Source organism: Sciurus vulgaris (assembly GCF_902686455.1).
Source record: "Sciurus vulgaris genome assembly, chromosome: 5".
In the NCBI taxonomy this organism is placed as follows: domain Eukaryota; kingdom Metazoa; phylum Chordata; class Mammalia; order Rodentia; family Sciuridae; genus Sciurus; species Sciurus vulgaris.
In genome coordinates, this window is record NC_136465.1 from 31190567 (window position 1) to 31478924 (window position 288358).

At 35.0% G+C, this 288358-nt stretch overlaps 2 protein-coding genes and 2 long non-coding RNA genes across 6 annotated transcripts; 2 read left to right on the forward strand and 2 right to left on the reverse strand.

Moving 5' to 3' along the window:
• Positions 1 to 35568: 35568 nt before the first annotated feature.
• On the reverse strand, positions 35569 to 46836 carry AGA (aspartylglucosaminidase). Its single transcript, XM_079141037.1, has 9 exons — positions 46624 to 46836; positions 44316 to 44469; positions 43625 to 43737; positions 42571 to 42683; positions 40651 to 40762; positions 39424 to 39499; positions 38071 to 38178; positions 37263 to 37396; positions 35569 to 35808 (listed from the first exon to the last, which is right to left on the reverse strand). The coding sequence occupies exons 1-9, from the start codon at positions 46748 to 46750 to the stop codon at positions 35708 to 35710; spliced, it is 1038 nt and encodes a 345-aa protein (XP_078997163.1). The 5' UTR covers positions 46751 to 46836; the 3' UTR covers positions 35569 to 35707.
• Positions 46837 to 46838: 2 nt separating this feature from the next.
• On the forward strand, positions 46839 to 214139 carry LOC306661810. Of its 3 annotated transcripts, none has more exons than XR_013763962.1 (5): positions 46839 to 47191; positions 49927 to 49987; positions 181999 to 182075; positions 210146 to 210278; positions 213268 to 214139. It is a non-coding gene; the product is annotated as an uncharacterized lncRNA (long non-coding RNA). The 3 variants fall into 3 exon arrangements; XR_013763963.1 differs by having other exon boundaries at positions 46839 to 47083; XR_013763964.1 differs by having other exon boundaries at positions 46839 to 46980.
• LOC306661494 (large ribosomal subunit protein eL29-like) lies at positions 104099 to 105409 on the reverse strand. Its single transcript, XM_079140490.1, has one exon. It carries the CDS (start codon positions 104924 to 104926, stop codon positions 104408 to 104410), a length of 519 nt encoding a protein of 172 aa, XP_078996616.1. The 5' UTR covers positions 104927 to 105409; the 3' UTR covers positions 104099 to 104407.
• On the forward strand, positions 132332 to 181988 carry LOC306661811. Its single transcript, XR_013763965.1, has 4 exons — positions 132332 to 133285; positions 146332 to 146393; positions 149699 to 149775; positions 180657 to 181988. It is a non-coding gene; the product is annotated as an uncharacterized lncRNA (long non-coding RNA).
• Positions 214140 to 288358: the final 74219 nt, after the last annotated feature.

Sequence of the window (288358 nt, forward strand, 5' to 3'; positions counted from 1 at the left end):
AGATGCACTACTGCCATCTTGACCAACACTAATCATGATATTGTAAATAACACTACTATTCTGATTCTTCCCAACTCATGCATGAGTCTAGAATTGCTTTAAAAACTACTGGATTTTTTCCATTTATTCTTCCAAATTAAAGAGTGGGATATATACGAATTATATATTTAAATACTGAAAATATTGCATATGAACACATAGTACGTAATAACAATTTCAAAATTTACAGATATTCCTCACTACCTTCAAACATTAATGAGTATCATATTTGGATGACAATATTAGTTAACATTTCTAACACATTGTATTATTCTAAATATTTTAAATATGCTAATTCTTTAATGCTCATAATAACCCTGTGAAAGGGATATTTTATTACTGCCATTTTCCAGATGAGAAAACTGAAGCCCACAGTGGTTAAATGTTTTCCAAGGACAGTGGCAGAGACACGATTTGAAACCAGCTAATCTGGTTCATAAATCAACATTTGTAACTAATAGCTTATAATTCATTTCAAACTCAGCACAACTCATATCAAAATTCAATTCTGAAAGGGCATGCTAGTCTCTTCTGCTAATACAGAACTATTTTTGTGATCCTAATGGTTTAAATGTAATTTTTAGAAATGTGTTTTAAAGTTAATTCATTTTTCTTTCCCTTCCACAAATATTCATTCAGCATCAGCTGTTCACTGTGCTCAGTACTGAAGATGTTGGAAGCAATAAGGCACACATGTCTTTATGGTTTGGTGGAGGAAAAAAATGACTTAACCAGGACTTGCAAGACAGTGTGATAAGTGGTATGATAGAAAAATAATTGAGATATCATTGAAACCCAGAAGACTTCACTCTGTGGGCATTGACATGTCACTGAATAGTTTTGAATAGGAAAATGACCTGCTCCAATACACATTTTTAGTAAAGTAAGTTCACATTCAGTGAGGAAGCTGCACTGGTAGGAAGCAAGATTTGGGGAAGGCCATGAATTTGAAAAATCAAAGTACGATTCACAGCCCCCACCTCCATTTGTTCCATGCTAGTCTGCCCTTTCTGTTCTTTTCCCATCCCACCCTTAGGCTGCCCAGCTTTTAGCCCTGAATTTATACCTTATGTGCTCCCTACGCTTACCCCAAATGTCTCCACTTCAATAATCCAGGAAGGCATTAATCTGAATAGAATATTCACACCAGCAAATGTAAGAGGGTTAATCCCTTCAAAGATATCCTCCATTTCTGTTCTGAAGTTATAAAAACTTAGAAAGGGAGTGTTGGGAAAGAAATAGTCACCTTTTGCATTTGGGGTGGACTCACTCCAAGAAATGAAACTTATTCTGGCTGCATAACCTGTTGACATACAGGGTTGAACTTGGGACTCTGCTTTTTTTTTTTTTTTTTCTCTTCCCTTGACTTGCAGGGAGCCAGGGCTTTGTGCCACTTTCATCAGGGAAGGTTTTTGCAGAAAGGGAGAACAGGTGTGATTTGTGGCCTGCCCTCAATCCTGGCCTTTGCTGTCAAGAATCTGAGCCCCTTGAGGGATTTATAGCAGAGTAGAAGGCAGAGACCAGTGTCTCTGAACACAGTGCCCTGGAAATAAAGGACTGCAGTGTGAATTTAGAGACTGGACTCTGGTCCTGGGTTCTTAGCCTTTTCACAAGCTGGAGGGGCAACAATGAGGGCACAAAACTGAACCCCTGGAATGCAGTGGGTCTGGAACATGAAGACATCTGAGGCATCCAAGTAGACTGGTGACAGGGGAACTGTCCCCACATGATCAGCTCTGGGTGAGTCTTCTCAAGCCCAAGGAACATTGAGGAAGGACACCAATGCAGACAAACTGAATTCCTTGCTGAACAATTGAAGTGGGACTCTCAGGATAATTTATTTCATCTTTCAATAAGTAGCAATTCTTAGCACAGGGAGACTTGTAGATTCAGATCACTACCTTAAAAAAATCAAATTTAGAGCCATATAAAAATGCACTTTTCTCATACCTGCTTGTGAAGGATTATAAACACACAACAAAGTAGAGCAAAATGACAATTATTTAGAAAGGAGAGTATGTATTCCTGTACATGAATGGTCTCTATGGCTTCTGTATGATCATTTTGCTCAAAGCTAGACTTTGAGAGGTCAATCAGGGCTTTTGTTGTTGTGTTTACTTTGTTTTGTTTTTGGAACAGGTTCTTTCTATGTTGCTCTGTTGCCCAGGCTGTTCTTGAACTTGTGGGCTCAAGGGATCTTTTTTATTCATCCTTCTGAGTAGCTGGGACTACAAGCATGTACCACTATGCCTGGCAATCAGGCTTATTTTAAAACCAAAAATGCAATACTTGACAACATTAAGAAGAAAACAAAATGATTCCTTGGGGCCCCAACAATCACAATGATTTCTATTTTTGTAACTTACCTTTCATTTGTGTATTTTTCACATATTTGCAATCATATCTTGCAGAAAATTCCATCTTTTTCTTCAAAACCTTAATGTAGCAAATAACTTTATGTGAGAACTGAGATATTTATTAATTAATTAGATAATAGCAGAGAAAAAGAAGAATGGCATGGTTATCATGTGCTACACAAATGGGTGTTAATGAGAGATTTTAAAGCATATCCCTGTTTTGTTGTTGTTTTTGTTTTTTTAAGGCTCTTCAATTCCCGGACTGATTATTTTCACCCCCCAATTTTTAACTGCTACATGTTTTCTTGCCTAAAGCACCTGGTGTTCTCCAAATGAGCTTATACCTATTCTGACAAATACTCAAACTCACAGAATCACTATTTTCTATTGTCCTGTTGGCTTTTCCCTTGTTTGCAAATTAACAAAAAGAGCCCTTCATGCACCAGGCCCTGGTTCTGGTTCCCTCTTTGCTTGCTTTCAGGAGTTGTGTGGAAAAGTCATTTAGCTCTTACAAATCTTAATCAGTTGTCACTGGTGACAAATGTAAGTTACAAATACTAATTGTGTCTACCTCACAAGGTTGTTGTGAGGATCAAAAGAATTAAAATTGGGAAAACACTCCAAAATTTTTAATATGAAAGGCAAATGTAAACTATTGCATAAAATCAAATTATATACATTAAGTGTAATTGCATTGACTTTTCCCATCTATCATTTCTAAGTAGCTCAAGTTAATTCAAAGAAATAATTGATATATGGGTTGACATGCTCTGTGCATATATATATTCTGGCCAGAGAACATACTGATATAGGTAATATTATAATTAATTGCATAGTACTATTATGTAGAGGAAATGTGTGAAATTTGACTAGGTGGGCTACTTTTTTTTTCTCACTTAGTTTTAGAAAGAGGTACTGAACTCTTATGGAGGTGGGAACCATATTATAAACTTCACAGAAGTTTGCTCCATTATTTTTTTGTCACTTACTTGGAAGTTATTTCCCTCACAGAAAGCACAAAGATGACTTTCCTGAGCAAATCAGATGAACTTATTTTCTCTTCTTTTTAGATGAGAAAAATAATAATCTTCTGCTATTCTATATGGACATGCCTGATTTTATATTGCATTTTACCAATCAAAAGTGTTTAATTTTAAACACAATTAATCAGATGTTTATCTTAAAATTACTTGATGGAATTACTTGATGGCACTTATCTCCAAAGGAATAATTGACTTAGTGTTCTTTGTATTTTCATTAGGAAAACTTAACTTAGGTTAGATATTAATAAATGTAATATTCAGCTGGAATGAAATAAGAGGGGACAATTGACTTTGAAGTTCATGATGCTTAAAAAATAAACAGCCACCAATTATTTGACATTCCTAATATTGAAAGAGTTTTTCTATGTCTGGAGGTGTAGTTCAGTGGTAAAACACTTGCCTATCATTAATGAGACCCTGGTTTCAATCACCACAAAACAGAGAGCGAGAGAGAGAAAGAGAGATGCAAGCCAGAAACTGCTATAATGGAATGTAGTGAAAGAGACACTGTGTGATTTCCCAAACTGAATAATAAAATGATATACTCTCCGGTCCATTCTCTGGAGATACTCTCTTAGAGGCAAGCTGGACATCATCCAAGAAGTCCTCCTATTCTGAGATATCATTCTGGAGAGCTCTCTTTCATAAGCTCCAAAGAGGACCCCAGCCAACCTCCCAGCCACAAGCCAGTCTCCAATGAAGTTATGAGTGATGCTCAGGGACATGCAGCCAGAGGAGCCCCCATGATTGCAGCCTCAGCTGAAATCTGATGTCAACTACATGGGAGAACCCCAGGAGAACTGCCTAGGCAAGCCCTTCCTAGACACCTCACTGACAGAATCAGGAGGAAAATAAAATGAAGTTTGTCCAAGTTATTTTTTATGAAGCAATATTAATAGAACAGTAGCTCACAAATTAATTTAGGTGAATCTTAGGTAGCTTGTAAGGCTACTGCAATTTTCAAGTGACCATACTTCTTCCTGATGGTTTTATCATTCATAAACTAATGATCTATCCAAAGCATCACTTAATGCCTTGGTTCCTTTGTCTGATAAATGGAAATATTTGTTATTTAGAGTTACTGCAAAGTTTAATTAAGAATACATGTAAAAAAACTCATTTCTAAAATGAACAAGTGTAAAGCATTATCATTATTCCAGATCCAACTAATTAAAAATTGTTAACATCTTTTAATAGAGGTTTTGTATGTTTTTCTTCAAATCAAATTTTCAAAGAAATATTTAAGGTATTTTCTTATTTTCCATAATAATATTTATTGTCAGATTGAGAGAGTGGGTGAAAAGACTACAAATTCTTGTCAAAGCACATGAAAGTATATGCCCATTTAAAGTTTCATTCTCTTTCCCATTCTTGTTGTGATATTACTCAGCATGATATATTATGGGGTTTAGGGGTGATTTGTATTCATCATAAAATTTTCTCTCAATATTATTAGAGTCCATTGTGTGATGCTTAAGAATGTCTGAAAGTCATTTATCAAACAGAATTTATGATAAAACCACTGTTAGACAGCTTCTAGACACTCAGTCATATTTACACTTCTGGAAAGCAATGTAGTGAAGAAACATTTAGGAAGTGACCTTGATGCTTTTATATTGTGCTATTGTGGTAAATATCATTAATGCTAGAACTTTTAAACATCAATCCTATCAAGAATCAACTGCTAAGATATCTTAAAAGCTGTATTCCTATATTTCATTTCCTACTGTTTTCCTCAGATTGTAAAGGAGCTGTTTCTAGCAAGCCATGGTCCTTGATGTGGCATTGGAGTGCACTCTGTAAATCATTGACATTTGCTAAGGTCTTTCCAGAAATGAAGGCTACATTCTTCAGGTTTTACTTTGGGAATTATGTGCATATTCAGCTGGATTTCTTTTTCTGTACAAGGAGACTTGCTGTGCAAAGAAATTAGAAGGCCCTCAGAATAAGTCTCAGTGGTCTGAAAACCCACTTAGAAAGGGCAGTTGTGCTTCTGCCCAGATGGGTATTTATAGTTTTCTAGAGCCATAGATTACATAGGACCAAGAGCAACTTCCCTGAATTCTTTTGGTCCTAGTGATATCTTACATTCAGGTTGGTGGTGAATAGCACAGTGAATCTATAGTCCTAGGCCATATGCCTCCTCTTTCATAAAGCAATAAGGAAAAAAGAAATAAACAAAACCACTTTTGTCTAAACATTTTTAAGACAATCTCAATCCTCATTTTTAAAGACTAGAGATTATTTAAGTTCTATGGTTTTCCAGCATAAAAGTCAATTCTTTAGTACAAAGTATTTAGATTGTGAAACTTTTCTTGGAAAAACAAAATTGCCATGATTCTAATGAAGAAAAGGCAAAAATTACACAGCATTGGATATTCTCTTTTCCGGGCTTCTTTCTCTCTTTTCTAATAACTCTACCTTCAGTGTAACTAATCTGTCATTGACAAAAATGTCTGGATTTTTCTAACTGTTCTCACTACTGGCATTGTCCTTCCCTGCCATTGCATCTGTTGTAGCCTTATCCTTTTTTTCAATGACCCACTCAAATTCTGATTTCTAATTCTGCTCATACATTCTCCAAGAAAACTATCTGTCCCTCAAGTATATATTTATGTAAATATGTTTATACTTCTACTATTGGCCTGTAATCTATTTTCTTTCATTATATAATTTGTTTAATTTAAAAATGGGTAGCATGTTGGTTGGCAAGAATTGTGAAGAGTTTGAGATTTTATCTGAATGTAAGCTAAGATGTTTGCCTATCTGATCCATGAATGCTGACAGAAGACACAAAACTCTTGGGTCAGAGACAAAGAACTTTATTACATAAAATATCAAGCAGTAGCTGATCTATCAGTATTTATGTGACTTTTCTTAACTCTGGTTCCAACAGGGTAACACAAAGAAGCCCTAGCAGATACATGACTAAGCAGTGGGTTAAATCATGAAGAGGAATCCTGAGCTTAGGGAACCCAAGTCCTTTGTAATGAGCAGCAAGACTTCTTGAATTTTTCCCCAGAGGGAGACTGTATTAGTTCATTTTCTGTTGCTGTAACAAAATACCCAATGCCAATGATTTATAAAGAAAATGGGTTTATTTAACCCATAGTTTGGAAGGTTAAAAATCAAAGATCTGGGAACTGCATCTGTTTAACCTTTGGTGGGGACCTTCTTGGTGAAAACACAGTGGAAAAGTGGGTGGGAAAGCAGATGTATGTAGAAGGGGACTCACTTTATAACAAGTTATAAGAACTCACTTTCTCCTCAATACTATCATTAATCTCTTCTGAGAGAGAGACCCCCCACCCCCAATAAACTAACTGCCTTTCACTAGGCCTAGCCTCTTGAATGTTCCCCCATTCCCAACATTACCACACTGGGGACAAAGCTCATGGCACATGAATCTTTGGGGGGATGAACACAAACCATATCCATCCAGACCACAGCAGAAACATACTTAGTATATTGTTTAGAACAGTAAACAAATCAGTCCTTTGCTGCAGAGGTAGCTCCTTTTCTGTCTTCCAATCGTTTCACTATCCAAACTCTTGGAAAGATAGCCCAAAACAAAGGAAGGCAGTACCCCTGGTCATAAAACCTAAAGAAATATTACAAATGCATGAGATATTGTCTCCCAACATCAGTTTCCTCTATTGGCCACTTTTCCCCTAGATGATAAGTCCCCAGAGGGCAAGGAAATGACTAATTTTTATTTCTCATAGTTGTCACAGAATAAATGTTGTTTATCGAGAAGTTCCATTATATCTTCTGAGAAAATAGAATAAAACACCAAAGATGTTAATGATTTCCTATTTCAAGATCCTATTTTTGAAGAGACATATCTACAAGGAAACCAGTGAGAATATGTTTATTTTGATGAACAGTGTTCCTATTTTACATTGATTTTTCTCTTTGGGAATGACCAACTTTCAGACCTTCCAAATTCTATTTCATCTCACTCCATGACATAACAGAAATCCTCCTACTCTCTCATTTCTTCCCTCACCAAGGTCAGATCCCAGGAAAGAAGTAAGATTCATTTGCACTAGGGTATAAATGACTGGTTATAGCTTCACCCAGCTGAGATCAACAGGGACAAATTAGTGATGAAATTTAAATTGTGGAATGTAGGCAATTGCTAGCAACCATAATAAAGAGGAAATTTTGACTGTTGTTCCTGAGCTTGTATCTTCATAATACATTGATAAACATATTTCCTGCCTACATATGAGAATAAGCTTGAGAAGTGAGTGCTAATATTACAGGGAGATTACTGAATATGTTAGTGATCTGAGAGTGGAAATACAGCATTTCAGTTACCACTTAAGATGTAGCTCTGCTACTTGAAAGCTAACACAAAGTAACACCAAATGGCTTTGAATCACAGACTAGGGAAAAACAACAACAACAACAAAAACTTGTTCCTGCCACTTAATATACTCTTTAACTAAAAGAAGCTTCTTACATGATCCCCCCAACTTTTTTTCAAGTTAACACTCCCCATAAACACTGAGAATGCCAAGAAAGCTTGAAAGGAATACTAATTAATGCAAAGACGGATAGAGAAGGTGATTACCTGAATAGAAAAAATATGCCCAAGGGCTGGGGCTGTGGTTCAGTGGTAGAGCACTCACTCACCTAGCATATGTGAGGCACTGGGTTTGATTCTCAGCACTGCATATAAATAAATATAAATAAACAACTAAAAAATATTTTAAAAGATATGTCTGAGTATAAGGAGTGACAAGATAGATTTTATAAAAATTTCAAAGGATGTCTAGGGGATGCAGTACATTATATATAATGCAGTATTTGCATCAAAATTGTCAGAACTCTCAGAAATGCTTTGGTAGTATGTCATTTTGAAACCATAGGTATAGAGATAGTTGTGATAATTATGGACCAGTTATGCTAGTTAATATTCATCAAAATATCAGACCCCATATTTTCCATGCTTGGCACCACCCCAAAATTTGATTCTCACTTCAAAGTCACCATCTCAAAGAGGACCATTCTGCTTGCCAGTCTAAATCTGCATCCTTCCTCCACCATGCAGTCTGAAGTGATCCCATTGCTGTGTTATTTGGTAACTTTCCCACTCCTCACCCAGTGCATGAGATTTCCAGAAACTGGGTTCTTGTCCATTTCTTCATGGCTGTATGCTCAGGGTCTAAAACAGTGTCTGGGACACTGGAAAAATCAGTAAAGTTGAAGAATGCATACATTATTTAACTCTTTTAGGGCCACATCTGGGTGCTGGACCTCCAGTTCTCTTGCTATCCACAGGTTCTTGGTAGCTGTCATCTGTCCTCAGCAATGTGCTGGTCAAGTTCATTTTCTCACAACTCATAGATCACAGGTAAAACATCCATGGCTTGGCTCCAGATAAAAAGGGTCCTTTCATCCTTTCTCTCACAGTTACTGTGCTCCATCTTTCTCGTGCTATTGCTTGTCTCTAAGATTTGGAGTATTCTTCCTAAGTGTGGAGTAAATCACACTTGGATGTTTTAGTAGTTTGCCCAGTTCACAGACTGTCTTCCCTTCACCCTCCTTCCACCAGATCATATGGTGTTTCAGTCAGCCTTTTTCACTGCTGTGAGTAAAAGACCTAAGAAGAACAACTGTAGAGGAGGGAAGTTTATTCGGGGGCTCATGGTTTCAGAGGTCTCAGTCCAAGGATAGTCGGCACCATTCCTCAGAGCTCAAGGTGAGGTGGAACATCATGGCAGAAGAGTATCGTGGAGAGAAGTGGCTCACATGATGATCAAGAAACAAAGAGAGATGCCACTGGGCATATATAAAATATATACCCCAAAGGCGTGCCTCCAATGGCCTACCTTCTCCAATTACCACTCAGTTAATCCCGTCAGGGAATTGATTCACTGACTGTGTTAAGACTCTCATAACCCAATTATTTCTCCTCTAAACCTTTCAGTCTCACGCATGAGCTTTTGGGGGACCTCACATCCAAACCGTAACATGAGGCCTATGGCAATCTGTGGGAGATATCTGTTTAAAACCAAGTTACTTGTGTGCACATATCCAACTGCCCTTGGTATCCCCAGGATTGGTTCCAGGAACCCCTGCAGATACCAAACTGAAATGCTCACATCCCTTACTCAAAATGGCCTACTATTTGCACATAATGTGTGCGCATCCCATCATAAACTTGAAATCATCTCAAGATTACTTATATTACCTAATACAATGTAAATGCTATGTAAATAGTTGCTACATGGTTATATTGGGAATAATGACAAGAAAAAAAGGTCTATAGTTGTTAAATACAGATGCAATTATTTTTCTGATTATTTTTGATCCATAATTACTTGAGCCTGCAGATATAGAACCTGTGGATATGTAGTACTGGATGTGTTTCATTTTTGTTTTTATAAATTCTGAAAATAAAATGATAATAACCCTGGTAAGCTAAAAGTCATATTCTAGGGAAATTGGCCAGTTGGGGACCAACTATGCTCCTCATTGAATATGATGATTCATTAGAATATGGAGGGCTGACTCTATGTATGACAGATTATGCATGCTTTGGTCTAATGAATACACAGAAAATAATGATAGAGTTGTAGAGAGAATGCAGGCCTATTCATTCATAATTTTTAAAAGCAAATACACCAGGTAAATACTGATGCTTTCCTGTAATCCTTAGCTACTTGGGAGTCTTAAGAGGAGTGTAAGTTTGATGCCAACCTCAGGAATGTAGTGAGACCTTGTCTCAAAATAAAAAATAAAAAAGTTAGCCGGTATAGCTCAGTGGTAGAATGACCCTGGGTTCAATACCTAGTACTACACACACACACATACAAGCAAATTTTATAAGGCCAAGTTTAGAAAAAAAAAATTCTATTCAGTAATTGGGCTATGTCCTATAAAATTTAAGTCACACCAAATATCTGATTATCCAAGTCACAAGTTTTAGATTAGCCAGCCTTTCTGAAACTATGTAGAATTTTAATAACTATTCCAGGGCCCAAAATGCATGTACCCCTTCTCACTATCAAGCATTATTTCCAACACAAACCATATTTTGATTCACCTTTCTCCCTCGTGGATTCCTAAAATTCTGCTCATTTTACATTTTCTACAGAAGCAGATTCCCTGAAGGAAAAATCAGGGAGCATGCAACTGCTGTTAGCACAGAAGTTGACCTAGGAAGGAGTCATGCTTTTTCAAGTAGGAGGTGTAATCCATCTCCCTGTAGATAACTGTCTGTTTCCTTCTGTGTCCCTAGGGTTTTCCTAATTCATCTGGCAGATCAAACCTGGTTAATCAAAGCCTGGGGTGTGTTTGTGAAGGACAGAGAAGGGTATATTTAGGGGAAATGTCCACAACACGCACAGAAAAATTTAGAGTTTGCAAATCTTTGCTCATTTTCCTACACGCTTTCCTTTCTTTCTCTATTTATCTACATTATTTCCTTTCCTGTCTTTTTGTAAAATTAAAGGAAATACTACTGGTTTTCTTGCTCTGTTTTCCTCTTTTTGTTCATCCAGTATAATCTCCCTTTTCTGTTCACTAAACCTAAAGCAATAAAATTTTTATACAGTCTCTACATGGTTCCAGTAAACACTCAGTTGATTGCTCATTAGATTGAGGAGATTGGGTGGCAAATAGGGAGACATCTTGAGAATGATTAGGGGAGTTTTCTTATTCTGGCAATGCTCGATTACTGAGTTGGAGAAAATTGAGAACTGAAAGAGCTGATTCATCCCTATTTAATTGTTAGAGACCAAATAAATACTAAAACGAAGGCAAGACAGGGACTCTTACTAAGAATGCTTCCATGGATAGGATGGCAATCAACTAAATGAGATAGAACACCTAAGATTATTTATACTTACAAGAATTCTATCAAAAAGGGGAAAATATACTCAATATGGTGCTGGAAACTTTTCTTTTGACTGAAAAGATCAGCAAGTGATCTACAGTCCTTCCTTTTAGTGGAAGCCAGGATCACTGTAGCAGTTGGGAAACATTGTCTTTAGTTTTCCTTTTATACGATTTTAAGAGAGCCCTACCTTAAACCATAAAGCCTTTCTTATACTTCTATATTACAATTGTACCCTAATATCATACAAAGACATGGTAATATAATCCATTAGGCAAAGAATTCACATTTAACTCCCAGCTGTAGCTTTCTGCCTAGTTCATATTAAGAATCATCTAGTTCTTACCTACACTTATCTCCAAGCAATTCCTTCATCTGATCCACAGAACTGTGAGGGATGTGTCTTTGTCTCAAAAATATATGTAGCATTTTAATTGTGATTTAAATTCTCTCAATGTGGTCCACAAATAGAGGTGCTTCAATAAGGAAAACAGGAGAGTAGAACATTTTAAAAAATAATGGTGAATGACTATAAAACAAATACAAAGATAAAAGAAAGCTCATCTTCACCAGATGGTCAGTATTGTTCAGTGGTTCTGTGTAATCAAGTCTGTGAATGAGAACACAAAACCTCAAGGCTTTTGTGAGTCTCTTGAAACACAAAAAGCACGCATGATAACACACAGTCATACATTTGCACCAGATATTATTCTATCATTGTCTCAAATTTCTCTCTCCTGAAGCCAGGACTTGGTCTTTGTGCATGTGACCTACTGTCTGACAATGTGGAGGAGTGGGGAGAAGTAAAAACAGAGAAGCTTCAAGTGCCAATCTAACTTTCGAATGTAGACTCAAACCAAATAGAAAACTACTCTATCTTAATTTATATCTTTCCTAAAACAAAAGTTGACATTTGTATGTAATCTTTCACTGAATTTGGAAGAAATAAACAACCAATTCAATTATTTCAAAAGCATTCTACCTGCCTTTAAGAAAAAAGTTCTGGGAGACCTATCAATGACAAGAAATACCTTTCACGCTTTTTCTCAAACACTGTCACATTTGCCAGGTGACATTTTCTTCTTCTTCACATAACTTATCTGACACAAGAGCGTATCAGCAATATACTACAGGGAAGATAATTGGAATCAAGAAAGCTAATCCACCTTTCTGCTTCAACTGTCAGAGGGGAAAAAAAATGAAGTCACAGCAAATACTTTTAAAAGCACAACAGTAGAATGTCAATTTCCTGACTCAGCAACCCAAACAAAAATGGCAAATCTATTCATAAAGCTGTAAGAATCTGCCACATCTGGTATTCAGTGGCATAATGTGCTTTCATAGCTAACTTGAATGGAAGATGTAAGAAAAAAAGATGTGACAAACCTTTTGCCCAACCTCCAAGTCAGGATATGATACACTGCAGAGGAGTATATTATCTAATAAATCGATCTGAGTTAAAGTATAAACTAGTACTTTGGTATAACAGAGCAAAAGTTCTAGGAAAGGAATTCCAAGTGCAAAAAAAGATAATGATTTCCATATAATATTGGAGAACGCAATTCCAGTGGACCCCATTGTTAATTAGGAAGCAAAAAGAACCCATGTAAATTTTAATGCAATGATATTCATGCTCCCCACCCTTTTTTCTTATGCCCTGAGACAAAGATCCTTATACCTTAGGCAAAAATAACCATGCTGATTACAGAAGTTTCCTTGGTTGGAGGAGAAAAATATATCTGACTTGTTAAATACCTTATTCCTATTTAAGAGTCAGGGAGTGACTCTTTTAAAATATAAATTATTTCACCAAGAACAATTGCCACAAGATCTTTCTTCCTTACTCCCCCTTCCTTTTTTCCCCTAGAAATTATCTGACTTAGGGACATCTAACTACCTTACCAACATTCGACAACTATTCTTAAAGTGGAAGGATCCTCTTTCATGGAAGGGAAAATATTCAAATATTTACTGGGCTTATAATCATTGTATGAAGAAAATTCATTTCTGAAAGAGGGCAGAAACCTGCAGTGGAGGGGGTGGTGAGACTGGCAAACATGTGCCAGACAGCAGGGAAAGCTCCTCACCTCGGCTGTATCTCACTGGATGCCACTTTCTACCTGGATGAGTTAGGGGTAAGGTAGTTAGTCTAAGGTTCATTCAGAAAAGTCCAGATGTTAACTAAAAAATGAAGTTCAAATGTCTTTATTTTCTATTTTTACACTAAAGTACTTAGAGGAGAAAAAAATCTAGGAAAAAGTTTTTGCACAGAAACTTAAAATTTAATATTTTATAGACTGGGCTCTGAATCCTGCTTACTGTCAAGATGGCATCCTATTATCACAGTTGTGGAAAAAGCATCCAAAGCATGAATTATTGCAGACTAATTCACAGCCTGTCACATCTCACCACCTAATCTTCATATACCAATGTAAACAGAGACCATTTTTTGTCACTAATATTTTGTTATGAATGTTTTAATGTAATTAATTCTACTTCTAGCTTCAGGTTCAGGAAAGCATGATCTATATATGCCTACAGGTACCACAAATAGTAAATAAGCCTACCCTTTAAACTTTAAACCACTTTTTTCATGTCTAGGCTACTACAGCATCCTATACTTTTGCAAAATTCCCTTATGATCAGTTCAATTATTGTTCCATTAGAGTTTTATTGCTTCCTTCCTTCCTTCTTTCATATGCAAGTACCTATTGATTTCCTACTTAGGTTAAAACATTACACTTGGATCTGGAGAAACAATACTTACCACAAATAGTTCTCTGTCTTAGCACCTAAGAAGGACAAGAATTTAGTGTGATAAATGTTATGATGGAGGGGAAGAAGGGTTGCTAAGGAAGTACTTAGAGTGACAACCTGGATTAAGGGATCCAGAGAAAGCCCCCTACAAGAAGGGATGAAGTTTAATGTAGAGGGAAGGGCTAGAGATATTGTCCAGTGGGAAAGTACTTGACAAGCATGCTTATGGTCTTAGGATTGATCACTAGTGCCTCCAAACAAACAAATAAGCACCAGCAGCAATGACAAAAATCAAATAAAAGGTTGAGGGTGAAGAGGAGTTATTTTGGCAAAGAAGGGGATATGGTTAGAGATAGAATGAGAGGTGGGGAATTAAAAAAGGTGGGGGTTGGTGGTGTCAGCAAAGACCATATTAAGACACGTTTTCACACTCTATTAAGGAGTATTTCTGGATCTAGGATCAATGCAATTACTAAAATATTGTATGCGTTATCCCATTTGGAATATACTAAGATTCACTCAGACTAGAGTTTAGAGAACGCATCAGAGAACACCCGTCAATAGAGGTAAGAAGATAAATTAGGTGACTGTTGCAATCATCTGAAGGAGAGGAAATGATGAACAATTTAGGGAGTTGCTGGTAAGGATGGTGAGAAAAGGATAGATTTGAAAGATGTAGCAGGTGAGGCAGAGTCTATGACTGATTCCAGGCTTAGGTGTTGGAGAACAGAGTTTGAAGGTTCTTGAACACCTGAATGGATGTAGTTTGCATTGCCTAAGACAGGAAACATGGCAGAGGGAACATGTTTGGTGAGAAAAAAATGAGTTTAATTTGTACTTATGAGTTTGGGATGATTGTGGGACATTCCAGTGGGACTTGCAGGTAAGCATGCTGATCTATGTACCCAGTTTCAGAGAAAGAGAGAGAGAGAGGTGGGAGAACAGCTGGGGGAAACATCAATTCTTAACTGAGGAGTCATAGAAGTAGATGAGACAGCCAAGGGAGTGTGGGGGGAAAAGACCCAGGACAAAGCCTGGAAGAAGACAAATATTCAAGACAGAAGCATGAGAAGAGAAATCTGAGAATATATAGAAGAGCAATGCAAAACCGGTGGCCCTTGTCCTCCACAGCCCCAGTGTCCCAGGATTCTGGAAATACTATTCCTTTCCCATACATCATTGCCTGAGTCTGTGTCTGTCTGTCTGTCTTTCTCTTTCTTCCTCTCCTCCTATCAAGCTCACACTTGTATAAATCCTTTCTTCATTGTGACAAAATCTCTATTCCTTTAGTAAGTTGTTCATTGAGGTTCTCAGTGCTTCCTAGAATACAGAGCTGTCTGCATGCACTTAACCTCTCCTTACTTGCAAGAACTCAATTCTTCTACCTACGCTGCAAATCCTATCCTCTTTTCCTTCCCCAGAAATCTCACATCACCAATTTTTCCTTCTCTATCCTGGATTTTCACTTTCCCCTTTGTACTGGAGTCTTCTCCTTGGCTTTGAGCATGCTCAGGTACCGCCCCCTCTTAAGGAAAAGCAGTGGACATTTGTCTCTACCCACTCCCCACCAGGTATTGCCCTATCTTCTCTTCACAGGCAAACTTCATTAAATGACTAAAGTTCCTTTTATTTACTCTATTCTCCCACCTACCGTCATCTTTAGCGCCATCTGCCTTCTGCTCCATGCATATCCTAGAAACAGTCCTCATTAAGGTCAATAATGATTTCTCTGTTCCTAAATCAAAAATAAAATAAAAAATAGGACTGGGGATGTGACTCAGTGGTCGAGTGTCCCTGAATTCAATCCAAAGTACCCACCCCCCCAAAAATGCATATTATTAATTCCTCAATGCTCCATCTTTTTTGAAGTATCGTTTCCCTTTGAACTGCCCTGAAGAAAAATATATTGTAAAAAGAGACTTAATTTTCCCTGTTGAAAATAAGAGAAGAATACCTGCCCCCATTTCATGGCATTTACTTAAGTAAACTTTTAAGTACTTTTTTCTTTCTCTGAAATGCATGTAAACTTTTGAACCCTAGGTAGACGTTTTGTCAGCTCTTTGACCTAGGAATGTCTTTTTTCAGGGACCTGGAGCCATTTCTTTAACATATAAATGGGAGGTAGCAACCCTGTCTCCCCATTTCTGTGTCATGGGAGTAGAAAGTCCCTCTCTAAATTGTAAAACTGTGTCCCAGCATAAGGACTTAAGAAGTTTGTTTTCACTTACATGAAATCAATTGTCCAGTCACACATGGTGATCCTAATTTAATTACCAGGTACAATTAGGATGAACTATGTGTAGCAAATAATGCTGTCAAGTCCTTTCACTTGAGGACTTGTTATTGATCTTGAGAATGTGTATGTAATGGGTTGAATCTGGTTGATTATATAAAAGAATGAGATTTCTTTCTGTCTTTGCAATTTCTCAGCATTTGCACCACATTCTGATTAGATTCTTTTCAATAATAAAACAAAGACATGTGTTTTTTCCTCTTCTACCTTTGCAGAGAGGACTTCTGGGTTGGGAAAAGATTTTGTTTCAAATTGTTATTTCCTTGATACTGGTTATCACCAACATTTCTTATTTCCCATTCTGTGTAATGTAGTTCTCCTTTACATCGATTATTTTTCAACATCAGAAAATGATTTTTCAGAATGTGAATATGATTATATTAAGGCAAGGTCCCTCTCTTTCCCCACACTGCTTCATAAAATACTTTAGTACCTCAAGATAAAAATTAAAACCAATACAACAGTTTACACAGGCCTGTAATCTCCAACTTATCTTGCAACTTTCTCCTTATCTCCAGGAACATTAACCTTTCAGTTACTCTAATGTATTATACTCCAGCAGTCCAGAAAATTCTCCCCTCTTTAACACCCACATTCCACTTTGCCTAATTAACTCCAGTTTCCATTAGGGCCTTGTCTTAAGGATCACATCTTGGGGGAAGTTTAGCTGTCACAAAGTCAAGGCTAAATTTTCCAGTCAAGGCTAAATTATTGTTATCAGAGCACTGTATGCAAATTTTTAAAACAAATCAATCACCAATTGTATTGTGAAATTATTTGATTGCCTCTATCTTCTGCATTTGACTACTACCTCTAAGAGAGCAGAATCTTTATCTGTTTCAATTTACAATTGTTAACATGGCCTAAAACATGTCTGGCATACGGTAGGAGTTGAAGAAATGTTTCATCCTGTTTCTCTTTAGAACAAGAAAATTGCCATTGTATGCAATAAATGAGAAAATACTCAGGAAGTTCAATATTAAATTTTTTTCATTGCTAGTTTCCTCTTGAATGTTAACTATAAAGGTATGTGGCTAAAAAAATCAACCAAAATGCTTTTTTATATATATATCATTTGAAACAGTATTGATTTCCATTTCAGTTACTGTTGCTTATCTATAATGTAACAAATTAACCCAAAACTTAGTGATCTGAAACAGGAGTTGACAAACTTTTTTTGTAAAGAGTCATAAACTGAATATTTTATACCCTCTCATTGTAGTATAAAAGCAGCCATCGACAATATTTAAAGAAATGAGCATGGCTGTGTTCCAACAAAATGTTGATGGACACCGAAATTTGAATTTTAGATGAACTTGTGCCATAGATATTATTGCTATTTTGATTCTCTTTCAACCTTTATATAATGTAGGATCTTGTCTTAGCACAGAGGCCATTCTAAATCAGGTATTATTATGGGCCATAGTTTGCCTGCAATATTTTCACTATCTTTAACTATTTGGAAGCATGAGAATTAAGATAGAGCGTAGCAGGGTGATTCTTCTGTTCCTCTTGATGTGAACAGAGGTCACTTGCTAGTACTTGGCTTTGGACACAATGACCTGGAGGATCAAAGTCAGCTCTATTCATATTTCTGGCACCTTGCGGGGAGTGCCTGAAAAGCTGGACTCAGCTGGAATTGTGACTCCAATTGCTGAACTGGCTTTCAGAGACACTTAAGATTACCAATATACGTTTTGACAGAGGCTAAGATATATTCAACATGTAAAATGAGTCCAGTTTTGAGAGGAAAGAATGATGCTTATCAGCATTAACTAGGTACAATGCTATAGTGGTGTAAGTTTCTTAGTTTCCTCATAAGAAAGTGCCTATGCTAATATATACTGTCAGGTTTTGTAAAACTGTTCACTTTTCATCTCATCATTTCCTTTTTTCTTCATCCTTCAATTGCCTTTTCTTTTCAGTTCAAAACAAGCCTGCAGAGTAAATGCTGAAGCATAATCCTGTATTAATTTATGGGCCGTGGTGTGGCTTACTAGAAATGAAATGCTCTGGTCCCATGAAATCCTAATCACTTTCACAGCCAGCAGGTGCCAGAGTTAAAGCATTTCCAGTGAAGTGAACAAGAACATTAAATAAAACCAGTGCTCGGGACTGGATGCATTTAAGTCAGGAAGAGGAAAGTGCCATGCTACTGATCAAAGCCTGGCCCAGGGAGGCAACTCTATTTGGCTTTAACTCAGTGGGAAAGGCAGTAACTTCAAATCCATGGTCAGTTCAATTCAATTTATGAGAGACTTACCCAGTTATTTCTGTACTGCATACCAAGCAGAGAGGTTCTGAGTTGGCTTATGAAAAATCTCTCAGGTAAAAGAGATATATAAAAATTGTCTCCTATGAAAGTTCTTTCAACTATCCCTGACCCTTTGAGCCATTTCCCAAAGCAGATCAGAATCTCAAAAGAAGAGGAAGCCATCTGTATTTAGAGTGGACAGCTCTGGTTCATTCCCTGGTGAAAATTTATCTCTCATGGGCACAGGTGGTGGGAAAAACCCACTCTATTAACTACTGACTAGGAGTTGCCTGAATGAAAGAAGGTTTGAAGAAAATCCAAATTTAGATGTGCTGGGATTAATGAATGTCCCAAAAATACAAATGACTCAGAATGATCGTTCTAAAATCTAAGAACAATAGACATAAAACATCTTTAAATACATTATAAATCAACCATATGATGGATTAAAGTGTAATTTTAAAGTACCATGATTAAATTCAATTCTAATTTTAAATTATGCCAATCCAAAACAAATTCTCAAAGGTGGAAAAATTTTTGCATATATCCTCTGCATCCTAGGGCTATTACAGCAAATAGAGTAATGAAGGGAAATAGGATTTTTAAGCTAAAAACTATAGATAATCAAAAAGTTGCTGATGTGGTATTACATTTTTGAATGCCTTGTATGAATACCTTGGCAGGAAATGTATCCTCTTAATGATATTCAACTTACAATAATATTAGAATCAGCTTGCTTTGTCTGCATTCAACTTAAGATATCATGCAAATATTGCCTGTGCTTTAATTTTGAGTGCAGTCTTGATTTTGAATGCCTGTTTTACTTAAAAAAATGACTTTATAAGCATGAAGCGTAGTTCTGATATTAACTAAGTATAACAGCATAGACTTGTATGGAATTAATGATATTTATTGTACCTCTAATATCACTTCTAAGTTTAATGCAAGTTTTAGAAGTGGCTTTTAGTGACAATGTAGTAGCAGTCACATTAGTCAGCGGTGCCATCTGTGGAAGTCTGCAGCAAAATCTAACAAGTATTTGTTCATGTTGTGAAAGGCGCATGGAGAAAGGATTGAGAAGTTACTCATAAGTGTGAGATAGTAATGGAAGGAAGAAGTCATGAGGGATTTTTGAACAAGGTCAATATAAATTCAGGCATGAATTCTCTGAGTCAGACAATAATCTGTGGATGTGGGAAAAGAGGAGGAATTGCTGTCCATGTGATTAATATTCGTGTGTGATTGTGTGTGCGTTTATTCATTCACATTGGATAATAAAATGGTTGTATAGATTTGCAAGATGACAGAAGGAAACCCTTTAGAAGCTCTTGAATTAGGTACCTTCTGTTAGTCAATGTCCTGAAAGAATAGCTACAAGAATATTTTATTAGCAGAGATCTCCAACTCCCTTCTTTCTCTAAACCAGTTTTGTGAGAATCATAACACAGATGATTCAGTTTTATGAAACAAAGCAGTTTTAGAATATGACTGCTAATGGAGCACTTGAAAGCCCTTTGTATTTTGACAAGTCAAGTTCAAATTGTATTTGTTGGCAGAGAACATGGTTTGTTTTTATCTGCATCCAGACACCTTATCCCTGGAAAAGTTTTGTGCCATGAGTTTTTAAAAGAAATACTGTTTAGAGTTTTGACAGTGTTCTCTGCTGATAATCCTTAACCAATTAAAGAGGACCCACCAGAGACCTTGTTCATAAAAGATTTACAGAAAAGTCACAGTGTAGGGAATTCAAAATGAAGAGTGTAATGATAAGCGAGCAATTTTTGAATAATAGTATATTCAGTGAAAGACAAAACGTATCACCTCAAAATACAATGGAACAGCATTTTTAAGAAGATATCGTCGGAGAGGTTTCTCTCCCCTTAACAACTTTAAAATAAACAAATTTCTTCAGGGTTATTTTGAGAGACGACAACACTTAATAGGTAATCGGGTCAACATTGCCCTGTTTTGAGACGACACTCCAGGGACACACACATCTCGCTCCCAAGCAACAGCATCCTTTTGATGATTTGAAAAACAAAACATTGGTTTTATTGTCTCTAGGTGAACCAACAGCAGAAGAGGAAGAATCTAGTTTATCTATTTCTAAGGGATAGTGCACATCAAAGCTTGAGTTCATTCTGTTTGCTGCCACCCAGTATCTTTGTGTTTTTAGACTTGGATGTTACTTTTGCAAGATTTGGTGTTTTATGTTTATTTTCTTCTTAAGTTAGGGACATTGGTGGTAGGAAGTAGATCTGTGCCAGGAAGTGAGAGCTGTAGAATTATCAACTATTGATGCTGGAAGAAAGAGAGGGCAAGGGGGAAGAATTAATATGTACTCAATTCCTAGTGTGTATCAGACACTGTGAGAGGTGCTTCACTATTTATAAATACCACAATATTCTTATTAAGCATGTATTAATATCCCTAACCTGACAGATGTGAAAAGGGCTTGGAGAAAACATGATTTGTTCAATGGCATATAGATAAGCTGGTAGTAGAAACAGAATTTCAGATTAGGTCTGTCTGTCAAATTCCAATGTTATATTCTTTCTATTTCACAATGCTGACTCATCAGGCAGTGAACCTGATATCACCTGGGCCAGTGCTGCTCAAATTCTCCTGTGCATGTGACTCAGCTAAGGATTGTGTGAAAAAGCAGAATTTGATTCAGAAGGTTTAGGGAGAAAACTGAGACCCTATATTTTTAAAAAGCTCCAAGACAGTACTGCAGATGTTGGGGACTTTAAGTAGGTGATCTCTAGTTTACCCTTTTGGGTTCAGTTATGGAAACTTGCGGTTCAGAGAAAGAGTCTAAGGTGCCATAACTTGTTAGGAGCAGAGTTGCGTTTGAGCCAGTGTCAATGACAAAAGATTTTTTTGGAAGTAGCCCCCTTCTAGTCTCTATCAACTTCCCAAAGAAGACCAGTATAAAAATGCATGTACTTGCTGTGCAAATGCAGAACTTCCTGGGTCACCCTTTTTGTAACTGAATTGCAGTCCCTCTCTTTTATTTGAAAGTCTGGAGTCGCCACCACTGTGAACCTATGTTCTGACTTCCAGTTAGCACTCCTTCTGTGTACTGTAGCTGAAATGTTATATCTCAAAGTAGGATGCACAAACGAGTGAGAGAATGAAGTCATTACAGTTCCTCCACAGCAGGGGACACAGACTCAAATGACCATGGCCAGGCAAGAAATGTGAAGGAATAAAGCATGCTTGGCGGGGTTCTGACCAACTTGAGAGCTTGTGTATATCCCAAGAGAGCAGCTCCTACACAGCTCCTGATGAGTGCCATCATGGGAAGTGTCATTGTAATGGTGACTGATCTTCCAGGTTTTCAGAGAAGTGGTAAACTGTTTCCTTTTCTTTTTAGTAGGCAATAATTTAGAGCAGTTTTTAGGTTCACAACAAAATTGGACAGGAATACAGAGTTCCCAAATACCTCCAGTGCTCCCTCCCTAGCCTTCCCTGCTATGAACATCCCACACCAAAGTGGTACATTTGTTCCAATCTAGGAAGCTACAATGACCCATCATTATCACCCAAAGTTGGTAGTTTATACTTCCATTCCCTCTTGCTGTTTACATTTTGACAAATGTCTCATTGTAGGAAACATTCCTCAAGTTTATTTGTCAGCAGTTGCTGACACCATGGTCTAAATAAACCAAACAGTCTGGATGGAGAAACTGAGGAAATGGTAAAGACTCACCATGATTGTAGGCCTTTGCAATTACTGAGGCTGAGCTACAAGCTGAGGGAAAGCCTTGCTCAACAGGCATCACAGCAAGCTGTGATGTGGGTTCGCCTGTGCTGCCTTGCCTCATGCTGTGTGCTGGAGCTCGTCCTTCCCCCAGTCCTTTGTCTCAGACTTGCTGCCGGACAGAATCACTTAGGGATACTTGGTTTGTTTACATTAGTACGACGTATAACTTACCTATAGGTTGTTTCCGCTATGTTTTAACAAGCATCTTAACCCGATTGGATAATGTGCCTATGTATGTCTTTTACAATCCTAAGTAAAATTTGATCTGTGCCTTCTGAGCCTGGTCTCTGATATCTGTTTACTGGGAGACAGAGACATCGTTCGTCCTCACTCTCAGTGGACCCCCATCTCCAATAACAACATCTCATGACATTTATCAGCCACTGTTCTATCATAGAGTAAAATAGTTTTACTGCCCTCCCTGTTGTGCATATTCACCTCTCCCCATCCCCACATTAACTTTTGATAACCACCAATCTTTTTACTGGTTCCATAGTTTTGCTTTCTCAGAATGTCATATGGTTGGAATTACAAGCCTATAACCCTTACAGATTTTCTTCTTTCACTTAATAATATGCATCTAAGGTTCCTCCACATCTTCTCATGGCTTGAAAACTCATTTCTTTTCACCACTGAACTGGTGTACAAGGGTTGTCTGGGTGTACAAGGGTTTATTATCTACTCATTTACTGAAGAAAATCTTGGTTGCTTCCAAGTTGTGATAATTATGGATAGAGTCATTGTAAGCATCTGGGTGAAGATTTCTGTGTGTATATAAGTTTTCAGCCCATGTAGCAAAATGCCTAAGAATGTGATTGCGTCACATGATAAGAGCATGCTTAGTTTTGTGAGGAACTTCCAAATCATCTTCCATTTTGTATTTCATTTTGCATGTGCATTCTGCATTCTCCCTAGCAATGAATAAAAATTCTTCCTTGTTCCACATTCTCCAGAGCATTTGATATTGTCAGTTCTGGGTTTTGGTTCATTTTAATAGATGTATAGTAATATCTCAGTGTTGTTTTAATTTGAATTTCCTAATGATTTATGATGTGCTGCATCTTTTAATATGCTTGCTTGTATATCTTTTTAAGTTAGATGTTTGTTCAGGCCTGTTGCTTATTTTAAAATATTGTTTGTTTTCTTACTACTGAGTTGTCAGAGTTCTCTGTATAATTTGGATGAAAGTTCTTTATCAGATGTCTTTTGCAAATATTTTTTCCAGTTGTGGTTCTCATTCTCTTGATAGTCTATTTCACAGAACTTCAATTACTATGTTATAGGTGGACACAGTACCCTTATTTTATTTTTATGTGGTGCTGAGGATTGAACCCAGGCTCTCACATGTGCTAGGTGAGTGTTCTACCACTGAGCCACAATCCCAGTCCTGGCTCAATTACTTTAATCATGGTTCTTGCCTTAGATTTTCTACGTAAAACTCATTGCCAAGCCCAGATCCTTTACATTTTCTAGGAGTTACATAATTTTATAGTTTTGCATTTTAAAAAATGACTGAAAAATCAATAGAGGGCATGGAGCAGGGGGTGGTAGGATGGAAGAGGAAGAAGAGGTACTAGGGACTATATTAGAACCAGATGTATTCCATGCTTTTATAATTATGTCAAAGTGTCTGTCAGGTATAACTAAAAAGAACCAATAAAAAAGAAAACAAAATAAATATATATGTATAAAAAAGGAGACCCAAAATTTAAAAAGTAATTTTAAAAAATTAAAAAACAAATGTAGGTATATTATTTATTTTGTGGGTTTTTTTTTTTTTTTTATTGTGAAGGGTGGAAGTTCTGTGACTTGATTCTAATTTTTGGATGTCCAGTTTATTCAGTACCATTTGTTGAAAAGATCATTTTTTTCTCCATTGTATTGTCTTTGGTCTTTTGTCAAAGACCAGTTGCCTCTAGTTAAGTATTCTATTTCTGCACTCTCTATTCCATTGATCTATTTGTCTATTCAACCAATACTATAATAGTTTTTTTACAGACTGTATTTTGACTCATTGTATACAAAAGGGGTACATTATTTCATTTCTATGGTTGTGCACAATGTAGATTCATACTATTCATGTAATCATACATGTACACAGGTAATGATGTCTGTCTCATTCCACCATTTTTCATACTTTAATATTTTGATCACCATGCTTTATTGTAAGTCTTGAAGTTCAATAGAGTCAGTTTTACAGCTTTGTTCTTCAATACTGTGTTAGTTATTTTTGGTCTTTTGCTTCTCCATATAAATTTTAGAATTATCAATATGTACAAAATACCTTACTGGAAATTTGAATTGTTTTGCATTGAATCTGTACAGTAAGTTAAGAAGAACTGTCATCTTGACAGTATTGTGTCTTCTTATCTATGAACACAGAATATTTCTCCATTTATTTAGGTCTTTTGTTCCCTTCATCATAGTTTTGTTCTTTTCCTCATATAAATCTTGTACATATTTTTGTCAGGTTTGTGCCTAAGTATTTCATTATATTTGGTTGTCAATGTAAGTGGTTTTTGTTTTTAGTTTCAAATTTCATTTGTTCATTGCTGATATATAAGAAAATGATTGACTTTGTATATTATTCTTGAATGGTGCTCTCTTGCTATAACTGTTTATTTGTTCTACTAGATTTTTCGTGTTGATTATTTCAGATTTTCTACACAGATAATATTCATTTCATCCACAAAGATAGTTTTTATTTCTTCCTTCCCAATCTATATACCATTTATGATACAGTTTTTTTTTTTTTTCCTCTTCTTTCCCGATCTATATACCATTTATTTCCTTCTTTTGCCTATGGCATTAGTTAGGACTTCTGGTACAATGTTGAAAAAGAGTGATAAAAGAAGACAATTTTCTTTTCATTACATTTTTTGAACATTTGCAACATATTCAAATATTTTGAACATTGAACTAACAAACAAAATATATATGAAGATAATTTTGATCAGAGGACTGGCAGATTGTGACCTCTGCCCCAGAGGCTTGTGTACAAAGCCTGCATTTTGATATTGTTGGAATAAACTTCTTTGCCCAAACTCTTTTAGTCATAATCAGGGTAATAATTAAGCATTTTATATTCAGGTATTTGTTATGCTGAAGTAACTAAGTGAATGACTCTTATGAGGTCTTTATCTGGCCTGATGGTCTATACACTCTTTTAATAGCTGACTAGTGATGAAACTGAGTAGGAATGAATCTATAAACCTGGAATTTCCAGGAACTAGAGATATTGTAATAAACAACAGGCAGTTCAATGTCAATACATGATAAAAGGGAGAAAGTGATATCTATGGGGACCTATTCAAAGGTGAAGACTTTGGAGATCATTACAGAATAATCATCTTTTCTCTCCCTCTTTCCACTCCCTCCTGGTAAAATACATAATATTTACCACCTTAATCATTATTATTATTATTAAATAATTATCTTAATGAAACCTGCACACCATTAACTCCCTATTGTCTCCTCTCCCCAGTTCCAGGTAACCACCCATTTATTTCTGTCTCTATGAATTTGACTATTTTAGGTATTTCTAAGTACTGTATCATATAGTACTTGTGTGTGTGTGTGTGTGTGTGTGTGTGTGTGTGTGTGACTCCTTTAATATCTTACCATAATTTCCTTAAGGTTCAGCCATACTGTAGCCTGTGTCAGAATTTCCTTCCTTTTAGGACTGAATAATATTCATGTGAGTGTATCTCACTTCATTTACAGATCAGAAAACTGAGGTTTACCAGTCTTAACTGCCCAAAGTTCAAGAGGAACGACTAGAGTTATTCATTTCATACCCTTCTCATTCCAATAGTAGTTGTATATATTGAATAAGCTCAGAATGCATACAGGGACTCTACACTGGAATATATTCTATTACTGCAGGTGGGAATCTGGGGAGGCAGATTCTGAGTCAAAAATTTGTATGCAGGACATTTGCTGGAATGTGCTCTTGTGCTCACACCTATAGAAAGACAAGGGTGGAAAAAGTTCTGAGCTGTGATGTCAAGTCAGCAAAGGCCTCAACCAACAGAGGCCTCTTCTGCCAAGATTGCCAAGGCAGATGTTATGGTTTAGATGTGGTGTCTGTCCCCCAGAAGCTCATGTGTGAGACAATGCAAGAAGGTTTGGAGGAGAAATGATTGGGTTACAGCCTTAACACAATCAGTGAATTAATCCCTGATGGGATTAACTGAGTGGTAACTGGAGGCAGGTGGGGTGCGTCCGGAGGAAGTCTTTCATTGGGGATCTGGCTGTGGGGTATGTATTTTGTATCTGCAGAGTGGAGCTTCTCTCTCTGCTTTCTGATCATCATGTGAACTGCTTTCTTCAGCTACACAATCTGCCATGATGTTCAGCCTCAACTTGAGCCCTGAGGAATGGGACCCCCTGACTGAAGATTGAGACCTCTGAAACTGTGAGCCCCCAAATAAAATTTTCCTTCCCTAAAATTATTCTGGTCAGATCTTTCAGTCACAGCAGTGAAAAATCTGACTAAAACAACAGAGTAAGTTCATTTCTAAGCCAAACTATTAGGGATTCTAATTAATTAAGAAAGGTTAGTCCAGTCTAAACTCTTCTATAGTTAGGTAGGATCTCAGCAAACAACCATGCTTGAATCTTCATTTGAGGCATTGCTTCCTCTGAGAATATTTGGGATCCTCCAGGGATTGGAGAGGAGTGGAGGATCTTCATGCAATTCTGGATAATCAGATATTTGTGTTTCTGTTTGTCCTGCTCTTCAAATACAGAATACCAGATAATTTCTTACCCTCCATTTTGTTTCCCATAGAATTTCTAATTGACTTGTGTAATTTGACTTAATGTTCTGTTGAATATGGGTTGGCAGTGAACTATTAAAGGGTTTTATTTGGGCTGAGATTGTGGCTCAGTGGTAGAGCGCTTGCCTAGCACATGTGAGGTACTGAGTTCAACCCTCAGCACCACTTAAAAGTAAATAAAGATATTGTGTCAAACTAAAAAAAAAAATATAATTAAAAAGGTTTTTATTAAATAATGCCAAGCAGTAGTTCCTTTCCAATGCCAACATCTGGCTAGGTAAGACACAGGTTGGGCTGTATCCACTTAAATACCTTTTACAAAATGAACCAAATCTAGGGAAAGGAGTGGGGGTTATGGGTTTTTTTTTTTTTTTTTTTTCCTTCTTCTTCTTAATCTCTAGTTTCCTGTATCATTACTGACATTTCTGATTTCTTAATTTTTCCAGTTTTATAATTGCCAGGATGTAATCTCCCTCACTTTCCTTTTTTTGACACCTTTCTTCTATCTTTCAAAGCTTTTCTTTGAAGTCCTTCACTGACCTCTTTGCATATCCTTTGATGTCATGGGTTTGTTTTATTTAAATTCTTCTTTCTTTTTAAATAATTTTAAAGGACTAGAGGGAGAAAAGATCCACACAGCCTGCAAGCTCCTGAAAGGATATTAAACATTAAGAAGGTTGTGAGAAGGCACTCTTTGCATAACACACTGTGATTAAGAAGTAATGTAGGAGCTGGGGCTGTAGCTCAGTGGCAGAGCTCTTGCCTGGCATGTTTGAGGCACTGGGTTCGATCCTTAGCCCCACATAAAAATAAATGAATACAGTAAAGGCATGCTGTCCACCTACAACTACCATTTTTTTTTAATAAAGAAAGAGAAGAATGGAGGAACTTTAGATTACACAGAGGAAAATGAGAGGGAGGGGAGTATGAAAAATGGTGGAATGAGACAGACAGCATTACCCTATGTACATGTATGATTATACGAATAGTATGAATCTACATCGTGCACAGCTATAGAAACGAAAAGCTGTACCCCATTTGTGCACAATTAATCAAAATGCAGTCTGTAAAAAAAAATGAAAGAAAAAGAAAGAAAGAAAGAAATTTTATATAAGGGGAGATCTGAATTAGCACAAGAGGTTGGATGTTAGAGCTTAGCTTCCCTGTTTGCATTTTTGGGCATAATGTAGTGAATTAACAGAAGAGCTCAATGTGCTATAAATGGTGGCTACAAAAGTACATGCTATATCAGATACAGTAACTTAAAGACTATTGGTTCTGATTGTCTTGCTTTAGTCTAAATAATATTAGCTTACATTTGCTGAGTACCTTCTATGTGCCAGACACTGTTCTAAATTCTTTTGGCAACTTTCCTACACAATTCTGAAAGATAGATGTCTTAATCTATTTGGGCTGTTTAACAGAATACTTTAGACTGGATAATTACAAATAATAGAAATTCATTGTTCACAGTTCTGGAGGTTAGAAAGTCCAAGATCAAGGCACCTGTAGATCTGATTTCTGGTGAAGGCTTGCTGTGTTCCATAGGTGGCTCCTTCTTTTCTTCCTTCCTTCCTTTCTTTTGTTTTCTTGAATCCAGTAGCCAAATCCCTTACAGGTGTGCATCAGGGCGCCAGAAGGTGGTGCTTTCAATATGTCCTCAAGTGGGAGTTTGCTAGAGCCTCTTTCATAACTGCACTGATCACATTCATGAGTAGAGCCCTCATGATTTAATCACTACCCAAAGGCTCCACCTCTTACTACTATCCCACTGGGTGTTAGGCTCCACAAGTGAACCTGGGATGGGGAGCGGGAAGGACACCAACATCAGACCTGTAGCCTCAGGTATCTTATCAACATTATCACTTTATGGAAAATGAGGCACAAGGAAATCAGTTAACTGCTCAAGGTCACATAACTAATATCTGAGAACGCCAGGGTTTGAACTCAAGTAATCAAGTTTCAGATTTCCTCTAAGACAATGTGTGTGTGTTTATGCCATATTTTCTCAAAATCTAAAAGACTGTGTCTCTTTTGGGGGGAAATAAGCCCTAGTACATAGTGCTTGCTGACATGCGCAGTGTAAATACAGCCATTTCAAGCAATTAACATTTAGCGATTGGTTTTGCCTGGAAAAGTGGGCACAGCATTGCTTTAGCCTCATTTGAACTAAATTGAATGAGCTTGGAGCATCTAATGTTTCTTTTGTTCTGAACTTTTCTTTGGTTATTTTGAATCAGCTTAATTACAATGAACAGAACAAGAAAGGGAGACAAATAATATTGGTTTTATTTAGGAATGGAAAAGAAGTATTTTGACATTTATGGTGCTCAAGGCTTTTGCACAAGCTAGAATGAAATAGAGATAGATCATTAGCAATTAGAAGGAACTTTGTTTTTCTACATTTACTTTGATTTTCTTATAAATATTATATGTCACCATCCACATTACAGAAATCAGATTTTAATTAAAGAAAATAGATGAGCAAATACATCTAATGCACTGCATGGTAAGGTCACAAGTTTAAATCAGTTTGACCAATTCTTTAGTGCACTGTCCATGCATTAGAACTATAAATAGCTTCCTTTCTCTTTAATTCAGAAGCAAATAGGTTGATCACAGCAGTTTTAAGTTCCATTATATCCCTTCTGAATGTAGCAAACACTTTATCCTTCAAGTGGGTTTGCTTTCTTCAAATACTGAATTATAACACTTCTTTATTATCTGACTTTGGGTAGTACAAGAAAACATTTATCATATAGCAAAACATTTATCATATAGCATGTATTAATCACAAACAATTCTTGTTTTTGTGGACCTCATTGTCATCTTTCTAACTTTGTAGCAGTTGAAAATATACTGAGTAACACATGAAGTTTAATACTCAAAAAAATAAAAATTTTAAATATGCTCTTTTAGAAGTTTTTTTTTTTTTTTTTTTTTTTTTTTTTTTTTTAAGGTTTTGGAACTCTTATGGTGTGGCCCAAAAGCTCAAGTGTGAGACAATGCAGGAAGGTTCAGTAGAGAAATGATTGGGTTGTAAGAGTCTTAATCCAATAAGTGAATTAGTCCCTCATGGGATTAATTGAAGTGCTAGGGTGTGGTTGGAGGAGGTGGGAATTGGGTGTGGCTTTGGGGTATATGTTTGTATCTGGAGAGTAGAGACTCTCTCTGCTTCCGTCCTGCCATGACGTTCAGCCTCACATTGAGCCCCGAGGAGGAGTGGAGTCAGCCTTCTGTGAACTAAGACCTCTGAAACTGTGAGCCCTCAAATAAACTTTCCTCCTCTATAATTGTGCTGGTCAGATCATTTAGTCACAGCAGCAAAAAAGTTGACTAAAACAGGAACCTTAACACAAAATTGACCAGCAAAGTGACATGGATAGGTCTTAGTTTATCTTCACAGTAAGCATTAATTTTATATATTTATGTCACCAGAAATTTTTATTCCAATGAATTTAATTATACTATAAGAGATACTGAGTGCAATTATGTCTAAAATTCAATCACCAAGCATCAGAATTAATGAGACTTTAAAAAGAAGTTCAACAATTAATAATTATGGGCTATGAAAATATATGTGCATAATATATCCTTTAAAAATACATTATACCTATTATTTACCTTCCCAAACCAAATCACTTCATATAGAAAAAACAGATGTTTTTACTTCCTTGTGTATAGCATACATGTATATTTCTAACAACTTCAAGTCAGTATTTTATAAGAATAAAGCTCTACTAAGAATACTTTGAATAAAGGAAGGAAATGTTAATTGAAATATTTATTATTTGGTATGCAGCATTTTAAGTGTAACTTGTTAAAATTTGAATTATGTAGTTAATATTTGAATATTTTATTCAAATATGTGCAGCTAACATTTAGGTGTTTTATATGGTATTTGAGGTAAGGAAACTTCTGGAAATTTTATAATTAACTCAAAATTCCTTGTGTGAACTATTTACAAGAAAATCTCAAAAAAGATTATCTTTCTTGGTCTTTGTTAAACCATTCCTTAGGTTCCGAACTTGTAAAACAATTATTTTCATTCTTATCTTTTATCTCCTGCAGGTCTACAATGTTTTACCAACAACAAACTATATACGTATATACACATATGTCTAAATATATATATATATAGCCTGGAACAAAAGCCAGTATTGTGTGCCTGAAGTGAATATAACTACTATGCATAAAATATCTATTCCAAGGATACTAGTATTACCTTCCTCATTGGCTTTTGGTGTAATTAAATAAGAAAGTTCATGTACAAGAGTTCAGTGTCCAGTGCTAAATCAATGCTGGCTTCTATTATTATATTATACTCTAGCATATACTCAGATTAAGACCTTTAATACTTGAACTTCCCTCCCACATGATAAAAAATAGTCTATATAATATGTGCCTTTTTCTTTTTAAGTGTTTTTTCTTTCTTTTTGGCACCAGGGATTGAACTCAGGTGTGCTTAACCACTGAATCACATCCTGTCTGTTTTTATTTTTTGAGAAGGATCTTGCTAAGTTGCTTAGGGCCTATCTAGGTTGCTGAGGCTGGCTTTGAACTTATGATTGTCCTGCCTGAACCTCTTGAGCCACTGGGATTACACTGCCTCAGTCTCTTGAGCCACTGGGATTAGTGAGGTGTGCACTACTGTGCTCAGCTCATACCATATTATTTTTTTAGGAGCATCTTTAGGCTCACAACAAAATCTGAGGAAGGTAGAGATTTCTTCTACACCCTCTCACCCAAATTCATTGATGGTCTGCTTTCCATCAATGTACCATACCAGAGTGGCACATATGTTACAATTGATGTACCTGCTTTGGTGCATCACCTATAATCCATAATTTACATTAGAGTCCACTCTCAGTGTTGTACTTCCTATAGGCTTGGATAGATGTATACTGACATGCATCCAGTATTTCTTTCTTGTTCTATTCATTGTCCATACTAATATGCTGATGCTGTTGCAGGACCATAGTTTCACTGCCCTAAAAATAGCCAGTGCTTTGTCTATTCATTTCTCACTCTCCACTGGCCTCTTGCAGCCACTGATCTTTGTCTCCAGAGCTTTGCCTTTTCCAGTCTTATAGTTAAATCAGAATGTATGCTTCTTTTCTAAACCATAAAAGTATTAAGTCATCCAGCAATATCTTTAAAATTCTTGATTAATTTCCTATCAATCTCTCTAGATGTCTATTTGTAAAAAAAATTCCTTTTGACCTTTAAAGACTTTTGCTTGTCATTAGTTTAATAATTTGCATAAAACTTTTTAACCATTCAAGTGTATTTTATACATGGGTAGTCTATATCGAATCCCAATACATGTGAATTGTACTGTCATGGGGTATTATGGTCATTTAAGGACATAGGTTGATGGGGGCAGCAACTATCATGTTGTTATGCGTGAAAAGAAAAGTAAGCCTGGGAAGGTCTCACACTCCACTTTTGCTTAACACTCATTACCAGAAAGTCACATGACTGCACGGAGACCAAGAAGACCAAAACCTACAATATGCCAGGTAGGCAGAGTTGAGAATGTTTGTTGAAGGTAATTCAAGGCTTTTCCAGCATATACTGTAGCTAGTAGAATTGAGAACACACAGGAAATCATTTCTGCCCCCTTCAAACAAAGGAAGTGAAACAATTTAAAAAATTTGTTCCACAGATTAATCAAAGTGAGTAACAAAGAACACAAAATTAGCAAAATCTTTATTACATACTCTGGTTAACATTTTCCTTTTTGTCTATTGTGCTAAAAATAAAAACCACTCAAGTGAAGTGCAGCCTCTGGGATAATAATCAAGACATTTTGATACTGTTGATATCAAAATCACTTCCTTTTTTCTAAGTGTTGCTGTTAAAATGGGTTAAGATAATGCTCAAATTTAAGCCTGCCAACTCCTGTGCTGGTTATGTTAAATGAAAGAACTGGGTCCAAAAAGCTTTTCTCTACTCTGAGAACAGAGAAGTAGTGAGAATAAAAAAGTCAAAAAGAAGAATCTAAGTGACAAAATTAATGTTTTCAGAATCAATTAGGAAAGTTGCTTAATCCACATATAGGATTAGGACAAGGTAACTTCACCTAGGTAGCAGGCAAATGCACATTTCTGATAGGGTTGAAAAAAGGCAGAATGGGGCAAAAGTTCTGAACTGTATCCCTTACCTTTACCCTACGCTACATAACAGCTGTGAATCTGTAACAACACCATGGCCAGGATATGTGGAGGAAAACAATTACTGTCTGCCAGGAAAACTTAAGACCATGATTACATTTTCTAGGATTCCCTTTCAAGGTGACTCTCTTGCTTTTCCTATGTCTTAGGGAAACAGTCGAGTTCCATCTTTGACTGGCTCATAAATCCTTTGCTGACTGTGCCATCTCACTGTTTCCTACGTGACCTCCCTGCAACCCCAGTGTACACTGGTATCCAAACATCATCGAAGATGTGAGTTCCCTTTGTACATGTCTTCACTAGGGATAATTTTATCTTCTCAAAAGAAAGGATAACACATATGCAGTATTTAAATAATATCTTATTCAAACAGCACTTTAAAAATATTTCCAAAGCTAATTCCATTTCTCTTTCTACTTTAGATATATAGGGATGTTATTTTCATCAGGAGGGGTGTGAATAAAAGAGAAAGCATCCTTTACAAACATGTAGGTTGATTTTTGTCAGCTGAACTCCCAATTTGCTGAGGAGTGACAGGCCATGAATACTTTAAGCTTTACTCTCCTTTTTCTGGTGGTAAAAGACTGCCTAACTTATTAATGGAAATATGCAAAACAGGAGTATCATCTTAAAATAAATATATTGCAAGTTTAAATCTGGCTTCTTGTCTCTGTTCCAAGGCCTCGTATCAGATTTAAGCAAGTTTGTATCCTTCCTGGGAACCCTCGAAAGTTGAGGTTTCTTCTTTTGCTTTATTGAGTATGAATCTGCAGAACTGTCTCCTTATTAGCTTTCAGACTACCATAAGTCGTTGCTAAATCTAGACCTTGAGTCCTCATTTGTGGAGAATCTGATTTAGTGGGATAGAGCAGAGGATTTTAAAGAGGTTCCCCAGTCAGTATTGAACATAGCAAAGCCTGAGAACAAGTGATCTATATCACTCTCAACTTTACAACTTTCTTTATTTTGTACTGGGACTGAACCCAGGGCACTTAACCACGGAGCCACATCCCCAGCCCTTTTTTGTATTTTATTTAGAGACAGGGTCTTGCTGAGTTGCTTAAGGCCTTGCTAAGTTGCTGAGTCTGGCTTTGAACTCACCATTCTCCTGCCTCAGCCTCCCAAGCTGCTGGGATTATGGGTGTATGCCCTACCCACCCCTGCTAACATTACAGTTTTCTACCCTAAATTATGACAGACAGTCAACACCAAAATGGGTGCAGAATACTGAATTTTGAGGAAAATACTGTATATATAGTTTTACTAATGAGTCCTGATTTTAAAGAGAATCATTTGAAAGGAAAAAGGTGATGCTGAGAGCTGGGTGCAGTGGTGCATGCCTGTAGTTCCAGCTGCTTGGGAGGCTGAGGCAGGAGGATCTTAAGGCCAGTCTCAGCAATTTAGTAAGGCCCTAAGCAACTTAGTTAAATCTGTCTCAAAAAGTAAAAAGGGCTGGGATGTGGCTCAGTGGTAAATTGCCTGGGATTCAATCCTGATACCGAGGGGGGGAAAAAAAAGGATGTTGCTGAGAAAGCAGACACACACTTCCACGTACTTGTCAGAGATAGTTCAAAAGTTAGGAAAATAATACCAAGCCAGAAAACACATTTATTGACTTATTTCTAATTGTAACCCCCATCTCTGCAGGAGACATTAGTAAAATTACAGTACAAATCAAATGCCCCTAATGATTTGCAAAAGACATGATCAATACTGAATACCAGTAGCTTAAAGATCAGAGATTTTTGTGGCTCCAGAACTTTCCTACATTCAGAGGTCCATCAGAGAGTAATCCTAACAAAATCAATATGGTTTATCAGAAGAAGGACCATATTTTCTAATATGTGCAAAATAAAAAGCACCTATATTAACAGCATTCTTCCTGCTTCAAGCTATTAGGAACACTAGGTAAAATTAACAATCAGTGGTAAGAGGTATGTCATATTGAACATAACAAACTGAAATTCAACCAGGGTGAATATGCCACCTCTTAGTGTTACTCTTTCTTTGAGAAAGGCCTAAGAGGCTTGTGTAGTTTAATTATCTGAAGTACTCAAATACAGATGATTTGGATTTAGTACATCACTGTGAAAATAAATCCCCAAAGTAGCAATTTCTTGCAACATCAATCAGAAAATCAAATATCATTTACATTTTAAATATATACAACACACATATGGATATTAATTTTCAGGGGGCATACAAAGCTTAAATAAAAATTGATAATATGAAAATTTCAGATATAGAAAGTGCCATTTCAGAATAAATTTATTTTTGTGCTTATTTTATACAAGAATCTTAAAATACATGAGAACCACTGCACGATGATCATATCCTTTTGCTTTTGTTTCTTCCTTCTTCAAGTACAGATAGTGACAAAAAAGATGGATTAGATGCAGTCAACTTTTTCCTCAGTTGGTTGATTTTTTAGAGAATTATAAACCATGAAACTAAACTGAGTAAATGTTGTAAGTTTATTGCAAGCAGCACCTTGGGTCAAAAAAGAGAAAGTTGTGAGGTTAAATACAGGATTCAAATATTTATAACCAACACAGATATTGCTATTTGCCTGGACACTGGCTATTTTATACCTATGTATGATAAAGCCACAAAGAAGATCACTCCTTAGTACTGAGTAGTCATGAGAGAGAGAGAGAGAGAGAGAGAGAGAGAGAGAGAGAGAGAGAGAGAGAGAGAGAGAGAGAGAGAGAGAAAGAGAAAGAAAAGAGGTGGTAGGGAAGAATCCCCTTGAGCTTCGGAAAATCTGCTGATTGTTGTTTCTAGTATTTTACTGTTTTCGTGTTGCTTTCTTATAAGAAATTATTCAGGTGCATCCTCCAAAAATTTTATTTCCATAGCTACTAGAACATTCCTATTATTCATCCATTAACATCCCTCACACATATAACACCACTGCTTGTTTTTTTTTTTTTTTTTCCTACTTTTTTAATCTCATAGAAAGAAGAGTTATTTGACAAGATGCTTTTTGTCTTGAGTTCATCTTCTGCTTAAAAGTCACTGGGGGACATGTCCCTTCTACTCCCATTACTTCAAATGTAAGGTACTAGTCATTTTAAATTCATCTACAATTATATAATTAGCATTTTCCATCCTATTAAATCCAACTGTGAGCCTTCTACAGTTTATTTCTTAAGAGGGAATCGATGAAGCTGACTTATTTCATACATAAAACCTTCCCTCCCCCATATCTTACTGACTTTGTATCTTAGTACTTAAAAAAGAATAAGGAATTCCTCAAATAAGTTTTTCAAATACAGACGTGTGGGAAGTAAAAGATCAAAGAAAATAATAAGCAGTCTAACCTAATAAGTTGTATTGATCAGTAAGCTGTATATCTTCTCCATCTGAAAATTCACTAATGAGAATCAGCAGTGGTTGATCTTAAAATGCTTTGAAACTGTGATAGGCTCATACGGAAAGTAAATGAAGCAAAAGACATGCCTCAAACAGTGCAAAAATAATTCTGCTAACTTCTTTGGTTTACTAATTAGTAATACATTTTGTTCTCTGGAGCCTCAAGAAGATCTAAATGGCTGAAACATTTAAGTAAATGAGTAGAAAAGAAGTACAGGAAATAATTTATCCCTACCTACCTCTAATTAGTAAAAGCTTTGGACTAAATTAGCACATCTTAACATGTACTGATGCTAAAGCTGAACTCCCTTTAGGACACATGTGGAAGATAAGAACTATAACCAAAGAACAGATCATAAATAACTACCAGCAGTCAGCCAAAAAGGGTTTTAGGTATATTTTAACACTTTATGGGTCTTGAAAGATTATCAATGAACATTTACCCAGAGTCTACTCAACATAGTCCCCTTTTCTACTGAATATAGTGTATTCCATAGTACAGTATTTAAAAGGGTATGTTTAATAAACATTTGGAAGTTTGCATAAATCAAAATTCAAATTCAACTTACCGTAACTTCCAGTTACATTGGCACATATAACAGCCCCAAAGAATTTTGGAAAATACTTCTGAATTCTTGAAATCACTTTTTGGCAAGCTATGGTTGGATCTTCTCCTCTACTCATATATTCTACAGCTTGGTAGCTGATTTAAACAGAGAGAACTTCAGTATCACAGAATAAATGCCAACTCCAAATTGGGTAACTCTAAATTAGAAATTTAAAAGCACCAAAAATGTCACTTTTGACAGAATACATATAAATGATCGGGAGTAGCTAACACTGACTAAAGCATCAACCTCAAGGTAAGGAAATCTGGATATAATATCATCTATTCAAGTCATTCACCATTAGTTTCAGAAAAGGACTATTTTCGGTTTTGGCTGAGTTACTGTCAATTAGTAATACAGCAGAAATCACAGTGAATAGAGGTTAATTTTAAAAAGGTGCTACAATTAAAGGAGAAAATACTGTACATGTATGAAACGTGATATTTTAATAATTAACAGTACATAGGGACTATGCTTCCTACTTTCATCAATTATCACAGCTCCTTGACCTAGTGGTCTTGCATTTGAATAGATCATAAATATTATCTGTGAAGTAAGGTGAGAAGTACTATTGTATTTCAAGGAACTATGATTACTTAATCTGAATGACCATTAACTAAAGGATAGGCAAAAAGTTTGTATACAAAGTTCTAAAAAGATCTTGAGCACAAAAATTCAGATTACACAATACAAAAAATTATTTTCAATCTTGACAGAGAACACATCCCCTCTAAAGATCCCTCAAATTCACAAATGTAAGAAGACACACCTTGGCAGAAAACGCATCAATATGTCACCATTCCCAGTGGCTGCAGCTGCCCCTGCAGTATCATCAGCATAGGCCCCAGCTCCAGGTATTGGTGAGTCTCCTATGCGACTGTGAGCACACAGTATAAGAATTTAGGACAGGAAATCAAGTGTAAAATAAATTATATTATGAACAGTTTCCAAAATAGGGAATATTTCCACATAACTACTAATTATTGTTTTAACTAAATTCTTTGCAACTAAGAGAAAAGGTTTTTGTTAGTTTTTCAACTTAGGTTATATATATATATGTAAGAATTTATTATCAGATGTGGAGTATAAAAAAGTTGAACTTATAGAACTGTTGAAAATGGTGTTGCTAGATACCAGGGAGTCGGGGGACACGAGAGACATCGGTCAAAGGACACAAAGATTTCAGTTAGGAGGAATAACTTCATGAGATCTATTGTATATCATGATGATTACAGTAACAATACCTTTATTATTGTCTATATGAAAATTGCTGACAGCAGATTTTAAGTTGTAATTACAAAAAATAATCATGTAAATATAAATAATCAGGTAAATATAAGTTTAGTCACCTGATTTAGCTACTTCACTATGTCTGTGTATGTATGTATGCATATATGAAAACTTCATGACATATCATAAATGCTTTACTTGTTGATTTAAAAAATTAAAAAATTTGTAATCAGCTAGTTATATGCTGAGAAGATATTTACAGATTGACAGTGACTTTTCTATTATTACCATTCTTTATCATCAAATTTCTGGATTATTTTAACAGGTTCAAAATTGATTTTCCTTACCTAACATCTATTCTTGTTTCCTACATAATGTGCCAAACTCTTGCCAAAGTTTTTCCTGTAATAAATCTTTAATCCTTTTCTACCATTTCAAAATAAAATTTATAACTCCTTAAACTGACATAAGACTCCTTAGGATATGGCTTCAGTCTTCCTTTGCAGTCTTACCTTCTACCTCAATACACACTGACAATCTCTTTCAGCCAGCAGAAGCCCTGAATCTAAAGTATCATTACTTTGCATCTGTCAGTGCCTATCCCCTTTCCTTTCTGTGGTTATAGGCTCAGTTCCTAGCTCACATCACCTTACTGGAGTTCCTAACTACTCGTCTTAAACAGAAAACCTCTCTGACACCCATGATCTCTAAAACACTGGCTGTGACTCCTCCTTTGGCACTTAGCAGGTAGTAATGTGTTTTCTTTCACATTTACCTGTCTCAGCTGTGAGGCTAGGGCTGTACTTGGTTGCACTATCCTCCATAGCACCTAGGACATACTGCTTTACATTATATGTATATTTGAGAGTTCTGTTCTTATGAAAACACTAACCCAGGTATTTTGAATTTTATACCATTTGTAGATGTACCAGCAGCAGTACGTCCCGTCTTATGGATTACAACCATGCCTAGAAGTACAAAAAAGTTGTCAGTACCTCAAACTTACCTCAAATATAACCAAACAATTGAGCAGTTGGTAAATTCTTGGTCTGGATGTTTGATCCCCCAAAATTTGGTCCACAAAGTGATGAATTTAGTGAGGGGGCTTCTGGGAGGTGATTAGGTCATAAAGGCATAGCACTAACAAATGGGACTACTACCCTTAATAAAGAGGCCCAAAGAGCTGGCTAGCTCCTTCTACTGCATGAGGATATGAAGAAGGCATCACCCATGAGCTAGGAAATGGGCCCTCACCAGACACCAGATCTCTCCACATCCAGACTTTGGATCTCCAGCCTCCAAAACTGTGAAAAATACATTTCAGTTGTTTATAAGTCACTAGCCTATGTACTTTACTGTGTTTTCACAGCCTCCAACTAGAAAAATAATATAAATATGCTCTCATTAACTTCAGGGAGAAGTAAAGGGAAAGTTTGTGGATAGTGAAACTTATATCAGTTGTATCATTTATGCACTGTAGTGACCTGACTTTATAACATCATTTGTTAGACATCCCATATCCTCACTCTTCAAATTGGTGAGTTACTTTCCATTCTTTTTCAAAGGTAATTCCAAATAAAATCACTGAAATGGACTAGTAGAAAAAAGTTCGTACTAAAACTTGGAAAAAATTATTTAAGGCTACTTTAATAGAGCAAACAATAGCCAGGCACAGTGTCACATGCCTATCCCAGCAATTCGAGAGGCTGAGGAGGACTGCAAATTTGAGGCCAGACTAGGGAAGTTAGTAGTTAGTGAGGTGCTGTCTCAAAATAAAAAATAAAAAGGCCTGGATGTGTGGGTAGTCGCTCAGTGGTACAGCATATCTGGGTTCAGTCCCTAGTACTACCACCAAAAAAAAAAAAAAAAAAAAAAAGGAAACAATATAAAAAACTATCATTGACTGTATGCAGATGCTACAACAAGGTTTTATACATATATATCATACATATATATATAAATATATACATGTACATATAAAATCTCTTAATTATATGTATATGAAAGAGAAAAAATGAGAGAGAGGCACTTACTTGCCAAAAGCAACTTCTGGTACATGAACAGGGAAGAAGAAGGTAATTAACTTTTAATCATGAAAAGTGTATAAAAGGCAAATTACCAATAGTATCATGACCATGATCATCTCCTGTACTATAGGTAGGATGCTCCTGCTTTAAGATACCAGGTGGTTTGTAGGGCCCACAGTATTTTGAAGGATCTGGTATAACATTCTGTAAATAAAATTTAAGTTTTAATTTTTAGAAAGGGTATCTTAGAAATTGTCAAGCAGTTATGTATAATCACCAAACACTGGTAAGAAACATATGGTAATGCAAAGCTTAAAGATTAGCTAAGCCTTATGTGAAAACTGATGAATATATAAACTACAAAATTCCCATGCTAGTCTCAGAATTACACAATATGGGTTAGATATCTATAATGCATGGAACAGGTCCCTGAATTTTGTCTTTATTTACTATAATTCTAAGCACAATGGCAGATATAAAGTTTTTTAAATTACATATTAATACAATGAAATACAGTACAACACAATGTGCTCTAATTTCAGAATTTGTTTCCTGGCTAAATAAGAAATTTGAACTTTAAAACAAAATATGTTTGCAAACCACTTTTTCTTCCTCCAAAGCTAGGCTTACGTAAATTTGCTCTAAGTGCTCTTTTTTTAAAATTTATTTTTTTAGTTGTCGATGGACCTTTTATTTTTATGTAGTGCTGAGAATCAAACCCAGTGCCTCACACATGCTGGGCAAGCACACTACAACTGAACTACAAACTCAGATCTCCTTTTAAATCTTAAAGGTACAAAAATATCATCCAAATTTATAAATTTAGATTGTATAATATGTACTGGTGTTAAAATAAGAACCTAGCTGGGAGAGGTGGTACACCCCTGTAATCCCAGTGGCTCAGGATGATGAGCTAGGAGGATCTCAAGTTTGAAGCCAGCTTCAGTGAGGTTGTCTCGAAATTAAAAAAATACAAAGGGCTAGTTATATAGGTCAGTGGTAGAATACCTGATGGGTCTGATCCCTACTGTCACAAAAATAAATAAAACAAAAAACAAAAGACGAACCTATTACAGGTTGATGATCCCTTATCTGACATGCTTGAAAGGAGAGGTGTTTTGGATTTTAAATTGTCTTGGATTTTGGAATATTTGCAGGTATATAATGAGATATCATGGGGTGGGACTCAAGTCAAAACAAACAATTCATTTATCTTTCATACACATTGTATACAAGTGGCCTGAAGATGATTTTATAAGGTACTTTTAGTGCACCTGCATTTTGATTGCAACACATGAGGGTATGCAGTTTTCCAGTTTTGGAACCACAGCAGAATTTTGAATTTCAGATTTCTGGACTAGGGATGTTCAATCTGTACACATTATACATTTGTGTACTAGGTACCTCCCCTATTCTCTTTTATCAATTATCTATTTCCAAGGTTAATCCCAGAGACATCATGGTAATTAGCAATGAGGGGGAAAAAAAAGATAAGACCATAAGATAATCAAAGAAGGAATCTGTATGGCAAAGGCAAACTGATAAATGCTAAAAGTCCCATTAACACAAATTATCCCGTTAGTAACAAACAAGACACCTAATGGTATAAATCTTTAAATGAGGTAATGGTAAGATGCTGGATATACTTCACACAGATAAGATCTAGGAAATATTTTAGTCTTAGGTTTTCCAAACTTTGACTTTTTAGCCTTTATTCCAGGAAAATATAAGCAGAAAATCTCTGATGAGGTCAGCTCCAATTCCCAGAACTTTCCCAGTCTGCAAACAATTGCCAGAGACCAGTAGTTCTTCACCCTGGATGTGAACCAGAGCCTGCTAAGGGAGGTTTCGCTAAATTCAATGCCCAGAGAGGCAACTTAAATCTCTAGCTGTAACATGCAGCCAGGATGCTAAGCAGCATCCATGGCAATAGGCAGGCAAGAGAGAACTGAAAGGAAATAATTTAATATTTTCAAGGAATTTACTTTTTGAAATTGAATATGTATACATACTCTCCAATTATTTGGCTGGCAATTTTGAGCAAGCCAATCTGAATGAAGACCTCGAGAAGCATTGGTAGATAAATCCTCATTGATAAACCCCATACTTTCAGCAAACTTGGTGGCTGGAGATTTAGGAAGAAAAGTATAAATTAGCCAAATGTCCACTTTCAAGCAAAATATATGTGCTGGAGGCATTCTGGGTCAGCTGACTCTTACATGGGGTACACAAAGCACAAAGACATCCAGAGGGGTATACAAAGATTTTCAAAGAGTTTTCAGACATGAACAGCTTTAAGGAAATCAATTTCTAGATCTTCAACTTCCATATATTCTTCTTAATGTTGATCTGCTTGAGTCCCCTGAAGTGTGTGTCATAATAGAATCCTTTGCTACCTCACCTCCGTCATCTCCCTTCTTCCTTCCACCTTACAAAAAAAAGGGCATACTTCTCACCAATATGGACTCTTGCTGCTTTGACCAGGTATAATGCCCAGGGTGTAAACTTTGTGGCAGCAAAGGTACCACTGTATTCCAATGCATGAGTAACAAATCCTTTTGTTTGTTAGGTAGCTTGCAATTTTGTACTTACAACCAAACTGAAGGAAACCTACAGAAGTTGCTAGATAAACATATCATTAAAAATAGTTTTTGATTATAGACCACTGGATGATTTCTAATATACGGTTTGGAAAGTGTTCAAGTAAGTGATGTTGACATAGCACACTCCTTCCACTCCTGTCTTCTTATGTTAATAATGATCCCTAGGTTAATAATGCATGCATAAAAATGTAATATGGGGGAAAAAATCAAACTGATGGTGAATACTATTTCAATCTAGCATTTACTCATCTGTAGGTAATAAACTGTTTTGTAAAAAATCCTATCTTAAAAGACAAATAAAGTGAGGGTTAGAAATTAAGTTACCTATATAGTTACACAGATATTAAGTAAAAGAGCTGGAAGTTGAACTGAGGTCTTTTCTCTTTGGATTTCTGAGTCCTATTTTTCATAGGGATGACTAAAGACAAAGAGTAGAAAGAATTTTGGTATAGTTAAAAAGTACCTGACTCTCCTGCCAAAAGTGTGTGTGTCGTATGTTCTAGTATTTTCCGTGCCACACCAATAGCATTTTTAATTCGTCTAAGATCTCCTACTGCTCCTACATCCATGGTAGTGCTGTGAGAAAAAAATGTAGTAATATGTATTAAGGCATTTTCATAGGTTCATAGATTTTAAAATATTGCTACTCTTCAAGCAATGATGTTTTGTAGGATACATCATCTTAAACACAAAAGCAAAAAGCACTTTCACGAAGTTCATAGATTCCCACAAGGTCAGAATTAAGGAAAAAATAGAAAATCAGTTTACCATATATCCAACAGCACTGAAATTCTTAAATATGGCTTCTGAAAGAGGCTTTAAGGTTTCAGGTCAAACCAACCACAGTATTTGTCAGGTGAACGATGGTTTATACAGTGAGAGGCATTATTTTTGTAGTCTGGGATTCTCCCTGTTATTGGAGAAGATCTCCCTTTATGTGTTATTGATATTATTAGAATGACTTTTTCACTTTTAATTAATCGAGAGGGAACTCCTTGTGTTTGGAAATGCCAAATACAATAAATTAGTGGTTCTGACCTGTGACAAAACTCACACCCTCTCCCATCTTGTTCTTAGGAGAAACTACAATTCTAAATGTATCTTAACATGAAGCACAGACACAGAGAAGCAATCTCTCTGAAAGGCACTCTTACCCATCCATGATCATGGCATCCAGCGTGGTTTCCCCAAGTTCATCAGGACTTCCTCCAAAGCCTACTGAGCCGTCACATTGTTCTCTCTCACACATAGCACAGCCATTCTCCACAGCATCAAGGGTAGAACCTCCAGATGCTAATGTCTGCCATGCTGTTAATTAAACCAAATAATGCTTGTTTATATATATTTTTCTGGTGCCAAATACAAAAAAAAAAAAGAGAGAATTCCTATTTTGATTTTTCCCCATTTACACTAAGTTAATCTGAAATGTTAGCAAATTATCAAGTGTACAGATGAGTCAGAGACAAAATTATTTCAGTAGTTACTATGAAGAATTCAAAGACTTTGGGTACTGCTACAATGTGAGTATTTTTTGTTTTGTTTTGTTTTTTCCCTTTCTAATATCTATTTCTTCTAAGAAGAGCAGAATTATCCTCTCCATTTTTTTTTTTTTAATTGAACCCAGGGGTGCTTAAACACTAAGCCACATCCCCAGTCCCTTTTTTATATTTTATTAGAGACAGGGTCTTCCTGAGTTGCTTTGGGACTTGCTAAGTTGGTGAGGCTGGGTTTGAACTGGCAATCCTACTGCCTCAGTCTCCAGGGTTGCTGGGATTATAGGTGTGTGCCAAGGTGCCAGGCCCTCTCCTTTATTTTTAAAGGTAAAATTGAAACAACCCAAAGGCAGTTAAACTATCTATTAAATCATCACCTTACAAATTCCTTCTGCATTAAAATATTCACAATTAATACCTTTGTTTTAGGTAACACCTATTATAGAAAGTCTCAATAAATTCTAATAACATACCAAAAATTACAAGACAGGCTTCACATATATTAGTTCATTTAGTTTTCATAACAGTTTTTGAGGTAGTACTGTGCAGTTCCTCATTTTAACAGAGGAAACTAAGCCATAGATTTAAGAAATTTTTTTAAGGTCACAGTGAGTATGTAGCAAAGCCTGGTTTTAAAAGTAGCTACTTTGGTGAGGGTGGCCACACGTTTAGCACTATGCTTGTTCTGTGAACCCCTGTACATGTGTAGAGGAGGTCTTCCTTGAACATTTTACCCAAAAAAACCCCAGAATTTCTTGAACAGAAGGTACTATCAATAAGCACTTTAAATAATAGTCACTAATGGACCTGCAGGCTTGACAGTATATTCTGAGAAGGCAACTTACATAGAACTGCCGCCTGACCAGGTTGCTGGGCTTCTTCGGGTCTCACTGTTGCTATAAATATCTTTCTCACAATCTGATTCCTTATGTTCTCTGATTCCTATGCCCTGTCTATAACATACTGATTTACCTCCTTCAAATTCTGGATCCAATTTTGCCACCGGAAAGTTAATACATTAGATGGGGTAGGAAGGGTATGAAACTACTCCTGTGGTAGCATGTCTTGAAACTAAAGAAAGAAATATAATACGATGCGAAAATGCCATGAGATTGGTATATACAGGATGTGGAAGATGGAAATCTGATTCAGATTAAGCAGAAGGACATTAGTTAGGGAACGCTTCTTAGATGAGGTGATTCCATAGCTTTGTAGTTCTCAACCCTCCCTGACTGCCAGGGAAAATCACCTAGGGAGTTGTGTGTGTGTGTGTGTGTGTGTGTGTGTGTGTGTTTTAAAGCAGATGACCTGGTTCCAACAGTTAAATCAAAATCCCAGGAGGTGGGGCTCAAGCACAATGATTGTTGACAAGCTCCTCAGACAATTTTAATGTACAGCCAAGGCTGGAACCTTCCAATTTTGGTGACAGAGACAGGATGTCAGTGTGTTACAATTAAAAAAAACAAAACAAAACAAAAACAAAAAAAAGTTAAGCGGGAAAAGAATATGCTATGTTTGGGGAAAACATGTCTGGAAATTAAGAATCCAGGGTACTGAAGAAACAAGGTTGGAGGGGGTGTAAAAAAGGGGATGTGAAGAGGTAGACAGACGGTAGCTTGGCAAAGACTAGGCATCAGGCCAAAACCTGCCTAAGTTCCACTGGAAAAGTAAAAGCTGAAAGACCCGAAATGTCAGCAGGTGAGCAGGAGGATGCAGTCAGTGTATATTAGTGCAGGGGGCCAACACAGAGAGCGATCCTAAATGACAAGGACTTAAACTGCAGCTTTGGAGGAGGATGGAGTAAAGGTCAATTGCAAAAGACGCAGCGACTCAGGAAGGGCTGCGGAAGGCCTGGCCAATCTGGCGCTTGCGTGCCCCGCAGGCTGCACAGGGGCCAGCGAGTCGATCCTCCCGAGCCCCCCGCGAGCTCTTGCAGCGCAAACACCCACCCCCTGCCGGCGCCTCGCACCTGCTTCGGTTGCACTCTTAAAAGGCCAAGTGTTGAGGACCAGGGGCAGAGTGTTGGAGCCGCACACTAGGGTCCGGCCGAGCAGGAGCGGCACGAGAAACAGAGGCAAATTCGACTTCCGCGCCATAGTTGCACGCTAAGTAGTACAGCGCGAAATAAGTCCCGAGGCAAGCGACCGGCGCAGACCGGACAGTCAGAGCTCCCAGACTCGTGATCCCCAGGACCCCGCCCACCTGGCGGCCACACCCACTCCCTTCAGCGAGGGCCGCGCTCCCTCAGCTCTCGCGAGATGCGGCCTTCTCGGGGATTGCGTTAGAAGTCTGTCTTACAGGAGCTGCTGAGTTCGTTCCTCCTGAGGTGCTTCTTTTTGAGTCATATGCCGCCACATAAACTTTTAATAGTCAACCAAATTGCTTCTTTCCCTGATGTTAAATGTAGATTGAGCTTCTTATTGGAAAATGTATGTAATCATGCAACTCTGGTTTGCATGTCCTTAGGAACTTTGGGGAAATGCTGTGTACTGTTTATTTTTTATTTTTTCTACTTCTTGATCTTCTTTTTTAAAAGTGTGAAGTTGAAGTTTGCCTAGTCTAAAATGTACTCAGGATTCCTGAGGGAACTGGAATGGTTATTGAGTATGGGTGAAGTGTTCTTATGATCAAATTCATTTTAGTTATTTTCTACCCGTCCTTCACGTGATCAGTTTTCCTACCACCGCTTTTTGTAGGACGTCCTCTAATTACAGATCCCTGAGCTGGAAGAAAAGGACAATCTGGGGAAATAGAAATTTATCTTCTACATAGCCCACTGAAGTGCACCTATGCCTCCAGGCAAGAAGTCTACCTCCCATTCTTTGTAGAACGTATTTTTACCTTTTTGCCTGGCACCATTAAGTATTAAATAAATGTTTGAACAGAAAGACGAATGGAGACTTTACATGCATGGTAGAGGCTGTTCTTTCTGATATTTCGGTTGCTGCACATGCAAGCATGGACCAAAAATCCCTTTAGGACTCTGGAATCCTTGCCCGTGTAGCCAAAGGAACAGAAGTAATTTTAAAGAGCATCTATAAATCTATTCAGACTAGATAGGAGTTGTGAGGCTTACAAAATCTTCAAGGCTCTTATTACTAGGAAACTGAATACATAACTTAAACAGCGTAAGATGCCTAGAAGAATTGTCCCAACGCAGGAAACTGCTATTAAAAAGTTAGGTGTAATTAAAGGAAATTCCTTCTATGGGATTTTGAAGCAGGAGCAGCCATTTTTGCCAGAGTAATGAGCATAGGCTAATACCAGGTGAAATGTAAAAGATGAATGAAACAGCATGAGAAACCAAAAAAAAAAAAAAAAAAATTGTCTTCCATATTTTCCTTACTATCCTAGCTGAGTGTTGTTTATACAACCTAAGGAACTAGGAACCTCCAGCAAAAATTGAAAAATACAATATATTTAAAATTGGTCTCAGTGCCCACTATTGTCTCTGGTCTGTTCATAGTCCTTAAGGTATTTGGAGCCGGAAAACTTTTAACTCTCTGTTCTTTCTTCTCCAAAATTCTCTTTACTTGAATTCAAAATCCTATCAGAGAATTTTACCTCACTTACTGGTTGGAGGAAAACAGCTAAATTATATTGTAGTGGGAATATCTGAAAAAAAAAAAAACAAAAAACAAAAAACTCTCAGTAGGTCAACTCTCCCATGGACATTCGTGTTTAAAATAATATTCAATTTCAAAGGAATCTACCTTATTTGGTGTCTTTTTTGTGGCTATGACAATACTTATCCTTTAGGTTCATTTTGCCTAATCTTAAAGTCATGTCCTTATAAAGGTCTTAAAGAAGTTAGTTTGTGTATTTGAGTTCCTTTTGGAATATTATTTTTTTTTTAACTAACATTTGGAGAATAGGTTAGGTTTTAAACTTGGTGTTCTCATGTTACTCCAAGGTTTTCATTTGATCCTTGAGGCAACTGTATCTTTCTGCTTTATTTTGAGGTAAATCTAAATGAAAATGGACATCTGTTACAACTAGGTAGTAGACTTAAAAAAAAAAAAAAAAAAAAAGGTACACAGTTTTCCCAGCATCCTTTCCAATTTTTTATCCTTTTAAATCATTAATTACATGTAATAGCAATGATATCTAGTGTTACCAATAAATAAATAAATAGATATAAAGATATTTTTATTTAAAATGTAGAATGCATTATACAGTTTTGTTTGGTGAAACATCTTACTTGTAACTAACACAAATTCAGGATATTTTCAAGACCTTTGTTTTAAAACTTAGAGCAACTACACATCAGCTGTGATTAATTTAGTAATTTTTCTGAGTCACATTTTCCCCATCTGTAAAATGGAGATAGTAATAATGCTCTTTTTTATTTTATAAAATTTCATGAATGAGGTAGGAAATTTTAGAGTGCTAATTAGATAATATATTGTTGTTTTAATTGACATTTTCCAAATATTCATCAGTTGGTATCAGGAATAAGCAAAGCAGCAAAAAGAAATTGATTTGAAATACAGAAATTTCCACAAAAATAGTAGTTTATTGGATACCTAAAATGTATTTTAAAGTAAGCTTGTATAATTTCTTTGACTGTATTTGAAGGGAATTAAAAATAATGCATTTAGTCTAATTCGAGCTGTCTAAAATTATTTCAAATGTTTATAAAAATGGTGCTTGGTAAGGCTGTGAGATTTCTGGATGTCTTAAAAACAGTATCCTCCAGTATTACCAAACAAAAAATCTCAAATGGAACTTTAAATGATGCTACGATACAACTATCCTGCTTATGTTTGTGTGTGTGTGCATGTGTGTTGAAGGTTGATGGGGGTTAGTTTGTGGCACCTACAGGCTCCCTCCTTTTCCTCTAAACTTCATGGCATTCAGTTTATCAGTCTCACAAGGATGAAGAGTTGAGTCTCTCCTGATAGCATTTGAAGCTGTGGTTCCACAGAGGATTTAACGCTGTAGTTGCAGGGAGTCTAGGTATTTCAAATCTGAGGCTTAAAAAACTAAGCCATCCCCTCCAGCTTTTGCAGTGATGCTGTGAAATCCATTTGAGAAACATGCCCATGTTTCGCTACTTGTTCAAAGCTGTAAGCGTGACTTGGCATTGAAATAATAATTTCTTTTTCAAACCTCCCCACTGAACTATTACCTGGGTTATCTAAATACAGGCTATTCATTTGATTGACATTTGCTCTTGTCATTTTCACAAACTCTAAGTAATGGTTTTTGCTGATGTTAGAGCATTGTGGTATTGTGTTTCTAATTTAAATCCATTTTTACATTAATCCAGGAACACTTGATGTTACTACCTGATTGTACATGCTGGATGTAATTAGAGTCATTATACAGAAGTAAGTGTCATCTTATTATTCTCTAAATGAGAAAAGAAGTATTCTTCCATTCTGAGATAATTTTTCTAGGTCATGCCCCCCAAACCTTTGTTAAATTAGTAGCAGATTCAAATCATAAACTTTCTTTTGACTTTTTAACCTTTAAAAGTCATCTGAGTGATTTATAAAGACCAAGATTGTCTACTGGAATGTTGTTGGCCTGTTAAGTGATTTTCCTTCTCAAACTAAGTTATGTGCAACATATTTTCAATTTGTAATTGTAATACTAGACCACTGCTATAATAAAGTTGTAACGAGGCTACAGTAGATCATTTTACATAGTGGACCCTGCTTTTTATGACAGCTGTTTATAAGATTATGATGTCATCATAAATGTGATCCATTACTATAGTAAAGGCCTGGAGCAATTCAGCAGACCTCATGATGTCTTTCTAACACTTAAAAAATCACTTTGACATTGTTAACTAGCATCAAAGATGATTCCAATAAAGAAATTCAACCATAAAGCAAAATTCTAAACAATAACTTAATACTGAGTACTTTGTTTATTTAAAATTATATCCATTTGATTATTATTTAAATGGGAAAATCCAATCCGATATATGAATATATATGAATATGTGAATATTTGAATACAATAATGAATATATATATCTTATATATAACAATGTGAATTTCTTAAAAAAATTATTATTTTACTTAGTATTTTTCATTTTCATTTTTAGAAACATCTATGTTTTTCAAATACCCTTAAGTAATCTAGCTGTTACTGAAAAAATAACCAAACTCTTAGTATTTTGGTATGTAACTGGTGAAAATGTTGGTATTATATGCACTATTGTATAACCTTTTTAATTTAATATGCCTTTAAATTCTTGTTATTAAGTGATATGTCATTAAAATATATTCTTTTTAAATTTGTATGAAATACAAATATAGAAAAGGGTATAAAGTAAATATGTAGATTAAAGAATTTTATGGAAAATGAACACCACACAATCACCACTGTCAACAAATAGAGGATTTTCAGCACTTCCTCAAACTTCCTTATTTTCCCTACAACATATTGTTTTAAAAGGTTTTATTTTATAAGAGCAATTTTTGGTTCACAGAAAGATTGAGCAGAAGGTAGAAACATTTCTATATGCCTCTACCCCTATGTATAACAGCCTCCCTCACTATCAGTATCCCTCATGAGGGGAGGTACATTTTTACAACTGATGAACCTATATTGACACCTGAAGTCCATAGTTTACATTAAGGTTCATGCTTGTTAATGCACATTTGGTGAGTGTGACAAATGTACAATGGCATGTGTCTCATCATTATTGTTTTGTATAGAGTATTTTTACTGCGATAAGAATTCTTCCTCTTCATCCCTTCTTCCTCTAACACATGGCAATCACTGACCTTTTTACTGTCTCCATAGTTTTGCCCTTTCTAGAACATCATTTTGTTAGAATCCTATAGTCTATAGGCTTTTTATATTGGCTTATTTTACTTAGTAATATACATTTGTTTCCTCTATGTCTTTTCATGGCTTGATAGCTCATTTCTTTTTAGTGCTGGATAATAATATTCCATTGTGTGAATGTACATCAGTTTATTTATCCATTCACCTACTGAAGGACATCTTGGTTGCTTCCAAATCTTGGCAATTATGAATAAAGCTGCTATGTGCAAGTACAACATAATTTTATTGGATGTATAAAATTCATTTATGAGTGCACAAGAAGTCAATCATTGATTTCTATTGCTTTTTAAATTTTCAGTCTTTGTATATAAGTAATTTTTCAGAATTAATCTGTCAGATATTATATCAAGTACATATATGTATTATATATATGAATTTGTATTATATATAAATATATAAACTTAAATATATATGTGTGTATATATAAAATTCAGGACTCATGTGGGGCTTAGATGGATGAGCAGAGTTAGCTCAATCTGTTACTAACAGATTTCTCAAGAGCCAGGACAGTTTTAGAGAACCTCTCAAAGTTCAGGTCAAAGTCAGTAAGTCAGGTGGTTTGACAGATGGTATCATGTGAGCTTGGATTCTGAGGATGGGGCATTTCAATGGTCCTACCAACTTTATAATTTTCTGCTGGGTGCAGAATTGAGTAGGTATAAATTTACCTACTTTTATTTGCAGCCCAAAAGGCTTAATGACACTCAGTAGTTCAGGAACCCTATTTATGGGATAGCCTTTAATGGACTAGATCACTAGTCTTAAATTCCTTGAATTTTCTAGATTTAGGGTTATGATAACTGTAACTCTGAAATTTTATCTCAGCTTTAACCTCTCTCAGTTGCAAATAACAGAAGACTTAGGGATGGCCAGGTGGTGGTAAGTGCTTGTAATTCCAGCAACAAAGGAGGCTGAGACAGGAGAATCACAAGTTCAAGGCTAGCCTCAGCAGTTTAGCAAGTTCTTAAGCAACTTAGCAAGACCTTGTTATAAAATAAAAAATAAAAGGGCTGGAGCATAGCTCTGTGGTAAAGTGACTCTGGGTTCAATCCCCAGGACCATTAGAAGAGGAAGAAGAAGAAGAGGAAGAAGTAAAACAGAGGTGACTTAAAACAATAGGGATTTACTTTTATGCAACTAACAAAGTGCAGAAAGCTGCTGGTACTGCTTCAGTACATCTAAAATGTCAGAACTTATTTGTTGACTTCTTGTTACAAGACAGTGCCTGTTGCTCCAGAAACATATCTACATTCAAACCAGGGAAAGATGTGGTATCAGCTACATCTTTCTTTCACTTTTGTATTAGGAAAGCAAATGCATTGCCAGACACTCCCAGCAGAATACTACTTTATTCTCCTTGGTCAGAAAGATGTCATTTGGCCTTTTCAGTAAAGCTTATAATACTCAAAACTTCTTACTTTAAATTTGTATTTTGTGTTGTTATAGTTTGAAGGGTCTGGACTTCACTTCTGGGTCAGTGTAGTATATCCTGGGAACACATATGGAAACAGGAATGCTTATGTGACCTTAAAAATTTAAGATGTATGTAAATTTCTGGAAACTTTTAAAAGGACTTTGGACTTCATCACAGTATAAATTTGGAGTCTTAACCAATCTTATTTTGATCACAAGAATCAAAGAAACTCCTTTCAATGTCAGAATTATGCCTGTGCTGTTCAGCAGGAGATTGAAAGGAAAATGGCAATTCTCCCTCTGGGATAAAATGATGGTTATTTTTGAGAATAAGAGATTAAAGAAATATGAAGGAATTAGTGTCTGATAATCTTGATCTTCTCTAGAGTAGTAAAAATCACCTGCCAAGATTACAGCAGGTTTGGAATGGAATTGGTGACTAGAAATTGGTGAGGGATTTCAGAAGATTTATTATGGAAAGTCTTGTGTATAGACAATAAGTGAACAAAAAGACTGCAGAGCAGAAATGAAGGTGCATTTGAAATCTAGTAGCCTGTTACGTCTGAATCCTAATTAAGCACAGTCTTTCGCCTTTCTCCAGTATCATTTTAAAGCACCTAAATTATAACATAAAAAGTGAGACTCATCCCCTGCTGGGAAGGGAGTGTAGATGATGGGAAATATACTGGTATTGTTGATAATAGTATTCAGTTAGTGTTTTCACTGCTGTGAACAAAGACCTGAGAGGAACAATTAGTGGAGGAAAAGTTTATTTTGGGGATCATGGTTTCAGAATTCTCAGTCCATAGATGGCCATTGCTCTGGTCTGGAAGTGAGGCAGAACATTAGGGCAGAAAGGTATGGTAGAGGAAAGCAGCTCAGGAAATGACAATCAGGAATCTAAGAGGGAATTTCTCACCAGGAACAAAAATATATACTCCAGAGGCATGCCCCCAGTGACCCCCTCACCTCCAACCACACCAGAGTTACCACCCAGTTAATCTCCGATTAGATTAACACACTGATTAGAATAAGGCTCTCATACCCCAATTATTTCACCTTTGAATGTTTTAGTATTGTCTCACAAGCTTTTGGGGGACACCTTGTATCTAAACCATAACAAATGACAAAGTCCAGACTAGACTATAGAGTTGGAAAATAAGAGGGATATAATAAATGATAATGACCCTTTCAGATATTGCTAACTGTTGTATTCTACACTTCAATGGCAGGACCGATCCTCAAATTGAAGAGGTAAATTTTACAACCTAGGGTAACCTTACCCTTCGAAACTCCAATAATTATTGGATTTTTCTCTTTTCTTACCTCCCCTCACTTCTCTGCTTCCCTACCTGCTTCCCGCTCCTCCTTCCTTCTATCCTTTCCCTTTTCCTTTCCTGTTTTTTTCTCACTCTCTTGTTTTCAGAGTATGTATTGGTTGCCTAAGTTGTGTCAGGAATGTTTTTACATTATGGATACAGAGTTAAACAAAACAGACAAAATTCCTACTTGAATGGAACTTATCCAAACTACTAGACAGATACATAGTGTGCTAAAGAGTCATGGAGGCCATGGAGGAATGCAGAGCAGTGTCATGAGATTTCTTTTGGAATGCTCAGGTGGAGTGAGGAGAAGTGGTTTTGAAGGATGAACCTAAAGACTTGGCAATGGTTTGCATATGTGGTGTGAGAAGAGTTAAGTTTGGCACCAAGGTTTGAGAGCTAGTTATATTATACAATGTGACTAGACATAATTTAGGATGAGACATGGATGTGGAATTAAATTTTGGCTTCTGATGCAAAGTGATCTTGCAGTTGATTTAATTAATGTGGTTCTCTGACCCATTTCTGACTGTTATGAGTTGCTCAATGTGGTCTCAGAAGGATACATGCAGAAATAATTTCTAGTGTTGAGGGAGTAGCTTCATGAAAATAGAACCCCAAGTCTCCTGCTCTATTGCTGATGTCTTCCTCCAAAGAGGAAAGCCATATTTCTATTTGAACAAACATGAATAAGTCAGCTGGAGTAAGGAAACAAAACACTAACTAATATTAATGGAAGACATTTTTCTCAACTCCTTATATTTCCTTTCATGTTGAGTGTATTCATTGAATTTTGGGTTTTTCTACTTCTTGACCTGTAGTGGCTTCTTTGATGGATAGATTTGGAAAGACAACTGGGCATGCCAGGCTCATCTGTGCCCTTTTTTCTCTTGAGCCCAAGCGACTCACAGAGAATAGGGTCTTTGCTTCTGTTTTGTCACTGCCTGACTGGGTAAGTCTGTCCAGTTCTAGGGTTTAATACTTAGAAATCCATTTGGCTCTCAGAGTAAGGGACAGCCCATGATTTAGCCTTTATTAATTATGAAAGTGACTGTTAGGCTTGTATATGTCACTCCTAAATTTTATATTTAATTTTACTCAGAACCTTGGTGAGGAAGAGGAGCACTATTTATAGAGTCCCCGGAGGACCAAATAGCATTTAAAGCCATACCACTATCTTCTGTTTCATATATTTTCAGAACATATTCACACGTGTGACTTTATCTATGATTTCCATTTTACATGTGAAGGAATTGAAGTTTACAGAAGTTAAAAGTCATGACCAAACTCAAATTACTCTAAGTAGCAGTGAGAAAACTATATCCAAGTCTTATTAACTCAATATATAAGGTTTTTCCTTGTATCTATGACTGCTTTGGATATATATTAAGGACAAGTTTTCTTGTGTCACTGGGGTAGTGCATACATTCATCAAAATCTGAGCAGCCATACAGGGAACTTCTGTCAAATTCTAAAATAGAATACTTGGCACTCTATATTTTATTAAGGCCTTTTATGTTTATTCATCCATCTCACATTTGAAATATGTCAATTTTTCATTCATGTCTCAAATGTATTCAAATATATTTTCCTTGAAACTTGCCCTTCATGAAGTTTTTTAATTTAAAGTACTGAATTTTGGTATTAATTTTGTTATGTTTGTTGATCTGGTGATATTTGTAATTCAAATATGAAATGAATAATAATATCCCAACACTGTGGAAGAATTTCTATAGCAGCTGCTTTTCACCAAATACCTTTTAATTCCTCCATCTTGGCAGCATGCAATATCTATTAATTATCACAAAATTTTAAAAGTCTCCTGCTTCGGAATGGCAACTATGTTGTGCTTATTTTTTGTGAAAGAAAAATTGAACATGGTGAGTACCCAGGAGAGTCATTGTGGACAGATAGTAGTACAATATGAATGGCACTGGAATGTTTCCATGTGGCAGTAAACTCTTATCTCTAGCCAAGACCCATCAACACAAATAGAAGGAATGTGAATTAGCTGTTGAGGCTGTGCATTTACTATTAAGAGCAACTGTGCAATCTAGTTTCCAAGACCCATGCTACCCAAACACATTTTTCTGCATTACATAATGTTATCATTTAAATATTGTCATTCAAATGTGAAGACCAGCTGTGCATATCAGGACACAGCTGTCGGGTTGAGGTGCAGATAAGCCATCTGGTGCTTGGTTCTGGGTGGTTAAAATCCAGCTGGGGATTTAACTTCATATCCAGCTGTGATAAAGTAAATTGAAGGCTGCATATTATTCCTCACAAATCACTCCTTTGGGATATATTGCAGAAATAAATTTTAACCAGAGGTGTCATTGATTGGTTTTACACTTTCAATTATAGTATTTGCCAAAATAAAACCAAAAAGAGAACTGTTCAGTCATTTCATTTTCTTTGCATGAAATAAAACAAAATAGTTAAAGAGAATGAAGCTTTTCAGTTGTTCTCAAATGATTGTACAGGGACAATCTGCAGTAAATTTACCTGGCTTCACTCATCTTTCAGAATGATGAAAAGAAAAATCAGGTGATCCATAAAGGCTAAGAGAGCAAAGGTAATAATTAGACTGGTTTCCACAATCATTATGTTTGTAGCTGTGTGAAATATGAGAAGGCGAGGAAATTTTCACATTAGTTCTCTCTGCTTAGACACAGCCTTTTCTCAATTTGAAATATTTTCAAAGGAAGGATCTTAAAATGGTGCCTTGACTTTTTGCGTGTGTGACTGATTGTGGTGTCCTAAGAAAGAAAATGACTTTGAAAAATTAGTCTCTTCTAGTGTCTTCCAAGTATTTTTGTATATAACCGACTATATTATAGAATTATCTTTATTAAACATTTTCAAAGAAGCAGACCTTTACTATAACTTATTGTAATATTTTAGTTAGTGAATGCTCTTTACATACTGTTATCTAAAGCACAGAACATCAAGATATGTCAGGAATTATTAGGTATGTTAGTTTCATTACTCATAAATTATGACCATTGTTATTTTCAATTTATTCACCTTTATAGGTGTATAATTATACTTGGTATCTATAGCTATCAATATATTTTTATAGAAGTTGTATGTCATGTGTATGCATAAGTGTACAAATATTGAGTCTGTAGCTTGGTGAATTTTTATGTATATAATTAATAACACCTAGATCTACATATGCAACATTTCCATTAGCTCTCCTTAGTCAATTTCTATGCCTTTCCAAATAGAAGTTCTAACAGACTATTCCTTAACTTTTTATAAATAAAACCATATTGTTTACATTCTTTTGTATCTGGCTTTTTTTTTTTTTTTTTTTTTTCCAAAACCATGTATTTTAGATTTATTTGCATCATTGTATGTTGCCATAGTTCTTTTTCATTCTTGGGTAACACATTGCTCCACAATTTATTTTTCCGTTATAGTGTTGATTGATTGCACTGTTTCCAGTTTGGGACAAGTTGCTACTAACATGCATGCATACGTTTTTGATAGAATTTGGCACTCATTTCTGTAACATGTATAGCCACAACTCATTGCTCTTAAACAAGGTATGCCAAGTCAGGTATCTTTGTACATTTCCCTGATCTGTTTATATGAAGGGAGATTAACTAACATTACAAAATCACATGCATAAAGCCTTTGTTCAGGAAGTGCTTCATTGCTCACTCCATGCATCACTCTATCTCCATAATAAAAGCCTCTGTCTTGCCAAGAAAGCAAAATAAAGTTGAAGCCATATCCAGCAAGATTTAAGCATGAAGGTCTAACAGGACTATGCCATAGGCAGAAATCATAAAAAAATAGTAATTTTACCATAAGCCTGCTCTCTCAAATTCTCTGCTCCAGAAAACATAATACAAATGGTTCAGAATATCTCTGTCATTACCTGCAGCGATTTCCAACCCATCCTACAAAAAACAGAAGGAGCCTGCAAAACTTTGTCAGACAGCTCGCAGATCACCAAGAGAGAAATGTCTGCTTAGCTCTGGGTGTCATGACCTCTCCCATCAGGCAGAGGAAGGGAAAGCAGTGTGAATTATGTTTACATATTCTTAGAAAATGAATTTGAAGAGAACTAATGAAGTAGAAGAATTTTTTGGTTTGCTGTCTCAAAATTGATTATGTTCCAAATCTAACTCAGTCAACTGGCATCACACTCCATCCAGTTTCTTAGAATAAAAACCTAGAAATCATCCTTGATTTTTTTTCCCCTCAAACCCATCTTTGATAGATCAGGAAGTACTCTTGGGTCTTATAAAACATTTTGAACACAACTCTTCTCACCATCAATACTGTTGCTTCTCATGCTCATATCATAATTTCTATCATTTAGGAATTTAAAAAATTTGTAGTTAGCTGGACATCATGGAATTTTGAAGCTTCCTAGAAATTTCTCATATGTAGCCAAGATTGAGAATCTTTCCCTAGGATCCCTTCCACTACAACTCTCTTTCAATTCACTTCAACCCCAGTGACCTTCTGCTGTTTTTCAAGCTTATTTCTGTCCCTAAATTATGGCTTTCTCTTCTCCCAGATCTTTGCATGACCTATTCTTTCCACATTCAGATCTCTGTTCAAATATTATGTTTTCAAGGATATTTTCCATAACTTGCCTGTTCCCTCTATTTCTTTACTGCGTTTATTTTTAGCACTTATGTGAAATTACATTACTTGCTTCTTTACCTGTTGGTGCTCTTACAAGAATGTAAGCTTCATGAAGACACATTATCCATCTTATTCAATAATATGACTTCAGCTTGGCATATAATAACCCTGGAGCTAATTTTCCAATTAATATTTTTGAATGAATAAATGAGGATTAATCAAGATTCTGGGACTACAACTTGCTATGCTAGGTAATTTTAGCTTGTGGAATTCTTTATTTGCAAGGCTCTCGTTCTTCTTTGCAGCTGACTTTCCTTCTTTATTGTTTTTATTTGTTTAATTTTGTTGGTATGTTATTAAGTTCCTTCTTGAGGCATTGAAATGACTATATCTGACTGGACTGGTTAACAGTTGAAATTTCGAGTGAGTTGACTAGGATTCTTTGCTACATTCTTCTCTATTGGAGAAGCAGAATCTTTTGTTTCTCTTAAGAGCAAGGTACAAATGGGGAATCCTTGTGATATGCTGAAGTCCGGTCACCCCTCTCTCCTTATTCATATGTACCCTTTTCCCCTTTTGATATCATGGCATTGGTCTTCTTTCCTGATCCAGTAGGATGCATCTGCAGATAGAAGACATAAACAGTAGGCTTGTTTATGTCTGATCACTCACAAAGGAATCCAAGATGGCTGTATTCCAGCTCAAGGCAAATGGCACAAATCTTTCTCCTGCATGAGAAAATCAAGGACTCTAAATACAGATTGCACTCTGGCATCCAGGTTGTGGGCATATAGTGGTCAGGAGAATCTGAGTGATAAGTCTTTCTGGGTAAAGATTGATTTCTAAGGGACAGAAAAATCTAATCATATTCAAGATATAGGATGTTTCAACATAGTAAGGTGCAATCTTAATTATTATAAGTTTGAGAATTCTTTATTTTACTGATAAATAAATATGAGAGATTAAATTACTAGTGTGGAATCATACAGCTTGTTTGAGAAGAGCTGAGTTTTGAACCCGTCACTTAACCACAAGAACAGTGCACTCTATTTTATAATGCTACTTTTCTAAGACTAAGAAAATACAATACTAAGAGTGAAAGAGCTGAGACAAACTTGGGAGTCTCTCTGACTCTACACTGTGGAAAGAATAAAAGACAGAATGAGAGAAATTTTACTTTAGGTTGGTGAATAGAAATTAATCTGGTCATCTTAAACAGAACAGGATTTACCGTAGAGAATAAACTTTTAATAAGTACATACATGTGATTATTATGACTCAAAAGTGGAAATAGTACTTTTTGTGAAAAGAGAAAGTGGTAAGAAAAAAAATCAAAGATATCCTCAGGGTACATGACTCAATCCTTTTTTGAGTAAAATGATTATGAAACACAAAATATGAATTCTGCAACATCAGAAAAATAGGAAATAGGAAAATAATTGAGAGAGAAGAAAATAACGAAAAACCTTATAGGGTGTATTTAGCAACTCAACATTAAATGTGTTTAGTAAAAGACTCTTAGAACCATTAGAGAGGTCAGCAAGTACTATCCTGCATTTATCTAGGAGAACCCATAGACCATACATATCAAATGGAATTGCTAACTAAAAAAAAAAAAAAACTTTTGTGGTAAGCTTCAGGTAGTTCACTATTTTCATTCTTCTGTTGTCAAAGTGAGTGGCAAGGCAGCTGGCTCTGGAGAGCACCAGACAAGTTATTCAGTAAGTGAATTCCAAACACGTCTGTTTAGACCTGTTAGGGTGGGCATGCCTTCCTCAATGAATTCTGTTTTTGTTTTTTTCTCTATTAGATGCTTTCTTAAATTAAAAAAGTAATATCCTCTTTCTAGAAAATCAAACAATAGAGATGTGTAAAATGTTCAGATATGCACTCAACCCAATTTCTCCATTTCTATTAACGATTGTTAATGTCTTGTTAATCAACAAATTTTTAATTCTGATAAAATCTGTTTATTTCAGAGAAATAGAAGCCAGGAATAGTATGCTTCCAAAGGAGGGTTCAAATGCCTTCAAATTTCAGAGAATTTTAATAGAAATACAAAGGTGGTTGGTAAGCTTAAATCCTTTATGGGCATATGAATGAAAGGAATGAATTATCTTTTTGATATTTTACTTAATTCTAAAACTAAATTATCATTGGTATTATTCTGGAGAATAAAAGAATGTTGGCTAAGCAAGACCATGAGCTCCTGAAGGATTAGTATTATTAAGGAATCTAACAAAGAACCTCAGTTATGATGGGCATTTTCTAAATATTTATTAACATAGAAAAAAAGAACATTTAAATTATTTGAAATGTAAGGCTTCATTTTGATAACATTAACACAGTTCTCACTTTGCTTATTACAAATATTATTTTCCTTCACTATAACCATTAAAATAAGATACAAAATATGCTCATTCAGTTTATTAATTTGTTTAATATATTTTCATTTAATTAGTACTTTTGAACCATTTCAGAAAAGTTCTATATTAAGAGTTTAGCATATTTTCTTAGGTTTTATTTTATGATTGAATATTTAAAAAATTTATGTTGCATGTTTTCAATATTCCATTTGTATACTACATTAAATAGAATATTTATTAGCTTATAGGCTCTCAGCAGCACTTATATCAATGCTTTTGTAAGAAAACAAATTCCAAAGTCCAAATAAAACTGTTTAGAATTCTAAACATTTTTATAACTTAGGGCCTGCCAATAATGTTTCATTTGGGGGTTTTAATCCATTGTATCAGACATACATGAAATATACATTAATGGCACAGAAAGAAAAAGGAGACATCTGCTTTCAGGTATTTCTGAAAAATACCTAAACAATCCTGTGCAGATGACTACCTGTTTGTTTCCTGATGATCCCAAGGGAGAGCTTTGCCACAATAGTTCTCTGTAACTGGATTTAATCCAAACTAATCTAGCCCAAGCTGTGCTAACAAATCTGCGTTATAGCTGGGTTTCTCCTTGCTCTTCCTTCTCTCCTCTGTGAGAAAATTTCTCCTTCTTAATCATCTAACTGTAGTGCAATTCATCAAGAAGTAAAGACCTGTAAATAGGGTGCTAGGTCATAGTTACTGAACTGTGGTATCTATCTTGCTCAATGTGAAGTATATGATTTAACTCAAATAATGACCAAGTCCACAGCTTAACAAATTGTTTTTTAGTGTCAGTATTGCATATTTTAATTTTATTTTGTGTAAGGAATATTGTCCTTGGGCATCTTAACTTAAGGAAGAGAAAATGGGAAGTAAGAGTTTTACAATTTATAAGGTTAATTGAAGTTTCAGGTTATGCAGTTAGGCAGATTTAAGTCAATTTGGTGACAGCGAAACATGTTTTAAAGTGTGTTAGTAATGATCATGAGGGGCAGATAGTTTATTCTGTATGTTTTTAATTTTGCTAAAGATATCAATGACAAAAAATTTATTTCCATTTGGATATAGTATCATTGGTATAATTTTGAAAGAAAATGCAGACTGAATCTTCTTTCCTCTCTAAAAGAGAAATGGTAAATAATAAGAGCAAATGCATCTCAATAGGAAAAGTAGAGCTTTAATTAAAGAACATCATTCTCTTATGAAAGAAAATAAAACCATGGCTTTAAATATAATCCTGTGTGAATGGCTGAGATGTTATAATAAATACTGGGATATTACTAGTACTTTATTTTTTATACATTAAAAGGGTAAAAACTGATGAATTGTAGTTAAAACAGAGCACTAATGAATGTACCAATAATGTGCATTTTTATTGGCTGCTAAATTTTCTAGTGATTGCTGTATAACACGTGAATATACTTCTAATTAAATTAATTTGTTTAGATAGAAAAAGACCTTGCCAACCAATTGTTATCAGTTCTATAGTTCTATGACCTTTTTTATTACTATAGTTTTTTTTAGCTAATGAACTAAGGAGTTATTGTTGATGTTTGCAAACAGCACGAGTTAATATGTGCAAAATGTGGAAGTTATATAGTTTATGTTCTTAGTGATGCTAATAATAAATCATGACACTACCTGAGTCAAATTCTGATTACCCCTTTTTTGCTATATGACCTTGGACAAGTTATTTGATTTTTTCCTTTTTCTGTAAAATGTCTCCGTGTACATGTATGTAAACTGGCAATGAAAATAATAGCTTTTTTCTGAGGATCAATTGATTTAATTTGCATAAAGCACTTAGAACACAATATATGCAATATTTTAATTTTATATTCTGCAAAAGTTACACTTTGAGCTAATCACCCTTCGCTGGAAGATATATCATCTCAAAAATGTGGAGTTTCCTTCTTCCTTCACCTTAGGATTGAGTTTATATTTCAGGAACTTAAGCATAACAGCTTTGGTGGGGATACTGAGGAGAACAGAGCTGACCCTGAGTGTCCTTGCTCACATAATCATCTGCTGAAATAAGCTGCCCATCATTCTGACTCTTATTCACCATCTGGGCCATTTCCATGTCTAATGTGTGCATTGTCCATTTTTCTCTGGACATGGAGAAACAACAAGACTGTTGAAGCCCCATCTGCATTAACTGTGAGCCACCATTCCTACTCTAGCCATGCTGTCAACTCTGGCTGCTCCCTAGGGAACAGGTCTAAGGGCTCTCCTAAATTTCTGATCTCACAAATATTACTGGAAGTTTGGATGTATAAATAATGAAGGAACCAGTTTCCTAAACAAATTTAGAGGCATAAAAACTTAAGTTTCTATTAAAGTTATTATAATTTTGAGCAAACTCTTTTATTGTATTATTTGGAGGGAAGGTAGTATTGAACATTAATTATGAGATGCACAAATATTACCAAAATTCTGAACTTTTATTTATCCTGAGGTTGTGTGAGGAAACTCTGGGATCAGTAGACATTGTGACCATGAAACTAAAGAAATGGTTATTAGCAGGGACTCTGGTTAAGTACCATACCATAAGTATGACATATGAATTACTTGGTCAGACTGAGAAAAATATGTGGAGAGCATTAGCAGAGAAGAGAGATCACTCTTGGCTAGTGAATCAGGGAAAGGGGAGAGAATGGAGGAGGAAATATTTAGTAGATGTGGAAGGATGGGTGAGGTTTTAAGCAAAGATAAATGTTACAAAGAAACAAAGCTTGCCTTTTATCATCTTCAAATTTACAAAATCAACTAACATTGGTTTTGTGTGAAAAGGCTATAGACTTTGGAGTCATGATACTCTACACTGTCAGTGAATCAGTGGATGACTTTAGAAAACCTGAGTGTCTGTCAAATGACATAACATCTGTCTATAGGCTGAGAAGATCACATGCTGAACCATATACAGAGCACCTACAGTATTTGATCTAGCACCTTCTAACTACTCAATAGATACTCTTTCCTTTCCTTTCTCTCTTTTGATTCCAGTGGCTTTAATTTAAAGTTTATTTGGCCTATAATTGGGGACCCAGGCAAAATTAGATTCTACAAATTAGTGTCTTATGATGATAGTGTACATTCTGGAAGCATCTGAAAGAACACATGACTTTGATTGACACAGATAACTAACACAAATTTGTGTAATCAAAAAATGTAACAAAATAACTGAGGATATACAAAACTCCCAAATAGATATCTGTTCGATTTAGGGTTGTTTTTTTATGCCCCAAATATACTGAGACCTGTTTAAAAAGGAAGTACTTCAATAGAGCTAACATGGAAGATTTTGCAAATGGTTGCATTTAGCAGAAGACATGAATGTTTTTTTCCCAATTGACCTCTTAAGAATTAGGTCACAGGGTAAACTCTGTTTCTCCAATTAGGCTTTGATAACATCTAATTGGACAATTAAGTACTCTTGCTAGATCTTTTTGCTCTTATTATGTAAAAGTTCTCCTAGTCTCCAAAAGAATGAGATAGTTTCCCCTGGAGTACAACTGAAAGACATCACAAGTTTGGGGAACAGGGCAAGGAACTGGAACTATCTGTTCTCTGCTGTTAGGCAAATCTTGAAGTATCGAATTCACAAATGTGAATAAATTTTCACATCAATATGAGGACAGTTTTCACCATTGGTAATATGGGGCATATAGGGATGGCTTCACAGGGGAGAATTAAAACAAGAAATCCACTGTAAAGGGAGAGGAATTCAAGACGCTGGTTTTATTTGTCTGTCTGTCTGTCTATCTATGTATCTATCTATCTGTAAGGAGTCTGATTTTTACTTTAAGTCAAAGCCCTTTGTAGTTAATCTGTCCAGCTATATACCAGAAATAAGTTTGAAAGCACAAAAAGTCATTTGATTCCATTGATGATAAATGAAAATCATCTTTGATTATCTCTAAATAAGGATATATGTACAGAGTAAATAATTGTATCTGAAAAAAATTACTGAATAATGATATCTCCATAATATAACCAAGAGTCAACCTTAATAGGTACTAGCTCACAAAGAAAATTGTGTTTGGATTAGTTTTTGACTTGGTTGTTAACCTAAAAATTCAAATTCATTTCTCCTCAGCATGACATCTTTCAATAATGTTAGTCATTCAGCTAACTTTCCTTGATGCCCTTTGACCTTCTTTATGATGTGTGTCATATAGCTGAATTTCTTTATTCATTTATCCCAAATGGCAGGTATAATAGTTTGGGGGCCAGGGGATAGGTGCACCATTCTTGTTTTTAAGTTATATCCTTTATGAGCATGGCAGAGGGTCGGTGCATTTTTGTGTGAATGTTTTCTGCTGGTTTGCATTTCTTTTTGTCTGCATTAGTTACCTTAGTACTGTTCTAATATCCTTTCCTTGCTTGAGAGCAGTAGATTCCTGCTATGGTGTGTATTTACTTTGGAGACCTGTTCTGTCTGCTTTTATCCTCTGCTTCAACATGGTAATTTTTTAAAGTTATTTTGACCCTTCATGTTTTATTTATTCTGATTTGTGTCCTGCTTCTGATTAACAAATAGACTTGAAAATTTTTTGGTGGTTCTAATGTTTGATACTACATCTATGGTTAGTCTAAGTCAATATTACATATACATCTTCAGAACTTACTTTTTACTAGTAATAGTCCACTAAAATGAACCATCAGATTTGTGCATAAAATGATTATTTATACAGTTTTATTCTTGTTTTATCTAAACCTAATAATATGTACATTTCTTATAGTACCAGGTAGACTACCATTTCATCTAAATATCCTTTGTCCCCAACTAGTTACAGAGAGGAAATCTGATTCCCCTATGTCCCTTAAAGCTTGTTCAACAAAGCATAGCTCATGGACCAAATCTGTTCAACTACCTGCTTGTAAGATCATGAGCTAGTCATGGTTTTTACATTTGTAAATAGTTGAAAAAGTCAGAAGAGGAAGGTACTTTGTGAAGTATCAAAAACAGATAAAATTATCAAAAATCGAGAAAATTAAGATTTCAGTGCCTGTAAAACAAGTTTCATTGGAAAACAGTCACATTTATTCATTTATGCATTCTTTGTGGCTACTTTCAAGCAGCAGAGGTGAATATAATGTGACAGACTCTATATTCATAAAACTGTATATTTACTATATACCCCTTTACAGAAAAAGTTTAAAGACACTCCCCTATAGTTTTAGAACAGTGCTTATACACAGTGTTATAGATCGGGGAAGTAAATACATATTAAATAGGAAGTTGTTATTAATTTAAGCCAATTGGACAATTTAAGTTTGAAATTTTCAAACTTAAGGAATTTTCACTTGGGTTTGATTCCAACAGTTAGCATCAGATAGTTCTCTGCTTACATTATTCCTGAGTTAAGTTTAGTTGTTCATATGAAGATAATCCACTCTGAGATTCTGGAAAAGATTGAGAGGGTACATAAATATGAAGAACACTCAGAACTCCTTTATTGAAAATGAGATGAATTGAAGACCTTTAAAATTGATTAAGAAGATTCAAACAACCATTTTAAGAATAAACTGATTTTTTTTTAAAAAACAGGGATTTTGCTTCAATAAGATGAACTCTCAGGACTAAAAAAATAATTCTGATTTAAAATCAAGCAGATATCTTAATATAAAACTCACCTCCTTACCCATAGATCAGGATACGAGTATGTATAGGATAAAAATTGCTACATATGAAAAAGATGAGTAGAAGAAAATTTGAAAACCCCCTAAATAAAGAGAGTATGTGATAAACTGTATCTCTCATTCTGACAACCTTTGACATTTAAGAAGAAGCAAGAAAAATTGAAAGAGCAATATAAGACATTTCTTATGCTTGCCTCCATGTCTTATTATGCTGAGGTAGCACTGAAAATTTTAGTGATTAGGAAAGGTGAGTTATTGCAAAGATATGTTTTTTTGTTTGTTTTCATGTAATTGTCCAGTAATTTCTAGTATTCATGGAGTTTTAATAGCATTTTGTATGTTTAACATTTTGGGTGATTTTAACACAAACTCCTACTTTCTATGCTTACAATAAATTCATAAAAGAGATGTTGTAGTTAGAATTTTTCCCGAAAGAGATTCTCAAATTTTAATAAATGGCATTTTGTAAAAAATATATCCTAAAACTTAGACCTGCTCTTAATTGTCAGAATACTGTTTTATTTATTAGTGTACACTAAGTGCCCATTGACAATGAGAGAATATATTGTCATTCCTCTTTTCCCTGTACCCATTCCATGCCTACTATAATTGGTTTGAAAATGATTATTCAAATAAATAGAACAAGTGACCCATTTTGTAAGTGTGGCTCCAAAGGCTATAAAAGTATAGAATAGAGGGAAATTGTTTCTATGTGGGGTAAGGAAGCCCATGAAGGCAAAAAAATATGAGGTGTTTTTAAAAAGAATGTATAATTTGTTGTGTATCAGTTAGGGCATATGAAGGGAAATAAGAATGAGTATAGAAAGATGGCATGAAATCCATCTTTCTATAACCAAACCAAAATAATGTTCACATAGTATATTTTCTTGTTTAAAATCTATACAGTTCCAACATAGAGTGAAGTTATAACCCTGAAATAATAGTTGTGGTAGTCCTGATATGAAGCAAAAAAAAAAAAAAAAAAAAAAAAAAAAAAAAAGACAAAACCAAAACCCTACATGAGCGTCAGTAATCCATAAAACTGGTAATCTGAATGCTCTGTTAAAACCTGCCCAGTAAAATTTACTAGGCTGAGAAAATTATATTAGCCACAATATGGCATTGTGCTCACCTTTAGAGTCTCTCTCCCAAAGCAAAGTGGAGAGTTCAGACGTTTATCTGAGCAATGTAGCCAGAAAAATTTCTTTGTAGGAAGAACAAAGCATTTTTTGGAGGTCTCTGTAGATTTGATATCACTTGTAAAATTTGATAATTGCTTACAACTACTTTTTACTCTACCTATATAAGTAAAAAATATGTATTTGGTTACAGAAAAATATACCTAATGCATTTTCACATCTTTAATTCAAGGATTTCTGAGAAGGAGGCTGGAAATCTAAAAACTTTGGAACAAAGAATTCTGGATATTCATATTATTTCATATTCATTTCTCATTATCACTTTCATCTTCATTAACAACATATTCTTTTTGTACATAGAACTCTGAATGACCCAGATGGCTATCACCATGAATAATTATAATTTCATGAAATACTAACTTCTACTCCGTCCGATATGATGAAAAAATTATAAAGGTTTTCTGATAACATAAGAAGAAAGAAACTATTACTTACATATAAACTATGTTATTCCCTAACAGTTTAGAGAACAAAATAATCAATTTTAGGAAAGTAAACCTATACTGATAACAAAGCATGTCTAGCTATTTATGGGAAATACACAAATTTTCTGAAAAATTGGGTCAAATCCCAAAATACTGTATGACTTTATAACACAAAATGAAAATCGTCCATTGTATTCAAACCATGTGTTCAGGCTAAAAGGTAATGTTAACTGGATTTCCTGAATCCAGCCTAGGAACTTTGATATCCTTCTGTGCCATGTGAGGACTTAGAAGCCTCTGTACAATATTAAGCTGCCTATGGAGGATCATACTTTTATCAGTCTGGGTTGTCCCTTATCCAGTTTTGTTCCTATTAACTTTTGTTGCAACCCCTTTTGGTAAAGGCACTGAAAAGTTAGATATTTTTTTCTTTTTTTTTTTCATTTTCACAGTGATGTGGCTTTATCTGTGCCTTAGTATTTCAGGAATAAATAGATATTATGGACCAAGAAAAGAATAAGAATAGAATTGTGAAGTTGACCTAGCTATTAGAGTATTTTTCACTATTTGCTTGGAAGAACACCTGCTTCAATATCATATTATATTGGAGGCCTAGCTTTGGAGGCTTTAGACATCCTGGAATGTAATTCAGATATTAAAAAGATGCATACTAAAGCTTCTAAAACTGCACTGGTAGATTTTCATCTCTTCCTGTAATAAAACTAAAATAATAGCCATTCTCTTATCTGCACAGGTGTAAATGTTAATTGATGGCTGTTCTGTCTGAATTACATTCAGTCTTTTGGGGAAAATGGGTATATTATCAGTTTAGAAATAGAGTAAATTAGAACGTGATGTCACAGATAGGAAGTGAAATCTTAATTTGTGCTTTTATGTTATCCAAATTGGGTGACTATAATTGTCTGTCTACAGGTCTCCTTCAGGTATCCAAAAAGAAAAGATGGTTTGTACAAAGTATACAACCTGTGAGATTTTTAGCATGCAGAGTTTGGGCAATGTATTTCTACTTGGAGATTCTTGTTCTGGCTGCCAGTTAGGTTCTGAATTGATTGTAAAGGGTCCTAGTGATATGTTTTTGAAACACTGCGTGAATCCAAATGAGTTTTAGGTTCCCTATTGTACAAGCCCAATTTTGTTCAACTGTAAAAATGTTGGGTTTTCATTTGTTCAGAACTACTGTTATAAATCACTATGCCCTATAGCTTTTTCAAGCAGTGGTAGAATATATTTTTTCCTAGACAGATTCAGAATATTAGACCTGTCACTGAATTTAGGTCAAGACTAAAGTGACTTGTTTAATTTTTTTTTTTCCAATACTACTGTGTTCCTTCTGTGTATTGTATGTATCTTTGCCAGGATTTAAAACGGCTCCTTTAAAATCTTAGTCCTATCATATTTGGAAGTCCTCTTATGAACATAGTTGATAAAATCTTGTCTAAAAGTATATTCATTTATATTTATGTTTTACTATGCATAATTGTATTATATAGCCCTAATGCCCATGGGGTTCTGGTTGGTAAAAGAAAGAAAAAAATAAACATTCTGTATTTTTCTTGTAATGTTAATTTTATTGTGTAGGATAGTTTATAAAAAATATTTTAAGATATTTTTCATATACATTATTTTTACCAAAAATTCGTAAATCATGTTAATATTAATTTCATTTGATGATAAATCATTAAAATGCATTTCTACATTTTTTGAATCTGCAAATTCTACAAAATGGCAATAAGAACCTTCATTTCTGAATGCAGTTATACTTTGTAAGCTGTAAGATTACTTAAAAAATTAGTTATTTATAATAATATCCAGTAGAAAAAAACTTTTATTGACAAGAAATAAGGTATTTAGCAACTGCCCTTAATGTTTTACTTTGAGGTATGGAATTTCTTCTAATAGTTCACTTTCCTCCCCACCTCCTTTTGTTTTTTTTCTACAAAATATTCTCTTCTATTCACTTGTTTAGTCTAATGGTCTATTTTATATTAGTATTAGTATAAAATAATGTGCATGTATAACTTCAGCATGGTATCTAGTAGAAAATCAAATGATAAAGTATTTGAATATGTACAAAAATATAGCACTATATATGGAAAATGTAAATATATATCTTTAAGCCTCTTTCAAAATATTTTGTTCTATAACTTTGAAATAATGAAAGTAATTGCTTTGTATTCAAACATAGAATATATTTGTAAATATGTGGGAATTAATACATCCTCATTTCTGAATTTTCCTAGAGTGCTAATTTAATGTTAGAAAAATAATTGTAGTAGATTAATTTTTTTCAGTTGATTTGAGAGCCATTTTTGACCTTATCTCTAAGGTTTTCCTAGGAAGGGAAACTTGTAGTTCAAATGCCTCAGCATACACATGTGGTACCACACATGAGATTCATTTCCCTCTGTGTGTTTTCCCTGTCATTGCTCTATTTTTGGAATGACAGTCTCCCTCTGAGAAGAAAAACAGCTTTTCATAGGAAACTATGAATATCCTCCTTTAATAAACTGAATCAAGTCCTTCTGCAGTTCAAACAAGGCAGTTAACCCAGTGCTCAAGATCCAAATGATAGAACATTTTTCCCCTTAAAGTGTTTTAAGTTCATAGGCTTCTTGACTTCTTGCTTCATTGTGTTTTCCCTCTGAACTATTGAATTTTTTCCTTCTTTGTTTTCTAAACAACATAGTCAAACTTATGCATATTAATAAAAAAAAAACCCCTTTATACATAGGGATAATTGTCCCAGAGTTGAACGTCAGATTTATGAATGCCCAATACACTTCTTACTCTACTAGACAATGATGCTGTTTTAACTGCTGTGAATGTTTATTGTAGATGAAGAAATAAATCACGAGAGAATCTGCTTCATAGATTTGTTTTACAGTTTAAATGAGTTAATATTTGTAAGGTACTTAGAAGAGCGCCAGGAGTCAATTATTTAAAAAGAAATAAAATGACTTTTTTTATACCAAGGACAAAGCTAACAGAAAGCAGGAATTGTCTTAGTCATTTATTGTTGTATAACAGATTAGCCCCAAACCTATCAACTTAAAATAATGAACTTGTTTTATAGTTTCTGGTGCATTAGGCATCTGGATATAGAGTTAGTTATTTGTCTGTGGTTCAGGGTTCATTATAAGATGGCAACTGTTTCCTGGGGTTGTAATCATCTTCCATCTTGATAGGAGGAGGATCAGCTCTGAAGTTAACCTTTGTTAGTATTTGCAAGTATCATGTACTCACAGCTTATTGAACAAAGATATTAGTTCCATGCCACATGGACCTCTTTAGAGGACATTGTATAATATGGCAATTGGCTTCCCTCAGAGTGAAGGATAAAAGTAAAAAGAAAGGGCACAGAAATAAGAAAAAGGCATTCCATTATTTTTTTGGGTTCTGTTTACTAGAAGCAAGTTACTAGCTCTGGATATATTTAATGAGCATGGGGTGGGATTTTCACAAGTGCCTAAATAGTAGGAGATGTATTTCATTAAGTACTATAATAGGAGAGGCCAATCATGGAGATGATTATTTTTTAGTCTATAAATACTAAATGAAATATATCTATAATTTTATTTCACTAATAGTGAACTTGAAGTCCCTTAAAATCTCCAGAGATTTGGCAATCTTTGATTGCACTTCATTTGACTCAGATATCAAACTGTCAATTAACTTTTATATTAGTCTGTTGTCTGTCTTTGAAAAATACAAAAACTACTGGTCACTTTAATGACACCAGGTGGATGTCCCAAGGCTGGAAGCTAACAATATTTCTTTTCTCTAATTCTGTTTGTATATGGTCTGTTGTTATTGTTGCTTTTGTTTCCACTTGTGTTTGTTGATTTGCCATATTGAATTTAGTCAAGACTATGGCTTCTTGGTAGACTCAGAGAACTCAAATATAATAGTTTCTTTGTCCTCAAGGCTCATGTTGAAGTTATGGATAATCAACCTACATCATTCAACAAGAAAGAAAGAAAGAACGTTTTAAAACAAGGAGTTTATTTGGTCCTGAAGCATCCAGATATGTTCTGTTTTGCCCAGTTCAATTCAATCAAACACACATAATTGAGATTTTGTTGCCAATTAACTTAAGTTTTGTAAACTTAGAAAAAGTCTCCTTGAACCATGTGCTTTGTGTGAACTATTTCTGAAGTGTATTTGGAAGAGAAAAACATCTTTTTTCTTTATGGTGTTTTTCAATTAGATTTCCTGTGCTTATATTGTGCCTGACCTCTTTTAAAACCTTAATTTAAATGAAAAGTAAAGAATTCAACATTCTCTTGCAAGGTCCATTCCAGCTGCAACATTCTCCAACTCTGTGTTCAAAAAGGTACAGGGTTGTTCTGAATTGTAATTAGAGTGACCATGAACTCTTGTTCTTCAGGAATGTGAAGAGTAAGGCACAATCTTCTAACATGGTAACAACAACAAAATTAGGTTTCTGCATTCCTCTTGATGAGCAGAGAAAACAGAAACATACTCATAAGAGATTTATTGGTTAAATTAATTTTTAAATCTACACAGTAAGTAAATTTTTGTTGGGAAAAGTAATTATTTCTTTTGTCTGATTAGACTACCTGCATAACCTCAGCATTTCATTTTAATTCTTCCCTATTATTTCTGAGCCCCTTTTTAATTATCCTCTCTTTCTGGTGTATCATCATTTCTTCTTCCCTTCTAACCTCCTTTACTCTGCTCCTCCATAAGCCTGTCTCCCCTATTTAGAAACGGAAAACATAATAGAAAGTTTGCTTTGGCCATACCCTTTTCTCAGGCAACTGGTCTGAAGCATCTTTATAACCAATAAACTCCAAAAGAAAAATTTTCTACTCTCAACATCTCAACTTCTACTTTACCCTCTCATACTTTAATCTTCAATAATCTGCCTTCCACCTTAACTCCTTAAAAAGTGATCAACAGCTTTCAAGTTCACATGATATATAATAAAACAAACTGTGATTTCTTTTTAGTCATTGTCCTCTTAATAAGTCATTAATATATAACATTGATACCCCTAATTTATCTTTTGCAGATACAGTTTTCTTGAGGTAGCATTTTATTGTCTTCCTATCTTTTACTGCTTTATCTGTTAGTTTTAGTATTCCCTCTCCACTATTCCAAAAAATCTACCCTGGGCCTTTCTTCCAATTTCTGTAGCCTTTTCTTGGCGTTTATATATTCCCTCCCTTAACTTTATTCGTTTTGTCATTTTTTTTAAAAGAAAAATCTCTGGCTCTAATCTCTCTCCTGAGATTTGCACCTCCTACTTTTGATTTAGGGAAATTTTAACATTAAAGATTTCTAGGATGTATTGATTATTTAGTTAAGTAAACTATCAAAAAGGAGTGATGATTAGAAAAAAATCATAGTATAACATTAAGCTTCTTGCTTGTTACCCATCCACACATGATCATAATACATTTGGGTACTTTCAAAGAACTTGAAGACATACATAGCTCTTACAGAATTGTGAAAAGTGAATTTTAGATCTGCACTTCCATGAAAGACCCAGCATAAAAGTGGATGTATAAGGAGGCTGCTGTCCCTGCCATTACCAGGAAGCAGTAGCTACTATTGCTTCTGCCTTCCAAACTATTGCAATCTCAAATCCTTCTGTTGATTCTAGAATGTAGCACCAAATTCCAGCTGAAGAAGCTGAAAGAATGTGCATCAGCTAAATGAATGATCTGCCTCTCCCCCTAAAAATCAATTTGCATTCCCAATCATGAGTGGGTCATTTGATAGGCATACCTTAAATGAAAGGTGAGGCTGTAGATAGAAGACAGTTTAGAAGAAGCTTTTTTGTTTTGTTTTTAGATTTTTAGCTTTTGCTGTAGAGGAGGGAGTGCCAGCAAGGGTTTGGGAATGCTGCTGAGTGAGGCAGTTCATATATTTGTCACATTCTTGGTCCCATCAATAAGTATACACTTTCTGCTTCCCATTCTTCAACTTCTAAAAAACAATAATAGAGGCTAAAACATTCTTACCTGAACATTCATCCTTATACAAACAATACAGCATGTTTTCTCCAGAAAGAGGACCCAAAGTCAGAAATGCTGAAGGTATAGTTTCACCTTGGTTTCTAAGGTCTGAGTACTAGAAGAACCAATGGTATAAGTTCTAGTCAAAAAGCCAACAGACCAAGAAGAGCTGTTTTTGTCTGAATGCCAAGACTGGAAAAGACCAATCTTCCAGTTTGAGTAGTCAGTCTCTCTTATCCCAGAGTGAGTCAACTTTTTTTTTTTTTAATTTGGGCCTTCAACTGATTGGATGGGAGCTGTCTATATTAGGGAGGGCAATCTCTACTCAGTATAACAATTCAGATGTTAATTTCACCCAAAAACAACCTCACATACAATTAGAATAAAATTTTACCAAATACCTGCTCTGTATGGGCCAGACAAGCTGACACAAAATCAGCTGCCATACTACCCTTTCCAAACTCCCTTTTCCTCATATGACACATAGTAAATCAAAGTTAATTCTTTGTGGATGTTTCAAATCTTCCACAGGAGAGTCGGGAAGTAGTCCTTCAGAAGATCTCATGTTCCAGACATATTCTTGCATATCTGCACAGTGTAGCAGTAGTTCATTTATCCTAAAGATGTATTCACCAACCCAATAAACTCAATCCCTCCCTTTCCACTCTGTTGGTCCACTAACACCTGAACTCCCAAATGACCAAGTGGCAATCCCATTGACTAGTGCAGTGGAATTATTTTTATTTTCTTGGTTGAAAGCATTCCTCTATTTTTCCTTTAAACACAATTTAAAAAATTAAAAAAATAAATACAGTTTTAATTATAAAACAGGATAATCTGCTCTCATGAAGTACAAAATACAGTAACTCCTTCTCACAGGAGTCCAGTATTGGCAGGTGGTTTAGGGCACAAAAGTATTTCTGCTTCATTAGATTATGCAATGGTTATTTCAATCTTGTTCTGTTTTGCTGTTCTGTAGTGAAATAGGGTTTGCATGGCCAGAACTGGTTCATCTGCATTATATCTGTGAATTCTCATCCATACAAACTATTTTAAGCATTTTCCTTTATAAAGGATTTGATCTGTAAGTTGAATGTATCATTCTGCTTATATCCTATTAGTCAGAAATTAATCACATGTCTACATGTAGAAGCTATAGAAAATTGTTTATTGTATTCTCTAACTGGGCAGCCACATGCTAAATAAGTACACAGGGTTCTGTTACTAACATGCATAAGGGGATTATTAGTCCTGGGGAAATTATCAATACTAAAACCTCTACACAGAGACCAAAGTTAGAGTGATAGGAAACAAAAATATTAAGAGGAGGACACTAGATACATTAAGAAGAGATGCCATTTTTCACTCTTTGGTTCCTAGGCTTATGTACGTACTGGATGATGATTTCAAGCACATATCATGTCCTGAAGAACAGTGCTCCAGCCATGCTGGGCTTGGTTCCTGTTGAGAAGATAAATCTTCCCTACTATCCATGAGGGTCACACTCATGGTCCTAAAATGCTCTAATAGTTTACTTCTGCAACTTTCTAACAGATGATATTTATGTAAATCAAGAACAAATGCTTCTTTCACAATCAAGTGGTACAAGAGTATTTCCTATGAGACTCTATGGAGAGGAGGCCATGCAGTAAGAGCACAGAGGTGAGAATTCATGTTGTCTGCTCATGTAGTTTACCTCTGTGTTAGAGCACTTTCAATATCTGCCTTGACTTGATGATGGAGTATTGCTGAAAACATCCGATTTGATGATTTTTCAGGCCCACACACCTTATTCATGTGGGACAACTCAGAAAGTGTGACCCTTTATTGTTTCATGATTGACCATCCAGTCTACCAGATCCCAGCAAGATGGTTACAACTATTTCCAAGTAGAAGAATTTATGCATTAGTGATGGTATTATTTTCCCTCGGGAGCATTTAGTGAGTGTTTGCTATCATTTTTTTTCTGGGGGCCTGCCATTGACTCTGCCTAGCTCCCTGATCAGCTGCAATCTTTTCAATGCAAATGCATCTACTAATTCATAAGAGCTCAGAGGCAGAGATGTTTTTGCTACCCACACCCCACCTAGCATCTGTAAAACCTATTTTCCTCAGGATTCCATTCACAACTGGCAACTTTATGGAGTACTCAGTAGTTTATAGGAAAATGTGGAAATTTTTTGTATGATGTTGCCAAATTGAAGAGGGACATCAAGTTTACTTCATGTTTCTTAGTTGTAGGCTTGTACACAAGGCACACTAGTTGCCTTTCACTTTGGCAAAGATATTCGGATATACTCTAATCTGTTGAACCCTCCATATATTTGTGGGGTGTATTTTGAACCTTTTTGCCTACATAGGTCTTAGCAGAACTAATAGGCTAATTGCTTTTCATTCGTATTCATAAGATTCTATCTCATGAAATAATCAGAATAACAGTACAACTTACTTTACTTTGGAATGTTGATATCACCCTCATTCCTTTAGAGGAAATTAGGGCACAAACATACTGACATACTGCACAAATCTGATGTACCACAGGACTAGAGAGTGGAAATATATTGCTATTCATGCCAGGCGAAAGTAATCTGTTTCTAGTATTCTCTACATAGTGTTTTGGAGAAACAATATTCTAACTGCATGTTACACTAGAAGGCTCTACAAATTTCCTCTGTTTTGAGACAAGATTTGGTTCAGAAGCTTGAATTTGAGTAACTATTGATTAAGTTCTTCTTAATCATCTGTTCTTCTAGAAGGGTTATTGATTTTCTGTATAGGCCAAAAGGAAAATTAAAAGGGGACACAGAAGGGATCAGATCCTCTCCATCTTTCAGTTAATTAATGATGGTACTCATTTGTAGATTCCCAGTCAAGTTGTAATACTGCTTTGTATTTACTCTTCTTGGGGAAGAAGAATTCTGTGGGCTCCTATTTGGTCCATCTGTCATGTTTGTCCTCACTCTGGGATGTAGAAAGGTAATGTAGGTATTCTGCTAATAGTTGAGTATATCCATTCAAATTTATACTCAGATACTGGGGGAACAGTATAATGGGTTGACCATGAGATAGACTCAGACCCTCACTCCAAGCAGTGTGCTGTGGTAGCATTCTAGGTCTCCAGAGATCAGTAGAGCCAGGATCTGACAGCCTTGCAAATGTCTCTATATTTCTCTTCCCTGATACTCAGCTCTATTAATAAATAGGCAAAAGGTCCTAGAAAAGGCCAGCAGGAAAAATTATAAGATATACTTTGATGTTATCATGGAGAACTTTCTCTAGGTATCTGACTCCCCATTCTTTCAGGGACTTTGATTATGCAAATTTATTCAGGTCTTATAGTTAATTAAAGATATGACACTTTATTGAGTATTCAACTTGTATTTACTGGAGCTAAATGTTTTTGGATATGTAATAATTTAGGTCATTAAGGACCTTAGATACTACCAGAAAATAAAAACAAACAAAAAATTCCCACCCTGTGTGTTAAACTCTATCCTTTATCACTCTGATTCTGGTGTCTATTATGGTAAAAGTCCCATATTTCCACTGACAGTTATTTGCTACTGATGGTATTGTAATACTGATAATGTGCAGTATTACATATCATTCTCTGTCCTCTGCTATCCCCCAAATCCAAGTTTTTCTAATGATAGCCAGGAACCTATTTTAATGAATGTATCCCCTACTTTTACCTATAGCACTTTTTAAGACTCCTGACGCATCCCCTCACAAATGTATTTCTCTGTGCCTTAATAATGGGACCAACTTCTGGACTCCCAGAAGACTGACTGAAAGGGTATGTTGGTGGTTCACATACTAAAATCTAGCAAAATGATTTCTTCTCCCTATTTTTCATGTTCTTTCTATTTTACTCAGAAAAAATAAATAAAATGCTGGCCTTTCAGTTTCATTCATCCTGGGCTATAATGCTATCTAGATATCAACCAACCAATTAAGTATATTACTGGAATGGGTTAAAAATAAGCCCATGCTATTTTGTTTTCTTTTCTAGTTTATAGTCCTCAGTATTTTTAAGAAGGTGAGTTTCCCAATTAGATTTCCTAGTTTTAAGTCCTGGTTTTACACTTACTGTGTGATGTTGGATAACTTTTTACTCTCTATGTACTTTAGTTTTCTTATCTGTAAAACAGTTATAACAGTACCTATCTATCTCATGAATCAATTGTAAGTGGTTAGAATAGTGTATAGCACTAAACAAACGTTCATTAAATGGTTGCTATTGTTATCTACATTAACTATAGGTCACTAACTCTAGGTTCTAATAAAAGTCCTTCCTCTTGCTGTAGTCTACCTTCCACAGTTGCTTTCCACTAGCTACATGTTTCATTTCTGCTAAGATAGACTGCATCATGTTTTCTGACAAGTTTCTCACTTTTGTGTTTTGATGTCTTTTCCTGACATGTCCTTTCATGGAACACTGCTTATTAGATTTCACACATTTTACAATGTTCATAACAAGTGCTACAGCCATAGTGAAAATTTTCATGTTATTTTTCTGTCTGAATATGATCTTTTCTTTCAAAAATCTTCATTGCAGCCCTGCCACCCGCCTGCCATTTTGGGAGACACTTCATTCATTAATTAACTAGTTGAAGAATTAAACCTGTGTTAAATAATTACCTGTGTTTCAGGAGATCTTTCCACTCTGTGACAGGAGCTTGTAAATTTGTAAGAGAAATAGTTGTCTATATAGATAATTTCAATACAGTGATTTTAAATTATTAGAGTAATGGCTGGCATAATCTAAGAGTCCAGAAAATAGGTGGTAAACATGTAAACATGTAAACAGGTTGTAAACATGAGAAGCCCAGTGAAGGCATCATGGAGAAAGTGTTGCCAGAACTGAGTTGTCAAAATATTTTGAAGTTTACCAGGTGAAGGTGGGGAGGAGGAATTAACACAAAAAGTGTTCAGTGAAGGATGTGCACTTTAGGATTTCTGAAGTGAACTTGTGATGGCAGGGGAAAGGAAAGATACTGAAAAGTTAGTCACCAAATGCCATGACAGAGTAAGGAACTTGGACATATTCTTAAGTGCCATTGATGACTCTTCTGCAGATTTTTAGTTTAGATAATTAATTTTGGCAGCAGTATAGAAGAGGTGCTATTCAGTAAAAAAGACCAATTAAAAGTACATTTCCACCATCGAGGTGAGTGTAGGTAAAGAATAATAGGGGGTATGGAAATGAAGGAAAAAATTTGAAAATCATTCATGAGAAAAATTAGAGCAGCTTAATATTCAATTAAATTTGGGAGGCGGACAGGGGAAAGATAAACGTATCTTTTAGGTTTCAGTGGGGGTAACATGGAGGTTGGCAATGTTAGAGAACACCACCTGTGTCTGTAATGCAGGACACCAGAGCCGTATGTTCACAGCTCAAGTAGTGTTGAGCATAGTTGGCGTTTTCTGTCCACTTATGCACAGATGTCATTATCTGAGGTGAACCTTGAATCTGTAATATATATTTTTTTGTACCAGGGATTGAACCCAAGGGTTCTTAACCATTGAGCCACATCCCCAGCCTTTTAAAAAAATATTTTATTAGAGATAGAGTCTCACTGATTTTCTTAGGGCCTCACTAAGTTGCTGAGGCTGGGATTGAACTTGAGATCCTCCTGCCTCAGCCTCCCAAGTTACTGGGAATACAGGTGTGAGTCACAGTGCCTGGCTTTGAATTTGTAATCTAAAAAATATGAAATGGAAGAAAAAGGGGATGGGAAGGAAAGAAAGAGAGAAAGAAATAGGGAAAGACAAAGAAAAGAAGATAATGTGGAAGTTGAATTTATTTGAATATAAAATTCAAAAATTGGAATTGGTGAATATTATAATGTGAAAAATAGATATCCATAATTAGAAAATAAAATACTACTTTAAGTAAAAAAATCAACTAATATCTACCCTTACTCTTGTTTTAAAACAAAAAAGAATTTATGCAAATTATTCAGGGGAGCAGATATATTTCTCTGTTACTGAAATATTGATGTCAGAGAGGACTAATGGACATGATTCAGGACTCAAATTCCAGAAGCCTATGCTCTGGTATACTCTGTCATTGACCTTCCTAGGCAAGTAACTAGGGCTCTTTAATTTAATCTCTTCTTAAAAATAAGCATAGTGTTTATGTTCTCTAAAATGTATATATTTTCAACACTTTGATTCTATAGTGAGACATCGACATCCATGATTTATTTTCTTTTTGTTATCTGCTTTGGAAATCTTTCTGACATTTATTGTGGTTTATGAAAGAATTAATAATATGAAATGATGTAACAATATTAAATTAAGCTTGTAGAAAAAATAATTTTAATATCTATCCATGATAATATTGAAGAGATTTTAAAGAGAAAGAATGGTCAAAACTCTGTTAACAGTCCATTAAGTCACCTCATTATTAGGCTAAAGGGGCAAGACTTCATAAAACATAATGTACTAGTCAATTCTAAGGAACAGAGTGAAATAAAATGGAAGTGGATTATTAGGTGAATGTCATTAAAAACCATTCTATAAATATTGGTTGAATAAATATTTGAAAGAGTTCACAAAATAGGTCTTGGTTTGCTTTTTTGCTCTATCTATATTTTATTTTATTTTTTTTTATTGTCTAATTTTTACTTTGTTTAGTAAAAAAAAATTCACAATATAATAAATATGTAAAACGCAAATCAATGAAGTAATAATAATCAGTAAGGGAAGAAATCAGGTTCAGTGGCACACAACTGTAATCCTAGCAACACAGGAGTCTTTGGAAAGAGAATCACAAATTCAAGGTCAGCCTGGGCAACTTGGTGAGATCCTATTTTAAAATAAAAAATAAAAAGGGGCTCTACACCAAGAATACAAATAATCCAATCGACAAATGGGCTAAGGAAATGAATAGACACTTCACAGAAGAAAATATACAAGCAATCAACAAACATATGAAAAAATGTTCAACATCTCTAGTAATAAGAGAAATGCAAATCAAAACCACCCTAAGATTCCATCTCACCCCAATTAGAATGGCGATTATTAAAAATACAAGCAACAAGTGTTGGCGAGAATGTGGGGAGAAAGGTACACTCATACATTGCTGGTGGGGCTGCAAATTAGTGCAGCCACTCTGGAAAGCAGTGTGGAGATTCCTTAGAAAACTTGGAATGGAACCACCATTTGACCCAGCTATCCCACTCCTTGGTCTATACCCAAAGGGCTTAAAATCAGCATACTACAGAGATACAGCCACATCAATGTTCATAGCTGCTCAATTCACAATAGCCAGATTGTGGAACCAACCTAGATGTCCTTCAATTGATGAGTGGATAAAGAAACTGTGGTATGTATAATATTCCATTATATATATAATGGAATATTACTCTGCCAAAAAGAATGATAAAATTATGGCATTTGCAGGCAAATGGATGAAATTGGAGACCATCATGCTAAGTGAGATAAGCCAATCTCAAAAAACTAAAGGACGAAGGATCTCGCTGATAAGTGGATGATGACACATAAGGGGGAGGGTGGGGGGAGTTAGTGTTAGGGTTAGGGTTAGGGTTAGAGTTAGGGAGGGGGACAAGAATGGAGGAAGAAAGGACTGTTTAGAGGGAAAAGAAGGGTGGGGGGGTTGGGGGGAAGGGAAAAAATAATAGAATGAATCAAACAACATTACCATATGTAAATTTATGTCTATCTATATTTTATACTAAAAATATTATCAGTGGTCTTCTTCAGAGGTTGCACCTATCTTTCGCAGTAGAGTGACACACATTTTCTCAGATTCTTTCATCTGTCATTGCCAAATGAAGAGTTACTGCTAGTGTATGAAATGGTCAGTGTTCAGTTTGGGCTGTTATTAGTGACCGCAAACTGTAGATTCAAGAGAGTGATATTCAAAAAGATTAATTTTCATTTGGTTTTACTCTACATGTGGATATTGAATAATGCTAGACTTAAAAGTTGTTTTGAAAAGAGAAAAACTTTTCTTTATAGGGGAATTGAAAATTCATTGGTATCACAATGGTTATACTATGATTTGCACAGCATAAAATTCTTAAAATTAAGAAAATTTTGGCACTTATAACTAACGTTTGAAACTCATTCAATTATATGCTAACCAATATGAAAATGAATAGAAGACTAATCCAAGGAAGAAATGATGAAGAAGTGTTTTACAGGAATTTTTTTTTTTTTTTTTTTTTTTTTTAAGAGCACCACATACAATCTCTAGGGTTACAAGGGAGGAAATAGATTGTTAGCAAAACTTAAATTCAGTGGGATTCTTGTTAGAATTTGAACTTATGTTTAGTTCCTAAATAACTTTCCTCTTTCCAGACCACCGTGTCCTTGAAAAGTTAATTTTGATTTATCTCTGGATATAGGAGGTTTCACATGACAATAGAAGTTGAAAGCTTCCCAGGTAAAGATGCTTCAAAGAATAAGGGACTCATGATAGGGAAGGATAAAAGTCAACAGTTTATACCACTCAATTGCTTTTAAGATTTTCATCAAATGCATCCCCTGCAGTTGAAACTTACTAGAGAAGCTTCCCAGCAGAGTTAAAATCATAAAACAATGACAATGTTACCTTTGTTTCTCTGAGCTTTCAGACAGGAAAGACAGCAAGCGAACTGTGTATCAACTTACTTTCTTCCTCTTTTGGTGTAGGAAAGAAAAAAATATCACTCCTACCCTGAGGTATACGGCACTAGCTACAATTTAAGAAAAAGATAGTTTTTGTTTTCAGATAGAAAAATGTAACTTTATTCTAAGAATGTTTGTATTTTGTGGATTCTGATATGAATATGCTATATATTTACTCAAGGACAAAATCTTCCAGAACACAAAAAAGGTGTTTATTGCAATTTTAAAAGTAAATATTAACTTGTGATTTTTTTTTAACTAATACCTACCTTTCATCATACTTAGAATTTGTACTTATCTTGGCAATGACTATAGGAAATTTAAACATAAGCATTTGCAAATATTAAGATAGGTATATTTTCTTGCTTCTGGGAGGCTGTAAATCCACACCTTTACCCTGATAATTGCACCAGAAACTATCATTAATAAGTAAAAGAAGGCCTCTCTACATTCCATCTTGTGTATGATATGCTTCAACTTAGGAGCAAAGGCTTGAATGGAATTCTGTATGATAGTGTCCTCAAAATGAAAGTGCAGGTTTGAGTTGAGAAGCTTTATTAAAATTAACATCGTAGCTGTATCCCCCAGAAGACACAGAAGAGTTGTACAAGAGTTGCTTTATGTTATATTGTAAGCTAATAAAAGTTGAAATTAATTCTTAGCTATTCATTGAGTAGAAGTTTTCTGTTCAATTGCCTTTTTAAGATTTAATTTTTAAAAATTCCTTGATGTTGGCACTAAAGAGACACTTCCATCAGGTTCACTGACTAAATTTCAAGTGGGTTAATTGCATTTTGTCTATTTAAATTTTTCTGAAAACTGTAGTTCTCTTTATTCATATAAGTGCCATATTATATTGGATGATATTAAACATCTGTTACATTTCATTTTTTTAAGTTTCTGAATTTTAGGAGTTTTCATCACTTCAGTTTTTGTGTAAATGGTTTTGATTAGAATTAAATTTAAAATAAATTACCATGCTATTTTAGTATAGTCCCTATCACATGAATAACTATATCCATGGCAAAGTATATTCTACTATAGTTGAAATAATACCAAAGCTACAGTTAAAAATTTCATGAAGAATCAGAATAACCAATCCACTTGGCAGAGGTATTAAAGGAGTTAAAAATACACCACTTTGGCATATTGACTTTTGAATTAAAGGCACTTAAAAAAACAGCAGGTGCAAGAAGGTCATTCTGATCCCTTTTCTGTTTCTTAAAAGCAAGAGATGAAATCCCTATGTGAAGGACACCTTCCCTGTACCAGAAGGAATAACATTTTTATCCTCAAGGATAAAAAGTCAGGACCAAGAGAATTCTATACAGACCTTGTTAAAATAACTCTTTATCTCTTAAGCCTCCCTACATAATTTAGCTGCTTCGTCACAACTTACTATTCTTTCTTTGTCAGATTCAACATATTAAGTAACTGACTCTAACTGCTTCTTTGGGTCTTCATTTCCTTACAAGGGCTCCTGTGCCATGTAAAACTTGTATTAAACAAATTTGTATGCTTTTTTCCTATCAATCTCTTTTATATCAATTTAATTCTCAGAACAAACTAGGATCCTAAGAGGATGGAAGTGGAATTTTGCCTCCCTGTCTTAAAAATGCACATTTTTTCACTGCAGTATGTTAGTGTTGGAGAGTTTACATGTAAAGAAACTAACATAATTAAAATAAAATATTTAGCAAGGAGTGATGGGCCTGTGAATTCTTTTCTTTGTCACATGCACAAATTAAAATATAGCTGTACTTTTGTCGTCGTCCTGGTGGCCAAGAACATTAGCTTAACTCTTGACAATCTTTTGTCTCCTCGTAGATGTTTATTACCTCTTCATCTTTTCTTTTAGCAATGTCACCAAACTTGTCAACTACAATTACTGTTTTTGGTATTCCTTCACTGATTAGGTTTTATAAATTCTCCTTTCATCATTCACCCACAGTTATGTGACCAAAAGGAAAAATGATGAAGAAATTTACTAGGGTTTTAAAGAGCAAAGTGAATAGGAAAGACTGTACCAAAAGGACCTAATAACAAAAATATCTGATGATTTTAAACAACAAACTCATATTTCTTGTCAGAACCAATGAAAACACAGATGCTGAATTTACTGTAGGTTGCTATGGAGGAACCATGCTGTTTCATATAATGCAATAGAATCATGAAAATTCATGCAGCACAACAAGAACCGACCTGAAGCCAGTGGGGACATGCTAGGTATTAGTTACATAGAATAATTGATTTTAAAATGTATTTTGTTAAAACTATTTTATAGCAAATCAAAAAATTCTTATAGTGCCTATGAGAATTTCTTTTCATTATTAGACAAGATTACTAATTGTAATATATTTGCTTTTAACTTAAGTGACCCAGACAAAAATAATTGTAATCTTAGCTCTTTGAAGAAACAAATTTAATGTGATTCTAAAATTTTCTTTGTTATTTTTTTCCAGTGTGTGTGTGTGTGTGTGTGTGTGTGTGTGTGTGTGTGTGTGTGAGAGAGAGAGAGAGAGAGAGAGAGAGAGAGAGAGAGAGAGAGAGAGAGAGAGAGAGAGAGAGAGATAAAGGTCATAATTATGGCTTAAGTTACAGTAACCATAAAGTGTTTGGTGAGAGAAAGTTAATCACTAAGTCTCAAAGGGCATTTATAGAAAGATCTGTATTTCATGCATTGAACAAACTTTTTGAAGCTCTTACCCCAGGAAGGCTGCTTGCCAATGATGGGTTGGATGCAAAGCTGAATAAAACATGGTCCTGCACCTAGGGAATACACACTTTTAATGACATAGCTAGAACACTAGAATGCAGTACGATGATATTAATCAGGTGTTTTTATAGATTAAATTTGCAAGATGAAAATCATGTACACTTATATACTATATTGGGAGCATAGGCCTAGACAGAAACATTTATAAATATATAGGATGACTGCAATTTATGCTTCTACTTCAGACAACAAATCAGTTTTTACATTCTTGGATTATATAACCTTGGATATGGGCATATACAGTTGTATTCACTACTATTATTCAAAGTTGTGAGTTAACCATTATATAGTTCAATTATATAATTCAATAATTTTGATGCATTCTAAATAACCTTAAAATGTTCAAAATATAACTAACAAACTTTTCTGGAACGAAGTTAGGTCATAAAAAGAACCTAATGTAGTTGGTAGTGCAATCAATTATTTTTGTTGCAAAGAATCCTTGTGGGTTGTATTATCCCTGGGAGTAGAAGATGTGGCTAGTAAAGTGAGCCAGGAAAATCTCTGAACCAGGCTATACAACTGCCATTGGAGGGAAGCAAGGTGATTATGTGATTACAATAATCCCAATCCTGATAAACTTTTTATAAATACTTTGTTTCTTAAACTGGGTTCATATAACAGGTAGTAATGCATTGAATTATTCTAAGCAAGTGGGTAAACATGGTGTTTCTTCTCAGAAAAGGAACATTATTGGAGGATTTAAGGCAGAAAATAGATTTTTAAATTATTCATTGTTCAATAGGATCCACTATTTTCATAAAATATAGCAATTAATAAAGAAATCTCAAAGGAACTTTATACTTGTAGCACATACTCCCACTTCCCCTTTGATTTCTGTGAGCATACAGGTAAAGCTCCTCTATTCAAAGGGAAATGGCTGAAATGTTTGAGAAACACTGGTGTGTTCCTTCACTTAATCTTCACAGTGGTCCTGAGATACAAGTTAGTTTGTTGGTCTTCAGAGCTAAGAATTCAACTCAGTGTTTTAGCTTCTTCTCTGATCTGCCACCTTCTACAATTTTAAAAGGACATTCATTATTATAACTTTGTCTAAATATTGTAAGTACTGTTGGGTAGTTATAAAATTTATAAAAAGGAAACCAAGGCTTAGTTACAATGACTTACTTACAGAGGTAAAAAGTATCAGAGATAAAATCAGACTGAGCATTCTCCATTTTGAGGACAAGGGCTTTTCCGTTTCATAGATACAGTCAACTATAACATGAAAGTGACTGTAACCATTTGAGTGCTAAGGACTGTGATGCAGATCCTTGTCAACTGACCAGACATAATTCTTCTGCTGTTAGTAATAATAATAATAATGAATATTAGTATGTCACTTTACATTTTTCAAAGCTCTTTGTACGTATACTGCTCATTCAATTCTTCTAATAATCATTGACAAAAGAGTTTTGTTAGTTCATTGAATAGACATGAAGAGAAATTATTTATTTAACTTCTGCTGGACAGAATACTAACATCTTATGAAAAGTAATATCATTTTATATTCAGAACCCCATTTTATTGTCATTATGATGGTCATTTGTGAAGGAAATTGAGACTCAGAGGAGTCGAATTATCATTTGTATATCTAGGAAATCTATTAAGACTAAAATATAGTAAAATTGAGTAAAATTTTCTAATGCAAGTATCAACCTCTTTTTTTACTATATACTGTTTGTCCCATATCATCTGGCGAAGTGTATTATTCCGCTGTGCTTAATTCTTATAGATGTTCCTGAAACAGATGATATATACTTACTAATTCAACTACTCCAAGGCAATGCAGTACATCTCACTTTTTCATGGAGAGTTGTGTCCTCTGGGGGAAAAAAAAAAACTTTTCAGTTAGAATTACATTCTCATGAGTAATTTATTATTTTTCTCCCTCTATTCTCCTATCAGCATATCTCTCTAGGATATTTAAATATGACAGGCTGTTTATTTTTTCAAGTGTTTGTTATTATAAATAAATCTCTATTTGCTATATTTCAGACAATGGAACCAAAAGCAAAAGGGGAGATTAACAGGAAGAGCACATCATATAAATTATAAATTTCTCATTCTTTTGATTCTCCTAAGTTTGTATACTCTATGAATTGATCATTGACTGAACATCAGATGACGTAGCTGCTGATTAAAGATAGGATGTACAAAGAACCAAAGTCCACCCAGCCCTCTTACTCTTATGTGCCCTTTCTGGAAAGAGGCAAATCTTGTCAAAGGAAATTGACCAGCAATAGCTATACATTAAGTGATTCAACTGGAAAGATAGAATTTGATTTAGATTAAGATTATTGAAGGAAGAAAATTAGAGTCTGAGATTCTTACTAAGTGATTTGATATTTTGTAGTAACATGTTTAGTAAAATAATTGTATATTTATAAACCATGTGTAGCACATGACTCTTAAAATGCTCAGGTGCTTAGTGAAGAATCAACTTTCATTACTCAACAAATATTGTTATGTATCTTCATTGCAAACTGGGACCGTAGGGGTATAATGAGATCTGAAAATGTATAACTTCACTTCTGTCTACTTTTATGTTTTTGGTCCAGTGAGACAGTAACAAATAAATGAATAAATGAACATCAAGTTGTTACATAAGTGTTCAAGGAGTAGAATAGAGAAGAAATGATCTATGAAGTACCTGCAGAGTAATAGTAGCTTCTGAACAGGGAATTTAGGTCATTTTGTTCTCAGAATAAGCCTATGAGGTGAATAACACATTCCTCCCTGCTTATTAAGGCATTGAAAATTTTAAAACTTTTCATAAGTCTCAGAGGTAATACATGAAGCAGTGTGAATTCAGAGGCAGGAATATGGATTAAGAATTCACGCTCTTTATTTCTGTTCTGTGTCGTCTCTCTACAAGAGGAAAAGGAGTTGGTCAAATGTCTACCAAAATTTTTAATTTATTGGAGTTTGTTACAACTTATGTTTTTTAAAAACACGTATATAATAATTTAATTTAGAAACATTACTTTTTACTTTTCTCAAAATTCCATGAAATGATTTATTCATACTCTAAGAAAAGCATTTTTACCATGAGGCTATTTATCATTATCAAAAGCACAGGTTTTAGAGCAGATTGTATTTACTTCCATCTAAGTTATCTAAGACAAAGCACTTTTTGAATATGTGTATAATGCTGTCACTGGAAAATTTATCCCTTTACAAAAATACTCATTTTTTCATTTGTTCTGTGGTAGTATTATATTTTTGTTTTCTCTACAATATAACCAATTGCTATATGCTTTTAAAAGAGATTTTTGAGAACTGTTTTCTTTAAATTCTAACTGTGGAGAGAAGGCTGTGCCCTGCTGAGTTACTGCATCAAGTATAGAGCAGTAATTCTCAGACTATGCCTAAACCTGAGTTACTCCATCTTGTAAAGCAGTAGTTTGCCATAAGCTACTCCATTCTGAGTTTGTGCCGAGTAGAATGACTTCACACTCCACACCTTGTTTGTACAAGTGAACAACTACCATCTGCCTAGCACAACCATAAGACAAATTGATAAATAAATTAATTATGCTAATAAAAATGATCACCTGTGAATTTCTCAAATTAATCAGAAGTGTATGAATTCATGGGTATATATCAAACTCATATCAAGAAAACCAGGCCCACGAACTTACAGAACACACCAGAGTACCAAATGAAGCAACCCCCTCACTGCAGGCTCTTGGAAGGAAGAACACCCTGAGAGTGGACATCGCAGCATCCTTAGCCTATCACCTGTTGCGCCTCCTCACAAGCCTTGCTCAGGAAAATTTCCACAGCAACAAACCTCCCAACCTGCAATTTCCTGTCCCATCAGCCTTCAGCAGAGGGATTTCTTCTGCCCCTGAGGACCACTCATGGCCCTCTCCAAGCTGACACTACCAGTTAATACTCTGAAACTGCCGTCAGTCCAGGCCATGGCTAAAATAAGTTCCTGCACTTTGACAGCTCTGTATCCTGAATGAGTTCTTCTGCTGGTTCTTAATCTTACCTGACCACCTGCACTGACTCATTGCATTCTACCTGAGAGCTTTTGCTCTCAGTTTAGCCTCCTGAACCCCTGTGGCTGCCTTACTTAATCCTTTCTAAACCTTATATATTTTTTTCTGATACACACACACACACACACACACACACACACACACACACACATATATGCATATCTATCTATCTCTATAAATATATCTATGTGTGTGTTTGTGTGTATGTATTTGTGTAAAGTGTGATGTGTGGCTTTAGTGTTATTGAAATCAAGATTGGAGTAAAAGAACTTGTGATTGTGTGGCTTATGACTATCAATTGAGCCACAAGTATTCATTGAACTGCCACTGACGAAAGTGGTATAGCCTGTGAATTTTTGTTATTCAATAAATTCTGACATTTTGGAAAGTCACAAACATGTTTGGTCTGTTAGTGAAATAGCTTGTTCACAAGCAACTGGCGTACTTACAGCTGTGGGGTCAAATCTCAAGAAGTTTGATGAAATTTGTGTTAAACTTAGTTGATTAAAAAATAATAATAAAGTTAGTGATAAATTTTTTGTATAATTTTATACCAGCATAAAAGCGAATTCTATACATAATGATGTGGGTGTGTTTATGGGAAGAAAGTTCAGAATTTTTAGGCTCTGGTTTGTCTTCAGAACCCTGCATGGGGTCCACCAGGGGCATTGCTGGCCAGTACCTGAGTCATAACAATTTATATCTGGGGCAGGTGGGAAAGCATGCTTCCTCTGTGTTGCAGAATAAAGACCTGCTTCCTGATGTCAAAAATAAAATAAAGTAAAATAAAATAAAATAAAATAAAAATAATAACAATTCATTTGGTGGTCTCTGTCAGCATCTGACATTGTAGAGGTCATTTCAGGTTATTGTTTTCTTCCCACACATCTCACTGTTATTCCAGAATAAGTAAAATGAGAGTTCTCTCAAAATGAAAGTCTTGGTAAGGATTTAAATATAAGGGACTCCGGATATGTAAGCAACTGTGGTGGTAGCCTAAGAAAGGATGTGTGGAGGCAGTTCAGACAGACAGGATGAGGTAACAATGTAACATAAGTGTGAAAGGAACCTGCTATTTAAGGATACATTGAGAAGACAAAGTTTTCAGAAATTTCTAACAGGAAAACAGGAAGAAAAGGGAAAAAGAATGCTTGAAGATGACACTGATGACAGTAACTACAGAAGTCTGCACATAGAATATAGATATTCAGTGTTTTCTGTTTATAAATGTGAAGTGCAGTGACTTGCTTAGGAAACACCTAAATCAAGTGCCTCATGCCAAAGCCTATGTCCTTTCATTCTGTCTCTTTGTAAAGCTCATGCTGGTTCTACTTTGCCACATCACTTATTTTATATGTTTAGTAATCTATATTCATCACATGTTTATAAAATGACATTTGGAATGTATTTCAAGGCAGGATATATAGAAATAAAATTGTGTGGGTGAGATATATTTTTGTTAGCTATTTGAAATTTTGTAGAATAACAAAGGCATTAGATAAAATGAGATTGGAGTCATTGATGGAATCTTCTCACCAGTTTCCAGTTCCTCACCGCAGTCCCCTCCACCATTCCAAGCTGTGTGTATCTTTTGCTGGGAACAACTATACTACCTGCTCCTGAAGTATACCTACCTCTGCAAGTCAGCAACACAGCAGAATTTTTACAATTTTAAAACAAATGTTAAAATATGGTATTGTTTCAGAAAAGAACTAAAATAAAAACTATAGGTAATTATACTTTGTTAGACATCTTGGATTTAAAAAAAAATCACTGATACCTATCATTCAAAAAATTCTAGGCATTTTTCATATATATTGAGAGCAGTTTTATTTTAATTTTTCATAAAACTATTTATCGAGCTTTTACAAAACATGCTAGGGATTATGCTAGTCATTTGAGATTAAAAAGAATGAGTAAGAGAAGATGAGAAGGAGGAAGAGGAAGGGGAAGAGGAAGAAGATAGCATGATTTCTGCCCTATAATTAGCTTGCTTTTGCTAGTGCTAAACTTCAGAAAAGAGCTGTATGATTCCATATATGATAAAACAAGAAATGATTTTAGATCCCTGTTTACTTAGCCCAGAGTTCTTTTCCCATTTCTAGGAATGGTACTTTGCTTCCTTTGGTAAACCAGCACTCTTGCACTCAGTCCGTGTCCAGTTTTCTGACTTCTGCAGCCCAAGCTTGGAGAGTTAATATTCTATGTGTGTGGGCTGTAATAATTTCTTTGAGGATGGACATTTAATCCAAATAGGAAAGCGAAATTTAATTCCTACCCTTTAAATTGAAAGAAAATCCTCTTTCTACTAAGGTAATTTGGAAGATTGTAAATCTAGAGCATCCAAGGACTATCAGAAAAGGAGAGACTGGGGCTGGGGTTGTAGCTCAGTGGTAGATTGCTTGCCTCCTACGTGTGAGGCACTGGATTAAATCCTCACCAACACATTAAAAAAATAAAGGCATTTTGTCCATCTACACCTTAAAAAAAATAAAAGGAGAGTGATTGAGAAAACATTCAAAATAAACAAAAGCAGGACCTAGTGAAGGAAAGAGACAATACTCAAATGCTACCATTTGTACCTGACTGCAGTTACAGGATTCAATAAATGTCTTTGTATTCCTCTCTTTTAAAAACTGAAATAAGTAGATTTTCCAGATGATGAGTTTGGGTATCAGATATGTCAAATTTGGGGTGATGTAGGATATCATATTGTACCTAGCCCTTTGATTGCTGATAAGATTATGGGAAAATTGTCCTATCTACCCACCAACTTATCTGCATTAATGTGTCTTAGTTATAATGATGAGTAGATAAGCTATACAGAGTGAGGATATGTACACACATACCCAGACCTGTGCAGAGACTATGTACATGTATTATAGTATATTGCATGTAAAATAAATTTATGCAAATGTATATCATATATATAATGTATGTACATATATATACACATATAAGTATGCCTATGTGAATATATAATGTAATATACATGCATGTGAGTGTATGTGTGTATGTGTATATATATATGTGTATGTGTGTATATATATATATACACAGAGCAAGAGAGAGAACACCAAGCTCTGATCTAAATTTAAAATTGAGAGAAGAAACTTGTTGCAAGGAAAATAGGATTGAAGAATAAAAGAGGTAGGATAAAAATGAGAATGTCTTAGAAAATAGAGAAAGACTTTAGGATAGAATGGTCAATGGTTTTTAGCATTTTCAGCATTGATGTGTGAATCTGCCATTCTACCCTTTGATTCTTTACTCCACTTAGGTGTTAACTCTTGCCTCCACCAGTAGGCTTAAAGATTGATTCCTGCTCTTGGTAAAAAATCTTGAGAAATACCCTTTTCCCAGGCTATAGATCACTGAGTTTTGCTAGTATGTGATCCTTAGATTATGCTGGTTTTTAATAAACTGTGGAGCAACATGCTTAATTTTGTATGTTCTCTATCTTTTAATATTTCTTGGACTTCACCTCATTTTTTTCTTGATTCTAATCTGATTTTAGAATCAGTGACTGACTACCTGACATGAATTCTATACTGACCTAAAACTTTTGTTGAATGGGTTTGTCTGATCCTTAGTATGAATTGTCTGAACCTAAAGTCATACATCTCTAATGCTCCTTAAAATGTCACCATGATTGCTCTAGTCCTGTTATTAGTCTGTTTTTCTGTTGCAATAATAAAATACCAGAGTCTGGGTGCTTTTTAAATAAAAAAAGTTTATTTAGTTCACAGTTCTAGAAGTTCAAGGGCATGGCTTCGGTATCAGCTGAGCTCTTGTGAAGACATCATGGTGGACAACATCACAAGGGCAGAGTACATATGAGAGAGACAGATCACATGGCATGACAGAAATCTAGAGAAAATATAGAAAGACCAGACTTGTTCTTTTAAAACGGCCTTTTTGGTTCCACAAGAACTGCCTAAATTCCTTTGGAAAGCAGCACCATCAATGATCTAATAAACTCCCTGTAGGCACCCCTTTTAGCATTACCATGCTGGAGGACAAATCTTCCAATTCATGAACCTTTGGGGGACAAATCAATTCCAAACTATAGCATTCTGCCTCTGACCCCCCAAGTTCATGTCTTTCCTGTGATGCATAATGTATTCTTTACATCTCCAGTTTTCCTAAAGCCTTAGCTTGTTTCAGTGTCACTCAAAAGTCCAAGTCAGAAGTCTAAGCTGAGACTCAAGGCAATATCCTTCCAGTTTTGAGCCTGAAAAATGAAAACAAAGGCAAAAACAAAAATGGGTATATTCTTCCAAGATACAATGACAAGACAGAGATAGAATATATATTCCAATTCCAAAAGTGAGAAATAGGGAAATAGACAGGAATTACTGCCCCAAAGCAAGGCCAAAGCTCACCAGGATAGACATTAAACCCTAAAGCTCCAAGTCTGACATCCCATGCACACTGTGATTAGTGGGGGGTGGGATGGATTGGGGGGTGAACCTCCCAAGGTTCAGGCATTCCCTCTCATAGTTTTGCTGGTCATAGGCCAGATGGCTGCCTCCTTGTGCTACATATTGATATTAGCAACTTTTCCAGCTGGCATTGAATGCTGCTAGTTTTGGTGTCTCAACTGCAGGTCTATTCCCATGGCATTCTAGTAGACAATCTCTGCAGGGGTTCTGACTCCATGGTAACTCTGCCTGGTTTCCAAGATTTTCTTTGGCATCTTGGTAGAAGCCATCATGACCCCTTAACTCTTACATTCTGTGCACTTGAAGCACTAGCACCATGTGGTTGCCACCAAAAGGTTTGCCACTGGCATGAGCTATGCCTGAACTCACTTGAAATAAGGCTGCAGCTATAGAGTATTTCACCAGAAAACAAAGGAGAGAATCCTGTGTCAGGTTTTGACAGTGAGCCTTTGGAGAGTACCCTGGGGTTCCCTGAATTCATTGTGCCCTTGTAGACCTCTGGGTTTGTGATGGGAGAGGTGGGGCTCTTAGATTTCTGAGATGTCCTCTGTATTTGTCCTGACACAAAGTAACTCCTATATGCTAATATATTTAGCAAATGGTTGCTCAGCTGCACCCTTGAACACGTTTGCTTTTTCCATGATCAATCTGCCAATTTTCCAAATCTGTCTGCTGTTTCTTTTTGTTCCTGAGTCTCACTGTAAATCTGATTAAAAGTAGACAATCATACCTGTATCATAGCCTGAATGACTTGGTGTTTACCTACTTATTCTGCCACAAAAATGAGTCCATCAATTCTTAAATTTAAATTTAGGCTAAATTCTTAAATTTAGCCTTTCATAAAACTTGAAGACATGGACATAATTCACCCAAGTTCTTTACAGTAGTGTAACAAGGGTGGTTTTTGCTTCAATTTACAATCCAATTCTCACGCCCATCTGAGACTAGTTGCCTAGTTTACTTGTTTACTGAGCCCTTACCAGAATTATCCATAATGCTATGCTTACAGCATTCTAAACTTTTTTTGTCCTACTCCAAACTCTTCCACCTCTGTCCATTACCCAATTGCAACATAGTTTCCATATTTTCAGGTATAGTTATAGCAGTTTTCCATTCTTACAGTCAATTTTCTATATTAGTCCATTTCTTGTTACTGTAATGAAATATCTGAAGCTGCATACTTTATAAAGAAAAATGTCTAATTTAGCTCACAGTTCTGAAGATTCAGTAGCATAGCTTTTGCATCCAATCTAGTGAAAACCTCATGCAGATGTCATCAAAATGATGGGGGTGTATCTGACAGAGAGATCTCATGGTGAGATAGAGATACCAGGGAGATTTCAGGCTCGCCCTTTTATAGCCCTCTAGTGAGAATTAACTAGAGTTTCATGAGAGCTACATCAGTTCCTTCTGAGGGTAGCACTCCAGTGACTTAATAACCAACCATTAGGCTCCTGTCTCATAAAAGTCACACTACCTCTTAAAATTGCCTCCCTGGAGCCATGCACCCTAAGAGGACAATTCACATTGAAACAGAACAGGTCGCTATAACTTACAGAGAATGAGGAGTAAAAGGGACAATTGGGATGCCATTGATACCCATTAACAGAGATTGGACAGATCAGAAACACTTAGAAATATTTGATTTATATCACGCTTCAGAAAAATCAAAATATAAAAATTAGAAAAAGAAGCAATATTGTATTTTTCTTTACATAAAAGCACCAAGAAGTAAACAAGTGAATCATTGTATTTGTAGTAGGGCCAAACTACTATATAATGAACATATTTTCTTTTAGAAACTACAAAGTAGAGGATGGATGTAGCAAATTGCCAAAAGGGAACACAAAATTGATTGTGGCTTGTCAAATAGAAAGCTTATAATGCATGATGTAGTAGTGACTAAACAAGTTCTTCTTGTTGTAAAACTTGACCACACAACCTGTGTACTCTATATTTAAATCTTTAAGGAGCCATGGCACAAATAATGCCTTCCCTCAGTTGTTACATTGTCAACCTACACTGCAGCTGTCAGACTGATCCATGGGCCACAGCTGACCTGGAAACCTGACCACTCTCTGGCAAACTCCTGGTTGAGAATGAAACTTAGGGCTGGATTGAAAAGAGAGTTATGTAATGGGGGTGAATCACAAAGTCAGAGGTCAAAAGCAGTAGAAGTTCAAAACTATGTAATTTCTGAAAAGCCAAAGACCAAATGTAGTTTGTAGATCAAGAAGGAGTGGTTCTGAAAGCAAGCAGATCATAAGAGAAGAGAAGAAGCTGAAACAGGGGGACATGCTACAAAAAGCATTCCTTATTCACTCCTGCAAGTCCTGAAATTTGGTATCTGTTCTGAAAGCAGCCTTCATCTTGGGGCCTCAGGGCAGATAGGAGAAGAGGATATCAGATCTTTATCAGTCTATTTACTTTAGTGTCAAATGAATGAGATCAATCTCCATTGTAATACCAATCCACTCACCCACATAGACGTGGATGTAAAAATGAATTAAAACATAAAAATAAATTGACTTCTGAATTTTGTAGGAATGCCTCATGTGGAAATATTCACTCTCCTTAAGTCTAATGCATTTTTATTCTTATCAGATATTTTAAGAGAATGTATATTAAAGTAGCTATCAAATGTGTGCTTAAGTGTCAAATACTTTATATAGCTTAATTTTTCCATTCTTTGAGGTCTGGCTTATTGTCTTCATACTAGGATGAGATATTAACTGATTTTTGCAAAGTTATATTATTAGTACATGGAAGATTTTTGGAAGACATGCTTTTTATGTTTTTCCTCCAAAGAGGAATATAAAGTATGTGCATATACAAATATATAGTTTGTATATTCAAATATACTAACCTGCCTTTAAAGTATCTTGGCAAAGGAGGGTGAATTTCCCTTTCTGATCAATACTTTCAAGGCATAGGCACCTGCTATCAGAAGAGTGGCTGTTGTTTCATGTATTTAATAAGCAGAAATTATACCCATTGCTAATTAGTATGATTAGCTCAGCAAATTGTTCCAGATAACACCATGTACCACTGACCACCACAATTATCAAGCAACTGCCCAACTCAACCTTTCAAAGCAGATCTTAGCATTGGCTCAGTAAAACACTTCTGCCTGCATAATTATGATATGAGGATGAATAGCTGCAGCTCCCTCCCTGAGATTGCTACATTTATAGCTCAGACTCAGATTAGAACATATTTCTTGTGAGAGAAAATGCAAGTTGTTCTTTTAGGTGTCCAAACTTTTTACAAGAGGTACCGATGGTGATTTTCCTCTGATAATCTCAATCCATGTTACATTTGGGAGGAGTGGTGACATTTCCTTAGCCCAGTTAAACTGGTTTACTGGTTTAAAAAAATTCCAGTTAAAAAAATACAGTTAAATAAAATCTAGCCTGCTGTTGTAAATATGTTTAAAGAGTATCCCATTCTGGGCCTATGTCTGTACTTCTGCTTTGTGGTTCTGCATGGGTTTGGTCTACACTTTCTGGAGTAAAGCAAGGTAGTTGCTGTCTCTACCTCTGCCCTGTCCCACTCCATCGCAGACAAACTTCATTTGCAGTCAAATACCAAAGTAATACAGCCATGCATTCGTAGTACCCAAGGTAGTTGTGGAAGCTTTCTTTTATATAAAACTACTGTCCATTCTCTTATGAACAGAATTGAACTCAATCTCTTTTCTTGTAAAGAAAGGTCAGTATATATGGTAATTCACATTTCTTTGGAATGTTTATACGTTGCTACAATCATTATCTGAAGGACAAAAAAGGATGCATATCTATCCCAGCTTTCCTTTGAATTAGAATCACCCCACAGTACTTATGCCTCCAAAAACCTGCTTCATTATCGCAACTGTTCTACTTCTCTACCTCTTGAATAGCAACCATAACTGTGTTCTGAGAAAAGAAATGATTTCAGAATCCATTTGACCTTTCTTAACACTGAAATCTTGATATCTGAAAATATGTTTTCATTTTTTTCTCTCCTGGACCTTCACAATTAGCCTTGAAGTAGTTGCCTACTCTATTCATTTCAGCACCTCAAGTCCTTCAAAGCTGTCTTAATTACCTTTTATTTATTTATTTATTTATTTATTTTTATTATTTTTTTTTTATAAAATACAAAGCTGATATGTTTTTCTTTATTTTTAGAAAAAACAAGTAAAACTCTGGCATTGCTTCACCATCTTGCTTATTATGTGCTCTCTTCCATTGTAAATTATACTCCATTACATTGAAGGTCAGATTTTTTTTTTTTTTTTAAATGAACAGACTTTAAGCTATTTCCTGTGCCACAATACTTTAGTTATTGGAGTAAAGAAGTTTCCACTAGCCACTTGCAAATGTGTTTCTACTTGCCATTTTTTAAATTACTGTTACCTTTGGATGTGGGAGAATGTCTTCCTTTGTCAAAATGGCAATGGGAGGCACAAGTGACAATCCCTTTTCCTTAAGATTTGGGACTGCACAAAGCTGTCAGTTTTAAAAATGACACTGTGGCACAGCCTTTCTTTAAGATGGTGCCTTTCATTTTTGACTCCTGCTGTTCCTGACAGTTGAAATGGCAGCAGGAGGTAGAAACTAAAGTAAGTTCTCTTGGCATTTGCCCTTAGGTAGAAATTAATAATAGAAGAAGCAGGCATGTGCTTAAAAACAGTTAGTGTCAGATGTCACGCAATGGAATGTGACCAATCCCCTAATGAGATGACCCAAACTGTCCATAATTTTCCAAAGATAGACTTAATTCTCACACTTGCTTGCAATGTTAATCTGTGTTCTTATACTTGCAGAGCATTTGATGTGTTCTGAAATATTATGTTCTACTTCAAGAACTATGCCAAATATTGCAACTGTATTTCTCACTTAATCCTAAATTACTTGGCTGCTTTGAATGTGATAAATTGTGCATCATAAGTTTCTTTTTCACTCTAACTGCATTTCTGATTTCTGATGCATTTCTAATTTCACACTTTTTTTCAATATAATTGCATTATGTGGCATCAAATAGCTCTACTGATTTCAACCTAAACATTAACTCCATGGTTTTACAGATTTATTAGAACTAAATGAACCCTTCTATCTTACTAGTTTATTTATGTGTTGCTGGACTTTATTGTCTGTCTTCTTTGTCTGATGCCTTCTAGTTCTGCACTATCAGCTGGTTTGTATACAACATATTCAATTCCTTTCTTTGTGGATGGATGTTTTATTCTCAGGAATTGGGATCTGGACATACAATAGAATTTAAATGATCCTTTCCCAAACCCCACTTTGCTAGTTGAATTCCCATATTCAGCTCTGGGAATAAGCCAGGCCACTTAGCTCTGTGGTTATGTATGAGATATACATTCTGTCTTTTTGCTCAATAAATTTCATATCAGTTCCTGAGGTACCTGAATAATGCCTTAGCATATATTTTAAACTCTTCCTCAATCTCCATTTCCTTGCCTGAGCTGATATATATTGATTTATTTATTTATCGCTTCCTTAATACCATTTTATAATCTTTTTAGCTTTCCCAAATGCCTCTTTCTCAAGGTTGATTGCTTCTTGTTTTTCTTATTTGTACATTTTGGTTCATTTTATTCAGGGTATTTTCCTTACTGAATGAACCTCCCAACTCTGGAGTAAGATTAATTGTCCTTTAACAAATCCTGTTTCCTTTGGTATTATATAGGGTATTGATTACATATATTTAATTTCATCTACTTTAAGTGATCTTCCAGAATTTGTTTTACATAAACTATTTACTGATTTAATGTTACTTTGGTGATAACTAATTGTGATTGGTAATTAGCTATTCTACTCTGTATTCCTAATCTTTCATTTGTATTAGTACAAATTGTTAGATACTGCTCCATTTTCACCATTTTAAGAAGCAGTATTTTCCCCCAAACCACAAGTTACTCATAAATTTTGATTTTAAAATTAGAGTTATATTACCTGTGATGTTTTGGTTTATAGGAATCACTGATATACTTTTCCTCATTTTATTAAAGTATTCTTCATTGCCTATTTCTTATTTTTGTGTTTATGTTTTTGTTTATATGTAAGAAAAAGCCATTTCACTCTTTGTTCCAATGTAGGAATTTCAAAACTTAGTTGTGTATCAGAATCACCTGAGGAGCTTTGAAAAATTTGCACTCTCTGGGATTATTTCAGACTTAAAGATTTTCTTTTACTGTTAAAGATCACAAGAACCTCTATTTGAACAAATTCCCACTGAAAAATCTTAGTTATGTCAGTTAATATTAGTCATGGGCATTTGGGAATCAAGGCTGAATATTTTTCCATTTGGGACTAATTATGTTTAAACACTTAAGGGAAATGAAATAGTGAAGAGAGAAAACATGTTTACATTGATGAGGACTCTGCCACGACCACCTATTTGTTTTTCAATCTAAACCACAAGACTGTTGCTTTGATGGCAGGAACTGCAGCTCATTCACCACAATTGCCCTATATCCAGTTTTCTTCTCAGCACTTGGGAACATGCCATTCATGTTTGTTAAGTATAGAACTGGTCTGAACTGTTTCTTATCAGTGGACATGCATCATGAGAACCTGTCTGGACCAGTTTGAAGGCAGTTTTCTTTCTTATTTTTAAATATTAGAGGAACAACTCTCTAGACAAGAAGGAATGAATAAAAGGAAAAAATGGGAAAAAATGGGTGGAGAAATAGGCAAATATTTGAAATATGCAGGAAATAATTTTGAAAGCATCAAAAATGAACCATCATTTGCCTAGCTTGCTTGAAGCTGTGGGTTCAGTTACCAACACCAGGAAAAAATAAATTCAGTATCCAACAGTCAAATTTCTTTGAAGATCATTTAAAGAAAATCTCTGTATTGAATATTTCACTGTTAAAAAGGGCAGCACCACTCATACCGACATTGTATTATGTTGCTGACAACAATGAAATTGTGCTGAAATAAAGGCAGATATCCTGAGAAATAATTTTTAATGTTACGTTTTCAAAGAAAAAGCCACAGTAATAAAAGATACACTGTTAAATAAAGCATTGCAGTGTATGAAAATTGATTTAATTTTCCAGTTTCCATAGCAATAGTGCAGCTTTGTCTGCTCTGTGTGTGTGTGTGTGTGTGTGTGTGTGTGTGTGTGTATTGAGGGGGGTGATCTGTTTTTCAACTTGGAGGCAGGTCAAATATAATCTTTACAACATTTGTATATATTAGCATGAAGTTTGTACAAATACCTCATGATTTCTCAGGAAAAAAAGTTCATTTCTACTCACTTAGTAACAACAAATCCATAACAGAGCTTTCGTTAGGACACTGAAAAAAGTGAGCTAATCTCTCCCAATTTCAGAGCTGTAGTTTCTTTCAGCCTCAGCTACATTTTGCATGCTTTTGTCATAGGTGTGCTGCCCAGAGTTTCTTAAGGCTGCAGAGAAATCATTGCAAGAAAGTTATTTCCTGCATATTTTTAAGTGGAGCAGGCCTGACATTAGGCAAAATGGTAAAACAGGGACTTTGTAATTAAGAGGTCTTCCCACCCATTGTTAAACTTCCTTATTATTAAACTTGTTTAGCCAGTGAGATGTTAGCATATGTGATGAACATGCCTAGTGGGTGAGAGCTTCATGAGTGTGTCATTTGCTACTCTGTTTCCCTCTGCCATAATTATCAGCAGTGTTATCAGAGTATTATCAGTATTATCAGAGTAGCTGCTCTGCCAGTTTGGGTCCAGGAATGAGGGAAACTTGAAACTTTGATTAGCACCTTGTAATGGATATGTGGTAAGAGCAAAGTAGTAAACAATTATTTAAAGCTACTGAGGCTTGAAGGCTATTGGTTATTGAATCACTACTAAGATCATTTTGATCAATGTACAGTTTGGCAATTCATTATCTAATAGTGCAGAAGGTTTTATTGTTTAAGAATATACATTTTTCCAAAAGTTTAAAACTTATTGCAAAACTTAGCTACATAGTATCAGATTTTAAAACATAGGCAATATAAAAACATATTCAATAATGATAAAATATAGAATTATTAAAACAAATTCAAGGACCCATAAATATATATAATTATTATTTGCTCTGAGAAAATTATATTAATTTTTTAAAAATTAAAAATAATTCTAGAGGTCTTAGAACTCTGTATTTTACTGCCCCACACAGGCAGAAACATTCCTAAGAATTATCTTTTCTCCCTGTAGATATTTGGTAGCTAGATAACTCGTTATCTTTTAAGTCAGCAAATTCTACTGATGAAAATTATAATTGTGAGGTAGAACTATCTTAAATTTGAGGAAATTATTTTCCTGAAGTTTAAATTTGGTCTACTAAAGAACTGGTTTGAGTCAACCAATTCTACTGTTGGACAATCATGATTATTATGTAGAATACTGTTTTTTGTATATGTAGCAAAATCTTTTCCCCATTACCTAATTTTTGCAAGTTCTACCCTCAAGAAAAGTTTAGATTAAATCCATTATACTGTTCCCATGACAATTCTTAAGATATCTGAAGACAACTGTCATGTCCCCCCAAACTCTTATTATGTTAGTTTCATAATAGTCTAATTCTTCAACCATTCTTTGTAGGAAACTCTTCTTAGGCCTTTTGAAGAAATTGATTGCTCTTCTCTATATACCCTAGTTTACAAATACCTCTTTTGAGGTACAATAAGAAGAACATCCGACGTGCCAGATGGAGTATGACAGTTTCAGAGTATATAAGGATTATTCTTCCTGGGTATTATGCTTCTGTTTTTACAGTTTAGATTACATTAGCTTTCTTATAAGATGAACCAGGCAATTGGATCATCTAAATCTGCGAGGACTTCTATTCATAATCTGTTATCAAACTGAAGTTTCCTTTATCCTTTTCTTCTATAATATGCTTCTGGAAAATAATATAAAACTTTATTTGTAATACCTTGCAAATTGTTATCAGAAAGCAGGCAATCCTTAAACTTAATTCCACAGAATTACAACTTCAATTAAGTCTTTACATTTGTGTTTATAAATGAACACAATTGATAGGTTAAATATTTATTTTTCCTTATTTTATTAGATTCTTTTGGTTGACTTATTACTATAATTTTTAATTATGTAACATAATCCCTTACATACTTATTTCAAGTATGTCAAAGTTAAATATATCATTGGCAATTTTTTTGTGAATTATTCATTCAGAGTGGTTTTCCAATCCATTCATTTTACTTCCAAAAAATAAAAAGTTTAAAATAAAGTTATTTTAAAATATTAAACATCATCAGCAGTAAAATGAATAATAAATGACAAATTATTTTAAATATTGTATGAAGTATAAAACCTGGCAGAAGAAAACTATGATGCTTAAATTATGTTAGTGGTTAGTCTTTGGCATGGATGGATTGTAACTGGAAGAGGGGAAGGGGCTGCTTCCAGGAAGTTGATGATTTGTTTCTTGATCTAGGAAACGTATATAATTGGTGAAAACTCATTCATATATTTACTTATAATTTATCTTATGCTACAAGTGAAAAAAATCATTGAGTATGTTGAATCAAAAATCATTGAATATGTTGAATATTTCCTGACTGAAGATTGTATTTCTCAAAATTATTGAATTCATGCTGAAGACTATTTAAAAGGTAAATTCTGTTTTCAGACTTTTACTTGGTATAAAAGTTATTCCATCTGCAACACTGTCCTTATTTTTTTTAGTCTATATTTTAAAAAACCATTGTGGAATCACTAGTCTTGTCATTGCTCAAGTATTGCACCTATAGCAAATGTCCCTTCCACAAACAGAGCATTTCAGGTATGATGGTACCAAGTGGAATCTGAATTGTTTACAGAAGGTTGCTAAGATTAGCTAGTGAGATCTCATCCCACCTTCCACTACTCCTTCAGCCAGGAAGAATAGTACTTCTTTACATAACTGACTACACACCGTTTCATTTCTTTCTTTCTTTTTCCCTCCCGCCTCGCCTCTGGATTTATTTATACAAACAGCACAGGAGGACACCAGTCCCCATAGAAGAGGCTCAGGGGTCACACCAGTCCTTCTGTCCTCACATTCACAGAGGTTTTTACTAAAGAGCCTTTGCAGGGACCTGGGTACCCTTGGGGGCCTGGCATCCTTGGGAGTGGGAGTGGGAGCAGGAACCAGAGCCGGAGTTGGAGCCGATGGTGATACTGGAGCTGGAGTTGCAGCCTGGGTCTTGACTTGGGCTTTGGGCTTTGGCCTTTGGCCCGCAGAGCCTGCACTCCCTGGCCATATGGGCATGAGCCTGCTTCCCGTGCTTGGAATGGGCAAGCAAGGCAAGGCGATCAAGCTTGCGACAGGCACCCTCGGGCACCTTGGGCTTAACCTCCTTAGGCTTTACCAGCGCCTTGATGGCCTCAGCACATGCACTCATGGCCTTGGTGTTGTTTGCCTGCATCTTTTTCAGGCCCTTCTTGTTGTGCTTCTTGGCAAAACACATATTACTCAGGAACTTGGGGTCTGCCCCTTTAAGAGATTCATGTCTTTGTGATTGGGATTTCTTGATGCCATTTCTGTGCCATTTTTGGTATTGGTTGTGCGTGGTGTGGTTCTTGGACTTGGCCATGTCTGCACTGTAAGCCACAGCTCCCGGAGTGGTTGAGACTGGAAGGGCTACATTTCCGTATTCTATTAGTGATGGTCCTTGCCTGATGCTTTCTTGTCTCTATCGAAATTTGCTGAAAGTGACAGAATGTGCCCATTAAAAATAATTTATTGCTACTTTGCTTCAAGACATTGGACCAAATTATAATTAACAGTAAGTTAAAGAGAATACAGTCAGTAGGTATTGGTGACTAGAGCTGGAAAAGAACAATAAAGAGAAGGGATGAGATACAACAGAAAAAGCAGACAAAGGCCATTAAAATAAAGAAGTGGACAAGAAAAAGACCCGAGGAGAGGAATGAGAAATGAAGGGGCATAAAGATAAGAGGTCAGTGTTAAAGTGCTCACCCTTCCCTATCTGTCCCATTCCCAGTCTACTTGAATCTTGCCATGGTCTCCCTTTTCTACTTTCTTAATTTGAAGCTACTTGGTGGTCCTCATAGAAAACTTCCCCACCTTCTCTCACTCAGTAAATCCTTCTTTTCCTTTTTCCTTATTACTTTAAATCTTGTAAGAAACATTTATCGTGAACTGGATACTCAGCTTGGTTCTGAGGATCCCAGGGAAATACAGCACTTGAGGTTCTACTCCCTTGGTCTAGGTTTTCCTGTAGCTGCAATCACCCTCATCCAAGATGCTAAAATCGTGATCCTATTTCCTTGGTATGTTGCTCTCAGGATGGTACAATTTTACCAATTTATAATTTTCTAAAATTAAACTCGATCTTATATAAAATTTTATATATATTCGTTGTTTACATAAATGTATGTAGTTTGGGCTTAGTTTGCAGTTTTGTAAAGGCATACTATTATTTCTAATTTGGGGTTTGTGATTATTTTCATTCAGTCTCTGTTGTTCTGTATTTTAAAAGTCAGGTTATAGAGAAACAAACATTCATCAGGTGTCCAGTGCTTTCCTCAGAAAGCAAGGTTTGATAATAACATATGCTACATTCCATAAAAAAAATTAGAAGAGAAACAAAACCCTTTATTGCAGATAATTAATGTAGGAAATCAGTGGTTAAGGAGAACTGAGAGAGTTTAGTTTATCTTTTTACATGTTAAAATGTTTAACTTTTCTTACATTATGAGTGCCATTCACAGTTCTAGATAACCTTAATTTTGTAGTCAAAAATTTCTTTGCTGAGGCAAATGCAGAGAGAAGACTAGTCTCATGGGATCAAGTAGAGTTAAAAAATAACTTTTGGAGTGCAAATAAACTGAAGAGGATTTCTATGTGTCTCATATAGTAACTGCACACGTGCTCCCATATGCCAAGATTTCCCTGGGTTACCTACAATTAACACTAGCTTACTTTTAAGAGCAGGGTTGTGCTCTTTGGTAGCTTATTACTTCTTCTTAATTCTTTTATCTTGCTATCTTTGGATATCTTGTGTGATATTCTGACTATTTTACAGACCTGGGCAAACACACCCATTCATCATCATCAAAGTGATAAGAAATCTACACATTATATCCAGTTAAGGGTGTTTCATTGTTTCAATTTATATTCCAATTTAAATCTGAGCCAATGTGGTACATTTTCACTGCATTCTATGTATGTAACATTTCCACCACTCTTAAAATAACTTTTTTGTATCATAATATAATGTTTGATTCCATGACAATTGATTAAAAATAAAAACTTAGAAATATCAAACATTTAAATGACATACTATTACGAGTGATTTAATAATTTTAAGCAATTAAATATCTCAATATTTTCTTTTATGTGGTTGGCATTTTAAGGCAAATAGTATCAATTGCAGACAAAAGTTCTTTGGTAAAGATGCTTTAACTGAAATCAAAGTTGATTCTAAGCATTAAACTAATCAATGCATTTTTATTAGGGAAATACTATATTTTCTTCACAATTTGAGAGCAGGTGAGGATAAATATATAACATAATTCTCTTTTTCAAGCATAAAGAAAAATATAAGAGAATGTATAATCGAATGATGAATTATGGAGCATAAGTGTATGTGCTTGCGCTACAGGAGTTAGGGGATCGAGGGGAGTGAAGATTTGATCCCACAAGGTCACATCAGATTTATATGAGGAGAAGAAAGTACAAAGGGTCTTTTTGATAAGGATAAAGGCTGAGATTGAGTGTGAGGCTTTGAGGGGAGATACTGTGAATGTGGCAGTTGGTATGCTGAAGTGCTGCAGAAGGGTAGGTTCAATTGGCAAGTAAGCCCTGAAGGTCATGAAGACTAGGAGAAGCAAAAAGAAGAGAGATGGGGAGGGAATAAACATTTACTGGTTATATATTACAAATAATAACAAATAGTACCTATGATTAACTTATCTTGTGCCATTGTTTCAAGAAGTTTGCATAGTTTAAATTACATAATTCTCAGACCAACCTTGTGAATAGGTGCCATGGTTTGGATGTGGTTTGTCCCCCAGAGGTTCAGTATGTTGAAAGCATGGTCTCTAATCTGTTGAAGTTAGGAGGTACAGAGAGTTTTAAGAGGTAGAGTCTGGTAGCAAGTCCTGAGGTCATTGGGGTCATGCTCTCAGAAGGAATTAACATCGTTCTGGGATGTCAGTCAAGTTCTGACTTCCTGTCCAGCTTTGATTTCTCCTCACACTCTTGGCATTGTGATGCTATCTGATCTTAGGTCCTCGCCAAAGTCAACTGGTGTCAGTTCCAAAGCCCTTGAACCTCGTAAAACACCTCTTTTTGAGTGTACCAGTCTTTAAGGACATGGGAATGAGAGCAATATGCCATGAGATGGAAGACTGGAAAAGTCAACTTGGTCTTTGAGATTTTGTGGTCAGAAGCAATACCAGCTCTGAAACTAATAGGATTAGAAACTTTTTGGATAATAATGGCAACACCAGGTAATGAGGGGCAAATACATGCATGGAACAGTCACCAAAGTAATCAGCCATCATCTTCATCTTAGTCACTGGGTATACTGCACACCCCTGTTAGAGACTTCAGAAGGTAATGAAACATGCAGTGCCTGAAAAAGCATGATGAAGAAGGATGCAGACGAGAGTCCCACCTGTACATATGACGACATCAAGAGATGGAGTTCCTGCCTACCCTATAAGTGACATAAATGCTCTTCCCCTTTGTTCTTTGCTGGAGCCAGCCTGGGGTCTTTGACCCCAAGTGCTGTCTCTGTTCTGGGCCTAGAAGAAGTCTCTAATAAATACTCATCCATTTAAGAAATATTTTTGTTGTTACTTCACCTCAGTCATTTCATTATAATAACAGAAAATTGTATAACACAGCAGTTACTATGTTTTTTTTTTTCTTATTTTAAAGATGAGAAAAATGAGAAAAATTCACTAAGCTGTTTATACTAGTAGTATGTGGGAGAAATGAGATTTACAGCCAGGAAGTTTATCTTCTAAGCCTTTATACTGAAATACTTTGCCACTTAATGTCACAAGGAGGCTGGAGGCTCTAGGCCTAATAGTTTACATAATCCTCCTAAATAGGTATCATTATCCCAATTTTTAGGTTGTTATCCTGTATCCATGAGATACAACTGTGTTCTGCCAATTGAAACTTCTGTTTACCTGAAAATACAACATTGACTCTGATTTCAATTGCAACAAAAGGATAATATATAATCAGTATTCCAAACAATAATTATAAGCAGCAATATTATCTACCAATCATTATTGGAGGTGCTGATTATATAACTCAGGGACTTTGTAATTAAAAAATATTTTATTTTTATCCATATGCATTTTATAATTTTATCTGTATGAATATTTCCTTCTACCTATCAGCACTTACTTTGGATTATTCTGTATTTAGCCTAACCACTTCCTATTCTTATTCTTTGAAGACAGAAAATTGTATAGAAGAACTTAAATTATATGATGGAAATAACAATTTTATGTTTTTTTCATTGCACAGCTACTTATTTTGGCTTGTGAAAACAGATTTTAAATAATCAGGAAATTTGATGGTGGAATGTCATACCATTAGCAGCTTGAAATTAACCATCATAGGGTATATGTGTATCATGGAAACTGGCTAACACCACAAATCAAGACCTTTTTAAGGAATTTAAATCCATTTATCTAGTAGTACCTCTCTGCTCTCCTTTTCCTTTATGACGTTTTTATAGATTCTGTCCTCCTTACTCTTTTATTTATATGCCTATTTTTCTTTTCCTGTTTTTTTTTTTTTTTTTTGGAATAGAATTTTATTCCTCTCAAGAGGTATCAGAAAGTCATGCAATCTAGGGAAGGATTATCCTCTTCTGACAGGCAAGGATAATCTTTGCTATTGTGAATATGGTGGCCTGACATGACAAGTGACTCCCTGGGGCAATTTGATATATATATATATTTTTTGGTAAATGTTCATGAATTTTTTTAAATGTATTTATTTTGATCCATTGTAAGCAAATGGGGTAAAACTTGTTTCTCTGGTTGTACATGAAATACAGTCATACCATTTGTGTAATCATACATTTACATAGGCTAATGATATTTGCCTCATTCTGTCGTTTCCTTTTTCTTATCAAAGAGAGCTCACAATAATGGAGAAAGGGAAGGAAGTTAACATTTGTTGTGCATCTATTATGTATCGATTGCTTTATTTGTTTTACACATTTTTTATATTCATGACAAGTCAGTGAGTTCAGGTGTATTACTATTTTCAAACTAAAAAACTGTGGTTTAGGACCATTTAGTTACTTTCCTGAAGTTGAATCTCTGCATAGTAGCAACTGCTTGGCTTCAAAGTCCACAATCTTTCCACTGCATTCCACTGACTGTGGTAAATGTAAGTCAGCATATTTGCCTCCTAGGTTCATTTAGAGTTACTAACTTTGAAATGTTGTAGGAAGTAATTAACAGAGTTGCCTTGTTCATTTATCGATTCTGTATGTACTCAAGAAGTAACAGGTCATCTTGACAATGACAGGCTTATTTAATGCCATAAGATAGGAATAAAAGGGCAGATACACAAACAGGAGAAGTAGGTATGTGGATACTTTGCTTCCTGTTCAGAAGCATTTAAAAGAAGCTTGTGGGGAAGCAAATATTGGCTTCTTGACACCCAAGACATTGTACCACATTCCTATTTCAGTTAAACCTGGGCCTGGAATGAACATTTAATACCTACTCTCAGAGAGACCTTCTCTACTACTGGAAGTGTGAACTTAGTAATTCATTCTTTGTATTTGAAAGACTTAAAATGGACATTCCTTTTTTTTTTAATTCATTTTTTGTTTTGGTTTGAGAGGAAATAAATACGAAGGTGTATCAAGGGTGTATTATTCCTGAGGTTTCAAGATGGCAGCCTAGAGGGTGGCTGCATTTCATGTTGCTCCAGGACTCAGGATTCAAAAGAGGAGATATTGAGACACTTGGGACCAACTCAAAGCAGCCGGGTGACTCTCACCCGTTGGGAAGGCATCCCAGATGGGACGGTGGTCCCGGAATGCAGGAAACTTTGTGAAGTAGAGCTGCCGGCGAGACACCCCTCCCCCCGATGGAACAGTGAACTCGGACAACTGGGAGCGCCGTAAAGGAGGCCGCTCGGCACAGTGCTGGGACTCGGAGCAACCACTGGGGCTCCGGCGGCTGCCCAGGGGAGGAGTGGCGAGGAGAGCTGTGTGGACTCAGAACACCGGGGCCTGCCCTGAGGAGGAGGAGGAGGAACGTGGCCGCTTGGATTCGGAGTGACTGCACCAGAGCTACAGGTGGTTGCCAGAGGAGAAGCTGCACGGTGAGCTGTTTGGACTCAGAACGACTGCTTCTGAACACCGGGGCCTGCCCTGAGGATGAGGAGGAGGAAGAGGAGCGCGGCCGCTTGGATTCAGAGTGACTACACCAGAGCTACAGGCGGTTGCCAGAGGAGAGGCTGCGTGGCGAGCTGTTTGGACTCAGACCACTTCTGAACACCGGGGCCTGCCCGGAGGAGTAGTAGTAGGAGGAGGAGGAGCGCGGCGGGTCGTTTGGACTCGCAGTGACTACATTAGAGCTCCAGGTGGCTGCTCAGAGGAGAAGGCGAGTGGTGAGTAGTTTGGACTTAAAGTGACAGCGCCTGAACACAGGGGGGCTGCCTGGAGGAGAAGCGTGATGGGTCGCTTGGTCTTGAGTGGCCGCACCAGAGCTCCGGACGGTTGCCCAGAGGACCTGTGCTGCGGGTCACGTGGATTCAGAGCCACTCAGAGCGACCGCTCCTGAACACCCGGGGGGTTATCTGGAGAAGGAGGAGGAACGGGGAGGGTCACTTCGACTCGGAGTGATTGATTGCCCCGGGCTACGGGTGGTTGGTGGGAGGAGGAGGCACGCAGTGAGTTTCTTGGACTCCTAGTGACCGCACCGGAATACTGGGCGGCTGTCTGGAGGAAGAGGCGTGTGGCGGGTCCCTGGGACTCAGAGCGATTGTACGGGGCCCCAGGTGGCTGCTCAGAGGAGGGGCCGCATAGCCAGGCGATTAGGTGCAGAGCAAGGTCCCAGGATCTAGGAGGCTTCTTGGTGGAAGAGCTGCACAGAGACAGGCTTAGGGCGGAGCGAAGGTTCCAGGCCTGCGGGCAGATTCTCTGAGGAGGGGCAGCCTAAGGAGATTCATCTGCGAAGGGTGAGGCTCCCAGGCCCAGGAGGTAGGGCCGGGCCCCTGGGAACTTTGCAGAGGAAGGCAGCCCAGCCCAGGCGGTAGCTGTAAATTGAGGGGAACCTCTAGGAGGGAACTGACCAGCGAGACCTCCCCACTGGGTGAGTCTTCCCTGCCAGGTGAGGTTTCCCCACAAGGACGGTAAAACCAGAGACTCAGGCCCAAATAGTCCTTGCCTCAGCCCGCAGCCTAGGTCCCCTTTGGATGACCATTGGTCAACAAGTGGAGGCACCTCTCCCACTAGCAGGGATTATACCCCACCTGAAGGCCACCACTCCTAGAGAGGCAGCTTCCTTGTGGAGCACCGCATTATCAACTTCCTCCAAGACTTCAGCCTACTGAAGGCTAAGGGGGGATATATATATAGAAATCTTCATGGACATTGTAAGTCAATAGAGGAAATCTGCAATATCTCAGCGGTCCACTGATACCTGAACAATATGAGAAAACAAGGAAAGAAAATGCTGCAAACAAATCTAGATGTTACATCAATAAAACCCAATGACAGCATGGCAGAAGAAATGACAGAAAAGGAGTTCAGAATGTACATAATTAAAATGATCAGAGAAGCAAACGATGAGATGAAAGAGCAAATGCATGCACTGAATGATGAGATGAAAGAGCAAATGGAAGCATTGAATGATCGCACCAATCGACAGTTAAAAGAGCAAATACAGGAAGCAAAAGATCATTTCAATAAAGAGTTAGAGATATTGAAAAAAAACAAACAGAAATCCTTGACATGAAGGAAACAATAAACCAAATAAAGAACTCCATAGAAAGCATATCCAATAGGATAGAACACCTGGAAGACAGAACCTCAGACATTGAAGACAAAATATTTAACCTTGAAAACAAAGTTGAACAAACAGAGAAGATGGTAAGAAATCATGAACAGAATCTACAAGAACTATGGGATATCATGAAAAGGCCAAATTTAAGAATTATTGGGATTGAGGAAGGCCTAGAGAAGCAAGCCAAAGGAATGAACAATTTATTCAATGAAATAATATCAGAAAATTTCCCAAATCTGAAGAATGAAATGGAAAATCAAGTTCAAGAGGCTTATAGGACTCCAAATACACAAAATTACAACAGACCCACACCAAGGCACATTATAATGAAAATACCTAACATACAAAATAAAGACAGAATTTTAAAGGCTGTGAGAGAAAAGAACCAAATTACATTCAGGGGGAAACCAATACGGATATAAGCAAATTTTTCAATCCAGACCCTAAAAGCTAGAAGGGCCTGGAACAACATTTTTCAAGCCCTGAAAGAAAATGGATGCCAACCAAGAATCTTATACCCAGCAAAGCTTACCTTCAAATTTGATGATGAAATAAAATCCTTCCATAATAAAGAAAAGCTAAAAGAATTTACAAAAAGAAAGCCAGCATTACAGAACATTCTCAGCAAAATATTCCATGAGGAAGAGATGAAAAACAAAGAAGCAAATCAGCAAAGGGAGGAATTATCCTAAAGGAATTGTCAAATAAAGGAGGAAACAAGTTGTGTCAAACAAATAAATAAATAAAATTTAAAAAATGAACCAAATGACTGGGAAACCAAATCATATCTCAATAATAACCCTGAATGTTAATGGCCTGAATTCATCAATCAAAGACCTAGACTGGCAGATTGGATTAAAAAGAAAGATCCAACAATATGTTGCCTACAAGAGACTCACCTCTTAGAAAAAGATACCCATAGACTAAAGGTGAAAGGATGGGGAAAAACATACCATGCACATGGACTCAGCAAAAAAGCTGGAGTATCCATCCTCATTTCCGATAATGTGGACTTCAAGCCAAAGTTAGTCAGAAGAGATAAAGAAGGTCATTTCATACTGCTTAAGGGAAGCATAAATCAGCAAGATATAACAATCATAAACATCTATGCCCCAAACAGTGGCTCATCCATGTATGTCAAACAAATCCTTCTCAATTTCAGAAACCAAATAGACCATAACACAATAACACTAGGTGATTTTAACACACCTCTCTCACCACTGGACAGATCTTCCAGACAAAAATTGAACAAAGAAACCATAGATCTCAATAACACAATCAATAATTTAGACTTAATGGACATTTATAGAATATACCATCCAACCAAGAGCGAATACACTTTCTTCTCAGCAGCACATGGATCCTTCTCTAAAATAGACCATATATTATGCCACAAAGCTAATGTTAGCAAATACAAGAAGATAGAGACACTAGCATGTATTCTATCAGATCATAATGGATTGAAGTTAGAAATAAATGAAAGAGTAAAACACAGAAACTATTCCAACATCTGGAGATTAAACAATATGCTATTATATGATGAATGGATAACAGAAGATATTAGGAAGGAAATTAAAAAATTCTTAGAGGTAAATGAGAACAAGGAAACATCATATCAAAATCCCTGGGACACTATGAAAGCAGTACTTAGAGGGAAATTTATTTCATGGAGCGCATTTAATAAAAGACGTAAAACTCAACAAATAAACGACCTAACACTACAGCTCAAAGCCCTAGAAAAAGAAGAACAGAACAGGACCAAAAGTAGTAGAAGACAGGAAATAGTTAAACTCAGAGCTGAAATCAATGAAATTGAAACAAAAGAAACAATACAAAACATTGACAAAATAAATAGTTGGTTCTTCGAAAAAATAAACAAAATTGATAAACCTTTAGCCACACTAACAAAGAGAAGATGAGAGAAAACCCAAATCACTAAAATTCGGAATGAACAAGGAAATATCACAACAGACAGGATTGAAATACAAAACATAATTAGAAACTATTTTGAAAATCTATACTCCAACAAAACAGAAAATTTCAAAGACATCAACAGGTTTCTAGAGACATATGAATTGCCTAAACTGAAGGAGGAGGACATAAACAATTTAAATAGACCAATTTCAAGTACTGAAATAGAAGTCATCAAAAGCCTACCAACAAAGAAAAGTCCGGGACCAGATGGGTTCTTAGCCGAGTTCTACAAAACCTTTAAAGAAGAGCTCATTCCAATACTTCTCAAAGTATTGCATAAAATAGAAGAGGAGGGAACCCTCCCAAACTCATTCTATGAAGCCAATATCACACTGATACCTAAACCAGACAGAGACTCATCAAGGAAAGTAAATTTCAGACCAATATCCTTAATGAACATCTATGCAAAAATTCTCAACAAAATTTTAGCAAATCGCATACAAAAACATATTAAAAAGATAGTGCACCATGATCAAGTGGGTTTCATCCCAGGGATGAAAGGTTGGTTCAACATCAGGAAATCAATAAATGTAATTCACCATATAAATAGACTTAAAGTCAAGAATCACATGATTATTTCAATCGATGCAGAAAAAGCATTTGATAAAATACAGCACCCCTTCATGCTCAAAACACTAGAAAAAATAGGGATAGTGGGAACATTCCTTAACATTGTAAAGGCCATTTATGCTAAGCCCATTCCTAATATCTTTCTAAATGGTGAAAAACTGAAAGCATTCCCCCTAAAAACTGAAACAAGGCAGGGATGCCCTCTTTCACCACTTGTATTCAACATCTTTCTTGAGACTCTGGCCAGAGCAATTAGACGAACCAAAGAAATTAAAGGGATACGAATTGGAAAAGAAGAACTCAAACTATCCCTGTTCGCTGATGACATGATTATATATTTAGAGGAACCTGGAAATTCCACCAGAAAACTCTTAGAACTCATAAGTGAATTCAGTAAAGTAGCAGGTTACAAGATCAATGCCCATAAATCCAACACATTTTTATACATAAGTGATGAATCTTCAGAAAGAGAAATTAGGAAAACTACCCCATTCACAATAGCCTCGAAAAAAATAAAATACTTGGGAATCAATCTCACAAAAGAGGTGAAAGACCTCTACAATGAGAACTATACAACACTAAAGAAAGAAATTAAAGAACACCTTAGAAGATGGAAAGATCTTCCATGTTCTTGGATAGGAAGAATTAATATTGTCAAAATGGCCATACTACCTAAAGTGCTATACAAATTCAATGCAATTCCAATTAAAATCCCAATGGCGTACCTTACAGAAATAGAGCAAGCAATTATGAAATTCATCTGGAAGAATAAGAAACCCAGAATAGCTAAAGCAATCCTTAGCAGGAAGAGTGAAACAGGGGGTATTGCAATACCAGATCTTCAACTCTACTACAAAGCAATAGTAACAAAAACGGCATGGTATTGGTACCAAAATAGACAGGTAGATCAATGGTACAGAATAGAGGACACGGACACAAACCCAAGTAAATACAATTTTCTCATACTAGACAAAGGTGCCAAAAATATGCAATGGAGAAAAGATAGCCTCTTCAACAAATGGTGCTGGGAGAATTGGAAATCCATATGCAACAGAATGAAACTAAACCCATAACTCTCACCATGCACGAAACTAAACTAAAAATGGATTAAGGACCTCGGAATCAGACCAGAGACTCTGCAGATTATAGAAGAAAAAGTAGGTCCAGATCTTCAACATGTCGGCTTAGGACCAGACTTCCTTAACAGGACTCCCATAGCACAAGAAATAAAAGCAAGAATCAATAACTTGGATAGATTCAAACTAAAAAGCTTTCTCTCAGCAAAGGAAACTATCAGCAATGTGAAGAAAGAGCTTACAAAGTGGGAGAATATCTTTGCCAGTCATACTTCAGATAGAGCACTAATCTCCAGAATCTATAAAGAACTCAAAAAACTCTACTCCAAGAATTCAAATAATCCAGTCGACAAATGGGCTAAGGAAATGAATAGACACTTCACAGAAGAAGATCTACAAGCAATCAACAAACATATGGAAAAATGTTCAACATCTCTAGTAATAAGAGAAATGCAAATCAAAACCACCCTAAGAATCCATCTCACCCCAATTAGAATGGCGATTATCAAGAATAGTAGCAACAACAGGTGTTGGCGAGGATGTGGGGAGAAAGGTACACTCATACATTGCTGCTGGGGCTGCAAATTAGTGCAGCCACTCTGGAAAGCAGTGTGGAGATTCCTTAGAAAACTTGGAATGGACCCTTCATTTGACCCAGCTATCCCACTCCTTGGCCTATACCCAAAGGACTTAAAATCAGCATACTACAGAGATACAGCCACATCAATGTTCATAGCTGCTCAATTCACAATAGCCAGACTGTGGAACCAACCTAGATGCCCTTCAATTGATGAGTGGATAAAGAAACTGTGGTATATATATATACAATGGAATATTACTCAGCCATAAAGAATGATAAAATTATGGCATTTGCAGGCAAATGGATGAAATTGGAGAATATCATGCTAAGTGAGATAAGCCAATCTCAAAAAGCCAAAGGACGAATGATATTGCTAATAGGTGGAGGATGACACATAATGGGGGGGAGGGAAGGGTTAGTGTTAGGGTTAGAGTTAGGGTTAGGGAGGGGGGCAAGTATGGAGGAAGGAAGTACTGTATAGAGGGTATTGAGGTGTGGGAGTGGTGGGGGGAAGGGAAAAAATAACAGAATGAATCAAACAACATTACTCTATGTAAATTTATGATTACACAAATGGTATGCCTTTACACCATGTACAAACAGAGAAACAACATGTATCCCATTTGTTTACAATAAAAAAAAAGGGTGTATTATTCCTAATAATCAAATTTTGCTTTAAATTTTTTGAAGCTTAAAAGTCCAGGTCTCCCAAATCTATGTTGTGTTATTTATTACCTACTTATTACACTCTTGATAATTTATAGACTTTTTGATCAAACTTTTCTCATCCATAATTTAATGATTATAATAATATTTGCCTTAAAAGTTCTGGTGACAGAGATAATGTATACAATCTTTCCAGTCTACTCTTTTAACCAATTTCTATCACATTTCTATAGAATCTGTATGTAAAAAACCCTTTTTTCACTACTCTTTGTTCAGTCCTCTAAGCTCTGCTTCCTTGAAATGCTTCATTTTTTCTTTGCCACTTCAGTCTTGTCTAACCTCAGCCCTAAGTCAAGTTGGATCCCTCCCAAAACCTTCCCAGTCCATGGTGTTTGCTTTAAAACTCATTTTCTATTCTGGGTTCAGATTTTGTCTCCTTTATCTCACTTATTTGTAGTTATAAACTCTCTTTGGCATCAATTGTAATGCTGCTTTGTGCTTTTATGTTAGTGGTTTACATGCATTTTTTCCTTTTCTTTCCAATAATATTTTAAATACCTAGAGGTCTCAGATTCTATTTCTTCGCATTTCCCATGGCACCAAGCAGAAAATTACCCACTTGGACAGTCTGAAAGAACAACGACACTAATGTGAACTAAAATCATGATCCTTACATGAGTGTTTAGTACAGAACTATGATCTTGTAAATGTCTGATAAGTATCACTGTAATTACTAGTCTTACTTCCATTCTAATTATAGGATGTTTGAAAAAATTCAACCTTTGTAGAAGCTTTGCTCAGTTTTGTTTCCTGCATAGATTCTCATGAAAATTAACAAAAATAGTTGATTGTGATCTAAATTATGTCTTCATGATATTTATATATTGAAGACATGACTCCCATTATATCAGGATGGACTGTATTCAGAGACAGGGTATTCAAAATGTAATAAAGATTAAGTGAATTCATTAGGTTGGATCTTAATCCAAGTGACTTGTTTCTTTGTAAGAGGAAATAAGAAAGGACCTTGTGAAGACAGGGAGAGGAGGTGGCCTTCTCTATGCCAAGGAAAAAAGCCTTAGAAACCAACTCTGCTGACACCTTGATTGTGGCCTGCAGGCCTTCAGATCTGTGAGAAAATGAATGTGTTGTTTAAGCCACCCAGTCTTTGGTACTTTGTTATGGCAACCTAGCAAGCTAATACCCCAATGTTAGAAGGACAGGTTTTACAGTATTTGTCATTAAAGAATCTTTTGTCCTTCAAATTTGGCCTTTTCATTTAGGTTCTGGGAGAGATCAATGAATTTCTTTGCTTAGTATAGTCTAGTATACTATACTAGACTGTATAGTCTGTTGGAGGGTACAAAGATGCAGGTTACTATGGTGGGTTGAATGAATTCTATGCCAAAACTTTTAAATTTGAACATCAGTTTGTCACCTCTGGGGTAAGTTTGTTGATTTCTTTTACCTTGGTTTCTTTACCTGCAAAATGGAAATAATAATCTCATTTTTTCTCATAAGGATGTGAAAATTAAATAAGTTTAAACATACTAGTGCTTTTAAGAGTTCTCAGTACCTAGTAACTAGTAAATCATGGTTATTGTGTGAAGATTCTTACGTTTAATATATTATTTGAAAATACTTAACCTTAATAAATAGAATTCTAGAAACCCAAACAACAGTTAGCACTGGAATTTAGGGTTCTGTTGTTTATAAAACATAGTTTTGGTAGTCACTTGTGTTCTTTTACATCTTCATAATAAAGAGCTAAATTATTCATCTCTTTATCATGTGTATATACACACATACATATATATATAAATATACATACATATATTTACTCACACATATATATGTACTTATACATCTGTATTTTTTTTTTTTTCACAGCAGGAACTCGTTCATTGAGGAAGTCACACAGCTTTTATGTAGGGTGGGGGCTAGGCGGGAACCAATCAGCTTAAAGATCAGCAAGGCAGGGGGGGTTCACACAGGAGAGAGTCCCATAGGACTATATGGCAAGCACGAGCTGATCACATTCGGGGAACTGTTGTTAACCAATCCCTGACGGTGGTCTGGTTTATCATCATGAACCTTTGAAACCGCCTTTGAGCCTTGATTTTGCTCACTCGCCAGGGAGTAAGGAGTCAGCCTGAGTTAGTTAACGTCTCATTAGTCCCACCATATACCCCTTTTTTGTTTTATATTAAGGGTGTGTCTGTCTTAGGTTGCCCCTGGGAGGGTCTTACCCATCATGGAACATCAACCTAGCAGTTTGGAGGTCCGCCTTACTCGAAGGTGTGCCTGTCTTAGGTTGTCCTCCTCTGAGGATCTTACCTGTCATTGACTACCACCTTAGCACTTCAGGCAGGCCCCTCAGGAGGAACAGGGCTTAAGGGAGAGACACTTAGACCCCAGTGTCCTGATACGAGTGATCCATGATCCTATAGGGCTCCCAATCATCATTATGAAGGGCGATATAATGCTGTCGGACCACCATGAGTTGCACAGACTTAGCCTGGCTTTTCAGTAAATGGATAAGCTTATTGATTATGCAAGGCCCAAAGGTGAACACAAGGATAATGGTGATTAGCAGTCCCCTAAGTTGGAGGAGGTAGGGGAGACACCCATGTAACCCAGTCCAGAGGAAATTTGAGTGGAGTTCGCTCCTATGGCGTTCCAGATCTTCTTGTAGGTTTTTGATTTAATCTTGTACAATGCCAGAGCAGTTGGCGTAGAAACAGCACTCTTCACCACGTAACAGGCAAGCCCTCCTTCCTTTGCCTTTAGCAGATCCAAACCACGATGATCTTGCAGGATGAAGCAGCCAAGGAATCAAGTTGAGCATGTAGATCTAAGATGGTAGAACTCGGAACTCGCTTGGCCTGATCTGCGGGTACTTTCGGTTTCGAAACTGCCTCTTCGCTTTGGCTGCAGATCAGCCTTGAGGGGCCCGATGTTGGGCGCCAGATGTTGGAGTCTTAAGCCCCCTTGCTCTTCTCGACCAGTGACAAGGGAAGGGGACACTCTCCAACAAGGTCAGACCAGGATAGGTAGGGCCGACTGACCGCCTGCTCCCAGCCCTCCCAGTGGAGGACAATCAGATGCTCAGGGAGACCCATCACAGCAGGAACTCCATACATCTGTATTAAGCCAAGAAGAAGTGACCTACTGTCAGAGGAAAAACACACATTCATATGCGTTGTGAAGTTTCCTGGTGATCCTGAGTCTCTTTGTTTGAATACTTCAGTCAGTGGGTCTTGAACTATCTTGTAGAACTAATGAGGCAAATTGGCTATGTGGTCCAGTGTTGATGAATGGCCTACGAATGACTTCAATTGAATATTTTTCTTTTTATTATCATATTTTCTCTTAAATTAGTTCTGTAAAGCCAAGGACATACTTTAATGGCATTTCTGTGATTTGAGATTATTGCTTTTATTGAGTTTAGATTTTGTTTCCCAAGGGAGTTGCAGGACCAACTGCCTTTGCACATTGTGAGCATCTAATCAGTTATAATATGCTAATAAGTTTTAATATGGTGTGGCTTTGTGTTTATGAGCACAAACCTTATTGTAAATGTCAAAATAATTCAGATCTTAATATATCCCCTGTAGTGATACATTAATAAGGGCCATAGGAGCAAGTACTGTAGGTGGTTATTTCTTAATGGACAAGGATCGTTTTGCTATTTGATTTGAAGATCAAAACCCAGAGAGACAATAAGTAGTGAGCATTTTAATTTTAGAATGTGATATTTGCCCTCCCCACAGCAAGGGAGAATTTCCCTTGAAAAACCTCATTTATTAATTCACTATGACAGCACCAAGGACATGATAGGCTTTTTTTTTTAAACTCATGATCATCAAATAAATAAATGGATGTATCATATTCATTGTTGCAGTTATGTGTTGCAGTTGCAAAAGTGATCTTTGCCTTCAATAGCCTATCACTACTGCTTTGCAGATAAGAAAATTGAGGTCAAATAGGTTGAGTGACTTTGGACCATGGCTGCATCAAATCTAGAACACATTAATTTGAATCCACATCTAATTTTAACTGTGGGGAAATTTAGACTTTACTATTTGTAATAATGATTTGAGAAAAGGGGAATAATTGTTGGATTTTATTGCCTTTTTAAAATAATATTTTTTCAGCAAATAGGGAAAATACATAATGGAACAAGTTATATTCACAGAAAGTCCTCTGGAGCTGAATCTTTTTTTTTTTTTTTCCTGATATGACAGCAAACTTGCACTCCTTATTTCTGTTTCTTTAAGAACTGAATTCCACAAGGTAGTCTATTGTTAACCTTCATCAAGATGGAGCTAAAATAAAATACAGCTTATTAGGATGTCCTCCAAGTTCACTTGCATTATTGCAAATGACAGAAATTCCTTTCCTTTTAAAAGCTGGATAGTATTTCACATGTACATATACCACTTTTTTGATATTTTCATCTGTTGATAGATGCTCATTGATTCTTATCTTGCCTATTGTGAATAATACTCAGTGAACACAGGTGGAGCTATTCCAACATACTGATTTTCTTTTCTTTGTACATGTAACCAGAAGTCAGAATGTTGGATCAAATGATAGTTCTATTTTTAATTTTTTGAAGAACTGCCATACCATTTTCCATAATGGCTGGAATTCCCACTAACAGTGTACATTCTCAATGACAAAGTCCTAGATTTCCCTTTCTGTGATGATATTAGCTTGATTTAGTCATCTCATATGAATATCAAAACCTCATGTTGTATCCCATAAACATGTACAATTATGATTTGTAAACTTAAAATTATATCAAGAAATGTAAATTAGCTGACAAACACTCCAGAGGTGACAAAATTCCTCCCAAATTTATATTTTATATTGCTACCAGAAGGCAGCGCAACTAAGCAGTCTCTTTTGGTTGTTTATAATTTGATTTTTAATAAAACGGACAAATTGAAAAGTATATAGAAGGAGCATAGTATGGAGTAGGTTAATATAGCCTCCTATTACATCATCTTGATGATCTTTTAGTATATGGGTTTATACTGTGACTTAGTGATTCAAGGAACCCACTGCTGCCATATATAAGGAAGGATTTGAATAACCGTCTCTGTGACCACATCCATGATATCCTGGTTGAAGAAGCATGTGTTGGTTCTGTGTATTTCCATTTCATAACTGTTGTGCAGCTAATTCCTGTTTTTTTTTTTTTTTTTTTTTTTTGGTGGCATTATGAATTAGTCTTTAGAAGTACTGGCTTTTTACAAATTGTGAGGTCCTTGCCCTCGATGAATTGTGAACTCTTGCCCTAAATGTAATCCTTTGACTTCAATATTCTATTATGTAAAATAGGTGAGATATGTTAAGCTAGATTTTGTACCCCTCCCCAGCTCCTGTGTAATACTGAAGTAATACACTATGCTTCTAAGAGGTAATTGGCAAAAGAACTGTGAAATTTCCTTTACCCATGAGACTGACAGGAAATCTCCATGTTCCTCAGTAGCCTAACTTCAGTATCAGAAGACTAATGTCTGATTCAGAATATGCCTGCTCACAAATATGGAAGTTTTTCTTAAGCCTGAAATGATTCAACCCAGAATACAAACTCAGTCTTTGCATCTCAAAGTGGATTTTAACATCAGAATATACTTCATACTGTAGACTTTGAGGCCCTTTGATGGAAGATTATTTCTGATATTTAGAAAACTGGTAGTTTGTCTCTTAGAGGTTTGTAACTGCTCTGATAGACAACTAGTTTCAGATGCATTTTTATTGCTTTGGTTAGGAATGAGTATATATCAAAATGAATTGCCAAGTGTTATGGAGTAAAATGAAAGTAATATTTTTCTTTGTGTGATCTTTAAAGATCTTAAATGAATTGTTTGCAAAACAAATTGATTAAATATCATTTATAATAGTCTCTTCATTTTTTAATATACAATAGAGATTTGGGAATTATTTGGAATTATTAGAGAGGTCTTTAGCACCTTTAAGCTGAATGTACTACCTTTAGGGCAAGCATTCTGCTATTGAATTTTTTTCTTTAGTGTTAATGATTTAAGACTGATTTATTCAAGTCAGCAGATGACTTCTTTGTTAATAGTGCTCATATGGAATAAAGTTATGTGTGTTTCAAACCAATCCTCTATTTATTTATTTGAAATGAAGTTCCTGACATTATTTTCAGTAGGGAAAGCTGAGAGGGCTGGAATGTTAAGAATTCGGACAAAAAAATGTAATGACATATATTGACTGACTTACTCAGGCCTGTGTATTATCTTTCAAACTGAACTCCTATTTCTGAACATTTTAAAGGCTTATTTTCAAGGTAAAGAAAATATATAGGATGGAGGACCATAAAGCAAAACCCCTTCTCTTTCCATTAGGCAATGCTTAGATTCCATTAAGGAAGACATTTTCTGATGATGTAGGGCACTACATACACCTTGCACCCCAAAGGCAAACTTCCATTTCTCTTTCCATTACTGCTTGTCTTAGAAGAATGTAATATTTGTGAAAATGTATTGCTATTTTCTCATTGTAGAAAAATAAAAGTGATTATACAGTAAATTTTTTCTTCATTATTATTATGATTTTGATGTTAGGTATCCCACATCCTGTGTTGATTCAGAAATATTGAGAGGTGAAATGATTGGATTCTGAGAGCTATAACCTAATCAGTCCATCCTAGTTTGAATGGACTAAATAGGTGTCAACTATGGGCAGGTCAGGCATGGTTGGAAGAGGTAGGTCACTGGGGGTGTGCTCCGGAAAGGTGCATCTTCTCTGTTGCACCTTCCCTCCTTTCCCTCTCTTTTCTTACTGGCTACCATGAATGGAGTGGTGCTTCTCCACCATGCCCCAGTGCCATGATGTTCAGCCGTAGCTTAGGCCCAGAGCAATGGAGTTGGCCCACCATGGACTAAAACTCTGAAATTGTGAGCCCAAGTAAACTTTTCTTCCTCTGATTTTTTTCTTGTTGGATATTTAGTTCACAGTGACAAAAAGCTGAGTAACAGTTATTATGAAAGACTTTAAAACACAAAGTTTTCCAACTGGCATTGAGAGCTCTCTGGATGCTATTTGCTCTAATTCCTTAGGTTGACTAGTCAACCAGATCACTGCCAGCAGAGAAGCGTATTGTAGTGCTTCTGTGGCATCATGACACAACTCTTTTGGGGAAATTAACTTATAGTTGTATAAAAGATAAGAGATCAGTAGGGGAAAAAAATCCCAAAGCATCATGTTAATCAAATACATGGTACAAAAGGCACTAGATTAGTATTAGAAACTTTATTGACTTTGTGATTGAGAGGGAATTAAAAGGAAAGTTGGCAGTTTGGTTTTGTCTTTGTTTTAAGACTCAAAATCTACACTATTTTTAGTCTTTTAACATCATTCACTGCCTCAAATGCAGAGACATTCCTTGCAGAAGCATTGTTCCTTAACAGCTAAACTTTGAAATATGCTGTTGTTGGGAAATGATATTATAGAGCATGTTGTGTTTAGTAAGTAATGTGTAGGAGTAAGTGTTCTGGTTCTTAATCTTGAGGTCCATAGCAAATGTGGGTAATATATTAACTATGTATTAAGTTAATATATATTAACTGCCTTTTTCTTTAGTGGCAAGAAATTTAAGACTGAATTTAGATTTCAGAAGTAAAAACCAATAGCAGGCATATAACATTGAGAAATAAATGAACATCCCCTTATAAGTATAATACTGCAAGTTTTATTTAGTTTCTTATTGCAAAATTCCTTCTGCTATGCAATGATTTTTGTTGAATGTAGCCTGAGATATTCCATCTTGATTAAAGAACAAATACCCAAATTCTCCCTCCCCCAGTGTAACAAAAACCTATAAACAAATAAAACCCTATACTACTCCTGCTGGCTTGGTCCCTCTGCTGTCTTCCTGTTGCTTGCTTCCTGCTCTACCCCTAAGCAGACTGTAGGCAGACTGACCATCTGCTGCTAGGTCACAGCTGCCTTTTCAAAATTATGCTCTTGTTCTTCCGTACCATGTCTGAATGCCTGAATATTGCTATATGTTGGTTTTACCACCTGCTGAAAAGCTGACAAAACAGGTCTCTAGTTGGAATCTTTGGTTTTGAATATTCTTCTAAGACTTAGAAATCTCTCTGCTTATTTTCTAGGCATGTATAATATACCCAGAGTTTTTCCCTACAGTAATGATCTTCTATATGCTAAACTCAAGTCCTCAAGTAAGTGTTTGAGAACTTTCCCATATTATAGATCATATTAAGTCACACATCATATGGTACTCTCTGCCAATGAATGTGAAGTTCTTATAAATAAATTTTTAAGTTTTATGTTTTCATTGATCAAATATGAAGCTTGGACTCAGCACTTCTGTGTTACAATAAGAACATAAGTTTTAAAAACAGCCAGAGAAGCAATGGAGCATGGGAAATCTTTGTGTGTATTTAAAGAAGATTGCAGGGCAGATCTCCCAAGATAGTCTACCTTCTAAAAAGCTTGCATGGTTCTTTCATAAAAGCTCTCTTTTTTTGTTCAAAATCTCTGAGGTTTTCAGGTTTCAGGGGAATAGGCTTTACTAATGATGTTGTATAGCACAAGCTCATAATTGTCTATTTTGAGATTTAACATTTTGTCATATTGTACCTCATAAAATTCAAGGGTAGAGCACTAAATTTTTATTTGATAAAGTCATTTCTATAGGAATCTGAGCTAAGATAGTCCAGACACATTATATTCCAAAGATCTTTTATAGGAATAGAGCTTAGAGACTCTAGAACAACTCTACTCAATAGAAATATAATGTATATATTTATATATAAAAAGAAACAGGTACAATGTAATAATTTCAGCACACACTTTATATATATATATATATATACATACTAGGCATGTATGAATGTATGATGTGGTACCTTGTATATGTGGTTTCATATATACAAATATATATATACACACACGCACACATACACACACACAAACACACACACCCACACATGCCCCACACATGCGTACATACAAACACACACACACACACACACAAGTGTACATACAGGTACCATATAATTTTAATATGTTTTGTTTAATTCCTTATAGTCAAAGAATTATTTCAACATATAATACAGAATTACAATTATTCGTGTTACATTATATTCCTTTCTTTGATAATAGAGTATATTTTATATTTATGGAATGTCTTAATTAGTATTAGGGATATTTTAAGCATTCAATAGCTGCATGCATCTAATGGCTGCTGAATTGGATAGGGCAATTCTAGAGGATGATTTTCTATCATGTCCCTTATATACTCCTTTCAAAAATAAAGCAACTGTCTCCAGTGTATTTGACTGGTGATGAATGACCTTCAGGTGATTGAATTCCATGTAGGTAACATAACTGTATTTTTTTTGAAAACTCGGGAACCCAGATTGTTTTCTTACTCAGATAGTTATTGCATTAAGGCAAAAATCCACATGCTTGCGGGTTGTAAGATTTCCCTCTCCCAGTTAGGATGATGAAGATGAGAGTTACTTCAGTCATCCCAGTAATTATTTTCAGAGGCACTATTTGGGTAATTAATGTCTCCAACATGATTCAGTCTGTCACAAAATTTTAAGATCATGCATATCCTATGAGACTTGAAATATCTGTACAAAATTTAGGTTATTAACTTTGAGAATTCACCATGAAAAGATCCAGAGATTTAACTCAGTGATAGAGTGCATGCTTGGTATGAAGGTGGCCCTGGGTTCCATCCCCAGCACTACCAAACAAACAAGTAAACCCAAAACCACAGAGGGTTCACTGTAATAGAAATTGACTTGGTGGTGCATTTAAACCAGTCAAGGATCACATTTTTCTTGCAAAGGTAATTTGTAAATAGCAAATTTGAATATAAAATGAAGAGAAAATGCAATGATGTGTAATAAGGAGTAAAAGTAAACCACTTCTTCTATGGAAAGAAAAATACTAAATTTAATGGTAAAATTCCCTAGGAAAATCACGCAACTTAACATCTTATTTTTTCTAAGTAGCATGACCTCTTTAAAAGCTCTCATCTCATTTCCAAAAGGAAATAGAAAATCAATGAAAACATCAACAAGTAAAGTAAGTCAGGTGCTTCAAAGAGGAAATAGAAAATCAATAAAACACCCAGCAAAGTAAGTTCTATGATAACATTTGTAAAGGAAATTAACATATGGTAGAAGGAGAAAGTGTGTTTGTGTTTGTGTGTGTGTGTGTTTACATAAAATTTACAGAATGACTTAATGTTAAAAAACATTATAAAAGAGTTAATCCCTCAGAGAGTTCATGCTGTGATGTTTTCTTGTTTTGCTTTTGAAGCAAAGACCTAGAATGAAGATTAATGCAGCATGATATAATTAGTTATTGGATACTTGATTGCAGCTTAGGTTGTATTTATGCCTACTATCTTTCTCATTCTTTTACTTGGATTGAGTTTTGATGCAAAACTGGTTATAAGAGAGTGAAATCTAGAAATTTCAGTCTTATTGATATTTCTAATATTCAGAACCATTCTGTCAAAATGTTACATTTGGATATTTCTTCAGCTTAGTCACAGATAAATTTTCCCACTCTTTTATCCACATTTAAAGGACACAATGTTAGCTAGCTTTCCTAAGACTCCATGTATTTATAGAATAAGGCTTAACTTATGAATAAGAATCTAATTCCTTTTAAATAGCTTTTAATCTACATAATTTATAATAACTTTTAAATTACCTCTAGATATTATTAGATGGTAAAACCTTTAGAATTATGAAATTGCATTCTAAATTTAATGCAGATAGTATTTTAGTTACTTTGATACTATAGGATGGGCAATAAAATTAATGTATTCTGAAAAGATTTTTTAAGGTTCTCATTTTAATGAGGAAAATGGAAGAAATTAAGTTTTAAAGATGCATTCACTTTTGAAAATAAACTTTTCATTTTAGAATAGTTTTAACAGAAAAAATTTGAGGTAGTACAGAATTCCCATATCTCACATCTATTTCCCATATTACTATCATATTACTATGATAATTTATAAGACTAAGTGGAGCAATAGACTCATTAGTCCTTTAAAAGTCTAAACTTTATTCAGATTTCCTTAGGTTTTACCAATATTCTTTTTCTGTTCTGATATTCCATTCAGGCATCACATTACCTTAGTGGTCATTTCTCCTCTTGATCAGGAAAGTTTCTTAGACTTTCCTTATTTTTGATGACCTTTGATAGTTATGAAGATTGTTGGTCAGTCTCTCCCTCAGTTGGGATTGTCTGGTGTTTCTCTCAGAATGAGATTGTGGGTTATGTAGAGGAAACCATGAAATACCATTTTCATCCCATTACATTGGGGGTACTTGCTATCCACATGAATAACCCCTGTTGATGTTAACTTCAATAACCTGTCTGAGAATAGTGTGGGGCAGGTTTCTTCCATGTGAAATTACTCTGTTCATTCCCCCTTTCCACACTACTGCTTAGAAAGCAGTCACAATATGCAGCCCACATTTAAGGAGTGGGGAGTTCTGTTCCACTTCCTTGCAGGTGAGGTATCTACATAAATTGAAATTTTACATAGGATATTCATTGCTTTTTGCTGTTTGTTTTCAACAGTATGAACTTGTGAACATTTATTTTGTACTTCGGGATATAATCCTACCCTATGTTATTTATTTTGTTGCTTAAATTGTTCCAGCTTTGTCTACTGTGTCCCTTTGACAGTTCGTATTGTTATATGTGTGTGTGCTTTAAGTTTTTGAGTTCCTTACTTTATGGCACTACAAGATACTCTAGAATTCTCTTATATATTTTCTACTCAGGCCTAGAATCTGCCATTTTCCCAGAGAACACTCTTTCCTGTTAATTCAGAATGGTTACAGAATCCAAGACCTAGGGCTTCGATAGCTCATGGCTACTGGGTGCCATTGTTTCTAGGATTTTCCGTTGGCAGAACAAGGAAATGTAACCGTGTCATCTATTTATTTTTTGATCTCTGTTTTCCTGTGGTTTTCGGCCCTATATTAGTCACAGAGATGCTAAATTACTATTACCCTCTATTTGTGGGCTGTATGTTTTAATAGGTTGATAATGAGATGCTACTTACAATCCCTTTGTATTAGCCTTGTTTTATGGGTGGAGTCATAATTTATCTGTTTTTTTTTTTTTTTGTCTTAAAAGGTGACACACAGTCCTATTAGAGATAATGGCCATTTAAAATATAAAGGATATTGACAGATATTTATACCAGTTTTTTTATAAATGCACACAAAAAGCCAATTATCCTAACCTGTGAGATGAAGTTCAAGATTGAATAAATCATTTTAAATTAATAAATGCATGATAAAGTCCATTGTTTTCACCTTGACATTTTTTCAGAAAACAAATTTTAATCTTAACTTATGTTGTACTATGTACAGTTTTGCTTACTATGATATGGGGTTGCCACTTTACCATATATAAATAATCATGGCTCATTTTTCAAAGCATACTTAAACTAGTCTATGAAGCATCATTCCTCACATGACTACAATTATTTAACTTGTTGTACAATTTTTTAGTTTTTGCTAAACAAAACAAAACCCAAAGAAATCAAAATCCCAGTGGCTTACTTCAATACACACTTACTTCTGCAAGTCCCATTTCTATGTGTCTTTCATTCTGACACCTGGGATTATGCAGTAGCTTTCACATGGCTAATGAAGTTCTGATGATGATGAAGGGATGTATGCGTGCAAGACAGGCGGAACTCACTGCAATCATGGATAAACCTTCTGCTTGGGTATAGAAAGTGTCACTTGTGCCCTAATTCTCTGGCCATAGTTCAACTAATGAGAAGGGCCATATACTCCTTCTGTAGGGGACACATGAAAGTTATGTAAAAATTGATAGAGATGTAGACACAGAACATGGCAAGTAGATGGAGAGTTGGAAAAGTTGTCCAACCTTCCAAACTTTGCCAAAATGCTGTATATTTCAGAAAAACCTAAGGAAAATAAGTGACCCAAAATAAGATGGAAGGTAAGCCAGGGGGGATGACATAGGCCTATAATCTCAGTAACTGGGGAGACTAAGGCAGGAGGATCCCAAATTTGAAGCCAGCCTCAGTAATTTAGTGAGACCTGATTTTTAAATGAAGAGTGAAAAGAGTAGGGGATGTAGCTCAGTGGTACAGTACCCCTGGGTTCAATCCCCAGTACTTCAAAAAGAAAAACAAAAGTCAAGGTAGAAATTTATTTCTCTCTCATTCACAAAAATTCAAATAAGTGACCCAGTACACTAATCAGTACTAGTCAGTACACTAATCGAAGACTGAAGCTCTGTTTACCTTATCTCCCAGTTGTGTGGAACTCTTGGTTTATGATAGTTCCAGGCACTAGTATGAAGGAAGAAATGAAAAAGGATATGCACTTTTTTTTCCTCAGAAGGATCTAGAAACCTTCTGATTAACAATTTTATTTACCTTCCAATAACCAGAATAAAGCCATATCAGCATATAAAATAAAAATGCATGATAGCATGATATAGTCTTTATTCTTTGTATCAATGTGTCTAGTTAAAATTTTTATCATTATGAAAGAAGTAGAGAAAGAGTTGGCAAATTTTTTTTAATTAATCAAAGTGTAGAGGGTCAATGGCTTAGGGTAATCAAGAAAGACCAGCTGAATGCGGTGGTGCACGCCTGTAATCCCAGAGGCTTAGGAAGCTGAGACAGGAGGATAGCGAGTTCAAAGCTAGCCTCAGCAATGACAAGGTGCTAAGCAACTCAGTGAGACCCTTCTCTAAATAAAATATAAAATAGGGCTGGGAATGTGGCTTAGTGGTCAAGTGCCCCTGAGTTCAATCCCCAGTAACAAAACAAAACAAAACAAAACAAAACAAACCAAATAAAACAAAACAAAAAACAAACAAACAAAAAAAAAAACCAAAAACAAATGATAGGCAAGAACATGTAAAAGATGTTCCATCCATAAAATAAACATCCATAAAATAATAGTTCATAGTGCACAATGCAATGAAATAACAATAGACTTTGACAGAGGAGAAATATGTTTGGAAAATGGAAATAACTGTATTTTTGAAGAAAATAGTTTTGGATCAGGTTCTCAAAATGTTAAAGTTTGGTATTTTTTTGTTGTTATTGTCAAAATAGTGATCCATTTTAGTAATCTTAAGTCAACTAAAAACTGCCCTAAACTTGCTTCAGTTTTTCTTGTGATATTTCATTTTTATTTGTTTTAGGAAATTTATTTCTTCTGGTATTCTAATTAAATTACTAAGAAAGGATCTCTGAGATCCTGAAGTAGGCTAAGCTCTTTAGATATTTTCTAAACAAATTAATAGACTTGCAAATCAGAGGAGAGAGATGTTAGGTTGAAAACTGTAGTATGTGCTTTGTACAACTGGAGAATTTATTTAGTATGGTGATTACGAGTACACCTCCTAAGAAAAGCAAGCAAATGGGTTCAAAATAACAGTAGCATATTAGAGCATAATGGGAATTTTATACCGAGAATTTCATTTCTAATGTTTTACTTGGTGACATTTATATGTGCACACTACCTAGATATGTTTCATGTCTGTGGGACTTTTGCTCCAATACTTATTCCTCATCTTTGATAAATGCTTTTAAAGTCAGGTCTTAATATTTCTGGAGTGTTCAGAGATATCTTTAAAGTAAGTATGTGTGTTGGGAGAATATCTTGTTTACATGGTGTTTGAGAATGACATTTCTTTTTACTTGTTTTAAAAAAGTGTGATGATTATTAGAAGAACCAAAACAATCATCAGGTTACTCTTGAAAATCATTTATTTATAATTTTCACTCTTTTTCTTTTACTTTTTAACGATTATTTTATTTTAGCATGTTGTATGAATGCAGAAAATTCTAGAATTATCCATCTGGGGACCTTTAGAATGGGAGCATCAAAGGAATCCAGGGTAGTATATTCTATGAACATTTAATAACTCCACCATAATGACTTAGTGACTATTTCCATGCTTACACATTTTGACAATGCAGCATTGGGATTATGGTTGAAAAAAATCAAAATCACAAAAGTTTAAAAATATGATATTTTAGATGTGTGTATTACTGTTATGTGAGATGCTTGGTTCTACATTGATAGAACTGGGATGTTTAGAATTATTTAAGTATTAGTACCTTATTTTCTAACAAGGAGATGACCAATATTTGAGATGACCATATAATTTGTGTTTTTTGACTTTTGGTGTGTGTTACTGGGGATTGAACCCCAGGGCCTCACACATGCTAGGCAAACACTCTCCCACTGAGGTATGTCCCCGCCCAAGATGGCCATATGATTTTAAATGCTTTTAAAATTCTCAAGCTCAATTAGCAGCATATCAGCGTATGAAACAATCCTGTTAAACATTGTTATAAACTCATGGTCTGTGTTTCAGAAATAACTTGAATGAATTCTTTTCAACTACCTGTGTTTTAACAGTTTTCTTTTTTGCTTCTCTGACAAAGGCCTTTGGAACTATCAGCCTCCCTCTACCTCTTTTCTTTTTAAAAGCTGTGATCAGGAAAATGAGTATTTCTCTGCTCCTTTGATTCTGTGGTTGATAGCAGCATTTATATAGTATATAGCATGTAGGATTGTTCCAAATTCTTTCCCCTAATATCCTTTTTTGCCAAATAGTTTGACTTTGCAAAAACATTGCATTTTTGGAATAATGCCAAATATTAATCTTTCCCCAACTTTCAATTGAGGAGGCAAATATGTGGAATAATGCTCAGGGCCATTTGCAGTTCAAAGGACTTCAGATCTTCCATCCAGCCCCACAGATTCTAAGCCTCTGCCACAGTTTCAGCAGCATACTTTGCTTTTTTGACAGCAGGAATAGCTCTTTGGCCCACTTTCTCTTCTAAACTTTAGTTAAACTTCAAACTCTTTTGCTTTTTTCCCTTTTTTTGCTAAAGCTAGTGATCACATGCTGAGTAAATAATCTATAGCCCATGATCTGCTGTCCTGTCAGGCTTGTTAAACAGACTCTAAACCCCCAATGTGGGAAGCCTGCCTGATGAGCATTCCCAGGTAGGTCTCCTAACTGCCTCCCCCACTGGTAACCATCACCCTTGCTTCCATACTTGCAGAACTCCCTCGCAGCACACTGACTATATTTGGAAGAACTAATTGGTGGTTCTGGTGTCTTTGTTAGGAAAAAGTGACACTTTTTGAAGTTAATAAAAATCTCTTCAGCTACAGCCTTTTATCAGATGTAACAAAACATTGTTTGAACAAATATGCTCTCAGTAGTAGTGACAGTTCATTCTGCTTTTCCTAGCCATCAACATCTTAGGAGAGAAAATAGTAGAAGTTCCTTAAAGGCATAAAATTAGTTTCTGAATATGACAATTTTTGATAGAAAATTCTTTTCAAATCAATAACTCAATTAATTTGGTTCCCATTGGATTATATCGGCATTTTTATAATGCATACTTAATATATTTTTCTTAAGTGACTTTGAACATATACTGCAGTTCTGTTCAAATATTTTTCATTATATCATGGACTCTTTTGGAGGAAAGAAGAGTATTTATGGAGGATTACAATTAAGAAAGTGATTTTGATTATTAAGGTTTTACAACCACATAACTTTTAAAGAGTTTCTCTTTAGTATTTCTGGAAAGGCAATGGGGCAGGCAGGGAGAGTGAGGTGCCATACTTTTGGGAGATAGGTTATTTGGACTCTAGTACAAGACAGGCTGTAAAAATTTGTTGATTGCCATTTGTAAATGTTAGTATATATGTATTCTTTTTCAGTGAAAACCACCATGTAATTTTGGAGAAGGATCCGTGAGCTGCTGAGAAGAAAGTGTATTTGCTTGATGATGGATGAAATACTCTATAAATGTCCACTAAATCTATATCATTGATTGTATTATTTAGTTCAATAGTTTCTTTGTCCAGTTTTTGTTTGGAAGATCTATCCAGTGGTGAAAGTGATGTGTTAAAGTCCCCCACTATTATTGTGTTTTGGTCTATTTGATTCTTAAAATTGAGAAGGGTTTGTTTGATGTACATAGATGCTCCATTGTTTGGGGCATAAATATTTATGATCGTTATGTCTTGCTGACTTATGCTTCCCTTAAGAAGTATGAAATGTCCTTCTTTGTCCCTTCTGACTGAAGTTTGAAGTCCACTTTATCTGAGAATAGAGACCTCTGCTTTATTACTGAGTCCATGTGCATGGTATGTTTTTTCCCCATCCTTTCACCTTTAATCTGTGGATGTCTTTTTCTATGAGATGAGTCTCTTGAAGGCAGCATATTGTTGGGTTTTTCTTTTTAATCCAATATGCCAGTCTGTGTCTTTTGATTATTGAGTTTGGGCCTTTGCAGGTAAATGGATGTAGTTGGAGAATATCATGCTAAGGGAAATAAGACAATCCCAAAAAACCAAAGGCTGAAAGTTTTCCCTGATAAGTGGATGATGATATATAATGGGGGTGGGGGGGTTGGGAGTGAGAGAAGAATGGAGGAACTTTAGATTATGTAGAAGGAAATGAGAGGGAGGGGAATATGAAAAATGGTGGAATGAGACAGACATTATTATCCTGTATACATGTATGATTACACGAATGGTATGAATCTACATTGTGCATAACCATAGAAACAAAATGATGTACCCCATTTGTGTACAATGCATCAAGATGCAGTCTGTAAAAAATAGAATAATAAATAAATAATTAAAGAAAAAAATAACACCATGTATTACAGACAGTGTAACACCAAGGAGTGGCAGGAGTCACTCATTCCTCTCCTTCTCTGATATTAGTCATCTATGCTCCAGTCATCTACATAAACACAAACCTAATGGATTGTAACTTTAATCCTTTTTAAAAAAAGAAACTCAATGCTACCATTGATTATTTTATGATGCTTGTCTGTCAAGAATGATTTTGACAACATGGGAAGAAATGTGTCAAGTTTGTTCATATAAATCTATCTGCTGTGCTATTTTTCAGGAGTTTCAGTCTTTTATTTTTAAAATTTACATATGTGTTTTTAAACAGGAGTAGGATATAGTAAGTTATCTTATTATTTTATTAAGTTATCTTATTATTTATCATTTTTAGCTTAAAGAACTTCTAAATCCCATCCATCAGATTCTTGGGGTATAATTAAAAGTGATACATGAATATATTAAACTTAATCATGTAAGAGACCAATGAATGTGAAACTGCTATTTTAGTAGTATATATATATATATATTAATTTGGTAGAATTAATAAATATAAAGATTGCTGTTCATCTGTTTTATGGGATTGAAATGAAGTAATATTTTCAAAATATTGTATATTAATGAAGTATTTCAAGGTTAAAACCTCACCTTTTTCTTTGTACAAACAAGTTAAAACGAAAGTTAAATGAAATAATTTACAGTGCTCAGCTCATTAGAGATCAATAATTCAACCTGACACTTATTTTCAATGGTCAAAGTTTCAATTTATTACCTTTTTATATTTTCAAACCAAAATTTGCTAATCTTTACTAGTATTCTGATTATTTCATATATAGAAAAAATTTGTTTTGAAGTGTAAGTATCAGAGCACATCATGATACACTCTTATGTTTTGGATATGAGGTGTCCCCACCATTAATGCAAGAATATTCAGAGGTGAAATGATTGGATTATGAGAGTTCTGACTTAATCAATTCATCCTAGTTTGAATGAATTTGCTGGGTAGTAACTGCAGGCAGATGGAACATGGCTGGAGGAGGTGAGTCACTGGGGGCATGCCCTGGAAAGGTGCATCTTCCTTGTGCCCATCCCCTCCTGAATCTGCCATGTTCCCCCACTGGGTCCTTCCACCATTATATGCTGCCTCACCTTGAACTCATAGAGAGTACTGGAGTCAACCGTCTTTGGGTCGAGACCTCTGAAACTTCCATGGAAATAAACTTTCCCTTTTTTTAAGTTGTTCTTTTTAGGTATTTTGCTCACAACAACACACAAACTGACTAAAACTTGTGCCCTATGTATGATCTTTGATACTATGAAACTCAAAGAATTAAATTTTAAAAATATTCTTTATTCTATTTTTGTTCTCGTTGATACTAAATACCACAATATGTACTATTAGGTTAGAGTTGCCTATAGATGTTTACAATTGAGAATTTAGGTATTATTGGGTGTTTTAGTTAACTTTTTCTCTGCTATAACCAAAAGACCTGACAAGAACAATTAGAGTATTATTTAATACTTTATAGTTTATTGGAGTAGGAAAAGTTTATTTTGAAACCTCAAAGTTTCAGAGGTCTCAGTCCATGGATGACTGACTCCATTTCTCAGAGCCTGAGATAAGACCGGACATCATGGTGGAAGTGTGTGGCAGATGAACACAGCTGGGAAAATGAGACCTAGGAAAGAGAGGGTGGGGAGAGAGCTATCTCTGCTCAACAAGGACAAAATATAAGCCCCAAATGTGTGCCCCCAGGGGATTCACCTCCTCCAGTCACACCCTAACTGCCTACAGTTACCCGCAAATAATTCCTATGAGGGGATCAATGCACGGATTGGGTCAAATCTTTTATAACCCAATCATTTAATCTCTAAACGTTCTTGCATTGTCTCTCACAGGAGCTTTTGGGGTCACAAACCTAACATTGGTATTAAAATAGAGATTGGCAAATTTTTTCTATAAAGGTCCAGAAAATAAAAAATATTGTAGACTTTGCAGGCCACATGGTCTCTGCCCCAGCTACATAACTTTACTGTAGTAGTGAGAAAATTTCTCTTGACAATATACAAATGAACAGGCATGGATGTATTTTAATAAAACTTTACTTACACAAATAAAAGGTGAACTAAATTTGGCTTATGGAATATAGTTTGCCAACCCTCTGTTTAAAATGTACATTGAGAAGTAAGAACTGACATTAATTGTAAGTGTTCATGTGTTTTTATTTTTTGATAAGATTTTGTTTCCAAAACTGAAATATCTTAACTGTTGGGAAGATACAGTTGCTTTCTCCTGAACTCTATTTGTAGGAAATAGATTGCATTTCTTTTTCTTTTCTCACAAATAGGGTTCTTGTGGTACTAACAATTGCAAGCTTGTAAACTGTGCTTTTGCATCAGAGTTTCCCTATATCAGTGCTTAATCCAATTCTTTTTCTCCTCATGGTAGATGTGGAACAGAATATTATTTACATAACACACTTAAAAAATGGATGAAACTTCTCATGGATGATGGAAACTAAACTCCAGATTGCTGGATTCCTTCCACTGTCCCCAGGACCCAGGATGCTTAGACATGTTCTAACCACTATTCTGAAGCCCATAGTTAAAAGATTTGCCTCAGATGGAGTAACATGGGAATTTTTTAAAGTGGGGGATGCAAACAGAGGAAAGAAACAAACAAAAAGCAAAATCCCAAAATGGCAGCTAGAGATTTGACTGTACCTTTTAAGTTCAGAGAATTCTTAGTAGATTCTTACTTGTTCCCAATTCATTTGTCCCCTTCCTTTCTTCATTCCTTCTGTCTGTTCTTTGCAGACTTGAATTCTGTAAACTTCTCAAGAAAGTAAAAGTTAAAAACATTCTCCAGAAATGACTATAGTCTTCTGAGAGGACACAGTATGCCATGTTGGAGTAAGCACTGAAACTAATTTGAGAGATCCAAGTTGTTATTCAAACTCTGCCTTCAACTGTTTTGGTGACTTCAGACAATTCGTTTAAACCTATGAGTTATCCATGTTCATCTTTATAGATAAATTAGGAAAAACAAGATGTTTTCTGAACTTTTATTCAAGATTAACATTTTCATATTATATCCATCTTTTAAAGTCTGAGAGAAGGCTCTTTTTCTGAAGTATTCTCTGTCCTGTGAGACTTTTCCCATCATTTCATTTATGAAATAACAATATCAATGATCTCAGCTGAGAACCATTGTACATAGTTTCTCTTTTCATTAGTCCTCATAAATTTTATTAGTCACAGAAAATTTCATATGCTGCTGAAACAAACAACCCAAAATTTCAGTGGCTTGCCAAGAAAGGGTTTATTTCTCACAAACACTTCAGTTGTTTGATTGAGGTGACCATGGATCAGTGGCTGTCTGCTCCATGCATTAAGGAACCAGTCATTTTTATCTTGTGGCCTTGCAGTTGTCCACAGATGAAGGAATAGGAAACAAAGCTGGAAGGTGGGATGTGGCTTACCACTTTTGTTCACATTCCTTTGACTGAGTGCCCTACATAACTTTAAGTGTGGCTGGGACACATAACCTAGCTGCTTGCAGAGAGGAAAAGGAAACAAGTCTTGGAGGGTAAGCAGCGTTTTCTCTGCCATAGCTATGAAAATAGGCTTTGTATGCAGTTGATGTTTGTATGTACATGCACTTCCTACTTGGTGTACATGCTGTGCCAGACCATCTTGTCATGCTCAAAGAGAAACACAAAGGAAAAGTATGCAGGAACCTCAAAATAAAATGAGCTATAATCCCTGAATTTTGAGAAACAACTAAAACACTATAGTGGAAATAGGACTGAACTTGGGTTTCAAGACTACAACTGTTAATTTGAGTATAACACAAACTTCCAAAGACAACCATCATTAAAGAATATGTTGTAGATAAAATCATGTTTAATTGTACAGATTTCACAGATAGGTTTTCATGTCAGTTGCTAGAGCACTAAGTGTTGGAAAACAATTCCATAATAGAACAAATCTAAATGGTTTAAAAATGAACACAATGATTAATGAGTATATATTTGATTAAAAAGGTCCACACACTGGTATATACATACACACATGCCCAGGCATATCCTATCCCCTTCTGCTTTCTCATGCTTTCAAACCCTGCTCTTATGAAAAATTCTTTCTAATGTCTTTTCTTTTCCCCCTGACTGCAGTATGTATGATATATGATAAGCACCTTTTAATATAGAGGCTATCAGAAACATTTTTGAAAATTACGGATGTAAACAATGAAACAAAGTATCCTTTTTAAGAATACAGTTTGTGAGCTACTTCTAGAAACTCAGATAATTTATATGAAACAAATGAAAACAGTACCAAACATACAAATGACACAAGTTATTAATTCAAATTATTTCATTTTATAGATTATTAATTCAGATTATGTAATGTTGAAATGATGATATATCATTTCTTCAGAAGTATTATGTATTTGTAGGACAGCTGGTAGTCAAAACTTAATAAATTCCCCACTCCTAAGCATAGGCTACAACTCATTTGTTTTATCTATATACATGTTATTTAAACCATTTTCTAGTGACAAGATATTGTCACTGGGGTGTGTGGATCTTAACAATGAACTAAGCATTACATGGTTTTTAATAATCTGTGACTGTTTCATAACATTTATGCCATAGGTTATCAGAAAATGATATTAATGTACTTTCTCAAAATAACATTCATAAGACTCTCAAATTGCTTTTTAACTCAAACCTTTTATTTGATACATTCAGATAATGCTTATTGGAGTTTTCTTTTGTCAAAATTGAGACATTTATAGTAATTTTTTACCACAAAGTAACTCCTTTATTTAAAGCTTGCCCCAAGCTATGATTTGCCAGAAAAGTTGGGCAGCTGGGTAAGTGACATAGGAACATTAAAACAGCACAGTATGACTCTTTGTCAAGTGTGTTGTTCATCATCAGCTCCCTCTTCTAACTTGCACACTCACAAGGCAGGTGTCTTTGTCCTCTTCCCCGATGTGTCCCAAGCATCTGGGGCAGTGCTTGTCACCCAGTACTTATTTTCTATCTCATATATATATATATATATATATATACACACACACACACATATATATATTAGAGGCTACTGGGAGCATTTCTGAGAATTACAGATATAAGCAATGAAACAAAGTATCATTTATTTTACTTTATCATTTATTTAAGGTTACAGTTTGGGAGCTACTTCTGATAACCCTGTTAATTTATAAAGAACAAAGGCAAACAGTGTCAAATATATATGGTATCACTGGATCAAATATGCCTCTCTGTTTCTATTAATATAGCCCTTTAAATATACACAAAAAGGAATGTACATATGAATAATTTCACCAGCCTCTATTTCTAAATTAAAATGTGAATCTAAGTATAAACGTTGCTTCTTAAAACTTTACATAGGATTGGTCTTTTTTTAAATTTCACAAAAACAGCAAATATCATCCCAACATTGTCCTTCATTTAGATGGCTAATAGCTCTGACAACGGCATGTTGCCTTCATCAAAGTTAGACCTTGTCTGCTGAGTGAAGATCTCAGACTTAACAATCCATTATTCTTCTGCATAGACTCTTACTATTGAACCAATTTTCTAAGTATTTACTTACTAATTCACTAAATTCCAAATTAATTTGAAAAAAGACAAATCTTTGAGTCTTTTTGAAGTCTTCTCAAATCCTTTTGAAAATCAGGTAAATATAAGTAAATGCATAAACTGTCGAATTATACTTTTGTTTCACTTCTTTTGTTTGGGTTTTTGCTAAGAAAAAATTCTCCTCCTTAAAAATGTGTTGAGATTGTCCAAGTTCAAGGAAGTGTAGCATTGTGTAGATGTTTCCTCATCTTCCATTCATTTCAATGAAAATGTAAATTAGTCTAATAAATAAACACCAAATATAGCTTTGAAGGGGATAATACTGCACCAATTTAGGATACAAACAGGGAGATAACTTGAAGGCTTTGCTTTCACCAGTTCCTTTAATGCCATTTGTCTCCCTCTAACTTCTTCCCTTTAAAATGCTGCCTCCCTTAGGTGACTGAATGACAGCTGGCATAACCACTACCTTCCATAGTACAAGTCCTGGCACAGTCACAGCCATACTCTACAGTAGTAATTTTCAACCTTGCAGCATGAAATCCAAAAATCAGAATGGTTGATTAAACCATCTTTATTATTATTCTTTCTAAAACCAGAACACTATAGTGTAGGATGGAATGGAATAGACGAGACTAGTATGAAAGAGAATTTGAAACACCAGAATACAACTATGTGGTTAGGCTAAGTACTGATTCATTAAATAATTGCTTCAGTTGTTTAATATCTGTAATATGTATTATAGGGTTAATAAAAAGAAGGCTATTGCTCTTAACTAAAAACCTATGAATATGGGCTTTAACATTTTCATGAACCTCCTGAAATTATATGTGTATAATTATATGTATTAGTGGTTATATACTTCATATATACATAAATATATATACACAAGTAATGTTACAATTGTGTATATACACAAAATGTGCATATACATGTGCATTCTCATTACAAAAGTTCATGACTGAGTGTGGCGGTACACAGCTTTAATCCTGTGACTTGCAAGACTGAGTTAGGAGGATCACAGGTTCTAAGTCAGCCTCAGCATTTTAACCAGATCCTGTCTCAAAATAAAATAAAAATCAAATCAAAATAAAAACTAAAAAGGGTTGGGGATATAGCTCAACGGTATAGCACCCCTGGGTTCAATCTTGAGTACAAAAAAGGAAAAAGAAAAAGAAAAAAGAAAAGTTTATGAATCAGAAATTCCTAGGGGCAATTGGCATCCAATGGGCTTTTGGCTCTTCTTTCATACCACAGAAAACCATATTTTGGCTGGTTTATTTTTGAGAATTGTTAATCTTAAAAAATTGATGAACTCTATTAGCTTTCAGAAAACAATTTCTCTTGTAAAGGTAATGCCTTACTTGTCATTTAGAATTCCGCCTATAAAGAACTTGTTGAATATCTTTTATATCTGTTTCATCTCACTGAACCTGAGAGACTTACTGATTTATAATGGACATTAACTTTTGAAGTCCTGAATCCTGGGCATAGTCCTAGTTGATTTCATGACCCTTACATAAACCTTGGTAGGGGAGGATTTATCATCCCCGTATGAGGAAATAGAGGCTCAGAGAGTTTATGTCTGTCTATTTGCATGCACACACTCACCAGCCTGCAACCGGACAAAGCTAGAAATGGAATCTGTCTTCGCACCGTAAGACCATTGTATTTTCTGGGTTGCATGTGAAGTAAATGGGTTTCTAAGGGAGGGAATCCTTTCATTGTGGCTGTCATGCTTGTCGCATATTCCATGTTCAGGTTGTAATTAGTGCCACTTGATCAGGTAGGTGCACCGCTCCACTTCATACCTCATCTCCAGGGCATCTGTTAGTTTATTGTGGAAATAGTACACATTCGAATGTAAAAGGAGCTCTGCTAGAAATCACTATGGTCCTGGGCAGATCTGGTTAGATGGCTACCACAAATGACCCTGAAGTGTCTTGTTGGTTCTCTTTAGGATGTCTCAGAGCTATAAGAAGAGCAAAGCTTTACTTGCATTTTCTGATTTGCTATATGTATAGCTCATTTTGTGTTGTATTTATATGTGAACTTATTAGTGTAATTCTATAGTTTTCTTCTGGTGAAATATATCCTTGTTTCAAGATGTCTTAATAAAATAGTCTTAAGAAATGATGAAAGAATTAGCTAGATGTAAATGCTTGATTCATTGATATATGATCATTTTATCCAATACTTATTCTAACTTTCAATATTTTAAGAAATTATTGAATAAGTATGATTAAGAATTGCATATAATTTTCTTCATTAAATAAAGATAATATGGATTACCACCATGTTGGAAATAATTATTGGTGTACAAAGATATAGGCTTGATTCTTGGCTATATGATTCAATAACTTTGAAATTTCAGACAAACTAATTTTTATCTTAAAGCCTGATAGTTCCCATTTTTAAAGCATAAACTAGTTTCTTCTATAACTACTTTGTAGAAATGTTATAAATACTAAGGATTGTATGCAAGTGCTTTGGAAACTATAAAGTACTTATAAAATGTATGTATATATGTATATGTGTATGAATATTTACAAATATGTAAAGTTTTTATATGTCTTCTTCCATGTACATTAAAGTTTGAATTGTTTTCCTATATAGTAGAATTTTAACCCACTCACTTTACAACTTAAATAAACATATATAAAAACCCCCCTAATAATTATTTTTAAAAAATTCATCAGGGATAACTTACTTCATGCAGATGTTTTCTAAAAATGTCCTGAAGATGGCACAATAAGTACATTTTGGTGGAAACATTATTAAAGAAGAGGTTATATGAAAAATATATTTGAGGTTAAAACACTAAATTTAAAATAAGCCTTTTCTAAGTTTGTGGAAGAAATTTTCTGAGCCTTTTAACCAATGCCCATTGTTTTAATGTTACAGAAATCATTTGTTTCATTGTGCCTTCAGGAGTACTACAAACAGGTAGCTAGTCAGAAAACTGATATAGTCAGATGTTACTGACAAAAGTCGGGTTAGTTCATGTTGTACAGTTTTATCAATAAATTTACCCTTGCAATTGTAAAACGACTGATAAGCTCATCTGTTATCTTCTGCATAATGTACAATCTGCATCTAAATGCCAGTTTTTATTAGGCACATTATGGGGATAAAGGCCGGCAGAGGGAAGAAAGTAGTTGAAAATTAACAGTTTTATTAAAATATAAAATACTGCAGGGTCTATTCATAGAAAAAATATTGGCAAGTTTCATTATTTATGTGGGGGTCACAATGTTTATGTTTAAAAAAACTATATCTACATTGTGCCAACTGTATATTCTACAAAACTGAAATAGAATTTATGAAACTACAGATAGTAGAAATACGCATTCCTTGAAAAATACATGGTGTGAAAATATATCTGCTACGTTTATTTGAGTATGAGAGGTCATGGTTCTTAGCCATCTCTGTAACTTGTCTTTCTACATGGATCATACACATATTAAACACCTACAATGTTTATAGTGTAAACTTTTGCCTATTAGGAGTTTAAAATCTGAATGAGATCCATAATATATTTACATCTGTATACATATAAATATTAAACATAAAATTATATATAGATTTATTGTGAATCCATATACATATGAAGTCTCTTACAGTGTGTTGAATAAGCACATAAATTAAAAATTACTTTTTACAAGTAAATTAATTTGTGACTGGTTGGAGGGAAGTAGTGTTTTTATTGATGTTGGCAAGCTGTCTCTCATAGGAAAGGAAGTTCTTTTTAGTTGTTGAAAACTGAACTTGAGCTCCAACAAGACTGTCATTTGATAAGATTAGAATTTAATGATTTATTATTGTATTCTGACAGCGCTGAGAAACCAAAGGGGTATTAGGAATTTTGACAATTCTGACTAATTGTAAATTTACTCTGTTCTGTGTCAATATTCTAAGACCTCTAGAATTTTTTTTTGGCAATAAAAGTGATGTAACTTTGGCCGTTAATAAATTATGGAAAAGTCAATATAATCTGCTCAGTTTAGATGGATTGTTAAAAAGTTAAATTGATATGAAGTACAGCGTTTGGAACTTTATCAGCATATAAATCAAGGAACTGAAAATCTTAACGCTGGTCTTTAAATTTTCTTCTTGTGTTTTCTTTTTTAATAAAAGTTTTAGTTATTTAAATATTTTAGTAGATACTTTATGTTCACAAATCTTAGATAATGAAAATGAGAGTATAAGTTTAGAAAATTTTATATAAGAAGCTTACAAAGAAATTGTCATAAGCTATCAGGATCAGTAGATAGTTCACAATGTCTAAATATTTCCAATTATCAATAATGCTTCACTTTTTTGGTATGTTGATATATATTTATTTAAAAAGGGAAGTCTTCTATGTGTGTTTATGCATTTGCAGGACATTTAAGAAAGACAGTGACCCTTATCCATCCCTCCATTCTGTCTCCTGATCACCTTCTTCTAATGCCTCACTTTGAACTATGCAGGTTATTTTGACCATGTGCACATAAAAAGTTAATCCACATATTTCTGAATATACTGTACTGCTTCTGTTAAAAGTTTAAAAATGACCCATACATACATTTATCTAAGTAATCTTCTCTAGTAGTTTTTTTCACCATTTGTCTTCATTTAAAAAGAAATTTATCTGAAAGAAATGAGCAAAATTGATAAGCAAATGAAGCAAACAAAAAATAAACCAAAAAAGTGGGCGGGTTGTAGACAGAAGAGGGAAAAAGTGAAAAAGAACTCCTTGCTATTTTTAGTTTAATCTGACAGAATCTTAGAGTTAGTCCATTGTTTGAAAAATTCTCCAAAGAATGTGATATCTTACTTGATAGAAAGGAAATATGGCTTTCAGTTGTAATGTTCATATTTCATTGAATTTGCTCTTTTATTTCATTGTAGAGTGGTATTTTGTAAATTTGTCAAAGTTGTAAAATCCTTGTGCTTTGATGTAGCATGGCCAATAGATGTTAGGATGAACCGATTAGTACCTTTTCTTTCACAGTAGTTCCAAACATGCTGTTAATATGTTTAATAAATTTTGAGATTCACAGTCTAGATCCTGTTTCTCAGAGAACTGTTGTATGTCAACCTAAGGAAGATAAATGGATCCATCTATGTTATGATGAGTTATATTTATTGAGATCAATAAATGTTTGTGAATGTAATGTTGATTTAATTAATGCTTAGAAATAATGAAAAGCAGTGGAAGTAATTCAGAGGGCACTGATTTGCTGTGGTGATATTTCTTTGTAATTAGTTATTCATATCTTTCTGGTTGCATAGATTTTGAAAGTTGATTTTCTCTTTATAACATAGGAGATAGTATTAAATGAGATCAAGTCAGTTTTTACTCTCAATAAAATCATGTTTGTTTTCTAGTAGCATGCTTTATTCACAAAACAGTTTTTGGTTGTCATACAAAAACACATATAACAAGATTTCAGGCATTTGAAAAAGGAACATAGTAATCTTCAGAGTATTAGAAAATTTACTATTTTACCCTTTTCAGTTTCATTTGCTCTGAAATTGTATGAAAAGTAGTTGTTATTGCATTTTAAAACTTTTTGATTAGTTTGCTTATTCTGTAGTATTGAGCTTGTACTTTCACTTAAAATGCTCTATAAAAATAATAGTCTATAAATGAATGTATTTATAGTGTTTAAGGCCACCTATCTTTTAGAGAATATGCTGTCTTCTGTTCCAAAAGACTTTAAAATAGTAGTCACTGATTTAGATGTGGCATTATGTGAGCTGAATACTCCATGAATGATCACTCAAGGTTTCTTTCAGCTTTAGGAGTATGGTTTTCTGAATGAAGCTTGGGTGTTCCCCATGCAATACCATCAGTCACAGTAAGTTAAATTATTCATGTAAGCTATCTTCTTATCATGTCCAAATAATCAGCGTTGGCCTGTATGAAACCACGGCAATATCAATGCCCTTTGGCAGACACAAAAAGGGTGAGTGGAAAGAAAAGTGACTCCATATTTGTGAGAGTGTCAGTGTGCTCAGTAAATGGTTATGGGTTTCAGTGTCATATTTATATCTTTATATTTATTTGTATAAATATTATACACACATATCTATGTGAGGACTCTAAAATGCCCTCAATTTCTTTTAGTAGCACTTCTCAGAGAACATTAGGGACTCCAGTGATAGACTCACAGAAGGTAGTTTCTACCTCAGTTGGATAACTGCCACCATATTACTTTGGTGGCTTGGGTGTTCGCTGCCAGCAATGGCGCAGGTGTCCTCAAGGTGGCTTCGCTCACTCCTTCTGCCCTCTCTTGCTGTTCTTCCTACTCACCCACACCAAACCATTTGAATCTTCCTTAAACACTGCTCCTATCAAGACCCATATTGCTGAAGGTTATTTTCTTTTGGCCCAGGCAGTAAACTTACTTAACTTAATCTATTTTCCTTTTCATTTTAAGTAAGAAAATAAAGAGTGAAACCCATAGCATGGCCAAGTAATCACTGACCAGCTGTTGTTTCAAGTAGTGTGTAACCCAGCATCTCTTCTGTCAGTTTCATTAAGTTCTTTAAGTTCATTAAATTCATCAAGTAGACTGTGCTTTGTTTTATTCCTTGATTCCTAATTCTGTGTTGTATTTTACTGTGTACACTAATTCGCATGCTTGTGAAAATAGGTGCAGTGTAACTCCTAACAATACAGCTCTGTCTTTTGTTCAAGGACTTTAAATATTTCCCACCTTTCTACTATTATCTGTTCTGAGTTTCTCTGTGTGGTTCATAAAAGTCTCTGTCCCATCTATTTAATCTTATTTCTCACAATGTACTCTCAACTCCAGTGGGGCAACTTCCACAAGGTTCTCGTAAGCTGTCACAATCATTCTCACCTGTGCTTTCCCCAGAGCCCATTCTTGCCTTGAATGTCCTTCATTTTTCCCTACTCTTAAACAAACCCCACCATTCTGTCCCACAGGGACAAATTCACATTCCACCTTACTTATAAGCCCACTCTAATTATTCATGGATTTCCTTCTTTAATATTAAGGGTTTCAATTTCTATGCTGCAAAAATAGTCCTTAAATTCTTGATACATTTTGCATTAATTCTCTTTATTATAACTTTAAGGAGTTTTGGGGGGTAGCAAATTAAAGCTTAAACTTTTTATCTCCCAACAGAATCTAATATAAGTTTGAGAACTCATTTAGTAAATATTTTATGGTAGAGATTGGACTTTCATTAAATCTTCCTGTATCACAGATTTCTAATTGTATACTCTTTAGTTAGGATGCAGGGCAAAAACAAGTCTTGTTGAGGCTCCTCATTGCCTAGCCTGCCATTCTGTTCTGCTTTTGAAGCATGAACAGAAATGACAGGTCACTTGGAGCTGACTCAAATGTGAGCTGGTGTTTCTCCCCATCACTTCCTTCTTCTGTGACTTTGGAGGCATGTATTTCTGATGGCAGAGTGGCAAGATAAAACAGGACTTATACTGGATGTCAGGTGAACAAGAAATACACTCATATTCTTAGGCCATGGAATCTTTGAGGTTTGTTAACAGCAGATGCTAAATTTGATTGTTGTTGGGAGTAAGAGGTTAAAATTATTGTATACATATGCTTTATGAAATCTTTGATTATAGACAAAATAAAATTATATACATATATATCTTACAAAATATTCTGTATCTGTATTAATCCAGAATTTTAGAGTCACACAATTGCTTAAGACCTTTTCAAATTAAATTGAAATTTTCCTTGTCTATTGCTGCCAGAGGCACATATTTCATGGTTTTCTCAGTAACAGCAAATGCTGGCTTTCAATGAATTTTGACATAAAACTTTGTTGATAGCATATCTAAGTCTACAGGAAGATTATATTTAGTTGAAAATACTATTAGTTACTGGTTCATCAAGGGGATTAACCTTGGGGTTTAGAATTCTTTTATAAAAACTCACTTAAAAGAACTTGTCCCATTTTAAGTTATGTTGAAGCATAAAATGTACAGAAATACCTTGAATTCTAAAGGATGTTCAATGTTATATAGTCTTAATTTGTAACATAATGAAAAAACGTGCAGGAGAAGGTCAAGAAGTAAAGGTGAATTTGATATTCCAAACCTTATTTTTACTTTATTCCATTATTACTGCACTTATTATTATCTATTCCCTTATTAATAGAGCCCATGGGCAGTCTTTTGATAAAGAGGATTCAAACATTTCAACTAGCAAGAAAAGAAATACTTTTGTAGGCTTCTTATTTTGAAAAGCAGAGTTTTAGGTATCAGGATTAAAAAAAATTTTAACATTAATCATGAAAACATGTTGTCATATGGCTTAATAAGAACTATTACCATGTATAAATGTTACTAAAATCCTCTGGATTTATTTTGCATATTCAAAATTCAAACTTACATCAAAATAAAATAACTGTCCAGTTAATAATGTAAAATATCCTATGCTAAGGGATGCTTAGGAGATGGAGTCTCTTTATACATTATTGATTAGAATTTATTTTTTTCTGAAAAGCTGTTTGAAAAAGCACATCAAGAGCTTCAGAAATGTATGTATTCCTTCACCCATAGTCCCATTTCTTGAATCTATACTAAGGATATAGTCAGATAATATATCACATGTGTATATTAATATTTTTCTAGTTGTTGAAAAAATGTATAAATCACTAAATGCTAAAAATCAGGGGAATGAGTAAACATACGTTGGTATGTTTTGATGATAGTGTATTTTGTAGTCATGAAAAATATAATTTAAAAAAGGAATTGAAGATATTTAATGATATGGGAAAATGTAACATTAAATTAAAAAAAGGCATAAAACTATATACACTCAATGATTTCCATTTAATAAATTGGAATAAAAAACTTCTGTAGCTTCAGTGAAATAACAATGAAGGAAATTCACAGAAATAATAAAATCAATTGATGGACTTGCTGGTGATTTGAAACATATATAATATATATGAAGGGATTTCTCCATGTAAAAATGAAAACTACAGGACATATAGAAACTATTAAACTGTTAGAGAACCAAGTTATTTTTTATCATTGAAATCACCAAATTCTGCTCTAGTCGAATTGAACTTGAATTAGCATGCAGTCTTGTTATAGCATGTTAACACAATCGCCGTTACTTAGAACCATCAAACAACAAAACCTATTTCATCTTTTCAGATGCCTTTATTTCATCTGAGCCCTCCAGAGAGTTGAGGTGCCAGCCTCTGTAAGAAGCCCTCGCTGACCCCTTTCAGGTCTGGTGATATGTTCTTTCTCTATACTCCCATTGCATCTGGCACATTAATTTATAATAATATTAAAATGTAATTGATTTCCTTGAATAAATTCACCACTGGACTTCAGCGTTGTAATTCTTTGATGTCTGGAATGTGTTCCATCACCATCTTCTTAGTATTTTAGTACTTTTTTAGCACAATGAATGGCATACAAATGGAGTCAATAAGTGTTTGTAGATCGAATAATGTTTACAGTGACTCATAGCAATGAATACATGCAGAGTGAAGTTTTGTCTTGAGTCAGAGTTTGCATTAAACTTCTGATTTTATTTTGTTCGAAACTGCTGGAAATTTCTGTCTAAGTAGTCTGGAGTCTATATATAAAAAATATACACATCAACTATTGCCATTTAAAATTGCTTTACATAATTATAAATATAACACATTAAGGTAGTTATTTGACATTTGATATATATTTTTCAATAATAAATTTGAATTTTAATCAATCTCAATAACTCAGTTTGAGCTTTCAAAAGTAGAGATGTTATTAGTAGACTTTAACAAATTTTACCACATTTTTAGGATTTGTTATAAATCCTAAAAAAAATTTATAAATTTTTAGGATCAATTATAAAATGTATTGGCACTAAACTTCTCAACCCAAATCACAATAATGTTTCATAAATTTATTTGGTAAGGTTATTCATTATTTTGTGTGAGAAAGTCAGTTGTCATGGTAATAGCTTAAAATTAACTGAAACACAATCCTGGTCACGTTTACTGCAGCAGGTGAATCTGCTTTACTGCAATGCATTTTTCTAGTTTAAATATAACTGCAAAGAACAGTACAAAGAATTAAAATGAACATTTAGGAGTATTTTCACGACAGATATAAAAATTAAGCTTTGAAAATCCCCAAGCTTGGAGAGCCATTTCTGTTAGCATATCCAAATATTTCTGTGCTTTATTTTTCCATAAAATGCAGATGTTTTTCAGAATGATTCAGGGCAACGCAACCGGACTTTAGTCTGATATTCAGAGAAGAGTTAATAAAATGGCTGAGATAGCTCTGCCTCGAGAAGAAAGCAAACAGATAAGGTCATTTCTGTGGTTAAAATATGTTTTCTTTGATTCCCTACTCAAGCTATATGGTTTGTCATAATTTGCCAAGATGATAATTAGGTGACAGAATGAATGAACATGCTTTCATGGAAGAATGGCAGATGCTAAAAATAATAAAAAGAAAGTACCTAATCCTGAGTAATTCCATTATTGTACATTCAGACTCTTTTGAAATCTGTGAAATTCCTGCCAGGAAACAATTTTTTCTTACTAAATGGATCATTAAAAAGTTCATTTACTACAACAAAATGCACATTGTGAATGTGCATATATGTGAGTTTGTAGAATTGTTTTCTCTTCAACTTGAATATCATTGATATATTTTGAAAAGAGTGGAACAGATTTCAAATAGCAATTGGTAAAACCAGAGATTTCTGTGTGGGGAAAACTAAAATGTAGTCATCTCTTAATCTGTAATGTATGTCTTACTGGGTGTTTTTGAAAGTTTAGTGATCATATGACTGTATTTTCAGGAATATACTAACATCTTATAGTAGTGTCATCTCTGTATTTTAGAGTCAAATCCTCAAAGCAAATCAGGCTTGTGTGTGTAAAATATGTGCATATTTTGAACTGTTGCATAAAACACAAGCACATGTTAATGTATTTCACAAAATCTCAACTACTTATTATAGTAATATCCCAATTGCTGATGTTTAAAGATTAAGATGTAAATGAAAAATAGATTTCTGCACCCAAAAGTTGGAATATAATGTACATTTTAATTCCAAAAAAACTTAAATATTAACAAAATATATTCTTAGAGGCTTCATTCATAAGACATTCAGGTACTTTTAAACAAAGAAATCCTAACAAATTCATATATAACTTTATCCATGTGACACTAAATGTCTGAATAAGCAAAATTGAGTAAATAAATAGCTATTATTTTCCCCATGTGACATGAAATGGGAGAATAGTAAAATCTAGTGATTTTTCAGTCAATTATTGAACAAACTGACTCTATTTCTGTGTTTGGTGTGTAATTGTTAGTAATGAAATATAGACATAGTAGATCATTAGGAGTAAAGTGCCAAAAAACACCTCTGTACTCTCCAAATAGGAAGATACCAAACCTAAGTCCTAAGTGTTGCTTATGAGCCCGAAGCTTTCAGTTATACAGTAAAAATGATTTCTCTAACAGTACAATCATTAAAAACAAATTTCAATGTTGATTTTCACAATTACAAATACATGCAATTTACCTAGTAAAATTGAAATGGAAATGTTAACAAAGACTCTGCACTTATACCTCATTGCAAGTACAGTTGATCATCTCTTTTGAGGCAATCTGTCTCGGTGTGTATTCCTTATTTTAAAAATTTTTTGCTGGTATATCTTTTCTTACAAAGTGAAATTAATTATTTGAAAAATATTAAAGTACAATGATCTATTTTGTTCTTTTTAAAAAATTGAACAATTGGCAACGTATTACCGTATCAACAATAGCAGAATAAATTTATTGTGGGAACAGTACTCCCTCACCCTCCTCAATACAGGTGCACTACTTTATATCTCTGTTCTTGTTGGAAAATTTTGAGATGTAATATTAACATTACCTTGTTTGTACAATAAAAATGTTGAATTTTCTTGAAGAACAAGACAAATTTTCTTGAAGAACAAGACAGATTACTTGTTCAAGCAAAGTATGATTTTAATGACTACACATCATCTCTTTAGCAGCCCAACTATTAGACACATTTACTTTAAGATCTCGTTATATTACATTCTATATACTTAATAAGTTCAAAATTTTCTTTTGTAATGAAAATTTATCAACATTTTATGTAGAATGTAACATTAATTTTCTAAAATTTTCTATTATTTCTATTTTTAAGTCATATTTTCCAAAATAAAACACATTAGCTCATGAGTCCTGATCCTTTTTTCTAGAACCAGTATTACATATGACTTTTACTATAGTATATTACTTATAATAACATGATATATGAAACATGTATTCAAATTGGTATATGTTTGGAAAAATTCATGCAAAGTTGTATTAGTATGAAATAAAATATGAATTCCATGATTATTGTGACTTGTTTTATATGTATATTTATATTTATTCAAAATTCCTTTCTTAAAATTTGTATTATTTATACTTGGCTAAATTTTAGATGTGAAAGGCATACATATCCATGACTCTGTAGAAACTATAGTAAGTTTGATGTCTATGTATGCTTTATGTTAATGTGAACACAGAAAACCATAGAGCTTATTAGTTTTTTCCCTTTGGAGATAAAGCAGTTGGATAATGGATAACAAACCACCTGTCTTCTGCTTGGAGAATGTACTCTTGTTGCTTTGTGTTCAAAGAAGCCCTCCTGGTACCCATTGCCATGTTCTATGTTGTAAGTTAATAAAGTTACAGTCTAATGGTCTTTTTGACTAAAGTACACTTCTGAGGCTCTTTTGCCCAAAGGGTCCACACTATTAGTAGAGTCATTCCCAGAGCTCCTTTGATATTTTGCTTTTCTGTCCTTTCCAGTGAATGAATTAATAAGAATAGTGATATTAACTATTCACTGACAGTGATGGTTCCAGTGCATCCCAATTGCCAGCCACAATTAATACCTGAAAGACTATAATTTCTCCTGCCATGTTTACTAAGTGTGCAAAAGCAAAAAGCACAGCAAGACAAAGTGGAAATCCCATTTTATTAATGCAGAAGTACATATACTATTTTTGTCTTTTGTCATGACAGACTTTTTGTGAGATAAACGTTTATTCTCAAGACAAAATATTCACATTTCAATTATATTATCAGTTAAATAATTTATTAAATTTGTGCATTCATTTTCCTCTTCTATCTAAATTTGTTAAGGCCTCAGTTTATGCAGAATCATAAGTAGTTCACTAGGTTTATCCATTCCAATTTTAATCTTATTCTTATTTATTCCTCGTTGCTAAATTTACCCAATAATTATGATTGAGACGATATTGGGAAATGACAAAAAAACATATTATCAGGTATACAATTTTGTACAACTTGTTTTTCTTATGTTCCTTCTTAAAAGGCATTGAAGAAAATCTGAAGATTTTATAGTATTGTATTATATGAGTTTGTCTAGCTCTTTAAAATTTTTTTTGTTATTCAAGGACACCTCTGTAAATGAGAAGCAGTATTCATATTTTCTTCAGTGACTATTTTAAAATGAACTTTCCTTCCTTTTGGATATAAGTAGCATTTTCTCACTTTGTTTTATGACCCATTACATACATACCCCCATTTACTCTGTCCCTCTAGGATATTAACTATCGTCATGTTGAAATGTAGGAATCAATTAAAGAGTACATATTTATTAGTCTGGTATTATATGTTCAATATTATCAAGTCACTTGGTAATCACCCATGAAAATTCCTCTATTCTTTTTTCAGTTGTTGTCCTGTTGTTTATCTGTTATTCCAAACCTACAGGTTCATTATGCCTTTCTCATGTAAGTTACCTAATTCACTGCAACTTTCTTCCCTCCAATGTTAAATCTCTTCTCTATGAATATATACATATATTATTACCAGGGATTGAATGCAGGGACACTTAACCACTGAGCCACATTCTCAGTCCTTTTTATGTTTCATTTTGAGAACAGGTCTCGTAAGTTGCTGAGGCTGCTTTGAACTTGCGATCCTCTTGCCTCAGTCTCCTGAGCTGCTGGGATTACAGGTATAGGCCACCATGTCTGGCTTCTCTATAAATCTTGAAGGTGAATAGTGACATATTCCATCTTATATCATCCTGCTAGGTTCAGAAACTTGCATTTCATTTATTACATGTAAATTAAGCAGTATATTTTGAGACTTTGCTCCCAATGATCATATAAAGAATTGTTATCTAAATGTTTTTCCATTTAAATTTTAAGGACCACATTATGAAATTGCTGGTCTATATCAGACATTTCACCTTTGCTTAGAGAACCTTTTATTAATCCAGTGTGCAAGTGCTTTGACTTGGTGTTGTTTTTCAATAATAAGCACTTCCTCTAAAATAAGTTACTTTCTAAACTTGAGTATGAAAAACAAATAAGATTTAGATTTTTCTCTTGCATGGTGCCAAAAATTGCCCATGTTAATATTTTATTTATTACTCATATTTTATAAATTGTATATGTCAAGAGTTTTGTAAAGGAAACCACATTTTTCATAGGAAATTGTTTAATATTTTTTGATGAGCACATCTTATAATGAAAAAAGAATAATTTTCCTTACTTTCATTTTCCTTACTTCTATTTTTCTTCATACTAAATGTTTAGGTGCACACTCATTGTAATGAGATGGTTAAACTGAAAGTATTCAGTATCCTGAATTGTCAGGAGGGAAAACTCTCTCCATACAGTCTTCCCGACTATCCTATTCTGGCTCTTTGATCTCTGACTGTGAGCTTTCAATGCTTTTGCAGCTTATAAAACACACATTTGCCCTAATTTCATGTTGTCTTGAATCCTTTCATGTGCAATTGATTTGCCTTCTGAAGTAAATGATAAATTCTTTTAGGATAGAGTTTGTGTCATATATTTGTATATTCCCTATATTTCTATAGGCAAAGTTTCATTAATAAAAGGATTCAACTGGTTAGGACTAAGCAGATTCTCTGATTGCTGGACAAAGATTATTTATCCAAATGATTAACTTTTAACAATAGCACCATAGATATAAAGGTATGTTAATTTTGTTTCACAATTTTATTAATGCATTACAGCTGTACATCATGATGGAATTTGTTGTTGCATATTCATACATGCACACACTATAATAATATAATTTGGCCAATATCTCTCCCAAATCCTAATTTTTATGGATAAGGGAAATAATCTATAGAAATTAAATGAATGTTGAAAGATCATATATCAAAATTGTTGTTACCTTTTTTGAAATGTTTGTTATTTTCCAAAGTGTGTACTTTTTATTCATTGATCATCTACTGTTTTTATTGGTGAATCAGTATAAATTTTATTTCTTTTTAATTTTAGGTGAGTGGTTATCTAAACACATGTTTAAACATGATTTGGGGATATTTAAAACACGAAATCTAAGCAAATAATTCATCTTTCCTCTTATGCCAAATATTATTTTAATTGATTACTTCAGGAATGATAATGATGTATAACTGACAGTGAACTGTCAAATCTTACAAAGGATTAAAACAAAGTTATATTAAAAGTAAGACTTAATGTGTGTTTTATAGCTCTTTCATGTCAGTAAACAGTATAACAACTTGTTAGTCAGTGTTTTTTCTTTTTGCAAGAAAATCTGTGAGCTATTAGCAAACACTGAAATTACATTCTAATGAAAAGTCAAACACAGAAATATAAACTATAAATAAAATATAAAATATATTTCATGTTCTTTTTGTGGAAAAACACATGCACATTATATCCACATAGCATAGCTAACTTAAAAGATAGTGTAACTAAAGAACACCTTTTCATAAGTAAAAAAGGTTCTTTCCTTGACCAAACCCTGGTTGAGCTCTTCTGAACTCTCTTGTCAGTATGGCTCTGACTTTTGGGCATCCATGTTCATCTCTGCATTGTCTAGATTTAGCAACCATCCTGCTGAGTCAGGTTAGCAAAGCTCTCACGTGCTTAGTCTGACCACCCTTTATATCTATCGTATCACTCTGGCCTGTCTTTGGTAAAAATTCCTGTTAGGTTTGTTGAACAAAGTGTTACCCTTTCTCTTAGCAATTTTCCATCCACTGACTTAATCTGCTCCTTCTCATTTTTCCTTATTGTGTCTGGAGTTATCTTAGTCTTACTCTCCTTCTACACAAACCCTCCATGCGGTAGAGCCCTTTGAATATAAGTTTTCTTAACCATCTTTAACAAATATTATGAAGGATGTCTTCAACATAGTGTAAAAATATATTCAAGTAATTCATTTTTTTATAAATTTCTTCTGAAATATATTCTGCTTTCTTATTAGTAATTAAGTAATAAAAATAGTTAAAACTGCATATAGTATTTACATAGTGTTTTAGTTAGCTTTTTCTCTGCTGTGACCAAAGGTCCTGACGAGAACAATTAGAGGAGAAAAGTTTATTTGGGGGTTCATTGGTTTTAGAGTTCAGAGGAACTTCATTCCTCAGGGTTCAGGTGAGGTAGGACATCATGGTGGAAGAACATGGTGGAGGAAAGTAGCTGGGAGAATGGCATTCAGGAAGCAGAGAGAGAACTCCACTCAACAAGTATACCCACGGTGACCCACCTCCTCCAGCTACACTCTACCACTCAGTTAATCTCTATCAGGGAGTAATCCAATAATTTCACCTCTAAACCTGTTTGCATTAACTCACACATGAGCTTTTGGGGGACACACATAGCCATGCCATGTAGTCTTTGAATCAATAGGCATAATATAAATATGCATTACACAATAATATTTTCCTTTTACATATAGTTTTGTAGTCCATTGGAGACAAAATGCAATTTAATAATACAGATTATTTTGCTGCATAATATAAGTCAGCACACATGTGTGTAAGTATATTTCTGTAGAAGAGAGAAGAATGGATGTTTCATCTCAAACAAATGTTTTAGTCCTGTGAATCAAACTATCCGTAGGAAAAAATAGGAAGAGGAGGTTGGAGTGGTCCTTGAACAGGGTGAAGCCCTCTGGCCTGACTCACTGTTTGTGTTCTCTCACATCACCTTTTCAGTGAATTCAATGCCAAGCCTTAATGCTGCAGTTAGACACTAAGCAATGATCTTTTGTTCATTAACTATATACCCCTTGATGTTCAGCTCCATTTACACAATGTCAATATGCCTCTTGCAGTTCTTTTTGCTCTTTCAAACAAACAATGACCTTTAATTGAAAGGAGAAAATTAGTTGTGATATTGTAGCAAGAGATATCTTGTGGGATTTGAATTTACCAGAAAAGATAGTAGATAAGAATTTGGTGCTGAGAAAACTGAGGGTGCAAAAAGAAAATAAGGTACAAATACTCAGTGACACATGGAATGTATTTATAATAAAAAGATTAATATGAAATCTACATAGAGACAATAGATGAATAATCCCTGAATGTAACATTCATTGTCTTATATCTCAAATATTTATTGTTAATAACTGACAGTAAGCTTCTTGTGTGTAATGACAAATGGCTTTCCCCCTTCCTTTTCTTTCTGAAATCATGCTGTTAGCCACTAATCAGTCTTAATAATAATGTTAGAGTGTCCTCGGCACTTGTCCTCCTAAAAGCTTAAAGCACACAAAATGTCCTCACTCATTCATTGGTTTTATTTTCCTAACTCTGTATACTCCCATTGCACAGCCTCTGGGCCCAATTAAATGATTTTTAAATTTAGGTTAGCAAAATGAAAAAAAAAAAAAAAAAAAGATGCCCTGTTTTTTGCAGATGCAAAGACGTAATGGGACCCCTACACTGAGGAGCTGACACAGACAGAGATAATATAAAGATCAAAAGGCGACAGAATCCTTGCATGTGTCTCCCTCTCACCTTCCCTCTTATCCTTTGTAGGGACAAAGAAGGCAGCCTTCCTTTTTCCATCATCTGCTGTCACAATACTGACTGGCTTGCCTTGCAAAATTACCTCTAGAGTGACACAGAATTTGTACCAAGTGCAGGCAGATGACAAAACTGAAGATCAAGTAATGCAATTGAGAAATGATTTTGAGATGCTTTTCAAAGCATTAAAGACTTTTGGGTATTGGTTCTGAACTGTTCTCATGTGCAGAAAACACATGAAATGGATCAGGCACATTTTCAATAATATTGACAAATGTCTCTTTTTTTATGAAGCCTTCTCCACCATTTTCAACTAGAATAAGTAGTATAGGGACTGCTCTTAATAAAATAAAACTTTAGTCCAATATCTGACAATCTGAAGGATCTTGAAGGATTAAAGTTACTGAGTATTTGAAACAAAAGCCACCTGGAATTATTGAAATATGTGTTTTCTGTATATTCTGACTATCTATTGCAGCATAACAAACCACCAAAACTCAGTGACATAAAATGTCAACCATTCTATTATGCTTAGACTTTCTGTGAATCAGGACTAAAGATGCACCCCAGGAATGACTTTCTGTGCTTCTTATCTGAGGCCTCATCTGGATGGCCTGGAATGGCTGGAGGTGACTCATACTTTTGAGTTGTCTGAAAGTTTCTTTACCTAAAGCTAGATCTTGGTTTATGATGACTGGAAGGCTCAACTGGGCCTCTCAGTCAGAGCACTTACAAGTTCTCTCTTTATGAGTCTCCTTCTCATAGCATAGCTGCTGATTCCAACAGGATATGTTCTCTGAGGGATTATCTTGGGAGCAAATATTCCAAGAGAGCCACATGTACAGCTATATGTCTTGGAAGTCACATAGTGTCACTTCTGTAATCTTTAGGTCAGAGCACTCACAGACCAGTGCAAATACAAAAGAAGGGGACAGGGACCTGATCTCTTCATGAGAAGAAGGTCAAATAATTTGTGACCATCTTTAAGACTTCCACATTATTCCACATTATACTCACTATATTTTCTTCATTCTTTTTGCAGGGCTTAACTGTAACTCTTACAAGCTCTTTGTTTTCTCCCCAAATTATTATGAGTATATGCAGGCAAGAAATTCTTCTTATTATTATTATTTTGGGTACCAGGGATTAGACTCAGGGGCACTCAGCCACTGAGCCACATCCCTAGCCCTTTTTTTTGTGTTTTATTTAGAGATAGGGTCTCACTGAGTTGCTTAGTGCCTTGCTTTTGCTGAGGTTGGCTTTGAACTTGCAATCCTCCTGCTTCAGCTTCTTGAGCTGTTGGGATTACAAGTGTGTGCCACAGTACCTGGCAAGAAATTATTTTTAACTTAAAAAATATATTCTAAGTAAACATCTACTGAAGTTAGATTTGCTAAAAATATTGAATGATGTTTACAAACACATCTAGAGAAAATTAGAAATAATAATCAGAAACAATCCAAATTCTATGGCTTATCTCTTATTTAAATGTAGTCATTGGTAGTTGAATTGCTTGATAGGCATTAGTCTAGTGAAATTTCATCCTTATATTGGGTAACTTATACAACCTATTTTTTTTCATGCGTTCTGTTATTTCATTGTTTTCAGAAGGTGGTACAACCCTACCTGTTTCAGTGAAACCTTTGTTAAATAAATGCCTGAAGGAAAGCAAAAGAAGGCTCTAAGAAGAATATCTGTCACCTTGATTTCCAGGTGTAGACTGAGATGCGAATTTTATCATCACAAAAATGGATCATGATAAAATTATTTTTTGTGACTCAGAAACTGTACAACTAATTTTGTCATTTATATTCAGAGTCTCATTGGCCTTTTTGTTATTGCTTGCACAGGATAACACACTGACTTCAGGGCCCTTAAATTGTTCTCCCTTTGCCTCTAATGCCTTTTCCATAGCATATGCATGCCTCACTCTATCACTTTTTAGAAACTTCTATTTAAACATCAACTCATTACCTTTTCCTAACTATACTTTATGCAGCCCTTTCTGCTATCAGTCACACTATATAACTGTCATAATATTTACCTAATATAAAACTATGTATTTGCTTATTTATTTATGTCTCTTCCTTACAAGAATGTAGATCGCATGAAGATAGGACTTTTCAGCTTTATTTTCTACTACAATTCTAGTTCTTAAAAGGGTATCTAGTTCATAGTCAGGCAATTAATATATATTTATTAAATCAGAGAATGAATGCAATATAAAGACAGCCTCCAAAGTGGAAAGCTTGAAAGATAATTAAATATTGATATATTTAAGGATTTTATGTAATACCACTTTATCACATTCAAGATGCTTAATAAATATGTTCTTTTATAGGTTTAACTGATGTACCAAAATGAAGATGAGATTTTGTAGAGACCAAATGCTACCATATTCTAAAATGTTGTTGTAGGCAACCCATGAGGTATCCTGAAAGTCTACACCATTAGACCATTGCCCACTGCCAGGTACGTATGATAGGTTTCAGAACTTATTGGAGGAATTTTTTTAAGGCAATTTTCTTGAACAAATATTTTTAGGAATGTTCGGTGTGTTATCTCTTTAAGTGGAAAACTTAAAACAGTTTTAGAAAAATTCTTAGGAATTTTGATTATGTGTGCTTTGTGCTTCTGTAGACTCAAGAGTTGATGTCTGATTCAGTTGGGAGAAAGTCTAAAAGCTTTAAAATTGCCAGTAGAGCAAGAAGAAAGATTACCAGAGTGGGAGACTGCTGCCTACTCATTGGTGATGGGGTTAAGATGCAAATGTTGGGTGGGCCGGACATACAACACTTAGAAAGGAGCTGGACTCGGTCTTGACTTTGGGAGGAGTTTCATCAAAAGAATCCACCTGGAAAGTTGTAATAACAAATCAGTGTGGGATGAACTGCTGGGAAAGATGGGTGAAGCAGGTGCATTAATGTTCTGGAGAAGACATTACATCTCTGATAGGATCTATAGGTAGGCCATCCCAGTGACAGAGATCACAGAATTGTGGGAGTTCAAATAATAACTTGGCTATTTGAGATTGGGGAGGAAAGAATGAGAAAAGTTTGAAATTGAATGAGAGAGTGCCATTTAGATATTAGGCTGGAAAAACTCTAACAATCCTAAAATATGAGAGCTCTTGTTAAAAACCCGCAGTGACAAAAAAAGAAAAAAAGAAAAAAAGTCAAATTCCCTTCATTTTATGCAGGAATGAATAAGAGCAATTCAACACTGGATAGAGCAGTGGTGAGAAAAAAATACAGTTACTTTCTGTTTCTAACCTAACAACCCTGGTTCAGTTGATTTAAATGTTGCGTATTTTAGGAAATATTAATAACAAGTAAAACATCTATGCTGTTTCTAAGCAAAACAACCACAGCATTTTTTACTTTATAAAGAATATAAACTCAATTTATTATATCAATTTATATAGACATATATACTCTCTATAAAGGGCCCCACACACGTAGATGCAAAAAAATCGGGTGTTAATATACTTACCTAAATGTTATCACAACAATTTTTTCCTTGGGTAAATTTAAATTTTCTTTGTTTCTTTTGACACTAGAGGATATCCATACTTTATTTATTCTTTTATGTGAATACTTTTTTTTATTTTTTATGTTTTTGGTACTGGGGATTGAACTCAGGGGCACTCAACCACTGAGCCACACCCCCAGCCATTTTTAATATTTTATTTAGAGACAGAGTCTCACAGAGTTGCTTAGGGTCTTGCTGGTTTTGAACTGGCAATCTTCCTGCCTCACCCTCCCAAGCATTTGGGATTATAGATGGTGGACCATGGAATGAATATTTTTTGAGACCCTTGAAGGCTGCTGGTGGAAAATTAGACTCCCCATGAAGCACATTATATTTTTCCCTTAGCTTCTTGGAATTGGGTTGTCCAGTCCCCCTGTGGTCCTCCTTGGATTTTTGGGAAGACTAAAAGTTTCTTAGGCAGGTTTATTTTCATGTAGCCCAGCTTGGGTTTGAAGAAACACTCACATGTTTCTGTCACAACCGGTGGGGAAATTACCGCTCTTTTCTAGTGTGGCTCAGGCCATTTCTGCCCAGCACTTGTGGTATTGCAGCCTCTTGTGTTTCACAGGTCTTTGATAGACTATAGTTAACTCTTTCCCTAAAAAGTCTGGGTTTCCTTGAAGTTCTTCTTAAGCTTGAAGTACTCCTTAGCCTCTTTCCAGTGGGGAAATGGGCGCTGGGAGAAGAATGACAGATTTCTCCTGAAAAAAGTATTGATTTTCAACCTTTTGTGAGCCAATTGTGTGTGTCAGCTAAGGGTCATAGGTAAGCATATGCTGTTCCTCAGGATAGCTTTCTGTGGATTGACACCTGTTTTCCTAGGACTCATTCATGTATATGATAAACATAATCCCAGTGAGGCATGCCATCTTTTAGTTTATCAAATTAAAATACCTAGTAAAATGTGCTTTGATTTTTTCCCTTTTGTGGTACTGGAGATTAAACCCATAGACACTCTACCACTGATATATCCCTACCCACTTTTTATTATTTTCTTTATTTTGGGACCAGGTCCCACTAAGTTACCAAGGCTGGGTTTGATTTTGTGATCCTCCTGCCTCAGCCTCCTGAGTCACTGGGATTATACGTGAGTGCCACTGTACCTTGCTGTAAAAAGTGCTTTATGATAAAAGAAGGTTTATTATGAGAATGAAAAGATAGTTTTAGTTTATGAAATTTGCCAATCTATTTTACTTGTTAATAGATTGAGAACAATCATGTATCTCAATCGACTGAACAAGAATTTTATAAAGCTCATTATCTATTTTAAATATTGAAACAATTTATAAAGTTGAATTTCTATTTGAAACGTATTCAAAAAAACTCATAAGATTGAAAGAAAACTCTTAATGTGTTAAAAATGTTATATCAAAATTATATCAAACATGATATTTGAAGATTAATTTTATACACACCATCTTTGGGAGTAAAACAATCGTGCTCAATATTCATTATTAGATTTCCAAAAAATTCTGTTAGATGATAGCTAATTCTTTAGAATTCAAGTAAAAGAAATGTGCATTTTGAGAAATTTTGACAAAATGAACAAAACAATAACTTTTCATATCAGAGACAAGACCTCTATATAAATCCTAACAGAATCAACAATTTATGAGAACTAATAAAAGAATTGGACAGTTTTGCTGAACAAATGAGCTTATTCAATTCTTCAGCATTCATCTAAATCAATAATGACCAACTTAAACATAATATAACAGATAACAATAGCAAGAAAAAGAAAAAGTATGTAGAATTAACCCAGGAAAGAACATACAAATCCTTAGAATAGGAATTTAATACTTATAGTAAAGAAAATAGAAGAACTAAATAAAAGTAGAGACACTTTTTAACAATATAAAGCAATTTTTAAAAACTAATTAAAAATTTCAATATAATTACAATAAAAATCAGTAGTATAATTTGAGGAACTGAATATACATATGTAAATATCTATAAAAGGTTCAGTGGATATAAAAGAGGCAGGTTATCTCCTGGGAGATAAACTACATAGCCTAGAGAACAACCACAATTAATAAAATTATAGGAAAAAAATAGTGAAAACATTAATGCAACAAAACAGAGTTCAGAAACAGAGCCTGTTGTTTGGGAACTAGATAATAATGGAACTGGCACCCCCAGTGGCAAAGGTTAGACAGTTCTTAAATTATTTTGGGAAAACAGAGTTACAAAGTAAAGAAACAAATTTACTATTTTATAGTATAAACATAGGTGGATTCCAGATTGATTAATGATTTAAATGTTAATAGTAAAACCATAAAAATATGAGGACATGCGGGAGAATTCTTTACAAATTCCTAAAAGCACCACATATATGGTGTTACATAAAAACTCAGGATTTTTTTTTTTTCAGCAAAGAATGTCACAGAAAATATTAACAGATGGCTGACAGATTGAGAGAAGGTATTTGCAAAGGGTTTAATATCAAAATTATACAAAGAATGTCCTCCAAGCAACCTGAAAAGATGAGGAAATTAGTATAGAATTTGGCAAAGGACATAAATGACCAAAAAATGACTGAAAATTGTGTAAAGATGTGAAACCTATTTTGTAATCAGATAAATGCAAAATGAAATGAAAATAAAATGCCACTTCACATCCAATGTATTCACAAAATAAGAAAGAAAGATACAATCAAGTGTTGATAAGAATATGGATGACTGCAAATTGTGGGGGATTGCAGATTGGTGCACCTTTGCAAGTGCCTTTCAAGTTGGTTTATGGGAACATCTTTCTCATTGACTCAATAATCCCAGTTTTTTAATTATATTTGAGAAGAATCTGGCCTGCAGTTCCAAGCAGAGTCATGCCTAAGTATGTCTGTGAAAGTAGAGAACTGGAAGCAAGTGAGGTGTTTATTACGGGAATGAATAACAGCAAAATGTATTGGTTACATTCTATAGTTTAACCAACATCTGATCTTAGAAATTTCAATGTCAGCTGAAATAAATGAAAACAAAGTGGTGATAACACAGTAGTAATTATAGAACTTTCATGAAACATTATTCCTTTTTTAGGAAAAATTCTCATAATGAAAAAAGTAATGGAAAAACATGAAATCAAATGCGTGTAACAGCGAGGAGCAAATGGAGGTAGGAGAAATACAAGAAATATAAACTGTAAAATAAAAGGGTAACTTTTCAGACACATAATGAAAACATATCATGATTCATGTGAAATGTTTCATTTAGTTAGCTGTATAAAAAATCAAGTACAGTCAACTCTTGGTTTCCACAAGCTCTCCATGGCTGGATTCAACTGGCTTCTGATAGAAAATATTTTTTTAAAAAATTACACCTGTATACAGCATGTACAAACTTTTTTCTCACCATTATTCCCCAAACAATATAGGTTAGATATTGTATGTAATCTAGAGATGATTTCAAGGATATAGGACAATATGCCTAGGTTATATATAAATACTGTGACATTTTATGAGGGAATTGAGTATTCACAGATTTTGGTATCAATAGGAAACCAATTCCCCTTGAGTACTGAGGAACAACTGTATCATGTTAATGTATTTTAGTTGGTCATGCAGACATATCCTATTTGACTATAAATCTTTTTTTCTTTTTAAAATTTGTTCTTTTTAGTTACACATGACAGTGGAGTATAAATTGACATATTTATACAAACATGGAGTATATCATGTTCTAATTAGGATTCCTTGTGGTGGCATATGATTTATAGATTCACTGTGGTGTGTTCGTATATGTACATAGAAAATTTATGTCAGATTAATTTCACCGTATTTCCTATTTCTTTCCCCCATCTCTTTTTTACAAAGCCCTTTACAAAACTGAGTAGAATGTTTAGTACTGTATTTTGAAACTTTCTATAATAGTTATTTAAAATATTAAGCTTATTTTACTATTGTATGGATAATGTGTGGTAAAAGCAGTTTTTGGTATGTTTTCACAATGCCATCAAGTATACAATGAATATGTGAAGCATTTCTCTCTTAACCTGTAGCACAGGTCTCCCATTCTTCTCTTCTAATTACTTGTCAGTATTTTTGCTACATAAAACTAAAACATACTAAGTCCAGTTCTGACGTGTAGAATTTTACATTGTTAAGTTTTTAGATGCTGAGGAGTTGTAACTTCCTGTGACATATTTTATGCACAATCTGAAACAATTCAATAGGCATGAACTTTCCACCTTTCCTGTTTTCACTATTGAAACCCAAATTCAACACATTTAAAAATTTCAGGAATACTTTGCCAGGTGATATACCAGGTGTATCACAAACCATTATTGTTATTTCCATTAAAGTCACATTGAATTTTGTCCCATTCCTGATCTGAACTTCTCTCTGCTTTATTCAACTATACAGGAGAAATATTGAGTAGAAAAGCAATGTAGGATAAGGCTAAGGAACCTAGATAATATTTCCCTTTTAAAAAAGTGATGTTATCATTTTAAGTGAAATAAAATCTACTGATTTTTATATTGATTTTCTAAGGATTAAAATCTTACTAATAATGTAACTTGCATGATACAGCATGTATGAAAGTAGCTAATAGTTTTTTACTATGTAATATTAAAAGCTGAACAATTGATAATAGGGGGTGGCCAGTGGTTAACAATATTTGCATGGCCAGTGGATAACAATATTTGCATTTGATAAAACCTGTACAAATTTTTACTCATCTGTTTCACAGAAACAGAGAAGCCAGATGTTTTGCTGTGTTCACTCTTTCTTTGGGGAATGTTTTTAGGAGTAATAGATTTATTTTGAGCTCACTGTGTATGTTGTATGGTGTTTGTCCGAGATGATTTATAAATTATAGGAAAATTCAAGTTGTTGATTCTCATTAGATTTATCTAATTTTCTGTAATTCTAGCATTTTAGTGATTTTCCTGATAAGATGTGTATATTTTGTTACCTGACCTCCCAACATCTTGGATGGTATTCAATAGTGATGTATATCTTCTTTTTGTTATCCTAGAGTTTTAGAATGCTAGCTTGTGGTTTGTCCTTTGTATATTACAAATTAAAATATTTGCCATTTGCTAAAATGTTATCCCTGATTCATCTTTTATTAGAATTAAATCCACAGACTACCATAAATACAGTCTTACCACATTTTGTTCACACCTAAGTATTTAGCAATATAAATCAGTATGGTGGGTGTTTTTTCATGTGCTACTAAGGAAAAATAACTGGCTTTTAAATGATTTTTGGTTGTAATTATAACAATAGCTATACTGCTTCCACTGATGGCTTTTTTCCCCCAGATGGTCTATTTTTATCCTGACATTTTTGTCCATTCTATGAATTTCATCATGGGGAAGAAACAGCAGTTTGTCTTAGAGCAGCTCGATTTCGATCTCCAGGTGACAAGCTGATATTTCTTTCCTTTGAAGAAGCTTTTAATATGATGGGTTAAATGTCAAGGAAAAAAAATCATATATTGAACGTTACTAACTTCATTTCTCTTAATATTAATGACATATTGACATTTCATTTTTTAAAAGAGTCTTTTATTTTTTTTAACAAATGTAAAGATTTAAAAGCCTATTTAGGCATCTTGCATGTTGGTACATATCTTCTAGTGTAATGACAACATATTTGTAAATAAGAAAGAAAGCATACGGTTTAAAGGCATTTGCTTATAGCTTACTGTACTGCTAGTTTAAAAAGTAAAACTTTGAATTATTAGTCTAAAAATTTGTGATAGATTTATTCATTTTAATTAAATATGGTATCTATTATGATAAACGTGTAGATAAAAGACTAATAGAGCTAGAAAAAGAAATAATTCCTACTTATTCGATAAAATGAAAGTAAAAATGATGTACTAAGAATGGGGATGTGGCTCATGATAGAGAGCTTGCCTAGAATGTGCAAAGCCCTGGATTTGATCACCAGAATAACAATAAAACACACACACACACACACACACACACACACACACAAATCTGAAACACATTGTTATTGGCTCCTTTAAATAGACTCTGAATAACCATTTGAAGTCTACCAATATTATTTAAATATTGAGAAAATAGAATACATATTATTTGTTTACTATTTGTTTACCTAAGGCCATTAATTATACAACAAATATTAAAGCTCCTTAACTAGCCTGAAATGTAATTTCTTCTCAGTTTTACAGTATACAGGACATAAGATCAGGTATCTCAAGAGAAGTGATTCATGACTCTCACATAGTTTTAAAATGAGGAAGAGACATGAGATTTAGCCTTTTATATAAATGTCACCGATACAGCTTATCCCAGTCTAACCTTTCCACCAATCTGTACACCTCTACACACAGCCCAACACAAACACACAAATACACACCTGTGTATGAACACCTTTAAAATTTCAGTATGGTAGCCACAAGCCATCTGTAGCCATTTAGGTTTAAATTTTAATGAAATGAAGAATTCACTTCCTTATTTGCATATTTCAGGCACATTTCTGTAGTCACCTATTGCTGCTGTTACATACTGAACAGGGCACTCCAAAACATTCCCATCACCACGGAGAGTTCTATAGGAAAGTTGTCTTAATTGATTTTTCAGTGTGGAGAGTTGTCTTTCCTCCTCTGCTGGGGATGGAACCCAGGGTCTCATTGGTGCTAGGTAAGCTTTCTACTGCTGAGCAATACCCCTCAGTCCAGGAGGTGTCTTAAAACACCTTTGATTATTTCATGACACTGTTTTCAATATTAACAATATCTAGTCATACATATTTTTTCACACTAGCATAGAGCTATGATGTGCATCCATGTACAACTACAAACCTCTACTTTAAAAACATTGACGCCGTGTGCTGTCAAGTTTAAATTACTAAAAATGTATGCAGGATGTAACAGGACAGCATAACCATTAATCACATCATAGAGAGTGGAGAAGTTATAGTAGTATAGAAGGAAATAAGATATATTTTCTTATGAAAAATAAAAAAGAACATTCATGTTTGGTTACTTTGTAATTAAAAATTTTAAATCATTCACCTCTGAAGCCTGTTTTTAAATTTTTTGGCCTATATTGAAATGATCTCTTTCAATAATTTTTCTTCCCACTATTCTACTTTGCAATTGCATGAGAACCCTGGCATTCTAAACAACGCTTTGTGAAGGAATTAGTTTTCACTAATCTGAAAACTTCTTGTTAATCAAGGTGGTGGTAATTTTAATTTTAGCAGTATATTTATTATATTAAAACACAAGAGGCACAATTTACAAGGCCAGCATGATACACTAGGTGTCATATTAAAATGATTTAAATGCTTTAACCAAAATTTATTCTATATCAGATTAATTTTTTAAAATCAAAGTAAGTAATTTTATCCCTACTAGGGAGAAGTTAAACTCCATGTTAAGAAAGTTTATCTAAATTCATGCAGGTAGTGATCCAGAGTAAAATTTTAAACTTATGTCCTCCAAACCTCTAAGTACTATCTTTAAATTCTACAGCAGCAATATATGGTAAACCAGCTCTTATAAAAGCAAAAAGTTATGTTTTGTCACATTGGCCAAACTTTGTGTTGTAAGTACTCCCACTGTGGACAATTTTAAGCTACTAATGGCTTAAAAATGCAGCTCACAAAATTTTCAAACATTTGGGTTACTGGCTCCTCTGAGTCAATCTGAACAGCTCCAGCATGCCATTGCTACTCTGCCTCTTCTAATACATAGAGACATTCTGAACCAAGGAGAATAGATGAAAAGTTCTACCAACACCAAGAACATTATGGGAGTATATACACGCTGTCCCAATTATCTGCCCCTGAATTTTACTGCGTAATATTTTCAAGTAGGGAAAGTCTATGTTAACTTTTATCCAAATGGAATTATCAATGAAGGTAGTAAAAATACTTGACTATAATTCTTTCTTATTTGAACTTTGTGACATAATGTGGATACTAAAATGAAAGTTCTAGTATACTATCATTCTTACTGAAAATTCAGTTTGGTTCTCTTTTCTGCTCCCTCCAATCTGATACCAGATTAGTTTCTAATCACAGATTAAGAATTGTGCTGAGAAACAGCATAACATGCAAACAGCCCTATATATCTAATGATATATCATGTCTTAAGATTTTATTCTCAAAAAGCAAGATGTGGCTCAAGGCTCAACTGACCATATTATTTAATAATTATAAAGAACAGCATATATTAACTATGCAATATAAAATCATTGTTTCATTTTTGACAGATGTTTTCCAAATTATAGTCATTATTAAAAAATTCATCTAGTAGATCAATTTGTTCAATTACATGCATGTATATCTTAGCAATATTTTAATTCTCCAGACATACTATTGAGGCCATGTTACCCTAATCCAGTACAGCATTGCACAGAGCAGAAAGAATCTTTAACTCAGCTGGAAGACTGGTAAAACCAGTGAAAACATTCCAGACTAATGTGATCTTTATTGTGCTCAGGCTTTCTTGTGCATAAACCCAATAAGAAGCTTGTAATAAAAAAAAAAGCAATTTTCTAGATTTCACTACAAGAGATTCCAAAGAAGTAGATTTAAAGATTAATTGGGCAATGTGCACTTTTTACAATCACCTGGGGTAAGGGAGGTATTAGGAAGGGATCCTGGAATCAGTCCCCTGTGGATACTGAGGGGCAGATGTATTCATATGTATACTAAATGGTACTGGGTATTCTGTAGTTCTGTTAACATATGTGCATGTGGCCTTTAAGTGTGTGTGTGTGTGTGTGTGTGTGTGTGTGTGTATTTCTTTCTGTATTTTCCCTCAGTGATATCACTTATTTTGTCAATATATTCTTATTCTCCATCCCAGTTTGTTGTTGCTTTGCTTTGAAAAACCAAATAATCACATAGCCATTAGCTGCATTTATCACAGAAAGGATCATTCAATGAGCCTTTTGTTTTAGTGGACAGTTCAAGGGATGTGTGCTTTGTTTGAATTTCTAAATAACTTTGGGCAGTTACCTCCTGATTTAAATGGATAGATTTGACTGATAAACAATACTGGGAAAATGAGACGTTAAAGCTAACTCCATCCAGTTGTAGCACTGGTTGCCTTTGCCAAAGAAACACGGCGAGAAAGTTTTAATAACAGGATTTGAAGATGTAAATAGTAAAAAACAGATAGTTTGGATATGTAATGTTATCAACATATCATGAATCAGTAACTTAAAAAAATATTATGTTTCATGGATGAAAGAAGCAGAGGAACACCCTTTGAGGGCATCAGAAAAGATTCAATGAAAATAAATTCATAGAAAAGAGGAGAAAAAATAAGCTGATTTCATTTTCTTACAGTTTTTATTGGCAGACCTTTAGCCATTTTTTTCAGACACACTGATATCAATCTTGTCATTGTCATGTTCCCTGAACCTCCTCCCATCCTTCACCAACTTCATGGGAAGCTGTAGTTCCACAAATGTGCCAAGTGACTTAACAAGGGATACCAAATTTTTAAAAAAATAAACAAGTGTGTTAAACTAAATTCTTTAAGCCAGGGGAGTTTGGAAGGAAACTGGAAAAAAGAGGATGATTTTGATTAAAGTAGCAGAGTTTTACTGAAAGCAATGAGCAAAGACACCCATTATTTACCAGAGAAAAAGCAGTCTTTGTGGTAAGGGGGATTGCGGAGGAGGGGAACCTAGAATTCAAGCTTGTTATATCAGATTTCTGCCTCTGTGCCTGATTGGGTACCTTCCTCCTCAGGTGAATGTTGGCCATGGAAGAGGACGAGTATACGTGAGCATGGTTCTGAGAGTTAAGTTGTACCAACAAAAATGAGTGAAAACGTTTGCCAGGGAAACTGATTGGCGATGAAGCATTGAAAATATCTTTAAACATTTTTTTTTCCAGGCCATAGGTTTATTTAGTGAATGATGCTCCAGGGAAGGTGGAGCAGGCCATTCAGAGAGGGGATTGGAGGCCCATGGATTTCCATGTGGCAGGTTTTATATCTGGTTTGGCAAACCTCATTTTTCATATATTATGCATTTTTTAAAATTTATTTTTGTAAAGTGCTGTTTCCCACCATGGCTTAGTGTGCTTGGTCTGATTTCATTATATTGGAAAATTTCCTCTCAGTACCTAAGCAAAATCCATGGGGCTGCCAAGGTTAGAGCCACAATGTAAATGATACTGTAATTAACCTGGGATCACCCAAAAGACAGTTCCTCAGTGCTCTGCACATGCTCCAAAGTTCCAATGTTCTTCAAGCTGGTTTCACCTGGTTTTGTTAGTTTTAAGAAAATAGTTTCTGACTGTGAAGGAGACTATTTATAGGTGTGTTTTTTTGTCACCCTAGGTAGAGGGATCTTTAGTCACTGAAGATGGAGTGTGCCGGATTTTCCCTCTCCTGCTGCTTATGTCTATCTACCCAGCTACTCCAACACCTTCACCCATGTTTTCTCCACCTGTCCTCCTCAACACCCTGACACACTTACAGTTTTTGCTTCAACGGAGGAGGAAGTTAGTACCTTTGGGAGCTATTGTCTCTTTTGATGAATCTACATTCATTCCTACTCATCAGCCCATATTCCTGCAAGTCTTGGACACTGATTTCTACCGAGAACCACTGCTTGCCCCAGGGGGAGAACCGCGGCTTCTTTCTCACGCTTACGGCCCGACCAGCAGGACAGAAGACACGTGCACTTCAAAGGTTCATCAAGCAACTTCCCCTTTATTCAAATAACACCCTCAATATATAAGCAGTCTCATGCATAAGCAATTGTAACCAGATATGTCCATCCAATCCTGTTGAAGGTCAAGCAATCACTCGCTGGAGCATACATGTAAAGTATATCTGTCCACGTGCTAGGCAGCTGAACTGATTATAATACAGCCAATTTGTAAACATGTTCTGCCTTTCTTCATGCATAATCAGAATGCCATTTGCTCTCTGCCAGTCGCCATCTTTGGATGCACGTGGCGTAACCCTGGGCCCTGGGTTCTGCCCGCCACAGATTTCTTCATTTATTGCTGAAGAATCTTACTAGATACTTCCTTGGGTTTATTAATCTATAATTCCTAAGGATAATGTTATTTATTTATTTCTATAAAGTAGGTCATATATTTGTATTTGCCCACACATCTGAGATCTCATCATTCCTCAGTGAGTCTTTAAATATAATAGTAATGTCACTGAGGTTTAATCAGTAGTTTCTGGTGCTCTAGGGTAGATTTCATCAAGACTGGATTACTCTAAGCATGTAGCTTGACTAAGTAGTCCCTTACCTGTTATACTACCATTGCCAATTGCTTTGCCTTCAGTGTTGAAATTTATGTGAGGCCTGTGATCACGCTTAATTCCTTTTGGGAAGAGGGAAGAAAATACAATTTAAAAATTCGGCATTCTGTATTTCTTCCTTTATTTATTTCTTCTTATTAATTTTCTTTGAAAGAATTTTTATATGCTTGCCTGCAACCATCTTTATACCATGGAGTTAGAATAGTGTGTAAGATTAAGGGCAAGGTCTTTACAGCCTAGCATCCTGTGTTTGAAATCTTATCTTTGCCACTAATTATTTGTGTGAGTGGTTTTGCTTGCTGTATTTCTGTTTCCCCATTTGTAAATGTTAGCCATAATAATACCCACTTCACATAAATGAGTTAATATATGAAGCATTTAGAAGAATACATGACCTCTAGTAGGCAGTATGAATATTAATTCTTGTTTAAGTATGTAACATATGTATGTCTGTATATAATATGCTCCCTACACACATTATATATATCTATAACAAATATGGCATTTTTTCTCCTATGTTGATACTTATTCCATATTCTTATATTTGTAATACAGATGTTTAAAGAATAAACAAATATTTAAAAAATGTGAGTATGAGTCTCACACAAATGTAAAAGGATACATGTCAAATATCTTATTTGACTTATTAAAGAATGAGAGAACCAGTGGATGTTAAAACGGATTTAAAAAATGATTCAAAATATGCATGCACACAAACACATATAGGCCACCAGAAATGGTGATATGGCTTTTTATATGGATGCAAACACACATCTGTGTGTATATATATATATGCCCTTTGCATGTCTATCCACGATCTACCTATTGCTCTATAAATTTATTTCTCTTACATTTTGCTAATTATTGCATAAGTTATTCCATTAGACTTGTTCTCTGGATGCTTATAAACCTTATTTTAAATTTGTTCTTACTCATTTTGTATAAAAAAGATTTCAAGGTTTGATTTTAGAGAATTTTCCTTTTTCCAAGTTGACTACATGTAGTGTATTTCATTCATTGTCATCATTCTGTTTAAACATCTAATAATGCTTCTATTTACAAGTTTATCTATTCCCCTTCTTTTCTCTAATTGATGAATTCATCTCTATTGTTTTTCTATGCTAACAATTGTACTTTCAAAGGATTTGCTTTTTCTGCAATTTTATCTCAATTTTATGTACAAAATCCTGGTTGTTAGTCCTCTGTTCTTAGAATGTATTAAAACACTAAATTATTGTTGTTCTCTTTTTTGTCTCTGTACAATACCTTAAGAATTCATTAAAATACCTTTATCATATGTCTAATGACCATTTATATTTAGTGCTAGGATTTCCTCACTTTAATAATTAATTGGCTTCTTGAAGTTCCATGCAAAATCTATAACACTGACATGTGAAAAGACAAAGCTGTAATAAATTTAAAGATTTAATTGGATTTTATTTATAAGCAGTTCTAGAATTGAGCAACACCTTATTTTCTATACTTACTTGTTCCAAAAAGCAAAGTAGACAAGGGTGGTTTTGTAGACAGAAAGGGCTGATAAAAGTAGAAATAGTAAACAAAAATGAAATGGTCATTTCAAAGTTACTTTTCTTGCAAAGGTTAAGGAGGGGAATTCTTTATCATGCATGCTGAAAATGACCTACTTGGAAGAATTTGGCTATTCTCTGCCTCTCTTTCCCCTGATACCTTGGAGGTTCAGATCAACAACTTAGTTTTGGTTTGGCTATGTGAAACTTCAGCATGAGTGATTTCATTTTGGTTTGGTCTGTTAGGTCCAGTGCCAGAGCTTGGTCCAAACAAATGACTTCCTTCAAATTGTATTTAGCACACAGTAATCAGTGTCTTTTTTGCTTCTTGCTTTACTTCTAGTGATATTTGAAAGATATCTCACCAAGAGTTTTATTATTCATTATCATTGCTTTAATTATGTATTCCTATAATTCTTTTGTGAATGTGATTAAGTATCCTCTTTTCTCATTATTGTTCCTAGTACAACTTCTAAAATCTGCATCAGCTGATTGCTTTCTTCATCATTACAATTTAAAATCACCTCTTGACTATGTTCATCATTCACTGAAATTAGTTCAAAGTCCCCTTCTTGGATTAATGACTTCTCCTTGCTTTGTACTGTGCTCTCCCTTCCTTAAGAGATAAATAGGTAAGTAGCCCATTCCATAATCATCAAATCATGAGATTAGAAGATAATACTAGAGGTTATTTAGAGTTGATCCCTTTGATTCCAGATGGGAGGGAGGATACTAAAACTTTCCCTGTCTGATGGTTATCTCCTCAGAAGGAGATTTGGGAACATCTTATGTGAATAAATTTATTTCTATGCTATGATTCAGAGTTACTAAAAGTGAAGGTTCAATTAACGGCTACAAATTCAAGTAACTTTAAATCACATTACTGCCAATTATCCTTTGCTGGTACGTGCCAAAGGGGAATATTAACCAGAAAATTAGCATGTTGAATGTTTCATTCATATACAAATCAAATTCAAGCAATATGTCTCTTCCAAGGAGAAAAAAACAAAGCTTGTATCCTTGTAGGACAAGAGAGTCAATGAGGTACAAGTTTTTAGAAAAAAATGTATTCACTTAAATAGCTTTATATTTGTTTCATAATAATATTTGACAGCTTGCTAAGGGAAGAATGCTTTTAAAGTTGACATTTATAAGTTTTCTACCTAGTTGTTTATCAATCTTGTAACTGATTATAACTTTACTTAGTAGTGACATTACACCAGCAGGAGAGTAATTTTCTTTTTAACCATTTTGTTTCTATTTCTGGAAGAGTGATACCAAACAAGTTCTCACTGCATGACAGTGCATGGGATGCAATACTGTGATATTGGTATGAAGAGTAAGATTTATTGGAAGGCAGGCTAACTGGAAAGGAGTTTAGGAGCAGAAAAGTCAGATATGCCTCCTGGATCAGATGATGTGGGTGAATTTATAGGAGGAAGGGGGAGCAGCTGGATATTGATTAGGTGGTCTGAAGAGGGAGTTTTGGGCAGCTTCTTCACAGGATACATCATTCTTTTCAAGGAGAATTATATGTTCTGTGCAGGAAATTTTGAGCTTATATCAAAAATCATGGACTAGACAGGCTGTCTATTTCTGTGCATGTCCATTCTTGAAAAGTCAGGTTCAAACTGTCCTGGAGAGGATTCTGGATAAACAACTTAAGTAATTTTTTTTAAAGGAAATTTTATCCATTTTCCAGACCTTAGCCAATTTTAATGGTCTTATACTAAAATTAAATGGTTAAGAACAACTTAGAACATCAAAACTTTGCAGTGTATGGATAATACAAAGCATTCTTACAGCTGCTTCTTACCTTTGTACTTTTATTTGCTCTTTCTTCTCTTTCTGAAATATCTAACTTCCCCTATTCACCTACCAATGTTTGAAGGTAATTGAGGAATTATCTTCTCCAGGACATTTTCCTTCATTTTCTCCATTTGTTTTGGCAAATCCTTTGTGTGCTGTAGTCCTACCCATTGTGTGTGGGCTTATCCTTGTACTGGGTAGAGGGACTGCTCTGTGGGTGGGTTATGAAGACTTTTGTAGGTGAGGAGATTGATGACCTCTGCATCCTTGATGATCTGACATTTTGTTTACAGATCACAAGGATGTACATTTGCTAAGTAGAGTTCTGACCCACCCTATTTTTATTCTATGGGAACTGCTGCAGATTTAATTGGTATTTGTTGCTAGAATAATCTAAAGACATTGATGAGTTATCTTTTGATTTTAAAAGTAAAATGAATATAGAAGTTACATTATGGAGAGATGACACTAAGAACATTCTATTGAGAATTATGCACCAACTCTGCTGTCACTGCTTAATCTTTCAAATGGCAGGTAGTGTGTTAGTGGTGGTGATGAGAGTGGTCTTTGGGGAAAATTTTGGTCCCTGGTTCATGACTCAAAAATAATTCACTTAACCATCTGAAGCATTAGTTTCCAAAAGATGATTTATGTAAGACCCTAACAGAGACTGAGGATGAGAAATGTGCTTCTCTGGTGAAGTTTAGAAAAGGGGTGGAGTGAAAGATGAGGTTCAGATACAGAGTTTAGGGAATCAAATTTTAATTCTGGGTTAGGGGAATATAGATATGCTACTTGGACAAATCCTACTCATTGCTGAAGGGGTGTGGTAGTCTGTCCACATCTGTACCTTTATTTTGACAAGCAGAGGAGGCAGACCAGAGATTCTGATGACTTTTGGCAGTCTCTCTATAGCGATTACCCTTACAATGGCAGGTTATATTTCTTTACTAATGTTTCCCCTGTTTTTTTTTTCCTTGAATTCCTTCAGACTCTGTAAATGTATTTTTATCTGACACTGGTTATTTGTCTTTTATTTAGTCTACCAATTCAAACTCTTCCCTTTGATGTTCTGTGATAAGTGAATTTTAATGAACACAATGATTCTAAAATGACCCTTGAAAATTGGAACCATCACCATAAGAGAATTAAATGCACATGAATCATTAATATTCTTGGGAGATAAAAATAAACTGCTATAAGTAAATAAGCAAGCAAGCAAATACTCCCCCAAATATGCAACAACAAAATAATGTAAACAAATGAATAAGTATCTATGCAAGTGAAATGGGATAAAATTTAAAAGCTGCATTTGAGTCTTGTGTTTGATCCTGCTCTAAGAATGAGTATGAAATTGCAATCAATAGATATGAGAGCAGCATTTTGAGACAGGTGATAAACTCCCACATAAAAGGGATGTGTAGGATTTAAGAGGTTTAATAAGAATATCATAATGATTTTAAAAGGATTGGATCAATTTGAAATAATTTACCTGTGAAGAGATGATTAAGAAAAGGCTTTCAGGAAATTAAAGTCTTCTTTGGAAATCAAGACAGATATAAAACAATATAAGACTACAGGCAATGTTTGCTAAACTGTCAGATTTAGAATAATCATTGGATATCATTTCAGACAATAGATTCCATGGGTTGAAACAAATGCAGAAATTTACTTAGAGGAGATGGGATTTAATCTGACTTTTTAAGGATGTACAGGATTTAGATGATCATGAGGGGATATGTTATATTGGAATATTCCACATAGGAAATAATAAGGGTATACTTAAATATATTTAATTTCTGTATTTAAGCCCTCCATTATGTAGCCATCCATTGCATAATGGATGGCTGGGCTGTAGGGTGTTTTCCATTCAAATTTTGTTGTTGTCGTTTAAATGCCACCACAGATAAAGGCAAGGAAAAGAGGATTTGTGTTTTGCTCATTTGCTTCGTGCTTTGCTTTCATTTTTTTTTTTTAAATCAAGATTTTTGTTACAGCTGATTAAATATTTCTCAGGGTATTTTATGTTCATTTGAAAATAATTATTAAGATACATAATCATAAAAATGTTCAAATTTCAAGTATAAATTATTGAGTTTTGAAGTGAAATAAGGGTGACCATCTTTTAAAAAATTATTAATATCCTGACTGTATTGTAGATTCTTTCTTTTAATTAAGAAACTCACCAGACAGTTTTTAATACTATCCCCTAACTAGGTCCCTTATGTCTCTGAATTGCTTGTATTGCGAAGGGAATAGCTTAATACAAGCTTATTAGACAACCGAGCAGCTTGGAAATCCCCCACTAGACCTTTCAATAAGGTTTAATCAACCAGGTAAGACCCTGATGAGGCTGGCAATTAGACTTACTGTATTTTTTAAAATGGAGATGCTGAGTTTCAAAATATTGAAATACTACTTAAATACAGTGATGACAAATTTAGAGATGCTATTGCAGCCACAAATCAAAATCCCCCCACCTCCATTCTTGTCATTCATTACAGTGCTTTGTTGAATTAACAAGTATTAATTTATTTCTGAATTGTTACTAGGAATTTAACCTGACTTAATATTTTCATTTGAATGGAAAAGATAGTTGTGGTACTAATATGTATTACACTGGAATCAATTACACTGATTTTTTTTTTTTAAACTCTCTATATCTTTGAACTGAAGTAACATTTCTGTTTTGGTTTTCTATTTTTTTTTTTTTAAAGTATGTGGTTACATTTTTGTGTATATATAAATATAAAGAGAAAAAGATGTACATGATAAATAGTATATGGAACTGATAAAAACAAATTTGTTTAAAATATTATGTCATTAAGGATAGTTTCTGTTTGCATCAATCAGGTTTTTAAACTGCAAGTGTAAGTACAAATACAGATTTTAAAAAGACATTTAATTCTCCCTATTGAAACAAAAGAGGGACTTTCCTCATTTCCTTTTCTTAGAACATTTACTTCAGAACGCTTGTACTATAATTACAAGGTTCTTCCTGTCTTTTAGAAATATATGTAAATCTCCCTAAAAGCTAAAAACATCTCTGACTAGCTTTCTAACTCAGAAATATTTTTCTCAATGGCCTAAAATCATCTCTTTGAAATGTAATTACTGAAGAAGAAATCACCCCTGTCTTCCAGTTTCTGTGGGAGTTTAGGACTCTAATTTCAGTAATAAGTTACTCCACATTGCAAAACTACCTCTTGTCATTGACATGGGAAGTGTATTTTTCCACTAGACAAAGCTAATTTAACAAACACACACGATCATTCAAACTATCAAGTGAATTTAGAATGAACTATGGTGACAAATGGTGCTGCTAAGTCCTCTTACTTGAGGACTGGTTGCTTTTTATCTTGAGAACATGTATGTGATGGGTTGAATTTGCGTATCTGAATAAAAGGTGAGAGTTCTGTTTCTGCAATCCCATAACAAATATCCTGCAATTCACATCACTTCTGCTTTAATGCCTATTCAATGATAAAATTGTTTTCTTTCTCTTCTAACTTTATGGAGAGGTTTTCTGAGTTGTCAGGAGATTTTGTTTTTAATTTTCTTACCCAAACACAAACAATAGAGACCACTCAGGTTTTTAACGGAGTAAGGGGATGTAGTCAAAATCTCAGATAGCTTAAAGATTCCAAAAGATGACTGGCGAAATTGGATTGGAAACCATCATAATATGACCATTAAATCTGGGCAGGCAAGTTTTATAGCTTGACATGCAAAATAAGAAATGACCTAAAATTAAGGATGTTTTTCAAAACACATTGGGCAGTCAGAAATACCTAGTTTCGACTATATCCTCCAAGATCTGTTCTTTATGTACATTATTTCCAAATGGAACCATTGTTAAGTTATGTAAAGTATCTGGGTTGACTATGTATATAAAAGCAGACAATATATGAAAAAATTCTGTCTTGAATATTTTTTCTTAAAAAATTTTATTGAATTATGACATACACACAAATAAATTACAACCCTAAGGATAATCAAAGCTAATGTTAACCACTATAGAGCCAGGCACCTTTAGGTACAAACTCCTGTAATTATGGGGAATAGAGCTACTGCCCCCTTAAAAAATTGTTAATGCATCTTGAAATTGTTCTTTCTTTTTGTTTGAGGCAAAACTGTTCGGAGGAATTCTATGAGGAAACAACCAAAGTAACTGCATTACTCTGACTCTGTATTTTTTTAATTTTTTTATTTTTTAGGAAACCTACGGTAAACTTGATTCATTATACTGCTAAAATGAGCTTGTCCAAAAGTGTGTGAGTCTATGAGCTTGAACTGACTGTGCCCAGGAATATTTCCTTCATGTTGTGGTTTGGAACTTGTGATCTATAACCATAAACTGAGAATGCTCAGGAAAGTGCCTATCCTTATACTCGCTTTCTAATATGTAAATCTGTAGGTTTCTTAATGAAATTCCCACCTTTTGGAAGCGGAGAACAGGGTTTGAAATAACCCTAGTGCTCTCTTTATTCTCTGTGATCATTAAATCTATGTCCTTTCTTTTATCTCCTGGTTGTACATTTTGGTTTTCAACTCACAAAAATACAAACCCACGGTGTTCAGTTATAGTCATACTAATGCAAATACATCCCAGGTCAAGAACTAGAACACTGCCAAAACCCAAAAGTATTGTATTGCCCCTAGATGTCTCCTGCAGTAAGTCACTCATCCCTTCTCAATCCCAATTTTTAATATCATAGATAATTTTTCCACTGTTTCTGAGTTTATATAATTGGAATCACATCCAATTGTGACAATCCAATTGTGTTATTGCACAAACCCTTTCATGTCTGTTTTTGCTCAAAATTATGTTTGTGAGAAGATGTTTATGAATGTATAGCTAGAGTTCATTAATTTCATTGCTATATGGTGTTTCACTTATAGGAATACACCACAGGTTATTTGTTCACTTTGATGTTGACAGACTTTATTTTCTGTTTGAGGCTACAATACATAAAGCTGCTATAACTATTTTGAAAATATCTTTAGGTGCACAGGTACATGCAATCTATTCAATGTATAGGAGTAGAATTGCTGGGTCACAGATCAACTTTAGTAGGTTACTGCTTTCAAAATGGCTCTACCAATTTACACACCTACTAACTCTTTCTGAAAAGAGTTCTGATGACTTCATATATTCACCAAAACTTAGTTACAAGTCTTTACATATAAAAATATATTAACTATATATATATTAATTTTAGTCAAATTAACAATATTTAATAGTCTCATTGAGTTTTTCAAATTTGCCAGATTGTTAACATGGACATCTTTCATGTTATTTTTATAGCCTTTCTTGAAAGAATATCCTTTTTGCACATTTTATGATTGGGTTTTCTTTTCTTATCAATTTGAAGAAATTATTTATTCTGCATACAAATAAATTGTTTACATGTATTGCATTGTCTTGTCTCATTATATAGTCTGATTTTTACACTTTTTTTTCTTTTTGGTACCAGGGATTGAACCTGGGGGCCCTCAAACACAACCAAGTCCCCAACCCTTTCTAAATTATTATTATTATTTTTTATTTCGAGACAGAGTCTCAGTAAGTTACTGAGGCTGGCTTTGAACTTGGAATCCTCCTACCTCAGCCTCCCTAGCCTCTGGGATTACAGGTAAGTGCCACTGTGTGCATTGATCTGTATACTCTTAATGGTATATTTTGATAAACAGAATTTTTAATTTATACCATTTTCTAATTTATCAGTCTTTTATAATATGTATGTATGCATTTATAAACATTTATTTAGAACTTATTTTTTCAATCATTGTATAGTTTTAGATTTAGTCCTATGTATTTAACTTTTTGTTTGTAGTATCTTTAAAATTTCATTTTTTTGATCATTGTTGCTGATGTATAGAAGTGAATATTTTTCTCTTCCTGGACTTTATAACCAGTACATTTTCTAAATTTACTTATTAGTTCTGTCATCTGTATATCATACTAACATTATTTACATTCATTAGCATTGATTCTTTAATGATGTGCAATAGAGTTCATTTAGTAATAGTAAACACAGAATTAGACAATACTAATGACTGCAAAATGTTTCATACTATTAATTTATTATAGCGGAGTGGTTAAGATGGGGACTATAGTCAGATTCTTGGCCTTTAGTCCACATTTCATCAGTTGCTTCCAGAATGACTTTATTAATATCACTTAACCTCCCTATATCTTACTTTTATTTAAGGAAGCTTCTTGCATCTGTGCTGTTCTTACAAACATTATTCCTGTGAATGCTCTTGAGAATACTTCCTTGTTTATATATGTGTGTAAATGGGTGAGGAATTTCATATTCAAATATTTCTCCAAAAGCATTGTACTAATTTCTTTCCTACCAGCAATTTATAAGCGTTTTTATTACTTCACATTTTTGCCAGTACTTGGTAATGGAAATCTATAAAAAACTTTGAACCAACAAGAATTTGAAAATATTGCAACCTAAGTATTAGCAAATCTAAACTATTATAAATAGCATCTTGTCATTGTTGCAATTGACATTTTTATCATTATAAATGAGTTAAAGAAACTTTGCACATGACCAATAGATATTTGGATTTTCTGTGAATTGGCTGTTCATTTTTTGTCTTTTTTGATATTGGGTCACTTTTCTTTTTCCTATCAATTTAAAGAAATTTTAAAAATGTGTCGCATACTTACTCTTTTTGGGTTATATGAATTGTAAATATCTTCTTTCAGTTTGTGGTTACTTTCTCACTTTGTTTATACATATTTTTGTTTTATAGAAAAATCATATTTCATATTGTTTTGTACATGTTCCTCTTCCATAAAAAATCTTTCCCATCCTGAAATACTAAGATAGTCTTACACACTTTATTCTATTTTTAAAGAAATGATGTTTATGCATATATCTTTAATGCAACTAAAACTTTTTTGTGTGTATAATTTGAGGTTAGGATCTAAGTTCATTTTGTTTTCAACTGAAAGACCACTTACCCCAGACCTATTTATTGAAGTCTTCATTTTTCTACTGATTTGTCATTACTCTGTTTTAGATCAAGTTCTAAAAAATATGACTCCATTTCTGAACACTTTAGAGTTTCACTCGTCTTTTTGTTCATCCTTGTATAAATCCTACATTATTTTGTATAAATCCTACATTATCTTATTCATTGTGATGCTATAATATGACTCTTAGGTGTCACTGCCCCTCCCACACTGATATTCTTCTTAATAATATCTTGCCCAGTTTTGGATCTTGAACTTTTCATAAATACTTTAGAATATATTTTTCAAGTTTCCCCCAAAAAAACAAAACAAAACGAAAAAAATGCAGATGACCCATTTAAATGTCAAGAGGAATTGTTTTGGTTCTAGATATAAATTGGGAGAGAATTGACATCTTTCCAATATTCAGTCTCTAATTCATAGTATATCCATTCACAGATTTGGAATTCCATGAAAATGTTGCTATATCTTAACTAAATAAGTTGTAGTTTTCCTTGCTATGGTAAAGTTGAATTTCACATCCAATTTCATCTTTTCTAATATTTGGATTTATTTTGACATAATCATACATGCATGTAATATCATGTGCTCCAATTCAGTTCCCCTTCCTCCCTACCCTGTGCCCCTTTTTCTATGCTACTGGTCTTCCTTCTCTTTATGTATTATTTTTTAAATTGATGCTTTATAGATATACACAAAAGTGAAATTCACTATGGTATGTATATGGCATATATGTACATGGCATAATTTGTCAATTTCCTTCCACAGTTCTTCCCATCCCTTCTCCCTCACCCTTTATCTACTTCCTCTACTCCACTGATCTCCCTTCTATTTTCTTGAGATACCCTCCCCATTCTTTTTGGTTTTAGTTTGGTTCTAGCTTCTGCATATGAAAGAAAACCGTTGACCCTTGACTTTGTGAATCTGTCTGATTTTACTTAGCATGATGTTCTTCATTTCCACTCATTTACCAGCAAATGCCTTAATTTCACTCTTCTTTATGGCTGAATAAAACTCCATTGTGTATGTATACCACACTTATATCCATTTATCTGTTGATGGGTGCCTGGACTGGTTCCATAATTTGGCTACTATGAATTGCATTGCTATAAATATTGCCTGTATCACTATAGTATGCTGATTTTAGTTCTTTTGAATAAATACCAAGGAGTGGGGCAGGTAGGTCATATTGTGGTTCCATTCCTAGTTTTTTTAGGCATCTTTATACTACTTTCCAAAGTGGTAGTACAAATTTGCAGTCCCATCACCAATATATGGTGTACCATTTTCCCCCACATCTTCACCAGCATTTATTATTATTTATATTCTTGATTATTACCATTCTTAATGGACTGAGATGAAATTTCAATGTAGTTTTGATTCATATTTCAGTGTTTGGTAGTGATGTTAAATTTTTTTTTCATTTATTTGTTGGCCACTTGTATTTCTTCTTTTCAGAAGTGTCTGCTTAGTTCTTTTCATTTATTGACTGGGTTATTGTGTGTGTGTAAGTGTTGTTAAAGTTTTAGAGTTCTCATGCAGTCTTATTGGAGAAGTAGCTGGCAAAATTTTTCCTCCATTCTCTAGGCTCGCTCTTCATGCCCTTAATTGTTTCCTTTGTTGTATGAAGCTTTTTGATTTGATGCCACCCAACATTAATTCTTGGTTTTATTTCTTGAGTGGTCTTATTAAGGAAGTTGATGCTTGTGCCAATAGTTTGGAGTGTTGAACCTATGTTTTCTTCTAGCAGTTGCAAAAACAAGCCCTACTCAATATGAAGAATAAAAAATACTCCAAAACAATACTACTTATTTCAATACATCTTTTTTTCTCAATATATTGATTATATTTATGTTTTATTTTGAGTATTAAGTAGTCTGTCACTTACCTATTACTTTGAAAATAATCTGCTTTGCCTATTATTTCCTTTAGGAGCCTTGCTTTTTCTTTCTTCTGCTTAATATTTATGTTTTTAACTGTAGATTTATTTTTTACTTTTTATATAATTTATGCTACTTAATCTGAGCTATCATTTTTTTATTATGTAAGGAAAATTCTCCAAGATTATGCTTTTGAATATTACTTTTATCTCATCCCCAATTCTTTTTTAATTTTAAAATTTTATATTAACCATACATTAGCTTTTCTAACTTTAACTTATATAGACCTACTTCACTCTCTTATACTGCATGTTTATTTTCATGTTCTGCTAAATTATGAGTAATTTTCTCGATCCTCAAATTCATCAATTTCCTTTTCAGGTCTATTTAGCCCATTTAATCATGTTTTGACTATAATTATAATATTTTTCAATATTAAAGTTTCTTCTAATTGAATGTGATTGCTGTTTTATACCCCTTTTATATTATTTTTGTACTTTTTATTGAATGTGACTATTTTATACTATTGATCAAGTTTTTGATTAATTTTATGTTTTTGATTAATTTTTATGTTTTAGTCATTTTAAACTCATTATATTGTCTAGATCTCATAGTTCTACTGTTGTTAGTTCTTGAGTGTTTCTTACTGTAAACTTTTGGGTCTGCTGGTTCACACAAAGGTTTGAGTACTATTTTTTAATATCACTCATGTTGGGTTGAATTCTGTTTTATAGGTTTAGTGGTAGAAAATCTTTAGTGGAAGTTTGCAGAAAAGCTTTGGGGGCTGTGAAGAGGGCATGTCCCTTGAGAAAGGTCCCCTCCCCATCTATGCTTTATGCTTTGTAGGTACTACAGCTATCTCAGCAACTCAGACTGCACTTAATGTTGACTTCTTGAAATAGGGTTCCCAGAACATACTTGAAATTCAGGCCTTAGGCCCACTGTGCTCATGAATTTCCATGAGATTTTTAATTTTTCTGACCAGAGCCCAGGCAAAAACTGGCAAACACTGTTTGTGGTCTTCCTCTATCTGTAAGAATATTTTTGTTTTTTGATTTCACTCGTTTATTGAGTTTTCATTCAAAGTGGGGTTGTTAGTAACAATTCCCTAAGGCCTCTTTGCTTGTCCGTGTGTGTGTGTGTGTGTGTGTGTGAGTGTGTGTGTCTGTGTGTTTTACTAAAGCTTCTAGGTTACTGAACTCAGAATCCTTTAGTGTATCACAGTGTCAACTCATCACTATAATTATATGTTTATCTCTGAAGATTTTCCTAATGGTCAGTTTTTTCTTTACTGACAATCTCAGTCTCTTTCCTTTTTTCTAACACAGATACACAAACACACACACACACACACACACACACACATGCACACGCCGCTATATTTATGCATTTCTGAAGATTTTGTGTTTATATTGCTCACAGGCTTACCTGTGGCTTCTTTCTGCTGAATTGGGGAGAGAAAGAGAAGAGTGAAACTTATTTGCTTGCTAGAGGGATTCCAGTGGACCTCCTAGAATGAGAGCACAGGATTTTATCACTTAAAGCAGCCATCTCCTGGATTAGCTGTTTACTACAAGGGAATCAATTTTGTGACCCTTTTCTAGTTCCTTAAAGAAGATCACATATGAAATGATATTGCATCCAAAATCCATAAATAAAGGAGCAGCAGTTTATGTATTCTTATTAAAAGTCTTGGATTTTCTAGGCAGTTTGTAAATTTCCTGGTCAAATAAAGTCACTGCAATAACTTGCAAGAAGGATGACTACAGCAGATAAGATACACACCAGCCAACCCATCTAACATTTCAGTAAGAGAAAGGGGCCAAAGTGCTAAATAACCATTTTGCTCAGAATTTCCTCCTTGATTTCCTCCTTGGCTGTGCCTCTGATGGCTTGGGGAGTTGGGAAGACTTCTGTTAAATTACACAACTCTTTTTTTTTTTTTTTTTTTTTTTTTCTTTTTTACTGTGATTCACACCCCAGCATTAGGTTCTTTTAATCACTGTTCTCTCAAATGTTAGTGGTGGGTTTTATAAGCCACACTCCCTCTGCACTAAATCAAAATGTGTATTATTTGCTGAGATTAGAAGTTATCAGATATCTTCCTACCTTCACAAGGTCTTTTTATTAAGTTACTATGTTCAGTTAGCTATTATTTTTCTGCTTGAAAAACCTAATAGCATTATTCAATGAGACTATTTCATTTTTAATGAACTAAATGTCTTTTGTCTGGACTTTCGCAAAGCAATGTTTTGCCACATATCTTGTAAGGATGAATTCTAAATATATGGCTTAGTTTATGTAAGAGGGGAGCTGTATGACCCTTTGTTCTTCTGGGTTAATGGCAATCTGAAGATATTAGGGTTATGAAGGAATAAGAAATAAAAAGAAAAGCTCAATTTATTTTTCCTCTATATTAATAGCAGAAGGTATCCCTCAATCAACCCAGTAGCCTTTGATTTCATATGGAAATATCCATAAATCAAGGGGTAAAATGAATTAGGTGCTAGAATATGAACATTTTACAAAGAAGAGAAACTATGTTAATACTCATTTATCCCTTTCTGCATCTTAGAAATTTTTGGGTCATATATTCTATGAGGCATAAAAATCTACAAATAAGTAAGGTGGAACTTTTCTCAAGGAACTCATGGTTTTGTAAGAGAACATAATAAATACACTCTCAATCATATACACACACGTGCGCGCGCACACACACACGGACACATCTATCCAAAATAATCAGGAGAAGATTCATGATTGAGCTTAATGGAATTATTATTTGGAAAAAGAAGGAAAAAATTCTAGGCAGAGGAACAATATTTATATTTAAGAATAATGCTACAGTAAAAATAAAGGTGATATTCAGAGAAACGTAGGCAGTTTGTAACTTCTGAAGGGTAAGGTGCATATCAGAAGAGAAGGAAAAATTTAGAATAGAACAGGCAGAGGGTTAAAACATAAAGGTTCTTGTGTAAGGAGCTATAAAGCTGTGACTTCAATTGTTCAGATAATGGAGCTACTCAATAATATTAAGGAGAGAGATTACATTATAACGTTACTTGAATTCATCAGACTCTTAGACATGATTTCCCGGAGTAGTACTAGACCTTGTCAATAAATAGAACCACTTTAAAGTCTCAATTTCATGTATCCTGTTCTTAGCACACTTCCTATAAGGACAGTTCACTCTTAGTCCAGAAGTCTTTCTCTAACAGTGGGATCTTTTAATCCACTGGTGTCATTCCCATTTAGTTGTCCCTCAACTGCTTAAAGTCTTCACTTCCTTTCTTACCTGGGAGGAATTTCATGGTTGATCACTATTATAACACTTTTGCATTTAATTCTGCCCTTTGACCTTACTTTTCTTGCTTGGACTAGCTTGAAAAATCTTCAGCCTTGATTAAATTTGACCCTGCTTGTAATTCCATGCCTGCCTTGTAGTGTGGCCAAAGAAACAAATCATGCTGACTGGTCTTGCCGTCAATACATGGCCATGAAGTTCAAGTGCACTCCCTGGAATATACTGTGTGCCCAGAGGCTATTCTCATTTCATATCTTCTATCTGTATACCCAAGTGTCTCCTTCCTCATCCTCAGTCTCAAGTTGCTTTCTGTTTCATTGAGTAATTGAAGCAATCAGAAAGAGATCTTTCAGAAACCCCTATTGCCACTTCTCTGTCTTCTGCACTCGCATTCAACATACTCTATTTTTCTGCATTTTACCATAGATGGAATTTTTGTGATACTATCTAAAACCATGTTTTCACTTCGCACACCACTTCTTTGTCCTTTTAAATGGCTAATTCTCAAAGTGCAATTCCTTTCCTCCTATTCTTTCTGAAATATACTCCTGTCAAAATTACCTTCACCTTTCCATCAAAATTGCTTTTTGGACTCATTGATGACTTCCATGTGGGTACAATTCTTGTTGTCATACAAGATTTAATCACCTTGCCTTATTTAAAGGCAGCATTGGCATTGTGGTTGCTCCTTTTTCCTTAATACACTATTTTTCACATGGACTACAACAACCACATATCTTTGTTTTTGTCCTACTTCACTGGACAGTCCTTTTAAGTCTCCTTTTCAGGTAAAATAGAGAGCAAGACTTTTATTTTTTGTGAAAGACATCTGCATATTTGTGCTTCATGGGAACAAATTTTTCAGAAGTTAAAAGTAATGACATAGGAAAGTATGGTGGTTAATTTTATTTATCATCCTGACTGGGTTAAGGCATATTCAGATAGCTGGTAAATCATTATTTTGGGTGTATCTATGTGCACATTGGAAGAGAGCAGCATTTGATTACTAGGTACACTGAGTAAAGATCTGCTGTAATCATGGTGGGCAGCCATTGTCCAGACCATTGAGTGTCCATATATAGTCATATATCACTTAACTATAGGAACATGATCAAAGAGCAAAATCATTAGGTGATTTTGTTGTTGTGTGAACATCATAGAGTGTATTTACACAAACCTAGATAGACTGCACACTTAGGCTCCATAGCCAACAACTCCTATGCCACAAACCTTTACAGCATGTTACTATATTGAATACTGTAGGCAACTATAATACAATGGTGTTTGTATATCCAAACAAAAAAAAATTACAGTAAAAATAATGGAAATTTCCAGTTCCATTACAATCTTATGAACTGCAGTTGTATATGTTGTCATTGACTGAATTGTTTTGTGATCCATGAATAAAGAATGAAGTGTGGAAGAAGAGTAATTTTCTTCTTTCTTCTTTTCCCCTTAGACCTATAGACATTGGAGCTCTTGGTTCTTGTACCTTTAGACTTCAGGGCTTAAACCAGTGCCCTCTCCCCAAAGTGGGCTCTCCTGGTTTTTAGGCCTTTGAATCACACCACGGATATTCCTCAGTCTCCAGTTTGCAAATATGTTAAGAGATTTCTTGACCTTCATAATCAAATGGGCCAGTTCACATAATTTTCGTGTGTGTGTGTGTGTATCTATATCTATATCTATCTATCTATCTACCCATCCATATATCTCCTATCGGTTTTGTTTCTCTGGAGAACACTGAATAATGCAGTAAGCAAAGAAAGAATTGTTTTCAGCCATGTTCATGAGAATGTAAGATGGGATCAGTTCCAGGGTAAAGTAGAAAAATTGGTATTGGATAACATAACAATAAATTCACCCAAATTAACACATGGGAGAGTAGATTCGCTAGGTGGAAGGCATTGATTTGGTGGTCAAATCTAGTTATGATTGCTCTACTCTTTAAAGTATGAAAAGGTCATTCAGCTAAAGTCTGAATGGAGGAATAGGGAAGGAAGCTTGTATATATAAGCAAACTAATAACCTTATAAATCAGTGTTGTAGTCAACCCTGGAGGAACTTCCCAAATCCCAAACTCATTGTGAGTCCTCCACCCAGAAAGTCACTTGGACCATGCTAATAACATGACCAACACCAAGCATAAGAGATAAAACATTATTATTACTACTGATATCATCAATGGCTCCCAGAAAAAGAAGGAGATTTTCTAGTTAGATGTTGGTGGTGATGGGGTGATAGGAGAAGGGGCAGTATTACAGAAGGGAAAGAATTTATGTACTATTTAGGGAGCAACTACATTTTCTACTAGTCTCTATCTCATTAGAGTTGAACCCAAATCCGCACTAATAGATGTCAACCAAAAAGAGAATTAGGTTTTCTGAATTTATAGCAGTCTATTTTATAGACCACTTATCAACCTAACCCATAGCGGTTAAGGTGTGTTAGTTCAGGAGGGAGGGACCTGGGCAACTACAGGTAGTAATCTCTTGCTGGGTATTCCACAAGATGGGTCTTGTGTCAGAAGTTGTCACAAATGGGTGAGTCTTTCTCACTTTAGTCCCTAAGGTTGTGGAAGCACAAACCTATTAGATTTGTATGGTATGCTATATTCTTCACTTATTTATGAAGTTTTTCTTTTCTTTCCACCTAGTAAAATTTAAGTTTCTTGAGAGCAAGCATCTTCCCCTGTCATTTTGACAGACCACTGGTAATTCTGAATGACCAGTATCTAATGTAGTGTCTGACACTATTTGGAGTTCAATAAATATCTGTTGAAAAATATGTCATACTTTTAAAACATCATTCTGGTATTGTTTTTAGGGACTGCATAATCTGTGTGGCAAACAAGGAATAATTTTAAAGTAATTCATGTGCTCACATTTCTCAAATACATATTATAATCAGGATCCTTGGTTTTGAGTAAATATAAATATAAACTCAAATCAAACTTCAATAGAGAATTTTTTATCTTTCATTTTCTTTGCAAAACTGAGAAATCTAAAACATGAATGAATTTCAGTTATGGCTGAATCAAGGCTCCAATTTATGCCACCAGTGTTTGGATTCCATCTCTCTGGCTCTGCTTGCCATGCTCAGATTTATTCTCTACTATGTGACATGAGCAAAGGTTGCATGATGTCCCATGCAGGCATTTTCCCTTCAAGTTTGATCCAAAGGCAGGGCTGCTCCTTGGAGTTTGAATGAAGAGATAAAACTAAGGAGGAAAATGCATCATCTGTTTCAGTGGGCAAACAGACAGCAACAATTTTTGCAGTCTGTAGACATGAATGCTTTGTTCTCTCAAGCATTTAGAATGATTCATTTGTCTCCAGTGTTTCGGGAATGACTTCTGTAGCTTGTGTGTATGATAAACTCTTATTTACCTTTGAAAACCCTATTCATATTCCACCTTTTCTGTGAAATTTCAACAGTCTGGGTTCACTCAGGACAAGACTCACTATAAGTATTACAGAAAGGAGGTATTTGATCTAGGATTCTACATATGGAATGTAACACAGGATTGCGAGTAGATCTGAGTATGGTGGAATCTGGGGGACACACAGGATTGAAAGGCTAAGAGAATAGAGTTGGGATATTGGAGAAAGCTGCTGACTCAGTGGATCACAAAGTGAGAGTTCGTGGAAGGATCTGGAAACCTTCTGTATCAGTTAATCTAAAACACCAAGTGTCTTGATTTCTGTTTCACCTCTTCTTCCAGTTCTCCCATTAGATCCTCTCAGTGGCAAAGTCTAACCTGGCATTATTCAGGCAAAGTGCTTTCTGGGAAATGTAGTTACTAATTTAGAAAGAACTGATGACAATGTTACCAAGCTGACAGTCAGTTCAAAGAACTTGTGCGGTTGAGCTGCTCCTCTCCAGCATGGCCACTGAGCTACAATAGAGACAACGCCTCCTGCACTTTACCCCAGCTGTCCTTGGCTGACTTCTGCGTATTCCCTATGGAGTTGTTCTTACCTGCTTTATCTTCTACTACAATTATTTGTTCATATAATTGTTCTCCTCCTCAAGTTGTGAGTGTACTTAATTATTTTCATATCCCAAAACCTGACACATAGAAAGCCATTAAAAATGCTTGTTGATCTAGACTACTGAAATAAAAATATTTCAAAAAATTGTAAAGAAAGATCATATGTCTGTAGATAACAGAAAAATAATGGCATAAGGATATCATTGCTGGAGGTTGTGAGAAGTTTTGTTTGGAGAAGTCATATTTGATGATAAAAAACACCAAAGAAGGGTCAGGAAAATGTGGAGCCTCATTTAGGGATAGAAGCATCTAACTGGTTGGTGGTTTATATCTGTTTATTTTGAAGAAAAATGTCAAAGGCATTTGTTTTATTATGGTTGCAATTACTCAATTAGCAAAATTATCTCAACCCAAGTCTCAAAATAATGAAAAGTAACAAACAACAACACTGTGTTCTTATAAAAAGTAGTGATTTCATATTCAATAAACTTAGTTTCTTAGAAAAATAAAAGGTGGGTAGTTTGTCTTTAAGTATTTGTTTAGCAATATGTATTTTACTAAAACTGGTTGGGTCATCCATCATATATTTAGCTTGCTTTTAATATTTCCATTTTTAATCCATTCTGTCTTTAATTCTGTTTTGCAAAGGCATTGAAGATACATCAGGAAACATATATTCCAAGGCCAAAAGTTTTTTTTTTTTTTTTTTTTTTTTTTTTTAACAAGTCTCTCTGTCTTGGAGCATTTATCCTTGTTGATATTGCATTGTTTTAGAATTTGAGTCCTAATTTTAATTCTGAATTCTGTCAATAATTTGGCTAACTTTGTCCAAGTAACTTTTCAATCCAGTGCATGAGTATAAAGGTAGACACCTGATCTCACTCATTTGGAAAGCACTTTGTACTCCCGAAGCAAAATATACTATGTAAACCCAAAGTTTCTTTCTCTTCTAGAAGTGAATTAAAAGTTTAAAAAAAAAAAATCCAAGTATGTGATGGAATTTCTCTTCCCTGAATAAATAATTAAAATGACATTTTGCATGAGACACTCTTGGGTCCACTGAATAAGCCACTAACACTTTGTTTAATGTTTGCTCTCATAGGTACCCTAATAGCAATAACTGAAATACATTGAAGTAATTTCCTTATTTAGTTTTAGGTGTCACTTTGCTTTTAATTTTTCATATATCATTTCTGAAACAACAGGTCATTAGTAAAAAGAGAAAAAAGTTATTTTCTCCAATTTTTTAGGAGTGCAGAGTTAATTGCTCATACTTTTATACTTTATTATGAACAGAAGCTCTAGCTCCCTGAACAGCACAGACTACAAGAATTTAATTCATATTATATGATAAGACTCTTGCTTTAAAACCATTGCATTTGCGGGAGGCTGGAGACTACAAAGTTAAGATGGAGAGCAGAAAATTTTAGTTCTCTGAGCTCAGCTGGATAAGGAAAAAAATTAATACATAATTTGTATAAATGTCATTTGCCTACATTAAGCATCCACTATTGTGCATGGTGTATTTTGGGTACAAGGGGAGATTGTAGAAGGAGTGCTAATAATTTAAAGCTGAACATAATGTCCATGAACATCCTTTCCATTCACTTACTCTATTATTCCCAGTATACTTCATCTTTTATCTTATTTGAAATTTTAATCTTTTGTATCCTCCACATTTATTTAATTTAATGGCCCCTTCTTTTATTATATTCTTTCATATCTACTTAAGATTCTAAGGTCTATTGCCCCAGCCATTATTTTCTCCATATGCTAAACATCACTGCTCCATTTCGTTTATTTGGCAAAACCCCAGATCTTGCAGATACCCAAGTAAAAGTCCCTGAGTTGTCCTCAACTCAACCTAGGACACTGTGCAGGGAGACCCCTGCTTAGAAACCACCAATGTCCATTGTTCGCAATGTCCTCCCACTGCTTTCATAAGAGGCCAGTTTCTTTAACAGGGATTATAGGATCAGAGATATTCTATTTCCAAAACTTGGCTCTTTCCCCAACCTAGGCACTTTCTAAACATACTACAGGGTAGATTTTTCTGAAGGGATACCTCAATACATGCAAAGCTGTTTCCCCTGAATATTTAGCCATTCTCCATTTAGTCTTCTCTTCCATATAATGAAGAGACATTCTGTCTACCCAACTTCTCCCTTTAAACTTGTTGACCAAAATTCATTCTAGTCCTCAGGTGTTTTCCAGTTTACCAACCCATCCTCCGTAGACTTCATTGAGATATGTTACAAGATCATGTTCTTGGTTGGTGAAGGGGGTGGATGTGGTTGACCTTGTACTTGAAGTAGCTTATCAATGTTTATTTTAAAAAATTCTCTTCCCTATATTGTATCTGATTACATACACATGTGTGTGTGTTTGTGTGTGTGTGTACAATCTCCACTGACTGATTCTACTGTTCCACCTTCCATTCTGATAAGTGTGTAAAGTTATGCAATTGCATAACTTTCAATTCAAATTCGTATGAAGATTGATTGATCCTCCTACTGATCCACGCATCACTTCTCTTTAGCAGTAGTTGTACAAAACTATTTTGTTCACCATCATTCCATAACTTTTATTTTTACAAAATTACCAAAACCATCTAATGTTGACTGCCTTTTCTGTGCCTTAAAATGTCCTTATATTTTCTACCCTTTCTTATAGTTTTGTCTCTTGGAGGGAAAATCATCCATTCATACTTCCAAGATTGCTGTTGGTGTAGTAACAGTGTAGAAAGCATATCTATTAGATGACTACCATGACTTCTCCAGTTTTACCCTGAATGGTGAAGAGAGTGAATTATCAAAGTTGACCTTGGGTTTCCTCTTCTTTTTGTTGTGCCCTCACCTCTACCTCCTGCCTTCCTAATTACTTCACATACATCCGGGGTCTCATAACTTCTTGTTCTTCTTCTTCCTCACCCTCCACTTCTAAACTTACAACCTCAAAGTGTTGAAGTCCTACCTATACTAAAGTTTTACCTCAACATTTACCTCCCTTTACCTAGTTCTCTATCCTACTATCCTACTGCCTTGTGGAACAATTATTTCTTTGAAGAAATATTTATCTCTTTATTTGATTTCCTCTTTATTGGAAGGGGCTTTGTCACCCACCATCTAGTGTTAGAATTATGGATAAGCATATGTGAGTGAAGCATACATTCTATTTAGGGTAAATAATTTTTTAGTAGGAAATGGAAGTGAGCAAAGTAAAGACTGATAAGGCATGCTGGACTCAGGTGCTTCCTTATTCTTTTCTTCTCTTCCTGTTCAATCAGTAGGTCACATTCTGATTATTTGAAATGTCCCCTGATAGTATATTAACAGGAACAGCTAAGCTACTTTTCTGTGATTTTGCAATGCAATGATATTTATTCAGGTTAAAGAGAGAAAATATGCTGTTTTTACAAGTTGAAGCCTATTTTCAAGATTTTGGTTTTGTACAGTTTTGTTGGTCACCATTTATATGCACACTAACTCTATCCAAACTAATAATTTTAAGCTCAATTTAGAAAAAGGAAATGTTGATCTTCAACCCCTTCTACTTCTTTCTTCTACATTTTAAACCACCACCAGGACATCAGAGTTTTATTACTGCACCCTGGTTCCTATAGCACTTTACAGATTTCTAAATGAGACTTTTTAAAAAAAAAATTTAGTTGTTGATGGACCTTTATTTTATTTCTTTATTTATATGCAGTGCTGAGAATCAAATCCAGTGCCTCACACATGCTAGGCAAGTGCTCTACCATTGGGTTACAATGTCAGCCTGAGATTTGGTTTTGTTCATAATTTTGTTTTAAACCTCAGAGTTGCCTGAACTTCCACTTGACCTATCTAGATAAGGTTATATGCTAGTATTCTAATAAAAGTCCCCATGCTGATATCAGATTATCTAAGTTTTTACAGTTATTGTAATATGATTAACAGGTGATTCCTGAGATATAACACTAGTAGTAGCTGTGGATCATTTTAAGCATGAAGGAAGACTGATAAGTAGTATTTTTGAACTTGTTAATTTTTTAGTAACTTTTTTAAAGTATATCACTGGCTAAACTCTAGTTTTAAAAAATTAGGCATCTGGATTCCGAGGGTTGCCTACAGAAACCATGTGTCTGTGAAGCCCAGAGTTTGTAGCAATGTGTATATACACATATATTTGTTTATGCACATATTTTCTTGCCATATATACATATATATTTGGAGCTTCCAAAACATTACTCATGTTTTCAATGAGATCTTGAAGTCTCTCAAAATGTTAAAAACTTTCCAACTAATATTTGCCAATTTCAAGAGACTTTTGAATGGAGCAAACAAATATACATACAATAAACATGAGTGAAAAATTTCAATGGTAGCTAAGCTAATCTTTTATAATCTTAGGTGCACTCTATGTACTAGTTGAAGTTTATTGTATGGTGCCTCCTAACTTACATAGTTTGCCATACTTAGAAGCAGTTATTTTCTGCTCATAGAACTTGTCCTTCACTGATCTGAAAATTCTCATCAGTTATTTTTCTCCTCAAATCGCATTGTTCTTTACCCAGGTCCTACTCTTAGTACCTCACAATAACTAATCTGGTAAGCTAGCACTTAATATTTAAAAGTTTTTTTAAATGTGGTTTTATAGAGTACATCTTTAGTTTTCCAAGAATATATTTGAAAATATATATTTGAGTTCTAAAACTATATTTACTTTTAAAGTACAATATAAAACTAATCATCTGACATGCCTAGTCATGAATTTGAATATAGATTGTTTTATAATATTGCCTATGGCATTATATCTAATAGTAATGTGGTAGATAGAAGACATTGTTAATTTTAACAAAATTATCTTTGTGCTTTGTTGTGTTTTATGTTTATTTTTATATTTGCTCTAGGGTATTTCTAGTTGAAATAAAGTGCCTTATTTGCAGTCAAAAAGAATGGACTCCAGGTATTAACCTAGAAGTTCTACTGGTTGAGCTTAAATAGCTTAGTAGAGTGCCTGAAATCATTAGGTGCTCCCTTGTGCACGTTTTGAATTTTTATTTTTCATTTTTTAAATATATGTAAACATAAGCATGTTAGTTATAAAACACTTTTGAACTTACCTTAATTTTACTTTGTATACATTATTTTAGAATCAGTTTTTCCAAACATTTATGTAACCATAGATAATACTTTATGTATTTAAAATCATGTTTATGCATACAAATTAGAGCATCCACAGGAAGCAATAATAAAAGTGCACTTCTTGTTTAACACCAAGGTCTCTTTTCCCTTGCTTGATTAGTTGTCACTGAGTGAAATTTCACTATAGTTAAAATAAATTCAAACCTGTTTCCCAATAGTAATAATTTGGGGGAGTTATAGAAATTAATATTCTTCAAAAACTAATTAATAATTTGTAAAGAATCATTTGCATAAAGGATGTTACAGTCTTGCAGCCATTGTGTTGAATGTAACTAATTAAAAAGTCCATTTTCATTATTGTATGTAGTTGTGAGGTGACAGGCGTGACCACTCCAAATGGCCACACAAAAGACTAAGGGACTGAGCAACCATTCATCATCACTTCATTCAAATAATCATGTTTATTTCCACTAAGATTTGTCAGTGTAAGAATGAAAGAAAAAGAGGGAGGGAAGGAGGAAAGGAAAGAAGGAGAGGAAAAGTTTCTGGTTTTTGAACTTAACCTTGTTCCAACATAACTTTAGATGTTCCCATGCTTACTCCAATTAAGCATGGTTGGTTTTTGCATTTTGCTACCATGATATGCATCAAGATGAAGTCTTGATCTCACTCTCAACCTACATGGAAACAGGTTCATTATATAATACATTTTTTATATTAGGAGAAATAACTTTCCAACTTTTCATTTGTTTTGATGTCAATTTATTATAAGAAACTATTGCCAGGAAATAAAGCTATTGTACTGCTCTGCTGAAAATTACTGTGCATAACAACCTTAATATGTTAAATTTGTTTGACTTATTGGTAGAGCCCACCAAACAAGCTCCATATAAGAGAGCATAATTCTTAGCAGACAGAAGATCCATTCATTATTTCTACTATAATTACAGTGAAAACATTATTGATAAATCAAACCAAAATAATTATTTTTTTTGAAAAGGAAAGAATATTTGTAGCTTTCTAATGTCATAGAAAATGCTGTGTGTAAAAATCTGTTTGCTTGCTCACTCTCAAATTTGCTGGGACAGCCCAGAAATATCAAATGCAACTTTCCACATCATTTCCTCCACCAAACTTCATTTCCACCATCAACAGTGGTGAAATTACAGGCCTTCAAACAGAACATATGGAACAAAAATCATTTTATCAGAATGAGGATGAAACATCAACCCCCCGCCCCAACCTCAAGCTAAAGAAAACAAAATAAGGAGTTTTTACAGCTTTGAAGACAATCCACAGGAGGTAAATTTTCCCCCACAGCAACACCCTACTGGAAAGTGTGCGCTAAGAAAGCATTTCAATTACCAGCTAGCTGAACATGATTCATAATTCTCAAACCTTTTTTTCCCCACTTCTCTGAATATGTAGAAAATTACTTGAAGAAATGACTATAGAAAATAGGATTGCTAAAGTCAGCAGTTGAAGATGGAGAGAGTAATGTTGAATACCTTGTTTAAAGAACTTAAACTTTTGAAATCTCATTAATACATTACATTTGTGAACTCCTTATGTGAAGATAATACAGCTGCCTGATGATGTTGTTGTTAATTGTGAACCTTAGAGGTTACTGGAAGGATCTATATGGAGTCAGCAGCCTTTTTTTTTTTTTTTTTTTTTTTTTTTACTGTACATGTGAAGAATCTTTTGGCTTGGGGAAATGGTTGTTTTTGGCTTATTCTCTTTCCTTAGAAATGCCCAAGGTTTTTGCTAATGTGAATGACCTCATTTCTGATTGCTGTGTGCCAGGTTGGTCTGTCTGCTGTTGTTATTTCCCAAAAGTCGACAGTTCTTCCACATTGCTTCAAATTGTGTTTCAGTATTCTTAAAGATTTTCTTCAGACTGCTGTGCTTATAGCCATCATAGGCCATTCTTAGAGCGAAGCACTTTCGCAAGCTTACAAACAGTACTAGGAAAAGTATAAAAATCACTTCATTTGCTACACACACAAAGTGGGAACATTTGCTTGAAAATGTCCCTGAAGAGTGTTGCTGAATATTTGCATCAAGAAAAATCTCTTTAATTACAAAATGGCAAAACAATGTTTTCAACATTAAAATAACACCCTAGGTTAGCAGTCATTTGAATATTCCTCCAAAGAGACCTAAGATTCTTAAAGTAGACAAAAATGCTACCATGACAAAAACACCATGTCTACATTATAAAACAAAATAGAGACAATTCCTATTTTACAGATTCAGATTATGGATATTATATAAAACCCAGTTTAGAAGAAACAATGTAAACCAGAATACAGAATTTTTGTTCAGGAGTTATAGAAGACTGAGGTGTGTAATTCAGTGGGTTTTAAAATTTCTTCATAAAAATAAAATGAATTTCATGTAAGTAGGAGACCTTTTGAAGTAATGAGAAATCACTTGGCTTCTCATTTAAAAAATATTTTAGGCAAAATTATCTGTAAGATGTTTTATCATATTTTATATGACTTCAAGTTCATTGAGGGATAAGCAGAAAATTAATAAAGGCAAATAATATATTATGGTATTTTAAGTATATTAAATATATTCATGGTTTGATGATTTTTTCCTTTGATAACTATGTTTAAATATTTATATTTAAACCATTCATTCCTCCGCTGAGTTACTAAAAGCATATATATATTTTATATACAAACATATTTATATGCATATGTATATATGGATACATATATACAAATTTTTAAAATTTATATGCATTGGATACATATTGAGTGTTAGATTGAATGTGATCCTTTAGGGAATGACATAGAAGCAATGTTAATTTAGAAGGGTCTTAGAACAATAGGATAAAACTAAAATTAGAAAGTTCTTACTTTTCATTCTGGAAGCATATGTATTTCACAATAGTAGCTATATGTAGGATAGGCATATTGTGTGCAAGATAGAATTTTTTTATAATATAAAAAATTGTATTATATATTTATTTCATATCATGATATATATTGCATAATACATGTTGTAATTTCAGAGAGTTCATTCTTGCTCCTTATAATTAGGTGGGACTTTGACATGAGAATCAATTTGATATGAAGAACTTAATTATACCTATCATATTTTTCTCATTGTCCTTTCAATTGCTCTAATTTCAGAAAACTTAATAGTGATTTAAAATTATAAAAATGAATTGAGTTTATCTTAAAATAATTATGATATTTACTTCACATTTTTCATGCATTATTACCAGTTATTCAGTATTACAAGTAAGTTATGTAATAATAGTTTTTCCTTATAAAGCTCAGTAGTAACAAGAACCCAGAAAAGTCAGTTTACTAAGAACCAACACCTCTGGTATCTAATGACTCCTATACCCATGTTTTCTCTCAGTAATTTTCCATCCATTGACCTTCACACTCCTCGTTAGCTGTGAATTCCCACTTGCCCATGCTGCAGTTGGAGTTGAATTCTTCCTTACTGCAAATTCTCCCTATATAGTTGTTTTGATTTGTATATGGAATGTCCCTACAAAGGCTCATATGTTAGGCAATAAAGCAATGTTCAGTGGTAGGATGACTGAATCATAAGGGCTAAAACCTCATAATTCATGGATTAATCCACTCGATAAATTAATTTGAATGGATTTCTGGGTGGGAGCTCTAGGAGGGTGGGATGTGGCTAGAGGAAGTAGGTCACTAGGGACATGGCCTTGGGGACTGTATCTTTTCCTGGTACATTTCTCTCTCTCTCTCTCCCTCCCTTTCTTCCTCTGCTTTCTGATTGTCATAAGCGGAGTAGCTTTTCCTCTGCCACACTTTTCTGCCATGATGTTCAACTTTGCTCAGGCCCAGAGCAATGAAGTCACATGACTATGAACTGAGACCTTTGAAACTTTGAGCCTAAAATAAACTTTTCCTCCTCTAAGTTGTTCTTCTCAGGTATTTGGTCACAGTGGCAAAAAGCTGACTAATATAGGTTCCTATATCTATTATTCTGATCCTGAATTTTTTTGTAATATAAAAAAATTGTATTATATATTTATTTCATATCATGATATATATTGCATAATACATGTTGTAATTTCATGTGCTTTCACAAGTACCATAATAATTTTGTCTTTAACCTCCAGCAAGGAAGCCAGTTTCAGAAAGAGAACAATACCCACACACATTCAGATTAATGGTTGAATCATTTACTAAGTTAGCCAGTAGTTAACATTGTGCATTGTACACAGGAAGAAACCTGCAGTATATGAGGCATTGACTACATCCAGAAGCCAAAAATTGGAATACTTAAAAATGGTCTAATGTTGGCATTTAATACATGCTTTTTCTCTAACTACAATTTTAATTAAATTGCAAAGTAATTCCAAATTTTCACATATTAAAGTAGTGTAGATGGAACTCTTTTTTACTGCTGAGATACTACAAATAATCATGTCCTTCCTCTTAGAAATAAGTTGATTACTTAGGAACACTCAACTATCAATCTGAAAATACTATTTCTTTATAATTAAAAAATTCATAAAATAATGTATGTTTTACATTTACATCAATTATTAATCATAAATTTATGAGGATGTTTGTAAACCTTGTGTAGATAGAATTTATTACATTGTACTTAACAGCCCATATACTACATACTAGAAGTGTGTTTAAATGTAACTTATTTGACTTCTCTGTGTCTTAGCACATATACAAAGTAAGAAAAATAATGTTACTTGTTTTCTAGGCTTGTGTGAAGATTCTTAAAATGGTGGCTGACATTGTGCAAGCAGCATATAATTGCAAAGTAATATCCTAGAGAAGTTACATATTTATTCAAATGTATATTCTTATTTCTAAATATTGAAGAAATACCAGTTTTCAATATGGTTTATATCATATCATTTCCATCAAGTTGCTAAATTAGTAGCACAAAAATATAACTTTTTTAGACAATTCCGTTTTTCACTCCTCTGGTTGTAGTTTACTCAATTTAAATGATTTATAACTCCTTTTAGAAAATGATGTTATTCAGAAAATATTAAAATTAGATATCTGTTCTTAGTAGAACTTGTTCAATGTATCAATTATGTGGAATACTGCTGTTGATATATGTGTTATGGATGAAAACAAGATTGGCTCTTCTAGGTTTAGGCATTTGTATTTGGGATATGGAAACTTGGGAAGTAAATTAGGGTAATGCACCATGTAGATAGTATGTAAAGAACCATTATGCAGTAAAAGAAGAGGGAAGCAGATGGTTTGGAAAACATATACATAACATAACACTATCATATAAGCAAGATAAACAACTGCCTAAGGGATGTCTTCATTTACTTGAAGCTTTATTATATTGTGCCTAATATAATCATACAACACACATACACACTATACTTGAAACCTTATAGACAGTAGGCTAAGACCTGAATTCTTGTGGTAACTAACATATTGCCTTCCTTGGAAAATAACTTCTTGTTGATCAAGCAAATGGAAGAGAAGCGGGTACGCCTTATTATTATTATTATTATTTTTTTTTTTTTGTAGGAAATGATGCATGCCAAGACATGATAGCTCGAAAAAAGTGAGTTCACTGTGGGAAATAAAATAGTTTCTTTTTTGGTGGTACTGGGGATTAACTCCAGGACCTGGGCACATGCTAAGCAAATGCTGTCCTAAAGTAGATCCCCAGCCCTGGCCTGGAACTTGATATTATCCTACCTCAGCCTCCTGAGCTGGGTGGTTGTGCCACTGTGTCTGGCCAAAAATAGTCTCTAAGCATTGGACACAAGAGTACACTTTGAAACAGTGATGGGAGATAATGCATGACTAATGGTGTCATCCTCACTGAGAAGTTTGAATTGTGTTTTGTAGGTCGTTAGAGACTCTAAAGGATTTTAACTAGAGGAGTGATGTGATTGAAGTTATGTTAGACGATAGAGCTTCTAAATATTCTTATATTAATCTTTGGCCAACTCTTTATGATGTAGCATACAGCATGCTCAAACTAAACTCATAAAGATTCCCTCTGTCCTTCTACACAGGAAGTGATGAAACTAAGCCATGACATTAAAATTTAATTACAGACAATAAATAACTGAAAAATGATGGAGTTGAAATGGTAAACATAGTCCTCACCTATGCTTGCCTTGAGGGAAATCAAGAAGATAGACAACAGATTTTAGTTTTCCCATTGTGTGGGTTGGATAAAGCAGAGATGTAAACTGGAAAATGTGTGGCTATTGCTTTATTTGCCAAAACTCTACTGATGTAGCAGGTGGACAGAGTAGTGCATTATTACATTAACTCTCACATATATTATATATATATATATATATATTTTTTTTTTTTCTGATAGAGGATTGTGATGAAAGGAGTTTGGAGATCAGTGCTTTTATTTTGCATTTATTTTCAGAGTCTTAGATTTGGACAGGAGTCAAACTTCTATTATAGTTACTCTAGAATAATCCTGCACTATTTATTTGAAGTAGGACTAAGTGTAATAGTATTACAATTCAATTCTGGCTTTGGATTTGAGGAAAAAAATTCCCAGCTATTACATGAATGATGTTGAGAATTAGAGGTGGGCGTTTAGAAAAATTTTAACATTATCTCGCTCGTAAAAACCAAACCTCAAAAGAAATGTTCCCATTCAGAAAGGAGTAAAGAACTGTCAAATGAATGTAAAATATGAGCAAAGACAAATTTAGCAAAGTAAAAATAAGGCTGAAACATTGTTATTTCCTAGGCAAAATTGAAGAAGAGATCCTTGCCTAGATATGTATTAGTGTCATCTAAATTCTCACACACAAAAAAATCCTTTAGACTCTCATATAGAAAAATAACAATAATAAAACCTGTTACTTAAAACAAACAAACTTGCAGCAATATTCCTCTACAACGTGAAACATCAGATGACAATGGAATAATGATCATAAAATTTTGAGAGAAAAAAGTTTTGAATCAAAAATTTGACACCCAAGCAAGTTGATGTTTCACATGCAAATGCAACAAGACACTTTCTCAGAAACATGATGGATTGTTTATGGGGTTCTAGGGTAGTGGCAGTTGTGTGAATGTCTGGACTACTCTGAATAATTGATATAAAATATCTACAACAAGTTTAGAAAAGTATGATGCCTTATATTAAGGTAAAAGTCATGAGCAGAAATAAGTTACATGAAATTACAAATCTAAATCTGTTTCCATCTAATGGGAAGAAATCATGAATATTTTTGATTTCTTGAAAATTTTATGATTATTATTTATGTTGACATTGCAAGATTAATTTGACAAAAACTAGAAATGGGTAAGAAGTTGAAAAATCATTGATATTTTTCCTTCCAGCATGAGGGAAAAGGAGTCAAAATATCTGTATTTGTTTAATTTTCATAGTAAAAGTAGTCTCATGTAGATTTTGGAAAAACTTACATGATGAATTAAACTGGAATTAAAAAATGTTTTGACTCTCAAGTAACTGCAGAGAATAGAGGAATAATAGCTCAGTGCATATGATGATAGACAAAAAATAAAAAAAAAATAAGGAATTTTGATGAACTAAAAGAATAAAACAAGAAAACTAAATTAACCAAGAACTTCAGTGAATGCTTTTTAACAGGATAAAATATCCTACTGAAACAAGCTTGCTCTCAGACTGTATTTAAAAAACAAAAGTAAATTTAATTCTATGTTGTTCTTAATGGAAAAGGGAAAAAAATTATTGAACAAACAATAGGAAAGACAAGCAGTTAGGTGCATTAGTGATAGAATTTGAAAGAATAAAAAGCAAATAATATATTGACTTTTACCTACATTGATAAAAGGTATATTCTTATACTAAGGCTGCAATATTAATGAGTCTTATTAAAATGTGGATTCCTTGGGGATAGAGATTATAACCAAAGCCAAACACAGTGACAAGTACATAGCGGTCATTCAAATACAGCTTATAAAATAAAATGAGCAAAAGATGATAATCTTTAGTTGCCCAATATTAAAAATAATCACATTTTTTCTTTGTGTGACAGGCATAAGGCAAGGTCTTTATATTTATTAACTCCTTTGGATATAATTGATAATGAAGACAATCCCATCATAAATGTACTTAATGAATAGTGGAGCAAACAATAATTGTGAAAAAAAAATTGAAAATATAAGGTACACTGAAAAGCACAAAATTACTGGAAGAGTTAATAAGAAACCAAACATTAAAATACTATTAAATACTTAAGATATAAAGAAGGAGTTGAGGATTTGAGCAACATATAAAGTTAAATTAATAGATACCATTTTTGTGTATTACAAATAGAATGCACATTTTAAATAAGATGGAATAAATGAATGAGGAAGTAAATATGTGGTCTTTAGGGTGGTTTTGTTCATTAAAACAGGAAATGTAAGGTCGTGATGAGTTTCAGAGGTCTCATTTTAATCATTTTGATATTGACAATCTGTTTTCTGACACATGATGGCTAATGTTGAAGATTAAGAATTTTAAATCACCGTAAAAATCAGTAGTAACAATCTAAACTTGAATTGCAACTCCAGGTTACCTAGGAAAGAATTTTATTGCAATAGCACCTATCAACTAACTCTCAAACTATGCTAATAGAGCATAGTATGAATATAAGTGAGGCTACCCATCAAAGGAATAAGTGGATAAGGGCAGAATCTCCAAGGAAGAGACATCATGAACTGCATACATCATGTTCCCAAAGGTGTTTGTTACAAATACCATGAACTCCTTTAGTATATTGAGTTGTGTCTGTTTTTTTTTTTTTTCTTTCTTTCTTTTTTTCACTTTCTCCTTCATCCTACTTGGTTTTCCTGCAAAAAATTACAAATGACAATTTTTCTTGCTTTTTTTTTTCTTTTCTGTGGAGAAGAAGCCCCTGATAGTAGAGATAGCAGAGAATTTTTACTATGGCTGATAGTGTTCAAAGGGGCTCACTCTTGGGAAACTGTCTAGAAAAATATGGAAATTCAATTTTCATCCATTTTTTGGAGTATTTTATCACGGTAGACAGCAGTTCTGCCTTTTTTGTTTGTTTGTTTTTTGGTTCTCACCCTTGCCCTCTTTCCCCAGAGTGTTAATTTATCAAATCCCAATGTTATTCCTAAATTGAGATTGTGAGATGGCTGTGGTTAGACAATGAAGTTACCAGATACTGCAACTAAAGTCGAATGCCTTAATTAATTTGTTTTTAATGTGTTTTGTGTATGGGGTTGAGAGAAGGCTTTGAACAACACTAAGTCTGAACAGGTCTGATTATTCCAGGTCATTCGCAGATCAGTGGCCTTGTCTCAGAAAACTAAGAATTTCTGGGAGGCAGTCACTGTCATCATTATTCTTTAGAAATTCCCTAAATAATTTTATGTACAGTTAATTTTAAGAGTCACTCCTTATTATGAACCTTAGAAGTCTCTTGTTCTTTGTTTGCAGGTTAACTATAAGTACAGAGTAGTTTTGCGAATAGTCTTAAATGTCTATAATTGAAAAATAATCCTATAAATTATGCTGGTGGGTTTTTTCTAAAAAGAAATGTTTGCATATCACTTATGATCTAATATGGTACAACCAATCCTGTTTAGAGTTTAGCATTAATTTCTAAGGCTTTTTCAAAAATAGAATTTAACTTGTGAATTTATTAAAATATCCTCAACTTGCTCACCCTCAGGGTATGTAAGAATGAGCGCCTGCATTCCTGGTAGCAAATTGCAGATCAGCATTTTTAATGCTGCCTAAGATCCTTTGTGTGTGTGTTTTTTAAAATTACCAACATAGATCAAGTTTATGTTAATTGTATGAAAAAGCAACAGAAATAATCAGTAACATTTACACAACTTTTAATAGTTAACCTAGTTCTGAGGCAGCAGAATTACTTAATAGTCAGCACCTTAAAGTAGGTAAAACATGTAATAAAGCATTTCCTTTTACTATAGTTTTTTTTTTTTTTTTCTTTTCTTTTTGCAGGCATGGTTGGGTATATGTGTGCAGATGTTGTGGTTGAAGTGATGTGGTTTAAATCAAATATATCTGAATTTAAACTAAATATGCTTCTTTACACATGTTAAGCAGTCTACTGTGAATACCTTCTCTTTTCTTCAAAGTTTCCAGGCAGCTTTTAATAGGAGTAGGAATGTCACTAAAGTGACAGTATAGAACAGGCATAAATTCCTTTGTGTAAAATTGTGCACAAAAAAAACCAGAACAAAATATCTGTACTTTTAAACCTTCATAAGAAATCAACATTTATTGAGTGCATAGTTCTATACTTTATTGACTAAACAATAAGTCCATCTTTTCCTTGAAAAGAAGGCCCCTGAGTAATGTGGAAAAGAAAACAAATCTTAGAAATGAGTTGCTATATCCTTTCTCAGGGGCTGGGTAGTGTTTTCTGTTTAAATCACACTTTTATCTAAATTATCACATTGTCCTTCCAAACAAATATGTGGTTTAGTCAATGAAAGATAAATAATAAGTTCATTTTGAAAATCAAAACTAAGATTTTAGAAGGAACATAGGTCTAATTCAATATTACCGGCATTAGCTATGAAGATCTATTAATTAAAAGCTCATAGAGTCCTAAATTTATTACAGATCATTCAAGGATTAGAGGGCTTCCTTTATATTCTTACTCTACCTTTCCTCCCTCTCCCCTCCTGATGGTCAAATATTTTATGGAGCATATACAGTCGATAGATTCTTACTAGTTTGTTTTATATATTTTATTCTATTACCATTCTAGTGGTTTTCTCTTAGACACATATATATGTGTTATGAGGACATTGTAGATCATGTCAACAGCTTTTTTTCTTTTTTTAAATCATCTCAGCTATCTTCATGTATACTGCTTAGTATTGTTAAGTATAGTCCATTGTTGTGGAATAGATTTCTGGAATTTTTTCAGCTCGTAAAACTGAAGCATTATGGCCAACACACAACTCGACAGCCTCTGGTAAGAAACATTCTGTTTTTCCCCCTATGAATCTGACTGTATTAAATATTCATAATGTAAGTGAATTAACATGGGCATTTGTCTCTTCATGACTATCCTACTTCACTCAACAAGAGCTTTGCTTTTTGCTCTGTGATGGGAAGCTCTGACATGATCTTGAGCAAGGGGCTATGACATGATCTTGAGCAAGGGTATGACACTATCTGATGTGTTTTTTGAATGTCATTTTGGTATTCTGAAAAGTTGGTGTTTTTTGGAAGAGATGATGGCAGCTTCAATTTGAGTGACAGTGGTGAGAAATGAGAAGTGGTTAATATTCGGGTGATAGCAATAGAAGACAGATATGAATGCTGGGAACTTGAGGTTGAGGGAATAATTCTATAAAATGGGCCCACTGTGCTGACCTCCACATGCTTCCACTTTCAAAAATCAATGTACCTGCAGTCCTGTCTGCTTAGGTCTAGAGCATATGTCATATTTCTCAGCAAAGTACCTGTTATCTGCAGGAAAGATGCAGGCCCCAAAGGCTGATGGTAAGAAGAACACAAGTCACCCTGAAGGGTGGCACTTGTGTGACTGTTACACAGACCACATCTCAGAACTCAGAGAGATAAGGATGATTCCCCCTAAACATAAATGTAAGAATGAGCTCCAATTAGAGTGAGTTAGCAAGGGCCGAAGTGACCTTGAGTTTTCATGATAACAGAGACTTGGAAATCTGATGTTTAGCTGAAAGTCAGGAGGTGGATCTGGCTGGGACTCTTTGGAAACTTCCCTGGGCTGCCCCCCAATAAGACTGGATGACAGGAGGAGCATGCTGTCTCTTCTTTCTGAGCTGACCCACTCTCTTCCTTGAGAGTGTCTCCTTTTCCCCTTTCCTATCTATTCCTGTTACTCTGAGTGATATGTCTGAAGTCTTTCTGACTTAATAATAAGAATTAGGGTTTGAAGGAGGCCTTCATGTTGCCTCAGTTTCCCAGAAGGCCCCAACCCATTCCAATGTTTCAATAGTAATTAAAAGCTAAAACTTGGCAATGAATTATATGTGGAGGTGGGATCTATCTATCTATCTATCTATCTATCTATCTATCTATCTATCTATCTATCTATCTATCTCTATCAGTCTTTGGTCTGAGTAGCTGAATGAATGGTGGTGCTGTTTACTAAGCTGGGCATGCTGGTTATAAAGTGGGGGAGCTAAATTTTTTCTTATATACATGTAAGAGTAGAAATGTGAAGGCCATTGGATTTACAAAACATCATGGGATAGAGGTCTGGGCTATAGATATAAATTTGAGGTTCATCTAATTATAGAGAATATTTAAAGTCTGGAATCCTAGGAAGAGTCCAGTTGGAGAATGGAGTTGTCTGAGGACTATTTGAGGAGGCCAGGCTGCAACATTCAGGGGCCTAACCTGCATTGAATACTGTATCCTTTATCAGTGTGCAGCTCCTCCATAGTGCTCTATTTCTTACAGGGACCCCAAGAGGAAATAAGCATATGTCAGCTTTCTGCCCTGGATTAAACAACTGAAATGAGGAAAATTTATTTTGACTCACAGTTTCCAGGTTTCAGCCGTGGTCAGTTGTCTCCGTTGCTTTCAATTGGAGGTAAGAATTCTTTCTCTGTTTTATGAAATGCATGTCAGTCTTTTAAAAAGTGAAATAAACTACTGGGTAGCTTAAAAGCCAAGGAACATCTTTCTCAAGTCTGTGAAGAATCTTTTCCAAATGTAATCAGAAAAGAAAGTTTCCCTTTCCCAGTTTCTGTGGAAGGATAGAAGCCTAACTTGAGTGGGCATCTCACTCCAGGTTGCAAAACTATTTCTGGTCATAAACACCAGACATTTGTATTTTCTTTGGTTGAAGTCAATTAGCAAACATAGATGACCAACCCAACTACCAAGAATCTGACATGAACCGTATGTGACACATGGTGCCATCAGGTCCTCTTATTTGAGAACTAGTTATTGTTTACATTGAGAACAAGTATGTAATGGACTGTATCTGTTTAGCAATATAAAAGGATGAGATTGCTCTCTGACTTTGCAATCTCTTAGTGATTACCTGTGATGTGCATCACATCCTGGTTTAATGCTATTCAATAATGTTTTCATTCTTTTCTCCTCTGTTGGATTGCTTTTCTAGGTTGGGAGGAAATTTTGTTTTCAAGTAAATTTCTCCGAAGATAGTTCAATAAAATTGTTTTAAAAATTATGACCACTTATTGTTTTTGCAGATGAAACTGGGGTTCAGGAAAGGTAACTGACCTAGCAAAATTGATCAGGGCAACAGCCATGTTTAGGAGGCACAGCATCTGCTTTCCACATAGCACACTTTCCTGCTCCTCATGGCTCTTGTTCACATTCAGAAACTTGTTTTTTTTTTTAATGTTCCCGATAGAACCAGCTAATAAATCCAGAGCAGTAGTTTTTCCCATGCTTCAACAGAAGCAAATCAGCATGGTTTGACTTCTAAGGTTATTGACATTTCCTAAGCAATAGCTGCTCCTTGTAATGTGTAGAGACTTATTTAGCAAACTAATGAAAATCCAATCATTTCTGCATTTTGAGGATGTTGAGTTTAGCAAGAGAGAGATGGAGAAAATAGAAGGTGGTAGAAACATTGCAACCAGAACAGATTTAAGACTATTGTTTCAGTTATTCCAATAGTCCAATAGGATATGGCATGAAACATACATACAAGGTCAAGACATGTACATGTAGTAATTTTAATGAAATACAGTCAAAAAAGTGGCACAGAGCTACAGGATCAAGGAGTAGCACAAATACATGCTAACAAATTTTACTACAATAGTTTTTACTGCTTAGCAAAAATAAGTTTGGGACAAAAATAGGATGGGCACAATAATCTTAATTTGTACCACTATATAAATTTAAATTCAGAGAAAAAATGAAGAGCTAGTTTTTAAAACTGCATAGGTTTGACAGAAGGATTGTGAAGCTCTGCTGAGTCAATCTTTCAAAAGACTGCAATGTGTAACTCTTACAAAATACCAAAGAATTGAGGGCTTCTAATTGGCAGTTAGGGCACTTAAATTCAGATTAAAAGAGGCAGCTGATGCTCCTTCTTTCCTTCTGTCTTTTTTTCTGTTTTTTTTTTTTTTGTTTGTTTTTTTTGTTTTTTTGTGGTTCCGGGGTTTCAACCCCTGAGTGCTCTACCACTAACCTGCACCCCCAGCCTTGTTTATTTTTTATTTTGAGACAGGTAGGTAACACTAAGTTGCTGAGGCTGGCATGGAACGTGGGATTCTCTTGCCTCAGCCTCCCAAATTGCGGGGATTGTGCCACTGCACCCAGGAGTTGATGTTCTTTCAATTCTTGCTGTCACACAAATTCAAAACACTCAAAGGAAAAGAGCTAATGGCTGAGGAGAATGAGCACAGGCTTAGAATGAAATGATTACCCTCATTTTAATATTTGAACTTAACTAAAGATTAAAATATTTGAATTTGAGCAGGAGGGGCATATAGAAACAGAAAAGATAATAACCTCACTTAAATTAGTGAACCAAAGTTTTTAACATAATTTACTATTACAGTGTTTTCAAAAGTAATTTCACATATTGTTATGGGGAGTAGGAAAATTACAAACCACCATGCATATTGAACCAAATTGAAAGGGAAAAGGGTTTTTTAATGAGCATGCCAGGTAAGCAGTGACTGGAAACAGGCTAACGCCTCAAAGATCTCCCATCCCTGAATTTTAGAAGTACAGAGTTTATAAAGGCAAAATTTCACAAAACCACAAGGACAACTGAGGCACATGTAAGTCAGAAAGACCCTGTAAAGACAGCTATTTGATTACATGAGAGGATTGTGTTGATTACACATTTCAGAGTCATTTTTGTTATACAGCAGGGCCATGGTCAGGGATGTGGGAAGTTTCCACTGTACCGTCAGCATACATACAGCTTCTGGAGGCTGAAAGGAAAACATTACAAGTACAATGGAGTCTGGTCAGAACAAAATGGCGTTACTTTGGTTATTTTTCCATTTCAATATCAAAGGAATGATGCCAATTTCACATCATTGTGATCAGTCTTAGATAAATGGAAACAGAGATTTGAAAAAACATTTTTTTTTTTTTTTGGTACCGGGGATTGAACTCAGGGGCACTCAACCACTAAGCCACATCTCCAATCCTATTTTGTATTTTTATTTAGAGACCGGATCTCACTGAATTGCTTAGCAACTTACTTTTGCTGAGGTGATTTTGCTGAGGCTGGCTTTGAACTCTGGATCCTCCTGCCTCAGCTTCCCAAGCCATGGGGATTACAGGCATGTGCCACCTTGCCCGGCTAAAAAACTGTTTTAATATGCATTTGAATTTAAGCAAATGCAAATTAATTAATAATATGTTCTATTTCTTTGCTACTTATAAAGTGGTTTTGACTTGACCAGATTTACATGCCTATAATTTGAATAAATTAAACTCACAATTTTTACTTATAATTCAACTTTCTGCAAAAACTTGCTCCATATATCCCAATGAATTGGTAACATAGAAATGTGAAGTTTAACAAAGAATAAGAAATATTTTGTTTTAACTTGCTTCTTTAATCATTTATTTCTTGACAGAGCTGGAAGAAAATATGAGCTATGAACACATTTAAAAGATGTGACTGTACTACCAGCCTTCAAAATTATTATTTATGAACCACAAACTCATTCATGTTGATAATAGATGCTATAACCTATAATATCAATTTTATTGTAATTTTGATTGAGGTAAAATATTTGCTTTTCCATTTAAATGAATTTAAAGTCATTATGGATCCTAGTGTCATATTTTAATAATTGTAAACTAGCAGAAAATATGAAAAAAATGATTGAAATAACTGGGCAATATTTAGAGAAGCTAGTTTCATCCACTGTGTACATGACTATTATAGGAATGGATGTGAACTTTAAAAAGTGGAGAAGAAAGAAAACATTTTAAAACTTTATATTCATGGAAGGTAGTCATAATTACCACATTTGCATTTTGCATATTTCTGTTAATATTTTCTTATATCCAAATTGTGATCAAAATCTAAGTGCAGTTTAATGATTTTCTAACTCAATATTACATTGTAAAAATTTTCCAATGCTGTTAAAAAATTTGAGAGTATCTTATTTTTATTATCTATTAAAAGTGTGACTTATGTTTTCTCCTGTTATAGACAAAATTTAAGTCTACACCTATTTTCAACTTATTTTTATGTCCAAATTGGTGATGCCATGCCTAGAAAAAGTATCAGGATTAGAATAATTAAACTGAATGATATTAATATTTTTAAGTGTCTTGGTACAAACTATTGAATGCTTTCATTATGGTTTGGATGTGAGGTGTCCCCCAAAAGCTCATGGGCAAGACAATGCAAGAAGGTTCAGAGGAGAAATTATTGGGTTGTGAGAGTCTTAACCCAGTGAGTGATGTAATCCCCTGAAAGGGATAACTGAGTGGTAACTGAAGTGGGGTGTGGCGGGAGGAGGTGGGAAATGGGGCATGGCTTTGGATATATATTTGTATCTGGAAAGTAGAGTCTCTCTCTCTGCTTCCTGATCATGACATGAACCACTTTCCTCTGCCACCCTCTCCTACCATGATGTTCTGCTTCACCTTAAGCTCTGAGGAATGGAGCCAACCTTCTGTGGATTAAACCCTCTGAAACCGTGAGCCCACAAATAAACCTTTCCTCCTCTACAGTTGCTCTGGTTGGGTAGTTTTAGTTGCAGCAGCAGTTGATTTTAAAACACTTTTCATGTGTACAAAGAAATTTTTTCTCCTTGTACCCATTAAGAAGCCCTGTATAATATTTTAAATTTATTATTTTCATATTTGTTAAACATTTCTTATTTTCTTTTCTTTCTAATCATTTATTATTATATGTTCCTGTTTTCTCAAATTTAATTGTGTGTTTCTGCACACATACAAACACAACATAAACCTTGGTATATTTTCCAGCCTAAAATTTTAATTTTAATTTGATTTGTGTTCTTTTGACACAGGAGCTTTAATTATTGTTCATTCACATCTATCAACATTTTCTTCTTAAACTGCATTTATTATTAAAAATTGGTAAATTGTTTCCAATTCAGCAGTATGTTAAATATTTCTTTATTTTTAGTAATTTATTTAAGTGTTTAGTTTAGTTGAAGCTAATTTTGGTTTATGGTGTTAATACTATTGATTAACATTTTTCCATTGGTTGTGATAGTTCCTTCAGTAAAAAATCAATTTTATAAACACTAGGGTTTATTTTATGGTAGTTTACTATAGTCTATTAATTTGCCTATTAACTCACGTTTTGTGCCAAATAACTACTGTAGTGAATTATGATGTTGTTTTTTGTCATACAGCCTTGTTTTAATTATTTTATAGCTTATAATCTATCTTAATATCCACAAAGGCATATCCCTTCTTAGGATTGTTAAAAAGTGTCTTAACTATTATTGTTCCTTTATTTTTCCATGTGAAGTGTTTGGTTAAAAAAGCATCAGAAGTGAGTGACTTGCAATTGTACTGGAAACATAAACTATTCTTAAAAAAGATTTATAGTAGTTGACCCCCTCATTAGGACACATGAATAAAAAACTTAAGTATTTCTTTATTTTTAATAATTTGCTTGATTTCATTTATTTAAGATTTGCTTGTTATCAGTAACGTTCTGGGATTTTTTAAAAATATCATATTCATATTTGTGGCATATTGATTGGTTTGTTCTCTCTCTTGATTTTCTCTATTAATAAGTGAGCAAGTTATTTGTGCATTTGCATGTGAGAAATAGCAAAATATTATTTTTAAATGATTAATATCATTTAAAATGATATTTTTATATGGATGAGCTCAAACCATCTGGTACAGTATACAGTTCACCTACTTAAAAGTGTACAATTCAGTAATATCCTAGTTTTTTCACAAAGACACACACAGCCAATTTTTAGAAGATTTCATCACCCCTGAAACAAGCCCTGTATCCATTAAAAATCACTCTATTTTTTCCTGTGTTTTCTTTCACCACAGGTCTTTGTACATTCTTATTCCACTCTTAGGAAATGTTCTTTCTCCTTTCTTTCTAAAGCACCCATACTTCAGATTTCAGCTCACTTGTTACTTCTTTATTTAAGCCTGTCAACATTCCTCCCTAGGTCAAATCTCTCTAGTACCCTGCCTATCTTATAACACATTAGATTTATTTTTATGATTATTTAATATTTGTGTCCCCCACTAGGACATAATCCCATGCAATTAGGGACAATGTTAGCTTTTTCTTGTCAGTATATCACTGTCTGGCTCACACTTAGGCCCAATGTATGGTTTGAATATGAGGTTCCACCTCAAAAGCTCCTATTAATTCAGAAATGACCAGAGGTGAAAAGATTGTGAAATGATGTAACCTGATCAGTCCATCCTAGTTTGAATGAATTGACAAGAGCGGTAACTGTAGGCAGGTGAGGGCATGGCTGGAGGAGATGGATCACTGGGGGTGTGCCCTAGAAGGGTACATGTTCCTTGCAGCCCCTTTCCCTTCCCCTCTCTCTGCTTCTTGGCTGCCATGAAGAGAGCAGCTTCCCTCTACTGGGCCCTCCTGCCATGATGTTGTGCATCACTTTGGGCCCAGAACAATGGAGTCCACTAACCATGTACTAAACCTCTGGAACTGTGAGCCATAATAAACTTTCCCTTTAAGCTGTACTTGTCAGCTATTTTGGTTACAGTTTTGCAAAGCTAACAAACACATCCAATAAATATGTATTAAAACAAAAAGAAAAAGAAAAACTCCTCTTTGCAGTGATTGTGGAATCCTTTATTCGGATTAGGATGGTAGCAATCTGGTCCATATCTAGATCCTTTTCCTTAATTTTGTAAAGCAATATTTTACTGAGTGCCTATTATATCTTCAACTCTAATTTGAATGCTTTAACGAGAGCAGTAAATGAAACAAGAATTCTTTCACTATGAAGTTTATATTGTAGGGGGGAATATAGACAATAGGTGATAAAACTGAGCATAATAAATGATTAAATTATATAGCATATCAAGACAAATACAAGTGCTTTGAGAAATGGAAAATTAAAGAAAGTGAAGGAAAATCATATAAGCAGAGAGAGTTTCAATTTTAAATGCTTTGGGTGGGGCAGGTGCAATTAAGGTGATAATCCAATGTTTGAAGGAGGAATTAACTTTTCAGATAAATGGGAAGAGGGGATTTTCTGGTCAGAAAGAATGGTTACTATGAAAGGCCCTGTGAGAGAAGCACTTGTGCTATTTGAGGAAGAATGAGAATATGTCAGCTGAAGTAGAGAGTGGGGAAAGGAAATAGAGAAGGGAGTGAGAGTGAGAACAGAGAGCCAGAGGGTTCACTAAGAAGGATTCTAGGATGTGAGGAGTAGGAGTTGGGTGGCCAGGTCATGCAGCTTCCCTGACACATGGTAGGAGTTGTCACAAATGACCTGGGGAGGTATTTCATTGTTTACATCAAGGGAGCCCCACGATATGGCTCACATGTTAAATGATTATTCTGTCTGCTATGTAGAAATTACACTGTAGGGGATAAGATTATATAATAAGCAGACAGACCACATTGGAGGACTTTGCTGTAGATCATCAAAGTACCACCAGGGGAGCAACTGAGATGTGGTTAGTCTCCACATACATTGTAAAAGTGGAGCCTGATGATTGGATATTGTCTACTTCAGTAAACATCATTCTTAAGTTTGTTCAGATCACATACTAAAACATGAAGACTGATCCTAAAATATTGAAATGATTTCCATCCATCCAGTTCTATTCCTTATTAACTTTACATCTGAAGTTAGTGTTATGAAAAAAAAAAACAAAACAAAAACTACTTAAACTAGTAAAAGAAAAAAAACCCTCACACCTCCATTCTCAAAAATACTCAGTTATCTTGTTTAACTGAAAGGAAACCCACTGATCTTTCTTTTTTTTTAAATTGTCAATGGATTGTTTTATTTTACTAAATTTTTTTGTAGTTTGCATGGACAGAATGTCTTTATTTATTTGTTTATTTTTATGTGATGCTGAGGATTGAAACCAGTGCCTCACACATGCTAGGCAAGTGCTCTAACACTGAGCTACAGTCCCAGCCGCGATCTTTATTTATTTATATGCTGGGCTGAGGATCGAACCCAGGGCCTCACATATGGCAGGCAAGCACTGAGCCACAACTCCAACTCCGGCCTCCCATTGATTTTTCAATAACACATTATGTATATCCTCTAGATTTGGCAATAGAGAAACATGTCCTTGTGGTGACAGAAAGATTCCTATCTCTTTTGGGTTTTTTTTTTTTTTTTTTTTTTTAATTTTGGGTACTATTACTACTGAATATTGCCACTGTGACTGTCATCCTATTATCAGGAAAGTTGCTCTTTCCTGTCCACCTCTGGCCTAATACATGGGGTTGAGAAGCATTAATTTTCTTAGTTATCTGAGGCAAAGTATAGGCCCAACTAAAATATTTTAATACAACTTAATCAGAGGTTTTAAGAAGACAAGAATATATTTTTAAGATGCAATTAGGAAAACTGAACCACATGGTTTACAAATTGTACATGAGGTTTTTGACAGAATATTCATGTCATGATTCATGGCTTCCTGTAAATTTTTTTCATCCCTTCGCATGACCTCACTTTACCTGGACTTGGTGATATCTAAGCCCCAAATAGTAAGACCCAAAAGAAACAAAATGGCTGAACATTCTATCAACTAAGGCCCTCTTTCCAAGTTATTGTTTCCTCTCTAACTATCCGTCTCTTTCAATGTAATGAAAATCACCACTTTTCAGTGATAACCACAGGTATGTTCCTATCCCTGGCCAGTCAGACACTCACAAAATTCAAGACATTAAGCCTAGTAATCTCTGTGCAAGAGAGACACAGATATTAATAAAAGATTTGTGGGTTTTTTTGTTGTTGTTGTTATTTTATGTTTTTATTGTTTCTTTGGCTTCAAGTGGTACTTCTGAGGAGACCAAGATGATCAATTTTTTCTCTAGCACATCACTAACATTAGTTTGTCTTTGTATGACTGAAAAAATGAAAATAATTTTACATACTTATTTTATCTGGTTAACTTCTGAATTTCATTTATATTCACTTTAAGGACTGATATGACCCTTCTTTACCATTGTGAGAAGACACCTATTTTAGAAGGAAAATAATGTAAATCTTTCATGTGAAGTAGTCTAAAGATTAGCTGTTTAACAACTTAAATCAGCTTTTGAATAATAAATTAATAAAAATATGCAAATAAGTAACTACAATATTTGCTTAACAAAATAAATTTACTTACTTTGGAAGTAGATCAGTTGACTTAATATTTAAGTAAAAGACTATTCTGGAAAAAATACTGAAGTTCTATCAATCAAAACTTTTATTAACATTTTTTTTCTTCCCTCCCTTCTCCCTCCCTTCCTTCTGTTCTTTCTTCCTTCCTTGATACTGGACTTGAACCCAGGACAGTTCATTTTATTTTTAATTTTGGGGTAGTGTCCAGACAGGCCATGAACTTGAAATCCTCCTGCCTCAGCCTCCTGAATAGCTGGTATTACAGACATGCACCACTGCACCTGCCTTCAAATATTTTATTTTAGAACAGTTAATAATGTTCGCTTGACCAAGAACACATTACAAAATTCCTATCTTAGATGTTTCCTTATAAAGAAAATGGTTATACTGCCTTATACTTTATTACTTTATAGTTTGCAAAATATCTTCATTGCCTTGTTTCATTTCATGTTCATGCATATGGGACCATTATAGTCAGAATTAAAAGCATCAATTTTCTCTCATTTATTTTTTGACTGAAAATGATAGAAGTAAATTTTCTTCTGTACATATTGTCCAAAATGCTAATTCAAAATAAGCTTTGTATATTTTTAATACAAAGTTTTTCTGTGTTAGAATACTTCTCTATTTTAAAAAATAAGTGTCTTCAAAACAAAGTGCTTTTGAGCAGAGAAAAGGCTTGAGCCAAAACAATTTCTGGAAACTGGAATCTGTAAGAGAGGTCGAATGTGCCCTGAGGCATAGAGATGCTAATTTTGTTTTATTGGATTTTACTGTAGCTATTAATATATTTTGCTAGAGATTTATGTGATCAATTTATCCTATGGCCCGAACTAATTCCCTCAGTATTTTTTATCAGAATATGTGACTTTTTCTAAACTTAGATTTCTTTTTCATATTTTCCAGGATGGGAAATATTCTGTTTCCTAATATATTAGGTATTATAAGAATTTTTTGAGCATCTAATAATAAATAATATCAAACAATGTCATTGTTTTCCTTTTCTCCCATAAGTGAACCAGGAGTTATTTAGTTACAATAATGCACATCTCCAGGTTTATTGGATTCTTCAATGAAATGACAAATGGATTACATTTTTGGTTGTGTGACTCTCATTGCCCTGTTACACTTTTGATAATATTTGCCTGTGACATGTACTTATTTTTCATTAACACATTCAATCATGGGTAATAAAATATTTTAATAATGGTGAATGTGAAATTAATTAATAACCTGCAGGTATGGCAAAACAGGATTGCTCTCCATCTCAAACACCAAGAAAACAATTCCATCCTTAGTTGTAAATTTGCATATGAAGGACAAATCTATATGGATTTCTGAATAAAAATAATTTATAAGTACATTGGCACACCATGCTCAGGTTCTATTTTTATAAATTATTTCTTAATATGTTACTATGACAATCATAATTAAGAATTCCTTAGGAAACTTGTAGTATGTCAGTATATATCAGTATTGAAATATTTGATGATTTTAATGTGCTTTGCAATTTGTTTGAATGTATATGTGGTTTTACATATACTTAGGGCACCTCCGTGACTGTAATGCATGTTGGAATGTATTGTTGCTACATGTGTTTTAAATTTAAGGATATTGCACAAAATATTTTTACATTGTTGTATTAGCATAAGACTATGTTTGTGTTAACAGATCTGCCATCTCCTCTTTTTCTCCCATCCTTCATCTTAATTCTTTTTTTCTCTTTCCTTCCTTCTTCCTTCCTTCCTTTCTTTTCCTGTCCTTCCTTTCTCTTTTCTTTTCTTAGTATCAAGCTTGTTTTCTGCAATATCAGTGTGAGAATAACAAAATAATAAAATCTTTATTTTTTGAAAACCATTTTTATGTTTTACTCCCCTCTGTGTCCTTCTAGAAAATAGTAATGCAATTGAAAGAGTTGAATAAAATTCTCACATATATTCAAAATACCATTTAAGAATGTCCTCAAAATTTTAACCTATAAAAAAGAGAATTTTTGATCCACTGATATTATATTGTAGAAACTTAACTATATTGGTTAATCTACTTTTTATATTTGGAAGGGACGATCATTGTTATTATTTGTTCCATATTAAGAGAGGAGCAGTAGAGGCCAGAGAAGTGATGGAAGCTGGTCAGGATAGACACTTCCTTATAGACCCCTGTAAAGGGCTTGATTTTACTGTGAATGACAAGGACAGCTGTTGGAAGATTATCAGCAGACAAGGACTGGAGATGTAACTCAGTAGTACAATGCTTGCCTGGCATATGTGAGGCCCTTGATCCTATCCCCAGTACAAAAACATGATTGTGAGCAAAGGAATGACATGATCAAAATTATGTTTTGGTCCACTGGTCCCCAAGCTGAGAACTGACAGGTGGAAGATAAAAACATGGTGCTCAATTTGGATTATTACCAAATAATCCAGGTGACAGATTGTTATGGTTTGGATTTAAGGTGTCCCCCAAAAGCTCAAGTGTGAGACAATGCAAGAAGGTTCAGAGGAGAAATGATTGGGTTGTGAGATTCTTAACCCAATCAGTGATTTAATCCCTGATAGGAATTAACTGAGTGATAACTGAAGTGGTGGGATGTGGCTGGAGGAGGTGGGAATTGGGATGTGGTTTGGGTATATATTTGTATATGGTGAGTGGGGTCTTTCTCCCTCTATCTCTCTCTCTATCTCTCTCTCTCTCTCTCTCTCTCTGCTTCCTGATCTCATGTGAGCTGCTTCCCTCTGCCATATACTCCACCATGATGTTCAGCCTCACCTCAAGTCCCAAGGAATGGAGATGGCTTTCTATGGACAAAGACCTCTGAAAGCATGAGCCCTCAAATAAATTTTTCCTCCTCTATAATTGTTCTGGTCAGATCTTTTAGTCGCAGTTGTGAAATAGCTGACTAAAACAGGTGGTCACCTAGACCAGGATTATCCAAATACAAAGACCTCGTCGAATTTGGGATGTATATTGATACAAAAGCAACAAAATTTACAGACAGATTTGACATATGGTTTTTAAGAAATGAAGAACCCAGAATGCTTTCAGGTTGTTATCCTAAACTACTAAAAGAATGGTGTTACTATAAAATATGATCAGGAAGAATGGTGAGTACAACACATTTTAGGAAGAATGATTTTCAGGTTGAAAAAGTTTTAAAGTGAGCTATCTATTTGCACTAGAAGTGTTTTTCAGTTTGTAATTGGAGGTATGAATTTTAAATTCAAAGGAAAGTTCTGTCCAAGAAATTTAAATCTGGGAAATATCATAGTAAATTTATAAATAATCTGAATGAAATCACAAAAGGAGGAAGAAGGAGCCTCAGCACAGAACACAAAGGCACTCCACTGTTAAGATCATGACAGTGTGATGGTGCATATCTGTAACCCCAGCCACTCAGAAGTCTGGGGCAAGAAGATCTGCCTTGGCAATTTAATGAGACCTGTGCTAAAATAAAAAAAGATTATGAGAAAGACAGAATCAAGAAAGGATGAAGGGAAGGGACGGAAGAAGGCAACAGGAAAGTGTGCTATGATGGAAACCAAGTGAGGAGAGTATCTCTTGGACTGATAAGAGACCGTAAGTAAGATGCAAGCTTGATGATGGATCGTAGCAACTTGGAGGTTGTTGATGACCTCTGTTTTTCTAAAAGGGGACAATAGAAATAATTACATATTGATAGAGGGATCCTTAAATTACATCTTGTGATTTTCCTCACCTTGAGAGTTTTTATATCACGTCCCTGGCAATGTCTAAGTATTTTTTTCAGATATTGATTCATTTACTTCTCAAAATAAACAACGATTTACAATCTTTTATAATCCCCACCTTAGAGATATGAAAACTGAAATTTATTATGAAAAAAACCTCAGTTCTCAGACCCATTTCAGAATTGCAGTAACAGAATGTATATCTTCTTGCTTCCATGACTGAGTTCCTCTTCTGGTTTTCCCAGGACTTTATGTCTCTTCCAGTAACTCAAAGCCCTAGAACTGGAGCTCTGCTCCTGAAATTATCTTGTTAATGTCCATATCCTTGCATTTCATAGCAACTCCTCTGTCAGGGCAGTCAGACTTCCTGGTCACCTGCCTACAATTTCTGTTTCTTTCTTTATTCACTTGTCAAATATAGCCAGTTACCAAGAACCTATTACGTACAATTATTAGTGAGAAGAGCACACACCTGAATAAAACGAATTCACCACCCTCAATCAATTTATACATTTATAGCTTAGAAGCTTTTACTGAAAGTGGTCTTACTGCCTTCCCTTTCTGATTTGTGGGGGATTACTATAGATCCTTGCCTTAAGGTTCTTCTGTAGGAAAATTACACAAGTAATTCATAAACGTGGTTTTTTGAAATAAAAAAAGATGAAAATAGAGAAGTGGAGTAATAAATAAAAGTCTCTCTACATCTATGGATACACTTATGAACATATCAATTTTTCTTTTCTCCCAGAAAGAACCAGTATTAAGATTTTTTCCCCCACAGTGCTGGGGATTGAACCCAGAGCCTTGGACGTGCTAGAGTTACTGAGCTACATCCTAGACCTATTAACAAAAATTTGAACCAGACAAGGTGGCTCACGTCTGTAATCCCAGTGACTTGGTAGGTTGAGGCAGGAGTATGACAAATTCGAGGCCAGTCTCAGAAACTGAGCAAGACCCTGTCTCAAAATAAAAACTAAAAAGGATTGGAAATGTAGCTCAGTGGTAAAGTGCCCTTGGGTTTAATCCTAGTATCAAAAAATGTGAACACCTCTTCACTACTTCTTTTTTGACTTTATTTTTTTATGAATGATGGATAGATAGTCAACCTTGCCCGTGAATATCCATGAGCCACCATGGTACCACCCGTGCCCCAGACTGGGTCATCAGAAGGTGTTCTTGATGCGGGCAACCACCACCACTAGGATCTCTCCGATCTTCCTCTGTCAGTTGGCACCACAGCTCCCCATGCCCAAGCTCTGCATCTTCACAGAGCTTCCTCACCTCCTTCTGCTGCTCCACGCTGCGGTGCTGCAGCTTGAACCTGCAGAAGGCGGTTGCGTCCTCCGGGTCAGAGTCAATCTTCACTATGCAGTGAACCATGCAATGGAACCACTCCCGGGCCTTGGTGATCTCCCACTCACTCCAGAAGAGCTTGACCACAGCACATGGGGGTCATACTCACACTTCTTCAGGGCATCCACATTCTTGGTCTTCCTCTGGGGCCGTGCCTCTGGGAAGACAGCATCAGACCACAGAATCCCAGCGCTGGGCCACTTCTGCAGCTCCTTGCCATGAGTGTGTTGGAAATGTTCTTCCTCGGTACTCCAGTTGCGCAGACTCCAACCATAGCCCCGGGTTCTTTGGGTTCTTCAGGAGAGATTTCTCCAAAATGGCCCGTGCTCTGGTCAGCTGCCCTATCTTCGCCTCCAGCCGGGGAAGCAAGAGCCACAGGGGTGTGGACTGAAAAGAGCACTTTTTCAGTCCTTGGTTGACTTTAAAGCATGCATATTTGTGTATGTTGAAACATACCTATTTTTAGATGTACATGAATTTATATTACTATGCACTAATTCTACCTCATTTATTTTTTAAATTTATACTCATTTTTGTTTTACATTCCTTCTCTTACTCAGATTTTTATATACTTCTGATGATCACATAAGGTAGTACCATCCAATTATAAAAGCCAATATCAATTCTAAATTATGTGTTCGCACTGTTCTAATATAAAATCACGGTAAAATCAAACTCTAAAATTCTATCTTTTAAATGATGGATATGACACACTGATTAAGCAGACCACTTCTATTGGTTTTAAACTCAAAGATTACTCATGTGAGATAACTTAAAATAGGAAAGTATTTTTATTTTGGTATCAAAGACTTGGAGGTGGGGCATAATAAGTAATTTTAGTGTCTGGAAAAAATCAACTTGTGATAACATTTTGCTGTGCTCTGAAATTCAAGATTCTATATAAATAACTATTTTAAAAATTGAATCTTTGTGAAACATTGTAATATGCAATGATATGGCTTTTATGCTAATGAGGTCTAAACTGATGTCTCCATGCTTTCTGATTGAATTACTTACTCCATATATAGCCCTTTCGACCTTGGAACTTAAGCAAAATTCCAAACATTTTACCTTTGCTAGAGCACTTAATTATAGAAAATATTCATATATTCTGTTGTGCATTTCTTAATTTTGGTTTATAAAATTTACCTCTATCTTGATTTACTGTTTAACTGGAATTATCTCACTATGCTACAAGGGATTAAAGAACATAGAAAAATGAAGTGAGAATTTATTGGTAAGTGTTTTAATACAATAATAAAACTGGATTTTCCTAGGAATTTTCTTTAATTTCCATTTTATTTCATTTATTTTAATGTGTGTATTGGTTAGCCTTAGTAATGCTCATTCTTGGGCAACTCTACCTTATATGATTTGTTTAATTGTATGTGGAAACTGAGAAAGAAAAATTACCACAATAGAAAGGAAAACAATTGTGTACAACTGGAGTTTCTAATTTCCAATTGTATTAAAATTTCAGGTTTATATTAAATACTCAGATAAAAATGTCAATAAAACTTTGGTGCCCATTTAAACAGTAATTGTTATATATACTATTGCTCATTGGTATGAATAATTTTCTAAATAATCATTCATAGGGTTATTATAAATTGGATAAATATTTAAGAAAATATCATATTATAATTTCATTATAATAATTATAGAGCTTCTGTAAATTAACCAGTGGACACTGAAAGGATCTATTGACATGAGTGTTTATTACTACTGCAATCAAGTTCTATGAGTAATGTGTCAATCTTGATGAAGAGTTATGGTCTTTTACAGGGCATTAGATGGAGTGAGGACCAGATAATTAATTTATGTCAAGCTGTAAAGAAGGATTAGGATAAAGATGTTGCCCAATAAAAGAAGAATTTCAAAAAAATATTCATATTAGAATTAGAATTACCAGAGCTTGTGTTAAATTTGCAAATCATAAATCAAGAACTCAGTTGAATAGAATCATAATAATGTTTCAAGGTCACCAAACAGGAAACAGATGATAAAAGCAGAGTCTTCTTCATAGTTCTATATCATATAACATCATTTAAAATTTGTATCTATTTAGAATCTCTATTAATGTTGCCATCTTTTCCCTGTAGCAAAAACTTTAAAAAGGGCCTTGAAATATCAATATTTATTAGAAGGGTTGAAAAATATGTTTTTAAATTTAAACTCCATCACCTTTCATATACCACTTATTATCTTTTTTATTATGTACCTCACCTAAATTCTCTGGAAGCTACTTGGGAAATTAAAAGAAAGATATTGAGCATATCAATAATATTTTAGAGCAAGCATTAAAATCCAGTGGAGTGCAGTAATAGATTTTTTATGGGAGATATTATTTAGCTTCCCCTTATTGTTTCTAGTTATTTTTTCAAGTACACAAAAAAATGTTTAGAAAGATTCAATGGATGTCCATTGTCCCTCACAGTTCCAACTCCCATCTACCAAAGCAAGCTTATCCCAAATCCAGGATAAGGAAAGCAAGAAGAAGAGGAAGCTAGCATGAAAACGTTGAATCAGTTACTTGTACTTAATTTTAAAAAGAACCTTGAGAGACTTTATTTTATATAGTGCAGAAGTGAGTGGTGCAGTCTCTGAAATCAGAAAACCTGGAGTTTGGAACTTGGTTCTGTCACTTCTCCCTGGAGTGATCTTACAAAAGATGAAGTTTCTTTACCTATAAACTGAAGAAAATATCAAGTTTTACCTTGTAGAGTTGTCATAAGCATGAAATAAGTTAATGCATGCAGATGTTTTAGAAGTATACAGAAAAGGGTACATCAAAAGCACTCATCCAAATTTTGATGGTTTCCTAGCATCTACCAAGTAAAGCCCAAGCTCTTTGGCATGTCAGATAAAGCCCTTTATAGTCCGGTTCAAATTTCCCTTTCCATCTTCACCTTATGGCAGTACCAAAAAGGATGTGTGTAAATAAATATAACACAGCTTCACAGCACTATTCACCATTTCTGAATTAGTTATTTTCTGGGGGGGGGGGGTATTCCATTTGCATATGCTTTTTTTGCCCAGAGTGCTGTCTATATTTCTTCCATCTAGCTTCCTAGTGAGGGCACTTTAAGACACAGCTTGTTTCTTAACTCCTATTGTAAATCTTCCTTGGTCCCTGGGAATATTTAACCCAGGGGTACTTTACCACTGAGGTACATCCTCAGTCCTTTCAAAATTAATTCAAGACAGGGTCTCACTAAGTTGTTAAGACTGGCCTTGAACTTGCAATCCTCCTGCCTCAGCCTCTAGAGTCATGGTTATTTGTTCATGTGCGTTTCTCTGCCACAAAATTGTGAATTCTTAATGAACTTAAGAACTTCAAACTCTCATGTCCTGCATTTATCATGGTTTTCTAGACACGGACATTTATTAATGCTTTCAGAAAAAAATGCATGAAAATTAAGAAAAAATGAGAGATATATACAGAGTTCATCGAAGTTTTAATGTGCATTGCTCTGTGCTGCGTGATTGTGTCTCTTCTAAATTCTGATACTGAAGTCCTTACCTGGTCCTAACCCCCAATCTAATAATAGTTGGAGGCAGGGACTTTGGGTGGTAATTGGGTTTAGCTTCAGTGTTGAAGGCAGGTTTCTCATGATGAGATTAGTGACTATGAGAAGAGGAAGACAAGAGTTCTCTTTCCTACCTCCAGAACTGTGAGACAGATGGTGATATTGTTGATACTACCAAGACAATGGTATTTTGTTATAGCAGCCCAAAGAGACTAAGACAAACATATAATTTTGTCTTTTCATATTATGTAGGGAAGCATTACATTTTTGAGGAAAGTGAATCTGTTATGGAACTGGATTCTTTGGATAAAGCTTATCAACTGTTTTGAAATTAGAATATTTTAATAGTAAATGTAGTAAGGAAGTAAAAAAAAGGATATTTTAATAGAAGTGAATACAGGAAAAATAAAAGAAACATTTTGGTAATAAAATGGTTCCAACAGCATGAAAAGAGATGTAAGAAACCAAGGTTATATTATGGTGAGTAATTAATAAATATTTGCAAATGGCTTATAATGAGTGTATACATTGATTAATAAGTGAAAACACAGTAGACTATCCTCCACTGAACTTTAAAGTTAGCATGAGATGTCTTGGTGTTAAAAAATATTTTTCACTGAATTCCTCTTCTTATCAAATGAAGAATGCAGAGTTATTCCATCAGTTGTGCCCTGACAACTGTGCACACTTATGTGGTAATTCCAGATCATTTCTATGAAATTCCATTAATTTAGTGTTCTAGTAAATTGCTCATTAATTCTCAATCCAGAGCAAGCTTTAAAATTTATCAATAGGAGGGTGAAGATTGAGTCTATTGATTCCAAATAAAATTGATATTTATTCTTTAAATGACCCGGAGGAGAATATCCAAATATTTCAAGGTAGTTAGCTCTATGCACATTCACTTGATCAGAGATATTTCATAATATCATTGCATATTGAGTAATTAAATATTTATGTATTCACATATTCATACATTATTCAGGTCAGTCATTTTAATTAAAATAATACACCACCTTATGATGATTAATAATTGGATATTTCACAAAAGCAAATTTTACTTTATTAAAAATCATCAGAATTATAGTAATGGATGTTTGATCTCGTCCTGTAAAAAGTTAAATGCATAAAGTTAGCTCCTTTGATAAATAAAAAGATATAATTTTTTAATATTTAGGAAATTATGAGATGAATAGCAATCCCCTCCACACACCCTACCTAAGCAGTTTATTGAATTCTCTATTGTAATTTGAGTTAAGGTTGTATTGGGTCTATGATCCTGCCTGTGTGCTTTGAAAATCAAATAACATAGTTCCCTCAAAATACTCTGAAGCTGCTTCTAAATTCCATGTATAACCTGTGGCCCTAATTTTTATTTACCACTTCATAAATCAATACTTTTTACTTACATCTCTTTTTCTATTTTTATTTTCTTTAACAAAAAAAACCCATCCTAGTGTATATTACTTCTCTCAGTTCCTGCTTTAAGATAGGATATCTATGTATTTCTAGAAAATATATAGCTATAATTTAGCATTTATTGCAGGAATGACAACTAAGGAATGAAATGCTTCTTATGTTGCATCCAAATAATCCCAGATGAGGATCATTTTCATGCTTAATAAGTAGCTCTATTCACTATATCTTGTTTTGTTTGTTTCATATTTTTTGTGGTATGACGGTCTTATAATAATTTTTGGCTCTAAAGTATGCTGTTGTTTGGTTTTAATAAGACATCAGCTTGCAGTAAAACTGAACAGATGCGATTTAAAGTGCTGATCTATCTTACAGATACCCATAAACTTCCATTCCTGTTTCACAGGAATGAATAGGAATGAAATCCAGTGCAATTGTAAGTAGAATAATCTAAGTTTTTATACACCAACACTACCACCTCCTCCCATTTTACAGCAAACAATTTCTTTGATAAGAAAGCCTCCATTGTTAAAAAAAAAAAAAAAATCTCATGGGCTGATTTCTCTGGACAATTCTTTGAAAATCTTATATTTACCATGACAGACTCAGCAAAATTCACTGGCTGAGAGTCAAAAAATTAACATTGAATTTCTCTGCATAGCAGACATTAATGTACCTTTTTTATTCAATGAGATACTTTAGCATATGGGATATAAAGTTCCACTGCGTGATTATGTCTTGAGCTAGCTGAGTTATAGGCACTTCAAGTACTTTTTGGATAGTGGATTTTAAATAAGCCAGTTCAGAACACTTTAAAATGTTCTACTGACTTCCTGAGGGTTACTTACAATCAAATTTTCAATATAGGCATAATACAGTACCAATAAAGGATCATACAATTGCTCAGATATTAAATGTTCTTTAAAAATGTGTTTGGGTATTTTTAAAGGAAAATACGCTTATATATCTGTTAAAAATTGTTATAGCAGATACGGACTTTCTTAACTATGAAATCTGGAACTGCTGTAACTGGGAGGGCATCTTGTTTTATTACACTGGAAACATAACAATCATCAAAAGAAAAAAAAATCCCTCTTAGGTTAAATTTGATCTGGCAACATTTCTAGTTGCCTAAAGGTATGATGTGGTAAACCACCACCACCATCACAGAGTAGTGAAGAAGAAAATTCAATATAAATTGATAGAGAAAATGGCAATTCTATGGATAGAGATTACTGTATCAGGTATTTGTCAGTATTCAGGGAAGTCACATTTATTAAAGAGATGGAAATCTCTTAATTCAGTAGTTTTCACTGTCAATCATAACAAGGTAGCTTGTATCAGATTAACCTTCCTCTAAACAAATATAAAGGCTAGATGAGTACATAAAACAACCCTTTGAAAGACTTAGTGAACAACATGATATACAGAACTAGAGGGTCCTGAAGTCTGAAGACAAGATAGGCAGACTCATGTGAGCCTCAGGCTCATCTGAAGTTTTCCTTAGGGTTTTATGGACTCCATGAATGAGAAGGCAGAAGAGAAATGGAAAACCTGAGTCTTACAGTGGTCTCGTGCTGGGGAGACAGAAGTTAGTGTTTGGGCATTCTAAGAATTAAATTTGAAGGTAAAAATGAATAACTACAGGTAATGAGTAAGAGATCACATGAAAATTATGTGAAGGCTTTTGATAGCTTCCTAAAATGTATGGTGTTCAGGAAGAGACATCAGAAAACAAGTAGCAAGGTGTAGTTTTAGATCTGTTGAATTGAGCAATATCTCAGTACTCAATTCTAGAGAAAATGAAGCAGGAGTATAGAAATCAACAAACTGGGTGACCCCCATGAACACTCTTCCTTCCACTGAAGGGATATGTTTTAAGAGCCAGGTCTGTCCCTGGGAGGTAAGAGCTAACCAAAGTTCAACTTTAAGAATCTCTGTACCTTTCCTTGACTGGATTAGGGTGATCCACCAAAATACTCTAGGCAGGATTGAAGATGATTACTCCTCCTTTAAAGAAAATCATCTGTTAGAGACTCTCCAATTTTTATGTACAGTGTCTGTCATTAAAAATGACCATATGTGTCCAAAAACTGAATGAAAATCAAGTTTAAAAAATACAGACTATAGCTGGGTGCTGTGTCACACACCTGTAATCCCAGCTGCTGGGGAGACTGAGACAGAAGGATGGCAAGTTCAAAGCCAACCTCAGCAACCATGAGGCATTAAGCAACTCAGGGAGAACCTGCCTCTAAATAAAATAAAAAATAGGACTGGGATGTGGCTCAGTGGTTGAGTGCCCCTGAGTTCAATCCGAGTACCCACTCCCAAAACATAGACTATAAAAAACAGATCCACAGGTTATCTAACGATCCCAGACTTTTGAAAATAATGGACTTAATAATGATTATATGTTCAAAAACTGAAAAAAAATGGAGACTTATTAGAAAAATAAAACCTATATCAACTTAAAAATATGGAAATAAAAATACCCAGACCGAATATAAGAATTAAAGAACTAGGCTTATTATTGGGTTACATATGGCAGAAGGGAAATTAGGGAACTGAAAAAAAAAAAAGAGTCAGAATACCTTCAAACACATGTAGAATGGGAAATTTGAAAAGCCTGTAAAAATATGGGAATGCAATGAGAAGTGAATAATAGGATGGAAGAATATATATTTGAAATAATATTTCCTGAGAATTTTCCAACATAGGCAGACATAAAACCTATAATTCACAAAGTTCAATGGACTCCAATTAGAAGAAATACAAAGAAAAATCATGCCAAAGTGACTCATAAAAAATTTCAGAACCAAAGATAAAGACATAATCTTCAAAGCAGTCAGAATAAAAATTACATTTCTTTTAATAAAGCAAAGATGGAAGTGGCAGCTGATTTTTCTACAGAAACAATGAAAACAAGAAAAAAAGACTTTCTTAAAATGCTAAAAATATAACTGCCAACTGAAAGTGTATATTATACAAATATTAGCTGATCTAGTATAATTGTCCTACATATATTAGCATTTAAAGTAAGAAATAGTAAAATAAATAAATAAAGAGGAATATTTCATTATGATAAAAGTTTGAATTCGGTAGAAAGATAAACAATTCTCAATTTGTATGTAATTGCAGCTTCAAATAATGAATAGCAAAACCTGATGAAAGTTAAAGAAATACTAGTAAATAAGGAAATTTTAACATGATTCTCGCAGTAACAAATACAACAAACACTATCAGCAATTATATTAGTTTGTGAGGGCTGCCTTAACAAAGTACCACAAACTTGGTGGCTTAAACAATGAAAATTTATTTCACAGTTCTGGGGACTAGATGTTTGAGTCAAGGTGTCAGTAGAGTTTGTTCCTTTTGAAAGCTCTGTGGGATATCAATAACAGAATTTAAAAAAAGATTATTGATACATACAAATGTATAGATGTCAAAGGAATTAAAAATATTCTCCAAAGATTATTTACTATATGATTCCATTTATTCTCCAAATGACAGATTTATAAACATAGAAAACAAATTATTGTCACCAGTGTTTAGGAGGATGGAGGGAGAGAGGTGGTTATGTCTGTCAAAATAAGTACCATATGGTATCCTTGGGTGGGATTGGTGGTCACATGAATCTATTAAATGACAAAAGGGTATAGAGCCAGCTACACATACAAGTGATATTGTAAATTGGTGAAAACTGGACCGTATCAAGGTCATTCTTCTGTTTTTGATATTATACTCTAGTTTTGCACAATACTGTTTGAGGAAACTGAGGTAAGGGCATCCAGGATGTCTCCATATTATTTCTTAGAATTCTATGTAACCCTGTTAGCTCCAACTAGAAAAAGAATAAAACATTTAGAGAATTAAAAAACAAGATTCAGTGATCTATCTAGATCTGGATATAGATGGAGATGTAAACATAGGAATAAGTGTATTATTGTGTGCTGTGTATATATGTGTACTCTATATACACATATAGAAGGATATATAGTTATATTTCTACAAATAGATAAAAAAGAAAGACCCTAATAAAATGTTGGAAAAGGTTTTGAATAGGAACTGCACACCAGGAGATACCCAAATAGCTAAAAAAGAATTTTAATTGCTTAATGATGATAATTAGATATGAAGAAAAATTGCTTAATGATGATAATTAGATATGAAGAAAATATGAATTAAAGCCACAATAAGGTATTATGGACTTACCAGAATGACTGAAAATGAAACAAAACAAAAAGTAAAATATGCAAAGTGATAGGATGAAACAATTGATATTGTCCTACATTGTTGATGGGAGGATAAATTGATACAACTCTGGAAAAATTTTTAGCATCATATACAAAGATAAACACCCACATACTCTGTGACCCAGCAATATCACTCCTTAGTGCACATTCCACACAAATAAGGCCACATTCGATCTAAAGGAACATGTAAAACTGAGCAGCTTTTATGCTGAATTGTTTACTATAAATCAAGTATGCTCTGACCTTCTCCTGAAATGCAAAAGAGAAGCATAGAATGTTTTCCAGAATCCCTTTCCTGATATCAGTCAGGGCTGAATTTTGCCAATGAGAGTAATTCATATTGGAAAGTGAAGAGGAACAGAGACCCTGATTTGCGCAAGGCAAAGGTGGTTTGTGGCCTGACAGTTGGCTGTTAGATGTGTGATTTACAGTAGTTTTGCAGTGAGCACTCAGAAATCTAATTTGCTGCTGCAGACTGTTGAGAGCTTTCTCATAGATCCTTAATAATCTTCCAGTTTTCCTGGGGGCCTTTGAGAAATAACTATTTTTGTGACTCAGGTTGAGATCTCCATCTGCTTCCTGAAATTTCTTCTTATCTGTGTTTACATTTAGTCACAATTTCCATATATTTGTCCTCGCAATAATTGTAAATTTCTCACGAAATTTGTGTAAACTCTAGTTTATATACTGAACTTCTGTATTATCAGGATAATATGAGTGGCCTTATTTTTCTTGGATAAATCCATACTATTACCAAAACTCAAGTCAGTCAAGAGTGCACTGCAATGAAGTGGATAAATAGATATATGATAGAAACCAACAACTGAATATCATTTAACTGTGGTCCTCAACAGGTAATTTTTATCACCAAACACTGGGAACATTTGGAGATACTTTTGGTTGTTCCAACTTAAGGGGATGCTACTGGTATGCTTAGTGAATATAGTCCAGGGGTGCTGCTAAACATCTTTTTATGCTTAGGATGGTCTTGAATAACAAAGAATTATTCAGTCCAAAATATGAAAAGTACTGAGACTGAGAAACATGCTATAGAGCAATGAATACAAATCACATACTTCTGTCATGACACTTGACATCCAGAGAAAATCTCATAGACATAAAGTTGAATAAAATATCAGAATAAATCAGAAGGCAAAGCATGATTCCATCTGGATAAAGAAAATTGCTAAAAAGAAATCCATGTTTACTTTTGGAAGATACAGGCTAGTGAAAAGCAAAAGTTTGATTTGGAAGGCTATTCAGTGTTGGGCTTTGTACAGTGGTGTTTTACGTGGGCAGATAATAGCTTCTTGAAAGGTAAGAGGTGAAATGTTCAAAGCCTAGGTATTTGGACATTAGTACAGCCTATGTAGTAAAGAGGCTGGCAGTTTCAGAGAGGGTGATTGTGAAAGCATATGGTGAAAGTATATTGTAAAAGCATTTAGGCATTTTGAGGTTGAGTATTACAAAAGCCCTCAACCATCTTAAAACCCTATTCAAGAAAGTCTAAATTATCATTATTTAGGGGGTAAAGAGTTTTTACAGGTTGAGATGGTTCAAGATTTCTCATTACTGATGTGAATTATATATCACATTTCATAAGTTGTTATTTTATCTGTTGATGTTATTTTATATATATATATACATATTTATAGTTCATTATTTCCCTTAACAAATCTGTTTTAAGATGACTTTTCTTGTGTCTGATATTCCTAGGAATGCTTACGAGAAAAGGAAATATGTCATTTGGTGAAATTATATAAAAACAATTACCTGAGGAAATTTATGAAAAATATTATAAGGTTCTACACTCATAAATCATGTATTTCTTCCACAAAAGATTAATTCCTTATAGTCTTGGTAACACAGTGCAAACTTTTAAAATATTATTTTTGCTTATAACTAAACCTCAAATACTTTACCAAGTTAAAAAATGATCTACCTGTTATAACAGGGATGACCTGTACAAAGTTGTAATCGTTTAACTTATTACTGGTGCTTTGGATTAGGTAATGTATTCTGTTAATAACTGTGCTGTTTATTGATTAGTCACTTTCACATATAAATACAAATTTTTAATAAAATCTTATTCATATTAAATTTGTTTTCTATAAATTTAAGTTAAGGAATGGCAGAAAAGCTTAGGTTGACAAGTATACATTCACACAAATATACATAGATAAAATAGAAACAAGTTCTGGTGGATTAAAGTAAAATTATTAAATTGCATTATTACCTTTTGGTACATGAAAATTCAAATGGATGATATTTATTGATCTCATTGGAGGCCCAGGACAATATTATAGCACAATGTAAAATGAAACAAAAATATATTGGTTGACTACATTTATCAAGAACTTATGGAATAAAGTAATCTTTAAAAAGTATGGCTTGCATCATTAGCTTAAGAATGAGTACAAAGGGTTTACTTTAAGGGTTGACTACTGTCTCTAAACTAAAATAATTGTGGCCCACGCAACTGTGTGCTTGAGAATCAGCAGAAGCACTCGTGCCTGTAAGGGCTGAAATACCATTCATAAGATTTGTGATTGATTCTTAAATATTTCATAGCCATAAAACTGCATGGAGTTGATTTCATGCATTTTATTATGGGAACAATAAAATTCTTTTGTTTCTTTGCTAGTGATATTTTAGCTATACAGAAGTTACAGTGTTTTCTATGTGAAGTAGAATGGTTCCCAAGATTATGTACACATATATTGGTATATTATCAATTGGTTTCAATAATGCATATTCTATTTTCTGTTATTCTACGATATCCAAAGCAAAGTCTTTCTCACTACCCTGAATAATTACCAATTAGTTTATCATATACAACAGAAAATCTATGGCATTATATCCAGTATTTTCAAGATCATCAATTTCAGAGCATGCTTTTATATAAAATATGTTGTTACCTTTTATGCCTTTAGCAAAATGTTTTTTCCTACTTGTATGAAATCTAATATTTAACATAATAAACAGCTTATAGAATAAAAGTTAATGTGGAAGCCAATGTTTATTAAATGTTAAAGCATTTTATTTTGTCTAAAAGAATACAAATTAAAATGGATTTAATAATAATCACCTTAGTAATTATATTGACTTAAAATATGTACTAGGTAATATTTTAACTTATTTTTGAGACAGAATATGTCAACTTGGACATTCAAAACCAAAGCAACTTATAGAGAAGTTATATGAAGTTTTCTCACAATTATTTTATGCAAATATACATAAAAATAATGTTTAAAGGAGTCCATAACAAATTAATTAATGGCTTCTCATTAAGAAGTAAACTTAGAGCCCAAGTTTGTATTTTTATTAGAGAAAACAAAATCAATATTCAGTTTATCTCTGTGTAACTACAATACAGATAGATTGTTGCAGATTTACCAAGTCTCATATACTAAACCTTTGTTGACTTTGATGCCAATAATTTATTTATGTACTTTTTTCAAAAATCCTTTCTTCTCAGATCTTGACATATTTTATCAAGGAGAACATCCCAGAAGAGCATTCAGTATGCATAATGTCCTGCTCTTTAGCTTTGGTCAACTGTGGAGAAGGAGCCCAGGTGCTGACTGGCAGTAAATTTGAGCCCAGCCTTTTTAGACCCTGCAGAATTCAGCACAGGCTGGTTCACTTTATGCTAAGGCTTCAAGAAAGTCGATGGTAAATTTTATTAAATTTAGCAAAGCTAATGTATTTCATGAATTTGTGTATGACTTGCCCCTGTGGTTCATAATCAGAATTGGTATCTATTTGCAGTCTATCAGGCTGTGGCAATCTGATGTTTCTTTGGTATTGTTTTCATATGCCACGGTCATTATTATAGACAATGATAAACCTATTATTCCCAGGAGTGTGTTTTCATATATCCATTCTATGAATGACAACTATTACCTAGCAAGAAAATAATTCTGACGAGGCACCAATTCACACAAATTTACCCACTACATTATGGCCTCCCTGGTCTTCTGGTGTCTCAAATACAGCACATTTTAGCCTAAGTTAGGGCCTTTGCACCTGCCTATTTTTCTGCCTGGTGGACTTATCATGCTAATGAGACACTGGCTATAAACTTCTCACTCAGGCATCATCTTAATTTTATCTCACCATGAAGGCCTTGCCTGACATTCTAAAATAACTGCTAGTTAACTTCCCATGATAACACTTTATTACTATCTTTTGTTTTAGAGTTCACCTTTTATTTTTTAAATTAATTTTTGGAGAGTTTACCTTTTATTATATGTCTTCTCTTCTTAGACTATATGCCACAGAGATTTCTTTTTTTCGTTTGTCACCATATCCTGAAATGTATGCACTCCATACATACCTTGAATGAATGAAGGAAAGGAGGAATATAGCAATTCTCTAAATGTATATATACATTCAGTCCTCTCAACAGATCTGTGAGATAGGTTTTGTTATTTTCATCTCACAGAGAAGAAAACTAAAGCAAAGAATGGTTAAATGATTTGCAGATCTTCAGTTTTCAAATGATCAATCACTATTCCAGTCCCTCATAACTTCTCTGGGGCACATATTGTCATTCCTAGTGACAAAATGGCCTCTATGTCACCTGCATCCCTGTGAGTTTATTTGTGCTTCACAAATACCCTGACACTCTATGTGGGGATGCTTTCACCGAATCTCAGTCCCATAGTTAGGAGGTCATTGCTGGAACAGCTCATTTTTCCTATCACGTCTAATAGATAAATTTACGGTCCAGACCAGAGCACATTCTGTTGATACATTTGGATCATTTCTGCATTATCCTGTCTCTCTTCACCTACCCCTGAACAGACAAGTGAGTCTGGATCTTCTTCCTTTCCCCTCACTCAGAGGTAGATCAATGGAGAAAGCCCACAGAGCTCCACACTTCAGGCACCACACATTCTCTTTCCATTCCACCTCCATTCTCATACCTACAGCTGGCTGGTCAATTCACCTTTAACGTTTTCTCTCTCATTCCATGAGTTTATTTAAATATTTTTCAGTGACTGTGTACTTCTCAGGTTGAAAGAAGCATTCATTTCTTGATATGAAAACTATGCAAGGAATGTTTATTAACAGATTTTTCTCTCCAAATGTAAATATGTCTGTCCGTTGATGAAATTCAGGATAATCTTTATAGGGTAAATACAATGGCCTGAAGATTTTGACGATGTTCTCACTCTTCATGACGTGTTTTCACTCCCATTGTAGTCAAATCTAAATTATTATTCATTGGTTATATGTAATACCTTAGAAGAATGCCACATTATCCGCAATTTTTATAATTCATGGAAGTACAGTAAGTTAGAAAGAGTTAACAAATCTTAACGACGAGTATGGAGTACCTTCCCTTGCCAGCTGTCTAACTAGCTGCTACATGACCTTAAACAACTGTGTATTTTGATAGCATCATCAGAAAAATCTTGGAGCATCTTTGGAGGTGACAGGTACTGTTTATAACTAACACAGTCCTAAAGCTCCAATAGGTTGATCCTTTGATACTTAATTCTCAGCTAATTCAACATTGTTTGTTCTCCAGCAGTAAATATTAAAACAAAAGAAAGCAAACACAAACAAAACCCCCACATAAACTGAGTTTCTCCAGTAAATATTTAGAAGTAAGTAGCCTATAGGAATAGATAGCCTGTTCAGAAGACTTGGGATTAGCCTGCCTAGGACCATCAAAACAAGTTTACCCAGCTACCAGAAGCTACTAATTGCAATATGCTTATTTGCAACTTTGTTTTTAACCTTCTTGGTAAAATGTTATGCTCTTAGTAGAGACACTTCTCCTGAACATAGTACTCCTGATTCTTATCATTGATAATCATCAGGTTATGCAAAGTTTATGTCAAACCAGAAGATTTAAAAAAGCAAATATTTGGTCTTCAGTTTTGTTTAGAAATTTCAGCAATCACAGTATTAATAAATTTTCATGCTTGTAAATCTTAACTTCATTTTTCTTAACTGATCCTGTTGTCTTTGCATCTGAGTTTTTTAAAGAAGAAAATCCAATATCCAATGATCCATTCATCATTTTTGCTATAATAAAGACAAAGAGGTTAAGAAAGTATAGTGTAATAGATTTCTTTTTGGCCTACTAATCTCTAGATAACTCTAATTTACTTGATACTATCTGAATGCTGACACCATAATACTACCTGATTCCAGACATTTTTATTGTTTTGGGGTTGTCCTGAGAAAAAAATAGAGAAATTATGATCTTCAGGCTAACCAAAGCACAGAATTATCTGATATTGAAAACGTGTATGATCCAAGCTATTATGATTATATGTAAAATGATAAGAACTACCTTACATTTAAAAAATCAGATTTACCTTTTCTTCTAAGGAATGGATGCATGCATAAAATAAAGCTCAGGTAGCAACTATGAATGTAGTAAGAAACTGAATAATTGCAGTGCAGGTTTTCTTACATTTTTATTCTGATGATTTTATTTCACTAAATATGCTTACATAAATTCTAACTAACTGCATTTCACTTTCTACAATTAACAGTACACCAGAGAGATTTATGGTAAGCTACATTACAAAACAGTTTACATCATGACTCAGAAACAACTCAGATTTGGGCAGTTTGAGATACCTTGGGTTAGCTGTTCATCAGAAAGAACTAATTTTTTTTCATTCCTCAAGGCCCCTCAGTTACAATACAAAATCTGTTTAGTTATATGAATAATCGTGTTAACCACTTCATTTTCCCCAAAATAAACATACTTGAGTTGTGTGAAAATGCCCCATTTGTAATGTTATCTGATTTCCATTTGAGTTCATTAGTTCGTTCAATTCAAGAAGATTAAGTTAAATCAAGAAACAAAAATTTCAATAAGCATTCCCCCTTAAGTTCTTACCATAATGTACATTTTTTAAACCTTTATCCCTATTTTAAGCTACTGTGTTTCTTAGAGTAGTTCTTATTAGATCCTTGGGCAGATTCCATATGGCAAAGGGGAAAATACACTTTGAGAGTTCGTTTTTAAGCATTTGGTTTACTCAATTGCTTTCTTTTCTGGAGTGAAATTTCAAGATGATTGCCATTAAAAAAAAAAAAAAAACCCTCAACTATCATTATTTGATAGATTTGATCAGTTTAGATCAGGTTTCCTTTAATGCACCTGAGCAATGTGAATGCAAATGTCTATATAAGCCAGGTAGCTATTGTGAATTCTATATATTTATAGTATTTACTTTGATTCCAATTCTCATTTTGTGTTGTGCTATGTAATTCAAATAGTTAAGGTATGATTTTGAATTATGTGAGTAGTTAAAATTCTTAATTTTGGTGTGTTATAAGCGTATTGCACTGTAGCACACCCAGAAAATATGGAGTTGGCATTCACCAATTAGAACTGCACAACTAGTTTTTTACACAGAGATAAAAATTCCTTCTCTTAAACAATAGTTTTTCTGGTACTGAATATGATAAATATTAACTAGAGAAATTTGGAAAACTTTTCAGGGCAAAAATAACCAAAAATTAGTCCTATTTTCATCATCCAGAAATAATTACCTTAGCGTTTCATGAATAGCCTTTATGTATTTATTTAAATCCAAATTTGTCATGGTGTATTACATTTTATAACCTACCTATTATGCTGAGCCGCTTCTTTTCAAATATTCCTAAGTATTCTTGCATATGTTATAATGCCTGTTTAATCCATAATGATCAGAAAAATATACAGGTGAAATTCTTTTTTTTTTTTTAATTTTTTTTTAATTGTAAACAAATGGGATACATGTTGTTTCTCTTTTATACATGGCATAAAGGCATTCCATTTGTGTAATCATAAATTTACATAGAGTAATGTTGTTTGATTCATTCTGTTATTTTTTTCCATTCCCCCACCCCTCCCACCCCTCTTTACCCTCTATACAGTACTTCCTTCCTCCATACTTGCCCCCCTCCCTAACCCTAACTCTAACCCTAACACTAACCCTTCCCTCCCCCCCATTATGTGTCATCCTCCACTTATTAGCGATATCATTCATCCTTTGGCTTTTTGAGATTGGCTTATCTCACTTAGCATGATATTCTCCAATTTCATCCATTTGCCTGCAAATGCCATAATTTTATCATTCTTTATGGCTGAGTAATATTCCATTGTATATATATACCACAGTTTCTTTATCCACTCATCAATTGAAGGGCATCTAGGTTGGTTCCACAGTCTGGCTATTGTGAATTGAGCAGCTATGAACATTGATGTGGCTGTATCTATGTAGTATGCTGATTTTAAGTCCTTTGGGTATAGACCAAGGAGTGGGATAGCTGGGTCAAATGGAGGGTCCATTCCAAGTTTTCTAAGGAATCTCCACACTGCTTTCCAGAGTGGCTGCACTAATTTGCAGCCCCACCAGCAATGTATGAGTGTACTTTTCTCCCCACATCCTCGCCAACACCTGTTGTTGCTCGTATTCTTGATAATCGCCATTCTAATTGGGGTGAGATGGAATCTTAGGGTGGTTTTGATTTGCATTTCTCTTATTACTAGAGATGTTGAACATTTTTCCATATGTTTGTTGATTGCTTGTAGATCTTCTTTTGTGAAGTGTCTATTCATTTCCTTAGCCCATTTGTTGACTGGATTATTTGTATTCTTGGAGTAGAGTTTTTTGAGTTCTTTATAGATTCTGGAGATCAGTGCTCTATCTGAAGTATGATTGGCAAAGATATTCTCCCATTTTGTAGGCTCTTTCTTCACATTGCTGATAGTTTCCTTTGCTGAGAGAAAGCTTTTTAGTTTGAATCTATCCCAGTGGTTGATTCTAGCTTTTATTTCTTGTGCTATGGGAGTCCTGTTAAGGAAGTCTGATCCTAGACCAACAAGGTGAAGATTTGGACCTACTTTTTCTTCTATAATCTGCAGGGTCTCTGGTCTGATTCCGAGGTCCTTAATCCATTTTGAGTTTAGTTTCGTGCATATGGATTTCCAATTCTCCCAGCACCATTTGTTGAAGAGGCTATCTTTTCTCCATTGCATATTTTTGGCCCCTTTGTCTAGTATGAGAAAATTGTATTTCTTTGGGTTTGTGTCCGTGTCCTCTATTCTATACCATTGATCTACCTTTCTATTTTGGTACCAATACCATGCCGTTTTTGTTACTATTGCTTTGTAGTAGAGTTGAAGATCTGGTATTGCAATACCCGCTGTTTCACTCTTCCTGCTAAGGATTGCTTTAGCTATTCTGGGTTTCTTATTCTTCCAGATGAATTTCATAATTGCTTGCTCTATTTCTGTAAGGTACGTCATTGGGATTTTAATTGGAATTGCATTGAATTTGTATAGCACTTTAGGTAGTATGGCCATTTTGACAATATTAATTCTTCCTAACCAAGAACATGGAAGATCTTTCCATCTTCTAAGGTGTTCTTTAATTTCTTTCTTTAGTGTTGTATAGTTCTCATTGTAGAGGTCTTTCACCTCTTTTGTGAGATGATTCCCAAGTATTTTATTTTTTTCGAGGCTATTGTGAATGGGGTAGTTTTCCTAATTTCTCTTTCTGAAGATTCATCACTTATGTATAAAAATGCGTTGGATTTATGGGCATTGATCTTGTAACCTGCTACTTTACTGAATTCACTTATGAATTCTAAGAGTTTTCTGGTGGAATTTCCAGGTTCCTCTAAATATATAATCATGTCATCAGCGAACAGGGATAGTTTGAGTTCTTCTTTTCCAATTTGTATCCCTTTAATTTCTTTGGTTTGTCTAATTGCTGTGGCCAGAGTCTCAAGAACGATGTTGAATAGAAGTGGTAAAAGAGGGCATCCCTGCCTGTTCCAGTTTTTAGGGGGAATGCTTTCAGTTTTTCACCATTTAGAATGATATTAGCCATGGGCTTAGCATGAATGGCCTTTACAATGTTAAGGAATGTTCCCACTTCCCTATTTTTTCTAGTGTTTTGAGCATGAAGGGGTGCTCTATTTTATCAAATGCTTTTTCTGCATCTATTGAAATAATCATGTGATTCTTGACTTTAAGTCTATTAATATGGTGAATTACGTTTATTGATTTCCTGATGTTGAACCAACCTTGCATCCCTGGGATGAAACCCACTTGGTCATGGTGCACTATCTTTTTAATATGTGTTTGTATGCGATTTGCTAAAATTTTGTTGAGAATTTTTGCATAGATGTTCATTAAGGATATTGGTCTGAAATTTTCTTTCCTTGATGAGTCTCTCTCTGGTTTAGGTATCAGTGTGATATTGGCTTCATAGAATGAGTTTGGGAGGGTTCCCTCCTCTTCTATTTTATGGAATACTTTGAGAAGTATTGGAATGAGCTCTTCTTTAAAGGTTTTGTAGAACTCGGCTGAGAACCCATCTGGTCCTGGACTTTTCTTTGTTGGTAGGCTTTTGATGACTTCTTCTATTTCAGTACTTGAAATTGGTCTATTTAAATTGTTTATGTCCTCCTCGTTCAGTTTAGGCAATTCATATGTCTCTAGAAATCTGTTGATGTCTTCGAAGTTTTCTATTTTGTTGGAGTATAGATTTTCAAAATAGCTTCTAATTATGTTTTGTATTTCCATCCTGTCTGTTGTGATATTTCCTTGTTCATTCCGAATTTTAGTGATTTGGGTTTTCTCTCGTCTTCTCTTTGTTAGTGTGGCTAAAGGTTTATCAATTTTGTTTATTTTTTCGAAGAACCAACTATTTATTTTGTCGATTTTTTCTATTGTTTCTTTTGTTTCAATTTCATTGATTTCAGCTCTGAGTTTAACTATTTCCTCTCTTCTACTACTTTTGGTACTGTTCTGTTCTTCTTTTTCTAGGGCTTTGAGCTGTAGTGTTAGGTCGTTTATTTGTTGAGTTTTACTTCTTTTATTAAATGTGCTCCATGAAATAAATTTCCCTCTAAGTACTGCTTTCATAGTGTCCCAGAGATTTTGATATGATGTTTCATTTACCTCTAAGAATTTTTTAATTTCCTTCCTAATATCTTCTGTTATCCATTCATCATATAATAGCATATTGTTTAATCTCCAGATGTTGGAATAGTTTCTGTGTTTTACTCTTTCATTTATTTCTAACTTCAATCCATTATGATCTGATAGAATACATGGTAGTGTCTCTATCTTCTTGTATTTGCTAACATTAGCTTTGTGGCATCATATATGGTCTATTTTAGAGAAGGATCCATGTGCTGCTGAGAAGAAAGTGTATTTGCTCTTGGTTGGATGGTATATTCTACAAATGTCCGTTAAGTCTAGATTATTGATTGTGTTATTGAGATCTATGGTTTCTTTGTTCAGTTTTTGTCTGGATGATCTGTCCAGTGGTGAGAGAGGCGTGTTAAAATCACCTAGTATTATTGTGTTATGGTCTATTTGGTTTTTGAAATTGAGAAGGATTTGTTTGACATACACGGATGAGCCACTGTTTGGGGCATAGATGTTTATGATTGTTATATCTTGCTGATTTATGCTTCCCTTAAGCAGTATGAAATGACCTTCTTTATCCCTTCTGACTAACTTTGGCTTGAAGTCCACATTATCGGAAATGAGGATGGATACTCCAGCTTTTTTGCTGAGTCCATGTGCATGGTATGTTTTTCCCCATCCTTTCACCTTTAGTCTATGGGTATCTTTTTCTATGAGGTGAGTCTCTTGCAGGCAACATACTGTTGGATCTTTCTTTTTAATCCAATCTGCCAGTCTATGTCTTTTGATTGATGAATTCAGGCCATTAACATTCAGGGTTATTATAGAGATATGATTTGGTTTCCCGGTCATTTGGTTCATTTTTAAAATTTTATTTATTTATTTATTTGACACGACTTGTTTCCTCCTTTATTTGACAATTCCTTTAGGATAATTCCTCCCTTTGCTGATTTGCTTCTTTGTTTTTCATCTCTTCCTCATGGAATATTTTGCTGAGAATGTTCTGTAATACTGGCTTTCTTTTTGTAAATTCTTTTAGCTTTTGTTTATCATGGAAGGATTTTATTTCATCGTCAAATTTGAAGGTAAGTTTTGCTGGGTATAAGATTCTTGGTTGGCATCCATTTTCTTTCAGGGCTTGAAAAATGTTGTTCCAGGCCCTTCTAGCTTTTAGGGTCTGGATTGAAAAATTTGCTGATATCCGTATTGGTTTCCCCCTGAATGTAATTTGGTTCTTTTCTCTCACAGCCTTTAAAATTCTGTCTTTATTTTGTATGTTAGGTATTTTCATTATAATGTGCCTTGGTGTGGGTCTGTTGTAATTTTGTGTATTTGGAGTCCTATAAGCCTCTTGAAATTGATTTTCCATTTCATTCTTCAGATTTGGGAAATTTTCTGATAATAATTCATTGAATAAATTGTTCATTCCTTTGGCTTGTTTCTCTAGGCCTTCCTCAATCCCAATAATTCTTAAATTTGTCCTTTTCATGATATCCCATAGTTCTTGTAGATTCTGTTCATGATTTCTTACCATCTTCTCTGTTTGTTCAACTTTGTTTTCAAGGTTAAATATTTTGTCTTCAATGTCTGAGGTTCTGTCTTCCAGGTGTTCTATCCTATTGGATATGCTTTCTATGGAGTTCTTAATTTGGTTTATTGTTTCCTTCATGTCAAGGATTTCTGTTTGTTTTTTTTCAATATCTCTAACTCTTTGTTGAAATGATCTTTTGCTTCCTGTATTTGCTCTTTTAACTGTCGATTAGTGCGATCATTCAATGCCTGCATTTGCTCTTTTACTCATCATTTGCTTCCCTGATCATTTTAATTATGTACATTCTGAACTCCTTTTCTGTCATTTCTTCTGCCATGCTGTCATTGGGTTTTATCGATGTAACATCTAGATTTGTTTGCAGCATTTTCTTTCCTTGTTTTCTCATATTTTTCAGGTTTCAGTGGACCGCTGAGATATTGCAGATTTCCTCTATTGACTAACAATGTCCCTGAAGATTTCTATGTATATCCCCCCTTAGCCTTCAGTAGGCTGACGTCTTAGAGGAAGTTGATAATGCGGTGCTCCACAAGGAAGCTGCCTCTCTAGGAGTGGTGGCCTTCAGGTGGGGTATAATCCCTGCTAGTGAGCAGAGGTGCCTCCACTTGTTTACCAATGGTCATCCAAAGGGGACCTAGGCTGCGGGCTGAGGCAAGGCCTGTTTGGGCCTGAGTCTCTGGTTTTACCGTCCTTGTGGGGAAACCTCACCCGGCAGGGAAGACTCACCCGGTGGGGAGGTCTCGCTGGTCAGTTCCTTCCTAGAGGTTCCCCTCAATTTACAGCTACCGCCTGGGCTGGGCTGCCTTCCTCTGCAAAGTTCCCAGGGGCCCGGCCCTACCTCCTGGGCCTGGGAGCCTCACCCTTCGCAGATGAATCTCCTTAGGCTGCCCCTCCTCAGAGAATCTGCCCACAGGTCTGGAACCTCCGCTCCGCCCTAAGCCTGTCTCTGTGTGGCTCTTCCACCAAGAAGCCTCCTAGATCCTGGGACCCTGCTCTGCACCTAATCGCCTGGCTATGCGGCCCCTCCTCTGAGCAGCCACCTGGGGCCCCGTACAATCGCTCTGAGTCCCAGAGACCCGCCACACTCCTCTTCCTCCAGACAGCCGCCCAGTATTCCGGTGCGGTGACTAGGAGTCCAAGAAACTCACTGCGTGCCTCCTCCTCCCACCAACCACCCGTAGCCCTGGGCAATCAATCACTCCGAGTCGAAGTGACCCTCCCCGTTCCTCCTCCTTCTCCAGATAACCCCCCGGGTGTTCAGGAGCGGTCGCTCTGAGTGGTTCTGAATCCACGTGACCTCCTGCACGCCTCCTCTGGGCAACCGCCCGGAGCTCTGGTGCGGCCACTCAAGACCAAGTGACCCACCACGCTTCTCCTCCAGGCAGCTCCCCTGTGTTCAGGAGCTGTCACTTTAATTCCAAACAATTCACCACTCGCCTTCTCCTCTGAGCAGCCGCCTGGAGCGCTAATGCAGTCACTGCGAGTCCAAACGACCCGCCGCGCTCCTCCTCCTCCTCGTCCTACTCTTCCGGGCAGGCCCCGGTGTTCAGAAGTGGTCCGAGTTCAAACAGCTCACCACGCAGCCCCTCCTCTGGCAACCGCCTGTAGCTCTGGTGTAGTCACCCCAAATCCAAGCGGCCACGTTCTTCCTCCTCTTCGTCCTCAGGGCAGGCCCCGGTGTTCAGAAGCAGTCGCCCTGAGTCCAAACAGCTCGCCGCGCGGCTTCTCCTGTGGCAACCGCCTGTAGCTCTGGTGCAGTCACTCCGAACCCAAGCGGCCACGTTCCTCCTCCTCAGGGCAGGCCCCGGTGTTCTGAGTCCACACAGCTCTCCTCGCCACTCCTCCCCTGGGCAGCTGCCGGAGCCCCAGTGGTTGCTCCGAGTCCCAGCGCTGTGCCGAGCGGCCTCCTTTACGGTGCTCCCAGTTGTCTGAGTTCACTGCTCCTGCGGGGGGAGGGGTGTCTCGCCGGCAGCTCTACTTCACAAAGTTTCCTGCGTTCCGGGACCACCGTCCCATCCGAGACGCCTTCCCAATGGGTGAGAGTCACCCGGCTGCTTTGAGTTGCTCCCAAGTGTCTCAATATCTCCTCTTTTGAATCCTGAGTCCTGGAGCAACATGAAATGCAGCCACCCTCTAGGCCGCCATCTTGAAACCTCCCAGGTGAAATTCTTAACTGGAAACTTCTCATTGTTATACAGAGTTGGCCAGGAATGCACTGGAAATCCAGATGATTAAGTTGATTTTTTACTGTTGTCCTCAGAGGTTCATTTATAGAAGATGACAAATTAGAGACATATCAATGTTTAGAAGCCTTATTCTCCTCTGTTCTCCTTCCTTCTTACCTTTCTACTTCTTTTCCATAGGTAGCCTTACTACTACATACTGATGTTCCTTTTGCTATCCATATTTGCCATTCTTCAGAGTTGGGTATACAAATAGATTTCTTAAGAAAAATTTCTAAAGGTGAATGGTCAAATAAAAAATATATTAACATTTCTCCATATAAGTTAATTAAAAACGTCACAAGTGTGATACAGAAATATAATTTATACTCTGTGGTAGCTATTCATTTTGTTTGCCTCTTTCTCCTGCAGCCCTGAACCTGATCTGTTTTTTGCCTTTGCTCGGCTTTATGTCTTGTGAAATTGACTGGCAAGAATTTGACCATATCACCTGGGTTTCCTTTAGTTTCTCATTGGATTCAGGGCACCAGGAGAAGATTGAAAGGAGGGAACAGGTGGTCAGGAAATTTATCCATATTCACCACTGTCCTTCCTGGAAATGATTTTGGTGTAAATGTACAAGTCTACAGGAAATCTCCATTTTTACAGCTTAGACTTTAGTCAGTTTCCTCTAATCCTATTTGCTCTTCTTTCTGGCTGAAGTTTGGAAATGGTTGTTTTCTTAGTGCTAGTTGTTGGGTGCTTCACCATTCCTTAGGATTCCCCTTAATTGGGCCTATGCCTCAATGAAGATAACCTTCATTAAAATATCTTCAATTAAAGATTTTGAATGTGACATCTGTTTTCTACTAGAATGCTAATATATATTTCCTCAAGTACTGCCTGAGGATGCTTGCTTGAAAATATCCTTGATAATACAAATGATGACTTTAATAGAATATTTGACAATTTGAAAAAGATTTTATGAGAAATAGATATGTCATTATTTTAAATTTTCTGGTTAGGAACAATGCTGAGTACTGTAATATATTTTTGACACTAATACTTGAATATATATTTGCACTTCTTCAGTGAATATCCTAATTACTGACGTTCATTTTCTAAAGAGGAGTTTGTCTTTTTCTTATAGCTTTGAAAAATCATCTTTTATAATATGTGGTATTGTTTGGAAAAGTGTCTCCTTTAAAAATACATGTGTTAAAGGCTTTGTCCTCAGAGGTGTACATATGGGAGGAGGTGGAGGTTTAAGGAGGTGGGGCCTAGTGGGAAATCTTCAGGTCATTGGGGGCATAGCCTCCAAGAGGACTGTGCGATGCTGGACCTTTCCTGTTTCTGCTTTCTTGTCCACAAGGTAAACGGTGTGCTCCATCATGTGCTTTCACCATGATGCACCATCCCCATCAGAGGCCCAAAGCAAAGGGGTAACCCAATTTTAGACTGGAACCTCTAGAAGTATAAGCCAACTAACCTCTTCCTCTTTATAAGTTATTTCCCTCAGGTGTTTCATTACAGTGATGAAAAGCCGACCAATACAATGTCAAAATTCAAGTTTGATATTGAATTTAGTTTTCTACTTTTTAAATCAGATACTTTGTAGTTCCTGTGATTGGTTTACCTTTAGAAAGTCATTTTCTAATTCCAGTGTCAGCAGCTCTTGATACATACATGAAAATTTTAATCTGAACAATTGAAAAAATTAAATTTGCTTACAAATATACTAACTTTCTAGAGTGAATTCAGGAAGGTTTTCCTGATTCCTGGGGCTGCTGATCTCTGCCATGCACAATTTGACTTGCCTGTAGTACTATGGTTGGTACTTACTAGAATATAAGACTGCAAGTCAAGAGTAAAATCATGTCTGCCATGTGCCAGTGACCACTTGACTATTCCCAGATGCCACCAAATCACAGTGGCCTCTCTTTTGTTTTGTTTTTCATATTTGCAAAGTGCCTCTCAGCAGAAGAATGCAACTAGAAGCCTGCTGTGAAAAGAATCCAGGAAATGCAGGGAGGGCAAAAGGGTGGAAATGGTTCTAATTTTTTCAAATAAATCCATAGGGCAAGGACGGTTGTAATGTAGTTTCTTCTTCTTCTTTTTTAATTGAGACACTTTAATGTTCTTATTTAATTTTTATATGTGTTCAGACAAAATATGTGACTTCTGGGTTATTCAGTCTGTATTATTTTGTGTTTATCCATATCTTCACCTTTTGATTGTTTTATAATTAAACATGTATTAATCTTCTTCTAACCACATATTTATTCTTTCTTATTCTCCCTTCTATAGTTTTTATTATTTTGTCTTTTTGTGCTGCATCCTTTATTGTTCCTTGTCTATTTGCAAGTTCATTAATTTTCTCTTTATTTATATCACACCTTCTGTTACATTTGATTACTAAGGCAGTACCAAAAAAGATCTTAATTTTAACAATTACAATTTTAGTCTTGAATGTTTTTTCTTTAATTTAAAAAGTTTTAAAAAAACCTTAAAATATAAAGCTTTCCAAAAAATTTTTGTTTTCTTCAGTGAAATGCTTAAGCTCGCTTTTTACCTCCACAGTAATCACATTAATTTCACAACCCATACATATTGATTCTACTATCTAGAGTGCATGAGGACTGAATTTTGTTTAATATGTGTGTACATTCCATAAATATCTTTGATTGTTTGCTGGACATTTTAGTGGAAACACCCGTTTTAGAAGTCATTTTGAAGATGTTAGGTGATATTCTTCTGGAGAGAACTTTTTAGATTCTTCAGGTACCTGAGAATATTAGAAATATACAATCAACCTACCAAATTTCAGGACATAAGGTTGCTTTGGACCACTGATATAACTCAAAGAGGTGCCCATGTAAGGGCTTGCATACTTCTATTTATATCTTCTATTTATATTTACTTCTGGAATGTAGTCTCAACTTTAAATAAGGATGGTTTACAGCACCTGATGGTTAGCATGTTTTTCTATAATCTAATTCTTGAGCTAGTTCCAGGAGACTTCACATTTCCTAATAATTTTCTTAGCTCTCTGTCAAGTTTTATGAAGAAATGCTGTGCTGAGTCGCCCCAAATGCTTGGGTCATCTCAGTGCCATTCAATATATTCCACAACTTAACCTCGTGATTTTTAATTTTTTTACTATTGTATTACCTATTTGATTCTTCTAGGAACATATTTTAGTTATGGTATTCATAACTTCATTATGTTTTGAGTAGTGATTGCTTTCAGTTTCCTACTTACATTACTAAAATCAGAAATCTTTCATTCCACACTCTTATTTAGGGATATTTTCCCCTTTGTTTTCTTGGTTTGCCTGTGTTCTATGACAAAACACCTTAGCTTGAGGGATTTATAAACAACATGAATTTATTGCTCACAGTTATGAAAGCTGAAAAGTTCAAGATCAAGGCCTTGATAGGTTTGGCACATGGTGAGAACTAATCACTATTTCCAAGGTGATGTCTTGAATGCTGTTTCTATGGAGGGGCCAAACATCCTCAGATGGTGAAAGGGTCAGAAGGACAAAAAGAACCTATCTAATTCCCTCCATCCCTCTTATAAGAAATTTACGTCATTCATGTAAGTAGAACTATTGTGGCCTAATCATATCCTAGAGAGCTCACCTCTTAATATTGCTTCTTTGGGGATTAAGTTTCAACATGAATTTAAGAGGAGACACAAACATTCAAACTATAGAATCCCACCCTGGACCCCAATTTATGTCCTTATCACATACAAAATACATTCATTCCATTCCAATAACCCCCAAATCTTCATCATTTCAGTATCAGCTCAAAAGTCAAAATCTAAAGCCGCATCTACTCATCATCTAAATCAAATATAAAAGATAATAGAAGTATAATTCATTCGAAGGCAATTCCTCCTCCAGATGTGAAACTGTGATGTCAGATAGGTTAAATGCAATGGTGGGATGAGCATTAAATACTCATTCCCATTTCAAATGGGAGCGGCAGGAATCAAAAAAGGGATAATAGATTCCAGGTAAGACCAAAAGCAAACAAGGCAAAGAACACTAAACTCTGAGGCTTGAGAAGAATCTTTGACTTCCCATTTTCTGCCTTCTGGACTCACTGTGTCAGGGATTGGACCTGCAATGTCCTAGACAGCCCCAGCAGCTCTCAGGATTTGGAGTCATGTTCCTGCAACTCCTCAAGGCTGGCTTTCTATACGTCTGAGGTTTTGGGAATTTCCCTATCCTCATGGCTTTACTAAGCATTATCTTTTGTAGGGGTCATCTACAGTGGCTCCAACACCATTGCCCCACTGGCCATTGCCCTAGTGGGCATACTCTGTAGTGACCTAGCCTCCATTGCTCCACTAGGGATTACCCTAGTAAGGGCTATCTTTGGTAGTTGGGTCTCTGCAACATTTCACTGCCAAGGCCTGCAGCTCTTTGAGGAATCTGTTGAAATCAAGGTGGAGAGAGTCATGCCTCCATAGCTTATGTACTCTGTATGCCTGCAGCGTTTTCAGTGCCCAGATGCCACCATAGCTTATAGTTATTACCTTCTAGAAAGGCAGTCAGAGATTCCACTGGATTTATGTGAACCTAATCGGAGGGTGGCTAAAGAGTGCTACAACAGAATGTAGAGAGCAGAGACAGGGCATGGTGCAGAGCAGCAAATGCAGCAATCTCACAGTTTCCCAAGACTTATGTTTTGACATAATTCTGGCCCATAGCCCTTGGCACTTTGTCTGTGATTGGAAGGGTGCCTCAACAATCTTCAAAAAATCTCCATGGACATTCAATTCTTTTCTTAGTATTTGCTTTGCTCTGCTAGGGATTAAACCTGGTCTTTGTGCAAGCTAGGTAATTGCTGTACCATGGGGCTATATTCTCAGTCCATTCTTCTATGTCTTGATGAATAACATCCAGCTTCCTTCTGTCCACACTGATCTCTTTATCAAATAGTTGCTTGATCACCCCTTTGGTATTCTCTACCAAGCACATGTTTACAATCTGGCTCAGGTAAGAATTATCCAAGTCTTTAAGTTCTGTTTCTTTTTAAATTATAAATGCTATCTTAAATTCAGATCTCTGTTCTTACATAGTATTTTACAATACAAAGAAAAGTCATACAGCACCTTCATCACTTTGCTTAGATATTTCTTTTACCAAATATCCCAGTTTATCACTCATGGGTTCTATTTTTCTCAAAGAAGCAGGAAACCTACACAATTCAACCAAGTCATTTGTCATTTTATAACAGGTTAGCCTTTTCTCAAGTTTACCATATTTTCGTCTTTACTTCATCTAAGACCTTGTAATGGTTAATCTGGATTGTCAGGTTGTCTAGATTGAGAGAAGCCTAAGATTTAGACTTCTGGGTGTGTTGATGAGTGTTTCCAGAGATGATTGGCATGTAGAACAGTAAACTGTGGGGTAGACCCTCCCTGAATGTGGCAAGCACCATCAGAAAGGCTGGGGACCTGGATGGAACAAAAGTCAGAAGGAGGAAGCGGTGGCAAATGGAAGCTTGATTCTTCTTGAGCAGTTGCACCTATTGCTGCTGTCATTGCCTGAGGATAATGATCTCTAGCTCCTTCACTCTTCTAATATGTACTCTCACCAGTAATTCTACAAGGAGTTCCCAGGCCTTCAGTTTTGGAAAGGAGCTGCATTTCTGGTCCCTCTTGATCTGAGGCTCCAGCTTCTTGGACTTGGCAGGTATTGGTTCCTCCACCACTCCAACGTGTAGACAACCACTGTGGAATTATCCAGCTTCTGATCATGTAAGGCAATTGAATAAATATCCTCTTATAATCATAAATATGCATATCTTATTGGTTCTATTTCTCTAGAGAACACTGACTAATACATGTCTCTTTGGTTTTGCCTTTACTCTCATAGTTCTATCAGCATTCTGAGTCTGACTACTTAAAGGAATCTCTAACACAATTCAAGATTTTCCTTTTCTGAATTCTAAGCAGAATAACCCTTCTTAGCATATCCTGTATCTGCTATCCAGTTCCAAATCCTCTTCTACAGTTTTAGATCTTTACTATGGTACTATTTCTGCCTTGGTAGGTTCTTGTGCTCTCTAGTAAATTAATCCATAAAAGCATAACAGAAGAACAAGAATCTTTATTCTTATGCTCTAGTATAAGGGAGGCAGCATAGTGGGGAGCAGAAATTCTAGATCAACCCAATCAATAGGCAGGGACCTGGTCTCTTGCTGTCATCACATCTAGAAGTGGAGTTTTAATTGCATCTGTACCCTTCATTATGTCTCTTCTTGTGGTAGGTCTCATTATTGTCTTAATTCTCTGACTCAGAGTATAATTTCTATTGTGCTAATAAATAAAAGATAATTATAGGTTACTTTAGTATGCCCCTTATCATCTAGAATTGGTTTCTTATCATCTGGGAGATTCCCCAATATTATTTTCAGAACAGTGTAGAATATTATCATGCCTTAGTGCATGTTTAACTGTTTTTGTTTGTTTGTTTTTGTTTTTTGTTTTGTTGTCTTGTTTTTGGCTGTGACCAAAATACCTGACAAGAAGAATTTAGAGGACAGAAAGTTTATTTTGGGATCTCAGACTCAGAGGCTCAGTCCATGGTTGGTCAATTCTGTTGCTCTGGGCCTGAGGTGATGCAGAACATTGTGGTGGAAGAGTACGTCAGAGAGAAGCACTTAACTCATGGCAGCCAGGAAACAGAGATAGGGCAAGGAACCAGGAACAAAATATAATACCCAAGGGCACTCCTCCTGTAACCTAAATCCTCCTGCCTATAATTACTACCATTTCATTTAATGGTTAACCCATCAAAAAAATCAATCCACTGGTGAGGTTATAACTCTCATCATCTAATTATTTTATCTCTAAATATTCCTACATTGCCCCACATGAGCTTTTCAGGGGATGCCTTCATATCTAAATGATAGCAATGGGTTTGAATTTAGTGACCTTGTTTTGTCTGGTTTTGGCTTAACATTTCTGTGGATCACATAGTCTCACAGGGTTGAGCTGGCTTCCCAACCTCCCATCTCCAGGTCTGTTATCTTAATCCTATAGCCTAGAAGATTGGTCTACTTTTTAAGACCTATATATCTAGTGTATCTGTTAACCTCATAAGACTGAAGGCTATCTTGGGTATCTCAGAACTACCCTAATCCTATTGCCAATTTCTTTAGTCCATTTTGCGGTTATAACAAAATACCTTAGATTGAATATAATTTAAATGGCACAAATGTGTTGCTCACAGTAATGCAGATGTGGAATTCTGAGATCAAGACACCAGCAAATTCAGTGTCTAGTGATAACCAGATCTCTGCTTCCAAAATAGCACCTTGAACACTGCTTTTCCTGGACAGAATGAACTCTGACCTCACATGATGGAAGGGTCAAGAGGACCAAACAAAGCCTATTTACCCCACCTTTTTTATAAGTCATTAATCACATTCATGAAAGCAGAGCACCTTCTAATCACTTCCAAAAGGTCCACCTTTGTAGATTTTTTTTTTTTTTTTTTGCTGGGGATTGAACCCAGGGACTTGTGCTTGCGAGGCAAGCACTCTACCAACTGAGCTATATCCCCAGACCCTGTAGATTAAGTTTTAACATGAACTTTTGAAAGGATGTGAACATTTAAACCATAGCACACTAATATAGGAAAGAGGAATGTGTATTTCATAGACTATGAACATTTCCATAATTATTTTATTATAAAAACTCCCCTCATCAGATGCAAAGCTGAGTAAAGTGTTATAATGATGAATAAGGTATTTAATAAATATATGGATGATTTTTGGAAAGAATTAATACAGGTAGAGAATACAGCTACATATTAGGTATAAGTGTCTGTTTTACTGAGGACAAATTGCTGCTTCTGCCATGTTGGAAGCATTCCAGTGTGATCAATCTTAATTTGCTACCAGTGGCTGTCTCTTTCTGCAGGGAATGGTGCCATATCACCAGTATTCTCTGTTGTTGACATATTGGATATGCAGTAGTAATATTAACCAAATAAGTCTTGGTAAGACAAGACTGTGCAATTATTTTATCCCTGCTGCCATGGTTATATTTTTCATGTGCTGATTCATTGAGAACCAGACCAACTGGGAAAGGATACAGACTGACCTCCATTGAATAGATCATTTTTTCTCTCTGGCCACAGATAGCTTGATTTGTAGAAGATGCACTTTGTCAGTCTTAATGGCAATTAAAGATTCTTATACTCAGTTCTTAGGCTGAGCATTAGTCTATATATCTTGTACTTATTCCTTTAATGTTATTCTTTCCAAGTTTGTGACAGTCAGTGAAGCCATTGCCATTGCCACCATTAATGAATTAGTATAGCTCCCAAACTGTAGTTATCTCTTGCAGGAGAAGTAGATATACCAATACAGTTTTCAACATCCTCTCCATGAGAAGCATTTCCTTAGTCATTGTCATTCAAGGACATATCTTTTAGGGACTATGAACAACCAATATTGTTTTAGGCTTTGTCTACATATTATGTGGAACCATTATAAATAGAGCTCCAGGATTTTTATTCTTCATTTATCTGATCATAAGGAATTCCACATGAAGTCATAGGTTTGTGTTAAGGCAGTGGTGGTAATAGGAGAGTAGTAAGTACTATGGGAATCTTAGCTCTTCCTTATGAGATTATTTGCCTTCAGAAAGAGCTTAATACTGATCTATTACATAATAGTCATATTCGGTAATGATACAATTTACCTTATGCCTTCATAGTTCAAATTATATGTATTTTATGATAGCCAGGTTAGACTACAAGGTCACTTTGAGATGCACAGTCATGCATTCTGTTTCTACTGGTGCCTAATATTAAGCCAAAACCTGTTCTCAGAGGTTACTATTCTTTGGAAGAGGAAAGCATGCTTTTGTTTATCTGTGCAATAATGTTTATCTTATAGGAACTTGACAGAGACTCCATATACCAATTGTATCTGCCACATTTGGAGAAGCATCAGTCATCTGCTTCTTAAAGTTCAAGTGGCTTATATCTGGCAGTGTTTTAGATTTATTCTTATTGTTGGACCCACCAAAATTGGAAGTCTTATAGTTTTTTGATAATGAGTACTGTTATATGTACCTACACCATTCCAGAGAATTTTTCTTTTCTTAAAAATCAAAAAACTTATTTTTATCTTGTGTTTCTCTTTGCACAACTAGACTCACAGGTCCTTTTCTAAATTGGCTATTTACTTTTATTTTATTTTCACTTTGTGATAAAACTACTTTTTATCAAATAAAGTAGAATTGTCTTTATTCCCTGATCAATTGGTCTAGTCAGCATGTGATCAATATGGCTAAATAGCATGAAATACACACCGATGTTATGATCAAGGTGCATTCAGATTGAACTGTGACAATGATGAGGATGATGTAACACTGAGTTGTGAGTTGATCGTTTCCTTCTCTTAGTATTTGAAAAATATTGCTCTCTTGTTCAGGTTTGCAGTTTCTGATGAAAATTTGGTTCTAATTTATTATATTTGCTTGTCCACTTGTAATGTTCTTTTATTTTTTTTTTTCATTAAAGACATTGTCTTTTGTTTTTAGTAGATGGATGATTAAACATCTAATTGTATTGTGGATTTTATGTTTTCATTTTTCTTTGATACTCTGAAATTTTGGGGTAAGTTTTTCTTGGTGAGGTCTTACCATTATATTTATCAACAATTATCAAATAATTTCAAGCATTTGTTCTAGACCATTATCATTCTTTTCTTCCTGGTATTCCAATTAACATGTATGTTAGACTATTTGATATCAACTTGGGTTCAGAGACAAAGAGAGAGAGAGGGAGAGAATGAGAACTTTTCTTGTGTTTTAGTTTAGATCATTTCTTTTAACATACGTTCAAGCTTATGTTTTTTGTTTTTTTTTTTTGTTCCTCCCTGGTGTTCAGTTGTTTGACATTTCCTTTGAAGGAATTCTCCATAATGTATCTTATGAACTTTTTTTTTCTTTTAGCACTTTCCTTTTTACATTTTTCTTTTTCTTTATCTCCTTGTCCTCCTCCTCCTCCTCTTCCTTCTTTTTTGGTTTTCATTCTCCTATTGAAAATTTCCATCTGTTCATGCCTGCTGTGTATCTCTTTCACTGGATCTTCTAACATTATCCTTCTTATCTGAAAGCATCTACACCTGGGTCATCCATGTTTTTCTGGAGTAATCTCTGTAGGTTTTTCTACCCCCACCCTACCTGTCTCAATTTTATGACTCATAATTTTTTTTTGATATACATGACAGTAGAGTGTATTTTGACATATTATACATACATGGAGTATAACTTCCCATTCCTGTGGCTGTACATGATGTGGAGTTACACTGGTCAAGTATTCATATATGAACATAGGTAAGTTACGTCTGATTCATTCCACTGTCTTTCCTATTCCCATCCCCCCTCTCTTCCCTTCATTCTTCTTTGTCTAATCTGATGAACTTCTGTTCTTCCCTCCCCCGCCCAATTGTGTATTAGCACCCGCATTTCAGAAAAAAACATTTGACCTTTGGTTTTCGGGAATTGGTTTAATTCACTTACCTCGATAGTCTTGAATTTATGGCTCATAATTTTTAATTGAATCCCACATATAACAGGTAGAAATAATATAAAGTGAGTTAATTAGTATAGTAGTCCCTTGGTGTCCATGAAGGATCAGTCCTGGAATCCTCTACAGATACCAAAATCTGCTGGTGGGGGTGGGGTTGTGGCTCAGTGGTAAAGTGCTTGCATAGCACATGTGAAGCACTGGGTTAGATCCTTAGTACCACATAAAAATAAATAAATAAAATAAAGATATTATGTCCATCTACAACTGAAAAAAAATTTGAAAAATCTGCTGGTGCTCAAGTACCTTACATAAAATGGCATAGTATTTACATGTAAGTTACACATATCCTCTGATATACTTTAAATCCTTTCTAGATGACTTATAACATCTAATACAGTGTAAATTCTATGTAAATAGTGTTTATACTTGTTTATTAGAGAAAAATGACAAGAAAAAAGTCTGTGTATCACTACACACGCAAGTTTTGAAAAAATGTTTTTCAGTCCACAGTTGGTTGATTCCATGAATGCATAATCCATAGATATGGAGGACCTACCATATATATATATATATATTTAAAAATATGGATGTATCCACTTCAGTCAGACTGAGAGTGTGATGGGTTGAGTCAATCCAATCAGTAGAGAAGTTGGGTTTTACTTTATTGCTGGTATAGAACTTTAGTGCATCACAAGCTCTTTCAGTATTGGACTATTGTTCTATTGCCCTTCTTGCACAAAGGATATTAGAGTTCTTCTCAGTGACCTTGTTAAGCTTTCAACATTATGCAGTTCCTATATATGGACATCATAGAATTTTTTTTTCTTGTTCTTGTCTTTTACACAACTGTAGTTTGCTATTGCTTACTACTAGCACTAGGTTCATTGTGGGTGCAGGATGTTTTCTGGTCCAATTTTTGTCTTAGGCAGTGTTTTTTCACCTAGCTTCAAGGGTGAGTCCTCAACATTCTTGTCTTTCCCCCATCTGCCAAATTTATGCTAAATTCACCTTTTTTTCTGCAGCATTTCTTGGGCAAGAGAGGATTTCTGTCCCTCCACAAGTTTTTGCAGACCTTTTCATTTTACTGTTGCAGGATCTGGAAACAACACAATTTTATTTATTCACTTATTTTTACTTTTGATTTTCTTTGCTTCTGTCCTACAGACAACTGGCTTTTGCTTCTACTTCCCTAACAGTTGTAGTGAATCTTCATCTGGTTCCTGCAGGTAAGAAGGAGGACTGTGTGCCCAACCCCATAATAAACAGATTTTGATTTTAATGTTCACCCAGTGGTCCTGGGATTGAAGGAGTTTGTGTTTTACCACAATGACCTAACACTTTTGCCTCATATAGAACAAGCTTTTCATGCCCTTATTCAGGGGTTGCTGACTGTATCCTTTTCTGCTCTTCATCAAGGTGGCTCTCTCTGATCCTTTGCTCTACCTCATCTGTTAAGTTGGAAAATGATGCTGGACCATGAGAAAAAGTTTGCAATGGTATGAAACTCCATATATGTGGTGTATGTGTGTATGTATGTGTGTGTGGGAGACTCCCACTTATATTCTAAACTGATCCTGTAAACACATTCAGTCATTAAAATTTTCATTTTCTTCTTAACTGCTTCTATGGCCTCTATAGTTTCTTCTTAACTGGCTTCTATACCTCTCATGCTCTGGCAAAAGGAAAATAGTTCACTTTTCTGTCCTTTATTTAGGAATTTGTCACTGTTATTTATGTTATCTTGATTGTCTTGTGACCTCCAGCTTTCTGATGAGTTAAAGGAAAGTAAAGCTTTTGTAGAGTTTTTTTTTTAGATGTCTACATCTGACTTTTCTGCTTTTTACTACCAGTAAGACTTTTGATAAAGCAAATTAGAGGCTAACAAAACCATTGGAAAGTTTGACAAGTGAAAAAATATGGAAGCTCAGGGATTGTAAGAAAACTACCTCCAGTGGTCTTATGTGTGATCGCATTGAAGTGGATGATTCTCAATAGGGCATCCAAGATCCACAGGCTTCTGCTCAAGTTAGCAAGTTGTTGACACCTAGGCATCTAGTTGTAGTTGCCACTTGAGAATAATATCTTCTGCCTTTCCAAACCCATGTGAGAAGTCCTTGGCAGAATCTGTCCATAATCTTCTTGGAAAGACTCACAAGTGAAGTTTTCAAGATTTATGCCTGTTTGCAGCAGAGATTTTTGCATTCATACAAGATATACTGATTATCAACAAATATTGTCAGACCTATCACAACCCATTAAATTGCAATTTCTAGTATAAGCAAATAATTAAATATCTTTTTATGTATTTATATAACTGATCTTTTGAATAAATGTTACACATTTTATAATCCCTAAATTATATTAGAGTGTGTTGTAATAGCACTGCAAATATGAAAGGCTGAACCATTTTTTAATCTCATTTTAAAATTTCCAAATTAAATCTCCAAAGGAATCTCATGCTAAGCAATTATAACATTTGCTTGATAGAAGTCATATTAATATATAGATTCCATAATTTGTTAACAATGGGAGCTAGTGATTTAAAACATAATTAGAGGGATTTTAAAATGCTTTATTTTAGACATGGTAATTAATTTGCTAGTTTCTATGGGTAAAATGTAATAATTTTTTATAGTAAATGTTTCTGAGTCAGTGCTATCAAGTCCAATATACACTTACCATTAATGAACTCTTAAGTTCTTCAGAGTAAGCCTATGGAAGAAATACTACTCAGCAATAAAAATGAAATAAGTTTCATGCATATAGTAGGAAGGATCTTGAAAAGCACTACTTTGAATAAAAGAAGCTAGGCATAAAAGAGTATATGCTGTATAATTCTATTCACAAAACTCAAGAAGAATCTAATTTACTGTGATGGAAAACAGATTAGTGGTTGCTTAGGAATAGGAATATGGAGGGCACATCCTGGGAAGGTGCAGGTGGGGATTTTTTTGAGTTGATATAGATATTCTGTAATAGATTTTGGTGGTGGTGACATGGGTATATAAATTTATTAAGACATTAATGTATATGCTTACTTGGGTGAACTTTATATAATTTATTCTTCAAGAAAGGGTATTAAAATAAACAAGCAAACAACAGAAAGACAGATTGTCAGATTGTCAAGGTAGCAAAAGTCAGTTTCATGGAGAAAGAGGGACATGTGATAACTAAAAGGTCAAAACCACCAGTAATAGGTGTCAAGATCACGTAGTTTCTCATGAAAAGTCTCTGTTAGGAAATGTTCATTTGTTCAGATGTTCATTTGAACAATTGTTATACTAAAATCTTCTCTGGAAGAAGCACTTATGTTTTCTTACAAACTTGTATAAGTAAAGAGAGAAGAGAAACTTGGAGCCATACCTTTTCCATTTATGAATAACTACCTTTACCTATAACCCCAGTGGCAAGAATATAGATTTTTTGAGTTTTGCTGTTGGTGCTCCTTAGGCTGTTCATTATACCTGCAGGAGTTAAGGTGTACTGTGCAGCAGAAAGATCAAGTGGTCTTGGTTCCATATAGACAAGGTTAACATAGTAGCTTCATGATCTTGGTTAGATTATTTAAATTTTATCTGCTTTTGTTTATTCATTTGTAAGTAAGAAAAATCCATGTGAGTCCAACGAGACACCCTGCGTGAAGAACATATAGAAATGTCACATACAGTTGGTCTATTAAGCTGTGGCATAGAAACCGTTTCATTGTTTGGTTCTAATTTATGTTCTCTTTTTATCACTCATGTTTTGTGAGAAAACTTACCAAACAGGCTCCATTACTTCTCTTATCTTCACTGATGAGTATCAAAAGCACTGTCTGCCACCTCTTTCTTGTATGATCCCTAAATTAGTTGTTTAAATTCATCTGAGTAAGTTCACTGAATAAAATTTAAAAGTCTAAGGATCTTCATTTTGTTAACTGAGTTTGTTCTATCAAGTAATTCTTTAGATCACAAGTTTAAATATAATTTGTGGATGAGATCAACCCAAAATTTTACACTGGGACACTCTAGCCCATTGAGTTCAAAATACATTCAAAATGTTGAAAGAACACTTCAAGTTAAGATATTCAATTTGAGGGTATCCCATATATTGATTCTATTTTATTTCTTGACCTTGAGAGGTCTTGTTAAAGAAGTCAGTGTCCATGCCATTATGTATTATGTTTGGGTGTTTACCCTGTGTTTTCTTCTATGAGTGTTCCTAGTCTAATTCTTAAGTGTTTTTTTTTTTTTGTTGTTTTTTTTTTTGTACTCAGAATCGAATTCAGGGACACTCAACCACTGAGTCACATCCCCAGCCCTATTCTGTATTTTATTTAGAGACCAGGTCTCACTGAGTTGCTTAGTGCCTTGCTGTTGCTGAGGCTGGCTTTGAATTCACAACCCTCTTGTAATTCACTGGAATTACAGCCATGTGCCATGGAACCCAACATATGATTTTAGATCCACTTTGATTTGACTTTAGTGCAGGGTAAAAGATAGAATCTTTTTTCTACTAATGGATATCCAGTTTCCCCAGCACCATTTTTTAAAAAGACCTTTCCCAACATATATTTTTGGCAACTTTGTCAAGTAACAGATGACTCTAACTCTCTGAGTTTGTCCCAATGTCTCCTCTTCCATTCCTTTTATCTTCATGTCTATTTTAATGCCAATACCTGGAACTTTCTATTACAATAGCTCTGCAGTATTGTTTAAGATCAGGTATTGGGATGCCTCAGCCTCTCTTCTTGCTCAGAATTGCTTTGGCTATTCTGGGTCTTTTATTTTTCCAAATGAATTTTAGGAACATTTTTTCTAGTTCTGTGAAGAATGTCATTGATATTTTGATAGGGATTGCATTAATCTTTATAATGCTTTTGGTAGTATAGCCATTTTGACAACATTAGCTCTGCCTGTCTAAAAAAAATGGGAGATCTTTCTATCTTCTAAGGTCCTCAACAATTTCTTTCTTCAGTGTTCTGTAATTTTAATTGTAGATATCTTCCATTCATTAGTTAAATTAATTCCAAAGACTTTGTCTTTAGATTATTATGAATGGGTAGTCTTCCTGATTTCTTTCTCAGCAAAAGCCTAGGTGACCATCAATAGATAAATGGGCTAAGAAAATATGGTATATGGATCCAAGATGGCAGACTAGAGGGTGACTGCATCTCCAGTCGCTCCAGAACCCAGGATTCAAGAAGGGGAGGCATTGAGAGACTCGGACTAAAATAGAACCATGGGGTGAGTCTCCCCCACCTGGTGAAGCTCCGCCCCGGGGCGGCAGGCCCGGATTCGGGCGGCTTATTAGAGTAGGGCAGGGCAGCTAGAGTCTCCGCCAAGCAGCCCTGAGCACTCCGGTGGTGGGCTCCTCCCACAGGGCCAGATACTCCAGCTTCTAGGAGCAGGCCCCCCAGTGAGAGCCTATCTGCACACAACCAGCTCCAAGTCCCTGATCCAGCGAGCTCGCTGCGAGCTCCTCCGGCCCCGCCACACGCTGCTTCAGAGATCAGGACAGGGCAGCCAGGGACTTCCCCAAGCAGCCCAGCTCCCTCCGGCAGGAAGTGCCTTTTTAGGCTAGCTTCTCAGAGCAGACTGCCCAGTGAGAGCCTTTCTACACAGAGCCAGCCACAAGTCCCCAAGCCAGTGGAGACCTCTGACCCATAAGCAGCCTCTGGGACCAGGGCAGGGCAGCCAGAGACCTCTCCAGGCGGCCCTGCCCCACTCCGGCCTGCAGGCTTTTTTCAACGGGGCGATCCAAGATGGCGGACTAGAGGGTGACTGCATCTCCAGTCACTTCAGAACCCAGGATTCAAGAAGGGGAGGCATTGAGAGACTCGGACTAAAATAGAACCACGTGGTGAGTCTCCCCCACCCGGTGAAGCTCAGCCTGGGCGGCAGGCCCAGATTCAGGCAGCTTATTAGAGTAGGGCAGGGGAACTAGAGTCTTCTCCAGGCAGCCCTGCGCACTCTGGCGGTGGGCTCTCCCACACGGCCAGCTTCTCGAAGCAGCCTCCCCAGTGAGAGCCTTTCCACACAGAGCCAGCTCCAAGCCCTGGAAACAGTAGTGGGCTAGGGACAGCTTTCTTCGGAAGTACTGAATTATCAAGTTACCCCAAGACTTCAGGATATTGAAGGCTGGGAGGTGATACACTAGAAATCTACAGGGACACTATAAGCAAATAGAGGAAATCTGCAATATCAAGAGTCCCACTGACATCTGACCAATAAGAGAAAACAAGAGAAGAAAATGTCCCAAACAAACCTAGATACTATATCAATAAAACTCAATGACAGCACAGCAGAAGACATGTCAGAAAGGGAGTTCAGAATGTACATAATTAAAACAATCAGGGAAGCAAACAAGGATATGAAAGAGCAAATGCAGGCATTGAAGGAGGAGATGAAAGAGCAAATGCAGGCATTAAATGATCACACCAATCAACAGTTAAAAGAGCAAATACGGGAAGCAAGAGCTCCTTTCAATAAAGAGTTAGAGATACTGAAAAAAAAACCAAACAGAAATCCTTGAAATGAAGGAAACAATACATCAAGTTAAAAACTCCATAGAAAGCATAACCAATAGGATAGAACACCTGGAAGACAGAACCTCAGATATTGAAGACAAACTATTTAATCTTGAAAACAAAGTTGACCAAACAGAAAAGATGGTAAGAAATCATGAACAGAATCTACAAGAATTATGGGATATCATGAAAAGGCTAAATTTAAGATTTATTGGGATTGAGGAAGGCCTAGAGAAACAAACCAAAGGAATGAACAATCTATTTAATGAAATAATATCAGAAAATTTCCCAAATCTGAAGAATGAAATGGAAAACCAAGTACAAGAGGCTTACAGGACTCCAAATATACAAAATTACAACAGACACACACCAAGGCACATTATTATGAAAATACCTAACATACAAAATAAAGACAGAATTTTAAAGGCCACGAGAGAAAAGAATCAAATTACATTCAGGGGGAATCCAAAAAGAATATCAGCAGATTTTTCAATCCACACCCTAAAAGCTAGAAGGGCCTGGAACAACATTTACCAAGCCCTGAAAGAAAACAGATGCCAACCAAGAATGTTATACCCAGCAAAACTTATTTTCAGATTTGACGATGAAATAAGATCCGTCCATGATAAACAAAAGCTAAAGGAATTTACAAAAAGAAAGCCAGCATTACAGAACATTCTCAGCAAAATATTCCATGAAGAAGAGATGAAAAACAACGATGCAAATCAGCAACGGGAGGAACTAGCCTAAAGGAATAGCCAAATAAAGGAGAAACCAAATCATGTCAAAAAAACAAAAATGAGTCAAATGACTGGGAATACAAACCATATCACAATAATAACCCTGAATGATAATGGCCTGAACTCATCAATCAAAAGACATAGACTGGCAGAATGGATTAAAAAGAAAAATCCAACAATATGCTGCCTGCAAGAGACTCATCTCACAGAAAGAGATACCCATAGACTAAAGGTGAAAGGATGGGAAAAAATATACCATGCACACGGACACAGCAAAAAAGCTGGAGTATCCATCCTCATTTCAGATAATGTGGACTTCAAGCCAAAACTAGTCAGAAGGGATAAAGAAGGACATTACATACTGCTTAAGGGAAGCATAAATCAGCAAGACATAACAATCATAAATATCTATGCCCTGAACATTGGCTGATCCATGTACGTCAAACAAATCCTTCTCAATTCCAGAAATCAAATAGACCACAACACAATAATACTAGGTGATTTTAACACACCTCTCTCACCGCTGGATAGATCGTCCAAACAAAAATTGAATAAAGAAACCATAGATCTCAATAACACAATCAACAATTTAGACTTAACAGACTTATATAGAATATACCATCCAACAAAGAAGGAATACACTTTCTTCTCAGCAGCACATGGATCCTTCTCTAAAATAGACCATGTTTTATGCCACAAAGGTACTGTTAGCAAATACAAGAAGATAGAGATACTACCTTGTACTCTATCAGATCATAATGGATTGAAATTAGAAATAAATGACTGAATAAAAAACAGAAACTTCACCTATACTTGGAGATTAATACACTATTATATGATGAATAGATAACAGAAGACATCAGGAGGGAAATAAAAAAATTCTTAGAAGTAAACGAGAACAAAGACACATCATATCAAAATCTCTGGGACACTATGAAAGCAGTACTTAGAGGAAGATTTATTTCATGGGGCGCATTCAACAAAAGAAGTAGAAATCAACAAATAAATGACTTAACACTACAGCTCAAAGTCCTAGAAAAAGAAGAGCAGACCAACACCAAAAGTAGTAGAAGACAGGAAATAGTTAAAATCGGAGATGAAATCAATGAAATTGAAACAAAAGAAACAATCAGAAAAATTAACAAAATAAATAGTTGGTTCTTTGAAAAAATAAACAAAATTGATAAACCCTTAGTCACACTAACAAAGAGAAAGAGGGAGAACACTCAAATTACTAAAATTCGGAATGAACAAGGAAATATCACAACAGACATGAGTGAAATACAAAACATAATTAGAAGCTATTTTGAAAATCTCTACTCCAACAAAACAGAAAACCTCGAAGACATCAACAAGTTTCTAGAGACATATGAATTACCTAAACTGAACGAGGAGGACATACACAACTTAAATAAATCAATTTCAAGCAATGAAGTAGAAGAGGTCATCAAAAGCCTACCAACAAAGAAAAGTCCGGGGCCAGATGGGTTCTCAGCCAAGTTCTACAAAACCTTTAAAGAAGAGCTCATTCCAATACTTCTCAAAGTATTCCATAAAATAGAAGAGGAGGGAACCCTCCCAAACTCATTCTATGAAGCCAATATCACCCTGATACCTAAACCAGACAGAGACACATCGAGGTAAGAAAATTTCAGACCAATATCCTTAATGAACATCAGCGCAAAAATTTTCAACAAAATTTTAGCAAATTGCATACAAAAACATATTTAAAAGATAGTGCACCACGATCACGTGGGTTTTTTCCCAGGGATGCAAGTTGGTTCAACATCAGGAAATCAATAAATGTCATTCACCATATCAACAGACTAAAAGTTAAGAATCACATGATTATTTCAATAGATGCAGAAAAAGCATTCGATAAAATACAGCATCCCTTCATGCTCAAAACACTAGAAAAAATTGGGGTAGTGGGAACATTCCTTAACATTGTAAAGGCCATCCACGCTAAGCCCATGGCCAGTATCATTCTAAATGGTGAAAACCTGAAAGCATTCCTCCTAAAAACTGGAACAAGGCAGGGATGCCCTCTTTCACCACTTCTATTCAACATCGTTCTTGAGACTCTGGCCACAGCAATTAGACAAACCAAAGAAATTAAAGGGATACGAATTGGAAAAGAGGAACTCAGACTATCCCTGTTTGCTGATGACATGATTATATATTTAGAGGAACCTGAAAATTCCACCAGAAAACTCTTAGAACTCATAAGTGAATTCAGTAAAGTAGCAGGTTACAAGATCAATGCTCATAAATCCAACGCATTTTTATACATAAGTGATGAATCTTTAGAAAAAGAAATTAGGAAAACTATCCCATTCACAATAGCATCGAAAAAAATAAAATACTTGGGAATCAATCTCACAAAAGAGGTGAAAGACCTCTACAATGAGAACTACAGAACACTAAAGAAAGAAATTAAAGAAAACCTTAGAAGATGGAAAGATCTCCCATGTTCTTGGATAGGCAGAATTAATATTGTCAAAATGGCCATACTACCAAAAGTGCTATACAGATTCAATGCAATTCCAATTAAAATCCCAATGATGTACCTTACAGAAATAGAGCAAGCAATTATGAAATTCATCTGGAAGAATAAGAAACCCAGAATAGCTAAAGCAATCCTCCGTAGAAAGAGCGAAGCAGGGGGTATCGCAATACCAGATCTTCAACTCTATTACAAAGCAATAGTAACAAAAATGGCATGGTATTGGTACCAAAGTAGACAGGTAGATCAATGGTACAGAATAGAGGACATGGACACAAACCCAAATAAATACAATTTTCTCATACTAGACAAAGGTGCCAAAAATATGCAATGGAGAAAAGATAGCCTCTTCAACAGGTGTTGCTGGGAAAAATGGAAAACCATATGCAACAGAATGAAATTAAACCCATATCTCTCACCCTGCACAAAACTCAACTCAAAATGGATCAAGGACCTCAGAATCAGACCACAGACCCTGCATCTTATAGAAGAAAAAGTAGGTCCAAACCTTCAACTTGTTGGCTTAGGATCAGACTTCCCTAACAGGACTCCCATAGCCGAAGAAATAAAAGCAAGAATCAACAACTGGGATAGATTCAAACTAAAAAGCTTTCTCTCAGCAAAGGAAACTATCAGTAATGTGAAGAGAGAACCTACAGAGTGGGAGAATATCTTTGCTACTCATACTTCAGATAGAGTGCTAATTTCCAGAATCTAAAAAGAACTCAAAAAACTCTACACCAAGAATACATATAATCCAATCAACAAATGGGCTAAGGAAATGAACAGACGCTTCACAGAAGAAGATATACAAAGCAATCAACAGATTTTTGAAAAAATGTTCAACATCTCTAATAATAAGAGAAATGCAAATCAAAACTACACTAAGATTCCATCTCACCCCAATTAGAATGGCGATTATCAAGAATACAAGCAACATTAGGTGTTGGCGAGGATGTGGGGAAAAAGGTACACTCATACATTGCTGGTGGGGTGCAAATCAGTGCAGCCACTCTGGAAAGCAATATGGAGATTCCTCAGAAACCTTGGAATGGAACCACCATTTGACCCAGCTATCCCACTCCTTGGCCTATACCCAAAGGACTTAAAATCAGCATACTACAGAGATACAGCCACATCAATGTTCATTGCTGCTCAATTCACCATAGCCAGATTGTGGAACCAACCTAGAAGCCCTTCAGTTGATGAATGGATAAAGAAACTGTGGCATATATATAAATGGAATATTACTCCACCATGAAGAATGATAAAATTATGGCATTTGCAGGCAAATGGATGAAATTGGATGATATCATGCTAAGTGAGATAAGCCAATCTTAAAAAAACTAAAGGACGAATGATCTCGCTGATAAGCGGATGAGGACATATAATGGGGGTTAGGAGGGTTTAGTGTTAGGGTTAGGGTTAGGTTTAGGGTTAGGGATAAGGAGAGTGGTAAGAATGGAGGAAGGAAGGAATGTATAGAGGGAAACGAGGGCTGGGAGGGGTGGGGGGGAAGGGAAAAAATAACAATGAATCAAACAACATTGCCCTATGTACATTTATGATTTTTAATTAAAAAAAAAAAGAAAATATGGTATATATATACACAATGGAATTTTACTCTACCATAAAGAAGAATGAACTTATGGCATTTGCCAGTAAGTGGGGGAACTAAAGATAATGATGCTGAGTAAAATAAGCCAGTCTGAAAATCAAGGGTTGAATGTTTTCTCTCATAGGAAAAGCTAGGTAAAAAAGAACATGGGGATTGTATAAGATAAGAATAGAAGATAAGTGGAGTAAAAGAAGAAGAGATTGAGGAGGAATGGGAAGGATGGGAAAGCGGAGGAAATACAGAATTAACCTGAAAACATTATGCTGTGTGCATGTATAAATATAACACAGTGAATCCCACCTTTATCCATATCTACAAAGCACCACATATTGCTATAAATAAATAAAAAGATAAATAAATAGATAAAGTGAAGACTAGTAGTCAGTGGAGGAAGAGGAGGAGGGAAAGAGAGGAGGGGAGTGAAAGAGGAGGACCTGGGGACTGAAATGGAGCAAATTAAATTCCATGCAGGTATGATTATGTTAAAATGAACCCAGCCATTATGTGTAAATATAATGCATTAATAAGAGCATAAAAAAGAAACAAGATATTCAAATTTATTCATTTTGTAGCCGATTAAATTGTTGCTCAAATAGACTAAAAAATTGTTTAAGACAATTGAAATAATCAACGATGGCCCAGAAACCAAAATAAATAGTTAAAACATGGCCTTTGAAGTCAAACTGTAACTCAAATTCCACCTCTATTATTCACTGTATCTGTATGGGCATAAAAAGTGCTTAAAATTTCTAACTTTGATTTTCTCATTAATGAAATGGGGGTAAACATTATTTCCAGGTAGGAATATCGTGAGAATAAAATGAAATATATTAGCAAAATGTCAATAGAATATCTGGCATGTAGAATGTACTCAAGTAATGGTCATGCCCTTTGAAGTCCAGTGTGGGTTTTTTGTTATGGTTACCAAGGATTGAACCTAGGGGCACTTAATCACTGGCCACACCCCAGCTCTTTTATATATTTTATTTAGAGACAGGGTCTTGCTAAGTAGCTTAGGGCCTTGCTAAGTTGCTGAGATTGGCTTGAAATCGTGATCCTCCTACGTCAGCCTCTGGAGCTGCTGGCATTACAGCTGTTCACACTGAGCCTGGCAGTCCAGTGATTTCTTACTGCATACCACTGTGACAGAAATCATTGGCTGCCCATATTCTCATGTGCTTAGCTAGTCATTTCATGCTATGATTCCCATAGCTGTTTGAATCAGGAGCACACGAGTCAATCATATTTATATCTCCAAATTTGAATAAGTATGAGCAGAAAATAGAAAAATCACATAGTAAGTGGGACTTCGTGAAGGGAACTGTGTACATTTAATGCCTCTCCAAAGCTGTTTGCATCCTAATCTCTTGAACCTGTCAATATACCACCTTACATAGCAAAAAGAACTTTGCAGGCATAATTAAATTAAGAGTCTTGGGTTGGGGATAGTAGCCTGCATCATTCAGGTGAATTCACTATAATCACAAGGGTTTTTATAAGAGGGAGGTTGGCGGCTTAGAGTGGTAGGTAGAAATGTGAAGGTAGAACTAACAGATGGAGCGAGGTGGAGGATTCCAAAGTGCAGGTAGCTCTGGAAGCTGAATAGGCAAGGAAGGAAAAATTTCCCTGCAGCGACCATTAAGAATTCTGCCCTGCCGACTCCTTGAGTTCTGATGTCTGACCTCCTGAACGATAAGGTAATTAGCTGGTGTTTGTTTAAGCTGCTATGTTTATTGAAGCAGCAGTCAGAAGTTAATATAGGAGTCTTAACTTGAGAGAAGATACCCTAGTAATTTCTGCAGAGGTTCCTAGAGTCACCTGGAGTCTAAGATCACATTCCCTCATTATCATGACCCTTTGTTAGATTCCCTTGAGATTCAGTGACCATCTGTATTCTACCACCACTCTACCACATAGTTTGAGTTCGGAAAGGGGTGTCTCTTCTCTCCTATCAAAAAACTGGTGTTGAGGGTATGGTGGTACATACCTATAACCATTCTCAGCAACTTAGTGAGATGCTGTTGCAAAAAACCAAAAAACAAAAAACTGGAAATGTGGCTCAGTGGTTTAGCATCCCTGGGTTCAATCCCTGGTTCCCCGCTCCCCGCCCCCCCCCCCCAAAAAAAAAACCACAGTGTTATAAAAAGCACATTACTTTTAGCCATCTGTTTGTTAAATAAGGGCTGTTGATTACAAGGTTCTAGCTGAAGCTATACAACAAATGATCTAGGTCAAGCTCATCTTTGCTAATGGAATAACCAAAGTTTTCATATTTAAACTACATCTATAAATAAAGAGGAAGGATGTGTGTGTGTGATTTTTAGCCTCAGAAGCACATTTATACAGATAGGCCACATAGGGCTTACGAAGAAAAGGGCTAAATGGTTTATTTAGAAAAGTGATACTTAAAAGAAACACCTTCCCCATCATTCTGGAAATGAAAATTATTTACCAGTAACAACTACCTTTTAGAACTGTCAATGGATTGTGGTATGTTGTATTTTGGATCCTTGCAAAATATCTGAGAAATCTAAATGTTTTCCTCAGACTAATGACTTTCAGATGGACAGCACTGCAGGTTGAATCACTTTAGTGATAATGAAACCTGCAATTAAAATAAAACTTCATTGTAATGGCTATAATTAAGAAAAAATGGTTTATGGAGAGAATTGCTACCTTTGAAAAATATACTTTGAGATTTTTTTGGATAACTTTAAATGTAAGAGGAAGGATAGAGGAAATGATCATTTTTAAATTCCTTTGTTTTTAAATGACCATAGACAGCAGCTCTTGAAAGGGCTTGTTTAAGGCACTCTGAACTTAACTTCCTCCTGAAGATTAAGCAGTAGTATCATTATTAAGGATGTAAGGAAACATGGCTTTAAGAGAATAAAGTTGTAGGGAAAGGTCTATTCTCCAGGTAGACCAGACCTCCAGGATGTCAACTATTGACTCGGCATCTCCTCTTAGCCCAGTTTCTCAGTCTTGGCTACAGGTTAGTGGAAATCCTGAAAAGCTTTCAAAATTTATGGACACCTAATTCTAAGCAGAGACTGACTCAATTGGTTTGAGGTGTGGTTTGCATCTGTTCCAAAGCTTCTCTCCCCTTGTGATCCTCCTATTCAGCCTGGCCTGCCAACCTGCTTGCATTCCTTAGTGAATTTAGAAGATTTTTGGATCTCTTGAAGCTCCCTTTCAGTAAAAACAAACAAGCTTTTGGCTGGTTGAACCTTCTGAGGTCTATTATAACATGGCATTGCTCCCTCCAGGAAAGACACGTCAGGATGCCACTTAAGTCTGACACACTGAGGATAGATGTCACAATGACTATAAACGAAATACCATCAACCCAACACCCCCACCTCCCCACAACAAAATACTTTAACAAACTTATCCATATATTGGGTGGATAGGTGGCAGTACTTACCAGGGAATACATCTCAGTTAACAAACTGACCCTTTGTCCCATGAAATCTTATTTTTTACTTGTCCCTTATTTATGTGGTCTCTAAATTAAGTCAAGGGGCCAGCTATTGAAAATAGCTAAACTGTATTAGCTGAATAATTACATTATTCAAATGTCTGGACATTAAAAGTAACCCTTTCCTAATTGAAAGTGTTTTTCCTTTAATGTTAGTGTTTTTATTGTAACACTAATTCAGTGATTTAGGAGTTGATATGAATTTTCATTTGTTTTCTAGAGTGACTTGCATTTTATTAAACTAAAAGGAAGTGTGGTAGAAAGAACAGGTTTGTAGGATTTTGTTTGATCACACCACGGAATAGACTTGCATTTTTAGAGGATGGATAAAGGTGTTTGTGATGGTTTAAGAATTTTTTTTTTCATTCCTTTAATGTTTTATTTTTACAGACTGCATTTTGATTCATTGTACACAAATGGGTTCATCATTTCATTTCTATGGTTGTGCACGATATAGGTTCATATCTTTCATGTAATCATACATGTACACAGGATAATGATATGTCTCATTCCACCATTTTTCATACTCCCGCCTCCCCGTTTAAGACGTTTTTAATGAAGTTCAATCATAATAAAACTGTTGAGGTTTTTATTTTTCATGCTGAGATGTTCTGGAATTGTCTGAGCCAGGACTAACTTGTTGTAGGCTTTCCAGTCATATTTTCTCCTACCCCAACTAATAGATAAAATATGTAATGTTAGAATGCACACCTATACACACAGCTGTGGTTTAAAAATTTTTTTTTTCCTAGAGTCTGAGGAATTTTAAGAGTGAGAGCAGGTGAGACTGTGCTGAATTGTGAAATGGCAGCACATTTTTGAAAGTCCAGAGCATGCGGGATAGAAAAATCACAAAAGATGGTCATATCTAAAGAGATGTGTGCCACGAGGTGCTAGACCCTTGAGGCCGAAGGGCACCTGCAGTGGGGAGCAGTCATGCTGCTTGGTCCTTGAATATTCCCCTCATTCCTATGAGTCAGGGCACTTAGGACATCCAGTAAAAATAGGAGCAGGTCAGAGCAAAAGAGGCAGAACATTGGCCAGAGTGGTAGATTGTGCAATCTCCCTAACTGAGGCTCCCTGCTGTGCCACATTCCTTTCTAGTCTGGAGAAGGATGAGGATGAGTCCTCAGGAAGCAGGCCTCTTGACCTCTTCTCAGGGGGATTGTATAAGGAGAGACAGTTGACAGTCTTAATATTCATCTCACTGAAAATAGATTCTAGCAGCAAATTATTCAAAATGATATCAGAGACAACTTTTAGGTGAACATGTAGTTATTACAAGTTCATAAGAAACCTCATACAAAGTAGGAATCCTCCCTCAAATAGGTAGACAGAAGGTCTGACTTGGTAATTCAGAGAGGAAAATAATGTCTAATTTATATAGAATAATCAATCCTCAACCATGCCTTTAGACATGAATAAATTTTAAAATTTATTCCTAAAAATAAAATGTAAATTACTGGTAAAAATAAGTCTAAGAATTTCAAGGGTGGGAAATATGTGATATGTTACTGATGGTAAAAATTGTAGACACTGGAAAAAATTGGCCAAAATCCTATAATATTAAAGCTACACATAACCTATGATTTAGCCACTTTAATTCCACATTGTAAAACCTTACAGATGTCAATAAAAAGATGAAGATTTTCATTGTACTGACACTTATGATTGCAAATAAGTAGAGAAATGGGAAATTTCTATGAAAAACACAATACCACAAAAGATGCCGCACAATCATAGAATACTCTTCATAGTTTCAAAGAATGAATTGCACTTCCGTTCATCAATATGAATATGACAAAGCAGAAGCTACTGAATGAAAAACAAGATGAAGTTGAATACCTACACTCTTTATGCAAACATAATGGCATTTGTGTTATAACAAAGTTATCTATCTACATCTTGGTTGCCTATCCCCTTAGATAGTGTCAGACTCTTTCATGACAACTGGTTCAAAGAAATGTCCTATACTTACTATAGTCACTTCCCATTTTCTTCCACAATACTCGTCTAGAAATCTGTTTCTACTCCTCTACTTTTGAAAACATAGTACCAATGATGGCAGAGATCTATTTCCTCAAATACACTTCTTCTCTCATAGTCTGTGATTTTACAGACTTTTCACAGCTGACCACTGCCCCCTTTTAAAATTTATTTCATTACTTGGTTTTAAGATAACGTACTTTTCATGCTTTCCTGAACCTCAGTTATCTTTCTAGTTTTAACAACAGGGTTGACCATGGAGAAACACCTTTGGGTAATTCAAAAGTTTGAGCTCAAGAAGAGGAAGGCAGCACTTATTTCCAGTAAGCGTGCTAACCCCTCCTATTACTTTCCCTACTAACTACTAGTTGATGACCCTAAACTTAAGCCAGAACAAACTGTTGTGGGCACAATTTAAGAAGACCCATCACCACTGAGAAATCCAAATTTGAGAGTCTTTATTAGCCTGCTGGCTCACTCTCACAATGCCCAAAATGGCTATTGGGAGAACAGCCCCAAGTGTAGGGTTGCAGGGATTTTTATACCATCAGTCAGTACATCAATCATAGATGTCTGTTGCTGTGATTTAAAACTACAAACTAACATCATGAGATCTAAAATCATACGTAGAAGGGAAAGTGGGTCAAATCCACCTTGGTTGGCTAAAAGTTAAAGAATGGTTACTAATATCTAGACAATCATTGCTGACATGGTACATTGTCCAAGAAAAATAGAAACCAAAAAGAGAACAATTTTACACTATATGAGAACTGTCATTTTGTGTTGCCAAACATGCTATGCTAAGCAACTGTGGATGGGTACAGAGGCAGGGTGTTCCTATGGGAGAAGCATATCCTACATAACATAACGTCTCAGGGTAAAATGGAGTCTGTTTAGTCATTGCCCATATAGCCTGGCCTATAACATTTCCATGGAATCAAACATGTCAACCCGTCACAAAATTTCTTCCCCTGAAATCCAGACTTAAGTTAAATCAGTTTTCATCACATCTGCTTCTACTATAATTATGGTATTATAATATACCATAATTTCTCATTCAGATATCCCAGCAGTCTTCTAAATGATCTCAAAGGCTCTACTTTTGTCCAATGACAGTCTATTTTTTAAAATTAAATCAGGCAGGCTAAACCTATGGAATATTTAATATTAACTTTATTTTTTTTAAGAGTGAAATATGGGACATACATTTTGACATTAATTGGTCAAGGGAAGTAGCCCAAGTTAATCAGTTATGAAAATGTTTATACCTTCTACTTACAAAATGATGTCTGCATTATTCAGATCAACCTCAAATTGTGGGCACTCATACTGAGAAAAGATACATGACTTTTATTTCTTTATCTACTTGCCAGAAAGTGGTTTTATCTGCTTCATTTTGAGGTTATAGCAGTCTATAGGTTTGATGAATATTTTAGTGACAGATTTCAGTGCTTGGCTAATATATTTCAGTGGAAGATTTCAGCAAGTGGCAAAATATTTTGGGGACAAACATTTCAGAAAATAAAATATTGCTGCCTGGGACTAGGTGATTGCGGATCCTTTTTTAGTTTGCAGGTTTTGTTGTGAAAATTTAATGTTAACACCTAAGTTGGGTTAAAAGTGCTTCTAATACTTCTGACAACTTCCAGTAAATGATCATAACTCATTCTGTGTGTCCTTTACAGAACATTTGTCCTTATATAACGATACCCAGTTTGTGGAGATTACTTCTTTCCTATGTGATCACCTGTCTTCCTAGATTTTTGTTTACTCATTTGACCAAGTCCCACACTGTGCCCACTGCAGAATCACACACACGCTGAGTCACTTGGAACTTATCAATCCTGCCATCCTTCATTTCAGTTTGCACCAATTTTAATTGATGATTTTATCTATTAGTAATAGAGTATATGACACTACCATCACCCTATAGCTGCTCCCAGACTATTTCAATTGTTTATCATTTTTCTTGAAGAAATTAAATATATGATTGGATTCTTCATATAATCTTCCTCTGCTGAAAATTTAGTTTGGACCATCTGGCAGTGATGACTCATAAATAGCAATATTGCTCTTGATATGAACAGAGTGTAGTGAAAATTGCAGGGATTATTAATCATGATTTAAAAAATGAGCGAGCCCATTTCACATTTCAATTGGGATGAACATAGTTTTAGGGAGATAGTAGCTTATGCTTTGGAGACTGCTTTTAGCACCAACAATGCAAGAACAATTTATCATCAGTTGATTAGATGGGATGATTTTTCTTGGCAATTGGAAAGAGAAACCATATATATCCAGGGTCTCTTTTAGAATATTCACAGACTTTTACTTTGTGTTCTATTTTTTCATAATTGCTTATATCTACTACTTATAATTTACTAGATAAAATATTTTAACAGCTAGAACACAATCACCAATGGCAACATTAATTACTTTTTAGCTTTATATTGTACTTTTACTAGATAATAGTAAAAGTTATTAGGTGTTAGTTACCTGAAATAATCATATTCAGCTTAAAGGAAATTTTATAATTTAGGATATATGAGTAATTATAGGAAAAAAACATCAAGTCAGTCTAAACATAGAGTTTCATTTTAAGGATATGAAAAATAACAATCTGAAAGCTTGGTGTTCATACTATACCATTCAGTAATTCTGGAAAATGCTGGAAGCATAGCTAATTATCTGAGCCCTCAGCTGAGGCTATAGATGCTTTGAGGTCATTTGCCAATCTTGGTAAGCAGAAAACTTGCATTTTAATGATCAAATTGGAACAGAAAATGATGCTTCAATAGATTGGGAACTAGTTTTCTGCATATAGGATCATTTCAAAGAATGATTTCTAATATTTTCCCATGACAGTGTCACTGGTGTAAACAGATTTGCCAGTACCAGCTGTAGCCCATTCATCAGGATGGTGTACTGGCTGGACACCTCTACCTTATCACATCCCTTCCACTTGGTAAAATTATTTCTCTGATAGTTATTCTGATTCTACATGAATTCTGAGTAAAGGGAAAAACAAAGTTCCTTGATAATGTGTAACTCTAGAAAGTCTTTAGGGTTTATAAGAAATTAGTTCTGGAAAACTGCACAGTAGGACTTTTGGTAGAAGTAAGCTCATACTCTCCAAAGGGGCAAACCTTCGATCCAAGTCTTGAAGATTTCCCAAGATTAATCACCACTAAATACATTGATTGTTAGTTGCAATATAACAAGAGGTAGCATTTATATAAAATTAAGTGTTTTAGAAAACAATGCTATTTAAAGTTTAATATACATTAGAAGAATATTAAAGTTGTGCAAAGGCTTTTTTGTTTCATTGCAATGAAACAAAACAAAACAAATGAAAAACAGAATAACACCAACAGAAAATTTAAAAGGGTATGCTTTCTTCTGTTTTGCAGTCCTGAACTTCCTGATAAGGAAGTTTAATAGTTAGTTGTACAAGGTGGAGGACTCTGTCATTAGAAATTGCTATCTATCAGTTAAAACTGAGAAAAGACTGAATATCTAGAATGTTGTGTGGATTCCTTGAAATCAGCAATTTGTTTTTGTCTCTTCCAAAATTGATGTTTAAACCTATCCCCCAATTCAGCAGTATTGGGAAGTATGGTCTTTGGGAGGTTTGAGTCATGTAGGCCCTGATGTTCGAATGGGATCATATACCCTTATAAAAGGACTTGTCGGAGGGAATTTGTCCCCTTGTTCTCTGCCATGTGAGGCCAGTGTTCTCTTTCCAGAAGAAGCAGTATTTAGGGCAGCATTTTGGAAACAGACAAAATCCTTAAAAATAAGCCTGCCACTGTCTTAATCTTGGACTTAGCAGCCTCCAGAACTGTAAGAAATAAATTCCTTATTTATTTTGTTTTTGAAAACTACCTGGTCTGTGGTACGTTGTCATGGCAGCACAAGATGAGGTAGACAGAAACCTAGCAGGAAGTTGCCTTGAATTGAAAGAAAAGCATTGAAGTAAAGAAAAAGGCCATCCTAAGAAATCGTCCCTTACTATATTATTAAACTGTAGAAAACTCAGTTGATTTAAGAGAAAACTTTATTGTAGAACTGTAAGTCATAGAAATAGGTTTTATTAGTCGAAATCATACCACAGAACCCCAAGAGTGTTTCTTATTAACTTTGCTGATCACTTAGCATAACAGTACTTTCTTTCTAAACCAGTGTTCTTCAGACTCTGAAATTTCCCCGACCTCACCATGAACAAATGATTTCTGATTAGAACATGTCATAATAAAGTGGGCCTAATTGATAATTATTCTAAAATAGAATTTGTTCTTTTCTTGATATTCAAGTTGAGTGCTAATTATTAGACTGTTCAATGGATATAACCCCCAGCCTTACTCTAGGCAACTTCAGAGATAAAAAAAAAAAGTCAGATCTGAAATTTAACATTTGGAAACAATACAAACGCTTTCAGTCAGGAATTTTTGGTTGTTAATGTCAGCAACCCAGATCAAATCAGCTTGACTCTAGGTATAGCTAAATCAAGGAGACTCTGATATCCTCAAGGGGATACTTTATTACTATCTTTACACCGTGTCCTTTATGGTTTAGCTGTTTTTTTTTCTTTCCCCCTCACTGTAGAGGGACTGTCTCCATCAATCAAGGAATATGGTTAGCAGCAGCTCAAATTTTTTCTAATGGATCAATCGCAGAAGGAAAAAACAACAACAACAACAAACAGCAACAACAACAAAAAAAAGGTCTTCTTACTCCTAATTCTAAGACTCACTGTAACTGGCACACCTTGTTCTAATTGGCCCTATCTGTGCCAAATTTTCTTGGTGCTGGAGAGTTAAGTTGATTCCAAGCAAAGTACACAGATAACTGGAAAAAAAAGTGATGAATCACCATGGAAAACATGTGTATTTAGCCGAATGCAAATGAAGTAGTTTACTTTTCTGGTGTACTTAGAAAAAAAGATGTGTATGCTGTAAACTTCATTTATCATATTTAATATTTTGGTGAATAGATGTAGCAAGTTGCCATACTTTGAGGTTTTTTTTTGTTTTTTTTTTTTTTCCCTAAACTGGGGGCCTTGTGCTAGCTAAGCACATTCTGTACGCCTGAGCTTTATCCCCTTTCTTTGAGTTTTTAACAGATTCAACTTCTACAAAATATCAATATATTTTCAAGTAGTGTGATGACAATAATATTGAATTTAGGTGAAGGGATTGGATTGTAGTTTGTTTCTGCCAATAACTATGATCGGTGCAGTTTTAGATAGTAAACTTGATTTCTTTGAACCTTAGTTTTCTTATTTGAAAATTTCTACATATTCACTGTATTACCTAGGTTCTTGGTGATCCATGTACGTGTTCTCATTTTTAAACAGCACTTAAAAATAGTAACACTAATTAAATTATAGAACTCATGACTTAGAAATGAAAATTTTATAAAATATTTTCTTTTTAAGTTGAGATTATTATAAAAACTGCTTGAGATCCTTTTCAGTAACATCACTGTTTTTCAGTCCATATGCATTGCTACCAAATATTCCGTCACTTGATACATTTAAATATTTGGCTACTTCTAATCATCAATTTTATTTTACTTTGAATTTGAATATTGAACAAAATATACTTGCACAAACATTTATTTGATTCCCTTCAATGTGTAGATGGTTTACCTCTGGTTTTTAACATCTAAAACTGAGAAAATATATTTAGTATAACTAGAGGATGTTAGGTATTGGCATCTATCTCCCTTTACATTGTTCATCTCAAATATATTCCATATTTTAACAGATAATGACACATTTTTACATTTCATTATAAAATAATTGACATAGTAAACTTTTTTCTTTTCTTTTCTTTTTTTTTTTTTTTTTAGGTGCTGGGGATTGAACCCAGGGCCTTGTGCTTTCGAGGCAAGCACTCTACCAACTGAGCTATCTCTCTAGCCCAACCATAATTTTTAATTTTATTTTCATTTTTGTTTTAGTACTGTAGATTGAACTCAGGGGCACTCAACCACTGAGCTACATCCCCAGCCCTATTTTCTATTTTATTTAGAGACAGGTTCTCACTGGGATGCTTAGCACCTTGCTGTTGCTAACATTGACTTTGAACTAGTGATCCTCCTGTCTCGGCCTCCTGAGCTGCTGGATAACATGTACCACGGTGCCGGGCAGTAACATATATAATACCCAAAATATGTAAGATTTGAAATATGTTCATTTGGCATAGTTATTTTGAGATTGATACATTTTCCTAAATGAATCACTAGCTAATTATTTCTTACCACTAAGCAGTTTTAAGCTATATTCTAAAATTCATGTGATGATGGACATTTAACCATTTTTGATCATTACATATAAATCTATGACTAAATATACACCAATTTTGTATGGATATATACTCTTCAGTAAATATCTAGGAGTGAAATGGCTGGGTCATATGATAGGAATGTGTTTAAATATTGTTTTATAGAATTTTAATATTTCATAATGCCACTATCAACAATTTAGAGTTCTAGTTGTTCCACATCTTTTTCAGCACGGGGTATTGTTGATCTTTTTTTTTTTCCTGAATATTACTATGTATATTTGAGTTTACAACATGATATTATGGAATATATTAAGATAGTAAAATGGTTGGTATATTAAAGTAAGTTGACATATCTATCATCTTATATAGTTACTAATTTTACTAATTTTGGACATAGCTAAAATCTACTTAACAAAAATTCCTAATACAATGCAGTATTCTTACCTTTAACCTTTATCATGTACCTGAGAGCTGTAAAATTGTTTATTATACATATCTGTCTTTTTTTTTTTTTTTTTTTGATTGCTGGTGCAATTTTCTTTTTTTTTTTATTGTAAACAAATGGGATACATGTTGTTTCTCTGTTTGTACATGGCGTAAAGGCATACCATTTGTGTAATCATAAATTTACATACAGTAATGTTGTTTGATTCATTCTGTTATTTTTTCCCTTCCCCCCACCCCTTCCACCCCTTTACCCTCTATACAGTAGTTCCTTCCTCCATACTTGCCCCCCTCCCTAACCCTAACTCTAACCCTAACATTAACCTTCCCTCCCCCCTTTATGTGTCATCCTCCACTTATTAGCGATATCATTCGTCCTTTGGCTTTTTGAGATTGGCTTATCTCACTTAGCATGATATTCTCCAATTTCATCCATTTGCCTGCAAATGCCATAATTTTGTCATTCTTTATGGCTGAGTAATATTCCATTGTGTATATATACCACAGTTTCTTTATCCACTCATCAATTGAAGGGCATCTAGGTTGGTTCCATAGTCTGGCTATTGTGAGTTGAGCAGCTATGAACATTGATGTGGCTGTATCTCTGTAGTATGCTGATTTTAAGTCCTTTGGGTATAGGCCAAGGAGTGGGATAGCTGGGTCAAATGGAGGGTCCATTCCAAGTTTTCGAAGGAATCTCCACACTGCTTTTCCAGAGTGGCTGCACTAATTTGCAGCCCCACCAGCAATGTATGAGTGTACCTTTCTCCCCACATCCTCGCCAACACCTGTTGTTGCTCGTATTCTTGATAATCGCCATTCTAATTGGGGTGAGATGGAATCTTAGGGTGGTTTTGATTTGCATTTCTCTTATTACTAGAGATGTTGAACATTTTTTCATATGTTTATTGATTGCTTGTACATCTTCTATGAAGTGTCTGTTCATTTCCTTAGCCCATTTGTCGATTGGATTATTTGTATTGTTGGTGTAGAGTTTTGTGAGTTCTTTATAGATTCTGGAGATTAGTGCTCTATCTGAAGTATGATTGGCAAAGATATTCTCCCACTCTGTAGGCTCTTTCTTCACATTACTGATAGTTTCCTTTGCTGAGAGAAAGCTTTTTAGTTTGAATCTATCCCAGTTATTGATTCTTGCTTTTATTTCTTGTGCTATGGGAGTCCTGTTGAGGAAGTCTGGTCCTAGCCCGACATGTTGAAGATCGGGACCTACTTTTTCTTCTATAATCTGCAGAGTCTCTGGTCTGATTCCAAGGTCCTTAATCCATTTTGAGTTGAGTTTTGTGCAGGGTGAGAGAGAGGGGTTTAGTTTCATTCTGTTGCATATGGATTTCCAATTCTCCCAGCACCATTTGTTGAAGAGGCTATCTTTTCTCCATTGCATATTTTTGGCGCCTTTGTCTAGTATTAGAAAGTTGTATTTATTTGGGTTTGTGTCCGTGTCCTCTATTCTGTACCATTGATCTACCTATTTTGGTACCAGTACCATGCCGTCTTTGTTACTATTGCTTTGTAATAAAGTTGAAGTTCGGGTATTGCGATACCCCCTGCTTCATTTTTCCTGCGAAGGATTGCTTTAGCTATTCTGGGTTTCTTATTCTTCCAGATGAATTTCATGATTGCTTGCTCTATTTCTGTAAGGTACATCATTGGGATTTTAATTGGGATTGCATTGAATCTGTATAGCACATTTGGTAGTATGGCCATTTTGACAATATTAATTCTGCCTATCCAAGAACATGGGAGATCTTTCCATCTTCTAAGGTTTTCTTTAATATCTTTCTTTAGTGTTCTGTAGTTCTCATTGTAGAGGTCTTTCACCTCTTTTGTGAGATTGATTCCCAAGTATTTTATTTTTTTCGATGCTATGGTGAATGGAGTAGTTTTCATAATTTCTCTTTCTGAGGATTCATCACTTATGTATAAAAATGCATTGGATTTATGAGCATTGATCTTGTAACCTGCCACTTTACTGAATTCACTTATGAGTTCTAAGAGTTTTCTGGTGGAATTTCCAGGTTCCTCTAAGTATATAATCATATCATCCGCAAATAGGGAAAGTTTGAGTTCTTCTTTTCCTATTCGTATTCCTTTAATTTCCTTGGTCTGTCTAATTGCTCTGGCTAGAGTCTCAAGAACGATATTGAATAGGAGTGGTGAAAGAGGGCATCCCTGTCTTGTTCCAGTTTTTAGGGGGAATGCTTTCAGTTTTTCACCGTTTAGAATGATATTAGCCATGGGCTTAGCATAGATGGCCATTACAATGTTAAGGAATGTTCCCACTATCCCTATTTTTTCTAGTGTTTTGAGCATGAAGGGGTGTTGTATTTTATCAAATGCTTTTTCTGCATCTATTGAAATAATCATGTGATTCTTGACTTTAAGTCTATTGATATGGTGAATTACATTTATTGATTTCCAGATGTTGAACCAACCTTGCATCCCTGGGATGAAACCCACTTGATCGTGGTGCACTATCTTTTTAATATATTTTTGTATGCAATTTGCTAAAATTTTATTGAGAATTTTTGCGTCAATGTTCATTAATGATATCGGTCTGAAATTTTCTTTCCTCAATTTGTCTCTGTCTGGCTTGGGGATCAGGGTAATATTGGTTTCATAGAATGAGTTTGGGAGGGTACCCTCCTCTTCTATTTTATGGAATACTTTGAGAAGTATTGGAATGAGCTCTTCTTTAAAGATTTTGTAGAACTCGGCTGAGAACCCATCTGGTCCTGGACTTTTCTTTGTTGGTAGGCTTTTGATGACCTCTTCTACTTCATTACTTGAAATTGTTCTATTTAAATTGTGTATGTCCTCCTCGTTCAATTTAGGCAATTCATATGTCTCTAGAAACCTGTTGATGTCTTCGAAATTTTCTATTTGGTTAGAATATAGATTTTCAAAATAGCTTCTAATTATGTTTTGTATTTCAATCGTGTCTGTTGTGATATTTCCTTGTTCATTCTGAATTTTGGTGATTTGGGTTTTCTCTCGTCTTCTCTTTGTTAGAGTGGCTAAGGGTTTATCAATTTTGTTTATTTTTTCAAAGAACCAACTATTTATTTTGTCAATTTTTTGTATAGTTTCTTTTGTTTCAATTTCGTTGATTTCAGCTCTGAGTTTAACTATTTCCTGTCTTCTACTACTTTTGGTGTTGGTCTGTTTTTCTTTTTCTAGGGCTTTGAGCTGTAGTGTTAGGTTGTTTATTTGTTGATTTTTACTTCTTTTATTGAATGCGCTCCATGAAATAAATTTTCCTCTAAGTACTGCTTTCATAGTGTCCCAAAGATTTTCATATGATGTTTCTTTGTTCTCATTTACCTCTAAGAATTTTTTAATTTCCTTCCTAATATCTTCTGTTATCCATTCATCATATAATAGCATATTGTTTAATCTCCAGGTGTTGGAGTAGCTTCTGTTTTTTACTCTTTCATTTATTTCTAACTTCAATCCATTATGATCTGATAGAATACAAGGTAGTGTCTCTATCTTCTTGTATTTGCTTACATTAGCTTTGTGGCATAATATATGGTCTATTTTAGAGAAGGATCCATGTGCTGCTGAGAAGAAAGTGTATTCGCTCTTGGTTGGATGGTATATTCTATAAATGTCCGTTAAGTCTAAATTATTGATTGTGTTATTGAGATCTATGGTTTCTTTGTTCAATTTTTGTTTGGAAGATCTGTCCAGTGGTGAGAGAGGCGTGTTAAAATCACCTCGTATTATTGTGTTATGGTCTATTTGGTTTCTGAAATTGAGAAGGGTTTGTTTGACATACATGAATGAGCCACTGTTTGGGGCATACATGTTTATGATTGTTATGTCTTGCTGATTTATGGTTCCCTTAAGCAGTATGTAATGTCCTTCTTTATCCCTTCTGACTAGTTTTGACTTGAAGTCCACATTATCGGAAATGAGGATGGATACCCCAGCTTTTTTGCTGAGTCCATGTGCATGGTATGTTTTCCCCCATCCTTTCACCTTTAGTCTATGGGTATCTCTTTCTACGAGGTGAGTCTCTTGCAGGCAACATATTGTTGGATCTTTCTTTTTGATCCAATCTGCCAGTCTATGTCTTTTGATTGATGAGTTCAGGCCATTAATATTCAGGGTTATTATTGAGATATGATTAGTATTCCCGGTCATTTGGTTCATTTTATTTATTTATTTATTTTGAGACGACTTGGTTCTTCCTTTATTTGACAATTCCTTTAGGATAGTTCCTCCCATTGCTGATTTGTTTCTTTGTTTTTCATCTCTTCCTTGTGGAATATTTTGCTGAGAATGTTCTGGAATGCTGGCTTTCTTTTTGTAAATTCTTTTAGCTTTTGTTTATCATGGAAGGATTTTATTTCATCATCAAATTTGAAGGTAAGTTTTGCTGGGTATAAGATTCTTGGTTGGCATCCATTTTCTTTCAGGGCTTGAAAAATGTTGTTCCAGGCCCTTCTAGCTTTTAGGGTCTGGATTGAAAAATCTGCTGATATCTGTATTGGTTTCCCCCTGAATGTAATTTGATTCCTCTCTCTTGCGGCCTTTAAAATTCTGTCTTTATTTTGTATGTTGGGCATTTTCATTATAATGTGCCTTGATGTGGGTCTGTTGTAATTTTGTATATTTGGAGTCCTATAAGCCTCTTGTACTTGATCTTCCATTTCATTCTTCAGATTTGGGAAATTTTCTGATAGTATTTCATTGAATAGATTGTTCATTCCTTTGGTCTGTTTCTCTAAGCCTTCCTCAATTCCAATAATTCTTAAATTTGGCCTCTTCATGATATCCCATAGTTCTTGGAGATTCTGTTCATGATTTCTTACCATCTTCTCTGTTTGTTCAACTTTGTTTTCAAGGTTAAATATTTTATCTTCAATGTCTGATGTTCTGTCTTCCAGGTGTTCTATTCTATTGGTTATGCTTTCTATGGAGTTCTTAATTTGGTTTATTGTTTACTTCATTTCAAGGATTTCTGTTTGGTTTTTTTTCAATATCTCTAACTCTTTATTGAAATGATCTTTTGCTTCCTGTATTTGCTCTTTTAACTGTCGATTGGTGCGATCATTCAGTGCCTGCATTTGCTCTTGCATCTTGTCATTTGCTTCCCTGAGCATTTTAATTATGTACATTCTGAACTCCCTTTCTGTCATTTCTTCTGCCATGCTGTCGTTGGGTTTCATTGATGTAACATCTAGATTTGTTTGCAGCATTTTCTTTCCTTGTTTTCTCATATTGTTCAGGTATCAGTTGACCGCTGTGATATTGCAGATTTCCTCTATTGTCTTATAATATCCCTGAAGATTTCTATTATATTCCCTCTTAGTCTTCAGTAGCCTGAAGTCTTGGAGGAAGTTGATAATGCAGTTTTCCACAAGGGAGCTGACTCCCTAGTGGTGGTGGCCTTCCGGTGGGGTATATTCCCTGCTAGTGGGCAGAGGTACCTTCACTTGCTGATGAATGATGGTCATCCAAAAGGGAAGTAGGATGTGGGCTGATGCAAGACCAGTTTGGGCCTGTCTCTGATTTTACAGTCCTTTTGGGAGAACCTCACCCGACAGGGAGGAGTCACCCGGTGGGGAGGTCTCGCTGGTTGGTTTTCCTCCCAGAGTTGCCGTTCAATTCACAACTACCACCTGGGCTGGGTAGCCTTCTTCTGCAATGTTCCCAGGGACCCGGACCTACCTCCTGGGCCTGGAAGCCTCACCCTTCGCAAACAAATCTCCTTAGGCTGCCTCTCCTCAGAGAAGCTGCCTGCAGTCCTGGAGCCTTCGCTCCGCCCCTCAGTTTGTCTGTGGGGCTCTTCCACCAAGAAGCCGTCTAGGACCCTGCTCTGTACTTTTCGCCTGGCTATGCAGCCCCTCCTCTGAGCAGCCACCTGGAGCCCCTTACAATCGCTCCGAGTCCCAGTGACCCGCCACACGCCTTTTCCTCAGGCATCCACCTGTTGTTCCGTGCGGTCGCTCTAAGTCCAAGTGACCCACCACGCACCTCTTTCTCCACCAGGCAGTCACCCAGAGATCTGGTGCGTCACGAGTCCCAAGAACTCACTGTGCACCTTCTTGTCCCGACTGCCACCCGTAGCCCTGGTGCAGTCACTTCGAGCCCAAGCACCCCGCCGCGCTCCTCCTCCTTCTCCAGACAACCCCCCTGTGTTCAGGAGCGGATGCTCTGGGACCAAACCACTCACCACGCTGTTCCACCGGATAGCCGCCCAGAGCCCTGGCGCAGCTGCTCCAATTCCAAGCGACGTGCCGAGCCCGTATTTCTCCTTCTCCTCTGGGCAGCCCCCTGTGTTCAGGGATGGTCGCTTTCAGTCCAAACAGCTCACCGAGCACCTTC

Bases quoted from the DNA above. Each gene is read 5' to 3' on its own strand.
- AGA (XM_079141037.1), bottom strand. From the start codon at position 46,750: ATGGCGCGGAAGTCGAATTTGCCTCTGTTTCTCGTGCCGCTCCTGCTC. The intron at 42,684-43,624 runs GTACTTTTTAAC...CTAAATCTCCAG, and splicing joins ACTTTTGGCAGGAGAGTCAG to CCACCAAGTTTGCTGAAAGT. The intron at 40,763-42,570 runs GTATGTATACAT...TTTTATTTACAG, and splicing joins GCCAGCCAAATAATTGGAGA to AATGTTATACCAGATCCTTC.
- LOC306661494 (XM_079140490.1), bottom strand. From the start codon at position 104,926: ATGGCCAAGTCCAAGAACCACACCACGCACAACCAATACCAAAAATGG.